Source organism: Myotis daubentonii, chromosome 5 (genome assembly GCF_963259705.1).
Source record: "Myotis daubentonii chromosome 5, mMyoDau2.1, whole genome shotgun sequence".
Lineage (NCBI taxonomy): Eukaryota > Metazoa > Chordata > Mammalia > Chiroptera > Vespertilionidae > Myotis > Myotis daubentonii.
The window spans coordinates 16,261,885-16,542,552 of NC_081844.1; the positions used below are offsets into that span (position 1 = coordinate 16,261,885).

Genomic DNA, 280,668 nt, shown 5'->3' on the forward strand with positions numbered 1-280,668 from the left:
CATCTATCTTATATAAAAACTGCTGTTTGAAATTTTAACCCTGACAGTATGGCTTCTGTAAATGCTTGCTTGCTTAAAAAATAAGGAAAATAAGACTACTCCCATTCCAGAGAGGCCGTAAACTATGCCCCAGACAGAGTTGTCAGTGCTGACACCAGGCCAGGCCTTGAGATATGGTCTCATGGCCCCTTCCCAGCACGCAGGCCTTCTTTCTCAGAAGGCCCGGAAGTCTCATTCCAAATTTGGGAGACAAAGGACTGGAAAAGGTATAAAGAGAGTTTCCTCCATGTTAGGGGGCCCAGAATTTGAAAGACACATTTTTCTCTGGGCCTGCACAGAATCTAATCTAATAAAAGACAAAAGGGTAATTAACCGTACCTCCGCTACGCTTCCCATTGGCTAATCAGGGTGATATGCAAATTAACTGCCAACCAAGATGGCGGCCGGCAGCCACGCAGCTGAAGCGAGCAGGAGGAAGCCAAGTGATGGAGGAAGCCAAGGTTCCCCGCCTGCCATGGCCTGCTCTAATCTCCGAAAGCAACAATGTTTCAATTATAGAAGGTAAACAAACCCTAGATACCTGCTTTCAGCCAGCCATGGCCTCAGAGCTGGGGACGCCAGTGACAGCAACAAAGTTTCAATTACAGAAGGTAAATAAATCCCAGAAAAGAAAAAAAAAGAAAGAAAAAAAGGAGATGCTGGGAGTTTCAGTTGTCAGTCAGCCTGAAAACAGCCCTCAGCCCCTCACCCAGGCTGGCCAGGCACCCCAGTGGGGACCCTCACCCTGAAGGGGGTGTGGCCAGCCTGAAAACAGCCATCAGCCCCTCACCCAGGCTGGCCAGGCACCCAAGCGGGACCCCCATCCTGATCTGGGACACCCTTCAGGGCAAACCAGCTGGCCCCCACCCGTGCACCAGGCCTCAATCCTATGTAGTAAAAGGGTAATATGCAAACTGACCCTAACAGCAGAAAGACTGGGAATGACTGGTCACTATGACACACACTGACCACCAGGGGGCAGACGCTCAATGCAGGAGCTGCCCTCTGGTGGTCCGTGCGCTCCCACATGGGGGAGCTCTGCTCAGCCACAAGCCAGGCTGATGGCTGCCAGTACAGCAGTGGTGGTGGGAGCCTCTCCTGCCTCTTCAGCAGCGCTAAGGATGCCTGACTGCAGCTTAGGTCTGCTCCCCGCTGGCAAGTGGACATCCCCCTAGGGCTCCCAGGCTGCCAGAGGGATGTCTGATTGCCAGCTTAGGCCCAATCCTCTGGGGAGCAGGCCTAAGCCAGCAGGTGGTCATCCCCCGAGGGGTCCCAGACTTCGAGAGGGCACAGGCTGGGCTGAGGGACACCCCCTCCCCCCAGTGCACAAATTTTTGTGCACCGGGCCTCTAGTTTAATAATAAAATGTAACACCCTCTCTCTAAGTGTGGCTTGGTTTTTCTCCAGTCTTCTACAACAGTCTCAGCTGGCGGGGCTTAGAGTGGGCACAGGGGAGCTCTTCCCCAGTGAATGGGGTTAGAGAGAAGCCTGCGGCACTGATGTCACATGCGTGACTCCGGAAGACAGCTGGTGGGAGAAGGCTGCTGTTCCCCAGGTACCAGAGAACCTGAGAGTCACATGGGCACAGTCAGCCAGAAACCCTTACCTCCCAAAGCATGGACACCTCTTCTCTCTTTTGCAGCCCCACCCCTACCCCACTCCTCCTGAGCCGGCCCCCTATTGAGTCAGTCACATCTTTCTTCTCCAAGGACTCTGCCTAGAGATGAATGGGGAGATACTAGCCCTTGGCATTTCTTATTCCTCCAGTGCAGGGTGGGAGCTAGGCCCAGGGTGAGGGGGTGGTTAGGCGGCAGGAGGCAGCAGGGCCTCAGGGGAGCTCCTCCTGTGGGCTGATTTCACTGTGAGCTCTCACTCCCAGCAACACCAATAAAAATGATGATAATAATTAAGTATAATCACAATATGTTTTTATTGATTTATTCCCAAGTAGCCTACTTTCCCTGGCCCCCATCATTACCTATTTCATCCTTTCGAGGGGGTGGTGGGCGTTAAATGTGGCTCTAATAAAAAGTAATAGCTGCCCATTGCCCGCCCCCGCAGCGCAGCCCGGAGGCAGAGGGGACCGCAGTGTGGGAGGCAAAGGGGACGCAGTTGGGAGGGTGCTGTGCGGAGGGGGAGGAGGCACTAGGCAGGGGAGGCACAGCGAGCGTAACCCCATGTGGAAAGTCGTAGAAGCAGCGGAGTTTGCCTTCTCTTTTGAGCCTTTCACCTTCTTCCGGGTCTACACCTCCTCCCAGAGCACCGTGGGGTCTTCATTCCCTGTCCCCTCCCAACGCCTCTGCATGAGACGGACCAAGCCAAGCATGTATCCACCTGCCGTCAGAGGATGGCTGCTGTTGTTTTAAAAAAGGACCTTTGTAAACATCAAGACCCTACACACAAAAATGCACTACAAAATGGCAATCGGTGATATTAGTAAGCTCTCGGGGATCTTTGTATTCTGGGCTCAGAAGAATAGGTGGAATTTCGAACATCTGGTGAAGGCACGGGGGCTGGGGACTCGCCAGGAAACTGTGGCCGCCAGCCTGCCCAGCGCTGGGCTCCCCCAGCCCGCCCCTCCCGGGGAGGCGGTGGGGGTGACGAGTCCCTGGGGTCCCCTCTGCCGTTTCCTCCCCACTTTCCCTCTAGTCCCTGAGCCCTTATTCCAGGGAAGTAAGGCCTCCTTCCAGCTGGTGCCTGCACCCACCTTGAGCCCGTTCGCGTTTTAGGGAGGGAAGACGAGGCCAAAGGGGAGCCAGTGATGAGCCCCGAAACTCTGGAGGCCAAACCTCCTTCGCTCCGCCCCCCCGCGACCCCCGCTCCCCCCGCACCTGCTCCACCATTTTGTCCTCGCTTTCCATCCCCTCATCCTCCGGATCAGGGCAGCCGCTCAACCAGGGGCCCCACCCGCAAGCCAGAGGGTCACCGCCCTTTAAAGCGCAGGCCGCGCCCCCTGACCTCGCCCCGCCCCTCGGGCCGCTCCGCGCTTGCGCCGTGCGCGGCGGCCCGGGGTTGGGCAGATCCCGGTTCCGTGCAACTTTCAAGTGAGTTGCAAACTCCGCCCCGAGCTGGTGCGGGCGCCTGCGGCCCAGGGACCCGGAGGCTCGCGCGAGCGAGGCCGCCCACACCCGCCGAGGGCCGCGACCCGCCGGGGCCGCGCTCCCGGTTCTCCGCGGCTGGACGTGCAGGTCGGCGCCGTAACTGCCGGACCGCGGGCGTTGCGCAGGAGCGCGCCCTCCGGCTCCGAGTGGCTCCTCGGGGCCCGGCCTCCCGCCCCGCCGGCCGGTCCGCCTCTGCCGGGGCAGTCCGAGAGCCCTCCGGTTCCGCACCTCCCGGACCCGCGTGAGCGTCCCGCCGGGCGCCTTCCTGTGGGGCTCCCCTGGCGCCGGAGGCTGCAGAATGGTGTCCTGGATGATCTGCCGCCTGGTGGTGTGAGTATGGCCGCTCTCCCCGGGGGCCAGCCCGCCCGGGGGGGGGGGGCACCTGGGAATGTTGGGGGGAAAGGGGTCTTTCTGAGCGCCGTCTCGCCAACCCCTGGCACTCACCGCAATGGTTAACGGATCTGCGGGCCTGCACGCGGCCTCGGGCACCGCGGGCTTGTCGCCCTGGCCCCCAAAGCCTCCTGGGGTGATGGCGACCCCTCCTGCACTCACACACTGCAGGCTGGTGCCCAGGTGGAAGACCACAGGCGGGCCCTAAGCCCCTTGGCAACAACAGGTGTTGTGGGAGGAGAATCCAGGTGCCTGCCGCCCATCTGAGCCGTCACATGACTCACCCCCCCCCCCCCCACACACACACACACTTCCCTACTCTGTCCTACTCGTCACCTTTCAGTACTTCGGTACCTGGCTTGAATATCCCTGTCTGCAGCCTGGCAGTGTCAGGTCGGGTGGCCCTGGGCCTGATTGCATGTCCAAGGGAGGGGAGGTGCTCTCAGAAGCCTGCCTCCAACCCACCCACCTTGTTCAGTGGCTGTATGTACCCATGCACCCATGGGCCACTGTGCAGGCCTGGGCAGGTGTTTGGGGTGTTTGTAAACAGCAGGGTGGGGAGGTGGCCTCCAGGGCACTGACTCAGATGCAGGTTGTGCAAGCCAAGCGGGAAGAACAGGGTAGGCACTGTCACCTTGAACCCGTGGGGGACGTGGCCACCTGTGGGGGGCAGGGCAGGGCATGGCACCCCTCACATTCCCCCTCTGCTTTTTCGGCTGCTCTTCCAGGCTGGTGTTTGGGATGCTGTACCCAGCGTATGCTTCCTATAAGGCTGTGAAGACCAAGAACATTCGTGAATATGTGAGTGTGGTGGTTGGCTCAGGTGGGGTGGGATGACAGCCTTGGTGCGGGGGGCGGGGGGGGGTGTATGGTAGGACTTGGAGGGGTGGGGAGAGTCTGAACTGGCCTCCCCCTCCTCCAGGGGCATACATGGCTGACAGATCCTGAGCAGAGTGAGTGTGGATGGAAGGGGGGCTATTGAGGTGCCTGTGTAGAAACTTGTGGGTGAAGCCCGCTGGGGCTGGTACAGGAATGAGTGGCAGTCTCTCAGAGGCATCTCTCTAGGGCCATCCAGGTGCCAGGGGAATGCAGCAGGACAGGCTCTCTGGCATCCGAGGGCTGGATCAGCCCAGGACAGAGGAGTTGGCTCTGCAGGCTCACGCACTAACCTCTGACCACTCCCCCCCCCCCCAACTTCCCCCAGGTCCGGTGGATGATGTACTGGATCGTCTTTGCACTCTTCATGGCGGTGGAGGCCTTCTCAGACATCTTCATTTCCTGGTATGGGTGCAGGGGCCCTGTGGGCCGTGGGAGGCGATGTCCCACCCTCGAACTGGCCCTGTGGCTGACCCTGTCCCCTGTGCTCTGAAGGTTCCCTTTCTACTACGAGATCAAGATGGCCTTCGTGCTATGGCTGCTCTCGCCCCACACCAAGGGAGCCAGCCTGCTTTACCGAAAGTTTGTCCACCCATCCTTGTCCCGCCATGAGAAGGTACCCCCGGCGGAGCAGGGATGAAGCATAGGGGTGGATGTGAGGGAAAGGGCCCTGGACTCAGAAGTTGGGACACTGGGGGACACCTAGGTTCCAATCCTGGTCTGTGGGCCCTTGACAGAGCCTAGCCTGCTTCCTCTTCTGGGATAACCCAATGGGGGAACACCTGAGTGGCCTTTGAGAGAGTGAAGAGTCTGGAAGTGGGTTTGGGAATGCGGGGAGGAGCCTGGAGCATGGCTGTTCCTTGCGGTGTGGGACTGGGTGCTCTTGGTGTGGTTGCCGGCCCACTGTGGGTGGGGGTGGGCTGGGAGGTGTGGTACTCAGTGACTTCTGTGGGTCTGCAGAGGAGGAGCGACTGGGACGGCCCTCTGAGCTCTCTGTGCCCTGGTCCGTAGGAGATCGACACCTACATTGTGCAGGCCAAGGAGCGCAGCTACGAAACGATGCTCAGCTTTGGGAAGCGAGGCCTCAACATTGCCGCAACAGCCGCTGTGCAGGCTGCCGCCAAGGTACCCTGGGGCCCAGGCCTTCATCAGACTCCCACTCCCATCCCCGGTGCCTTTTGGGCAAGTTCAGCTCTCTGTCAGTGAGCCCAGAGGTAACAGCTGTCCATACCAGGGAACAGGGGTGAGAGGTGACAGGTGTTGGCAGAGCATGGAGCTGGAAGTTCACACTTCCTGGCTCTGACACTGACCGTGAGCAGCTGCTCTGCTCTCTGCGCTTTAGTTTCCTGGTGGTGCCACAAAGACCTGGGACTAGGAGGTTGTCGAGTCGCCTTTGCCCCAGTGATTACCTTCTGACCGGCCTTGGTTTCCCTGGGCGGCTGCCCTGGCGAAGGCCCCTTCCTGCCAGGAGCCCTGGCCCTCCCTCAGGTGACCTGCCACTCCCCCTTCCTTGCAGAGTCAGGATGCACTGGCCGGAAGGCTGCGTAGCTTCTCCATGCAGGACCTGCGCTCCATCCCCGACACCCATGCCCCCAGCTACCAGGACCCCCTCTACTTGGAGGACCAGATGCCCCGCCACAGACCACCCATCGGTGAGTGGGCAGAGGGACTCAGAGATGTCCCAAGAAGGCTGGCTTCCCCCAGGGCTCAGCCCAGGCCTTCAGACTGTAAACGCCCAATGTTGTCCCCTCGGCCTCCCTCTTCTCCACACAGGGTACAGAGCAGGGGGCCTGCAGGACACTGACACTGAGGATGAGTGTTGGTCAGACACAGAAGCAGTGCCCCAGCCGCCACCCCGGCCCCGAGACAAGCCTCTGAGCCGCAGCCAGAGCCTGCGTACGATCAAGAAGAAACCACTGGTGCGAGAGGTCAGTGGCAAAAAGACAAGAGGGAGGTGGGCTGCCCTGGCGCTTCAGCCTGGACCTCATGGTGCGCCTGCTCTCTCTCCCACAGGGCACCTCGCGCTCCCTGAAGGTGCGGACAAGGAAAAAGACTGTGCCCTCAGACGTGGGCAGCTAGGGTCTGCAGAGCCAGCCCAGTTTTACCTCGTGCTCTACAGGGCGCTGGGGGCTGTTTGAAGGGGCCCTCTGGCTGCACGTAGGGCCTGCCTGCACCAGCTGCCCAGGCTCTGCCCTCCTGACTCCTGCTGTTGGCGGCGGTTGCCGCTGGGGCCATGCACAGGGATGACCTGAAATGTACCAAAGCCAGCTGCGCCCAGAGTTCTATTTATAGTCTTTCTCATTCCTCTACCTTCGCAGGGATGGGACCAGAGCCCTCCCCAGACCCCTGCAGATGAAACCAAAGCACACCCAGTTGTGTTCATTCCTTCCTGTCCTTCAAAGTACTTGACAGCCTTCTCCAAGGCCTCGTGTGTGTGTCCTGGTTGTGTGTTTTGTGTTGGTGAATGAGGTCAGGTTTGTGCAAGATTTGATAAATAAATATGTAACAGTGTCCTGTTTCTCCTGGTTTGTATCCCCCGTCTTCACAGCGTACATTATTAAACAGCTTAGGACAAGGGCTAAGGGACAGTCAGACTGCCAGAGGGGCCCAGTCTTCTGTAGGAGACAACCATTGATAAAGAACTGATGTGACAAGTGCGGTCACAGAAAGCTCTTGGAGACCCTTGGGAACATATGGGAGAGCAGGGACTAGCCCTGAGAGGTCAGAGCCTCAGAAGACGGCAGTCAGGAGGCGGTGGGCTCCGCCTTGACTCGAAGGTGCACTGGATGGTAGGTGGAGAAACCAGTGGGAGCGTAGGTCTGGAGGGGGCTTGGGCAGCACGGTGTTCCCGTAGGGATTAGCTGGAGCTGTGCACAGAATACACCTGGGGAGGCTGACTTCCTTCAGGGGCACCTGGGCAGCTTTGAGTTTCTGTAAACGCTCAGTTAACATTGGGAGCATTGCACCTCTGTAGAGTGGCCACTAGAGGGCAGCAGCTGCCAGGGTCTGGGCTGCCCCCAGTTTCCAGGTCAAGGAGGGTGGGGCTCAGAGAGAGGCTGGCCAGAGATGTGCCCTGCAAGGGCCTGGCCGCTGGTTGGCTGGAGGGGCCATGCAGAACTCTGGCCTAGCCTTTGATGGCCCTCCCTACTGCTCCCTGCTGCTCAGGTCATTGGTCCTCAGCCTGCCCCATCCACATGGAGTCTCCAGTGTTGTCCCCGACTCAGGCTCTGTGCCTGGGCTGGCTCCTCTCCATCCCCTCCCCTGACCCTGGGGCAGCCAGTCAGGCTTTGCCCTCTCCTGCCCCCGAAGCTGGTCTCAGTGCAGTGTCCCAAGGCTGCTCCCCTCTCCCACCCCACGCCTGCTTTTCCTTACCTCTTTTGATTAAGCCAAGGGGTTGGTGAGAGTGTTGGGTGGAAAGAGGGGTGCAGGGGTGGTAACCGGGGGTGATCTGAGGAGTGTGGATTAACTCTTGGTGTGGGATTATCCGGATTTTATTTGGAGGAGGTGCTTAATCTGCGGGAGTGGGATGGGGGTGGAGGTTAGCTCCTCACATCTTGGTGTTCACTAACATCCTATCTTGGCATTCCCGTGCACCATGGTGTTGACTTATCTCTTCATTTATTCATTCAAAACATCTTTATTAAGTATCTACCAGGTACCAGGCATGTTGCCAGATACTGGGGATGCAAAGTCTAATAATGGCTAGCACCGGGAACGTGACCACCCCGGCAGGTGCTGCTCTCAGCCCCTGACATATTAATTTAATCCTCACAGCAATCTCAGGAGGTACATACTATTATTATAATCTCCATTTTACAAATGGGAAACCAGGCATGAGAGGGCAGGTAACTTGTCTGAGGTCACACAGTAAGTGGCAGAATTGGGCTTTGAACCAGGCAGCCTGGCTCCAAAGTCAGTGTATTTACACGCTGTGCATGACTAAAGTAAATGAGGTGCTTCTTGCTTAGGAGGCAAGGAGACTAGGATGTACCAAACATTTGTTGCACCTGACCTTGTGCTGGGCACTTGGCAGCGATGATTTCCTTGACTCTTCCCAACAAGCCTGAGGTAGGAGGTTATACGCATTTTACAGATGGAAAAACAGGCTCAGAGAGGTGAAGCAACGTGTCCACGATTGTGCTACCCATGGGTGGGGGTCACATCTCCTGATGCAAACCTGCCCAGTGGCTTTGGTAGATTGGAATGCAGGACCCGCACCTCTGAACTGAGAGAACAGAACAGAGGATCATGGGATGACTAGAGCAAAAGGAAGCAAAAACTCAGGGAAGGTGAGCCGGGGGAGGCCTGGGGCTGTGGGGGGTGAGGGAGCTCTCATGGGAGCGGGGCTTCACCTGCCTTCATTCCTGGGAGGGGGCCTGAGGGTGAGCAGCAGAGTCGCGTGGGCCCCTGGGGTGACGGTGATGCTGTCTCAGGTCCGTGATCCCCACCTTACCTCGCAGCCTCTTTGCCGGCCCTGTGGCCCCACAGCGCCTGCCTTCAGCCATGCCGCTCCTATTTCTGTGTCCTGAGCACGTCACACTCATGCCAGCACCAGCCTCCAGACCTTTGCTCCTGTGAGCGAATCTCTGGCCCTGCAAACAGTCTTTCTTTCCCGGCCTGTCATGACCTTCCTTCAAGACCTGCCTTTTCTGAGAAGCCTCCCCTGACTTGGGACCCCTTCTCGAGCTCCTAAGCCTCCCGGTCTCTGGCCTGCTCACCCCGCCTGGGCACAGAAGGCGGTGGGCGGCGCTGGTGTGCCCATCGCTCTCCCTTCCCAGCGGGCCTCCCTTACACTCAAATTGCTTGTGTTCTCCACCTCTGTCCACCTGGACTGTCATGTGGCTCCAGGCTGGTCTCCTGACCTGCTCTTCCTCCCCCACCCCACTCACTACTCTAGTGCTCTTTGCCCTTTGAAGCACACGCAGACCTCTCCTCCTCCAGGAAGCCCTCGAGGCAGCCCCTTGGAGTTGAGTGCCCCTCCAGACCACACCATCTCTGTTCTTATACTGACTTCTATTTTTGCCTTGAGCACATTGTATTTTCTCCCCTCCTGCATTGTAACTTCATAAAGAACAGCCTGGCATCTTATCCACTTCTGTATCCCAGCCAGGAACAAATGGTGGTTTAGCCAAAGTGAAGGATCGTCATGCACGTGAAGGCCCACTTACTCTCTGGCGTCTGAGCCTGGGTGTCTCCTCCCCTGACAAGCTCCCCTGACTCCCCCAGGGTGGGACTCTGAGTGCCTCGCAATCATTCACACACCTGACTCAGGGGGTCACCCCTGGTTCTCAGCACAGGGCCTGCTGGCGAAGGAGCAAATGCACTGACTGCGCATCAGCTCCTGGAGGGCGGGATGGCCTTGCTTTCGTCTTGGTGCCCGTGTCTCCTTGGTGCCCATCACAGACCCTTGAAAATGGCAGGTCTCTCTGACACATGTTTGGCAAATGGCTGAGGCAGTTGTATGGGTTCCAAGACATCTTGGGGCCAGAGGGGAGGGCTGAAGAGAATTCCAGGTTGTGGGGCATTTCTGGCCAAGCACACAAGTGCTCCTGAGACTGGGGCATTGGGTGTGGGCTGGACTCCCCTCCGAGCCTGCTTGTGCCCTCTGAGGATCGAGAGGCATCTGCCACACTGCCTCCCTCTGCACGGGTGCCTTTACCCTCTGGCCTGGCCCCTAGGGGAAGGCGAGGCTGTGGTCTGGCCTGCCCACGACCCCCAGCTGTCCATTACCCATCAGTGTGCCCACTGCCTCCCAGGCTGGATTAGGGCTGGCCTGAAGCACAGATGTGCTGCTGGGCACCAGGGGAAGCAACCTAGTTCAGCCCCCTGGAAGGCACACACCTCTCTGCGTGGCCCAGGTGCCAGCCCGGTTTGATAGGTGCCCCGGTCTCCTGGGGTGGGGGGTGGTGGGCTCCCCGCCCACCTTGCCTCTGAGGGCCTCTCCATTGCCTTCAAGTGCCCAGGGCAGGTGTCCTTCCCTTCCCCACCTCCCCCTGCTCCACCTTCCCTGGACCTTGCATCTGGCTCCTCAGTCTCCCTGCCTCTCAGCCGCTCTCTCTCTGCCTGCAGCCCCTCCATGTCCTGGTCCCCCTTCCCCTGCAGCCCCTCCATGTCCTGGCCTCCCTTCCCCTGCAGCCCCTCCATGTCCTGGCCCCCCTTCCCCTGCAGCCCCTCCATGTCCTGGTCCCCCTTCCCCTGCAGCCCCTCCATGTCCTGGGCCCCCTTCCCCTGCAGCCCCTCCATGTCCTGGGCCCCCTTCCCCGACTCTGGCCTCTATGTGTATTTTTAGCTGCCACTCTCAGTGGTGGCAGCATAGTTAGCCCCTCGTTTCAACACAACCCTGGCCCAGGAGTTGAGTTGGGGAGTCCTGGCTGGCACGGCCCCACCCTTGAGGGGGTTGAAGAGATGAGCACTCAGGCCTTCGCCCCTAGTTCCCCATCCAGCACCAGGGACTGGTAGCCCAGTAGTTGGATAGGGGGGCAGAAGCTGGGCGCGAGGAGGATGCCCTCTGCCCAGAGTTGAAGTCACTAGGCCAGAGGCCCTGAGCAGGGCAGAAGGGTAGCCTTCTCTGAGGGGAGGTGGGGGGGGGGGGGTGGGCGGTGGGGAGGCAAGGACTGAGAAGAGAAATTAGGTCAGGGAAGTGGGTGGGTGGGTGAGAGGGGACGTGGGGGCATCTGCTGCAGAGCTTCCTTCAGGCTCCAAAAGCATCTCCATGCTTCCCTTCCTCTCCCTCCTCCCAGGTCCTGGGAGGATTCGCCCTGTACTCCCCCTCCCCCATGCCCCCGCCCCAGGCGTTGCCACGAGGGTGGGGGGGGTGGGGGAGGCCTGCCTCAGCTGTCTGAAGGATGGAGGGGCTGGGGAAATAGGGCTAGGTGCCCAGACGGCCGCGTGTGTGGGAGGGGATGTCCTCAGATGCCCTCCACCCGGCAGTCCCCGCTCTGACGTGGGTGCCCCCCCTCTCCCCGCCCGGATTAGTGGCAGCTTGGCCTGACTCTCCGGGGCTCCTTCCCCCGCCCCCGCCTGCTGCCCTCCCCTGGGCAGGGGGCTGCTCCACCCGAGGGGCACTGTGCTTGCCCAGGTAAGGGGCTCCGGGGACAGCGTGAGGGCACTGGCTCGTGAGTGCTGCTGCGCTTGTCGGCATGAATGTGTGTCTCCGTGTGTTGCGTGTGGCAGTGTGTGAGGGGTTGCCGTGGGGCAGGGTGGGCCCACGCATGTCTGGGGGTTCTGGTCAGCTTGCCTTTGTCCACCGACCCAGCACTGTGCCCACGTGTTGTGTGGCTTTCCTTCTGTGTTTGTGTCTTTTGTGTGTCTCCTCAGCTCTGCTCAGTCAGTCCTCAGGCTACCAGGGCTCTGTGGGCCTGTGGCATGGGCCATGGAGCAGGATGGGGTGCTGGGTGAAGGGGAAAAGGGGCTCCTTCCCCGGCCTCACGCCGGTGACCCCCTGGGCATTTCAGAAGCCTGTCCTGACAGTCCTGGTCTGATCCAGAGACTGTGACCTGACAAAGCAGACATGGCAACTGGGTGGGTGGGGTGGAGGGAGGCATCTGTTCCTGCTCCCCTGGGACAGTCCTCATCCCCTTTGGGGATGACAGTGACAGGCCCTTGCCCCCCCCCCCCCCCAGCTTAGGCTCCCACCATCCTGCCCAGCCTCTTCTAGGCCCCAAGCCACAGGAATCTCCACTCCATGCCCCCCCCCTCCCTGCAAGACTCTCCCGCAAGCTTCAAGCTTCAGCTGCCGGAAGGACACAGATGGGGGAGCACCGGCACACCCCAGCCCCATCTGCACCCTGGAGCCAGCTTGGGAGTGGGAGGCTGGGGCTCAGGATTGCAGTTGGTAGTAGACCCTCCACAATCATTGCCCCTGGCACGCTCAGGTCTGCCACCCCTCAGGGGAACTGGGGGAGGAAGGGAGTGTTAATAACTCAGTCAAGTAAACAACCCCTACCAGCTTGCCCAGCCACAGAACTGGCCTGGGGGGGGGGGGGGGAGCCCGGGGGGCTGAGGGAATCCAAGCCAACCTGATCCAAGTCCTGCTGGGGCCAGCGCCTTCAGGCCTCCTCTCCCCCCCCACCCTCCTCCTCCCTCAGCTGGTGAAAGGCCCCCCTGCCTCCCCTCCCGTCTCCTGGAAGGAAAGCTCCCCTCTCCCGGTGGTGTGACCTGGGACCCAGGGGGCATGGGGGAGCCGTCCCTTTGATGGGCTGGGGTGGGTGGGGTGCTGCTGCCTCTGTCCGGGCTGGGTGAAGGCAGGCCAAGGATGGCCTCCACAGGGAGCAGGGGAGTCTCGGGGTGGGAGGTGGGTGCCTGAGGTAAGGGAAGCGCCCGTTGGGCGTGTGGGTTTCTGTGTGTGTCTGAATCTGTCTGTGTGTGTTTGAATCTGTCTGTTTGTGTCTGTGCTCTGGAACCACCCCCGCAGAGGAGCCGGGATGCTTCCTCGGGTGGAGGGTGCCCTGCTTTCCCATTTCCTCTCCTCCTCTCTGTTCCTTCCCAGGAGCCACTCCCATGGGCTCCTCTCCAGTGCTCGGCCTGGAAGCAGTAGGAGCAGGGACGGGGCAGACCCCCTGAGTGTGAGGCTGGAGGGGGTAGTGGAGCGGGACCCACCTCCGCCCAGACACTTGGAGAGACCCAGGCCCTGAGAGCAGGGGCAGACTGGAGCCTAGGCCCTCCCAGGAGCCTAACACCGGAAACTGTGCCACTGGGCTGAGGGAGGGGGCTTGGGTCAGAAGGTGAAGAGCAGCTTGGCCAGGTGAGGAGGAGGCAGCGCAGACACCGCCAGCGGCGTGTACCCATGTACCAGAGCTGGAGAGGACCGGGAGCCGTGGTCCAGCAGGCACAGGGCCGGCTGGCGTGGGTCAGAGTGCCCATCACTGACCCGTGAGAACCCGACTGCCCCTGCCAGCTCTGGCACTGCCCCCTCGCAGCCAGCCGCTTGCCCTAGCACCCCAGGGGGCACCCCGCCCCACAGTGGCCTGGTCCGGCCCCTCCCGCCCTTTGCTCCAGTTCCCGGGCTTGGTACCTATAGTGGGGGTGCTGCCCGCCTGCCAGGCTCCGGGGCCGGGCCCACGGGAGGGTGGGGCGGCTGGGAAGCTGGCACGCTGCCCCCGGGGAGCCTCTCTCGGCAGGCGCCCGGGTGCCGCGGGGGGAGGGGGGAACAAAGGGCTCATTCTCCCCATGCGCAGCCGGTGGCATCGCCGGGGCGTTGGCGGAAGCCCCCGGGGCACGGGAGGGGGCAGGCCCAGGCGGGGACGCCGAATCACGGGCTCCTGTTTCCCGCAGGGTGCTGGAGGAGGAAACCGGCGGAGCAGCTTCCTCACTCTCAGTTGCGCGTCTGGCGATGGCGATCAGAGGTCCTGCTGCGCTCCCCGCTGCGCTCTCCCTCCATTAGCCGCGCTGCCCCGCTTTGCGCCCCCGCTGGTGCTCTCGTCTGGGTTCCGGGATCGGCGCCCCCTTCCAGGCACGACCCCCTCCCCCGGCCCCTCGGCCTTTCCCCCACTCGGCCGTCTCCGACCCGGGGCGCGCGTTCGCCCGGCCCGGCTCCCTCTCTCCCTCCGGGGACACCGCTCCCTAGCCCCAGCCCGGCCCTCCCCGCGGCGCAGCACGGAGTCTCCGCGTCCCATGGCGCAACCCACTGCCTCGGCCCAAAAGCTGGTGCGGCCGATCCGCGCCGTGTGCCGCATCCTGCAGATCCCGGAGTCCGACCCCTCCAACCTGCGGCCCTAGAGCGCTCCCGCTGCCCCGGGGGAGAGAGAGCGCCAGCGCGCTGAGCACGGAGCGCGGGGTAAGGAGGCCTCGCCCGCCGGCCGGGAGGCCCCGGAGCCAGCCCATGGGGAGCGAGCGTCCGACGCCGGCCCCGAGGACCACCGCCCGAGCCGCACCTGGCCCGTGAAGCCCAGGTAAGCGCCGAGAGGCGGCGCCAGGGGCGCGCCTTCGGGGACACTTGGCTGGGTCCGAGCTCCCCGTGCTCCTCTGGTCTGGGCCACACATCCGAACCTTAAGGTGCCCGAGGGGGCTTGGCCGCGTTGGAGCGGTGGCCCCAGAAAACCCGGGAGCTCTCTGTCCTGGCTACGGCCTGGGGCTTCACCCAGGGGGCCACGAACAGGGAGCACTGTGGCTCTAGTGCCACCTGTCATTCTGGTCCTTCTCACGCTCGTTCAATTTTCCCTCCTTTGCCTCTGTCTGGGGTGCAGCCCGCTTTCCCCGCCTCCTTCCCTCCCCCCACCAGGCTACAGTTACTGTGGCCGCTGGTGGCTCTGGCACTGCCAACTGGAGTGGGGTAGCTTTACCCATCCCAGCTGAGGTCTCTAATCCTCCTCTCCCGTGCTGGCCCACTCCTTCCCTTGGGGGCACGGTGGAGATCCCCGTCCTCAGCAGGCGTCCTGGGACTCATTCGGAAGCCAAGAAACTGTAGAGCACTGGGAAGAGGCAGAGACGGCTGCCCAGGTGTGGGAAGCAGTACCAGCCAGCCCTGCCTGGAGGCTCTCCCCAGTGACTCCAGCCTGCCTGTCCCACCCCTATAAGCCTGGGTGGAGCTGAGCGGTGGGGGTGGGCAAGCAGCACCCCCAGAAACACAGGCTGCATTTGGGAAGAGGCCTCTGGGACCGCCGCTCTCCAAGCCCTGTTTTATACAGTGGCACCTGAGGTCCAGAGGAGTGGCGAGACTTGCCCGAAGTGACACAGCGGTGGCGGAGGCAGGGCCCAGATCCAGTCTCCTTGTCCCCAGTACAGCGATTTCCACCCAGCTCATCCTCTGGGTTCTTGTCCCCATCCTTCCCCATGGCCTGTGCCGAGGTTCCAGGCCCTGTGAGGCATGTCATCTTAGACACAGCAGTCTCTACTGAGGGGCTCTGGCCCCAGAGGGCTGTCAAATCCCAGGTGATGGGGGTAGGGATGGCCCTTTACACGGCTGCATCCCACCCAGGCGGGTCCTCAAGCCGCATGTGGGCAGGCAGCGTGGATCCCAGCTGTGGGTTGGCACTTGCCTTACTGGTTTGAGCCGCCTTGGTGTTGCCAGGGCGGTACCCACTCTGTGCTTGGGGCAGAGTGCCTAAGAAGCTCATATTTTGGTGGTTATGCTCTAGGGACCCTCTCTGGGAGAGCCCCATGAGGGCAGGAGAGTGATGGAGAGTACGCCCAGCTTCCTGAAGGATACCCCAGCCTGGGAGAAGACTGCCCCTGAGAATGGCATCATGGGACGAGAGCCGAATGCCCTGCCACGAGACGGCCTGCGCCACGGGGCACTGTGCCTGGGAGAGCCTGCTCCCTTCTGGAGGGGTGTCCTGAGCACCCCAAACTCCTGGCTTCCCCCTGGCTTCCCTCAGGGCCCCAAGGACACGCTCCCACTGGTGGAGGGTGAAGGCCCCCGGAATGGGGAGAGGAAGGCCAGCTGGCTGGGCGGCAAGGAGGGGCTGCGCTGGAAAGAGGCGATGCTCACCCATCCACTGGCATTATATGGGTCAGCATGCCCGCCTCGCTATGGCCCCCTGATTCCTGAGCATAGCAGTGGCCATCCAAAAAGTGACCCTGTGGCCTTCCGGCCCTTGCACTGCCCCTTCCTGCTGGAGACCAAGATCTTGGAGCGAGCTCCCTTCTGGGTGCCCACCTGCTTACCACCCTACCTAGTGTCCAGCCTGCCTCCAGAGCGTCCATGTGACTGGCCCCTGGCCCCGCACCCCTGGGTGTACTCCGGGGGCCAGCCCAAAGCGCCCTCTGCTTTCAGCTTAGGCAGCAAGGTGAGTGTTGTAGCCATGCAAGGCAGCTCAGTGGTCCTCTAGCAGCCCTGTCAGGGCCACAGCACACTGCCCTTCCATCCTGATGAAAAAATAAGGCAGCACCCAAATAGAGGAGCCTGTGAGCTCAGACAAAGTCAAGGCCAAGCAGTTCCTCTTCTGAGCACCTCCATCTCACTAGGCCTTTCCTGCCTTCGGGCCGTTTCAGGGACTGACTCATCCATTGTCCACTCAGAACAAGGCCCTGGGAGTTGGGGCCTCAGAATGTGTGTCTTGTTCCGGGAAAGGGGGGCAGACAAAGCCCTCTATCTGGGAAGATGTGCAGGCAGTCCCAAGGCCTGTGTCTAGGACACCTCCCCCACAGGCACCCCCCATGCCCAGGGATGAGATCTAGGCTATTTAAAACCGGTATGGTACAGGGCAGCAGATAATCTGGAGCGGTCCTGGTGACCCTTCGGCTGTGCCAGACATTAGCCCTTTAGTTGCTGGGTTGCGGAGAGGTCTGAGAAATCCCAGGGGATGACCTGGGGGTGGCCAGGGCAGTGGGGTGGCACGTAGGAGGAGCAGTGCCTATTAACCAGTATGTGAGATGTGAGTTCTTTAGTGTTTTCACAACCTGTAAGGCCAAACAGGCACATACCTACTGGTCTTCAGTTTGTTCGTTTCTTTTTAAGCACTGGGAGCCCAAGTCAGCACCAGCTTAATCCTTTCTCACCGGCTCAATCCTGTCTCCTCTCTTCAGGGTTTTTACCATAAGGATCCGAGTATTCTCAGGCTGGCGAAGGAGCCGTTGGCAACGGTGGACCCTGGGTTGTTGGGCTTAGCCCCTGGCGGGCCGCTCCAGAGAAGCGGGGAGTCTGAGTGCCCTTCGCTCCACCCGAGGGATGGAGAGACAGGCCTCGGCAGGCATCAGAATCTCTGCCCACTTCTCCTGGGGCATCCAGACACTGTTCCCCGCACCCCCTGGCCCACTTGTCCCCCAGGCCTTGTTCATACTCTTGGCAACGTCTGGACTGTCCCGGGCGGTGGGGGCCTTGGGTACCAGCTGAGGCCATCAACCACATCAAGGTGCCCCTCTCCTGGGCCTCCCACCACCCAGGTGGGCTGTTACTCATCCCACCCACCTGCTGGAGATGGAGGCCTTGGCCCTTGTGGGAAGTGCCAGGAGGGCCTGGAGGAGGGCGCCAGGGGGTCCAGCGAGTCCATCGAGGAAGCAAACAAGGCCTCCGGTCCCAGGGCCTGCCTGCCCAACCACCACACCAAGCTGAAGAAGACGTGGCTCACGAGACACTCGGAGCAGTTCGGGTGCCCGGGAGGCTGCCCTGGGGACGAGGAGAGCCCAGCTGCCCCGCTTCAGGCCCTCAAGAGGGCAAGTAGCCCTGAGGTCCAGGGAGTGGCCGGCAGCCCAGCCGCCAAGCGCCCCCCTGACCCTTTCCCAGGCAGTGCAGGGCAGGACGTCCTGGACTCATCACTGGGGAACAAGGCGGAGGCAGAACAGCGCGCTGACCGCAGAGGTAAGGGGCAGGGGAGGGCCTGTGTGGGCCCTGCTTGGGAGGGGGCAGCAAGACGGGAGCTTTGCAAGGAGGTGGGGTCAGAGGTCCTTTATGAGTGGGTCGGACCAGCATCTGTGGGGAGTTCCTCCGCATCTACAGGCCCGGGCCTTCAAGCAAGTGGCTTCTATTTCTGTCGGCCTCCTCCCAAGCCTTGGTGTGTTGGTGGCCGTGTAATGACACGGTTCAGAGCTTGGGCTCTGGAGTCAGAGCGCCTGGGTCCTGACTTCGCTGACTGGTAGCTGCGTGACCTTGAGCTAGCTGCTTCACCCCTCTGCACCTCAGTTTCTGCATTTATAAAATGGGGATAAAGATGACACCTACCTCATAAAGACTCCTGCAAAGATTAAATGATATAATTCACAGCGAAGGCTTTGAAGAGCTGGCACTTAGCACCCAATAAATGTTCGCCTTCATGATGGTCTGTGCCACAATCCCTGTCTGGAGGACTGCCTCTCCTGAGGGACCCCTTGTCCTGCCTCAGGAACAAACAACTCTGCTAGCCAGCTGGATCACGGAAACTCAGTTTGGACTCTGCCCGTGTTGATGCTCTGGGCACATCCTGGACCCCTCTGTCACGCTGTGCCCTTCACGGAGAAACACTCGGGCGCTGGCAGCCCCAGCCTCAGTTCCCGGGATCGCCTCGGGTTCTTGGCCTCCTGAACTGCTGGGCCTGGATGCGGACTCTCTCAATGGCCGTGCCCGGGCACCCTGCACCTGGTGCGGGTCTGTCCACACTCTCGTCGGCCTGCGCCTGGGCTGGGAAGCCATTGACCTCTTGGCCTTCTTGGGTTACTGCACCTGTGGTCTGTGTTGAAACTCTCCGGCCTTCTCACCTTCCAGCGCTCTCCGTCCGTCCACGTCGGGATTGTCTCCTCACACTGTCACCCAGCCAGCGGCATTGCTAAGCTCACGGTGGAGCTATCCAAAGTCTACACTGGCTGGATCCTGCACTTGGGTCAGGACCATCACCTGAGCTGCCCCGGCCTTGGGTTCAACGCACCTGACCCTCGTCTCAGTCCCATCAGTCATGTCAGGGCATCGTCAAGCTCCTCTCGTGGCCTTTTTTTGTGAAGCTTCTAGCTGCCTGGTCCACTCTCACTGGTTCCAAGTCAGGCCTCGGGGGCCTGGGCCTAAAGACTGGGCTGGTTCTGCGTGCGGACACCTGGGGGCTAAGGCAGGGTCTGGGGTTCGCACAAGCCCAGGGAGGCCCAGACCCCTGACCAGCTGCATTGTCCTCTCAGGACCCCGAGATGGCAGGGCCGGCCTCCAGGACCCAGGGCGTCAGGATGCACCTTGCTCAGCTCCCCCGGCAGGCATTGCTCAGTGCCAAAGCTGTGCCCAGGCAGCGGGCGAGGTGGGAGGGCTGGCCTGCCACTCCCAGCAAGTGCCCAGGTGAGCCCTTGCCCCTGGATGTCCCCACGTCCTCCCACTCGGGGCTCCCTCCTCACCTTCCTCTGCCCTGTCTCCAGATCGTCTCTGGGAGGGGAGCAGCAGGAGGAAGACTCGGCAGCCAGCTCCGAGGAGGGAGGAGGCTGTGGCCCGAGGGCCGGGCCCAGCGTGGGCCTCGCCAAACACCTTCTGAGTGGTTTGGGGGACCGACTGTGCCGCCTGCTGCGGAGGGAGCGGGAGGCCCTGGCCTGGGCACAGCGGGAAGGTGAGCAGCACCCGCAGGGCATTGGGGAACCCAGGAGAGCCTGGTGCTTTCACCAGGAGCATGGGGACCTCCGAGCGTGAACCCCGCCTTCCCACCAGCACTGCCCTGTCCTCCCGTTCAGGAGGACGCCTGCCCGCCTTGCCCTTATTCCCGGCTAAGGCTCTTAGTCACCGTGTTTTCTGAAGTTTCTGACCTGGGAGGCGGATGTCGGGAAGGTATAAAACCTGGCCCAGCCCACTGTCTAAGAGCTCCGGGCTTGTTGGGGAAACAAGACTGAGTGCCAAGTGTCTGTAAGAGCACTTGAAGGCGGGGAGCTCCCTGGGTGGCGAGGCTCCCGGGCCGCGGAGGCTGGTAGGATCGGGGCTGATGTCTGAGGCTGTGGAGTCCCTCTGCCTCCAGGCTCTCCCTCCTGCATCATTTCATGGCGCCTTGAGAGCAGCGTGTTTGGGAAAACACCCCTGTGGTCCATCACTTCTGGTGGAGGCCCACTGGCAGCTTCCTCTTGCCCCAGAAAGTCCAGCCCCTACCCGCTTTCATCAGCCCCTGCCACTCCCTGAACCCGAATTCCCGGCACCCCGAATCACCCGCAGGCCTGCGCGTCCTTCCCGGCTTGTCCACCCCTCCTGACCTTGGCACTTTCTGCTGCTTCTGTCTGGAAGGCCCTTCTCCTCCCCTCCCACCTGGTGAATGAAAACTTACTCATCCCTCAGGCCCATCTGTGAGCCTGCCCCCACCATCCCCACCCTCGGCCTCCATCGCATTCTCGCACCCCAGCACCCACTCTGTGGGCCCTTCATCGTTGCCATGTTTATCGGTCCATCTCCCCTTGGAATGTGAGCACTGGGAGGGCGAGAGCCAAGTCCTGACTAGCTCTGGATCCCAGTCTCTAGCCCGGGACGGGACAAGGTGTTTGTTGAATGAATAAGTGAACATTTGCTCACTGGCGTCCTTGCACCTATCAGTGGGGGCCTAGTCTGAAACTCTGGGTGAGGGAAGGCATGGCCTCTTAAAATGTCCTCTTCGGTGCTGAGTCCCCTGCAGAAAGCCAACTTGGGAGGGAGGGAGGCAGGGAGGGAGGGAGAGGGGCCGGTGAAGAAATGTGTGGAAGTGGTGTGGGCTGGTAATTCAGGGCCAATGGGAAAATCCGTGGGGCAGGAACTGGGGAGATGGGGCCTGCGCCATCCCTGGGAGGGTTTGCTGGAGGCAGTGGTGCTCCGGGGAGGTTCTGTACGGGGGCTGTCGAGTCAGCGGGGCATCTGTGAGGGGCCTGTTTCCCTTCTGGGGCAGCCCCTTGCTGGAAACTGCCCCCGCTTCTCCTCCAGGCAGGTCTGCCACATGAGGACCCCCAAAGGGGCCTGTGCGTGAGCCCTCTCTGACCCTATTCTCTCCCGTGGTCAGCAGGCCAGGGGCCGGCTAGGACAGAGGACAACCCAGGCGTTCCAGGTTGCTGCAGCCGCTGCCACCATGGACTCTTCAACACCCACTGGAGATGCCCCCGCTGCAGCCACCGGCTGTGTGTGGCCTGTGGTCGCATGGCGGGTGCTGGGAGGGCCAGGGAGAAAGCAGGTAGGAAAGGAGCCAGGGGCCGAGGGTGGGAGGGCAGGGACTGGGGCCTCGGACGGCCTGCTCTAAGGTTGGTGGCCATTTCTTGGCTGCCTCTCTCCCAGAAAGCCTCCCTCCCCAGCCCCAGCATCAGCCACTACTGCCCAGTGCCCCATAGAGCCGACCTTCCCCTCTCCCCACTTCTGAGGGCCATGCCTGTGTCCTTCCCACCCCTAAAAGGAGTCGAGTGCTTACTCGGTGCCTCCCATTTTCTCAGCTTGCACCTTTTTAAACCTTACAACACGGAGGTGGCTATTTTTGCCTCTATTTTCCAGATTAGAAAAACTCAGGGACGTTAAGTGACTCATCCAAGGTGGTCACATAGCTACTGAGCGTTGGCCCGGGATTTAGCCTCAGCTTCTGATTCCAAGTCCAGTTCTTTTCACCGTTCTCAGCTTTCTCTCCCTGGCTCAACTCGGCCACTGGATGGGCTTGAAATTGCCCAGCGTTCTAATAGGGCCAAAAAGAGTTCCAGGGTAGAAACGTTCAGAACACTCTATTCTATGTGGTCATTATGGAGTTTTGCAACTCATATCAGCAAATTAAAGTGTCTGCGTTCCAAAAGCAAAGGATCGTATGTCACAGCCGAACCCAAGTGTCCCAGAAAGCCCATGCTTTTTGGATTGTCGAGTCCCCTGGTTTAGATATCGGTGCTCCTACCCTTCCTCCCTGACCTTAACTTGTGCTTGCCTTGATTTTCTGACATGCAGCTTCTCCCTTTCTACCCCACAGGCTCTCCGGAGCAGCCCACGGAGGAGTGTGCCCAGGAGGCTGGGCACAGCGCCTCCTCCCTGATGCTCACCCAGTTTGTTTCCAGCCAGGGTGAGTCATTGTGGAGGGGTGGAGGCATGCAGGGGGCGGGTCCTGGGGGAGAGCAGCTTCCTGTTTGGATGCCATGCCCTCCTGGTTGGTGAGGTCAAGCAGCACAGGGCTGCCTCTTGTCTGCAGTCACCACCAAACTCCATCTCTCCCCCCCGCCCCCCACCTCCAGCTTTGGCAGAACTGAGCACCGCAATGCACCAGGTCTGGATCAAGTTTGATATCCGGGAGCACTGTCCCTGCCAAGCTGATGCCCAGGTGTGGGCCCCTGGGGATGGGGGCCAGCAGGTAAGAAGCACGGACGGTGACAGAGTACTAGCCGTGGGCCCCAGGATTGCGCAGTGTGATGCACAGGACTGACCTTGGCAGGGTTTGGCCCCTTTCTTTTGATGGGAACGAAGAGGAGCATCAGGCTACTGCCCACCCTCCCTTGGGGATTTGGGTCCATGGAGCCAGTGTTAGCAGTTGTCCCGCCCCCTGCCCAGCAGAAGCCCTCACTGTGCACAGCCAGAGCGCCTACTCACTCTGCGCATGTTCCAACTCAGCACTTGCCACATCTTGCTCGAGCGGCTTGCTTTCCTGTCCTGTCTGTCCACATCCCAGGCACAGACTCCTGCCGGCGGAATGTTGGCTCATCTCAGTATTCCCTGCACCTCTCACATAGCAGGTGCTAGATAGGCATTTTGCAAAGCTTTTATGAAGCTGGAGTTTTTGTTATAAAAGTTATTCATTCAAGAAATAGTTTATTGAATGCATTTTGCATGACAGACCCCATGCTACATACCCGCGGTGGAAAATTTGGAAAATACGGACAGGGGGATAAGGAAGAACATGACAGTGGCCTGTGACGCCACACGATCATTTTGGTATCAGTAGTTTGCCTATCTGTTTATTCGAGTCTGTTCTAGTGTACTTCAGATGGGCTGTACTTAGGATCCCATGAGCAGCTTTTCCCCACCTAACGTTATATAACCTTTTGCTTCTTGTAAACATGATTTTAGGACGTACAAGAGTCTGTTGTTAATGCTTGTGGGTTGAGTTGGATTGAGTTGCCTTTGCCATTTTAAAATCTCTGGTTGGACTGGGGGTGGTGGATGGGTTTAACAGAAGGAGCCTAGAGAGAAAAACACCCCAACTCCACAACCTTCCTGCACGGAGGACACCAACAGGACCAAGGACATCAAAGCGGGTGAGGCCCCTGCCCCGGGTTCAGACTGGGGTGGGCGTGCTGGGCCAGGTGGGAGGCCTCAGGAGAGACTGGAATGGCTTTAGCCGCCCGCTCCCCCAGTTGCTAGCACTCTTCTCAAGTCACTCCAGAGAAAGTAAATCTAAACAAAACCTAGGACAAGCCTCCTGATCTCTTTCCAGCCAGAACCCCTTCCTGAGCCCTCCTTGGGAGAGGCTCTGGAGCTGCCAATAGGAAAGCTGGGGTGGGAGGCGAGTGCATCCAGAGCAATGGGCCAGCCAATGAGGAGAGAGTGGAGCGATGGGCCAGCCAGTGAGGAGAGAGTGGAGCGATGGGCTAGCCAATGAGGAGAGAGTGGAGCGATGGGCCAGCCAGTGAGGAGAGAGTGGAGCGATGGGCCAGCCAGTGAGGAGAGAGTGGAGCGATGGGCCAGCCAATGAGGAGAGAGTGGAGCGATGGGCCAGCCAGTGAGGAGAGAGTGGAGCGATGGGCCAGCCAGTGAGGAGAGAGTGGAGCGATGGGCCAGCCAGTGAGGAGAGAGTGGAGCGGTGGGCCAGCCAGTGAGGAGAGAGTGGAGCGATGGGCCAGCCAATGAGGAGAGAATGGAGCGATGGGCCAGCCAGTGAGGAGGGAGTGGGCTCGGCCGGGAGATGAGGAAGAGCATGTGGGCAACGGAGCCTCAAGAGGAAGGGGAAGCCTTCACTGTTTTCCTCCCCAACAGAGACCCTGGACTCCACGGAGACCCCTGCCAAGGACAGTGCCAGCCGAGGGCCCCTGCCTTGTCCCTCTCTCTGTGAACTGCTGGCCTCCACCGCCGTCAAACTCTGCTTGGGGCACGAGCGGATACATATGGCCTTTGCCCCTGTCACTCCAGCCCTGCCCAGCGTGAGCGCGGGCATGGGGGGCACGCTGGGGGCGGAGGTGGGGCTGGCCCTCCCTGCGAGCTTGGCAGGTCCTGAGCCCCTCTGCCTTCCATCACCCCCGCCTCCGTAGGATGACCGAATCACCAATATCCTGGACAGCATCATCGCGCAGGTAGTGGAACGGAAGATCCAGGAGAAAGCCCTGGGGCCTGGGCTGCGGCCGGGGCCAGCCCTGCGCAAGGGTCTGGGCCTGCCCCTCTCACCAGTGCGGCCTAGGCTGCCTCCGCCCGGGGCTTTGCTGTGGCTGCAGGAGCCCAGGCCTCGGCGAGGCTTCCACCTCTTCCAGGAGCACTGGAGGCAGGGCCAGGTGAGGCTCTCACCACCCCACTGCCGGCTCTCACAGCCTCGCCTCCCTCAGGGCCCTGATCCCTAGGCCTGGCCCAGCACTTCGAGCAGCGGTTCTCAACCTGTGGGTCGCGACCCCTTTGGAGGTCGAACGACCCTTTCACGGGGGTCGCCTAAATACAGATATTTACATGACAATTCATAACAGTAGCAACATTACAGTTATGAAGTAGCAACGAAAATAATTTTATGGTTGGGGGTCACCACAACATGAGGAACTGTGTGAAAGGGTTGCGGCCTTAGGAAGGTTGAGAACCACTGACTTAGAGGGAGCAGCAGGGGCTGGTCCCCGAGCTGTTCTGGTGATCTCTCCCACGCACCCCGGCCTGAGCATGTTGGGCAGCCCATCTTTCTCCCCGTGTCCCCGTCCCCCCACTACAGCCTGTGTTGGTGTCAGGGATTCAGAGGACATTGCAAGGCAACCTGTGGGGCACCGAGGCTCTTGAGGCGCTTGGAGGCCAGGTGCAGGCGCTGACCCCCCTCGGGCCTCCGCAGCCTACAAACCTGGGCACGGCAGCCTTCTGGGATGGATTCTCCCGGCCTGAGAGTAAGTGTCTTTGGTGTGGGGTAGAGGGCGCTGGGAGCCAGAGCCAGGTGGCAGCGGAGGCCCAGAGGGACCCCGGGGGCAGCTGGAAGCAGGGCCTAGGGCAGAAACAGGACTGTCTTGCTGCCCCGGGGACAGGGCCTCTGGGCAATGCCCTCTCTGTTCCTCCCCTAGTTCGCCCAAAGTCATCTGAGGGCTCAGTCCTCCTGCTGCACAGAGCTCTGCGGGATGAGGACACAAGCAGGTGTGTGTGGGACCAAGGACTGGCCCTCCCTCCTCTCCTCCTTACCCCCACCTGTGACCCTTGGTACACTCTGCTTGCCTCTGGGAGTGACCCCTGGAGTGGAGGGCTTTGATGGGGTCTCTGGTGCCTGGGTTGAGCCTGCTGGGCATGACTCCTCCCCCACAGGCTGGAGAACCTGGCTGCCAGCCTGCCCCTCCCAGAGTACTGTGCCCAACATGGGAAACTCAACCTGGCTTCCTACCTCCCACCGGGCCCTGCCCTGTGTCCACTGGAGCCCCAGCTGTGGGCAGCCTATGGTAAGCATGCACTGCACTCCTGCCAGTCCCTGCCCCATTCCTATCATCTCTGTGCCTATACGTCTGTGCCAAGGTTCTGGCACCTTTTCCCAACTGTCCTTTCTCTACCTCCGTGCAGGTGTAAGCCCACACCGTGGGCACCTGGGGACCAAGAACCTCTGTGTGGAGGTGACTGACCTGGTCAGCATCCTGGTCCGTGCTGAAGCCCCACTGCCTGCCTGGCATCGGGCACAGAAAGGTGGGTCCTCGGGCGGAAGCAGGGTGGGGACAAGCTGCAGATGTGAGGTGCTGTGTCTGCCTGCCCAGGGCTCTCCTGACCATCTTTCTCTCTCAGACTTCCTCTCAGGCCTGGACGGGGAGGGGCTCTGGTCTCCTGGCAGCCAGGTCAGCACCGTGTGGCACGTGTTCCGGGCACAGGACGCCCAACGCATCCGCCGTTTTCTCCAGATGGTGAGGAGGGAGACGGGACCCTGCCCTTCCCCGATGCAGCCCCTTGGCTCCCTGGGAGCAGGACTTCCCACCCAGAAGCCCTCCCTGTCTGTGTTCTCTGGGCTCCCCACTCCCTCAGGTGAGCCTCGACTCACACGCATGTGCAGAGAAGGCAGACTGGGACCTTGTGGGAGTCATGCGGTGGGTGCACAGAAAGAGCAAGGGTTGAGGTGAGAGCCAGTGATGACATGGACTCGGAGTTGCTGCAAGCTAGGCACTGTATTGAGGCCTTGGTCCATTATCTCAGTTCATGGTCACACCACTCCTTCATACACACAGGCTGCTTTCCCATTTTTCAGATGAGGAAAACTGAGGCTGAGTGGTAGAGCTGGGACCTGAGCTTATAGCTGTTCCCATCCCAGGTCACCACCCTGTGCTCCTCCTGAGGCCTCCCCTACATAGGCAAAGGGAAGCCCGTCTGAGATGCCCACCTGCTACGCTCCCTTAAGTCATCGACATCTCATGAGGAGGTGCTCCTTGAGGTGCTAGCAAGTAAGGGCTGAAGGAGGCCACCTGGCAGGTGGAGGGAGGGACTGGACCACACTGAGGGGCAGGGGAAGAGAAGGTGAGCAGGAGGCAGGAAGGGCCAGCGGCTGGGGCCAGTGTTGAGGTTAGGGCAGGTCCAGTTTCAAAGTCTGGCTGAGCTCGGGTTGTCCTGCGGAAAAGATGTCCACCAAGTGTCACCCCTGCTAAGGCATCTGCTCACATGCAGACATGCCGATGTCAACATGGCTGCCCACCACCACCCTCCTGCCCACAGGCATGCACATCTGCAGATATGTCGACAGGCACATGTAGACCTGTAGATGCACACACAGATGCTGGAACACATCTGCAGAGGGGAGCAGACAGAAGCATCCCTTCGTACCCACATGGCAGTCCCATATGGCCAAATCCAATGACACATGGGTAATCTGAGGAGTGCAGTCTCACAGGGTGGCCTGGGGAGCACTGACCTAGCCCCAGGATGGACTTGAACTGGGGGGCGGGGTCAAAGGAGCCTTGGCTCCTGCCTAGAGCTACCTGAGGGTCCAACCTGGCTTTACCAGTCTGCCCCTCCCCGTGGCTCAGTCTTGGAGCCCGAAGCCCAGAGACCATTGCTGAGGTTCTAGCTGAAGGGGTGGGTTTCGCTGGTGGCCAGTTGGGGCGCCATGCTGGTGTCAGCCTCCGTAGGTATTCCCCAGGCATCTGCTCTGGCCTCTGCCAGCCCCTGTCTGCCCAGGGAGCTCCCTGCTCGGGTTTGGCTGGCAAAGCCGCCTCCACGGCTGTGCTTGCTTCAGGGGCCTTGGCCCGGACGGGCCAGCCTGCCCATCCACTGGGAATCAGAGCTTCTGTGTGTCCTTGCTGCTTCTGAGTCTGGGATCACAGAAGAATTTGGATTTTCTCTCCAGGAACACCTAATCACCTACAATTTAGCACACAATTCCGATGTTCGCTGGAATCCAGGTTAAAAGGGGATATATAGCAAGTTCATGAGTTGGGACTATTCAGGGTGTCTTCCTGGGTTTTGGAGAAAGGGGCATGTTTGCGTGACGGAGGAGAGGGCCCAGGGCCAGGCTCCTCAAGGCCTCTGGATTCAGGAAAAGCGGGGATTTAGACCCCCCTCACCTCAGGGCCCTTAATCCTTTCCCCTAAGCTCCTTTCAGCCAAATCTCCAATCTGCCAACCTTAGTGGCTGCAGCCCCTCACCATCCAGCCCCTTTCTCTCCCTCCTACTAGTATGTCCTCTCTGCTTGCCCTTTAAGCCTTGAACACTCAGCTGTTTCCAGTGCCCACAGCCCTGCCCTCGCCTCCCCCCTTGCTCATTCCCCTTTCTCTTCTTTGAGGTGTGTCCGGCTGGGGCAGGCACCCTGGAGCCTGGCACCCCAGGAAGCTGCTACCTGGATGCAGGGCTTCGGCGGCGCCTGCGGGAGGAGTGGGGTGTGAGCTGCTGGACCCTGCTGCAGGCCCCCGGAGAGGCCGTGCTGGTCCCTGCAGGGGCTCCCCACCAGGTGCGTCCCCAGGGGCCCGGCTCTGCTGAGAGCTCAGTGCCAGAAACAGCGAGAACAGCAGCACAGCGATGCTGCGTCCCCCACCTGGTATGGCCTCGTCCCTCTCCAGATCCGGGCACCTAGGCTGGCAGGAAGCACACTCCCACTGTGGCATTCTTGAACTGGGCTTTGGGTCCGTGGGTGCTGACTCTGCCTGTGCCATCTCTGGCATCCCCTTGGCCTGGTTTTGGCTATGCCCTTGGGGATGCTGGTGCTGGATCCAGAGCCTCTGTTCTCTGAGAGCTGGGCAGGGTCATGATGGGAAATAGAGATCAGGGCCAACCTGGGAAGCGTGAGTCTCCACTGACCCTCCTGTTCCCCTCCTTCCTGGCACAGGTGCAGGGCCTGGTAAGCACAGTGAGTGTCACTCAGCACTTCATGTCCCCCGAGACCTCTGCCCTCTCTGCTCAGCTCTGCCACCAGGGATCCAGCCTGTCCCCTGACTGCCGCCTGCTTTGTGCCCAGGTGAGTATGACGCTGGCCAGGGAGCTGGGTGTGCTTCCTAAGTCCTCCTGTGGCACAGCTGGGGTGGCACAGCAGATACAGCTCTGTGCCAAGCAAGCAGCTAGCCGAGGCCAGGAAGGGCGTTCTTCTTGGTGGGGAGAGCCCACGAATGCGATTGTGAACTCCGTGTCCTCTCTTTTTTCTCCTAGGTGGACTGGGCTGTGTTCCAAGCAGTGAAGTTGGCTGTGGGAACATTACGGGAGGCTAAATAGAGGGATCCCAGGTGTCTGGGGTAGAGGTGGTGGGTAGGTAGACCAGGTGCTCAGCTCAGGCACAGCATAAGCAGAGAAGACACTGGGGACTTGGGGACTTTTGGTCAATTCCACACGCACCACTCTGGGTACCAGCAGGACACCCTGTTTCCCGCTTCTAACCTGGGCCCTAAAGCCAACAACCACAGTGCCACTGAAGTTCACACCTGCCCTTCGCAGGCTGGCACCTGCTCCGCCCCGTGCCCCTCTCCATGGTACCAGGCCCACCCTGGGGGTGACTGACTCCCTTCAGCCCCCTGCCCCCCAACCCAGGAGACAAACAGCCTTTCATTGGGAGACTTTGGGAATCACTCTGGCTTAAGCAACACCTTCTGCTCCCTCATCTCCTGCTGTCCCACCTGCGCCAAGCTCTGTTACACACCCACCTCCTCACGGGACTCTGGGCGCCCATGCACTGCAGGCATCTGGACAAGGGGCCGCTGAAATCCTGCCCTCTTGTTCGAGAGAGAGCTGTGACGCGTGGGGCGGGGGCGGCCTCAGGACACTACCCAGGCTTGGCTGAAGGGAATGACAGGGGTGAGGCCCTGTCCCTATTCCTTCCTCTCGCCTCCCTCCTTCCTATTTTCCATTAAAGTCTGTCGTTTTCTGAAAGCCACCAGGCCAGTGTGGTTGGCCCTGCTCCTGCTGGCCACATAGATTGGGGAGGGAGGGGAGACATGGAAATGGAACCAGGTGGGCAGGAACTGGGCTGTCCCTGACGGGGGCCTCAGACACCCCTGCCTGCTCTTCTTCCCTAGAGCTGGGTCCCTCCCTCTCACTGAGCAGATGGAGCCTTCCAGGGGGGTACCCTGAGGATGCTCCTGACAAGCGACAATAGCAAGGCAGAGCCCTGGGCACAGCAGCAAGGTGGCTTTAACACCAACCCTCCCCGAAAACTCCAGGCTACCCCATCTCTTCCATCTGATCTGACTTGGAGCTCCGGGAGTGTGGCCCAGGAGAGCCCCGGCCAGGGCTTGGCCTGCTGCCTGCGCCGGTTGGCAGCCCCTCCCCATCCCCAGGGCTCTCTGTGTGGCTCTGCCTGTTCCCCTGCCCTAGCACACCTCAGCCAGCATGCTCCCACTCGTCATACCTGATTGTTCTGCGGTGGTTCGGGAAATGTGTGTGTGATTTTTTTAATAAAATAAAATTTTTTATTATAAATTTAATACACTTTCAGAACATTTAGAAAATAAGAAATGTCATCTGTAATGCCACCTCCACTCACTCTCAACCCAACCACTGATCGTATTTTGGTATGTTTCCTCCTAGTATTTCCTCGTGTAAAGGATCTGTGTTACATGCAGTTGAATTGGTTTGCTTTTTACTTGGTTTCTCTCTTTTAACAAAAGCTCTTGTGATCATTTCCTGGGTTGCTACCTAACCTTCATTATTAATGGCTGCTTATATTCCCTTACGTGGCTTTGCCATGATTTACATAGCCATCCTTCATTTAAAAAAAAAAAATCACCAAAAAACTTTCCTTCATTGTCTGCAAAGCTAGATTGTTTTCATTTTTTCATGTGATAGAAAAACAAAAAATTAAGGGACTCCTACACTTTACTGTGCCACTGTTTTCCTTTAAGTCAGGGGTCCTCAAACTTTTTAAATAGGGAGCCAGTTCACTGTCCCTCAGACCGCTGGAGGGCCGGACTATAGTTTAAAAAAAAACTGAACAAATTCCTATGCACACTGCACATATCTTATTTTGAAGTAAAAAAACAAAATGGGAACAAATACAATATTTGTATTTGCATGTGGCCCGCGGGCCATAGTTTGAGGACCCCTGCTTTAAGTGATTTCATTTCATCTGGTGTCATGATTCTGAGGTAGATGTTATTTATTTCTATTACACAGAAGAGGAAACAGGCAGGCTGGGGGGTAAGTGAGTCACCCAAGGCCACACTGCAATTTCAGTGGCAGAATTGGGATTTGAACCACTTGTCCTGACTCCAGCCGCCTCATTTACTTGGGGCTTAATGGCCTTTGCAGATGGCTCTGCTGACTGCTCTGTCCTCCTTCCAATACATGCACTTTATAGCTGATCATGTTCCAAGTGGCACTGGGTGACCCATCCCTACCTACACTTCTCCTTATATAGCCTTGTCCTGGTGTCACCCCAGAACACCAAATACAGGGTCCTTCCTCTGAGAAGATGGGGGTGGCTCTGCCGTGGGGCCTCTTTCTTCCCCACAGACCTCTGCTTGGGGTCACAGTACCCTCCAGGGAATATTGGGTCGGACTCCATGCCAACAGCAGGTGGACCAACCGTCCCAGGACTGGACTGGGGATGAAGCCAGTTCAGATGGGGACTGGCCTTGAGACTTGAGACACTTGGTGGCCCTCTTCCTTATAGAGGCTTAGCTTGTCCCCCACCCAGTCCACCCTGCTCTTTAGGCCTCTGCTTTTCCCAGCAGCCCCACGGCCCGCCTTCACCTCCAGCCTCTCTCGCTGGCCCGGATGGCGAGGCACACCCTCAAGGCTAGAAATGACCTCAGGTGTGTATGCTTCATGCTACCTCTTTCTTTTTTTCTGATAAAGTACATTTTCTAGATTCTTTTTTTTTTTTAAATATATTTTATTGATTTTTTACAGAGAGGAAGGGAGAGAGATAGAGAGTTAGAAACATCGATGAGAGAGAAACATCGATCAGCTGCCTCCTGCACATCTCCTACTGGGGATGTGCCCGCAACCCAGGTACATGCCCTTGACCGGAATCGAACCTGGGACCTTTCAGTCCGCAAGCCGACGCTCTATCCACTGAGCCAAACCGGTTTTGGCCATTTTCTAGATTCTTAATTTTTTTTTTTAAATATATTTTATTGATTTTTTACAGAGAAGAAGGGAGAGAGAGAGAGAGTCAGAAACATCAATGAGAGAGAAACATCGATCAGCTGCCTCCTGCACACCCCTCACCGGGGATGTGCCCGCAACCAAGGTACATGCCCTTGACCAGAATCGAACCTGGGACCTTTCAGTCCGCAGGCCGACGCTCTATCCACTGAGCCAAACCGGTTAGGGCTAGATTCTTAATTTTGAAATGATTGTAGATTTACAATCGAGTCACCAAAATAGCACAGATCATTCCCAGTTATCCTTCAGCCAGCTTCCTCTCATGTTAACATGGTACATAACCATGGCACAGTGATCAGAACTAAGACATGGGTTTCCATACAACACTATTAACTAAGCAACAGACTTTATTGAGATTCACTAGTTTTCCCTCGATGTCCATTCTGTTTCAGGATTCACTTCTGCCTGTGTCTTACCAATGACCCAGAAGGTAGATGTGGCTTTCCCACGATCACAGCAAGCTAGTGGCATCGCCCAGGTTGAGGCCAGACCTCCTCCCTAACCCTGGGCTACTGCCCTCCTTACCCTTCCCACTTTGACAAGGGACAGGGTTTGTTGCTCTGTGGCCAACTCTGGTGTTACAGACGCCCTTCCCCGCCCTGCCAGCGCCTTTGCCATCCCTTCGGTTTCTGAGGTTGCCTACACTGCCCTTCTGCACTCCTACTCACACGCATAAGTGGGTCCATGTGCCCTGGAATGGCTGGCTCGGGCTTCGCTCCTGTGAGCACTGTACTGTGTGGACACTCTGGGCCACCCCGCTGCATGGCCACCCCCACCTGCCAGCGATCTTCCCTCTCTGGAAATGGAGGGCACGGAGGAGACATGAGGGAGACCTTTCTTTGTTTCTGGTTCTGAAGATTTCTATCTCAGCCCCCCCCATCCTCAGCTTTTCCCATCTGACTCAGGGCCTCTCCTGCCTCAGTCTGGGGTGTGCTCCCTTCCTCCCAAAGCCTGAGAAAGCCTGCCTTCTGTTGTCTCCCTCAGCTCCCAGGAAGGGCTGGCACAGTCCGAGGGCCCCGCCAGGGCTGCCCTTCACAGTTTACAAGCGGCTTTCATAGTTGCCTCCTGTGCGCCTCACCACAGAGGTGATTAGGTCCACTTCAGAGGAGCGGAGCACTTTTCCCAGCGATAATGGGGGGAGTGGAGCCGCGGTTTGTTGAAGTCTTTGCTCTTCTAGGCAGTCAGGCTGTCTGGTGTTTATCTTAGGCTGCCTCTGAGGCTCTCACAGCCCTGCCCAGACATGACCTCATTCTCTCTCAAATCATCCCCGGGAGGCAGAAAGGAGTCTGGGACCAACGCTGTCCCCACTTCACAGATGGGAAAACTGGGGGATACACACACACACACACACACACACACACACACACACACACACTATGTTAACAAGTGGCTCTGCAGTGCTAGGGGCCTCTAAGCCTGGTGAGTCCAGCTGTTGGGAGGCAATGGTCTGGGGCTGGGAGCAGCAGCGTCAGCAAGTGCCTCCAAAGAGTGTGGGCCCACAGCCTCATACAGCCTGCCTCCAGGGATCTCAGTTCATGTGTGAGAAGGGCCTAAGGAGGGAGACCTGGTGTGACTAGAATTCCCTAGAGTCTAGTTCAGCCGTGGGCAAACTACGGCCGCATCCGGCCCATTTGAAATGAATAAAACTATTGGAAAAAAAGACCATACCCTTTTATGTAATGATGTTTACTTTGAATTTATATTAGTTCACACAAACACTCCATCCATGCTTTTGTTCCGGCCCTCCAGTCCAGTTTAAGAACCCATTGTGGCCCTCAAGTCAAAAAGTTTGCCCACCCCTGGTCTAGTTCCATGGTGGCCCTGAAGGCACACTTCATGAAAGTGGGCCTTTGTGTTGTAGCAACAAGTGCTGTGGCCAGGAGGGCCCAGCCAGGGATGGGGGCAGTTGGTGGGCTGCCTGGTAAACAGCCCATGGAGCTCCTCCGTGATATCTCACCTCCCAAGAACGCTGTGAAGGAAAAGCTGTGAGCCAACCCCCAGATAGGGAGACTGATGCTCACAACTTACCCAGGTACACAGCCAGTGGGCAGCGGTCGGGCATCTGGCTCCAAGTCCATTGCGTTGTCTGCTCCACCAAGCGACTAACCTCCTCACCCCCACCCCACCCCCCAACACACACACACACACACACACACACACACACACACACACAGGGAGGTGCACAAAGGCAGCAGGAGGAAAAGGGGAGACCTAACTGAGGATCCCCGATTTGGCTGGCTTCACAGTTTCACTCCAGCTGGCCCTGCCTTCCTGTCCTGAGAGGTGGTTAAAGGAAGCTCTGAGGAGGAAAGGTCAGGCTGGGAGAGAAGCGGGAGCTCGCCAAAATCCACACCCTGCTCTCAGAGCAGCAGGCTGAGCCAGCTGGCGGTGGGGGCAACAGAGATGAAGGAGCAGAAACTGGCCCCTGCTCGCCGGGGCTCCCGGTCTGCAGGGTAGAGGGCGCTGAAACAGAATAGGAGATGCCAGGCAGGGGGCTGGGAAGCTGATCCCAGGACCTCTCTGCCCCATCCCCCTTCTCCCACTGCCAGCCACACCTTGACCATCCCAGCCCTGCTCCCTCCCTCCTCTGAGCGCTGTCACACCTCCAGCTCAAACCAGTCATTTGGCTCTCGGCTTATAACCCTGAGTTGACTTTTTATTATATGTCTACATCTACCGTCCCAACTAGATCAGAATCTCCTCCAAGGCAAGAGCTTATGTCCTCTGTTACAGTACATTTTTGGTGGGGAAAAAAAGAGGTTATTTAGGAAGTGATCATTTTGGGCAATGCAGTGGTATGTTTATGACAAAAAAGCTGGACAATGCATCGCGGCCCCAGACCTCCGTGACGTCATTCGGCTTGTGACGTCACCGTCGCTGGCTACTGTGGCGCTCCGCAGCCCACAGGCAGGATGACGCAACCGTCAGAACCGGTGCGGACCTGTGCGCGCTGGAGATGTTAGCGAGGCTGGCGGCTAGAGGTACCGGGAGAGGGCGAGGAGAAACGGCAGAGAAGCCCAAACTGGGTGGTGTTCGCAGGGCCCCGACTGGCCCCGCCTCCGCGATGACAGACGCGGGTCAGCCAATCCGGGCCGGCCGCGGGGAAGCGCAGCCTATCAGCGGCCGGGGCTCGGCCGGCGCTTCCGTGTTCGTTCGCGAGCGCCCCGCGCGAGTCCGCGGGGGAGGGGACGGAGGCCCAGGCAACGCACCGGGGCTCCCCACGGCGCTCCCCCGCGGCGCTCTCCGCCTGGCCTGGCGGGTCTGCGGGCCCAGGCCGCCGCCTCCCAGGGGACCGGATGGCCTCGGAAGGCCCGGCGGGGGAGCTGGAAGCGGTGCTGGGGGGTCAGGGGCTGCGTGTGCAGAGCTGGGACTCGGAGCCGGCCGGGGAGCTGCGGGCACCCGTGCGGCTGCGGAGGAACGTCTGCTACGTGGTGCTGGCCGTGTTCCTCAACGAGCAGGTGAGCGTCCGCCGCCGCCCGGCCCGCCGCCTGCGTCCGGAGCGCGCAGCCAGCCCCGTGGGGACCGAGGACCTACCGGCAGGAACCAGCGCTTCTTTGTGGGTGGCGCTTCCCAGTTTTGCAAAGCACCGTCATACTGACCACTGAGCCTTGTGCGCCGAACCCTGAACCCTGCGATTGTCAGACGCCCGCACAGAGGAGGAAACCGAGTCCAGGAGCATGTCTGTCTCATCGCACTAGGCCTCGGCCCCTAACGGGGAGCGCTCGTAGCGAGCACAGGCTGGCGGAGTGGGCGCTCTCTAAGATGCAGGGACCTCCCCTGGGTCCCTCGGGCAGTGAGGGCACAACCTGTGCTCACATTCAGACCTCGCTCCTGTGTGATGCTCTTTTTGGTGCTGATCTCAGTACAAGTTGCTGTGACAACAGCTAGAAGGGGCCAAGGCCATAGGTAGGAGTTAGAGGGGGTGTCGGTGGGGGCATGTTTCAAAGCCTAGATTTCAGTGTGAGGACAGGCCACAGCAGTTTGCAAAACAAGAGGGGAGGGGAGAGAAACAGTAACATGCGCACAGTGCAGGACACATGGTCTGATCCCCAGCCCCTGAAGCAGCTCCCAGGAATCTCAGCCCCTTTCTGCAATGGAAGTCCGAATGCAAAGGGGTAGTTGCAGAGAGGGACAGCGGTAGCTGGCAGCCACTCAGGGGCCATTCCCTAGGAAAGCTCAGCGGTTTGAGGGTGTCCACTAGTAAGGGGGTACTGGGTGACTGTGTTTGAGATATGACCTGGCCCCTGGGCAGGGGAAGGCTGCTGGCTGTGCCCCTTGTTTGGAGATCCCAGCCTGGCTGTGTGAGGGTGAGGATTTTCTCTCTCCCCTCAGGATGAGGTGCTAATGATCCAGGAGGCCAAGAAAGAATGCTATGGGTCATGGTACCTGCCTGCGGGGAGAATGGAGCCTGGGGAGACCATCGTGGAGGCCCTGCAGCGGGAGGTGAAGGAGGAGGCCGGGCTGCACTGCGAGCCTCTGACATTGCTGTCTGTGGAGGAGCGGGGCCCCTCCTGGATCCGCTTCGCGTTCCTTGCTCAGCCCACAGGTACTAGTACAGCACACCTGGTGGCAGTGTGGGCAGGGGGCAGTTGATAGCTTTCCCCCTGCTTGTCCTCAGGTGAGATCAGCCCCTATTCTGGCTGGTACAAGCCTGGCATCTCCAGATTCCAGCCTCAGAGCCAGGGTTAGAGTGCCTCGGTGGGCTCTTTGCCAGCCCTAGCACTTCTCTCAACACAGACCCTTTCCCCCACCTCTCCCCCAGGTGGAGTTCTCAAGACTTCCAAGGAGGCAGATGCAGAGTCCCTGCAGGCTGGCTGGTACCCACGAACCTCCCTGGCCACTCCTCTGCGAGCCCATGACATTCTGCACCTGGTTGAACTGGCTGCCCAGTACCGCCATCAGGCCAGGCACCCTCGCATTCTGCCCCAAGAGCTTCCCTGCAGTGTGGTTTGTCAGCGGCTCGTGGCCACCTTTACCAGTGTGGCCACCCAGACAGTGTGGGTGTTGGTAGGCACAGTGGGGGCGCCTCACTTGCCCATCACTGCCTGTGGCTTCACCCCTATGGAGCAGAGGGGTGGCATCAACATAGCCATCTTGCGGCTGCTACAGGAGTGTCTGACTCTGCACCACTTGGCAGTGGAGACCAAGGGATTGCTGGGGCTACAGCACCTGGGCAAAGGCCATACGGATGGCATCTGCCTGAATGTGCTGGTGACAGTGGCTTTTCGGAACCCAGGTATCCAAAATGAGCCCCCAGAGGTTCGGGGTGAGAACTTTGTTTGGTGGAAGGTGATGGAGGAAGACCTACAAAGCCAGCTCTTACAGAGGCTTCAGGAATCATCTGTTGTCCCAGTCAACAGATAGAAAGGTGCCATAAGTAGACACGGAGCTGCTGTCTGTGCTCCCTCCACATGCCTTCCCCTCCCTCTTAGGGAGGCAGGAGGTTGGCAATCAGGGATCCTGTTGTATTGCGAGCAGGATAGTTCTCCTGCTTCTCAGGGGGACTTCCATCTCTCCTCACCATGAGCAGGTCCCTACATTGCACCAGAAGGGACAATGCCTGTAACCAAGCAAGGAGTCCAGAGCTCAAGGGGATATGGGAACATTCTGAATCCGAGACAGCATCTTCTCTTCTACACCAGGTTCTCAGGCACTTGGAATATGAAGGGGTTTCTGGGGGAGGTCACTCCAAGGACTGTGTCCCTTGCTGAGTAAATAGGTGTTGCTTACTCTGCCTTCCTGCCTAAATGTCTCTGTGGGGAGGAAGTGAGCAGGAAGGGGGGACTGCCCTCAGAAGAGAAGCTCCTCCCCTTGTCCCTCCGAGGCCTTGCCAGACCGCAGGCTGACACAGCAGGGGCCAGCCTGGGTGCTGGGAGCCAGGAGCAGGCAGGCTTCCTGCTGTCCACCTTGGCCTGTCTCGGGCACACTGAGAACCTCTTCGTCCTGTCTGCCAGGTAGGATGTGACCACATCCCCTCCAAGTTTTGAGCAGTGAGAATGCCAGGGAAGCTTCGGGTAGGTGAGGAGTCAGGCGCTGCCCAGGCCTGGATTTCCTTCTCCTTGAGCTGATCCCTCCCCATTCTGCTGCTGGGCCCCTGGCTCTTGCCTCTGCCTTTTTATAACTCTAGCCCAAACCAAACCCAAATCTTCTCATTTCCCCTTAGCCCAGCTGAATCATAGTAGGAATGAACTTTACTAAAATTTAAAGGAAAACTAAAAGGAATGAACAAAGAAAATACATGTGTGCTCCTCACTGCATCTGAAGTCTAGATCTCTGATTCCGAGCTGGGAAACACTTGGTTGGGCTTCCCTGCTGAAGTAGCTACACTCTGGCCCTGAATGAAGGACCAGGGGACCCGAGGGCCCCCGGCTGCTGCCTGCCTCTCTTGGCCACCATCTTGTCTTTCTTTCTGGCCTGTGGGGCTGTCTGTGGTAGGAGTCCTCCTGTCCATCTGAGGATAAATACCTCCTAAGATGCAGCAGAACCCTTTCACTCCCTCTCACTTCTCTGTGTCTGAGGGACCCACCAGTCCATATTCACGTCAGAGGGCAGTGATATTTTAAAAAATATATATTTCTTTATTGATTTCAGAGAGGAAGAGGGAGAAATAGAGACAATGAGAGAATCATTGATTGGCTGCCTCCTACACGCCCCCTACTGGCAATCGAGCCCACAACCCAGGCATGTGCCCTTGGCCGGAATCGAACCCAGGACCCTGGCTCTATCCACTGGGCCAAACTGGCTAGGGCTGCGCCCGTTATTTAGCCTATGGTAGTTTCCAGCCGTGGGTGCCCATTCGAATCACCTAGAGAGCTTTAAAAACAACTCTGGGCCAGCCCAGAGGCACCGGTGTATCTCACGGAGGGTCGGGCTGGGGCATTGGTGTTTTAAAAAGCCACCCAAGTGATTGTAACGCGCTGAGGTGAGAACCCCGTCGGTCTTCAGCTTGCCCTGCCCTGGCGCATTCTTGGTGACTCCCTCAGAGGCTTCACGCACGTACATTTAGGGACAAGGTTTTTAAACCAGCAGGCCCACTGTTCACCACAAAAGCAGTCCTACAGCTCTCAGCCTAAGCACCTAGCGTGAGACTTGTACACAGATGCTGCAGATGGCCCACTCCCCCAGGGTGTCTCTGAGGCTGGCCAGCCCTCAGTTGTGGGCAAACTGAGCAGAAATAGTGTTGCCTGGCCAAGAGCCGCTGTTCCTGGCAGGCGCTGAGGAACGTCAGAGTTGCCCTGCCAGAGCCTGTCAACTGTTTACCGCCAACCCCTCCACTCCAGTGCTGAAAAAGGAACTTAATTCGTCTTACTTGGGGAGGAAGATGGGCCCAAATTAGCAGTGGAGCCCTTGGCAGAAAAGACACGAAGGGTGGAGAAGAACAGGGCAGCTGTGTCCACGCAACCACACCATTTATTGCCGTGGCGTCTGGGGGGTACACCACGAGAATGCCAAAGTGCATCGAGGAGGGGAGTGAGTGTGACTCCTGGACGCTTGAACATTTTCAGAATCAGAGAGTCCAGACCCAGTCTGCCCACTGAGCTTGCTCCCATCCCACTCCCACACCCACGTGTGCACAACGCACGCATGCACACGCCCGGTGTCCTTCAGCAGAGCAGGTCCGTCCTCCCCAGCTTGGAGGAATGCGGGAGAGGTAGAGGTCACTGAGTTTCCTCCTCTTTCATGTCACCTCTTGGCAACCCGCAGCTGGCTTCCCGAAGCGGCATGGGCAGGAAAAGGAAGCAAAAGGGGCTCTGGCCTGCTCCTCCTTGCCCAGGAGCAAAGCCAGCAACTGCAGTCCTGCTGTGAGGTAATGCCTGGCGCCGCCTGTGTGTTCCTGCAGGTCGAGACAGATTCGGGCCGGGTGGGGTGGCAGCCCCAGCCTCAGAGGGCATGCAGGGAGAACGCCAGGCCTGCAGCCTGTGCCCCAGCCCCTCCCTGCCAGGCCTTGGGGCCTGCAGTCAGGTGGGCATCCTGGCCTCATCTGTACCCTGAGCTCCCTCGCTCCCCTGGAAGGGCATTCCATCGAGAACACTGTGGGCTGGGCCTGGCCTCCCCCGGTCTCGAGCCCCTCTGCCCAGGTGTTGTGGACCTGCTGAGACGGGTTCAGAAGGCGCCAGAGAAACCAGCTGGAGCTGGAGCCTGGCACCAGCCCCCGGCTCCCCAGGCCCTCTCCCGCCCTGGTGGAGTTGCATCAAGGTTCTCATTAGCAGCTGCCCCCGCCTGGGCGCGGAGCAAGCTTTGGCCATTTGCCATGAGGCAGTTGGGGATTTTGCAACAGTCTCCGGGAGGGCCAGGCAAGAAGAATGGGCTACCCCTGCCATCCACTGCCCCTTCCACAAGGGTTAAGTCAAGAAGCCAGGAGAAAAAAAATGTCAAGTCTTAGCAGAATCTATGGTACCTAGTGTGACAGAGTCTGGGCTCCCATGCCCTCATCTGTCTGACCTACAGTCCTGACCAGCCCTTGCAGCTGTCAGCTCACACCCTGTGTGCCCACCGGGATTGAATCACAGGTCTTGGCCTCAGCCACAAATGGCCTGTGGAGACAGGTGACAGTCCCAGAACACAGGAGGGTCTGGGTCCTGACGCTCACCTGGCCGTCACCCAGCTCCCCTGGGAAGACACCATGCTGCCCGGGAGGCCACCTCTTTTACTCCTTGGCTCTGGTACCTTGGCGACCCACTTCCTGAAGCCCAACCTAGTGTAGCCAACAAGGCAAGGTCTCCTTGAGGTGAACTGGGAGCCGAAGCCCAGGCCTCCGCAGAGGCAGAGGCCCCTGGATACAGAGGAGACAGAGCCAAGCCCCTGCCCCGGGAGAAGGGTGGCGGCAGCTGTGCCAGGCGGGAGGGGAGGCAGCTCCGGGCAGAGGTGAGAACAGGAGCCTCCCTTCCCGTCATGCTCCTGGCTCAGACGTGCCCTTCCAGGGGTGGGGGGAGGTGCAGGTGAGGACCCTGTGGGGGGAACTTGACAAAAGCAATGGCAGCCAGTTCCTTGCAGAATTCCTCCAGTACCACCACTCCCTGGAGAAGGGTCTGGTGGTCCAGCCTGAGGGGAGAGCACAGAGTCATGGCTGGAAGGCTGTGGGTGTGCCCCCAGTGTGACCTCCCAGGGTCCCTAAGGCATAACCCAGTGGCAGACCCCTGAGTGAGAACAGAGGTCAGCAACGGGCCCTCTGCGCCAAGACATGGGCCCCACCCCCCTTCCTGAAGGACCTTCCCTCCTACCCAGGGCTCTGCCCCAGGCACCCACTTCTCTCGGTTACTTACTGCTCCCCAGGAATATGACCCATCAGCTGCTTGCGCACCAGGAGCAGTTTGCCTGGGAACTGGGGTACCCTCTGAATTCTCTGCATCAAGTCCCCAATTACCTAGAGCAGGAACAAGAGGACTGAGGTGGGGACCGGTGACACTCAAGCGAGGTCCCATGGCTCTGCTGCACCATGGCAGGGTGGTACCTGTGCTTTCCCCTGGCACTGACTAGGGTCCCCGCATCTTCAGCTCCCAAGCCCCTGTCCTGTCCCCTCCATTCCTGCCCAGCACTGACACACTGCCAGGCGTCCTTACCCGGACAAGCACAGAGAACAGGCTCCTGCAGCCGGGGGCCAGGCTGATGTAGGGGTCCAGGAGGTACTCATGGATAAGGGGGTGAGGGAAGAGGGCGAGCCGGGACAGGACTGAGGTCACTTGCAGGTTCAGGCTGTATGGCTGCAGGGAACATGGTGGACAAACCAATGGTTGTCAGGGGGTGGTGAGCATTTCTGCACTCCCCCAGAAAGGCGCCTGGCCAGTGTGAACGTGTGCGGGGGTGGGAGGCTCACATGATGTGTGTGTGTCATGGATCCCTGGGGCTGAGGGCCAGAACGTGTTAGGGCGTGTGGAGCAGAGGCGAGACGGGGCTTCCCACCTGGGGAAAGGGGGGGGGGGGCGGGGGGCATGGAGCTGAAGAACCGAAGACGACTCGACCCCCGTGGCCAGGCCCTGCTTTTCCCAAGGATTCCAGAGGCACCCACCTGGGGTGCCACTGTGGGCCCCACCCTCTGGCTGGGGCCCAGTCCTGTTGGCTACCTGTTCCAAAATCCGGGACATGCGGTCAAACAGCATTCGCAGGAAGTGCCCCTCAAAGAAAGGCCGCTCCGGCTCGTGGGGGTCCAGAGGGGTGAGAGCCAGGGGCCAGCCCCAGGGACTGACGCGGGAGCTGCACTCCTGGAACTGGAGCAGGAGGGAGAGTTGAGAGGAGGCCCGGGGTCAGGAGGCCCCGGCACACAGTGGGCCACACAGGAAGGTGGACTCGGGGCTCTTGGCTGGAGCTGGGAGTGCCCTGGAGGAGCTTACAGAGGGAGAAGTCTTTGAGGGGCAAGGAGTGGGCACTGGCAGAGGCCTCAACACTCACCAGTCCGTAGGCATCGTGGACGTAAGTGTCATATCCGGTCTCCTCCAGGAAGGCGGAGGTCTTGGCCTCCTCGGGAACCAGGCAGAGGAAGCTGAGAGACAGGATCCTCGGTGTGGGGGGGACCCCTGGTGCCACGCTCACCCCGCTCCGTCTCCTCCTGGAGGGGAGGGACATCCCCTCCCGGGCTGCGCCCCTCAGGGGTATGGCCAAAGACGGAGGAAACCCACTGGCTCAGACTTCCTGACCTGTCCCCTACCTGTTGACGATCTCAGTTACCGCCGTTTTGCCATCCGAGTTGGTGGCGGGGGCTGGATGGGGCTTGGCCGAGGGCTGGAAGCCGGCGTCGAGGAGGCCGTCTGTGAAGTAGGGGTCCTCCTCTAGGTCTCTGTGGCCAGGGCATACATGCATGGCACCGAGGAACCAACAAAAGAACGAGTGTGGGGCTGGGGTGGGGCCGGGACCTCCCGGGGGCGCGGGGTCTCACGTACAGATTGTCTTCGTAGCTCTCGGGCTCCTGGGAACCCCGGGCCGCGTACAGGCGGCCCTCGAGGTGGCACAGGACCAGGCTGCGGATGATCTGTTCGTGGGGCTTCTGGAGCAGCTCCTCAAACAGCCGCAGCGTGGCGATGCTGATCTGGGGCAAGAAGGGGTCAGCAGGCTGCCCCTTCCTGCCCCAGCTTCCGGGGGTGCCTGGGAGTCGGCTCACCCAGACAAGAAAAGTACCCCTAGAAGGGGATCCCCCCTCCCTGGCAGGTTTTGGGGGGAGTGGATGGGTGGTGGCCTGGGAATCGGAAGTCTGGCTGGTCTTGGTTCTATTATTAATTTGATTTGCAATGACAGTCAAGAAAATGGGCTTTTCTGTGCCTCGGTTTCTATGCCCGAAGAATGGAGTACTGGCCTCCACCTCAGAGTGGCCAGTAGCCTGAAAAATGTGCCATGAATGGAAAAGCGGTGTGCAGAATAGAAAGTATGTGATCACCGACAGCTACCGTGTGACAAGAGCTGGCTGGCTACCATCACTGTTTCTTTTTGGTGGGGAGGGGTTCAACGTCTCAAAGGCAGAACCACCTGGACCACTAATGAAAGTGGGAGACCTCAGGAATCCCTTTGGCAGGGGTGGGGCGGGAGCACGTGGGGACCAGGGCTTCCACCTCACCTCATCAGAGAGGTGGTCGCAGTGCCTGATGAGGTGAGCGCACGGGGTGCAGGGGCTGTCCTCGGGGGCTGCCGGCCGCTGCTCCGAGCCCAGGAGGAAGGCCACGGCCTCTCCAAGCAGCGCAGGGGAGCGGAGCTGACGCAGCAGGGCCGTCAGCAGGGCCGTGGAGGTCAGGACGCTCTGCTCAGACCTACGTGGACAGAACACTGAGCCAGGCAGGGAGGGGAGGCCAGAGGGACAGGGAGGGGCTGAGTGGGAGGGTGGTGGAACCCTCCCTGGTTTCCTTACATCGCCAGCTGGTGTCTCTCTGCTCACTCCCACCCTCCTGAGGTCACTGAGTCCCAGGGCGTAGGCCTTTGCTAGCCCACAGTGGCTCTCAGCCACGTGTGTGTGTGTGTGTGTGTGTGTGTGTGTGTGTGTGTGTTGGGGGAGGCCTGTCCGAAATGAACCGAAGGAGCCCACAGACTCATGGGACGCTGGCTAAGGAGGTCCCTGGCTGTAGGGACAGGAAGGGGCAGACGGGGTGGGCGGTTCGATCCACACTATGTCCACATCTGAGGGGCCTGGACATAGACTTACACGTGTAGGAGCTGCGGCTGCAGGATCTCCACGAATAACTTCTCAGCCACAGCCTTTGCCAAGGCATCCGCAACCACCTGGGCACCAAAGAGCACGTCTTAAACACGTTTCCACCGAAAATAACTGTCCTTGCACAGCATCCAACACAACAGCAGAGCCCTCAGTTCTCCAGGAGACAGATGACAGCAGCGTGACTCACCGCGTGCGCCTCCATGATGAGGTGGTCACAGTAATCGAACCAGCCCAGAAAGGCAGCCAGGGCCTCTTTGCCTGGGAAGTTACCCTCATCAGACGGGGCACTGGGTAACCTGCGGGAGAGCGAGGGAGGCTGTGAGGCCTGCCTCAGCCGTTCCAGAGGGAGCTGGGCCCTTTCCCCCTCTGCCCTGGAACCTCTGTTGCAGGTGGGGAGGTGGGCCGGGGCACAGGGTAGGGTGGTCAGTTCCACAGGGAGCTCTGTGGGTAAAAGCAAAAGTGATGCTTCTCTGTGGGTGAGAAGGCCCTTAGGGTGGGCTGTAACCTCGGGAAGGAGATGCCAGCCGGGGTCCCCATCCCTCCTGGAAAACAAGAGGAACCGGCTACCAGAAGACAGGCAGGGCTTCCAGCCACTGCAGATGCAGCCCCCCTTCCCTGGCCACCTGCCTACCTCCAGGTGATGCCCTCTAAAGCAGCAATGTCTGCAGGGTCCAGAAAGGTGGGCAAGGACTGGTACAGCTGGCAAAGGTGCTTCACAATCGCAGGGCAGCAAGGGCTGCTCTGCACCAGGTAGGCGGCGGCTGCCTGGGGAGCCACGCTAACAAGGAGTAGCAGGTTCTCCTGGGCCTTCAGAGCCACACGACCTTTCTAGGGGACAGGGACACAAGTTCAGGACATGCGCCTGAGCTGAGTCCCCCCGTCTCCTCCCAGCATGCACCCGGTCCAGCACCTTGCTCTTGCACAAGCCAACCAGGGAGGTGATTAGGTTGCTCTCCCCGATCCCCTCATCGGGCTCCTGGGGCTCAACAGGCAGCTGGGCGGTCAAGGCCCCGGCCCCGTCAGGAGCTTTGCTGTGGGGGTGGTCCTGGTCCTCGATACTGGCCGTCTCTCTAGGCAGGGCCGTGGACTCCTGGGATGCTTTCTTCGGAGCGACAGTTTTTTTACCCTGCAGAGGAGGCTAGGTGAGGCCAGGCCTGGTGGAGACCACTCCCCACGCTGCCGCTTGGGAACGCAGATGAGCTAACTGTCAGGGGCTCGGCATGGAGCGGAAGGGGAGGCGCCCCGAGTGCCTCTGTGGGATGGGGTCCGGGCCCCTCCGCTTCTGTTCGCTAGAGACACTCACTTCCAGGATGTAGGTGAGCAGGGCTGGATCCTGCTGGATCTTGGAGCAGAGGACGGTGGTGAACTGCACCTCCTCCTTTTCTGTGAGGGATCCGGGAGCTCCCCCAAGCCGGAGAAGTTTCTGGAAGGGGAGTAGGATAGAAACAGAGGGGAATGGGTGGCAGGGAAGAGAGGGGGCCGCACCCCCAGACACCCCTTGGCTTCCTGGCCCCTCACCTGCACAGGCCTGTGGACGTTGAGGTAATGCAGGAGAGGGTGCTGGACCTGGGCCAGAACCTTGCTGAAGAACTGGAACACCTGCTGCCGCATGCCGGGGGGGTACTGAGGGGCAGGCAGAGGGCCGGTCAGGAGAGGGAGCCGTGCCCTCCGAGCATTGCCCCCCCACTGCCTGGAGGGCACCTTCTCTGCAAGCCGCCTTCCTGTCGGAACTGCCCCCTCTGCGCTGCCCGTCCCCTTCCCACTTCATTTTTCTCCATAACCTGTCATCACTGAGCACACAGGTGGGCTCCTTTGTCCTAACCACTGCCCCGTCCCCTGACACACGGCTGGTCCTCAGCACATCTTTGCTGAGCGAAGGCTGACTGAATAAGAGGGAGCCTCCTCTCCTCAACCCCCATGCCACCCAGCAGTGAGAGGGGGCGGTGGTGGCTGTGCCCTGAGCTGGCCGTGCCCGGTGTCCGGGCTGGAGGAGCACAGGGGGAAGAGCCTGGCACCGGGGCCGGGCTGGGACGGAAGGCTCCGGGTCCGCACCTCGGCCTTGCCCAGCGTGCACAGGGTCTCCAGGATCTTGTGCTGCAGCAGGTACTCGAGGCAGGGCCCGGCCTCGCCCGCCGCCTGCTGCCTCTCCTCGTGCACCAGGATGTCCAGCATCTGCTTCAGCCGCCAGGGGATATCCGTCTTCTTGACCGGGGTGTTTTCATCTGCTCGAGGTTCAGGGAAAAGGGTGAGTGGGGAGAAGATGAGCACCTTTGGCTCTATGGGTCAAGTCCAAGGGGTCTGGGGATGGGGTTGGCTGAGGGCAGGAGAGGCCAGGTTAACAGTTAGCTCCAACTAAAGGCCACAGGAAATGGAAGTTCACAGTTCATGCCTCCAAATTTAAAAACACAAAAGAGCCTGGCTGGTGTGGCTCAGTGGCTGAGCGTGACCCATGAACCAGGAGGTCACGGTTCGATTCCCCGTTAGAGCACATGCCCGAGCTGTCAATGATTCTCTCTCATAATTGATGTTTCTATCTCTCTCTCCTTCTCCCTTCCTCTCTCTGAAATCAATAAAAAGACATATTAAAACACACACACATAAACACACAAAAGACCTTCTAGAATGAGGCCCAGGATTCAACTCTGAGAAAGGGAAGAGCATCAGTTTTGTCCAAACCCTGGGGCTGACCGAGGATTGTTGCCAGGGCTGCAGGCAGCTTGGACCTGAGTGAGAAGCCATGGGCTCAGGGGTCTCTGTCATATAATTCAGAATCTGTCTCCTAGCAGCTTCCCAACAGGTTATCTGGGGCCTGTTTGTCTCTTATACTCACAGAAGGCAATACTCTACTTTTTAAAAAGCAGAAATAAGATACCTGGCCGGTATTGCTCAGTGGTTAAGCATCGACCCATGAACCAAGAGGTCACTGGTTCAATCCCTGGTCAAGGCACGTGCCTGGGCTGCAGGCTTGATCCCCAGGAGGGGTGCGCAGGAGGCAGCAGACCAATGTTTCTCTCATCAATGTTTCCATCTCTCTATCCTTCTCCCTTCCTCTCTCTCTAAGTATCATAAAAACTTATTTTTTAAAAAGCCGGAAAAAGAAATCTGTGCACGACCTTGGGTTCAGACTCGAACCTGCGGCACCACAGAGAGGCCCGATGGAGAAGCTGGCTAGTGTGGCCGTCTTAGAGCTGCAGAGGCTGGAGTGGTTTTTAAGAGAAAGTTTTGGCACTTTGGCACTGGAGCACCCCCTAGCTTTTCTGGAAAGCACAGGCTCTTGAGCAAGGCAGCTGCCTCATCGGCTCCTGTGCCTCTGGTTATAGGGACTGTTCTGGAAATTAATGTTGGGCCCAGGCAAAGCCCCAGATGGATCTGAGTTGGCTCTGGATCCCTTACTGCTCTCCTGGTGAGCTGTGGCTCTGTGTCAAGAGGTCCTTAGACTAAAAGGTACAAACTTGCAGTTATAAAATCAGTCCCAGGTGTGTAACGTACAGAGTGGTGGCTATAGTTAACAGCACCGTATTGTATAATTGAAAGTTGCTATGATTGTAAAAGTTCTCATCACAAGAAAAAAATAACTACACATGGTGATGGATATTAGTGAGACTTACTGTAACCATTTCACAATCTACCCATATTTGGAATCAATATGTTGTACAACTGAAACTAATATAATGTTATATGTCGGTTACATTTCAATGAAAAAAGAGGGAGGGTCAGTCTAAAGTTGTTGTTCTCACCTGGGGGCATGTGCTAATGTCCGGAGAGACAGTTTTGGTTGTCACATACAAAGGGAGGGCGCTGGCCTCTGATGGCTAGAGTTGGGGCTAAATATACTACAGTCACTCCCACAGCCCCCACAGCAACGAGTGACCCGGCCAAATGCCCGCAGTGCCAAGCCCGAGGAAGCTGCTCTACCAGAGGCTTCGGGGGCCCCTCGCACAGTCCCAGGCTACTTTCTCATTTCCTGGGCGAGCTCGGGCCGGACATAAAGCCTTTAGGACGGTGTAAGCTGGAGTCACATCCCAATCTGAGCTCCAGGAGGGGAAGGCTAGGGGTGCAGGACAGGTTTACACGGCAGTCAGTGAGCACCCACCAACGCCACACTGACTACAAGCAACCAATCAGGCTCCATCTCCCAGTGAGCCAGCCTGATGGGCCCAGATGCCCCAGGCCAGTGATGGCGAGCCTATGACACGCGAACTCATTTTTTTGGTTGATTTTTCTTTGTTAAATGGCATTTAAATATGTAAAATAAATATCAAAAATATAAGTCTTTGTTTTACTATGGTTGCAAATATCAAAGAATTTCTAGAACAATGGGAAGTTTTGAGGGCAACTTCTACACCAATCAAGGTTCTTATCAGCACAGGAAAAAATAATTTGTAATTATGTATGGCAACAGATGTTAACTAGACTTATTGTGCTGATCATTTTGCAATATTACAAATGTTGACTCATTATGTTGTAAAATCGAAATGAATATAATGTTGTATGTTAATTATGCCTTAATAAAAAGAAAGAAACCGCCCCCCCCCCCCCAAAAAATTTTTTTTCTATTATGTGACACGGCACCAGAGTTAAGTTAGGGTTTTTCAAAATGCTGACACGCCGAGCTCAAAAGGTTCGCCATCATTGGCCTAGGTTTTGGTTCCCTGGTGTGTCAGCGTGGGGAGAAGGACCTGGTATTTATGTGCTTTGGTTTTTGTTCTCCTCTGACCCCTCCAAGTTGGCTCAGGGAAAAGAGAAGTTTGTTCAATTTCTTTCTTTCTTTCTTTATTTTTTTGTTAGTCCTCACTTGAGGATATTTTTCCATTAATTTTTAGAGAGAGTGGAAGGGAGGGGGTGAGACAGAGAGAAATATCAATGTGAAAGAGACACATTGCTTGGTTGCCTCCCACATGGGACCCAACCAGGGCCCAGGATTGAGGTACATGCCCTTGACTGGAATCGAACCTGCAACCCTTCAGTCTGCTCTACCCACTGAGCCAAAATGGCTAGGACTGTTGGATTTCGTTTTCAATCAGTCAGCCCTGAACACAGGCACTGGAAGACTGAGGGCCTGGATGCCCCGGCTGGAAGATGGGGCAAGTGGAGCTCAGCTCTGCCTTGCAGAGTAGGCCCGCGAGAGCCCCATCCTCCTCGTTCCCACTCCCACCTCCCATAGCTCCCTCGCAGAAAGTCAGAACTCTGAACTCCTGGGCAGCAGCTGTCCCTTCCCCGGGGCACCTGCACCTCTGAGCTGCCTGGTGCCTCTGCCCATCCTTTCCTCCCGGTTCCTCTCACCTGTGCTCTCGATGTAATAGTGCGTGATGCCCTTCCAGTGCTCCACGAACGCCTCCAGAAGGTCGATGGTGGGCTCCCACTGCGGAGAGAGCAGAGACACAACCTGTGTGATCACCGGCTCCGCCGCCACCCACACTCCCAGGAACGGACATTCCACTATCGACTAAGTGCCGGGCCAGTGCTAGGACTGGGGGAGGCCCTGTGATCGTGGGTTCTCAAAAGGAATAGTAACATGTTTCCTCCAGGACACATCCGAACTGTGGCCAACCATGTCGTGGCGTCGCTCCCAGACCCCGCTCCCTGCTGGAATCACTGTGCCCCTGCCACAGGTCATGATTCCATAGTCCTTGGCTCAGAGGAGCAAAGAACGCTGGTGGAAACATCAGAGAAACAGATCATTTCCGCACAACATGGTTATCCTACAATAGAGGTATGCAGAGGAAAACGGGAGCACCCCCCCAACCAAATCAACAAAAGCAGAACGACACGGCTGGAACACACGTGAAAGACGACGTTTTCAGGTCCCTCTGACTCGGAGGGTCTGCGGAAAGCGGTGTTCAAGGCCACACAGGCTGGGTTCAGCCAGACGGGTGACAGTAGCGTAACGTGAAGAAAGTGACTCACTTCTACAGTACCTGCCGCTTCTGTCCAAGCTCGGCTTGTGCAGCCCTGGATCTTCCTTAGCTAGCTAGCTCTGCTCCCTTCCACGCCTCCTCCAGCTCCTCCTATTGGCCATGGGGGACTCTGCCTCTGCTGTAAGCAAGCCCTACACCTCCCCCTTCCCGGTGCTCTCGCCGTCTCTAAGGCCTGGCTGGTCCTGTAATAACAACCACTTGCCCAGAAAACTGCCCCAAAAGGGCATTTCTTCTCTTTCCTTGCAGAGTGAAAATACATAATCAGGTGGTCCCTCTGCAAAGGTGCTCATTTCTACTCTGAATCTTTGCTCAGGCCACTCCTCAGCCAGATCCTAACAGTCCCCAGGCAGGTCCTCTACGGACCAGCTCCACAAAGCCCTCGCTGGGTTCCTGGATGCATCACCCTCTAACCCAGGGGTGGGCAAACTTTTTGACTCGAGGGCCACAATGGGTTCTTAAACTGGACCGGAGGGACGGAACAAAAGCATGGATGGAGTGTTTGTGTGAACTAATATAAATTCAAAGTAAATATCATTACATAAAAGGGTACGGTCTTTTTTTTCAATAGTTTTATGCATTTCAAACGGGCCGAATCCGGCCCGCGGGCCGTAGTTTGCCCACGGCTGCTCTAACCTCATGCTTTACTGCACCACAGAACTCCCTATCTCCTCCCTAGTCGATTCAGGAAGTATCTCCAGTTCCTGCTACATACACAACACCATGCTACCTGTCACCGGCAAGACAAGGATGTCTCAGGTCCAGTGCCACCAAGGAGAAGAGGATATAAAACCACACTGAGTAGCTCAACTGCAGGATGCAGTGTGAGATGAGCACACAGGAATGGTGGGAAAGTGACCTCCGGGAAAAGAGGAGTCACCTCCAACAGGCTGGAACAGAGAAGGCTGAGGTGACGCGGGAACTAAAACTTGAAGAACTGCATGAGATTTCGACAGAGATGAAGGAAAGACATTTCCCGCAGAAGGTTCTCTGCAAAGTGTGTCTGGGGCAAGGATGGATTGATGAGGTTTCGGAGCCTAGAATGCCAAGCCAAGAAGTCTGGAGATATATACATTTGCAGGCAATGGGGAGCAGGGCCGTGACAGCTTCAGAGCAGTGTTTTAGGAAGAGTCACCTGCCAGTTGTGTGTAGGAAACAAAGGCAAGAAGAACACTTTGAAGACCACTATGACAGGGAGAGGAAGCAGTGACACTGAAGCTGAGGCCTTGGTGCCCCGTCTTGTCTTCTTTTAAAATTAGTTGTGGGGCCCTAGCCCATTTGGCTCAGTGGAGAGAGCGTCGGCCTGCGGACTGAAAGGTCCCAGGTTCGATTCCAGTCAAGGGCATGTATCTTGGTTGCAGGCATATCCCCAGTAGGGGGGTGTGCAGGAGGCAGCTGATTGATGTTTCTCTCTCATCGATGTTTCTAACTCTCTATCCCTCTCCCTCTCTGTAAAAAATCAATAAAAATATATTAAAAAATTAGTTGTGGTGTTCACAGCCCTTACTAGAGTGACATCTCCCACAGTGGTTCCAAACGCACGGTGTATGACCACATCTTACCACGTTCTATTATCATTGGGTTAGCAGTCATCTCTCTACTAGACTATTAGCATCCTGGGTGTCAGGGGCACACACATAGTGGCTACTCATTAATATTTACTAAACAGCTCAGCAAGCGCCTTACGACCCTGTTCCGTACATAGTTCCTTGTCTCTTGGAATGCCTTCTGACCCTTGAACAACACTGCGATTATTTCACAAGTTTGTAATGGGGGCTCATTGAACCTCAAAAGTCATTCACAGTTTCTGAAAACCTTGCACGGGCTTAACTAACGAATCCAGTAAGAGAAGTAGGAATAGGAGAATGCAGGTTAGCCAAAACAGACCAGTAGAGGGAAGAAAGCAGGGGGGTACTCTTTACCTGAGACTACTGTTAGCTACTCTAACTCCAGACCAAAGAAACCATTCTAAATTTCTTTTTCAAGATAAGGGTTGCTACTCTAGTTTTTGTCAGAAGAGGGCAGGAAAGAGCAGCATGCCCCCTCCTTACCAAGGAGTTAAGCAACTTGCTGGAGTTTTAACCTGATGACCCAGGCCAGGGGGAAGACCTATGTGCCAGATGTGGGGGTGCAGGGAAAAGGGGGGTTCCCATCTCTCCCGATGACCACACAGGATCAGTTAAACTTCTAGGGTATGGCCTGTACACGGAGGGGCCTAAGACCAGCTGCCTAAAAGTATCTCCCTTGACCACCAATATTTCCTCCAGCCTCTGGCACTGAAATTCCGGCGCTTGGAGGCATTAGAAATTGACTTCCTAGGGCGAAGGTCTTGTCTGCCTGCCTCTCTGCATGGAGCTGTCCTTGAGAGGTATGAAGTAGTTTGTCAGGTCACTTTCTGAGACGACAGCTGTCTTGACTGGGGTCAGGGAGGAGAGGAAGGAGAGAGTATATGGAACCCCTCCCCGGTGGGATATCCTGAGGCCCCTGGACATCTGGGAGGGCCAGGCTGGGGCAGGTGGGGAAGAAGCCGGAACCTTTCACTTTCTTCCCAAGTTTGCTTAAGGCTGAGGCCATTCTCATTCATAACAAGCTCTGCGTTGAGGAGGAGGGGCGTGCTGGGGAGGAAGCGAGTGGAACCCAAGGCTGTTTCTCCTGAGAAAATCCGATCCACTGAACTGGTCACTCAGGAGAGGGTTTGTGCGGAGACAAAGGAATTGTTAACGTTACAGACAGGTTCTTGGCCAGGGTGACCGTAAGGCAGGGCCTCCGCCTTCCCTATCTAAAGGAACTTTATCTTACTGACGAAGTGGGCTGCCTCTCACCAGCCTCCACCCCCAACAGAAAATAGCAAAAGCACAAACTCTGGTGGAATGTAAGACAGCAGTACAGTCTTCCCCACAGGGATGCTGCCAGGCCCCACCGTGGCTGGCTTCCCCGGACTCAGGGACTCAGGGACTCAAGGCCAGGGCAATGTGAGATACGCTACACGCTGGAAACCTGCAGAAGGCTGCTCCAGGGTCAGGGCCCCCCCAAAGCTGCTCCAAGGCCAGGGCGAGGGCCAGGGCCTCCCCAAAGCTGCTCCAAGGCCAGGGCGAGGGCCAGGGCCTCCCCAAAGCTGCTCCAGGGTCAGGGCCCCCCCAAAGCTGCTCCAAGGCCAGGGCGAGGGCCAGGGCCTCCCCAAAGCTGCTCCAAGGCCAGGGCGAGGGCCAGGGCCTCCCCAAAGCTGCTCCAAGGCCAGGGCGAGGGCCAGGGCCTCCCCAAAGCTGCTCCAGGGCCAGGGCGAGGGCCTCCCCAAAGCTGCTCCAGGACCAGGGCCCACCCACCGGACTGTCTGCACTCTCCCCAGGGCCTGGCCAGGCAGGGCCGCACTCTGCCTCCCTCCCGGGTGGAGGGAGGGCCCCGCGGCGGGGAAGGGCAGCTCTTTTGAAGCCCAGAGCGCAGGAAGTGAGGAGTGTGTGTCGGAAGGGGTGGGGGGGAGGCAGAGGCTGGAGGAGGGGACCCGGGGCCGGGAGGAAGAAGCTGCTGGGTGACGGAGCCCTCGGGCCCGGAGAGCTGGGAGCTGGGAGCCCGGGCGCAGGGAAATAAACAGGAAGCACTCTGGGCCAGAGGCGGCGCGGCGCGGCTGGGAGGGCGGCGCGGGCCGGAGAGGAGCGCCGGGAAGCGGGCGGCGCGGGGCCGCGCGAGGAGGCGGGGAGGGCGCCGCGCGGCCCGATGGGGTCCCTCCCGGGCGGCCCGCGCCCGCTACCGGCTCCGCCCGGCCCCGCGACCCCGCCCGGCCTACCGCGCCCACGGCCTCCTGCAGCAGCGCCCCGAGCCGGCTCAGCATGGTGGCGCCCGGCTCGGCTCGGGCTCGGCTCCGGCTCCGGCTCCGGCTCCTCGGCGGCCGCACTCCCGGCGCAGGGGCGGCCCCGCGGCGGCGAGGGAGGCGGGGCCCGGCCCGCTCCGCCCCGGCTGGGCAGGGGGCGCTTCCGCCGGTCCCCCGGGTCCCCGTCGCGGTGGGAAAGTGAGCCGATCCCCCCCAGAGCGGGGGGGGGGGGTGCCGCGCGGGGCGCAGGGTCCAGCCCGCAGGCGCCTTAGGAGCCGGGTGGCCGCGAGACAACGACCCTTCCCCTCGGAGGAGGGCGCGTGGCCCGCGGAGGTCGCTTCTGGGGAGTGAGAAGCTTTGTGGGTCCCGCACGTCTCCAGGCGCCCCCGGGCCCCCCCACCCCGGTCTCCCACGGCGGCCGCGGGCGTGTGTAGCTTGGGGGGAGCCCTCATTGAGGCGGGCTGCGTGGAGGGCATGCGCCCCGGGGTCTGACCACTTAGTAAAGAATGAAATAGCGCACGGAGGAGGTTTTCTGTGGAATGCATGCTGTGGGGTGATATGTTAGCGATATTGGGGTACTATTAAAATTCGTTTCACTTGTTGCTTGTTACTTTAAGTGGGCACAGCGCTGGGCCAGAGGTCCCACGGGAAGCAACAAGTGGCCCCTTTGGCCCTTTGAGCTGCACCACGGGACGAAACAGAGTGGGTTTCCCGTGGGCACAGGACAATTATGCCCCAAAATTACGCAGGCGGAGCCCTCAGCAAGAGCAGGGGTTCCCGGAATGTCCGAAGCTGGGGTCTTGAGGATGCGCCTTCTAGCTGCCAACTCTGCCAGTGTCAAGCGCCCCCGCCCTCCACCTCCACTGCTCCAGGAATGGGAAGAGGTTCTTTCTGAGGACAGGATATGGATGTCTGTTCAAAATATATTTCTGCTGCCCACTGCCAGCCTGTGACTAAGGGGCAGGTGCCGAGAGTCCCATAGGAACAGGGATGGGGAGGTGGAGGTCCGCCTAGGCCGTCACAGAACCCTAGGACCTTGAGCTGCGGGGTCGCCTTCCCCATGGGGGCTGAGACCCAGGAGACAGTGACCTGCCCAGAGCGGGCTGTGTGCTGTGGAGGGCAGCCTGAGGCATGGGGAGGGCCGGGGTTGGCCAAGTCTAGGCTGACCTAGTAGTACTAGTATTTGGAGCTCAGTTCTCCTACAGCTGTGTGTGTAGGAGGGGGCGGGGGGTGAATAATATTTTCTAACACTTCATCAGCAGACGGGTCCCTGGTAAGGAGCCCTATGGGAAACAAGGAGGCTTTTAGGCCAAAATGTGTATAAAGGGAAGAAACCAGCCCGTTTTGTGTATCCAGAAGCAACCTGGGAGTTGGAGCCCTCAGTCCAGCCAGCACTGTTCTCCTCTGGGCCCATTGACTCTTGGGTAAGGGAAGCAGCTGGATGGATTGAATCTGTTCCCCCCTCAACATGTTTCAAGAAACTCTAGGGTATAGTGGAAGTGTATCAGGAATCCATAGCCTTTTATTTGGTTTAACTTTTCATTTATTTTTATATCGTTATTATTTTTAAAACACATTTGTATTGATTTTAGAGAGAGGAAGGGAGAGGGAGAGATAGAAACATCAATGATGAGAGAGAATCATAGATCGGCTGCCTCCTGCACACCCCACACAGGGGATGGAGCCCGCAGCCCGCAACCCGGCATATGCCCTGACCAGGAATCAAACCCTGACCTCCTGATTCATAGGTCAGGGTAACTTTTTAGATCTTATTTTAAAAGTTCTGATAAAAGTCAGTGGACACCCTTGTGTGTGTTATATACCGAAAGTGTTAAGAATCGCTGGTGAATTTAAATTCTGCTGTGAGGTTAGCTCATTTGGGAGAAGACCTTCAGTAAATCCTCTCCTCCTGTCAGCTTTCAGGTGGGGAACCGTTTCCTGCCAAGCGCCACGTGGATATTTATAACAGCATTTGCGGGCCATTCGAAGTCATCAGCTTAACAATTGGCCTGCGATATTTGGTCAAACATTGAATTAACTCACCCCTAAGGCCTTGGCAGGGCCAGACCAAATGATCTCTGGGACCTTTTGTGGCTCATGGGCCAGATGTTTCCTATCCCTGGGCCTTAAATGAGGTAGAAGGCTACTGCAGGATAAAGAGCTTTAACGGGCAAGCGCAAGCCCCAGAGTCAAGGAGAGGGGGCATAGATGCTGCTTCTCAGCAGGAAGGATGTGGATGGATTGGCATGCGTTTTTAAATTACCACAATTTTGTAACTTCTTACCTATGTGAATCAGGACTTTTCCTGATACTGTGCAACCAAATGCAATAATAAATTAGATCCTCCACTTGACAAAAGGGAAACTGTCATATATAACCCCTGACCTAAATTTCTTATGTTCATCAAAACTTACTTTAAAAAATATATATTTTTATTGATTTCAGAGAGGAAGGGAGAAGGAGAGATAGAAATATCAATGATGAGAGAGAATCATGGATCAGCTGCCTCCTGCACGCCCCCTACTGGAGATCAAGCCCACAATCTGGGCATGTGCCCTGACTAGAAATTGAACCATGACCTCTGCTCTGGGTTCATAGGTTGATGCTCAACCACTGAGCCACATCAGGGCAACCAAAGTTTTTTTTTTTTTTTGAGAAACTTTGTTTTTGTTTTATTTTATTTATTTATTTAATTGTTTATTTATTTTTATTGATTTCAGAGAGGAAGAGAGAGGGAGAGAGAGATGGAAACATCAATGATGAAGGGAATCATCGATTGGCTGCCCCCTGCATGCCTCACACTGGGAACTGAGCAACAAAGCAAGCTGAGGCAGTATTTAATCACAGCTCACTGGGAAATGCTTGTGGTGGGGCTGACTGGTATGTGCCCTTGACCAGAATCAAACCCAGGACCCTTCAGTCCCCAGGCTGACGCTATATCCACTGAGCCAAACCGGCTAGGGCAGTGGTTGGCAAACTGCGGCTCGGAAAACCGTGGCTCGCAAGCCACATGCGGCTCTTTGGCCCCTTGAGTGTGACTCTTCCACAAAATACCGGCTCTTCCACAAAATACCGACTTCTGTGCATGGGCCACGAAGTTTCAATGGCACTGTACGTGCGCGCCCGCATGTGGTATTTTGTGGAAGAGCCACACTCAAGGGGCCAAAGAGCCGCATGTGGCTCGCGAGCCATGGTTTGCTGACCACGGGGCTAAGGCAAAGCTTACTTTTTGTTGATCATAGCTTCTTTGTTCTCATTGATTTTCATAATAATCTGTATATATAAAAGCTGCTCTCTCTGCCTCCTGCCGCTGCGTTGGTGAGTGTGGTGATGGGGAGCTCGAGCTAGCTCAAATAAAGACTCTTTGCTTTTGCATTGAAAAAAAAAAAAAGAGCCTAGGTGACCTGCTGACTGGCCAACCGAATGGCTGGTCAGCCGGTCACTATGACACGCACTGACCACCAGGGGACAGCCGCTCAATACACAGGTAGGGCTCCCTCCTGTCTGGATCGGGCCTGCAGGGATCGGGCCGAAACCAGCTATCCGACATCCCCCAAGGGTCCCGGATTGTGAGAGGGCGCAGGACAAGCTGAGGGACCCCACTGGTGCACGAATCCATGCACCGGGCTTCTAGTTGACTATAAAATCCAACTTATAAATGTACTTTGATCAGTAGTAGTAAGATCTAATTTTTTTTAAGGGTTGCTACTAAAAGGGTTTGGAAACCACTGGATGAAATAACTACCAAGGTTTTGCATCTGTTTGTACATGCGTGTGTCCATGTGTATTTTGGGGAGGAGGCACTGAGAGATTCTCCCTAAGCTTTTGTTTTAGGGACAGAGCCGCCAAGTTGCTCTGAATCTCAGGAACGTAAATCCTTTAGGATATACTATCCAGTCAGCCCCACCATGAGCATTTCCCAGTGAGCTGTGATTAAATACTGCCTCAGCTTGCTTTGTTGCTCAACAGTCTGGGGGCTGGGTGGACACAGTGGCGCTGGCCTCTCCACCACTGTCCCTCTGCTGGAACAGGTAAGCCCTCCACCGTTCACTGATGCCTCACGGGAGTGCGTGTGTGGAGACCATCCCTCTCTGTTCCTCGTCTGGCCTCTCTGCTGCCCCTTGAGGGACAAGTGTCTATATTGGGAAAGTCCTGGGTTAGCAGTCAAGAAACTCAGATGTTTGTCTCCATTCTCTACTCAGTTGCAGGTAGCTTCAGGCCATAGATGAAATGTCTCTATTTCACAATTTTCTCCTAAACTAAGTGGATTAAAATGATTTATGGTCCTCACGGGTTTGTTGAGAAGATAAAACAATGTTGTGGACATAACAGAAATTCAGCAACTTAAAATCATCATTCACATTTGAATGATTCTTACCCACTTCGCTTTTGTTTCAACCCAAGGGGCTAGAAACTCATCCTGGGGTGGGAGATTGGATTCAGGTCCCAGCTGCAGTCTTAGGTTCACACTGGGTCCCCCTCCACCTCACCTGATCCTTCTGATCGAATGAACGCCGCTTTACACGCCCACGCATGGGCTCTGTTCCAGCCAGGTGAGGCAGCCCCTCCCCTCCGAGTCCCCATACCAAAGTCCTCCCTCTGATCTCCCAATCAAACCTTCACCCCTTCACCCACTTCGGTGCCCAGTTCCCGGTCTGCTCCCCCTGGAATGCTTTGTCAAGTCAACCAAGACCAAATGACTGTACCCTTCTCCTCGGCCTCCACTACCCTTGCTCCTGCTAGAGTTCAGCCATCGTGTCTCCATTCCTTAGTGTCCTCAGCCTGGTCCTTGATAGTCAGCTCACTGCCTACTCATTTCCTGTTGACCTTTGCTGTGTGTTTGGTCTCTCGCTGAACTGTCATATCTCAGGCACTGGAGGGGGCAGTCATGTCAGAGATCGATGAGCTCGCCTATGCAGGGGAGCACTTCGGGCTTCGGTGGAGGATGGAGCAGCCTTTCCTCCTTGCTGGCTCTCCTCTCAGGCTCTGGAGTATGTTTCTGCCTTTCCATCCACCGTCACCATCACACAGCCCCGGAGGGGAGGTGGCAGCTGGGATCCTGCTGGACCAGCCCCTGCTCCTATGGCCCAGGTGGGGAAGGACAGTGTGTGTGTGTCATCGCTCTACCTCCTCCAACCCTGTATGCCCCCCATTTGAACCTTCACTCCTATGACTTCGCTCAGCCTGGCATCACCCATCCCTCTCACCCGGACCTGGTGGCTCATAAAGAACAAGTAAATTTGGGGACCCAATGCAACCTTTTAATTCCAAGCAGAGTTCCCCTCCCCCAGTATCATCTCACACATACACACAGTGGAAAGGGATGCCAGGGTCTGGGCAGGAACAAAACCCAGACCTGGGCAAAAAATATATATATATAATTATATACACATATGTATTTGTAGAGAAGAAAAGCTGGGAATGTGATTAGGTAGGGCAGAGAGTTGGGTGAGGAAGCAGCTGGGGTGCCCCAATAAATTACATTCTTTAGAGAGCATGGTGGGGGATGCATGGGTATGGGTGGGACCTGGTGGCCTGGCCTCTTGTTCCCATCCGAGGGAGCCTGAAGGCCTGGTCCTGCCTAGGATCCTGGTGTCAGAAGGTAGGAGTCTAGCTCACTGTGCCTGGAGGCTGATGGGGGCCTGGGGTTCGGTATAGGCGACATCTCCACTCTAAGCCAAGGCTTCTGGGGAAGCCACAGAGCTGAGCATGAGGCTTCAAAGCATAGGATGTGCAAGGAGGTCAGAGGGTAAACTGGAGGGCAGGGCGGCCTCCCTGCTGGAGGCTGAGCTCAGCCTTGCTCCTGCTGGAGTCAGAGGCGGGAGGCCCAGGTGCAGGGGGGGCCTCCCGGTGAGGCGAGGAGGAGTGCTGGGCAGATGGGGTCCTGGAGCTGTGCCTGCCTGCCTGCTGCTTCCTGCCTCACCTCCTCCGCAGGCTGAGGGCTCTACCCGCCCACTGATCCAGACATCAACCGGCCTGCACCACGTGCCATGTCCAGGTCGCCTCACTCCCTCTTCTGGGACCTCTCTTCATGGGGTGGGGGCAGGGAGAGGGTGCAGACATTAACTCTGAGTGCTGGAGTCCAGCCTGGGTTTGCCCTGTGCAGTGAGGACTAGGGAGGAGGGGAGGCCCCTGGCTCATTATGGAAAGCAGGTCCATGTCCCACAGCCCAGCACTGAGAGAAGGCTGGGCTCCCCTTGACCTAGCGAATGCAGCCAACCCCACCTCTGCCCACCTCCGTGCCCCCCCAAGACATGATGCTTTAGGGTCCAGTGACCCAGCTCCAGAGAGCCGCAGGGGCGAGGGTCAGTCAGGAAGTGTGGGGCGGTCAGAAGAGGGAAGCCTTCTTCTTGAGCTCATTCCGCTTCCACAGAGCCAGCTTGCTAAACTCTTCCGGAGACATGGCGAACACCCTGGAGAAGTCCTCGGCTGACAGATGCCTCTGCAGGGGACAGACCAAGGCCGCTTAGGGAGAGGAGGGCGGGCTGGGCTGGGTGGCCAAGGGGGCAGGTCCTCCCCACCAGGAGGGGAGGCTGCCCGATGGAGCCCCTGCACCCACCAGCGCCTCTCCCCTGCCTACCTCCAGCCTCATCCGATCCACACCTGGAGGCAACTTGGTTCGCCCCTTATTGGTCACCACCAGCATTTCGTAGGGATAGATCTGGGGGGCAGGGCAGGGGGCAGTCTTAGGCTCATAGTGTTCCCTGTTGCTGTCAACCCTCCACTCCCCAGGCCCCCTTATCAGCCTGCAGGGCCATTGGGTTCATGCCACGTTGCCATCCAGCGCCCCCAGCTTCCCCGTCAGCAACTCCAGGAGGATCCCATAGCGCATTCACTTGCCTGGCTTCTCCCCAAGCTGGCCACCCCACTGTAGAGGCTTCTGTCCCCTGCCCACCCCCCTGGCTCTGCCGCTGCCCCTCACCTTCTGCTCCAGCACACAGGGCAGGGAGTTCCCCCGGTCCATCCTCCCCCTCTGGCCCTCTCCGTTCTGGGGAGACCAAAGCCGCAGTGAGCCAGAGTGGGGCAGGGAGACCTCCCCAGCCTGACCCGGGGCTTCTCATGTGCTCACCAGGCAACTGGGTGGCCCAACACCCCCTCCCCCAACACTGCCAGTTGCCTGTCCCAGGCTTCTGTGCTCCACGTCCTCCTCCGGACCGCACTCACCTGCAGGCCTGGGGAGAGAAGAGTCATTGTTCAGACCAGCCAGCTTAGCCTCTCTGCCCTGCAGCCACACAGCCCTGCCCGCATCCCAGACACAGCTGCCCCAGGGCCTGCTTAAACCCTTTCTCCTCTGGCCTGACCCTGCCTCTCACCTGGGCTTCCAGCCTCACTCCCGGTTGGGCTGAAGTCTGTGGACTGCAGCTAGAAAGGACAGAAAGGATCAGAAGGAAGCTGAGTGCTCCTCATCAGTCCCTTCCCTTGAAGGTCTTCCCTTCCCCAAGTAGCTCAGCCCCTCAGAGGACCCCACGTGCACACTCCACCCCTGCGGTCTGGGACCTGTGGTCAGGGACCTTACCCGGCTCAGGGTGGTCCTGCCGTAGGCCGGGAGGGAAGATGACTTTGATGTTCCACCGTGCAAGGCTGGGGGGGGGGGGGGGGGAGAGAGAGAGAGAGAGAGAGAGAGAGAGAGGCCGTTCAGTTCTGGCTTGACAGTCATTTTGAGCGGGATCCCTCTCTGGCCCCCCCAACCAGGGGCAGGGCAGTGAAGGGTAGACCTGGGGGAACCTGTGGTCTCTGTTGGCTTCCAGCTCCTGCCCATGACCTCCAGCGAGTGGCATCGTGCTGGTGCCTCTGAACTCTCTCGAATGCCTTCCCTCTAACAGAAGGGCATCAAACACTCATTTGGGCCAAACGCCCGAGTTAAAATCCAGAGTTAGCGAGTGATTGTCAGATGATGAAGCTCACCAGTGTAAAATGAACTTCTGGGGTAAAAAAAGGAATCTGACATCTCATAAAAAGAATCAAATTGTTACAATTATATTATTAGCGAGTTTAGTAACCACGTTTTAAACATTTGACCCTATAATACAGAAACAATACTGTCCTCAGCTCTGTCAGCTGCTAGATTGCACCCGCAGCCAAAACGTGGATTGCACGATTAGGTGTCACCTTCAACTTACACATTTAATAATATCACTAAGCTTTCAAGCACTGAGATTATAATTCAAGAAAATTGGTTTTCAGCAATAGGTTTTCCTAGGAAATCTTTGTACCTAAGATCTTTAGTTTGGGCAGATCTCAAAACTCCTTCATCTCCAATTACTAGAAATTGTTAGCATTCTATAGCAATCATCTTGACCAGACTTGTTGTTTAAATGTTTAGCCTTGACAGACTCAAAACTATAAGGAACTGTCTTCTTAAAACATTCTTATAAAATCTGTTACTTGGAAATTTAATTGGTGAGAACAAAATGTGTTGGGGGGGGGGGACCTTGGTTGTTTTTTCCCTTAATGCTTAGTTTCAAAACCACTTACACACTTATTTTTGTGTAGAAAATCATCTGCGGTTGCAATATCATTCATTACTTATGTTTGAAAGTGACTATTCGATGTTACCATTAAGTCAGAATGACATGCCTACACATAATTTTAAATGTTTTTTGGTTAGTCCTCACTTGAGGATATTTTTCCCATTGATTTTTAGAGATAGTGAAAGAAAGGGCGGGGGAGAAATATTGATGTGAGAGAGACACATCCATTGGTTGCCTCCCGCACAAGTCCCGACTAGGGCTGGGCATCTTACCTGCAACCCGTGCCCTTGACTGGGAATCAAACCCTTGACCCTTTGGTGCACAGGCCAATGCTCTAACCACAGAGCACACCAGCTAGGGCTATCTATAATTTTGGAATTGATTAGCTGTGACTGTAACCCAGTGGTCGGCAAACTGTGGCCCCTTGAGTGTGGCTCTTCCACAAAATACCACGTGCGGGTGCGCACGTACAGTGCGATTGAAACTTCTTGGCCACACTCAAGGGGCCAAAGAGCCGCACGTGGCTCGCGAGCTGCAGTTTGCCAACCACTGCTGTAACCCATGCAATCCTATGATCTTTGATCACATGCAAGTTCAGGGGTGCCAAAATGATGATGATGGAGACATTTTGCTATTCAGCTTTGCAAGGCCAAATGGAAGTTATAGAGCTAATTTGGGCTGAAAGCAAGTTCTAGTGGGACACGGAGACTGAATTCAACCTTCAGAGCATCTCTGTCTCATTCTTCAGGCCTTAACTACTTAGTCCACATTCTCTGAAAACTCTTCCCACCCCTTCTGAAATATCATCCTGGTCTTTTGGTGACCCTGTGGATGTCCTAGCCAGAGACCAACCTTAGGGCTCCTGAACCCCACCCCCCACCCCAGGGCCTTCATCTCCACTGCAATGGTCCCCCCCGGACCTCGCTATCCACACTGCTTCACCTGGCACTTGAAGCCCGGGGCCCCACTTTGTGACCACAGCGCCCTTCTTTGTTTGCAGCTTCCTTCAGCTGGTTCCCAGCACACCTGTTCGTCAATCTCATGGGGACCTCTGGTGACCTGACCCACACTCCCTGTCCTTCAACCTGTGGTTGGGTACAAAACTGCTTTCACCAGTACTGAGCAGCTCACCTGGCCCCGCATCCCTCAGACCTGCCTCAAAAAACTCTGCCTGGATCAGCCTTGGGCCCCGGCTCGCCTGCAGGCTGTGAAGGTGACGACCACACCATGTAGATGGTCATCACTGCAGATGGACGGATGGGCAGCTCCCTTCCCTGAGGTAGCTGTTCCAAATCTTCCCAAATCTCCACTTCTAATTGGCTGCTCCCAGATCAAGTCCCCACCTTCAGAGAGAGAGGCCCCTGAGGCCAGCCCCACATCCTGACCAACCCTGAGCCAACCCGCAGCTGGAACTGAACGTGTGTGCTCTCCAGGGTACAGCCTGCCCCCGTCCCTGCCTTCTCTCCTCTCTGCACAATCCCATCTTCTTACGGCCTTACTACTACCTATACCCTGAAGACGCTCCCTGAGGCCTGCCTTGCCCCTCAAGCTCCCGACTCAGTCAAACTCGCACTTCAAACCCAACATGTCCCAAACCAGTCTCTTCATCTTTCTCCCAACCCTGCCTCTTTCACGATCTCAGTTCAAGGCTTCTCATCACCAGCACCCAAGGCAAACCCCCAACTCGCCTGCCCCTCTCCTCCCACTGAGTCAGTTGCTTCAGTCTCCTAAGTATTTCTCAAACCCATGCATGCCCTCTGCTCTGCACTGTGTCTATGTTAGCCCTCACCCAGACCGCTGGGAAGTGTGGGAGGTTGTCTCCAAATGTGGCCCGAAACACCATCTCCCAGCGCCTAAGTGCCATTCCTGTGTCAGGAAATGGAATCTCCCCCTTTCCGGAGTCTGGGCTGCTCTGACCAATAGGATGCAGTGGACGCGAGGCTGTGTGACTTCCGGGCTTTTAGAGGCCTGTAACTCCCAGTTCTGGGCACTCAGATCTCCCCTCTCCTCTCCAGCTGCCATGCTCTAAGGAAGTCCCAGCCAAACTCAGGTGATTGGAGCCATGGTGTCCAAAGCGCTGGCTACCCCAGCTCTCTGGTGTCAATGCTGCCACCACATGGCACACTCTGGGCACTGATTCCAGGCTCCTGGAGGCCCTCTCCACTGGCCAGGAGGCTCCTGTTCCTGCCTTTGCTCCCACCGTCCCCCGTCTCTGCGATGCCCTTCTTTCCCACTCAATTTGTCTCATTCTTCAAGACCCAGTGAGCACCCCCTGGCCCTCGGACTACAGGCCCTGTCACTGTGCACAGCTCATCCCAGAACCTGCTACACTGCACTGAAACCTGTTTCCACGGCAATTTCCCCAGTGATTGGAAGCTACTGAAGGACAGGACTGTATTTTTTCACTCTTTATAAGCCCCAGTGCCTCCCACATGGTAGACACTCAATAAATGTTTATTCAATTAAGCAAAATTAGCTAATTCTGCTTTAGCTGATACTATTGTTTATCATCTCGTCTTGTTCCACGACTGGAATTCTTGCCCTACGGACAACGTGAGCGCCTTGAGCCAGTGAGGAATGTTCCATCTCGTACACCCGCATTAGCACGGTGCCGGGCACATGACAGACAGACTCAACAGCTGTTCAGTTCTGGCCTCAGGGTCTGGCCAGGCCTTCCAGCCCCCTTGGTGGCACTCACAGGCATGAAAGGGTGTCCGGTCGGGCAGGGAGCGGGTTTTTCTCCGGATCGGCAGTGACTTTTCCATCTCTTCTTTCAAGATCATCTTTCCCAAGTTGGAAGTGACCTGGGGACAAAAGGGGATGGATCCAAGACTTTGATACTTGTTTCTCATCTCCAGAAGGTTCAGAGTTGGGCATGTTGCAGGCAGGAACGGGACGGATCTCCCCAGTGGCTGGGCCAGGAACCCCGGAAGCCTGGCATCCTGGTCTGAGGCCCTGCCATATGGGGGTGCATTCTCTCTTCCCACGACCAGCGCAGAGAGAGAGAGAACGTGGAGGTTGATGAATCTTGATTAGAACACAACGAGGGTTAAGGAAAAATGAAAAAACACAAGACTGAGACAAAACTAGAGGGAAAGCTGGGCCTGGGTGTGGCGTCTGCCCTCTGATGGAGGGACAGACACAGAGAGCGTCAACACCGCAAGCAGATTTAATAAATACTCAAATAACAGGGAGTTACATCACATCTGGGTGGGCCTTGAGTTCCTGGCAACATCATGAGATCCACCCCCTTAACACTGGGCGGGAATGTCAAACTGAGTGGCATCCTGGTCTGTTGACCAGGTCGGCCCCCAGGGCGTGGCTCTGCCTTCGCTCTGAGTTTCAGCCGACATATTTAAAGATGCTCCAGTGTTTTGCCAACGGCCCTCGACACTGCCACACTGGGTTTGGCCGCCCCCAAGAGCAAGGCGTCAGAGCCGCTCAGTGTGACTCTACCCCAGTGGCCTCCTAGCCCAGAGCACAAGCCATGTCACCATCAGTGGCCTTTGCAGGACTCCCAACACCCTCTCTCATCCTCTGGAGACCAGCAGCCTGCTCTCCCGCTTCTCCTCTTCCCAAGAGCTGCTCAGCCTGCTCAGCCTGCTCAGCCTGGCACTGACGGGACCACCTTTCTGTGCCTTTGACCCTAATATAACCAGTGTTTCCCCAAAGCAGCACAAAGTCCTGGGGTCCCTGCCAAAGCAGCAACTGAAATCCTGGGAAAGAAGAGGAAGTCCTCACATGCTCTGACCAGGGTGCTCTCCAGGCGTGAACCCTTTAGAATGACCAGCTCTGGAACCAGAGCGTCTGTCCCCAAGGAGACCCAGGAGGGGGAGCGGGGGCAGCGAGATGCTACCTTACTGAGTTCCTCTCTCTGGCGCTCCCTGAGGGCCTTCATCTCCTCCCCGGAGTCATCGTCGTCCTCCTCCTCCTCCTCCTCTGCGCCTCTCCGGGATGCTTTCCGCTTCCTCCATTCTGTTTCTGGGAAACACAGGCGGAAGCCCGCGTGTCAGCCATTGGCTCAACAGGCATTTATCAGGGGCGGCTGTGTGCGTCACACCGCGCTGCACATTAAAGTGAGCGCTACAATTTTTTTTTTTTTTTACAGAGAGGAAGGGAGAGGGATAGAGAGCTAGAAACATCGATGAGAGAGAAACATCGAACAGCTGCCTCCTGCACACCCCCTACTGGGGATGTGCTCACAACCAAGGTACATGCCCTTGACTGGAATCGAACCTGGGACCCTTCAGTCCGCAGGCTGATGCTCTATCCACTGAGCCAAACCGGTTAGGGCTAAATTTTTTTTTTAAAGAAAAGAAAAATAACAATTGCCTTACAGTGAGGCTGGGTGGACAATACACACATAACTCAAATTCACTGGGACCAAGACTTGTCTCATTTCTCTTTCTCTTTCCCAGAGTTCCTACTACAGAGCCTGGAATGCGTAGAAGTGTGGCAAATGTCTGCTGAGTGGTCCAATAAATGAATGGGAAGTGACAAATGACTAACCAATAGGCTACTGATACCAAAGCTCTAGGAGTGGGTGAGTGAAGAGCCTACAGGGTTCACCAGAGGACACGGGGTGGGGTGGGGTGAGGGTGGGCCCATGGGGCATCCACAGGGGCGATGGGCAATGTCCTGCCTCCCTTCTCCCCTCAACAGTTTCTCTTACCCACAACAGCCAGCGATGGGGGGCATGGCCAGTAGTCAGTCTCGATCTTGGCTGGCTGGTTGGGGTCAGGGGGCTGGGCTGCAGGGAACTTCGATGACTCAATGATGAGGTCCTCAATCTGGTGCTTGCTCTGAGGGCTGCCTCCCATGGACTCTGCGGGTGGAGGTCAGGGTCAGCCTGTGCACACCCCAGCCCCGCACCTGCCCCCCTTCACACCTGTGAGGTCGTGGGTGTCAAAACAGCGCATAAGGAAGCACAGGGCACGGTTGTGTGCTGATATGGACACTTACTCTCCTGCCCCCTCCCAGCCTTGGGCACAGCCTCCCAGCATGGGATCAAGTGAGTCAGGAGCCTCACCTCTCTGCTTGTAGATGGGTGGCTTCTTGTAGATGTTGGAATCTGGGCGGGTGGTCTCTGTACAGAGCAAAGTGGAGGAGAAGGATGTGTTGATGGTGGGGAGGCCAGGTCAGGGATGAGAAAGGAGACAAGGGGAGTGGGAGAAGGTAGGAAACTCATGGGCTCCTGTCAAGAGCCAAGACAGAACCAGAGTTCCTGGAACTGTCCCTGAGGGGGCTGGGACAGGGTCTACCATCTTTGGGAGCTCTGCCCGGGGTTCTGGCTTCGGGGGTCTGGCCAGTTCTGTGGGGAGCGGATACCCCAGCAAGGGGCTTGGGTTCCTGAAGGAGAAACGAGGTCCTAGGAAAAGGGTGCAAGCAGACTGGCAGGGAAACCTACCAGGATGGTGGAAATGGGGCAGGCTGGTTCGGGGGGTCCCAGTGGTTCTTGGGGCTGAAGCCTGAGAGATGGTTCCAGGGGACCGGCTATCCGCCCACACCTGCAGAGCACAAGTGAGGTTCACTGCGGCTCCCGGGTGCCCCTGCCCGGCCCCTCCAACCCATGTAGACGCAGCTACACCTTACTCCACCATCTCTGTCTCCCACCCTCGCAGCCCCCAAGCTAGACAGACAGATGGACAGAGCTGGCCGGTGACAAAGGAGGGCCAGGGATCCCGGCATCCCTGGGGGCCGGGAGTTGGGCCTGTGGGAGCAGGGCTGGGCGACACTCACCTCTGGGGACGGTGGGGGGGATGTGGATTTGGGTGACAGCGAGCGCTGCGAAGGAGAGGAGCTGGTCAGAGCCACAGGGTAGGGTGAAACCCTCGTTCCTAGAGCCCCAGAGGGGCCACTTCATCCCTCACCCAAGTCTGCATCCTTACCTGGCCGACGTCTGGGCCATCTCTTCTCTATCAACCCTCCCAGTTCCCAGCGCTGGCCCTCCTGCCTCCCTCCCAGCGCTCTCCTGAGCAGACTCCTAGGTCTGTCCCCAGGCTGCACCAGGAAGCCACCGGCCCTGGAGCAGGGTGCTTGTGCTCGGAGGGCCAGCTGAGGATGGCTGTGGCACCGTCCTCAGGGCCAGACCCACAGCATCGAGGATGGAGTCTGGGCTCTTGGCGGGTATTTAAGTCTCCCTCCAGCCTGGCCCCATCTCGCTGCTCAGCCATGACACTACCCCTTTCTCAAATACCATTTACAAAGCCCCTGGCATGCGTGCTTTATCTCGTGCACTTGACTCCCTGGTGAGATGGATGGGCAGAGGCGCCACCTCCATGTCACAGGAGGGGAAACTGGACCACACAGACACACAGGCACTCAGCTAGGACTTTCAGCCTCTGAGGTCAGTGTTTCTGGGTGCTTTCTACAAATCTGCTGTCTTTCTGCCTACTCCCCCTCCCCCACCCTCCTCCTCCTCCTCCCTGACCTCTAGGGGTCGCTGCCATTCAGACACAGCCTCCCCTGCTCTCCACAGCACGCGATTATCACTGGGCGAGTCCTGTGCACAGTTCTCTCTCTCGTTTTGGAGTCTGGCCTCCAGGAAAGAAGGCAGGACAGGGATCCTGCCACCCACCCAGTGTGGCCTGGGGGAGACCTTCCCCCCAAGTCCTGCCCAAGGGGAAGCGTCCCCCCACTCACCTCCCGGCTTCTGGGCAGCTCCACGTGATCCAGGAGAGAATAGGTGAAGTGGGGCTCGTAGATCATGAGGTCAGGCCGCTCGATGTCCAGGATGGCCTTGTCCTTGGGGAGGGCAGCCAAGTCTTTGTAGCCCAGCACCTGGTTGTCCATCTTGGCCTGAAGGGAAATGGTGCCGATGGAACAGACATGCTCAAAAGCTCACCTGGGATCCTGGCCTTACAAGCCCAATTTGCAACTCATTAGGAAGAAAACGGACAGCCTTTTTAGAGGTCAGCTCCGCGCTAAGTTCCGTTATTCAATTTTAAGGGTTTAGGGAATCGCCTTAAAAAACATAGTCCTTCACCTAGCACTCTGGGTACAAGACAGGACCAGACCAGGAGGAGGACAGCGGGGACACCGTCTCAGGCTTTTGGGGTTCTCTCTGTCCGCCAGCCCTGGCAGAACACCATCAGGGAGGCGGAGCGAAGCGGCCCAGCGGGGAGTGGGTCCCGGCCCTGCTCCCTCCCAGCCTGCGGGTGCTGGTGGCCAAGAGGTACTCACCACGATGCTGGAGGGAGAGCCGGGAACACTGGAGTCTCGGGAGGAGCTGACGCTCCCGGGGGAGGTAAGTGGTTGCTGGGGAGAGTGAGAAGGCGGCGTGGGAATGTGCGTGTGGGCGAGGGCCAGGGCCAGGGCCAGGGCCAGGGCCAGGGCGTTCCAAAGGGTGGGCCAGGGCAGAGAGGGAGTCCTAGGCCGCTGGGACCCCAGGGTGCGGCGCTGCGGGCAACCACCAGGTGGCACCGTCGACCCCGACCTGACCCTCTGCTGGAAGCCTGGCCGCACCCACCCGGAGCCCCAGGCCCTCACCGCCCCGCGTACCTTCTGCAGCCGCTCCATGCAGCCGGGAGGTGGTGGTCGGGTCACTCGCAGATCCCTGGGCGCGAGGGGAGGCGACGGGGCGTCAAGCTCGGCCCGGCTCCTGGGCGCTGTGCGCTGGGGGCCGCGCGGGCGGAAAGGGCGTCCCACTGGGCGGTAGCGTCCTCATCCCTCGGTGACTGTCCAGGCTGCTGGCCGATGCGGGGCCTGGAAGGGGAGGGAGACCGTGCCAGCCAGGCCGTGGGGCCGGGATCTCAGCGGGCCTGGGCTGGGGCCGGGCTCCGGCTTTCCATTCGCTCCGCCTGGGGAAGCCCGCCGTGGAGCGGGAGCGGGAAAGTGGAGGGCTGCCCTTGTTTTTGAGCCATTGTTCTCCGGCTAGAAAGGAAATGACGGCAGGGGTCAGCCATCCCTGGGCGGCCCTACATCCTTGCTTCGTCACACCTGCCCTGCCTGGGGCTGCGGCCAGTTTCGGACCCAGGTTCCCACGCCTCGGTCTCTATGGTGCCTCTTTCCCCGGCTCTGCGCTGGCCCCTCGTCCCACTCCACCTCCATCCGCTGTCCACTGTGCCAGCCAGCTCTCACCCCAGGAGGGCCGCAAGGGGTGAACACGCAGGGAGGAGAGGACTTGGGGTGAAGTCAGTGGCTGGGGGGCGACTTGGGGTGAAGTGGTCAGGTCAGGGGCTGGGGGTGCCACTCTGACCCGGGCTCTGCCCTGGTTTCAACCCCTGTGAAGAAGGGAGAGGCGGGTGGAGGCAGCCCACATCCCCGTGCAACTGCCTCTGTACAGCGGTCAAATTCACCTGCAGAGTGAGGCACCCGCTGGGCCAAGGCCCCATCCAGTGCCCGCAGCCTTCTCATGCCTGTGCTGAGGCTGCCCCTCAAGTGCTGCTTCCCTGCAGGGAGGCGCGAGGGGGGGAGGGGGGAGGGGGGAGGGGAGGGGGAGGGGGAGGGGAGGGGGGGCACTGCTCTCCCTTTGTTCCTAGGGGGGTAGGCCCCGTCTTCTGCGGTAGCTTATGGGTTCCCTGCAGCCAGTCTTCTCCTTCAGTGACTCCCGTAGCCATGCTCCCATCCCCCACCCCCCACACACCGGTACTGGACTTACAATAACCATTCAGTGAATGCCTGGCTGAGTTTCCAGTGTGATGGTGGAGTGGGAGTGTCTTCCTATCTGCAGGCAATAAGCCAGAGTGAAGAGAACTGATGGCTACAGAGGTTCAAGGAAGAGGCAGCATAATGTAGTGTTAAGAGCATGGACTCTGGACCCGAGAGAGCCTGGGGATGAGTATAAGACTCTGCTGCTTAGAAGCTGTGTGGCCTTGGGCAAGTTACTTACCCTCTCTGTGCCTCACATTTCTCATCTGTAGAATGGAGGATAATGTCATAGGGTTGCTCTGAGTATCAGATAAATTATATGTGAAATGCTCAAAGCACTATAAATTCTATGTAGCTATTATTATTTCTCTTTCCATAAGGGCTAATGGACTTCCATGGTTTTTCTGTAGCCCTTCTTTGCAACAGAGGGTCATGAAAGACTGAAGTCACTGGTGCTCCCCATCTTATCACCTATTACTTTGTATCAGGTCATTCTGCTCGCTGTCTCTCCACCACTAAAACCACCTGCTTGCTGCAAAGCAGCCTCACTCCCACTTCCCCGCTTTTGCACACGCCCTTTCGCTCGCTATTCACCACCCACCGCTTTGTCTTTCAGATCCCACCCGTCCTTTGAGGTCAGTCCTCAACCCTCCTCCTGGGAGGCCTTCCCTACTATTCTAGTCCCCACCCATCTCTGAATTCCAGCGAGACTTGAAAAAAGAACCGTATGGCTTCGTCCTTGATTAAATGTTGCCTGATATGGAAACATGTTTTGTTTTTTGCCAACTAGAATGGCTGCTACCTTCTGGAGGGCACACAGCAATAATAATAGCTATCATGTTTTGCATGCTCATGCTAGGCACTTTGATAAGCACTTTACAAAGGTTATTTGGTCTGTCCCCTCAACAACCCTATGAGGTAGCCCCATCTGGCACGCGAGGAAATGGAGGCTCAGAGAGGCTAAGGACTTGTCCAGAGCCGTGGAGCTGAGAGTGGCCGTGTCTCAGGCAATGGCCCGAGTCAGAGCGCCCACCTAGTACTGCTCAGGTGCATCGTGAACATAGACCCGTATCGGCCACATTTCTCAAGTCTTTTTGGAATTCTGGAGCCAAGGCCGCAGAGCCACACGAGGTTCTGGTGTCTATGGAAAGACCCCATTCCGCAGTTTCATCCTTTTCCTGACTTCTTAGCACTCACTTTGTAATGCTTTCAACTAGGGGTCTGAGGACCAGAATAAACTCTGGTACCTATTAAAGGAACTGTTAGCTCCCTCTCACGCCTCTCTAATCTTTACTTTATTAACAGCCATTGTCAAACTAGTGATACACTTTGCTTAGTCCTAGAGGCATACACTTATTCATCCATCAGTCCATCCATCTACCCACCCATCCATCCATCCATCTACCCACCCATCCATCCATCAATCCGTCCATCCATCTACCCACCCATCCATCCACCAATCCATCCACCATCCATTCACCTATCCACCCATCCATCCATCCATCAATCCGTCCATCCATCCATCCATCCATCCATCCACCATCCATTCACCTATCCACCCATCCATCCATCCATCAATCCGTCCATCCATCCATCCATCCATCCACCATCCATTCACCTATCCACCCATCCATCCATCAATCTGTCCATCATCCATCCATCCATCCATCCATCCACTCATCCACCCATCCACCCATCCATCCATCAATCTGTCCATCCACCCACCCCTCCACCCATCCATCAGCCTGCCTGCCCAGTCATGTATTGTTTTCTCCATCCATTCACCGAGTACTCTCTCAGCACCTATTCTGTAAATGACCACCCAGCAGCACTCTGTGGTGTCCTCTGGAGAACACAAAGATGGGTCAAAGGAGCTGGCTGTCCCTCCAGAAGTGAGGCTTCCATATAGATAACTCCCATGCAAAGCAGAAAATTACACGTGTCAGATAAGATAGTCTAAGGGGCTGTGAGAGGTCCCAGGAGAGAATCACTCCTGCTGGGGCAGCGGTCGGCAAACTCATTAGTCAACAGAGCCAAATATCAACAGTACAATGATTGAAATTTCTTTTGAGAGCCAAATTTTTAAAACTTAAACTATATAGGTAGGTACATTGTTATTAACTTAATTAGGGTACTCCTAAGGCTTAGGAAGGGCCACACTCAAGGGGCCAAAGAGCTGCATGTGGCTCGCGAACCACAGTGTGCCGACCTCTGTGCTGGGGCATCAAGAGCGGGGAAATAAAGGTTTCTTACTGGAGGAGATAAGGGAGGTGGGCCTTGAAGGATGCCCACTTTGAAATCATGCAAACATTGGAAAAGGGATTCTTGAAAGAGGAAGCAGCATGAGTGGAAGTGGGGCTGGGAAGCCCTGGTCGGCCTGCGGAGCAGCACGCACGACCGAGCCGCAGGGCTCAGGAGGTGGGGGCATGCTTGGGCCAGGGGTTTGGGGCAAGATTGCGGAGGCCTTTGAACCAGACCAGTGGGTGTTAGATTGTATTCTGTGGGCAGCTGGGGCCATGGAATGCTTAGAAACTTGTGTGAAAGAAAAAAGTGACAGATCCAAGCAGTGCTTTGGGAAAAGGAATCTGGCTGCCGCCTGGGAGATGGATTGGACAGAAACAGAGAGACAAGCCAGGAAGCCATGGCAGCAGTTGGGGGGAGAGGAGGAGGCAGGACTGTGAGGGTCTAGGCTTGGGCATGGGGCCAAAGATGGAAAGGGGCAAATGGGAGATATCCTAGAGGCAGAATGTGCGAAACAGGACTTGCTCAGAGAGCCCCAGGGGAGAGGCAGCTGGCAAGGCCGGGAGACAGGAGACGGAGAGCCATGAGGTCACTTTTGCCAGGTTGAGGGTGAGGTGGGTGTAGCAGGTGAACAGGTGGGAATGCCCAAGGAGAATACGAGGTTGAGGGCGGAGCAGGCTAGAAACAGCGATTTGGGAGCCATGTGAGCTAGCGGTGGTGGTCTGCACAGGAGGTTGCCAAGGGAGAAGGAAGGTCAAAAACAGCCCTGAGACAGCATGAAAAGGAGGAGGAAAATTCCATGACCAGCTCCTAGAAGGGTGGGGGGGAGGGGGGTTGGGGGAGAGGGTGTGTGTGTGTGTCTAGTGATACTTTTTTTTCTGCAAAGGGCCTGACAGGTAGTAAGTGTGCAGTACAAACTGAGAGAAAGGATGGGAGCGGGGAGGGAGGAGGGGCTGAGAAAGAATGTCAGAAAGCCGAGAGTCCATCACCCAGAGAAGGCCAGAGTGCTGAAGGGAGTGACAGCCCGTCCGGTGGGTGCCAAGGCCTGGTGGCCTCCGAGGGCACCTTCAGCGGAATAGTGAGGCCTCCCCGTTAGGGATCACAGGGCGGGAGGCCTGGCCTGGACCCCTGTAGGGGGTGCTTCCAGGACGTGCCCCAGAAGGGCAGGGCGGGGCTAGGAGGAGTAACTTTGGAGGAAGACTGGCTGGAGGCTTCTCAGGACAGGGGAGACTGGGTGCTGCCTGCAGGCAGAGGGAGCCAGTTCCAGCAGGTGGAGGGCCGGTCCACGCCCGGGTGGAGGGCCAGCTTTAGTAACGCTTTTTTCCCTGAAAGGAGAGGATGGGGTAAGAAGCAAGGTGACCACCCAATTCGGAGGCTTTTGTTAAAAGAGAGATAAGGTCCTATGCGACTATCCCAGGCCGCTAGGCAGAGGTTACAGAGAGCAGAGGAGGTTTGCAAGGGTCACAGCGGGGAGTGTGGGTGGCCGGGCAGGTTGGAGAGGACAGAGAGCTTGTCTCCTGGAGGCGGAGGCTGCACCTGGGTGGCCCTGGCACCTCCCTTTGAACAGCTGTCTGAGGGGACACAGGAGGGCAATGGCTGTCTATCAGCAGTAGCTGCCCAGGGGGAGGGGGAGGGTCGGAGGGGGGCTGTGTCACAGGTGTGCATGGCCTTGCCGAGACCCACACTCACACACGCACACGTCCTACGGGCACGGCCCTTCAGAAACGGGGTTCCACAGAATGATGTCTCTGCTCTGTGCACAGCATGCCAGCCCCGGGGCGGGTCGCCCTCTGCCTCTGGGCGTCCTCCCACGGGTGCCCACCGGGATGTCAGAGAGCACGCTGGTAGCTGGTAACGTGTTAATGTCCTGCCCTTCCCGGGGCATTACTTGTCAGTGTGGGCTAGTCTCACGGGGTGACATTTTAAGCCAGGAGGGAGAGTGTTTTGGAGTGGAGGAGTGAGGGGGGTGGGGGTGGAGTTTTCTTGGCTTCTGTCAAATCATATTGCAAAGCAACTGCTTACTCCACCCACACATACCCCCCTCCCCCAAAGCTACTTTCCTCCAAGTCCACACCCCCTCTCACTCAGCCGCCTCCAGCCCCCGCCCTCCAGCACCTGCGCTGCACACCTCCTGCTCTGCACTGACTCCCTGGACGGGGCCACAGGGCAGGCTGCAGCAGGAAGGTAGGGCGGGATGGGAGGAAGGGAAAGAACCTGGGAGGAAGGCAGGCCCAGGTGGCGGAAGGGACACTTCAGCTGCCCCAGCTCCGATCAGACACTGGCGGCTCCTCCTCCTTCCCCGGGCACCCCGCCCTCCCCAGCTGTGCTGCCCGCCTTATCTGAGCCGCCAGCCAGCCCCACCTCACACTGCCCACCAGCATCTCCAGGACAACCAGAGCCTCAGGCTCCGGGATGGGGCGATAAGACCCACCCACCCAACAGGCTGGCTCTTGCTCCAGGGAGGGGCTGACCTGACTGTGGCTGGTAGAAATAAAGGCTCACCCGGGCCCTGGCTGGTTTGCTCAGTGGATAGAGCGTCGGCCTGTGGACTGAAGGGTCCTGGGTTGGATTCCCATCAAGGGCACGTGCCCGGGTTGCCGGCTCGACCCCCAGTAGGGGGCGTTCAGGAGGCAGCCGACCTAGAGATGAGGAACCGGTGGCCAGGAGTTAACTTGCCAAAAGCCGCCCGGATAGAAGCCAGGCTAGAACCCCTACCCAGGCCTACTAGAATCCTTCCTCAGGTCAAAGTCAAGGAATGCTCTTTTCAGCGGGTCCCCAACGATCCCACTTAATCCGAACTTGGAACTGGGTCCTGTGTGCTTCCCTCACTGGCCCAGCCTGGGGAAGTAGCGGGAGGCTGGGGGTTGGGCTCTGGCCGCCAGGCAGGGCCAGCGAGGTGCTGACAGTCAAGGAGTTATGCGTGAGGCGAGCTGTCCAAGTGGGCCGGGGTCAGCGGGGCCAGGGACTGGCCTCCCCTTTCTCTCCAGTCTCGTTCCCTGTGACTGACGTCCTTGCTCCCGCCTCCCTCTGCTTTCCTTTCCCTTTTTCTTTACTTTCTTCATCCTTCTCCGTTTGTTTCCCTTTCACCCTCTCCCACTCCCAGCCCCACCCCCGCAGTTACTGTGGCAACAACTCAATGCCAGGAATAAAGGCGGGATCCAGCTAGGTCACCAGTTCCCAAAACAGCATCCCAGCGCGGGAGGGGAAGGGCCTGCAGGCCCAGGCCTGCTCTGGGGGTGGGCTCTGTGGGGAGGGGCACCCACGCTCCCCCAAAAAGGACACTGCGTGAGCAGGCGAGCCCCCCTGCCTGGGCCAGTGGCTCGTCTGAGTATCCCTCACCTCCACCACGCCTGAGGCCAGGGCCTTTTCTAAGACTGGTGAAGCCCTCACTCTCTCCTCTCATATTCTCCTTCATCGCATGCCCATGTTAACGCCTGTTCCCTTTGCTGGGACTAGGATTGGGGTTCCTCGAGTGCCAACACTACAGCACCCTCTCACACTCTGAGAAGCATCCGGCAGGAGCAGGCGGGCCCCTATCCACCCCCCCACTTTGCTCCTGATGACATCAGGACTGGGCCCCCCTTCCTCCCTCCTACCCCACAAACATGCATCTGCTCATCTGGGTTCGCTGAGATCTCTCACTCGGGTTTCTGTGTCCTCTCTCTCTATCCCGCTCTGAGGAGCCCCTCTACCTGTGTCCCTCCACCCCTCAGGCTTGCTTGGTCCCCAGCGTGTTCCTGCTCTGCCTCTATTTATAGTGGGCCCTGTGGGTGGACTGTGATGTCACCCGTACAAGCTGGATCGACAGGGCTGGGGGCGATGCAAGGGTCTTGCATCCCAAATTCAGCTTTCTGAATGACGGGCCATCCCTAAGCTTGTGTTCACACACACATGAGCTCCGAGGAGGAACTGCGACAGACCTGCACCCCCAGGTGGACAGCCTGCCCCAGGTGACCACACCTGGCCATGGAGAGGCTGGCATGGCTGAGGCGAGACTCACGTGTGCGCACAGGCAGGAGAGCCCACGCTGAAACATCGTTACAGAACGCACCCACCTGCTTGCAAGATCACACACCCACTTCCCAGAGAGGGCCCCACACACTGACACACGGTGCCACGGACACCCACTGCCCCCACCCACCGACCCGCCCCGTCACAGCCACTCACGCCACGTGCCGATACCCCCTCTCCAAGCTGTGCACGTGTGCAACCACACGCCCAGAGCCCCCACCTCTACCCTCGCCTGGGGGCTTCGCGCCACCCCTTCCCACAGCACCACTACCCCCATCTCCTAGACCCCCCCTCGCTCCCCCGACTCTGGCACCATGGCGACACGGTCCCCTGGGAGGGAAACACCGGGTGCACCTCCCCAAGAAAGGGCAGTTAGCAGGGGCGCCTCTGGTCCTGGGGGGCCTGCGTGTCTGCTCAGCCCCAGCCCCTTCAAGCACATCAACAGCCAGCACCGGAGAGAGCGGGGGTCAGGCTGCCGCCACACCCTGCCGCCCAACCTCATCCTGCACTTGGCCCTCACCCAGCCTGGCCAGCCAAGGGCTAGCAGGGGCCTCCCAGACCCCTTGCCCCAGGAGCACACCCCACACCAACAACATGCGGCCTCTGTGTGAACTGCTCCCCCCAGAATACCTGTGGTGTGGTGGGAGGGAGGCTGCCACCTCTTTCTCTCCCTTCCCTGTCATTCAGCAGAGGGAACAGCCCCCCTGCTCTCCCTGGCCCCATCCCATCACAACTAGGTGAGGGGGGCGCCGGGGTGCCAGCCTGGAACCCCCCAGGCCCTCTTCCTCAGATCCGAAGGCGGTCGGATCAGGTCAAACCCAGCCAGTCTCAGGTCTGGCCACAGGGCCCATCTCCTACTGAACAACAGGCCACAGCTGACCCTCCTAGGGCCCCCCTGCCACCCCCCAGAGCCTCACTCCCAGGCTGGTGTTGTGGCCCAAAGTGCCCACGGAGGGGAAGAGAGTGGGAGACCCTGCCACCTACCTGCTCCCAGACAGCGTGGCCCCGACACTAGGCCCCAAGGCCGGCAGGGACCGGCGCAGGCCAGGTCCCCGGCTGCCGCTTTCCTCTGAGCCTAGGTAGCCGGCATCTCTGCCCGCAGCACAGATAACAGGAAAAGAGCTGGCTGGGGTGTGGTGGGAGCTGGAGGAAGAGACCTACCCTCCTGCCCCCACCTCCCTGGCTCCCACCCTGCTCCTCCACAAGCCTGGAGCTCGGATCCCAGCTGAGCTGGGGCGTCTGCGTGTGGCAGGCGTGGGCCACTGGCTCCCCGCACCCGCACCCTCCCCACCTCCACTGATAGCGTGTGGCCGGCCCAGGGTGTGTTTGTACGCGTCTGCTCTTCCACCTCGCTCGCTAGCTCATTCACTCGCTGTAGCTCAATCCATTTCAAACAAGAGGAGCATTAAGCCGACATCATGACGAAGCAGAATCGGAAGCAGACTGGGCCAGCCGCCGGCCGTTTCCCCCTTTCCCACACCCCTGCCCTGCAGCACTCGCACATTCACTCAGCTCTAGAGCGTCCTCACAAACAGCCAGACCTTCGCAGCGGGACGGGGCCCTGCTGATAACCCAGGGGGACAACATCTGGTTCCTCCAAGCACCTGTATCTGCTGCCCGGCAGCTAACAGCAGCCACGGGGGCCTCTGGGGCACTGGCCTCCCTGGGTGATAAAGGGCATGGAGCCGAGAGCGAGGGGTGTGGGCACAGCTGCCAGAACTGATCACCCCAGGATCAACCCTCTCCTGGGAGGACTGGGAAAAGCAGGTCTTCAGCACAGGAGACTGGTTAGCCCTTCAGGAACCTGAGTCCCCTCGGAAATGCACAGAGCACAGCGGTGGTGCTGTGAGGGAGAGGACTCCCATTTCCTGCCAGGGCGACTTCATCAACAGGGAACTTCCTGCCAGGTGGGGCCCAGGTCCCAGCACAGCGTTTCAGGATGTTCCCCCGCCTCTGGGAGGACCTCCAGGACCCTGTACCGCCTTTGGTTTGCTGTGGGCTCAGAGCAGAGCCCGTTCACTTGTGACCCCCGGAGGCAGGCAGGGGAGGCAGCCCCACCAGCTGACCCTGGCCCTGGCCCTGGTCTCCTCTCTCCACCTCCGCCTGGAAGACCTGCCTACCTAGGCAGCTCTTGCCGTTGCCCTGGTAACCACTGCCCACAGCCGGTCAGCTGATGTATCAGCTGTCATTGGGGAAATTGAGAGACTGGGGTGGGGGCTCTGGGATACCTGAATAGAAAAATCACAGGGGAGGGTCTTGAAGGGGGCAAGTAAGAATGTTCCCTGGGACCTTTTTCCCTAAAAGAAGAGGACAGGAGGGGACAGGAGGGGACAGGTAGGGACAGGAAGGGAGGAGGTATGTGTCTGGGTTACTGGAAGGCAGGAGAATGAAATCTGAAGGCTGGGCTCAGGAAAGCAAGGAGAAACGAAGGCAGGTTGCTGAGCGGCGAGGAGGAGTAGATACAGTCCAGCTGCTGTGTGTGGGGTGGGGAGAGGGCCTTGGAAAGAGATGAGAAAGCCAGGCGTGGGGGAGGGAACACAGGGCCCATCTGACAGTGAAGAACACAGGGAGATGGTGGGGGGGGGGTGTACCTTAGATGTCACAGGAGGGGCCACATCCTTGAAGAGAGGGGCCAGGCTTCTCTGGGTAACCAGCCTGGCCACCGGGCCTCTCTGCTCTCTCTCCCTCCACCCGCCCCCCCTTACTGCCCTGGCCCCACCCCAGGCCCGCACAGCCTCCCTCCTGAAGAGCAAGTGCTGGTGCTTTTCCGCCTCAGCCTTCAGCACCGCTGATCCTCCCTTCCCCTCGGGTCCTCCCTGCTCTCACTACCCCTCACCAGACCCACCCAGGAGGCTTGTCTTCCCGTGCAAGGGTCCCAGAGGTAAGGCTGGAGCGAGCTGCTGCCGGCTCGGAAGCTGTGGGCAGGGGCCTGGAGCGAGGTAGCGCGTGAGGAATGGGTAACTGTCTCCGGCTGGGGGGACGGGAGCATTCCCCTCAGGAAAACAGGCATGTTGAAGGGGGGGTCAAGGGGAAGGATGGGGGGAGTAGGGAGGGTAATCGGTACCTTCAAGGGCCTGGGGCGTGAGGCAGGAGCACGGCAGCTTCCTCGGTGACAGACACCTCCATCCCTGGGCGCATCTCCTCTCCGCCTCCCGTTGCCAAGACAACCTGCCGGCTGAGCCGGGGAGGAGGCGGCGGCAGGGAGGGGGGAGGAGGTGGCTGTGGCTCCTACTGCTTGTTCTTCAGTGATGGAGGGAGGAGGCCAGAGGTGGGTCTCTCTGCTGGGGGTGGAAGCTTCAGGAGCCAGGGCTCCCACCCAGCCTGGCCACTCTCTCCTCCCCCTTCCACAAGGCTCTGGGATTGGCTCCTGGGGTGGCCTCAGGGGGACCCTAATTCAGGCCCAGAGAGCAGGCCCGCCTCGGAGAAGGAGGCAGTCAGTGCTGGGCAGCAGCCCCCGTTCAGAAAGCTCAGCGTGGAGTTGGGAGAGCGCGATAGGTACGAGGGAGGGACAGGCTACACGGAAGGGTTAGCGGGTGGCTTCCAGCCAGAACGAGAGGGTCCGGGCAAGGCTGGGGCAGGCGCGTGGCTGTGGGCCCAGAAGCCTGACCCCATCTGACCTCTGCTTTCCCTGACGGCCGCCTCCTAGGCCCCACCCCTCTCCTTCCGCTGGACCCACAGGAGTCAGAGCCTGGGACACTGCTCTTCCAGGGCCACAGGCCCAGCCCCGCGCCGCCCAGCTCCAGGGCCGCGTCCCTTCCCCGGGCAGAGCCACCTGGGCGGGAGCCTGTTCAGCCAGCCAGCCCTAAACCACGGGGACTGCAGAGTGAGGGCTCCCTCTGTCGACCCGAAGTGTGTAGCTATCAAGGTCATTTCTTGCTGAGAGTGATCCTGGCATGTGTGGTGTTGGCTGGGGGTCCAGAGGCCACAGAGGGACGGGAGAGCCTTCTCTAGCCCTGCTGCACCTTCACCTCACCTCTGGCCTCATCCCACAGAGAGCCTGCTCTGCCTCCTGCCCCTCCTCCTCCTGGGAAGCCCCAGGCGCCCCAAGGCCAGCTGCCTGATTCCCCCCCCCCCACACACACTCCATTGCTTGCCTGCCTCCCATCAGGCAGGGAGGAGAGATGAGGGAAACACCTCCCCCAGAAGCAGGCAACACTGAAGACCAGGTGCCTGTTAGCCCGGCCCCAGGGCAGGTTCCGGGCATCGCGTGGCCACCCCCAGAGGGCTGGTCGCAGCACTAGCGTACCTTTAAGCCCAGGAGTGCCTGAGGCCTTGAGGATGGGCGCTGGGGTTCACCACAGGGGTGCCCGGACAGGAGGTGCCAGGCCCAGCACACCCAGTTCTCCACTTCTTTCCCCAGCAAGGTCACGGGTGCCACATGTCCCGGCTGAACAGGCCTCCCGGGGCCTGTGCAATAGGCTCGCTGTCCTGTCCGTCTCACTCCAGTGCCCCTTGCCCCGCCCCAAGCACGAACCTGCCAGGGAGGGGGAGCACCAGGGATGCCCCCCGGTGCCTCTGCCGCCTAAACATTAACTCCTAAAAGCTGACTAGGGCCCCTCGGCCCAAGGAGAAGAGAACTGCGCCGAGGAATAGGGGCAGGATGAGGACCTCGAAGACACTCTTTATCACCATGAGCCTGGAAACCGTCCCCCTATATCCAGTCACCAGACCCTCTGTCTCCTGGACCCCAGAGTTCCAGCCCCCAGCATGCTGCCTCAAATCCCAGCCCTGACCGCACCATTGCACCTGCTCACTCCCCTTCCCGCCAAAGCTCAAAGACCAAACTCCAAAATGTGACCACTTCCTGCTGATGCTCTCTGCAAACTCACTTCTGGCCACACTGATCACCTCCCCCTGGGCACACCCAGACCCACACTCACCTCCCCCTGAGCACACCTGACCCACACTCACCTCCCCCTGAGCACACCTGACCCACACTCACCTCCCCCTGAGCACACCCAGACCCACACTCACCTCCCCCGAGCACACCCAGACCCACACTCACCTCCCCCCCGAGCACACCCAGACCCACACTCACCTCCCCCTGAGCACACCTGACCCACACTCACCTCCCCCTGAGCATACCTGACCCACACTCACCTCCCCCTGAGCACACCCAGACCCACACTCACCTCCCCCCGAGCACACCCAGACCCACACTCACCTCCCCCCGAGCACACCCAGACCCACACTCACCTCCCCCCGAGCACACCCAGACCCACACTCACCTCCCCCCGAGCACACCCAGACCCACACTCACCTCCCCCCGAGCACACCCAGACCCACACTCACCTCCCCCTGAGCACACCCAGACCCACACTCACCTCCCCCTGGGCACACCTGACCCACACTCACCTCCCCCTGGGCACACCCAGACCCACACTCACCTCCCCCTGGGCACACCTGACCCACACTCACCTCCCCCTGAGCACACCCAGACCCACACTTACCTCCCCCTGAGCACACCCAGACCCATCTCACCTCCCCCTGGGCACACCTGACCCACACTCACCTCCCCCTTGGCACACCCAGACCCACACTCACCTCCGCCTGGGCACACCTGACCCACACTCACCTCCCCCTGAGCACACCCAGACCCACACTCACCTCCCCCTGAGCACACCCAGACCCATACTCACCTCCCCCTGAGCACACCCAGACCCACACTCACCTCCCCCTGGGCACACCTGACCCACACTCACCTCCCCCTGGGCACACCCAGACCCACACTCACCTCCCCCTGGGCACACCTGACCCACACTCACCTCCCCCTTGGCACACCCAGACCCACACTCACCTCCGCCTGGGCACACCCAGACCCACACTCACCTCCCCCTGAGCACACCCAGACCCACACTCACCTCCCCCTGAGCACACCCAGACCCACACTCACCTCCCCCTGAGCACACCCAGACCCACACTCACCTCCCCCTGAGCACACCCAGACCCACACTCACCTCCGCCTGGGCACACCTGACCCACACTCACCTCCCCCTGAGCACACCCAGACCCACACTCACCTCCCCCTGAGCACACCCAGACCCACACTCACCTCCCCCTGAGCACACCTGACCCACACTCACCTCCCCTTGAGCACACTGATATCACTGCTCACCTCCCCCTGAGCACACTCAGACCCACACTAACATTCCCCCTGAGCACACTCAGATCCCCTGCTCACCTCCCCCTGCGCACACTCAGATCCCCTGCTCACATTCCCCTGAGCACACTCAGATCACTATTCACCCCCCACCCCGAGCACACCAGGACCCACACTCACCTCCCCCTGAGCACACCCAGACCCACACTCACCTCCCCCTGAGCACACCCAGACCCACACTCACCTCCCCCTGAGCACACTGATATCACTGCTCACCTCCCTGTGAACACACTCAAATCACTGCTCACCTCCTCCTGAGCACACTCAGACCCACACTAACATTCCCCCTGAGCATACTCAGGTCCCCTGCTCACCTTCCCCTGAGCACACTCAGATCACTGCTCACCTCCCCCTGAGCACACTCAGATACAATCTCACCTTCCCCTGAGCACACTCAGATCCATTCTTACCTCCCCCTGAGCACACTCAGATCCAATCTCACCTTCCCCTGAGCACACTCAGATTACTGCTCACCTCCCCCCAAGCACACTCAGATCTGCTCACCTTCCCCTGAGCACACTCAGATCACTGCTCACCTTCTCCTGAGCACACTCAGATATAATATCACCTCCCCCTGAGCACATTCAGATCATTGCTCACCTCCCCCTGTGCACACTCAGATACAATATCACCTTCCCCTGAGCACACTCAGATCACTGCTCACCTTCCCCTGAGCACACTCAGATATAATATCACCTCCCCCTGAGCACACTCAGACCACTGCTCACCTCCCTCTGAGCACACTCAGATCACTGCTCACCTTCCCCTGAGCACACTCAGATCACTGCTCACCTCCCCCTGAGCACACTCAGATACAATCTCACCTTCCCCTGAGCACACTCAGATCACTGCTCACCTTCCCCTGAGCACACTCAGATACAATCTCACCTTCCCCTGAGCACACTCAGATCACTGCTCACCTTCCCCTGAGCACACTCAGATCACTGCTCACTTTCCCCCGAGCACACTCAGATCCAATCTCACCTTCCCATGAGCACACTCAGATCCAATCTCACCTTCCCCTGAGCACACTCAGATCCAATCTCACCTTCCCCTGAGCACACTCAGATCACTGCTCACCTTCCCCTGAGCACACTCAGATCACTGCTCACCTTCCCCTGAGCACACTCAGATACAATCTCACCTTCCCCTGAGCACACTCAGATCACTGCTCACCTTCCCCTGAGCACACTCAGATCACTGCTCACCTTCCCCTGAGCACACTCAGATCACTGCTCACTTTCCCCCGAGCACACTCAGATCCAATCTCACCTTCCCCTGAGCACACTCACACCCACACTCACCTTCCCCTGAGCACACTCACACCCACACTCACCTCCCCCTGAGCACACTCAGATCACTGCTCACCTTCCCCTGAGCACACTCAGATCACTGCTCACCTCCCTCTGAGCACACTCTGATCCACTCTCACCTCCCCCTAAGCACACTCAGATCCACTCTCACCTTCTTCCCCTGAGCACACTCAGATCCACTCTCACCTCCCCCTGAGCACACTCAGATCCACTCTCACCTCCCCCTGAGCACACTCAGATCCACTCTCACCTCCCGCTGAGCACACTCAGATCCACTCCCACCTCCCGCTGAGCACACTCAGATCCACTCCCACCTCCCGCTGAGCACACTGAGATCCACTCTCACCTCCTGCTGAGCACACTGAGATCCACTCTCACCTCCTGCTGAGCACACTGAGATCCACTCTCACCTCCCGCTGAGCACACTCAGATCCACTCTCACCTCCCACTGAGCACACCTCATATTTTCCCGCCTCAAGGCCTTCTCTTCATGCTGTTTTCACTCAGTTTCCCCTTGTGTGCCTTCTCTGCTGGCTGAAATCCTGCTTGTTCTGAAAGATCATGGCAAACCCCAGCACTTCCCACCTGCCTCACCCCATGCACCCTCCCCCTAAGAACCCATCGTGTGTGGGTGGGGAGTGGAGAACCTCCCACTGAGCATACTCCTGTTGAGGGCAGGAGGATCTAGATTGTAGGGCTCACTGGTGTGACCGTGGCTGATCTCACATGTCTGCGTTTTGCGCTCGCTCACTCATGACACGGGAATAATCTTATCCCCTAAAGAAGGGGCTCCATGGAGCCAGCCTTGCATGCTGCCTGGCCATCGCCAGAGCACTGCACATCAGGTCCTCACTTCCCACCGCTCCCATCTCCTCCTTCACTCTCTGGGGAGGTGCCAGATGCTGCTTTGCTATCTTAGCTGTGAGAGAGAGCGTTCTAGATGCCCCAGGGGAGAACTGCCTCTTCACGGGTTTACCCCCCCACCCACCCACTGCTTGACTGGGGACGATGCAATCTTGTCCATCTTTTTAATTAACGGAGGGGCTAGCACAGTGCTGTACAGTATAGGGAATGGATAAATCCTTGGATGAACTGCTTAGGGCCCGTCCCCACCCAACTACACCTAAGGGTGGAGGGTAAAGGCTGGATTCTGGCTTCTCATCCTGCCCTCACTGTGAGGGACTATACTATGACGGACGCCTTTCGGCCTTCTGATGGTTTATTGCCTCAATAAATCCTTATTCTGCATAATGTACTGTGCTGAGGACGGGGGAGGGGGGGCACAGACAGGCTATTTCCACATCTGCGGCACTTGCTATCCAGCAGATCCATGGCACAAGCATCAACAGTACAGTGTGGACCCGCTGTGATATGTGCCAGAGGGCAAGGGCGGTGAGCCGAGGAGACCAGCACAGTGGACACTGCTGCTTCCCCCGGAGAGCGGGGAAGTCACGGGGCAGGCAAGGCGACTACGGTCCGGAGGGCACGCTAGGCCGTGGGAACCTCATGAACAGAGATGGACACGCGTGCTTGCTGAGTGGCCAGGGCCGCAGTTTGCCAGCGTCTTGAAGAGAGCTATAGGGCTGGGGCTGGGAAGGGCCTTCTCAGGACTGAGCAGGAGCCTGGAAAGCCATGTGCTTGCTAGCGACCGACCGTGCGACAGGGTCTGGGTGTGTGGTAGGGTGAGGCAGGCTGAAGAAACGGACATTGTGGAGCAGGGGTGGGTGGTGCGTCAGGAGGCAGAGAGACCGTTTAAAAGCTGTGCAGCGGTTGAGGCACCCGGTGAGGGCTGGCAATGGTGTTCCCGAGCTGGACGAGGAAGCAGTCGTGGCGAGGGGGCGAGAGTTGAGACCAGACGGCTCAGAGGGACAGCAGGAAGAGCAGGAGAGGATGCCCCTATGAAGAGGAGGCAGGAACGAGAAGGTCGGAGCAGGGGAGGCGGAGAGGGTGAAGGCAGGACAGCGCTGGCAGGCTGAGCGAGGAAAGAACATCACAAAGGGTGGTCCTCGCAGCGGCGGGCCCTTGAGGCTGAGGACACCGGGGTCCGAGGCAGGCTTTTTGGCTTGGTGACTGGGAAGCTGCCGCCATGGGGGTCCCAGGGATGGGGCCGAACGGAAGGACATGAGAAGAAGCCAGTTTGCAACCACTAACAAGCGTGGACTCCCCCTCTGACTTCCTGCTTCGGCCCCCCTCTGCCTCATCTGGCCTTTTGGAGGACAGGACAGGGAGGAGAGATCAATATAGAAGCTATTCTTAGCTCGAGTCTCGGTAATCCCAAACAGGCACAGGACCTGAGGCAGCTCCTCCGCCTGTCACCTCCTCCCTGACACGGACAGGTTCTTCTGGCCCTCAGTCCCCCCTCCCCCCACCCGCACACTTGCTGAGAATCTTCGGGCACACAGAAGCAAGCAGGGTGCGGGAGCCAGCAGCGGGCTGGCAGAGGCCAGGGGCAGCCTCCCTCCTACCGCACGTTCATGCTTTACACCCCTCACCCCTCCGAGGGCCCTTGATTAGAGACCCACTCTTCCCACCTCTTCCTGTGAGCATCTTGGAAATGGCCAGCTCAGAGGGAATGAGCTGAACAGACACCCCCCACCCCCCACCCCCACCGCCCCGTATGCTGGGAAAGAGCCGGTCTCTGCAGAGGCACTAAATGGCGCGGTGAGCCAGGGACCCAAGGCCACACGCAGGCCTGAGACCTGCCAGGCTTGGGCTTGGGGTGGGGCACGGGCACCCTGAGATGGCATAAGCCTCCAAGCTGCCGTGCTCTCTCACCGTCCCCCAGTTTGTCCCTCTCGGCCAGGTCTCACCTCAAAAAGCAAGCAAGGAAACAGTGAGGGCTTTCTGGAGCGGGCCCCCAGAGGCCTGTCTGTGCTGGGGAGGTCAGAGAGGGAGGGAGGGAGGGCCGAGAAAGGCAGAGAAGAAAGCAGAGGCCAGACAAAGGGCCCGTCCACCTTTGAAGCCGTCTCTAACCCAAGCCAGGGAAGGTGGGGGTGGGTCTGGGAGCCTGGCAGGGGGAGGCGGTCTAGAGTTTTAAAGAATGTCTCAAATTCCTTCGGAAATCAGAGGGATTGTAAGACCTGCCCCTCCCCAACACACTTCCTTCCCAGGCCCCCCAAGTCCAGTCCTCCACACCTGGGGGCGCCAACCCTTTGTCCTCAGGTAATTGCTGGGCGTTGCCCCCGAGTTTAAAATCCCATTGATCTTGCCAGTTATCAGCTGTGGCTCCAGACCACCCTCCCCTCACCCCCTCCCCACACCCGCTCACCCCCGCCTGAAAGTGCCCCCCGCCCCCCCAGTCTTCACCGGGATTAAGGCTCTTTGTGACTGGGGAGGTGGGGGAGAGAGAAAAAAAGCGACCTGGTACAAAGCAATTATGACAAACTGGAGGGAGAATGTCCTGGGGCCTGGGAACCTCCCTCTGGTCTCAACTGCCCAGAGTCGGGGGTGTGGGGCTCCAGTCCGCACCGAGAGGGGGGTGACCCCTCCCACCGCATCCGCTCACACTCCCCTCTGCTCCCAGTTGGGCTAAACCAGGCCCCTCCACTCCCCCACTGTCCCGAGGTTTAGGCCCTTCCCCTTCGGAGAAGCGGTGTCTTTCATCTTTTCCTTCTCTTTCCATACCCCCCTTCCCCATGTCTTCTCGGAAAGAGGGAAACTGAGGCCGGGGTCCCTGCGCAGCAGAAGGACTGGGGAGGGTGTTGCCCTCAGCGCGGACTGGGGCTTGGAGAGACCTGCAGGGGAGGGCCTCCCCCTGGACAAGACTAAAAGCCAGGGCGGAGGGGGCCAGAGGCGGCTTTTATGGCCTCTGGGCTCCATCCCCGAAGGGCGCACCTGGGGCGTCGGGGAAAGCCCCCCCGGGGCGCGGGGTGGGGAGGGCCGCCTCTCCCCTCCCCCTGGCCGGCGGCCCCTGAGGGCCCCCTGGGTGTGCTCCCGCCCTCCGCCGCGGACCTGGGCGGCGAGGGGACACTTTCTGGTCCTCACTCCCCCTTCCGCCCGCCCGCCCGCGCCCTCCTCCCCCACCCGACCCTCCTCACCGGAAAAAAGCAATCCTGCTCGGCGGGCGGCTGCTGCGCCGGGGCGGGCCTGCTGCCCGGCTGGCCGCCCGCCCGGCCCAGGCTCGGCCCCAGGGTGTGGGTCCCCTGCGCCCCAACAGGTAGCACGGGACGCGTCAGAAGAGCCAGGAAACCAGAGCCCGCGGCGGGAGGGGTGCCCTGGGCCCCCGCCGCGGAGGTCCGCGGGCCTCCGGGCCACCCAGGCCTGCGTGCGCCCCAGGACGCCCCGCCCCGCCCCGCCCCGCGCCGCCTGCACCTGCCCGGCCTGGGCGCCGCGCGTCCCCGCGCCTCCGCGAGCGGCCCGCCGGTCACCAGTGCGGCTTGGGGGTTGGATCCGTCCACCCCTCGCCCCCTCAGATCAGCCGTTTGCAGGAAAATGGTTTTATTCTGGGGCTGGGAGCTGGGGCTAGGGGTGCAGGCCTGGGTAGTGGAATGTGAAGAACGGTCAGCCCTCTTTTTTCTCCCTTTTCCTTTTTTTCCTGAAACAAAAACGAAAGTCCCTTCCCAGGGGCTGGCCAGGAGGAGCTTGGAGGCGGGAGCGGAGTTGAGAAGAGCCACCTCCCCGCAGTCGGCAAGGCCTTGAACCTGCTGCCCGCCCCCTCGGCGCAGTGAGTCTGTGTCGTCGGGGCGGGCGTGGGGGACACTACAGCGTCTCTCCTGGGCCGCCACACCCCCGGGGCCCGGCCAGCGGCCCTGGAGGGGCCAGGAGGCGGCCCGAGGCCCGTCCAGCTTGGGCAGCCTGGGCGCTGATGCTTGTTGGTCCTCGGGGCCTCCTGGGGGTCCCGGCCTCCCTCCCTCCACCCAGCCCCATCTTTGGATCAGGAAGGGGGGGGGACGGGAAGGCTGAGGAGGGACAGCTGCCACCCCGGGGGCCCCCGACTACGTCCGGGGCTGAGGCCTCCGCGTGCGCTTGGTCCGGCGGGTGGGGGCCGAGCCCACGAACTCGAACTGCTTCTGCCGCTCGACCTGGTTGGGGAAGGGCAGCTGGCCCTCGTACAGGCGCTTGATGAAGTGGGCCTCCCGCTGGTTCTGGCGGCTGCGGGAGGCCTGGCGCGGCCGGCCCTGCCGCGTAAAGGCCATGAACCAGCCCTCGCGCCCCGCGTTCTGGAAGGCCGTGTAGTTGTTCTCCAGCACGATCTCCGTGAACACGCAGTCTTTGCTTTTCCCGCTGGGCTGCCAGGGAAGGAAGGAGAGGGGGGAGTTTGTCCACCCACCCTTCCCGGCGGCTCTGCCTCCCGGGCCTCTCTTAAGACCGCGGGGGGCTGGGCGCCCCAGGGTTTCTGCCTGGTGAGGTGGTGCCCTGGCCGCGCGGGGAGAGGGGCAGGCTGTGCTTGGAGCCAGACCTGCACTTAAAGGCAGGCTTGTCGTTTGGAAGTTGTACACCTCGAGCCAGGCATTCAGCCAGCGGAGCTTCAGTTTACCAGGATGAGACGTAAAGATCTAGGGCAGCGGTTCTCGACCTTCCTAATGCCGCCACCCTTTAATACAGTTCCTCATGGTGTGGTGACCCCCAATGTCATTGTTACAAATGGAACATAATTAAAGCACAGTGATTAATCACAAAAACAATTTGTAATTGTATATGTGTTTTCCGATGGTCTGAGGCGACCCCTGTGAAAGGGTCGTTCGACCCCCAAAGGGGTCACGACCCCCAGGTTGAGAACCGCTGATCTAGGGGATTGTGTGGTTTCCTGCTTAACCAGTGGGCACTCGTACACAAGAGCAGCCTCGGTGGGGGGATGGCGTTGCTGGGTGGAGGGGAAGGAGGCACCATGCTCTGACGAAAAGAAGGGGCAAACATTTATGGACACCAACTGTGTTAGAGCCATACAGGCAGCCCTTAGACCAGCGGTTCTCAACCTTGGCTGCACATTAGAGTCACCTGGGAATCTTTTTAAGATCCTGATTTCTGGGCCTCATCCCCCGGAAATTCTGTTTTTTTGTTAGGGGGTGGGGCCACAAAATTAGTAACAAAGAAACAGAATTTCCGGAGAATGAGGCCCAGAAATCAGGATTTTTAAAAGATTCCCAGGCGATTCTAATGTACAGCCAAGGTTGAGAACCACTGTCTTAGGCTTTACAGATAACCCTGATGCTATGCCCATTTTTATAGATGACAGCCCGAGGCTTGACAAAAATAAGTAAATATTTGGTGAGAACAGCCAAAACCGGAAGCCAGGATTGACCATTGCTAAAGAAATGGAGTTCTGCTCCACAGTGCTGGACCCACCACCGCGGCGTAGGTTATACTCGCACGCGGTCCCACTAGGTGCACGGTTACACTAGCAGGTGGTCAGTGTGCATCTCGCTGGCTGGGTCCGTGGAGCCCACTGACCTTGGGGGAGCTTCTGACCCTGTCTGAATGCACACTTTCAACCCCAGTTAGCCCTTAACCCGCAACACAGGGGCTGTAACATCATGTAGGTGCTGAAATTCTTACTCATTGAGCTGGGAAATGGCCCCAGGGATCTGAGCAAGGGCCCTGTGGCCCAGTCAGTGTTCTCAGAGTGCTTGTCAATCCAGCAGGACTCACTGACACGGAGAACAGAGTGACAGTGGTGGGTGAGAGCAGGAGAGTCATGGCCCCCGTCACCCTGCAATGGGGATGCTGCTGGCCCGGGGCACCCCACCCCAGGAGGATCCAGTCAAGGGTCTGCTCTCTCCTCCGGCCTCACCTTCCCGATGAGCTTGCCCCTCTTGTTCATGCAGATGTATTTCTCGCTCTCAGCCCCCTTGATGCGCACCCGGCTCCCAAAGGTGTCCGTCTCCACTATGAGCTTGGCTGTCATGAGGGAGAGACTTCTGTCTATGAGGGTTGCAAGCCCAGGGGGTGGAAGCCCCCCCCCCCAACCCACCTGACCTCCGACCTCAGGTGGGGAACACGGGGAGGCCCTGACACAAGACCCCGGACGAAGCAGGGGAAGCCGGCCAGGGGTACGGGCGGCCTCAGGTGAGGGCCGGGCCTCACCGAACTTGTTGCCGTCTTCAGCGGTGGCGGAGATGCGACGCCCGGTCACCTGCACGTGCTTGCCGCTGGTCCGGCTGTAGAGCTGGTACTCACGGATCTGCCGCCGGCTCAGCTGGTCGGTCATGGCGCCCTGGTCCCTCACGTACTGGTTAAAATTAGGAGACGGGTGATTCTCCCCCTTTGCGGTTACCAAGGGAAAAATAGTGTCAATTTGCTTTGGGTGACACCACCGCTGGTCCATCCAGGGGTGAGGGGTACAGAGGTGAGTGTGGCAGGGCAGGCCATTTGTCCTGGGAGGTCGAGGTGCAGGGTGAAGGGGGCATAGAGCCATGACTTTCTCCGGCCAGCGGGTGAGCCAATCATGGCCTTTCGGCTCCCTGTCCAGCCTGCAGCAGAGAAGTGCTGGCTGCGCAGGCCTGAGGACTCCTGGTGACAGAGTGCAGACGTGGAGTCGTGACTCTGGGAGCTGGAGGGAGCCTGCGGTTCTGTATCTGATCCCCGTATTCTATGGAGAAGGCGCGCAGGCCACACGGCTAATTAGAGACAGAACCCTGTCCTGCCTCTTGCGTGGAGCTTGTCACCCCTCCAGAACTCCAGGCGTTGGCTCTGTTAGCCAGGCAGCCAGCTTTCCTCCATCCTCCCCGCTAGCCTTGAAGGACCCACCCCAGCACATGTGCACACACGCACACGCAGCGGCCGGTCTGTTAGGGTCACTGGCGAGCATTGTGGGGCTGTAAGATCCTTGTCTCTAGCTCTGCAGGCCCCTGGAAGCATTTCTTAGTCGCCTGTGGGATCCTGAGCTGTGCCTGCTCCCCTGCCTCTCCCCTGGGTGCTCGGGGGCCCTCAGAGAAGCCAGGCCCCCTTCCAGTGTTCCTCCCTCCTGCATGGGTGCGGCACCTCCTTAGTGGAGGGAAGCCAAGGAGTTTCGAAGGTGCTGTCAGCAGTGGTCCAAGGGCTGCTCCCGTGAGGCCATCTGCCTGTGGCACAATGTAACAGAGGCTGGTGGGCATTGTGGCCAGCCATGCTGCCACCCACCCACTCCTCCAGGCGGGGGAGGGGCTCTTCCGCCCACACCGCCTGCAAACAAAGGCAGGAGGGTACCTGGCTCTCCTTAGCCCGCTGCGCACTGAGCTGAGGGATCCCTTACCGCCTCTGCAGCCAGGTGCAGCCTGACTGCCTCCCAGCTGCTGCCACTGCCTCAGCCGGCACCGAAATGCTTCTCTCCACCTGGACCCATGGCCTTGCTGGGACAGCCTTTCCCGGTCCCAGTCCCTAAGGCCAACCCTCTGGGCAGAGCTAGACCTGGACCGGCATCTGTTAGGGCCCCGCTCTCCTGGAGGGAAAGGTGGGAGTGTTGGCTTTGAGGAAGGGGAGGCGAGGGAGCAGCCTGAGGCTGACAGTGTGACCTGCCGGGGGTTAACCCTTCGTGCGGCACTGCTCATTTCCAACCGGAGCTGTCCGCAGGCCAGGACCCAGCCTAGGAGACCCCAGCCCGCCCCACGCGCCTCCCTCCAAACCCGAGGCCTGAATCTGGGGTGGGAGACCTGCCTCCCTGCCAGGAGGAGGGGTCTGGCTGGCCCGGGACCCTCGGTGGGGTCCGCCTGCCCCCAGCCCCAGCCGCCTGGCCCAGGTTCAGGCCCTCCGCCCCTCTTGGCGGGCAGCCTCCTCCTGGCCGTCTGTTCCAGGTCAGGAGCAGAGAGGCCCCCCCAGAGCCCCCTCCTCTCCTCATCCCCCTTCAAGCCCTGCACAAAGGCAGCCCCACGCCCCCCCACAGCCCACAGCCCACAAGTCGCTCTCCCCGCGGGACCTTGCCTGTCCCTTTCATGTTCCCGCTGTGGGGAACCTCCCCTTCCAGTGCTGCAGACAGCTGCTTGTCAGCCGGCCCCTCAAGCATGGCTGTGGTCCGGCCTGCGGGCCCCCTCCAGGGGGGTGCGGGGGCACTTCAAGGGGGAAAGGACAGCTTTGCCACCTTCCCCGAATCCTGAATGGGGCCTCAGCCAGGCCATAAACGCCAGGCCAGGCGCACCATTGTGCTAATTCCCCTTCCAGAACAGGTTGGGCCCACCCCCGCCCCCGCCCGGCCCGGCTGGGGGCTTTCTTCTGGCTCTCCCTGGATGTGTGAAGCAAAAGGCCTGGAACGGGGGCTTGAGCAAAAGTGGGAAGGAAAAGGGGGGTGTCTCTCTCTCCCACCCCCCCACTGCTTCAAAGGCAGCCAGCCTCTTTCCCTCGCAGAGAAAAGGCCTTACCTTCAAAAAAAGTCCCCACTGGATACGAAGAGAAGCGGCCCCTGGCCTGGGAAAGCCAAGCCGTGTCCCCAGCGCGTTCTGGACCAGTGCATTTTAATAGCTGCACTTTTATGGCGGATCACAAAAAGGGACCAGCCTCGAGCTGCAGCTGGGCAGGGGGAGGTGGGCATGGGGGGCAGGCTTGGGTGGGGGAGCCTGGAGAAGCGGACCCTGAATCTCGTCTCAGACAACTCCTTTTGGGTTTGACCTCATTGTGTCTGGAGTCACCTGCCCTGGCTGGGCCCTCTGCTCCCATAACCCCCCAGGGCAGCACCCCCAGGACACCTGTGTTGGTGGGAGTGCGGTCAGGAGTGGAATACACAGGTGGTTTTGCATGGAAACCTGTCCTCTCACGTACAAGCCTCACTTGAGCCATCACCTCCACCCTCTTCCAGCCACTCCCGGCTCCATCCCTCAAGTCCTTGTGGCCTCTGCACCTTGCCTTGGGGTGACCCAGTGTGGAGGGATGCAGAGCAAGGCAGAGACCCCAGGGGGAGCAGGGAGGGTCATGGGAAAGAACACAGATAAAAACCTCAGCCGATCCCCAAATCTGCCGTAGCCCCTTTTCCTGCTCCCCTTCAGAGCTGGCCCCCCTCACACCCCGGAGAGAGGCCAGAACCGGCCTCTGTCCAAAGAAAGGAGGCTGCCCCTCCCCCTTCGGTGGGTGGGAGACATGGGGAGAAGCTGGAAGCTCCCGGGGCAGGTTGCCTACCTGAGTTTGACAGCAGAGAATCAGTAGCTGCAGGCACCTGTGTGGGGACAGGAGGCAGACCCAGGTGTGGGTGCCAGCAGCCAGCCCAGGGCGCACCGGGCGCCGCCCCCGCCCCACCCGCCAGTCCGTGTGGGAGTCCCGGTGAGATTAGGGCTGCCGCAGGCTGGAGGTGGCAACAGAACTCCCCGTTTGTCTGTCGTTTGTCGGTCAGAAAGGCCGGCACTTACAGAGTGAAGTTGGGCAGCAGGCGGGCGGCTTCCATCGCTGGAGGTTCCTTGGGGCAGTGACCCCCCCTGCCCCCAGAGTCGGGAGAAGATGTGGGCAGTCCCCAGGGTAGAGTCCCAGAGAAGCCAAGGTCTCTTCAAGGCACAGGTTTTCAGGGGGGAGAGGAGGAGAGACAGGGGAAGAGGAGGAGAGAGAGAGGGAGGAGGAGGGGGAGGAGGGGGAGGAGGGCGTAATTGCGAGACTGAGGTGTGATGTGTCCACCTTCCTGGCCAGTGAGACTGCAAAGGGGCCACCGGCGGGGCTGCCAACCTCTCGGGGGCTCCCAGCGCAGGGGCTGGGCTGCTGGAGCCTTCTCAATAGGAGGCTGGCCTGTGGGCTCCGATCCCCGCGGGAGTGCCCCTCCTCCCCTCTGGGGGCCAGCTTCTCCCGCCCGGGTTTGGTGCCCACTCCCCACGGGTGAGCAGCAGGTATCTGCCGGAGGTGGTGGGATGGGAATTCCCAGAAGCAGCCTCAGAAGGAGGAGCCTCCCTGCAGGGGAGGGGTGGGCTTGGCCAGGACTGCGCCGCCACTGCCTGGCTCCCCTACCTGCTCTCTGGCCACTGGGAATGAGGGGGTGACTGTCCTGACTGACAGCCAACAGTGGGTGCAACAGCTTGGGGCCAGGGGTGGGAGGGAGGGGCAGCGGGGGCTGGAAGACCCCCACGGAGTGCCGAGAGCTGGCCTGGGGCGGGGACAGAGGAGCTGGCTGCGGGGCTGTGGCAGTTCCTCTGAGAGACGGGGACAGTGGTGCCGGGTGTTGGAGGACCCACGCAGATCACTAGTGGGCGTCGGGGGGCCCATCACTCGCTATCCTTCAGGGCAGCAGCCAGTCCTGGAGCCTCTGGGCCCTGGGAGAGTGCCCGGCAGCCATGTCTCTGACCGCTATTGCCCCATCCTGCAGATGAGGAAACAGGCACGCTGTTGGTCACCAGCTCAGGGCGACCCGGCCAGTGGATGGCGGAACCAGGTTTCCACAGTCCGAACTCTGTGTGTTCCGCACAGGCTGTGTCTGCGTCTCTGCTCAGGGCCCGCCCAGCCCAGCGCGTCCCAACAGCCAGGTCTCCCCTGCTCCTTCCCCACGGAAGGTGGTGATGGCGGCTTCGGAGGGGGCTGGTCCTGGGGGACCTCTGGGGGAACCCCTCCTTCACTCACACTCAGCTTGGCTCCCGGGGGTCCCCGTGCCCCTGGATGGGAAAGGCTGGGTGTGGGTTTATTTACCTGGGAGATGAGTGGGAGGGCAGAGCTCTCCCCTCCAGGCCTTCTCACCTTCCTGAGCCACATCAATCCACAAAATCGTCTGCCATCCATGCCCGCACAGACAAGGGGACCCTCCGCCCTGTCCCCCTCAGCACCTGGCTCCCCCCGGCCCAGGGAGCCCACAGGCCTGAGCTGGCCTGGGGAGGGTGGTGGGAGCCCCACCCCTGCACAGCTGGGGAGTCCAGGCTTGGAATCAAATGGGAAGATGTCACAACTAGAAAGGCTCTTAGAGCTTCCCCACTCACTGATGCGGCCTCACAGCCAGTCAGTGGTGCGCCGGCGGGCGGGGGGGCGGCAGAGATGGGGGTGAGTATGGGTGTCCACTCAGAACACACCCAGCCTGCCCCCTCTGCGTTCGCCCAGGCCCAGCCCCCTGAGCATTTCCATTTTCCACATTCCTCCCACCATTTGGGGCCCCATTTAAACTCTGTCTCTTCCATAGACACTTCCCCCATCGACCGCTCCACTTGGACTTGGTGCTGGCTCTGCCCTCGGGGCGCCAGTGCCCTGGTGCCCACTCCCCACCAGCCCCAGCTCCCAGGTGGGGTATGAAATGCGCCCTCCTCCTACCTTCCTCCTGAGGAGAGACATAGGGGTTTGCTGTGGGGGGTCAGCAGGGGCACAAAAGTGCATAAGGAAGGTGGGTGTGGGGCATCCCACCCACTGCTATCTGGGCACAAGGCCTCTGAGCCTGAGCCCCGATTCCTATCCGTGGGGGAAGAGCCTGCTGTCACTGGCCAGCCCCTAGCCCAGCCCGGGTCCCCATGGTAACAGGGGCCAGCAGTCCAGCTTGGCCTTGGGGTTCAGCCAGGGCACTGGTGCCAGGGGGCTCTGGGGCATGGCTTGCTTCACGGTGTGACATCTTCTGCTCCTGTCCCTTCCCATCCCACACCTGCAGGCTTGGCTTTTACGCAGCTTGCTCCTTTACCGCCACGGAGAGGCCAGTGGCGGCCCCAGCGGGGAGGCAGCATGGAGGGTGGTCCAGGCCTGGCCTCCGTCCCCAGCTCTGGGCCCTGGCCGCTCTAGGCTGTGGCTGTGTGACCTGTGGCCCGTCCTTCACTCCTCTGGCCTCAGCTTCCCAGTTTATAAAAAGGAAACAACTGCTATGGATGCTGTCAAATTGTCAGCTGGGATGAAGGACACCCCCTGGGAAGCATCAAATATCCTCACAAGGATGGGGGAGGGGAAGGAGACCCTCTTATGTGGTCCAGACTCAGTTTACCTAAATGTTGCCTGACTTTCTCCCTTGACCAGAGGGAGCTGGGAGGAGGGGAGAAGGGCAGGGTTCATTAACATTTATTGGGGGGGGGGCAGCAGGAGGTGATAGGGGAAGTGAGAAGTAGCCTGGGCTGCACAGTGGTTAATCCTCACTCCCGAGTGACAAGTTCGATCCCCCCGGCCGGGATGTCTCACACCTGTTTGTCCTGACAGCCCAGCTGGTGCAGACACAGCCCACCTGCCGACCTGCCCCCTGCCCTGCTGCTTTGCCCCCACCCACACTTTTCCTGTTGAGACCCAGAGGCGCTGGGGCTGAGGGTGGGGCCGGGGGAGGGCCCTCAGCAGTGCAGGTAGACCCCATCTTTGCTCTGTGACCCCCACTGCCTGCCCCACAGGGAAGTCAAGCTGGCAACAGGGTAGCTGTTGAGTGCCTTTGTGCACAGACCCATGGCTGAGCCGAGGACTGGGGAGAAGTCCTGCGAGACTGTGTGCTGCCCCTCCTAGGGCTGCAGTGTCGCAGGCATTCTGGGCTCAGTTCTGGCTCCAGCGCCCAGTTTATGAAACTTTCGAGCGCCGGGTGCTGCCTGCCCCTGCCTCGCACCCACAGGGTGGCTAAAAACAAGGGCTCTGGGGCCAGACCACCTGGGAGTGGATTCTGGCTCCTCCGCCAGCTGTGTGACTCTCTACACCTGAGAAACAGGGCTAATTACACCCACCTCCAGGCACGGCTGCGAGGGTTACAGGAGCGAGTCCTGTAGGGCAGAGCGGTGCCCAGCTCTCAGGGTCATCCTGCAATCGGATCAGTCTTCTTTCTGCCCGAACCTCCAAGCTCGTTCTGCTGCAGGCCCTTTGCACTCTCTGTTCCTGCTCCTAGGACTGTCTGCCAGCTCCTCACTCGGCCGGCTGTGTCCTCACTGTGAACCGCTCCCTCTGAGAAACCTCAGATCTCCTAAGTGCTCCTCCACCCTGGAAAGCAGCCCGTTTTACTTCCTCCAACGCACTTGAAAGTAATTGAAATTATGTTGTTGGCTTTTTAAAAATTTAAATTCTTTACAGTATTACATAAGTCTCCTTTCCCCCCAGTGACCTCTCCCCGGCCGTTCCCACCCCAGCACATGCCCTTACGGCCCTGCTGTCTGTGTCCATTGGTTATGCTCTGTTGTTGGCTTTCCTTTCCCCTGGGCCATCGGGTACCTGAAGGTGAGGACATTGTCTTGTCCGCCCTGCATCACCGGGGCAGGGAGCCATGGTCAACGCCAGCTGCCCGCCTGGAGCCGGACCTGAACCGTTGTGCCTTTTCATTGATTAATGTGAGGTCAGCGGCCCCGTTCTCATGTGTGGGCCCGTGCTCCCTTCATCCCGTGGGGTGTAGAATACAAGCAGTGGGAAGGCCAGCCCACCCTCTGCCACCTCAAGAGAATGGCAGAGCTGAGTGGGAGGCCCAGGCCGGGTCGCTGACCTTCCGTGCGGGTGTCCATAGCCCTCCTCTGGGACCCAGGTCTGCGGGTCCTGGGAGACGGCAGGGCCAGCTCCCCATCAGCTCACTGCAGGCCTGGCCAGCGGAGGTGCTGGGAGGGGCAGGGGGCAGCCCAGCAGCGGCCCTACAAGTATGACCCGAGTCGGGGGCCCTCTGCCTGTCACCATGGATGAACTGGCTCCAGGTGGCGCTGCAGGCCTGGGAGAGGGCAGGAGGCCAGAGCATGCAGGGTCATCACCCCTTTCCCATCCTCCGTCGGTCTCAGCTCCGAGAGCTGCCCGGGGAGCCTAGCATCAGAGCTGAAAGGGCTCACCCGTCCACCTCCCCTAGGAGACACTAACAGCACCCTGGAGCCCGTGGCTCTACCTGGGAGGGTTTCCGCGAAGGTGCAGGCCTCTGGGCTCCTGCCCAGCACAGACCTTCCCACAAGTGAGCAGGAGCTCGCCCTGAGCAGGACACACGCCTGGGAGAACAGCACTAGCTTGTGCCCGAGGCTCCCACAGATGCACCTGCCCCGGCAGGTCCCACAGGCTGGCCCTTCCTGAGCCTGAGCCGCCTCATGCCAGGAGCCCGGGCAGTTCTGTCCCTAGAAAACAGGGCCTGCCCGAAGGGAGTGTGGGCGCAGGAGGACCCACAGCAGCGCTGGCTCCCTCCCTCAGGCCAGGGGCAGAGGTCAGAGCTGGGTAAGGGGCTGAGACACTTGGTTCTTCCCCCAAAGACGGGCGGTGAGAGGTGCCAGGACTAGAGGGAGACGAGGGAGCAGAGCTGGCAGGGCCTGGCGCCCAGGGCGGATGAGGTGGCACACGCCGCCCTCTGCTGGGCACAAGGGCTCACTGCAGCCGGCAACAAGTAGGGCTCCTTGGAAGAGATGCAGACACAGGTCTTGGCAAAGCAAACTTTATTGTGTCCCTGAGGTTGGGGTTCTTCCCTCCAGGTCCTGCTGAATCCAGTGAGTTGGGGTGAGGGGCTCTTGTGTTGCCCCCCAACAGCTCCATCACCTTCAGACTCAGGTTGAGGGCCGGGGGGGATACTCCCTAGGCCCACGGTGCATCCCAGGAAGGCCCGCGGTGCATGGTGGCCAGGCAGGCCCTCCCCCATCACGGAGGCCATGCACTCCTGGCTTCTCATTTCTTGGGTACCGGCTTCCTTACTTTGGGGGTGTATCTGGCCTACGGAGGGAAGGCGGGGCTCCAGGTCCTGGCCCCTTCCCAGAGGCCACCACAACCCCAGGAGGACCAGCCCCTCATGCACTCACCTTGTTCACAGGGCTCTTGCCTTTGAGACTGGGTCTGAGATAGGGGTGATGGGTGAGGAGCAGGAGGCGGGTGAGAGGGAGAGAGAGCTCAGCCTGGTGCCGCAGCCCGGCCCTCCCAGTGCCCACACTGCAGAGCAGGAAGCAGGGCTGTGCCCTGGAGTTCTCCTCTCCACCTGTCACCCGCCAGGGGCCGCTCTGATCCCCCCCCCCTTTTTTTTAACAAAGATGCTTCTTTCTTAGGCTTCCATCTGCTCTCTCTCTTTTACTTACCACAAACATGTCCCTTTCATTATAAAAGTAATGGCAACCATATTGCACAAAATAGCAAATAAAGAGCAGAATAAACTACTTATGTTGTTTACCTCCCACCAACATTAACATTTTGGTGTATTTCCTCTTGGGTTTTTTTTTCCGTCCTCCTAAACATACTAGTATGTGAAGTAAAATGAAAGCGACTTAATGTCCTGCCCTTGTTAATTCTATCAACACGTCCCAGGCCGCTATCTTCCTCACAGGCGCGTGCAGCAGCCGCTGGGAAAGGCTCCGCAGGGGAGCCCGTGCTGCGGCAGCATTCGGAATGCTCCGCTCCCACTCGTGGTTCAACCACCAGCGAGGGGTTTCTCCGCGCACATAGTGCTCCCCTTATTCCGGACGGAGTCCTTGGAAAGGGATTGCCACAAGGGGAATTAGGTCAGATGATAAGCACGGTTTCATGCTTCTCAAAAAGGTTGTGCCAACCTACTGCGGCAAGACGCCGTGTGCCCTCGTACTTATACACACACACGCGTGTGCACACACCAGGCACCAATGCCCTTTCTGGCACTGTATATTTCGCCCAAAGAGTTCGGCCAAGTTAAGAGATGGAAAGAATTACCTTGCTGCCTCCTCTTCTTTTTCCACTTTTTTTTTCTGGGAACCAAACACAAGCGTCATTGGGTGGTTAGGGTGAGGGCCTGAGCAGACCCCGCTGGGCCCCCACCTCCTGCACACGCAGCCCGGGGGCCTGGCCAGGGTCCCTTCCCTCACCTTGGCCACGCTCGTCTGCTTCTGGGACGCCAGCCTCTTGCCTTTTTTGACAGGGCTCTCCTCTAGGGACACCTCTTCATCATCATCGTCGTCATCGTCATCATCTTCTTCCTCTGACTGCTGCTCCTCTTCCTCCTCCTCTTCCTCCCAGGAGAGGTCTGGAATTTCTGTCCAGGGGAGAGGAGAGGTGCCTGGGAGAGTCCCCGCAGGAGTGCAAGTGTCTGCCTGCCTCCCTGGGAAACCCTCCTGGCCTCCCTGAGAGAGTGGAGGCCAGGAGGTGGGAGGAAGCGGCCTTGACAGCTCCGAGGGCCTGGCTGAGGGTGGTATAAGGAGGAGGGGAAGGGCAAGCTGGGCTCTGCCTGGGGGGGGGGGGGGGGGGGAGAGGAAGGAGGGAGGACTCACCAGGGAAGGAGTGTGTGAGGGGAGGAAGGGGAAGGTGGGGAGGAACCAGAGTAGCAGCTAAGGACTTCAGGCCTTATCCGCAGGGAAGTGGACGCTGCCGGGGTTTGGGGGCAGGAGAGCACCCCGAGGACAGAGGCCCAGCCGGACAGAGAAGAGGGCCAGTGAGAGGATATCGGAAGAGTCAACAGCACAGCGACTTGCTGGGCCATGCGACTGCTACAGCTACGTACTTCGCTTTAAGTTAACGTTTAAAAAATATGTATTTTTATTGATTTCAGAGAAGAAGGGAGAGGGAGAGAGAGATTGAAACATCAACAATAAGAGAGAATCACTGATGGGCTGCCTCCTACACACCCCGCACTGGGGATCGACACCAACCTGGAATCGTGGGAATCTAATAGTACCTCCTGGCAATAGGTTGACACTCAAACACTGAGCCACACTGGCCAGGCTAAGCTAACACGTTAAGTGCGTGCTTGTACTGGGTACCATGCTAACTGCTTTTCCTGAACATCCCATTTACTCCTCACAGCTAGTCTTTGAAGATGAAACCAAGTGCACCCCTACCCTCGTGTTCCAGGTGAGGGGCTGCGGCACAGGCCCGGTGCAGAGAGGTGAGGTGCAGGGAGGTGAGGTGCAGGGAGGTGAGGTGCAGGGAGGTGAGGTGCAGGGAGGTGAGGTGCAGGGAGGTGAGGTGCAGGCAGGTGAGGTGCAGGGAGGTGAGGTGCAGGGAGGTGAGGTGCAGGGAGGTGAGGTGCAGGCAGGTGAAGAGGAACTGGGGGTAGAACTGTGCCTGTGGCCTTCCAGCCCAGGCTACTGGCAACCGTGCTGCCTTTGGGGATTTTCTCTAATCACTCAGGAGCCCTCCTCTGTTGGGGTGTTTATTATGTCCCGGGCCCTGTGCACCCTCAGACCTTCCCCAGGTCCAAGCTCAGACTTACCATAACGTTCCTGGCCACTGAGGAACACGGGTCCCCAGCCAGCCCGCAGCTGAAAAGTGACTGGAGGAGAGAGCTCCAGGCTCATCGTGACCTGCAGGCGGAGGGATGTGGGGGCAAGAGCAGAGAAGACAGGGTCGCTCGGGCGCTCCCAGGCTGGGGCCGGCCTCCTGCAGAAACGCTCAGCGTTTACCCCCCAAGCCCCAGCCGCGGAGTCACTGCGCTCGCCCCTCCCCCTTTCTGCCGAGGCGGACTCTGGCGGAGAAGATGCGAATCTGACCAACTCATTCTTGCTAAGATCTCAGGTGAGCTTCCAACCTCAGGGGCAGCTGTTAGTAGAGAACTCTCACTGCTACAGACTGAACTGTGTCTCCCAAAGTCTTACGTTGAAGCCCTCACCCCAATGTGGTGGCATCTGGAGATGAGGCCTTTGGGAGGTGATTAGGGTGAGATGAGGTCAGGAGGGTCATCACGGGACTAGTGTTCCTTTAAGATGAGACTAGAGAGCCCCCTCCTGCCTTCCCCCCTCCCCCCATGTGGGACAGAGGAGGCACCCTGTAGAAGCTGGGAAGAGGGCCCTTCCTAGGGCCTGACCATGCTGGCACCCTGGTTCCACACAGACTACGCACGAATCGGATGAGCAAAGCAGATGCAAATCTGTATGTGCAGGGGGACTTCCGTCATATAAGTTACATGGGAATATGCGTATGAATAAAGGCTGGGAAAGACGAAGTGCTGACCATAATTTTCAGTGGGTAGTACAGAATTTTTTAAAAAAATATTTTCCCAGACATTCCACACGAAGCATCTTACCTGCTGTATCTCATTTACTCCACACCCATGGTGAAGGTGCCATTACTTTACAGAGGAAAATGAGGCTGAGAGGGATTCACTTAGAGTTTCTGGTTCAGACAGGGGGCAAATAAGCAAAAACAAACTCCGCAGCTCAAACACCTAGAAAGGCTGGATGAAATGTAACCCAATGGCTGAATAGGAAGAAGAGAGGAGAGTCCCCAGGCATCAGACGTGAGGCAGCCTGTGCAAGAGCCGCTCTGCAGCAGCTGAAGGAAATGCACTCGAGATAACACGCGTGCGCGGACGGGGCCCACTGTACGGAGGCCGGCACCCTCGAAGGGCTGCACCTCAGTAAAAAGCCCCGGCCTGAGGCTCGAGGCGAGGGGACTAAAGAACCCCAAACCAACAGGTAGGAACTACACACCACCAGAAAAAGGTGAGGGGATTAAGGAGCACAAATTGGTTGTCACAAAATAGTGTGGGGATGTAAAGTACAGCACAGGGAATACAGTCAATAATCCTAAATAATAAAAGGCTAATATGCAAATTGACCAAATGGCAGAATGACCGGTTGCTATCACATGCACTGACCACCAGGACTCAGACGCTCAACGCAGGAGCTGCCCCCTGGTGGTCAGTGCACTCCCACAGGGGAAACGCCGCTCAGCCAGAAGCCAGGCTCATGGCTGGTGAGCGCAGAGCAGTGACGGGAGCCTCTCCTGCCTTCGCAGTAGCACTAAGGATGTCCAATGCCAGCAGTCAGACATCCCCTGAGGGCTCCCAGCCTGCAAGAGGGCGCAGGCCAGGCTGAGGGCCCCCCAAGTTCACGGATTTTATGCACCAGGCCTCCAGTGATGTAATAACTATGTGTGGTGCCAGGTGTGTACTCATCACTGATGTTTCTATCTCTGTCTCTCTCCCTCTCCCTTCCTCTCTGGAATCAATTTAAATAAATAAATAAAAACTTTAAAAAAAAGAATATGGCAGTTAAATTGAGAAGGAAGAAGTGGCTACAACAAGCAGTGATGAGCGAGCTAATTGGTTAACAAAGAAAAAAATGTAAGTGAGCATTACCGTAAAATAAGTTAGTATTGGTAATGATCAGTGTTGAGTGGGTTTAAAACAAGTTGAAGCTAAAACACTACATGACAACAACATGTAAATGAAGAAGAAAGTAATGAGAAAAGCTTCCTGGATAGTTTGAGAGGAATAAAAACATAAATTTTATACTTTGATCATGCATGATTGCTAAAAAATTAAGGACAACCAATAAAAATCAGAATGGGTTCTGTAGTTTCCAAACCAGTAGAAAGAAAAATGGGAAAAGAAACTGTAGTCAACCTAATAAAAGACAGAAAAAGGAGAAAAAATAAAATATGTAAGAGCAAGGAAAGTAGAAGCACAAAGTACGTTTTACACATAAATCCAAGCATATTAGCAAACACAGTAAATATAAACAGGTTCTACCAGCCAGATAGACTAAAACAAAGTCTAGCCACATACTGATTGTAGGATATACACCTAAAACATAAGGTCAGGAATGTTAAAGCAAAGAGACGGAAGCATATATTTAGATGTGGGGGAGATTTTCACTTGCTTATCCAATATCCATTCTTCCTTTCTTGCATAACAACAATGCCCTGTTATTATTCAAATATTGTACCCAGCCGAAGACTGCATCCCCCAGCTTCCTCTGCAGCTATGAACGTGCTACTAATTTCTGGACCAGTGAGTTGTAAGCAGAATTTCGTGGGTGGTACTTGTGCAAAGACTCCTTAAAAGTTGGACAGAGAACTGAGAAAGCCCCTTGGCCATCCCTTGCTTCTCCTTTCCTATGACCTTAAATGCAGAGAAGTGAGGGCTGCAGCTATGGCCTTCCTGGGCTGTCAGGTGATCTTGAGGATGGGAACTCTGCACTAAGGATAGGAGAGAGATAAGAGGAGACTTGAGCTTTGGTGACCACGGAGCCATCTCACCAGCCCTAGACTGCCCATCTCTGGACTTCTATGCGAGACAGAAATAAATCTCAAATTTGTTTAAGCCCCCATGGTTGGGTCTTTGTTATTGCAGCCATACCTCATGAAAATGAAGCTAGTTGTACCATCTGGTGAGTGATATGGATAACGGGGGAGGCTATATATATGTAAGGAGTAGGTGATACAGGAGAAATCTTTGTACCTTCCTCTCAATCCTATCTAATAAAAGAGAAACATGGTAATTAGCGTACATCTGCTACCCTTCCCATTGGCTAATCAGGGAGATATGCAAATTAACTGCCAGCCAAGATGGCGGCAGGCAGCCAGGCAGCTTGAAGCGAACATGAGGCTGCTTGCTTCAGTGACGGAGGAAACCAACGTTCCCTGCCTGCCTTGCCGGCCTCTGAGCTTACAGTTTGAAACATAGTTACAAATATAGAAGTTAAACAAAACCCCAGAAATCTACTTTCAGTGAGCCAGGATCTCAGAGCTGGAGTTGATACAGTGTTTCAATTATAGAACACAAACAAACCAGATACCTGCTTTCAGCAGCAGAGGCCTCAGAGCTGGAGCCAGAGCTAAAGCTGGCCCAGAATTAAAAAAAAAAAGAAAAAAAGGAGCAGTTGGGAGCTTCAGTCACCCGCCAGCCTGAAAACAGCCCTCAGCCCCTCACTCAGACTGGCCAGGCACCCCAGTGGGGACCCCCACCCTGAAGGGTGTGTGACCAGCTGCAAACAGCCATCATCCCCTCACCCAGACTGGCCAGGCACCCCAGTGGGGACCTCCACCCTGATCCAGGACACCCTTCAGGGCAAACCAGCTGGCCCCCACTCGTGCACCAGGCCTCTATCCTATATAGTAAAAGGGTAATATGCCTCCCAGCACCGGGATCAACGGAGCCATGAGGCCTCCCAGCACCGGGATCAGCGTGACAGGGAGCAGCGCCCAAACCCCCTGATCGCCCTGCGGCTCTGTGTGTGACAGGGGGCGGGGCCACAACCTCCCTATCCGCCCTGCTCTGTTCGTGTTCCCCAACCCCATGATCAGCCCTACTCTGTGCCTGATAGGGGGGAGCTCCCCAACCCCCTGATCGCCCTGTAGCTCTGTGTGTGACAGGGTGCGGCATCCCAACCCCCCTCCCACGGGCCCTGCTCTGTGTGTGACACGGTAGAGCCATAACCTCCCCATCGGCCCTGCCCTGAGTGTGACAGTGGTGGCACCTCAACCCCCTGATCGGCCCTGCTCTGTGGGTGATAGAGGGCGGTGCCCCAACCCCCCCCCCCCATGGGCCCTGCTCTGTGTGTGATGGGGTAGAGCCATAACCTCCCCATCGGCCCTGCCCTGAGTGTGACAGGGTGCGGCGCCCCAACCCCCCTGATGGGCCCTGCTCTGTGCGTGACAGGGGGGAGCTCCCTAATCCCCTGATGGGCCCTGCTCTGTGAGTGACAGGGGGGAGCTCCCCAACCCCCTGATTGACCCTGCTCTGTGTGTGACAGGGTACTGAGCCCCAACCCCCCTGATGGGCCCTGCTCTGTGCGTGACAGGGGGCGGCGCCCCAACTCCCCAATCGGCCCTGCTCTGAGCCCGACCAGGGGCTGCACCTAGGGATTGGGCCTGCCCTCTGCCACCCGGGAGCAGACCTAAGCCAGCAGGTCGTTATCTCCCGAGGGGTCCCAGACTGCAAGAGGGCACAGGCCGGGCTGAGGGGACCCCCCCCCCCCCCCGAGTGCACAAATTTTTGTGCACCGGGCCTCTAGTTTTATTATAAACCTGAAACTGCTCTAAAAATAAAAAATAAAGTGCTTTAAAATTGAGCTAGTTGTAGTTGTTAGCATTAGATTTGGTATCAAGTGACAGAAAACTCAGTAACAGTAGCTTACACAACTAGAAGCTTGTTTCTTTGACATGTAAACTAAGTCCAGATATAAGCAGCTGTGGGCTTACTGCTCCTCAATCACCAGGGACCCAGGCTCTCTGTACCGTGTAGCTTCACCAACCTCAACACATGGCTTCTACCTCCTGGCCATCACGTCTCCATTCTGGCCAGCAGGAAGGAGAAAGAGACAAAAAACAGTCACATGATCTCTGTTTGAGGACACGGCAGATGCAGGAGATACCACTTCTGCTTACATTCCACTGGCCAGAACTTCATTGCCATGCCAAACTCAAACGCAATATAGTTTTTATTCTCAGTAGCCTTATGGCCAGCTAAAAGTCATGAATTCCACTACTAAAGAAAAGGGAGAGTGGATATTGAGGGACGACTGGGAAACAAATTAATATCATATGATTTACGCTTTAATTCAATAAGTACTTTAGAGATAAAGTTACCACATATTGACTGATAAAATAAATAAATAAATATATATATGCAAATTGTGCCCTCAGGAGTTCAACCAGGAGACCAAGAGTTCAATCACTCGTTATGAAGTGCGCTGACCACCAGGGGGCGGCGCGGAACATGGCGGGTGTCAGCGACACTGCGCTGGCAGTGAGTGGCAGTGGAGGCACTGCTGCCCCGATGGGCCCCGATGAGAGCGGGACCATGGTGGGATGGTGGAGCAGGTGAGCGGGTGCCAGGTGGGGCTATGGGGCTGGGGGCGTGAGCCGGGGCTGCAAGGCTGGGGACATGAGCTGGGGCTGCTGGGGCAAGATGGGGCCAGACATGCCCTGAAGCCCTCCTGTGGTCCATTCCAGGCAGGCCAATCTCCCATGGTCCCACCCCGGCCGGCCAGCTGGCCCAATTCTACCTCTGCAGCCAAAAGAAGCTGGCGTCGTCAACAGAATATGTCTGAAAAACTGTCACCAACAAGTACTACCAATCCTGGTAGGAACTGCCTTCACAGCAAAAACCAAGTAAATGAGGATGCAGTTATTGAACATAGCTGTGGGGGAATGACTGTTACATGTCAATTTTGCCTATCACTAAATTTCTCCGATGAAAAACCATCTGATGGAAAATTTACTCGATGTTGCAGCAAAGGTAAAGTGTGTCCAAATGATATAAATTTTCCAGAATACCTGGCATATTTTAAAAAATTAACGATAAGTGAAGATTCTGACAGTAAAAATTTTATGGAAAATATCTGTTCCATAAATAGTTCTTTTGCTTTTGCTTCCATGGGTGCAAATATTGCATCACCACCAGGATATGAGCCATGCTGTTTTAGAATAAACGGTCAAGTTTATCACTGTACTGGAACTTTACATCCTTCAGATAGTGTTTCTCGGAAGTTTGCTCAACGCTGCATTTCAGACACAGCTGAAGCGACGAGTAAAAGATCAGCAATGCCAGAAAACCAAGGTTGCTCAGAAAGACGCATGATCAACATCAACAACCTCATGCATGAAAAAAGCGAATTAACAAAATCATACAAGATGCTACACGAGGTAGAAAAGGAAGCCCAATCTGAAGCAGCAGCGAAAGGCATTGCTCCCACGGAAGTAACAATGGCGATCCTATATAATAAAAGGCTAAAATGCAAATCGACTGAACGACGAACAACCGGTCTCTATGACACGCACTGACCACCAGGGGGCAGACGCTCAATGCAGGAGCTTCCCCCGGTATTCAGTGTGCTCCCACAGGGGAAGCGCCGCTCAGCCAGGAGCCAGGTTCACGGCTGCCGAGCGCAGTGGTGGTGGCGGGAGCCTCTCCCACCTCTGCGGCATCAGCCGGGCCTCCCCTGAGGGCTCCCGGACTGCGAGAGGGTGCAGGCTGGGCTGAGGGACCCCCCACCCCCACCCCGAGTGCACAAATTTCGTGCACCAGGCCTCTAGTCTATCTATAATAATAAAAGCGTAATATGCTAATTAGACTGGATAGCCGAACGACCTTCTGGACGTCATTCCAACAAAAGCCACGGCAGCGGGGGCCAAGGCAGAGGCGGTTAGGGGCGATCAGGCAGGCAGGCAAGTGGTTAGGGGAGATCAGGCAGGCAGGCAGAGTGGTTAGGGGAGATCAGGCAGGCAGGCAGAGGCAGTTTCTGCCAATTATACAAGCTATGTTTGGAGAAATCTAGCAATGTTTTTCAAGTGTTGAAAGCAAAAACACTCAACCTAGAGTTTTTTATCCAGTAAAAATACCTTTCAAAAGTCAAGTGAAGCCCTGGCTGGTTTGGCTCAGTGGATAGAGCATCGGCCTGCGGACTGAAGGGTCTTGGGTTCGATTCCAGTCAAGGGCACATGCCTGGGTTGTGGGCTCGATCCCCAGTAGGGGGCATGTAGGAGGCAGCCGATCAATGATTCTCTCTCATCATTGATGTTTCTATCTCTCTTTCCCTCTCCCTTCCTCTCTGAAATCAACAAAAATAAAATTCAACTGAGAGTTTAAAAAAAAAAAGGTAAAGTGAAATAAGGACTTTTTAGATATACAAAAGCTGAAAGAATTCATCACAAGCAGGCGAGCATTACAAGAGATGTTTAAGTCCTTCAAGCAGAAGAAAAATGATATCAAATGGAAACTTGAATTTACACAAAGGAACGAAGAATACCAGAAATGGTAAATATGTAAATGTTTTATTCTAATTCCTACTCTCTTTAAAATATAGACTGTTTAAAGCAAAGATAATACATTATAGTGAGGGATTTATAGCATATGTAGAATCAAGAGTTATTACAGCCCTGGCTGGTTTGGCTCAGTGGATAGAGCGTCGGCCTATGGATTGAAGGGTCCTGGGTTCAATTCCGGCCAACGGCACATGCCTGGGTTGTGGGCTCTATCCCCAGTGGGGCGCGTGCAGGAGGCAGCCAATCAATGATTCTCTCTCATCATTGATGTTTCTATCTCTCTTTCCCTCTCCCTTCCTTTCTAAAATCAATTTTTAAAAAAAGTTATTACAATAGTACAAAGAAAGAGAAGTGAGAAATAAAGTATGCTGTAGTAAGAGACTCATCATACATGAAGTGGTACAATAGTATTTTAATTAAGTAAAAAATGTATATTGTAAACTCTAAAGCAACCACTAAAAAATAACAAAGCAATGAGGTATAAGCCAATAGAAGAAATAAAAATGTAATAATAAAAAACAGCTAATCCAAAAGAAGGCCAGAAAAGAGGAAAAATGGAGCACAGGTGGAACAAATAGAAAAACAAATAGCAAGATGATAGATTTAAACCGAATCTTGTTGATAATTACAGTATATATTAATCATTTAAATACTCAAATTAAAAGGCAGAGTTAGCAGTTTGGATAAAAAAGAATTACATGGTATCTAGAAGAAATCCATTTTATACATAAAGATACAGAGGTTAAAGGTAAAATGATAACAAAATAATAAAACAGGAAAAAAAGCCCTGGCCAGTGTGACTCAGTTGATTGAGTGTTGTCCCATGCACCAAAAGGTTGCTTGTTCAATCCCCAGTCAGGATTCATGCCTGGGTTGTGGGCTCGATCCCCAGTAGGGGGCGTGCAAGAGGCAGCCGATCGGGTTGATTTTTTTCCCTCCTTCTCCTTTCCCCTCTCTTTAAAATCAATAAAAACATACTTTTTTAAAAAACAGGAAAAAACACAGAAACACGAATGAAAAGAGAGCTAGATTGACTATATTAACCAGATTAAGTGGATGTCACAATATCTACTAGGGATAAAGAGGGGCATTTCATAATGATGAAGGTATCAATTAACCAAGAGGATAGAGCAACCTTAGAAGTGTATGTGCCTAATAAGAGCTTTAAAATACTTGAAGTAAAAACTAGTAACTGAAAGGAGGAATACACAAACCACAATTATTGTTGAAGACTTCAACATTCTCCTCTCAGTAATTAATAGATCAACTAGACAGATAATGAGACTATAGAAGACTCCAACAAAACAACCAACCAACTTGATATAATTGACATTTATAGAGCAACACACCCAACAAAATGAGAACACACCTTCTTCAAGTGTAAATGAAATATTCACCAAGATAACACATTCTGGGTCATAAAACAAGTCACAACACAGTTTAGACTGAATAGAGCATGTTCTCAGGCCATGATGGAATTAAACTAGAAATCAATTAAAGAGTCTTAGAAAATCCCTATTATTTGGAAAATTTAAAATATACATACTTCTAAACACCCTAGGGGCTGAAGAAGGAAAACTTTACAATAATTTCAACTGAATAAAAATGAAAACCATACTTGACAAAACTTGTGGGATGAATAAAGACTTGAATAGATAGTTCTCCAAAAAAGATAAACAAATGACCAATAAGCACATGAAGAGATGCGCGACATCATTAGTCATCAGGGAAATGCAAATTAAAACCACACCGACCTCCCAGATCACACCCACTACGATGACTAATCAAAATTACAGACAATAACAAGTGCTGGGCAGGGTGCTGGAGTCCTCGTACACTGTTGGTAGGATTGTAAACAGTGTGACTACTTTGGGAAACAATCTGGTAGTTTCTCAAAATGTTATATACAAAACTACCACACAGGACCCAGCAATTGCATTCCAGGTAGATGCTCAAGAGAGATGAAAGCATGTGCTCCCTAACAACTCTGCACATGAATGTTCATAACAGCGTTCATAACAGCCAAAGGGTCGAAACAATCCAAGTGTCCCTCACCTGCTGGAAGGGTAAGTGAAAGGTGCCATATCCAGGCAATGAATATTCTTTGACAATAAAAAGAAGTGAAGCACAGATACATGCTACAACGTGGATGAGTATGCCAGGTGAAAAGAGCTGGTCATAAAAGACCATCCACCTTATAATTTCATTTACATGAACTGTCCAGAACAGGCAGATCTATAGAGACAGAAAGTAGATTAGTGTTTGGCTAGTGCTGCATGTGATTTTAAAAGAAGTCCTATTCTGAAATTTATATGGAAATGCTAAGCACCTATAATTGTCAACACAATTTTGGAAAAGAATAAGAAAGTTGGAATATTAAAATAGTCAATTTACCTCATTTTAAGACTTACTATAAAACTACAATAATTAAATCAGTCTATTATTGAAAACAGGGTTAAAAAAACGAAAAAAATTTAAAAAAAACACAGAAAACAGGGTAAACATATGAAACAGAACAGAGTATAGAAATATATGCAATCATATATAGTCAATTGATTTTTGACAAAAATGCTAAAATAATCTTTTCAAAACGGTGCTAGTGCACTGGATATCATTTTTTGGGGAAAAGTTCCTTTATCCTTACTTCATACCGTACAAAAAAAAAAAAATCTTGAAATGGATCATCGACTTAGATATAAGAGCTAAAACAATAGCACTTCTAGAGGAAAACATTTGTGACTTTAGGTAATGATTTCTTAGGATACCAAAAGGATGAACCGTAAGAGAAACAAAAAGTTAGACTGGACTATCAAAATTAAAAACGTGTGCTTTTCAAAATACACTATTACAGCCCAGCCAGTGTGGCTCAGTGGTTGAGCATCAACCTATGAACCAGGAGGTCATGGTTCGATTCCCAGTCAGGGCACATGCCCAGGGTTGCAGGCTCGATTCCCAGTGTGGGAGGCAGCCAATCAATTCTCTCTCATTATTGATGTTTCTATCTCTCTCTCCCTCTCCCTTCCTCTCTGAAATCAATAAAAATATATTTAAAAAGCAAAACCAAAAACACTATTACAAAAATGAAAAGGCAAGCCAGGCACTAGGAGAAAATATTTAAATAAATATTTTTGATAAATCAATGTCTCCAAAATACATAAAGAACTCCTACAACTCAAGAATAACTCAATTTAAAAATGGCAAAACAATCAACAATTGAATCTAAAAATCAAAATAAATGAACAAGGAATCTAATGAACAAAATAAACTGATCAATATAATAGAACCAGAGGCATGGGAACATGGAACAGACTGAAGAATCTCAGAGGGAAGCAGGCAAAGGAGGGCAGGAAGAGATTAACCAAAGAACTTATAAGCATACTAGAGGCATGGTGCACGAAATTCATGCATTTGGTGGGGTGGGAGGTCCCTCAGCCCAGCCTGCACCTTCTTGCAGTCCGGGACCCCTTGGAGGATGTCTGACTGATGGCTTAGGCCCGTGGCGGCATCAGTCGGACATCCTTAGTGCTGCTGTGGAGGTGGGAGAGGCTCCCGCCACCATCGCTGTGCTCGCCAGCTGTGAGCCCAGCTTCTGGCTGAGTGGTGCTCACCCTGTGGGAGTGCACTGACCACCAGGGGACAGCTTCTGCATTGAGCATCTGTCCCCTGGTGGTCAGTACACATCCCAGCAACTGGTTGTTCCGCCACCAGGCTGAAACTGACTTTCCGACATCCCCGAAGGGGGTCCCAGATTGCGAGAGGGTGCAGACCAGGCTGAGGGACCCCACTGGTGCATGAGCAGGGCTGGGGAGGGATGTGAGAGGTTGGCCAGCCTGGGAGGGACCACAGGAGGAATCCAGGGTGTGACCGGCCTGTCTTGCTCAGTCCCAATCTGCTAGACACCAGCAGCAAGCTAAGCTACTGGTTGGAGCGTCTGCCTCCTGGTGGTCAGTGCACGTCATAGCAAGCAGTTGAGCGGCCTTAGCATATCATTAGCATATTACACTTTGATTTGTTGAACGGTCGACTGGATGACCAGACACTTAGCATATTAGGCTTTTATTATATAGGATATGCATTACCTATGGACATAACAATAGGCTGGTAAAGGCCTGGGGTGGGGCAGGAACCGGTGAAGGGGATAATGGGGAGGAGGGAAGGGGTGGACATCTGTAATAACCCCAACAATAAAGATTTTTTTAAAAAGAAAAAACAAAAATTGGCAAAACATCTAAACAGGCATTTTGAAAAAAGAAGATATACAAATGACCAAACAACAAATTTTAAAAATGATCAATATTGCACTGGCTGGCATGGCTCAGTTGGTTGGCCATCATACTGTGCACTGAAAGGTGGCTGGTTCGATTCCCAGTCAGGGCACAAACCCAGGTTGCAGGTTTCATCCCCAGCTGGGGTACGTGTGGGAGGCAGCCGATCAATGTTTCTCTCTCACATCTCTCTCTCTTTCTCTCTCTCCCCTTTCTTCCCCCGCCCCCCCCCAAAAAAGAAAACACATTTTAAAAAATGATCAACATCACCAGTTATTAAGAAAATGTAAATCAAAATCACAATGAGATGCCACTATCGAGGTACTGAGTAGCTAAAATTAAGGTTGACAGTGCATTGGTGGGGATGTAGAGCAACTGTAATTCTCCTACATTGCTGGTAGGAATGCAATTTGGAAAATAGTTTGGCAGTTTTGTACAGAGTTTAACACACATTTGCTACACGATACAGCAATTCCACTCCTAGGTATTTACTCAAGGATGAAAAAATATGTCCATACAAATACCTACACTTAAATTCATAATAGTATAAAATTGAAAACTACCCAAATGTGCAATAAGTGAATGAATAAACAATTTATGTGTATATATACATATTTTCATAGGATGGAATATTACTCAGATATAAAAAAGGAGCACACTGACCAACAACATGGATAAATCTCAAAAGCATTATGTTAGGTGGGAAAAGCTGGGCACAAGAGACTATGTATCGCAAGCTTCCATTTAAATGAAATTCTAGAAAAGGTAAAACTATAGTGACAGAAAGTAGATCAATGGTTGCAGAGGCAGGTGGAAGGGATTAACTGCAAAGAGGCTTAAATGCGGTGGTGGTTACACAAGTATAAACATTTGTCAAATGCATCAAGCTGTACATTTACCATTGGTGAGTCTTGTTCTAAATCACATCTCAATAAAACTGGTAAAAAACTGACTCAAAGAAGTAACCCGGCTGATGTGGCTCAGAGACTGAATGAACCAGGAGGTCACAGTTCAATTCCTGGTCAGGGCACATGCCCGGATTGTAGGCTCAGTCCCCAGTAGGCATGCAGGAGGCAGCCAATCAATGTTTCTCTCTCATCACTGATGTTTCTATCTCTCTCGCCCTCTCTGAAATCAATAAAAATATATTAAAAATAAGAAACAGAAACATTTGAGATCATGAACTTAAATAAATCACAGTAACTTAAAAACAGACCAGTCCCACATAGTTCATTTACTTATTCACTCACTCCTTCACTATAGATCGAGTTCCTACAGCGTACCAGGCGCTGTGAGACGTGTGGGTAAGGCAGCCGACAGAACAGGCCAGGTCCTTGCTCTCTTGGAGGTTATGGTTGTGAGGTGGCCCTAACAATGGTTAGGGAGGAAGAAGGCACACATGAAAGCCGAAAACCGATGCCAGTGGTGGGTCCCATGGGGGAAAGGGGAGTGTGGGCTGGGGAGCTGAGGGGATGCTGCTGTGGTTACATTCGAAGAAAGACCAGATGGAAGTGGGGGACAGGCCTGTCCCCGGGAACAATAAATGCAAGGACTCTGAGGAGGGGTATTTGGGAGTTTTCAAGGTGTAGTCAGTGAACCAGTGTGGTTTCAGCAGGATCAGGGAGGGGAGAGCAGAGAAGGGGAGGCCAGAGCGCATGCTGAGGGCCAGAACATAAAGGATCCTGGATCCCATTCTCAGTGAAATGGAAGCCATGGACCTAAGCAGAGAAGCAACACAGCCTGACTTTGTTTAACAGAATCTTGCTGCGGGGGCGGGGGGGGGGGGGGGGAGAGGAGGGGGGAAAGAGGAGGGGGAGGGGAGGGGTCAAAGGCATAAAAAGGGACACCTGTAATACTCTCAACAATAAAAACAAAGCTTTTAAAAAAATAAAAAATAAAAATAAAAGAATCTTGCTGGCAGCCGTGCATAGAAGGTTGGGAAACTTCCAGAAAGGGCTAGATGGTACATATTTTAGTTTGTAAACCCTATGGTCTGTGGAGAATACTCAACCCTGCAGTTACTGCATGAAAACAGCCATGAATAATATGTAAATGAAGGAGGATTAGCTGTGTTTCAACAAAACTTTACAAAAACAGGCAGTGGGCTGGATTTCACCTTGTAGTTTGTCAACCCTTATCAGCCATGGGCAAACTAAGGCCCGCGGGCCAGATCCGGCCCGTTTGAAATGAATAAAACTATTGAAAAAAAAGACCGGACCCTTTTATGTAATGATGTTTACTTTGAATTTATATTAGTTCACACAAACACTCCATCCATGCTTTTGTTCCGGCCCTCCGGTCCAGTTTAAGAACCCATTGTGGCCCTCGAGTCAAAAAGTTTGCCCACCCCTGCCTTAGACTATAGGGGACAAAGGGTTAAGGCAGGTAGGCCAGTGAGGAGTCCCTGCAATAAAACTGAGCAAGAAGAGATGGTCCCCTGGACCCGGTGTAGCAGGGGGTGGGATGTGGTCAGACTGGGGAAGGTGGAGCCAACAGGCTTTGCTGGTGGATCAGACTTGGGGGATTGCAGAAGGATTGCATAGTTCCTGACGACTGAGGAACTGTGCCCTGGGAGAGGATCCGGTTGGGGTAGGGAAAGAGATTATACGTAAAAATCAAGAATTTGGATTTAGATTTGTTATGTTTGGGATATCTCTTGGATATCTCCTGAATATATTCAGAGGTTGGGTTTATAAAAATAAATTTCAGAGTATTCATTTTGAACAGATGGCCTTTAAAACCATGGGAAGGAATGAGATCTCGGGACATCTCAGAGGGAGGGAAAAAAAACGGTTTGAGGGCAGGTTTACAAGGACAGTCTCCCAGATTGTCAAGGACAGATAATCCTAGTCTTATACTCACTGTCCCACCACACAGAAGAGCACACTCCACCCTCAGCTCATGAGGCCAGCAGGCCTTGGTACCCAGATAAGGAATTCATAGGCCAACCTCACTTATGAATATACACATATTTTTAAAAAGTCTTACAAAGTAGATCAAGCCGTTTACAATATGATCAAATTGTATTTATCTCAGGAATGAAAAGTTGGCTGAATATTATTCTATTAATATAACTTACCACTTAGCAGATTAAAGAAGAAAAGAACCCAAGATCATTTGAGTAGAAAAATGTTTGATAACCACTCTTGATTAAAAAGAAGAAAACTTAATTTTAAACGCAGAGTGGGAAGGGATGGGGACTTCCTGAAGCTGACAAAGGGTGTCTACCGGACCTGTCAGACCTAAAGGAGAAACTTCAGAAGCATTTCTTTAGAAAGAAACCAAGAATGAAACAGGGTGTCTACCACTATCATTTTATCTGATATGGTACTGGAGGTCCTAGCCAGTGTAGCAGGATTTTAAGAAGGGACACAAAAACTGCCATTATTCACAATGACGATTTGCATAGAAAACACAAGATAAGTGATCAGAAATGAGAGAATTTCTGGATACACAATCAATAGGTAAGTCATCAACAGAGTCCTGACACCATCAGTAAGCAGTTAAAATATGCGATTTAGAAGAGAAGCTATATAGCCACCATCCGCAGCGAGTAAAGGTGGGCTGGGGTGGAAGCAGGATGATTCAGGCTTTTGGCCATGGGCGCACCCCCTCTCTAGGATGGCGACGCTGTGGCAGGACGCCCACCCCAGGGAGCTGAGCAGCAGTGTCCCCGCGCCTGCCGGCGAGACTCACCATGGGCAGCACAGAGGCCTGCAGCGAGGCGACGATGATGGGCTTCGTCCTCTTGTCCTCCTGGCTTGCTGGGGGCAGGATCTCCACGAGGTTCATCTCCTCTTTGACTTTCTCCCCCAGGCAAATCTGAGCGGGTGGACAACAGGCGGGCACCTCGTCACCCGAGGGCAGAGCGGGGAAACCTTGTTGCCTCGGTAGGGATCCGACTCCCCGCTCCTCTCTTAGTGGTTTGAGTCACTCCTCCCCGCCTTGGGGTGGGGGAGGGGGCACCCACCGTATTGAGCAACACCTTACAGTCCTGCTCGCCCTCCTTCTGCGGCTTGAAGGTCCAGGTCCGCTTCTCCTGGTTTAACTCACAGCCTGGAAGGGAGAGGCAGGGAGTTGGGGGCCGTGTCCTCCAGGCCGTCCTCCCCCGGCGGACGCGCCAGCAGCCCGTGCGCACTCACCCCAAAGCTTGGCTGTCCCGGCCTTGTCCGGGGTGCTGGTGCGGCTGCGGTTCATGGCGCCGGGGGAGCCGGCGGTGCGCTGCGGTGGGGCCTGGGGAGGAGAGGCCCGCGCAGGGCGGCCCAGAGCGCGGCGAGGACCCGCCACCCGCTGCCCGCCCCGCACGCAGGGGGAAGTGCGCGTCGTGCGCTCCGGGGCCCCGTCACCCCGGGCGGCTGGCCTCGCTGTGGCTGCTTGGCGGGCGCGGGTCGCCCGGGCCGGTCCTCGGAGCACTCCCTCCGGGCTCTCACCGCCTAATCGCGCCGCGCCGGCTGCCCCGCAGCTGTTATGAGGCTGCGGAGGGCACGGGTGGTGTCCAATCAGCCCTAAAGGGAGGCCCTTCTCCCGCCCGCCTGCCGTCCTGTGCCCTGAGTCTCGGGGCACCTGGACGGCCCGTCAAAACGCACGTGCTGCCGCCGGCTCCCCATTGAGCAGGCCGCCCGGGCCCAGGCGTTTGCACTTGTGAGCGTGCCCAGGTGAGGCGGGTGCTGCGCTCCGGGACGCGCGGATCACGGCACTTACGGGGTCTACCGCGCCCGCCGCCCCGCTTGGAGAGGCTTGGCCACCGGGGGAAGCCCTGGCGCTCTTTGTGCTCACCGCCTTCTTCTTGTCCCCCCTTCCCGTGTGGGTCCCCGGAGAGGAGAGCCCTGTTCCCAGAAGGATGGCTTGTCCCGCGGCCAGGAGAGGGGGCGGCAGCTGGTGAGGAATCCGGAGAGAGCCCGTCATTTAACAAACAGCCGCGCGCACAGCGGCCGGAGCCCCCAGGGAACTCTCCGCGCATCCTCATCCGTCCCGCCGCTGGGCTCCGCACCCTCCTGTAAGTTTCGCTGATTTTCAGCGGAGGCGCCAGCAATTCAACCGGGAAGGGATAGTCTTTCCCGGAGCTGTGCTGGAGGGCGTAGCTGGATACATCTCTCTCTGGAACCCTGGATGGAGCTTCTGCTGTGCGGGAACCAGCTTTTTTCTTTTTTTAAATGTCAATTTTATTGAAAAAATAACTTACAGCCTAACCGGTTTGGGTCAGTGGATAGAGCGTCTGCCTGCGGACTGAAGGGTCTCGGGTTCGATTCCCGTCAAGGGCACGTACCTTGGTTGCGGGCACATCCCCAGTAGGTGGCGTGCAGGAGGCAGCTGATCGATGGATGTTTCTCTCTCATCCATGTTTCTAACTCTCTATCCCTCTCCCTTCCTCTCTGTAAAAAATCAATAAACTGTATTTTTTTAAAAAAATGAAGACAAGGTTTAGAAAAAGAAAAAATAACTTACATACAAAAATGTACTCATCTAAGGTGTCTGATTAGATGAATTTTAACAAATGTACTCACCTGTGTAGTCCTCACCGCAGCCCTCACTCCCATCACTCCCCCAGATTTTCTTGTTTCCCTTGCAGTCAGTCGCCTCCCCTTCATGCCTAATGGGTATGAGGCAAATGCCTGCTTTCTGACACTACAGATTAGCATCGACTCTTCTGGAATTTCATGCGTAAATAGAATCATAGGAACTGTTTGCCCTCTTTCGCTGAACAAAACGTGTTTGAGATTTATTTATCCACATTGCTGCTGGTATCAATAGTTTGTTTTTGTTGGGTAGTATTCAATCTGTATATCCAGTCACCTGCTGGTCAGCTGCCAATGTGGCGAGGCTACTGTATCCAGTTACTCAAGCAAACACTAATGTAGATGTGTCTGTAAAGGTGTTTTGTAGACATGCTTAACCTCTGCCATCAGTTGGTTACCCTCAGTAATGTGGGTGGGGGTGATTCAGTCAATTTAAAGGCTTTGAGGGCAGGGCAGATTCTCCTGAAATTCTGTGGACTGCAGCGTCAGGGTCAGGTCCGCGAGAGAGCTCCAGCAGGCCCTGCCTGGAGACCCGCGCTCTGGGTGTCAGACGTGCCTAGTCAGCCCTCATAGTTGCCCAAACCAATTCCTTGTAATACATGCCTGACTGATACACCTGCTGATGGATATTTGGGTAGCCCAGGTTTAGGCTATTCTGAATACAAATGCTACGAACATTTGAGAGCAAGTCTTTGCTTGGACATATGTTTTCGTTTTCCTTGGATACATGCCTAGGAGTGGAATTGCTGGATCATTGGTAAGCATTTACCAGACTATGTAAAACTATAAAACTATTTTCTTGCACATTTTGCGTTCCTACCAGCAACGTATAAGAATTCCAGTTGCTCTACAACTCCGCCAACTCTTGGAATTGTCAGTCTTCCTAGTTGTAGCCATTGTAATGGATGTGTATAGTGACATTTCTTCTGGCTTTTATTTGTATTCATTTGATGATGAGTGATGTTGAGCATCTTTTCAAGTGTTTATTTGTCATTTGTGTATCTTCTTTTGTAAAATGTTCAGATATTTTGTCCATTTTTAACTTGGGTTATTCTTATTGAGTGGTAGGGGTTCTTTTATATATCTTGGATACCTGTTTTCTGTCAAATATATATGTATTCCATAGATTTTTCACTCCTGTCTATAGCTTGTCTTTTCATTGTAAAAATTATATCTTTTAAAGAGCAAAATTTTAAAAAAAATTTTTTATTTTTTTCTTTGGTCTTGTGCTTTTGATGTTTAAAGAATCTTTGCTTAACCTAAGGTTGTGAGAGTTTTTTCCTAAGTTTCCTTTTAGAAGCCTTGTGGTTTTAGCTTTTACCTTTACATCAGTAATCCATTTGAAGTTAATTTTTGTGATGGTGTTAGGCGAGGGTCATGGTCATTCCCCCCACCCCCAAGTGGACATCCAGTTCTTCAAGCACCATTTTTGGAAAAGGACTACTCCCTCTTTACTGAATCACCTTGGCACTTTTGTAAAAAAATCAACCATATATGTTAGTCTGTTCCTGGACTTTATACTGTTCCATTGATCTGTCTACCCTCATGTCAATACCACACTATCTTGATTACTGTAGCATTATAGTAAATCTTGAAATCAGGTAGTTGAGTTCTCCTATTATTCTTTTTAAAAATGTTTTGGCTAGCCCTAGCCGGTTTGGCTTTGTGGATAGAGCGTCAGCCTGCGGACTGAACGGTCCCAGGTTCGATTCCGGTCAAGGGCGTGTACCTTGGTTGCGAGCACATCCCCAGTACCGGGTGTGCAGGAGGCGACTGATAGATGTTTCTCTGTCATCGATGTTTCTGACTCTCTATCCCTCTCCCTTCCTCTCTGTAAGAAATCAGAATGACGTCCAGAAGGTCGTTTGGTCTGCTTAGATATTACACTTTTATTAGTATAGATATGGTGAACTGCATTTATTGATTTTTTTGACAGACAACTGTTTAGTTTTTATTTCATAACCATAAACTTAACTCTGTAATCCAGCTAGACTGGGAAAGGGGAGGGAAATTATGGAACCCAATTAACTGGCAAGAGCACAAAGATTATGGAACATTCCAAGCAAATCGGGATGAAGGGGTGCTCTCCTGAGCTACAGAAGGAATGGTCTGGTGGTTAAGATAAAACACAAGTCAAACTTATTAGAGTTGCCCACAGTCAGCAATGGTGATCTTCTTGCTGGTCTTGCCATTCCTGGACCCAGAGCGCTCCATGGCTGTCACAATATCCATGCCTTCCTTCACCGGCCCAAGACCACATGCCTGCCATCCAGCCACTCAGTCTTGGCAGTGCAGATGAGAAACTGGGAGCCGTTTGTGTTCCGTCCAGCATTTGCCATGGACAAGATGCCAGGACCTGTATGTTTCAGGACAAAGCTCTCATCCTCAAATTTCTCCCCATAGATGGACTTGCCGCCTGTGCCATTGCGGCGTGTGAAGTCACCACCCTGGCACATAAATCCCGGAATAATTCTGTGAAAGCAGGAACCTTTATAACCAAATCCCTTCTCCCCGGTGGTCAGAGCACGGAAGTTTTCTGCCGTCTTTGGAACCTTGTCTGCAAACAGCTCGAAGGAGACTCGGCCCAGGAGCTCGCCGTAGGCGGCGATGTCGAAGTACACGGTGGGGTTCACCATGGCTAGTCTCGGACGGCTTCGGGGCGGCGGCGTCTGCAAAGCCCATTTATTGATTTTTTGAATGTTAAACCAACCTTGAATTCCTAGGATCAAGCCCACTTTGTCATGATATCCTTGATACATATTTCTGAAAATGATTTGCCTGTATTTTATTAAGGAATTTTGCATATATGTTCATGAGGGATATTAATAGTTTTTTTTTCTTTTAATGTCTTCCTCTATCAGGGTTTTGTTATCAGGGAAATGTTTGTTTCATAAAATGTTTGGGAAAGTGTTTCCTCCTGTGTTATTTTCTGATTTTTGTGCAATTTCAGGTGCTCTGACTGCAAGAGCAGGGACGTCTCCTTGGTGCAGGGCACGCTGCCCTCATCTCCCTACTGTCCCATAGGACTTGCTCTGCTCTATCCTGGAACCTGGGAATCATACTAGAATCCTCTTCCCTTCGCTCTCCACATCCAATTGGTCACAAAGTCCTGTTGACACCTTCTCTCCCAATATTTTCCAACTCCCCACAGCCCTTGTCTTGGTTCAAATCCTTATTACCCACTAGCTGATGGGTTAAACAAAGATTGGTCACTAGCCCGGCCATGGCTCAGTGGTTGAGCATCGACCTATGAACCAGGAGGTCAGGGTTCAATCCCCAGTCAGGGCACATGCCCAGGTTGTGGGCTCCACCCGTGTGGGGTGTGCAGGCGGCAGCTGATCAATGATTCTCTCTCATCATTGATGTTTCTCTCTCCCTCCCTCCTCTCTGAAATAAATAAAAAAAGTATATAAAAAGATTGGTCACTAGACTGCTTCGCGAAGTGCCCTTGGTGGAAATGTCTGGCTTTTAGGATGAAATCACAACTCTTGTACCCCACCCCTCAGTCAGCGCTATTTCTGCGCCTCCTTGAAAGGCACCGCGTTTCATGCCGGGCTTCTGCCCACGGGCTCGTCTGGCGGGACTCAGCTGGGGGCTCCTTTTTCGCAGCCGCAGAGCACGATGAGCCGCGCCATGACCATCCCTGCCGGCCGGCCGGTCCACTCCACTGGTTCTTCCCGGCCAGGGGCAAGTCCGGGAACAGCGCCCCAGGGAGCACCGCCGCGGGTCCTGGGTGAGGCCGCGGTGCGGTGCGGTGCGGTGCGGTGCGTGTGAAGGCGAACCTCTACCGCACAGGTTCGTGCGGTCCGACCCCGCAGGAGCCCAGGTCGGGTTTCCCCAAGAGCGCAGCCGTCCAGCTGTCAACCTCGCCCCCCATCCCCGGCCGACCCCCCCTCACCCCCGCCAAGCAGCGACACTGCGGGGGCGGTCGGCGCCTCGAGGAGTCACAACTGCGCCTGCGCAGGGCGACGGCGGCGAGGCGAGCGGCGGACGGGGGTCGGAAGCGCGCCTGGGTGCGCAGTGCCGCGGCGACGCTCGGATGCTGCGCGCAACCACTTCCGGGGCGCGGCGGCTAGAAGGGAAGTAGTGCCGGGGCGGGGACGGCCGCGTTCCCTCGGCCCTTCGCAGGGTCGGGGCCGATGCCGGTGGTTGCTGCTCTTCCCTTTTGGTGGAGAGCTATGGCCACGGCGTGAGTTTAACGCGCCCAAGCCAGGCGGCCGGGGCTCCCTGCAAGGGCTGCCTCCAAATCAGAACCAGCCACTCTACCTTCCAGCTACCATCTGCCGGCCCTGCCACCGTCCCAGACACACTTCCTTTCCATTCATCCTCATCCTTTCCACCCGGCCCAGCTCGTAATGAGCGCGTGTTGGTTGCAGAGACTGGAGAGGGAGTGGGGAAAGGGCTCCCTCAAATAGGCAGGGCGGCGAGGGAGGCTTCAGAGCGGGAGGGGCCTCTGTCTTGAAAAGGGCAGGTGGGCAAAGGGCCTGCAGATGGTGAAGGGCAGGGGCAGCTGTGTGGTTGGAGGGGAGAGTTCCACTTGAGGCGTGGTTGGTGGTTTATAACTCCGTTTGCTTTGTGACGAGAGCCCCAGACTGCAAGCTGTTGAAGGTGGGGAATCGGTGTTCTGAGAAATAGAAATGACAATGGCCTCTGTATTCTTAATTGAGAGGATGCTTTACCTCCATTGCACAGTATAATCAGTCCTTTAAGAGCCGAGGGGAGATGGCTTGGGTTTCCTCACTTCCGGACCACTGGGTTAAATCCCTTGTCTGATTTATACTTCAGTGGGAATAGAGAACCCTTATTTTGGCAGAGCCAACAAAATAAATACATACGTACACATACATGCTACAATAATCTTCAGTAAAGACTTCAGCTGTTTTGTCAAAGGTCTAATTTAGTAGGGAACACAGTCGAAAGCACTTGACTTGATGACCATAGAGCCCAGGACAGCTTAGAAACGAACAAAGTAATGTTTAAAAAATTTTTTAGATTAACCATTCTTTTTTCTTTTTGTTAATCCTCACGTGAGGATATTTTCCATTGATTTTTTGAGGGTGGAAGGGAGGAGAGTCAGAGAAACACTGATGTGAGACATGATTAGTTGCCTCCCACACAAGCCCTGGCCAGGGCCGGGGATCGAGCCTGCAACCGAGGTACGTGCCCTTGACTGGAATCGAACCCCTGCCCCTTCAGTCTGCAGGCCAACGCTCTATCCACTGGGCCAAACCGGCTGGGGCCTAACTCGTGTTTTAACTGAATAAAACCTCCACATGATTTCTTGTGGGAATTAAAGTTTAAAGAGGTTGCTGGTGTGATTCCAAGTCAGGGCACATGCCTGGATTTCAGGCTTAATCCACAGTAAGGAGGCAACTAATATTTCTCTTTCATTGATATTTCTCCCTCTCCCTCTAGAAAAATCAAAACATATTTTAAAAAAGAGAACTGGCTTTCACATTTATTAGGTTGAAAGAGGAAACTGCCTTCAGTCGTTTTGGACGTTACAAACCCTGGGTTTTTATATATTAGGATTATACCAGGCTTAGGGATAAACCTGACTATGATGAATTACTTCAATTTGTCTTCTAGCCATTAGGATACTCTTTTTTTTTTTTTTTGCCTTTGAAATAACTTAGCACCAAGAAGTTACCCAGCAGACAGAGAGCAGACAATGGTACATCTGGATAAGGTGGACAAGAGCAGCACTCTAGAGTCTGTGATTTCTTGGATGTAAATCTGTATCAAGCACAATTCCTATCTGTACTTTAATGCTTTCCAATGTTCCGGCAATTATGTCCCCCTCAGACCGAGGTACTGCATCGTATGGGGACGAGAAGCGGTCCGTGTAACTACAGTGGCCTTCATTTGATAATTCTGGCCCAGGAGGTCTGCCAAGTATTTTAGGAGCTAACACTTTATCCTTGAACTTGTCAAGTCTAATCCACATTAGAGATGTCACAACAGTCACAAACTGGGCTTTCTGAAATCATTTCTCTGCTGGTTGCCATGCTATCACCTGGAAACTAGTAAAGAGATAGAGTGCCTTCACTTTCATAGTTGTGGACAACAGCATGTATGTGTAAATATACACTTTTCCCTCACACACATATGTAACCTCAGTCGCTTCAGCACTGGCACACCAGACTGGAAACATGTTTTAGTCATACTTTTTGTTTTTAACCTTGAGTCAATATAAACCGTGTTCAACAAGTTATGAAAAAAATGTACATTCTTTACTGCAGATTGAATGGTATTATGTATGTATGTGTATGTGTGTGTATCAACCAAACCAATCATACTCTTAGAAGAAATTGAGTCAGACTTAGTGCAATGAGAAAGTAATTTCACAAAGTTGAGGGGTCCTGGCTTTTAAGAATGCAGGTTTCAAACCTCTTCATGTGTTGAGAGTGAGACGTTCCTGTAGAAACACTAGACTTGATTTCTGAAACCGGGTCAGTAGAAACCATTGAAGTTTATTGGCGGTCACAATGCTTACACTGTATGCAGCAAACACCCTTACAAGTCTATCCGCAACCTGATCACGCAAGAAAGGATTCACCAAACAGTCGCCAGAGGAGAAGGAAGAAAAAATTAATAGGTTTGTTTCTGGGGGTAGAGGAGAGAAATAAAAATAACACCTAATTGATGAGTGTCCCATGGGCAAGAGCTGAACTAGAGATGTGTACAACTAGCAGCAACAATTGTGGAAAAGTACAAGGCAAATAGCTTTCTCCATTCATTTCCTCTGTAGGTTAAATTGTTTTAAATATTCAAAACATTTATTATGGTTTTCATTTTATAAAAATGTATATTTTTAAGGGGATGGGAGAATGTTAAATACTTCATGCTAGGCAGACCTTGTTATTAAGAACCCCTCCACGTAGTAACTCCCTCCAGTTCATACATTCACGAGTGCAGGGTACACATATAAATATCCACACGCACACACCCACACACACTGCCTCAAGGGCTGGGGAAGACCGAAAGCTGTTGGCCACACGCAGTTGGGTCTCTGGTGGACTCATCCAAATCGCGCCATAGGAGAGCAACCGGCTCAGTCCCTTTTCTCTGGTCTCCGCCTTTACAGAGACCAGGAACCCTAATCATAGACTTATATCTGACTTTCAGAAGCAAGAGGCATCTGTCCGAGGATGAGGGTAAGCAAAGTGGGAAACCGGATGAAGCTCAGAACACCAAACACTTTTAGCTGGAGTGGCAGCACTGCAAGAGACCGGGGACCTAGGGCAGCATCTGGGGTTGCGGGGGAGGGGTGGTGCTCCCCATGGCTTAGAGTTCCTAATAACAAGGGCGATACAGTAACAGGAAGTGATAATTGGGGGGGGGGGGGGGAGCCAAGGAAAGGGCAATAAGAAAAAATATACATTTGGAATTTTTACCTTTTTTGCCTCTCTACACTGTGTCACTAAATATATCTCTGCATGTCCACACATCCTCTCCGTAAAGCTCCAGGCCACCAGAACACATATTTCCTCACTCGCATACACAACCCTCACATCAGCATTGGTGCACTAGACTCTGTAAAAATTTTTCAGTCACACTTTTTTTTTAAACTTGAGTCAATATAAACCTTGTTCAAAATGTTATGAAAAAATGTACATGTTTTTACAAGGCAGGTTGTGGCAGGACACTGGGGGTTCTTCGCCTTTGGGTGGCCCCAGGAGGGGGCTGGAGTCTCACATATTTGTGTGTCTATCTCCTCCCACCACCCTTCCCACCCCTTCCCCCAAGAACCAGCAGCGCCCTGCCCCCTAGTGAGTGCACTCACACCCCTATTCCCTGGGGAAACAGCGAGCTGACCTTTGCCATTTTTCCCACACCCTTGGAGGAGGGAGCCGGGATCAGCCAGGCCCTCTCCCTTGTAATTGTTTGCCCCTTGGGGCCAGACCAAAAGGACGCTGCTCTGTGTAGGTAGAGTCCAAGGAAGTGTCAGCTCATCATATCATTGCTGTTCACGCCGTAAGTGGAATTCTTCATCGAGTCGTTCACTTCTCGACGGAATGCTGACAGGTTCTGGGTGAACCTAAGAGAGGATGCACGTTGGTGGGGGAGTAAGGTAAAAGGGAAAGGTCTTTGCCTAAAGGTTTCTAGCAGACAAGTGGCTACTGAGAGGCAGAGCGATGAACTGATGGGTTGTGTTTCTAAGGTCAGTAAATATCAGACTTAAGACTCAGGGAAAGGTGGGCTAGTTTGTGCCCCTTCTAATTGCAACTTCAGGGCAGGCCCCGAGATCTGCTCATTACATGGGGCTGAGGGCCACCCTGGGTTCACGGTAGCCCAAAGGAACCTCCCTGACAGAGGCAGGGAGGATGAGGATGAAGCTATTTCATTTCTTAATGCCTAAGAGACCTATGGCATCGAGCTATGCTGTCCAATATGATAGTCACTAGCCACATGTGCCTGCTCAACACTTGCATTATGCCCAGGGCTACTGAGGACCTGATTCAAATGAAACGAAATGGAAATGCTAGATTTTAAGTTAGTTAAAGTAAAATAAACTTTAAAAATTTAATTTAGAAAAAATCTCCATTCAATTATTGGGAGAATTTCTACATGCGTTTGGAACAACTTCAGTATGGGGAATCTATTTTGTCATCTGTAAATTTTATGAAATCTAAATCTAAATCATATTTCTGATGAAAATTTAGCATCTGAATTGAGATGCCCTGATAAGTATAAAATACACAGGATCTTGAACTTAGTACAATAAAAAGAATGTTAAAATTCTATTTTTAAATACTGATTACACCTTGACAACATTTTTGATACAATGGGTTAACTAAAGTATATTAAAATAAACTTTGTGTTTTTCTTTCTTTTTAATGTGGCTACTAGAAAATTTAAAACTACTTATGTGGGTCCAGCCAGTGTAGCTCAGTTGGTTGAGCGTTGACCCCATGCACTGAGAGGTCACCGGTTCAATTCCCCGTTAGGGCACATGCCCTGGTTGTGGGCTCTCTTGTGGGCTCAATCCCAAGAGGGGGATTGCAGGAGGCAGCCGATCCATACTTCTCTCTGATTGATGTTGCTCTCTCCGTCCCTTCCTCTCTCTCTAAAATCAGTACAAAGATAAAAACTACGCATGTGCCTTGCTTTCCTATTGGACAGCACTGTGTAAGTGGCCTGTAAAGACAAGGGATTTGAAACACAGTCGTCGAGGATTTCTTGGCAGGGCCCTCCACACTTAACTCACCTGTCTCTGTTTTTCGTTAGGAGGTTTCGCTCTATGCCTTCCATCAGGTTTTCGAAACACAGATGCATAGCCTGCTGCTTCTCTGGGGGCTGGCTGTTCACGATGCTGCTCCTCAGGTCAGAAAAATACTGGGGGCAGGAGTGGGACAGGGCAGGGCGAGGAGAGAAGATGGAAGAGCAGATCAGCCCTCCATCATCTGCAGGGTCGAAGGGTGGAATAGCTACTAAAATTGGATACCTTTTTTTTTTTTTTTAAATTTCAAGCACGCACCTGGAGGATAATATATCTTTATCTCACTTAATCGCCTGTTCCTTAATGGGACTCTTGACTTATGCTTGTTTATGGAAGAGCTGGTACTCTGATCTCCAAGTATGTTCTCCCCTTGTAACACTTGCTCATCCTTTACTTTTGTCTGACCTGCCACACGTGCTGACTTCAAGCAGGTTGGTGATTATGTGTTGTTCAAAGCACAAGTTTCTCATTGTGGCATGTTTCTGTGCTGCTCACAGTGTCCTGAAAAATGTGCACCTACCCCTGCCCCTGGCGCTGGGCGTCGGGAGATGGCTCGCTTACCTTTTCATTAAGCAGTATCAAGCCAAGTAGGGGTCGGGACATAGACCACTGGTTCCTACAGTCTTCAAAGATGATGATGTTCAGCACCGTTGACAACATCTGGAAATGGAGAATCTGAGGCAGTGACCTAGTGGTTGCTACCCAAACTAATTAGATTCCAAACAGAGGAGTTTATTAAGGTGGAAGCCTTTTCTGTTTAGGGCAGTGATGGCGAACCTTTTGAGCTCGGCGTGTCAGCATTTTGAAAAACCCTAACTTAACTCTGGTGCCGTGTCACATATAGAAATTTTTTGATATTTGCAACCATAGTAAAACAAAGATTTATATTTTTGATATTTATTTTATATATTTAAATGCCATTTAACAAAGAAAAAGCAACCAAAAAAATGAGTTCGCGCGTCACCTCTGACACGTGTGTCATAGGTTCGCCATCACTGGTCAAGGGTAAACCAGACAAATATTTTATGTAGCTTCATTTTAATCTTCTATTACAAGGTAAGTTTTTCTTCTAAGACATTCCCTTTCCTGTTCTTTAAAGTGGTTTGCTAATTCATTTTAAAATGAACCTTCCCAGTTCACCCTGATTTGTGGAAAATGGGATTACTCAAGGAAATGATTAATCGAGGATTTGCACGATAGCTCCTTGCACTTATCTCAGAGAGAGAACTTCGTAACATTTTTGGAGATGTGACGGAATGTGCATTATTTTACTGCTTTCTTAGAGAATAATGTAGACAGAGACGAGGTATGGGAGAACAAGCTGTACAGGTGCATACTGCTAACTCATGTTCCATGCACAGTCACAGGAGGGGCAAGGCACTGTCATGGGACAGGCCCAAAGCACAGGGTTGTTGTGACACTAGAACTTCTATATCCAGTGATTACTTTGCACACTCAAAACCCATCACAATTCTAAGATACAAACTTCACTGGGCAGCAGTAGTCTGGTGAGCTATCAGACTCATTATCTTGCTTGGCCTCCTGTCTTGAAGAGAGGTTCTTCCCCTGTGGGACACCCCGCGCTGCCTGCGAACCCTCATGTCCTTACCTGCTGGATCATCTCTGGATGCTGCTGCATGATGTGCAGAAAGCGGTCACTCTCCTGGTTCAGGGGTGCTGTCCTCTTCTTGGTGCTACGCGACAGCTGCTTGAAGAGGTACGTCACAATGTGGTCCAGGCAGGAGCAGCAGCCTGTGCATACCATGGTGTCTAGAAGGAAGAGGGGCCAGGGTAGAATAGGGCAGGGATACTGAGCTGCTGATGGGACTTGGGCAAGCACAACTGCCCTTAGCTGAGACCCCAGGGGTATCTAGTCAGACTGGGAATTGTGACCAGTTCAGCCAAGACCATGGATTGGGATGCTTTTTGTTAACCTCTCACGCTTAACATAGGTCAAATTCTAAGTTTGAAAGTGAGTGTGTGATAATACTATATATAAATATTATTGAAATTATTGGCTCAATGTAGTACAGGTGCATGTTTTCTGCTTCATAAAAAATAAATGGTTCACACGTAGCAAGTACTTCTATTGTGCTAAGGACTCTATAGATAGTCTCTCTAGTCTGTTCTCTTGAGAACTTCAGGAGATAGGCATTCTACTTGACAAATGAGTAAACGCAAGTTTGGAGATCACACTGCTGGTGATTAGAAGCCAAGAAGCGGGAGCTGTGAGCCCATGCTCGGAGTGACCTGGGGGATGGCGTTAAACCCAGCTTAGCGCAGCCTATCAGCACCTGCAGTTTGCCAGTGGGCTGCAGACTCCGCTGTGCGTTTCACAAAGATGACACTGCAGCACAGCCTGTGGACCAAGCGCTGGCCTGGCTAGGATGTACCCTTACAAGAGCAAACCATTCTGTTTCTGTCTATGCAGAGGCCCCTCCATTTTTAAGACGCGATAAAGCAGCCTTCCACAGCAGGGTGTGCTACCCTGGCTGGACTGCCCTAGCTATGGCTGTGCACCTGGCCGACAACCCAAAAGTCACTCTATGCACTTGCAATGTATCATCATTACTTTGCAGTTGATTTAATCTTCCATTTATTTGTGATCCCCAAGTGTGCCCCCGCCTGTCTCTCTCTGCAGCTTCATTCCTTTTCATTCTCTTCGGCACGTGTGTACAGACATCTGGACTTCTGGTTCTTTCTTGCCTCTACGTGCCAGTACTTGTGGTCCCTGCTGCTAGGAAGCCTCCCCCACTAACCTGGTAACACCTGTTTAGCTTTGAGCTTTATGCTTTGATACCAGTTCTTTCGTCAGCTTTCCTTGACCCCACTCCTGAACCCAGGAGTTCAGGGGTGCTTCCTGAGACCTCTCATCGCGCTTCTACTTCCCACTACTGTCCTGGGCAAGGGAATAGGTGGTTGTCTGTTTAATCCTCAGATAAACATCCCTAATGGACAGGGACCAAGTGTTATTAATCAATGTATCTGCAGTGCCTAGCAGGTGCCTGGTTCTTAGGAGGGGATCAGTAAGTATTTGCTGGATGAGAATGTACCCAGGAGTCATGTGCTCTGTTGATGGGCCAAGTCCTGAAACAGTAATCCTTTGGATACTGGGGCAAGATTCTCTCTTTCTGTTAAGTGGTAAAAACAAGATGACTACTCCAGGTGCTTACCAAGTGCAGTAAGTCCTTCAGATATGGAAGAGAGAATGTACATGATGACGTGAGGTTCCAGGCTTGCAATAAAGTTCATGTGGTCCTGCGTCAGGACTTCCAGTAGTGAGTAGTAAGACTGGCTGAGCTTGGGGTAATCCTGTGGGAGAAGAGGAAAACAAAAGTCAGCCTAGGTGCTGTGCACAGCTCACGGGGAGCAAGATCTTAAATAAAAGGGCCCAGTCCCTTCAGATGGGAAAACAAAAGTTAGAGCTGGCTGAGAGTTCTGCAGAGAATGGTTCAATCATAGTCTGAGGCCAAGAGAAGACTGCCATGAGGGATTGGGCCTGCCTAGAAAGCTTAAGGCTTACCAGGAGATCACTGTGGGGAATGGAGAGGAGCAGCTTGATGAAGGTCTGGAGAGCATTGTCCAGAGCATCGTCTCCATAGAGACGAAAGACTCCAAAGTTGACATAACTCCCGCTGAGAGCAGCCTTCAGCATGGAGAAGCAGATGGAGATGCCCTTGAGCTTCAGTGCATAGACCTGGTCCTTTGGGACCTCTCCTAGCGTCAGGATGCGATTGCCTGAGTAGACATGTGATATATACTTATTAAACCACGTTACAACTGTAGTTTATTTATCAACTCAATCCTCCTGCTCCAAAGGCCCCAGTGCCAGCTGGCACTGTGATACAAACACTGAGCGACACAGCCGCGTGGCAGTGCTGTCCTGGTTACGGCCAGAGCTGGCCAGAGACCCACAGGCAGCAGCCGGGATGGAGCTGGAAGTCATGTCGGGCTGGGCTCCTCTAAAGCACGTACCATACATTGTGATCATCTTGCTAGTTTCTCTGAAGAGTAAGATGCCATTGGGGGAAGAGACATCAAACTGGAGCCGCTGGGATCTGGGCAGAGAACACAGAGGAGAGACAGTCAGAGGTATGCTGCTGAAGGCTGGGTACCCCAGGCTCTCATCTGAGGACCTGGGGTGATTCTTTTCACACTGAGATATGCAGATTCCCTATCCTTATGTGAAGTAACCAAGTTGCTAGTGATACAGCTTTTATCTTGAAGACCAACATGTTAGATTCAAGTTCTGCTGCTCAAACTGAAAACATTTAAAGGAAACAAAAAATGAGGCAGTAGATGAAATTACTCTTAAAATTGTGTTTTTTTTTAAAAAATATATTTTATTGATTTTTTACAGAGAGGAAGGTAGAGGGATAGAGAGTTAGAAACATCGATCAGCTGCCTCCTGCACATCTCCTACTGGGGATGTGCCCGCAACCCAGGTACATGCCCTTGACCGGAATGGAACCTGGGACCCTTCAGTCCGCAGGCCGACGCTCTATCCACTGAGCCAAACTGGTTTCGGCAAAATTGTTTTGTTTGATGAAAGCAGAGCTTCTATCACCATCACTTCTTGGTTTTAGTACCTTATTTCTTTCCTAGCATTTCCACGGTCTGCAATGACTGTCCATGCTTGTTTTACTGTCTGTCTCCCCCAAGAATGTCTAACTCACAGCCTTTAGACGTTAACCTGTTTATCTTTACAGCTTTGGAGGAACTAAGGGAGGGCACACGCATCATTACACTTTTTAAGGAGAGAAATGCAAAGGGACTGGGACGGCTCTTACATAAATCAGGTGGAAGGCAAACATTAAAAAAACCCCGAGCTTTGAGTTCCTGACTGTTCCCTAGACCAGAGCAACTCTTCATTGGTTTGCTCTACCTTTTAATGAGTTTCACTGACTCTAGTTGTAAGGTCTCACCCCCCAGGAGTCCTTCTTAATCCTTCTTCCCTCCCCTCCCACACTGATCCCATCAAGATCTCGCTCTACAATATGCCCTGAATCCTTCCACTTCTATGGCCCTCTACTGCCACTCTTGCCCGGACAGTTCATTCTCCATGTGGTAGTGAGAATGGAACCTTTAAGTAATGTAAACGAGATCACTTTAATTCCTTGCTTACAACTTCAGCAGCTTCCCACTGTAATGAGAATACATGCCCATTCTTCACTACTTCGGGACCAGGTCCTGTTAGATCAGCTTCTGCCCCTTGCTTGACTGTCTACCAGGGCTTCCCCATTCACATGCTCGCTCCAGTGGCATTTTTCTGTCCAAGACCTGGCAAGCTTCCCCTTCTCAAGACTTCTGCAGTTATTTTCTGTTTCGAATGCTCTTGCCCCTCTCTCTGCAGGGCACCCAGAATTTTTCTTGTCATTTAGAACCCAACTTAAATATCACCTTCTCTGACCCCCTCTCCTTCAATTCCTTTGTTTTAGTACCTTATTTTTTCCCTCGCCCTTTCCACTGTTTGAAATGACTGTACATGCTTGTTTTACTGTCTGTCTCCCCCCCAGAATGTAACACCTAAGGCTTGGCTGGCACAATAGCTTAGGAAATTGCCTGGCAAAGAGTAGATGCTCTCAAATATATAGTTTATAAGTGAATAACTCTTAACTATAAGCCCCATGGGAGGCAACATCCTCTTTGAATATTACAGGCTCCCTCACCAAGGAAGTTTTAAAAATTATTCTCTCAGGAGTGCTGCGAGAGGCAGATACACAGATCTGAAATTCTACTTGAGTCAAAGTGATGGATTTTTCTTTGTCTCCATCCCTAAATCATTGGGCAAATCTAACAATCTTGTATTTGGGAATTTGTTCTCACTTTCTTTTAAAGTAAATCTTTACTGATCCAGCTCTAATCTACCTAACAAATACCTTTCGTAAGAAAGTGTGTTCTGCATGGCTCAGTGGCTGAGTGCCGACCTATGAACCAGGAGGTAAGGATTTGATTCCTGGTCAGGGTACATGCCAGGGTTTCAGGCTCAATTCCCAGTAGGGGGCCTGTAGGAGGTAGATGATCAATGATTCTCTCTCATTGTTGATATTTCTATCTCTCTCTCTCCCTCTCTGAAATCAATAAAAATATATACTTTTTTTTTTTTTTTAAAGAAAGGATGTTCTAATGTGCACTGTATCATTCTTAACTGTCTCCATGAAACTTGATGGGCACGGCATCATTTCCAAATGTTAACTTGTATGTGTGGGCAGGGAAATGAGAATCCTGGTTGCCAAATTCATTTCTCATAAGAATGTGTACAGTGAGACTCTTTAAAGTGACTTATTTCCTGCAAGCAGCCATGGCTTTGTGTGATTGGGACACCTTTCTTCTAAACAACAAAAACATATACCCATAAACTTTTAGAAGTTTTCAAATCCTAATAGCAGTGAACCATATCATCTTCCACAATCTGCTCAAAACACTAGAAAAAGCAAATTCTCTTAGGACTCTCCCAGATTAAAGGCAGTTGTGCCCTTTAAAAATCTTCTTCCTCCTTACCTGTTATGAACTAATTCAGCCATCAGCTTCAGCACAGGTGTGGTGCAGGCTGGATCATGGTACCACAGCTCAATTGCCCGCTGAAGGATTGGCATGTAGGATGGGTATCTGTAAGTGAAAAGCTAAGGAAGAATTCCAAATTCAGAGAGTTACAGAATTTGAAATGATTTCTCAGTTCTGGCCAAGCATACACTGTCAGATTAAAGTTCTCTAACTTCCTGTCTCTTGCTGTGCTAATCTTCGTCTTTCTAAACAGAAGGTGCTAAAGTGATTGTGTGTCCTTTAACTTGTAATAGGCATCTAATAATACATTGAAGTTTACATAATGCCTTTCTTCTGAAGAGCACAATGCATTTCATGTTGTTATTTATTCTCTTAGCACTTGTGGTATGATAGGGAATCAGCTGTTTCTGTTACGTAACTTTGGAGAAACAGAGGCCCTCAACTGGAAATGATTTGTTCAAATTATCAAGTCAGCAAGATTAGGCTTTGCCATCCCTAGTAAAGCTGTCCTTTTTTAGTAGATTGAAATGTCTCTCTTTCCTAAGTGTGGCAAAATTCATGCGCAAAAATTCCCCAGTGGGACAGTTCCACGGCCACTTATATCTGGGGCTCCGAGAAGGGCTGGGGAGCCGCCTCATTCATTTCCCGCCCTCAGTGACCAGAGCAGACAGTGTTCTGTCATAAACCGCGCTGGGTTGGCAGCTTGTAAGACAGCTATGGCAGGTCTTCTGGGCAACTCTTCACCTTCTTTGCCTCCTCACTCCTCCCCCGCCTCCTTCCCCATAACCCCATCACTCCTTCAAACTTCAGTTAAGGCCAGCTGTGACACGAGTTAGGATACATCCATTCAAACAGCATCATGAAACTGGTCTTGGCGTTGAAGGCAAAAGCTATCCCTCTCAGGTCTCTTACCAGGCCAACCAGTGTTCGCTGTAGAAGAAGGCAAAAATATGTTAAAAGCAATGAAAAAGCAAACCTATAACCACCTGATGGGGACTTCACATATCTGTAATCAAATTCTTCCTCCCATTTTTCAAAAATTACTCCTTCCCAGAAATCTTACCTTTTGTGACAGCATGGATGAACCTGGAGATTATGCTAAGTGAAGTAAGCCAGTCAGAGAAAGACATGATTTCACTCATACATGGAATCCAATGAACAAAAATAAACTGACAAACAACACAGAAACAGTGGCATGGATACATGGAACAGAGTGACAGCTGTCAAGAGGGGAGGGGGATGGGGGACTGGATGAAAGAAGGTGAGTGGATTAGCCAAAAGTCATATATATATAAGGAAAGAGAGATGGAGGCTAGGTGGAGGTCCAAGGGGCGGGGGGGGGGGGGGGGGGGGGGGGAAATGGGGATGGAAAGCGACTTTGCTTGGGGTGGTGGGGGCACGATGTAGTGTGCAGATGATGCTTCACTGAGTTGTACACTTGAGACCTGTATGGTTTTGCAATCCAACGTCACTCCAGTAAATTCAAACAAACAAACATACATTTCTTCCCAAATATTTGGAATCAATCTCTTCCATACTAAAATGGCATCCTTTCCCTGGGAAAGTTAGGTTTAGAACCTTGTTATGAAAAAGGGATGGTCCCAGTCTCATCATAGCAAAATAGAGGCTGATGAAGTTTTAAGATATTAATGTGATCAATCATGTAAACACTGAAAAAGGAAAAACAGGCGGTAGAAGAGTCACATATCCTGAAGGTCTGGTACCACACCCAGTGACACAACAATGCCAGCAGTGCCTCTGCCCCTCAAATGCAGACCCTGCCAGGGGAAGACAAAGGAGGCCACGCGGTTCCTGGAAATAAGACTCAGGTGTCAGGTCTTGGAGCCAAAAAGCACTACGCTGTGCTTTTTTCAGAAAGAGACCGAGGCCCAGGGTCAAATAACTTGCCTGCAGCCACACTGCCATGTGGCAAGAGGGCCAGGATTAGGACTTATGGCACCAGAGACCAAATCCAATGCTCCTTTCTCAATGGAGCCTTTACTGAACAGCAGTAAGACTGCTCTTACAAGCTAATCGTCGTCAGCAGGCTCAAGGAGGTAGCACATTTGTGTATCCTGTCTCACTTGTTAAAAATGACTGTATTTCTGCTGACAGCTGCTTTAAGCAAGCAGTTCTATTCCTAAACTGATACCGTGAGCTCAATGTTCAAGTCTAAGACACTGACAATCTAAAAGACTTGTTACATTAGGCGTAACAACACTTGTAGTTCAAGGCCAGATGGTTCTTTCATGAACTTTATTTGCTTTGTACAGAACTAGTGTGATGGGGAAAGGGCTGATGTTCCTTGATATCCCTCAGTTATATTTGGTGCTAGCAGGTTGTCGCTGTACATGACTGCTATGTCCAACACTAACTTAGCTTTAAAAAAATTTTTTTTTTATTGATTTCAGAGAGGAAGGGAGAAGGAGAGAGTCAGAAACATCAATGGTGAGAGAGATCATTGATCAGCAGCCTCCTGCACACCCCCTTCTGGGGACCGAGCCTGCAACCCAGGCATGTGCCCTTGACTGGAATTGAACCCAGGACCCTTCAGTCTGCAGTTTGATGCTCTAGCCACTGAGCCAAACCGGCTGGGCTAACTTAGCTTTGAATGGTACCCATCTCAGGTCCTAAAACACTGATGAGAGATGGACCAAGTGGTGCTGCTCTCTGACATCCCTGCTGACTTGGAGATAGAAAATAAAGAGGCTTTCTAAAGATAAAAAGGAGAATTTTAGAATGTCAGGTACCCCTGGCCATTTGGTAGCTCTAGAATTCAGCCTCAATGTCATGATGGACACTACAAAACATCGAACACATATTAATAGCACAGTGTCTTCTGGTTTTGGTTCAGAAAGCTGTAAGTAAGGAGAGCTGATGTGCATGAAGTAAAAACACGAGGGAAGCAAAAATCTAAACATGACAATTTTGCCTTGGCTGGTGTGGTTCGGTTGGTTGGAGCGTTGTCTCATACACCAAAAGGTTTTGGGTTCAAGCCCCGGTTGGGGTGTACTTCTCTCTCACATCAACGTTTCTCTCTCTCCCCTCCTTTCCTCTCTCTAAAAGTCAATGAACATATCCTTGGGTGAGGATTAAAAAAGAATACATTAAAAATAAATAAAAATGATAATTTTGAGAGCCAGGAATCAATAACTAAGGGTAACTTTAAAATTCCATATATATGGAAATTCATAAACCCTTCTAAATGACTCATGTACCAAAGAAATCTTAATGGAAATTAGAAAATACAAAAAACTTAACGATAATAAAAATGTTACATTTCGAAACTTGTGGATTCTGCAGACCTGTTTCACAACAGTATGAACATACTTAATACCACTGAAATTAATATGGTACACTTAAATATGGTTACACTGTAAATTTCATGTTATTATTATTTTTTTAAACAATTAAACAACTTCTGGCCCAGCTGGCGTGGCTCAGTAGTTGAGCATCGACCTATGAACCAGGCGGCCATGGTTTGATTCCTGGTCCGGGCACATGCCTGGGTTGAGAGCTTGATCCCCAGTGTGAGATGTGCAGGAGGCAGCCAATCAATGATTCTCTCTTATCATTGATATTTCTATCTCTCTCCCTCTCCTTTCCTCTCTGAAATCAATAAAAATATATTAAAAAAGCCCCCCCCAAAAACTTCTGGAGTAATATACCTAGAGGGGCACTTACAGTCTTAAATGGTTACATTATGAAAGAAGGGCTGAAAAGTTAAGAAGTTAGAATAGCATCACCCCAACAAAAATATACGAAAATAAAGATTAAAAGTAGAAATGAATGAAATACAAAACATGGGTAAAATAGAGCTAAAACAAAGTAAAAAAAAAAAAATACAAGGACTAATGAAACTAAGCTCTGGTAGGACTGATAGAAAAAAAGAGAAAGTACTAATTAGTATTAAAAATGAAAAAGAGACATAAAGATACAACAAAAATTAACAAGGCAATGCAAAACCATAAAATAACTTCATGCGCATACATTGAAAAATTTAAGATAAAAAAACCCTAATTGCTGCTTAAGAACATGCTGTAATGTAAATATAGAGTTGATAAATCCATACTGGCTCTTCTATTTCAGGACCCCAGGAATTGAGGAGGTTAAATTTATGGGTCAGCACTATTTTTCTGTATTGCTAAGCCAGTGGTCGGCAAACTCATTAGTCAACAGAGCCAAATATCCAACAGTACAACGATTGAAAATTTTTTTTTTTAATATATTTTATTGATTTTTTACAGAGAGGAAGGGAGAGGGATAGAGAGTTAGAAACATTGATGAGAGAGAAACATTGATCAGCTGCTTCCTGCACACCTCCCACTGGGGATGTGCACACAACCAAGGTACATGCCCTTGACTGGAATCGAACCTGGGACCTTTCAGTCTGCAGGCCGACGCTCTATCCACTGAGCCAAACCGGTTAGGTCTTGAAATTTCTTTTGAGAGCCAAATTTTTTAAACTTAAACTATATAGGTAGGTACACTGTTATTATCTTAATTAGGGTACTCCTAAGCTGGCCTTTGCTAAAAACGTCCTCAATCTGATTGAGGTATGTTCGCTGAGGTCAACCCCTTCCAAATCTCCCATCCACACTCGTCTTGATACTTGTTTCATCTATCTCCTTTCCGAAAACCGACTTCTGCACATGGGCCACGAAGTTTCAATCGCACTGTACGTGCGCGCCCGCACGTGGTATTTTGTGGAAGAGCCACACTCAAGGGGCCAAAGTGCTGCATGTGGCTCGCGAGCTGCGGTTTGCCGACTACTGTGCTAAGCTAATCGAGTCTCTAATAGGGACTCCCTCAACCAGAAGCTGACCAGTCAGTGGGTGAAGGACTCACCTTTGCCTCTTGCTCATTGAAACTATTGGTGCTGAACATCTGGGCCACCGCCTCAAACGCTGCTGTGAGTGGCAGCATGAACTGCTCATACTGATCCTCATCCTCTCCTGTAAGGGAAACCAGCAGGATGTGACCCCAACATATACAACTCAAAGCTGGGTATGCATAGAGAATGAAAGATGAGCAAGTCCAAGGGAAATCAAGGGGCCCGTATTACCCTAATTAGTAGTTAACTTCAGAATAAAATGTGAAATACACACACACACACACACACACACACAATTTTTAAGCTAGAAAATGGCTGAAATCATCTTGTCCAAATAGGTTCAACTTTTTTCCATACTGAGTTACAATATCAGAGATTCATATGTATGTGTATAAGGCACTCTGATATTTATCTGTTTTTCCTGAAGTGAGAACTATAGTCAGCTGAGAGAGAACTGAGTCTGGTGTATGAGAACTAGACGAGACTCAAGCTTGAAACAGGTGTGTAGAGGCTTTATTCAGTTTTCTTTTTTTAGTAACCTGTCACAAACCTAAAAAAAATCTTTAATGTCATTGTAGTAGGATTAAATTTAAATAGCTCAAAATTATGATGATGCCATTCTGCTTTAGTTATTAGTTGATCCCAAACTGCTACTATCACAGCTAGAGCTAGAAAGGTGTGTAAGCCCTCTGGGTTCATATGTGCTAATGAATTGGGAAATAAAAGGTTTTGCTGCACCCCTCTGTGGGGTGGATGGGGTTATATGACCCACAAGATGCATTTAGGAATCTCAATTCCCAATTACTTATTTTACAGACAAGAAATATGGACAGTACTTTAAAACCACTGCACATCAGCTGAAAATTTCAGACGCATACTGCTACTCTTTCAGGTACAGGGGCCCGGCTAGTGTGATGTACTCTCAGACTGTTATTTCAGATAGTTTTGTTTCTGTTGAAACAGCAGAAAAGACTGCCCCCACACCTAGTTTTCTATCCTCAAGTAAAAATCTAGAACAATGTCAGATTATTTTCATCAGTCTAAGATTTACTGCAGTACCTAAATCCACCATGAGGAGACGCCCAAGTGCTGTGTAGAAGGTAGTCCGACACCGCATGTCTGTCAGGTTGGACTGATTGTTAATGCCCAAAAATGAAAAGTGCTCGCTCTATTGAAAAAGAAAAAACAAGTTAAAATGAATAAAAACATGGGTTAGAGGCAGAATGCAAGCCAGTAATTTTAGATCTACTGATCCCTTTCAAGCTAATGGCTACATCATCATTCCTTAAGGATATGACGGGTATTAAGAATTTATTTTTTGATTTGTTATTGTTACCTACAACTAATTTATCTTGGTATGAATAACAGCTGGCGATTTCACCATAACTCAGACCATCTGGAGCACAAAGAGCAGCTGTGACGACAGTTAAGTGTAAGCTGGCAGTGTGCTGGGGGTCGGAAACAGTCGGCTGGAGAGGAGCAGGAAAAGAGCTAAGACCACTCACCGTGTGATTGTTCAGCATGAACTGTACCGCGCTCAGCTTCACTAGTTTCCGTACACTACTGTATGTGCAGGCAAAAGAAGAAGGTCAAGGAAAGTGTGAGGCAAACCAAGAATCTTTAATGCAGAATGAAACGACTTTATCCTAAGTACAGTTCCATATCCAGATATTATTTTTCTTAACCACTTGAGTATAACACTGTCAAAAGGGGAAAAAATATGTACTCTTCTAAGCAGTGTTTAACTGAGCAATGAGAATACCCATACCAAACTCCTAACAGTAAGAAAATAGATAAAACCCAGCAGTTTCCCCCAAGAACCATGAACATCCTAGAGTAGCTTTTCTCCAGGCAGCTTAAGAGATAATTAAGCCCTCAGGCTCTGCCTAAGGGGTCCATTGTGTGTAGTGAATTACCTTTCTCTCCTATGCGTTTAGGAGGGCACTAGCTATATATAATCTTTGGGAGAACTGAGAAAAGTCACTCAATATTTTTAAGGTTTACTTTTCTTGCAGACTCCGGCTTGTGAGAGGCTGTCTTAGAGCGGTTCCAACTTTGCAGCAGTCCTAGACCAAGTGGAGAGGAAGCAGAGCCACTGCTTTTACTGCGAAGCTTGTATTCAGGTTGCTTCTAGAGATAGCCAGGGAGAAAACCTGTAGTAAACTATCAGCTTGTGGGTTGCCTCATTTCTGGGGCCTGGAATTATTCCTGGATTCTGTGTGGGCACTGCTTTTGGCTCCTAGAATGGAAGACACTTAAATACCCATAAAGCTAAATTAAAGTGGAAACAGCAGGCAGCCATGATTTCCAAGACGGCGCACACCACAGTTCCTGTGGTGCACAGACACTGGCTTAGAAAAGGATATCCAATGGAGAGGTCATTGAGAAGCTGTAGTGTCTTGGAGGTGATTGGTTCACAGCGGCCCCAGTACTTGAGGTTGGTGATGCTGGAGGACAAAAAGAAAAAAACAACACAGGAGACACTTTTGATTTGTCTGTTTTCCTTGAGGGCTGGGATTAGAAAATCATCCATCACGAATCACCACACATCTGCATCACCAATTCACAGACATCACAACCACAAAAAATGGGTATAAAATCTCCGTACTTACATTTGGTTGACTAGAAAAATTATCCTTCAGATAATCTTCACTACTTGGTTCCAAAGCTACACTGGCCCATACCCAGGCCCTTGGAATTCTGGGGCACTCCAGGGCTGATTTCTGCAGCAAGGGTAAGAGATTTCTGCGGCAGTGATAACATGCAGACGTATGCAATTCTGCACCTGCACCATCCACTGTCAGCTGCAGAATTCTAATAGCCCTTGCTTCTGGATTCTTGGCTGGCAGAGTCCTGTAGACCCCCTTTGCCTTTTTCATCTTAAATTATCAACCAGCTCATGGATATGAGTGTTTAGGATTGGGATGGTTGGAAGGAGGCAAAATGGCACTTTGCACACAGCCCTGGGTAATTTGGCTCCAATGTGTGCTTTGAAAAATTAAGCTCCTAAAAAGGGGAAAATGCAAGCAAAGGGCACAACTTAAAAAACAACAACAACCAAAGGGCCAATTAGGAGCTTTCTTCCTTCCAACTTTGAAGACAAGTCAAACAATAGCACTAGATTTTGGAGATTCAAAACTCTCAAAGGGTGTGATGCTTGAGAAGAATAAGACTGTTTTAAAGTGGGGCTCTCCTCCCAGGGGGCCGCCTAGTGAAAATCAGCACCAGAAGGCGAGTGCCCACTCTGGGCACCCCTGGCAGCAGGGTGGTGGAGTGAGAGGCTGAGCACCAATCACTGGGGAGGGAGGGCCATTTTGCTAATGCCACGACAGGGTTTGACCTGTGATTCCAGAGGCTTTGGATGAGATGCCACATGAACAAAATTAAATCCTTGCCTGTACAAGCCTGGAATGCTCTGGGGCCGGGCCATATCTCTAAGCACAGCTTGTCACACACTCAAAATGCACAGTTTTCTGACGCAAACCATCAATGCTGGAATACCAAGGCACTGGCAGCACAATGCCAAGATCACATTTTACAGTTGCAATAGGATTGCAAGGGACTCTTGCTGATGGCAAGCCAAAACACTTACATTTTTCCTATGAAGACGCTTAGGACCATGGTCTCATCATTCAAGCCCAGAACTTCTGAGAGGCGGCGGTACAGCTGGTGTTGTGTTGAGAAGAGAAAGTAACCAGAAAACATGGATTAGAAAAATCACATCTCAGTACTGTTATGTCCTCATTCAGGGGGTAAGATGTGGGAAGAAGAATGGACAACAATGTTGAAAAGGCCTTTACTGAAGTGAAAAGCTAGGCTCAAGTATTACTAAATACTGGGTGGGTGTTGGGCTCTTACAGTCCCTTCAAACGCTGAATTTACAAAAAGACTGTGAAACCTTCTGCTGTTCTAAACATCAATTCATGAACAGAGACAGAACTGACAATTCTGGGAACACCAACAGGTATTTGTTAAGTATATGGAGCACTAGAGAAATGGGCCCATTCTTTTATGAGTCTCCCAAAATTCTATAAACTAAGAGCAGACAGTTGGACTATCCTGATACGTAAAACCTGGAGACTGTGGAACTGTTAGCAGCTGTTTCCTTCAACAGCAATTCCACAAACAGAAGGGAGAACCAATGGAGCCAACAGAGAGTCTGTTACCTTAGAGGATTTTTGCACCTGGTCCCCAATGTAGATCTTACGAAACTGTTCAAAAAAGCTCAGCATGGCCAGCTCTAGCTTCTCGTTGCCTGCCTGCGCCAAGCGAGAATCTGTGAGGTTCATCAGCTGGAGCACCCTAGGAGAAGAGGAGCAATGGTTCTCTCAACAGCAGGACATCGCAGTCACCCTGGAAAGAGTCGTACAACTCTCCTCTCCTGCCCAGACCATCTGAAAGGCACTCTCCGCAGGCTCTAAGTGCTGGGGAGGGACTAAGAAGTCTGCCCCACAGGAACCACAGCCAAGGAATAAATATGAATGACTAGTGAGATGTTTAAAAGTTCCAGTCCGCTGAGACTGTAGGTTGAGGCAGAACTTGTAATCAGCTTAACAACGGGGGGAAAAAGCCCATCTTGTACTCCAGTAATGGCTTTCCTTGAAACTTCTGTGAGACCTTGAGTAAAGCAATTTATTTTGAGTCTCTGTTCCTCATTTATAAAAATGAGGGAGACTGGACGAAACCAATGGTTCTCAATCATTTTTCTCACAGAGCCAAGAAAAAAATGAAGACACATGAAGGACAATGGTCACAGGTGGCAACACTTCCAGGGACCAAAAGCAGAAATACTACCTGTGACTTCATCCCTTTTCCCTGGACCCATCCCCACCAAAGAAAGCATACTGGAATGCAATGCATGAATGTGAATGAATAAGAATAATGTTATTACAAGTGACTCATCTGACACTTTGATATTGTGAGAATAGGTAACAAACTATGTGTGACATGTCATGAGTGAATTAGATTCAGCCATTGTGCAGCAACACGCAACTAGAACTGGTATAGAAGAGACTGTCTGAACTCAATTTACATTGTGGCACACACAGTATCACACCAGGCTGCAAACTCAAAGAGGTATTAGATGTCATCTTTAGTAAACCTTTGTTCGACTCGTCAAAAAATGCCAGTGTGACAAGCTGTGATGTGGTCATCTGACAAACAAAATGGGGGTAGAAAGAGACAAATGGGGATTTTCAGAATATGAATAAGGATTACGGATTAAAATATCTGGGGAGCAATAAATTCTAAGGCACCCTGTTAAAATGTATTTATCTCTAAGGAGACATCAGAAAGTTTAGAATCCTTCAGGGTAGCAGTTCTCTGAAAGGTCACAAAACCATTTTCATAAAAATACTACCACACTATTTGCCCTTTCGCTCAAATTCTCACGGGAGGGTGCGGTGCGGTTTCCCAGGGGCTACAAGACCATGGGATCACAAGGCTGAACGTCGAAGCAGGTCTGAGATTCCAGCTGACTTCTATGCCAGACATTAGAACAAAGCCACTCTTCTCATTAGTTTTTTTGGGAAAAAGTTATTAAAAATATTATTTATGTTGAGATGTAATTTGGCTTACTGCTACTTTAAAATGAATTATAAAAATTTTTTGTTTTATTTCTAATACGATAAACACTGACAGATGTATCTCACATTAAACAAAGGCTCTCCGAGGTCCTCAAGGTTTGAGAGCCTCTGCTGTAGGGTATTAAAATAGCCCACCATTTTATTTCTATGGTAAACTTTTAGAAATCACTAAATACTTATTTATGGGCTTTAGTAATATAAGAATCACATAGATACAAATAACCTGAAGTCCTGTAGGTGGAGAAGTATATGGTGAAGAGATCTGAAAGGCTGCAGAAACTATATAATTCTATCTTTGGAGGATATTGGGAGAACCACAGTTCTCTATTAGACGTGCTCTGGTACGGCAAAAGCCGTCCACATTTTATTAACTTTCAGGGATTGTCCTTAAACAGAACTAAAAGCGACTCCTCAGTCTAATTTTCCTAATTCTGTATCCACCAATTCCTTGCTGAATTCAAGGAAGGTTGATAGAGTTCTTGCTATACGTATGAAAGGTTTGAAATTGGACCTGTAACAGTCCTTCACTCTCATGGGCAATCAGCTTCATGAGATTATATTCCATTAATAGGGAGAAAAGCAATAACAGAGGCATGTCAGGTTCCTATGGTCTCAGAACCCAAAAGGGTTGCAGCCGTGAAACAGGAAGCCTCCGTGGGAGCACTTACCGACAGACAAGCTCACCATCCATAGCATCCTGCTCATCAGTGCTGGCAAAAGAGACCCGACCACCAATCACTGCCCCAATGATGTAAACCAGCCATGTCAGCCTTCCTGCAACAGGAGAAAACCCATTAATGTCACCTCCAGTAATAATTTCATGAAGAAATCCCTCACTGGGAGGATCACTTCTTATCAGGAGCTTCCGTTATCTTAAGAACACCATGGAGCCAAAACCGGTTTGGCTCAGTGGATAGAGCGTCGGCCTGTGGACTGAAAGGTCCCAGGTTCGATTCCGGTCAACGGCATGTACCTGGGTTGTAGGCACATCCCCAGTAGATGTGCAGGAGGCGGCTGATTGATGTTTCTCTCTCATCGATGTTTCTAACTCTCTATCTCTCTCCCTTCCTCTCTGTAAAAAATCAATAAAATATATTAAAAAAAAAAAAAAAAAAAGAACACCATGGAGAAGCCACAAAGCCTTACTTTGCTTATAGAGTATAGCTACTACTCTGCTCTGGTAAGGGTGATGGCAAGGGGAAAATTCACCAGATAACCAAGTTTCCCCTACCAGACAAGGTCAATATTTTTAGAGTGCAGAACTTACACATAACCACCGCAAATTATTTCAGTTACTCTTCCCTAGTCCCCTGTGGCATTTAACAAACGCTCTTTTGCATGCACAGAGGAAACTGATGATGGAAGAATCCTTCTGAAGGAAAGGGAGGATAGAGGTGGCAATGGGCGAAAGGGTACTGGCATCACCTCCGTACAGGCCTGGTCCACTGTCCACTCACCCTCCTGCACGGCAATGTCCATCGGGCTTGCGCTGGCACTCTGCAGCAGCTCCTGATAGGACTGGGCCGACTGGTCAAACAACTGCACCAGGAGCGCACACGTCTTCTCGTATTCACAGCGCCCGATTGTAGACAGCTGGTCCAATTGCTGCTGGACCAGACCTGTATCCTCCAGAGGATCTTCCAGTCCATCTCTATCCCAAGGGAAGAAATATGCCTATTGATTTCCCCATCCGAGCAGCTCCTTCTTCATTTACCCACTGTTTCATATCTCAACACTACTTTTAATCAAGGAAGGGATATAAAAAAATTGGAAGGCAGACACCTTCAACCCAAGCACCAGTCTCTCTTAGGAATATTTGTTGGTGTCCAATCTTTCAATCTGGATTTCCAGTTCTTAACATTGGTTGGCCCTGATCCTCTCATTCCTGTTTCTCCACCCCAGCCTCAGCCTCTCGTTTGTTCTCGACCATAGTCAACTTTGGGATGATAAGTATCCTGTCTCCTGAGTGAGGCCATTGTGACCAGATGTGTTTTGGAATTCAGAAATCTTGAGGTTTTAGGGAGACAATATGGTATTTCTGCCATGTAATATAAACCCTCAATGGGCTCTGTGGTGTGGCAAATACAATATTCCTATTGCAGAATATTATGAATCGTCACACCAAGTAGAATTTAAAAAGACCATAAAGGGTCTCATATCAGTGCATGTCTCATTTTGCCACCAAATGAATTTTGGTGCCAAACTTATGAGAAAATTTAGTTTTCACATCTTGGATTTCATAATTACAGATGGGGCTCTGTGGATTTATACCAGGTCTTACCTTCTCTACTAGTTCATAAATTTGAAAATCTTGTCATATTACAAGCTGTCTACTGTTACATCACAGAATGACAAGCCAGCAGCAGCACCACCACTACCACTAACAGCTCATAGCTGTGTGTTTGCTGTGGTCCACACAGTGGGTCAGGAGACACAGTAAATTACTCCCTATAATAACCTCGCCCAAGAGCACACAGCCATTAGCTAGCTCTCTGGGCCCAGGGCCCACCCATGTAACCACTCCCCGACATGGTCTCACTGACACCAGCTGACTCCTCAAGAACAGAAACTAAGCAGCTAATAAAATAACTCCTCCCTGTGGACTTCAAAAATACTCAAAAATTCTGAAATGATTCAAAGTCATTAACAGTTAAGACAATGAACTGTTATGACAAGTAAATGCATTTGACTCTAAGCAAATTAAAAATCCAACTTAAAAAACCCAGATCTTCAGAGTCCAAGTAAATTCTCCTGAGAAATAGCCAATGAAAGCCCTAGCTGGTTTGGCTCAGTGGATAGGGTGTCGGCCTGAAGACTGAAGGGTCCCAGGTTCGATTCCAGTCAAGGGCACATGCCCAGGTTGCAGGCTTGATCCCCAGCAGGGGGTGTGCAGGTGGCAGCCAATCAATGATTCTCTCTCATCATTGATGTTTCTCTCTCTCTCTCTCTCTCTCTCTCTCTCTCTCTCTCTCTTTCCCTTCCTCTCTGAAATCAATAAACAATATATTTTAAAAAATTAAAAAATAAAAGATAGCCAATGAAAAAATATACAAGAATAGTCTTAAAAGTTCTCATCACAAGAAAAGAAAATGTTTTAACTATGTGATGGATGTTAACCAGACTTATTGTGATCATCTTGCAATATATACAAATACTGAAGCACTATGTTGTACACCTGAAAGTAACAGAATGCTTTATGTCAATTATACCTCCAAAAAAAAAGGTTAAATGAGATCTTAAAGGTGGAAGTCTAGTCCAATAGGATTGGTGTCCTTATAACATACGTATATGTGCGTGCACACACACAGAAAAAACCCTGTGAAGACACAGAGAGAAGATGCTCATCTGCAGGCCAAGGAGAAAGGCATCACCAGAAACCAACCCTGCTGGCACCTGGATCTCAGACTTCTAGCCTCCAAAACTGTGAGGAAAAACAAACAACAACCCAAACCACAAGCAAGAGAGGTACCTAAACCAAATAACTTTAACTCCACACAGGTCATTTTTGCAGGGGTCTGACATTCCTTTAGCTATGTGTTTCTGGTACAGTTAACAGGGTAGACAGAAACCACGTGTTAATGTAATACAATCAGTGATCAGTTGCCTAGAATTCTTATTTCTTCTAGTCAACTCTGAATTGTGTAATCCCTTTTATCTATTTAATATTTTAGGAGTTCACATTAAGCACCTATAACTTACACATTATAATTCCTATAATCTATAGTCTATAAATGTTTCTCTCCTATTTAAGGAAAATCAGTGGCAAGGACAAACATTATGTTTTGTATTCAAAGATATTGCTACCGACAGCAATAACAGGACACGAATAGGATGTTAAAGACTATTCTTTCAGATGTTATGCTATTCTGCTGACATAAGAGAATGACCATCAACAGTATTAGCTCCAATAAGACTCCTATCAAAGACTCCTATCAAAGACTCCTATCAAATTTTTTTGCCAATGGGTGTCTGACCTCTGGCAAGTATAACACCAGGCTACTGGGGAAGGCTGTCCCAACGTCCTTACCTCAGTATGATGTGCACAGACTCCAAACGGGATGTAATGTAGGCTTTGGTGACTTCAGGAGTATAAGTTTCCAGCATGTGGGGCTCTGTGGCTTTCACATATGGCACAGAGGCTGCCAGACGCTGCCATAGGCTCAGGAGATAGTGCACACTATTTGGGGCAAATTCCCAGTGCTAAGGAAAACCAAAAGAGCAGGAGGCATACTTCTTATTTTTGTACACAATACACTAGTCCCATGCCACTCGACACAAAGGATAAAGACTTATAAAAAAGATGAGAATCTTTTATGGGCTTTGTTCTGTGTATGGCAACTGGTCTAATATGTTTATTAGTATTTCAGAGACTATGCATCTAATGAGAAGAGCTGTTCTAGCTGGATGAGTAAACCTCTCCACAACAAAAACCTTGCATAAGTGGTTCTCAAACATTAGTATGCATGAGAATCACTTAGAGAGCATGTTAGAAATAGAGACACCAGGCCTCCACCCTGAACCTAGTGAACCAGAAATTATGGGGGTAAGATCCAAGCACCTGCCTTTTCATTAAGCTCCTCAGATGATTCTGATGCAAGCCATACCGTTTGAGAGCCAGAGCCCTATATTACATGAATAAGAAAGAGAGGGCATTGACTCACCCTTTACTCTTCTGTCTAGTTCCCTGTTCCACTCTTGCCTATTGGGTGTGTGTGTGTGTGATTCTGAGGGGATTCTCTTTGCCTTGCAATTCCCACATGTTCTTCTCCCAATACTCCTTGCACTTTTGTAATACACATGAGTAGACGGCCACAGTAATTACTCTGCAAGGTTACCATACATGTATTTATAATTCACTTTTGCCAAGGGGAAAAAAAAGAATATTCTTAGAAGGCTAAACCCAGAGAGCAAGAGAAGCGGTTCCAATGTTTAGGAAGAAAGAGCCAAGCTACCAAAGACAAACCTGTAAGCTGGTCACCGTGAAGTTAGCTATCAATCGGATGACCTCAGGGTAGTTCTCCACCTTGACTAGTTCTCCCAGTTGATAGTTACTCTTCAGTCGGGCCAGCAGTCTGCAAAACTCGTGGTAGTTGTTCGGGTCTGACAAGCTCTGGGGGCAGCACAGGGGGAATAGAATGTGAAATGCGACTCACTCACTCTGAACGACAGGGATGGCTTCAGGGGAGGGGGAATCTACTTAAACTTGTAAGACGCGAGTCCTCATTCAGAAGGACACGTCTGTGTAATGTTCAAACATTCACCTGTGGCATTAGCCTCAACTGACAGAGTCTAAAACGGAAGCTGGAAGGGTCCACTATAGCCCTAAGGTTGTAAAGCTGATAAATGGCAAAAAAGGGCGTGGTCTAAGGTGTAACTAGTCTGCTTGCTTCTCATCAATTAAAAGAAAGATAAAAGAAATTTTCATCCTCACATCTGTCAAATTTATCAAGTACAATAAACCACAGCAGCAAAGTTATGCAAATATTTTATATATTTAAACATTTAATAATAAAAATACATTTATCTATTCCTGTGTTTATATATTTTATACTTATATCAAACTTTTGATTTATTCACATACAATACCAGCATATTTATTTTCCTTATATATGTCTTCTTCTATTGGCATAGGGGGACAGATCTTGTTTTGTTCACCACGGTATCCCTGGTACATGGTAGGTGTTTCATAAAATTTGTTGAATGAATGAACTATGAACTGATTTTATGATATGTCCTAGTGTAGAGAAGTGATACTTTAAAAAAAATAGGTGTTTACAAAATCTTTGGGACTGAAAAAGACAAAAAGGACTACTGAGTTATGGAACAAATATTTGAATGAGAAATCTCTCCCTTCCCACCTAAAAGCTGTTCTATATCCTATATAATAAAAGGTTAATATGTAAACCAACCAAACGGTGGAATGACCAGTCGCTGTGACGCGCACTGACCATCAGGGGGCAGACGCTCAATGCAGGAGCTGTCCCCTGGTGGGAAGATGGGTGCATGGCTGGTGAGCGCAGCTGCGGCAGCACTAAGGATGTCCAACCACCGGCTTAGGCCTGCTCTCCATAGGCCCAAGTTGTCAGTAGGACATCCCACAAGGGCTTCCTGATTGCGAGAGGGCGCAGGCTAGGCTGAGGGACCACCCCCACTAAGTGCACGATTCTCGTGCACCGGGCCTCTGGTAGTTAAATAAAGAACGTACATTCAAAAAAATGGAAACAAAAACAAATTTAAATTCTTAATTTCTTGGGGGGAAATGACTCTAGCTCTAACCTTATTTTCCTGAGCAAAGGGATCCTTCTGACTTGTAACAGATAGGTGTGTGCACGCGCACGTGCGCACACACAGAATCATATATATCACATATACATATAGCAATCATATATTTATTCAAATAAAAACATCCTCAAATTTTACCTGTGGATTTTCCAGTATTCGTTTAACACCATCAACAAGATGAGAGAGAAACTTGGCCCTCTCTGCATTGTTAAACAGGGATCTTCTAACGGAGGCGATCTGTACTAAGCAAGATAATACCTAAAAACAGGGCACAACCCAAACACAGCTCATATTAAAAAGATTGTCCAGCTCTTTCATGATCTTTTCCACTCCTATAATATTCTTCTTTACATATGCCTCTAATTCTGTTCTTTCAACCCCTGCTACAATTATAATATAGAAAGATCAAAGAGGATACAGCTTACGATATCTAAAACAACTTTATTAAAAGAAAAAAAAAAGAGCATTACATCCAATCTGATCATAACAACTACTTAAATTCACACTATGGAAATTCCTAAACTTAGGCATATTCTCTGACTACCCCAATGGCTTCCTTCATTCTTGTTAACATACATATTTAAGGCTTGAAAACACCAGGCAATTCATAGTTTAAATAAAGTTTTAGATTTCGTTTTTTCTGTTTTATTAAGACCCTTTGGCTAATCAGGCTTTGTATGTAACGCTACAATGAAATATCTGGGCCATGAAAAAACCAGCGTTTATGCTGAAAGCATTTTACCCTTTCCCTACTGTGTGAGGTATTTATACTCTCTGCCCAACCAGATCTATTTTCTACCCTTCACCACCCTGCTGTTCCCTGGGAGGCTGACCTCTGTGACTAACAGCAGCCCAGCTCCCTTGCCCTCTTGCTTCTAGTTGGCTTCAACCATTGGAAAGTACCAGCAAGGAGATCAGGGCAGGAGGAAAGAAGTGCCACCTCCCGCTGGGCCATGGTTGGCAGTCTCAACCTCTGCTGTACAGCCTTGCCCTAGGCCACAGCTTCAGCTTCTCCTGAGCTCCTCCTACCTTGCCCCTTGAAGCTTCCCACAACTGCCCACCCCAGGGGGTACAGTCATCACCTCTTGTTAGATTCCCTTCATTTGGCCCACACCTTTATAAATAGTCTTTTCATTAATTACCCTTATTGAGTATATTACCTTTTCCTAACTTGATACAAACAACACTGAATTCATATTTCGCTAAAGCAAAGAAAGGTCTACATTAATTTGGAAAAGTACAATGACCAGGAAAGTAGTCCACTGTAGAAACACTACACCAAACACCCATTACTATACTGTGTCTTCTTTATGTTTTGCACAATGGTATTTTACCCCACCCATCTGAAATACCAGGCCAACATCTTTTAGGACTTGAATGAGTTCTGTGATTTTTAGGACTTGAATGAATTCTGTGATTTGAGGAGTTTATTGTTTTAAAGGAGAAATGCATCATTCCCAAAAGCTTTCAAATGCTATTTAGAAATAAGTATGCAAATTTGCCTTCTTATTACAGCTTCCATTTATCACTTATGTTTGAGGGATCTTTAAAACTTCTCAGTCAGGACAACCTTCAGCTTGACAATTTGAGGTAAAAAGTCAAGATGAGACCCAAAGAGCTTGACATCTGCAGCAATTTGTCATTAAACAGGAATAATTTTAAAATAATTAAGACTTTATTGCAAGAACTTTTAAGCTATAAGCTTGACCTTGGCTAGATAACGAACCCTAGTATTTCCATGCGTTAGTTCTATGATTTTGTACAACAAAGTGAACATAAGGCTCATTCACCATTGCTATTTTCCAGAAATAGGTTTGCTTTAGAAACTGACTCACCAGAGGTGAAAATGAAGGAGGGATGGAATGATACAGGTCAAAAAACAGCTGCAGAGTTGAAGAATCTAAGAATGCTGAAAGAAAGACACAAAAGCACTTCACTGAGCATGTCTGCACACTGCCACTGCCTGAGTGCTGGCACTACGTTTGGGAGCTGGCTCTTCCCGCTTTCTTCACTTACACGGTGCTTATGTCCTTTGAAAGTGATAAGCTAATAAGGGCTTTTTGTTTTCCTTTTTAAGAAGTAGTTTTTAGCTCTTCTGAGAAATAGATTCATTCTTCTGATTCTCAGAAACTTAAGACAATAGGGCTCTGTTCATAGCAAGAATTTTTATCCTTAGGAACATACAAACATAAGCACATGTTCTTTTGCTTGATTTTGTTTTTAAAGCTAGACATTACCTCAAATGAATAACCTAACGGAAGTCTCTAGGTGGTTAATGTAAGAAGGTCAAAGTCACTCTGGTCAGTAATTAAGAGTTCTTCCAGGCTGGGCGATCCATAAGGTCTCCAAGAACCTTCCCTCACTTTATAAAGACAGATGCTGAAATGATGAATGCTCTTGTACAATAAAAAGGGACGCCAGGGGTCCTGTAGACCATCCTACAGATACTGCGCAGAGCTGAGCAGCAACCTGTTTCAGGTGGGGCGATGCTCTTACCTGATCTCCAGCTGGTGGGAATCTGTACTGTGCACAGGTCATCTGAGGACTCATCAGTAGATGTGCCGATGAAATCAAAGTTTAGGCAGTTATGAGTGAGTTTGAGCAGTTGCATGAGCAAACCATGTTGACTTTCATCATTCAAGTTTAGATTCTTTCCAGAAGCCTGTAAAAATTACCATAATGAGCCCCAAGCAACCACTCCTCTTCCAAGCTTGCTACTAGACTCACAAGCAGGCTGTTGAGCCAGAAAGGGAGGACTACATTTCAACACAGAAAAGTGATGTTTCCCCTGCCACAAGATGCTGCACTTCTATTACCTTAATGCCACGATGAAAACCCTAGCTCCTCATTACTATTACAACACATTTACCATAAAACATGAAGCCGGTATTTAAAGAAATCCCCCCTTTGACACTTATTCTTTCCATGTAGACACGGTGGCCACAGGGAATCCTGAAGCAATATGTGTGGTTACTTCATTTGCATGTGAAATCCTAGCTATGTCTAGGCAGGGCTAGAATTAAATCCTGGGAGGGAGTTCTAGTAAGTTTTATATCCTGTCCTACCTTCCTTCCTCTTTTTAATATTACCATCATCAGAATCAACAAAATCTTTCAAACCAAACCTAAAACAAATCACCACTTAATTTTATTTATTCACTGACAGTTTACCTGCCTGTATGTAGCTCAATACTGGTCCATAGCTCCTGGGATTCTCATGTTCAAAGTTCATACCAGCTATGAATTTGGTGAGAGCTGGCTAATTGTTTTTATTTTTTTAATATATTTTTATTGATTTCAGAGAGGAAGGGAAAGGGAGAGAGAAGCATCAATGATCAGAGAATCATTGATTGGCTGCCTCCTGCACGCCACACACTGGGGATCGAGCCTGCAATACAGGAATGTGCCCTGACTGGGAATTGAACCATGACCTCCTGGTTCATAGGTCCATGCTCAACCATTGAGCCACACTGGCAGGAAGCTAGTTGTTTTTGATAGTATCAGTGAGGAGGATTCAAACCTTAGTTTTCTCAAAAGCTTTTCCCTTCCAGGGGTACAACAGTTTTTTCTGGGCAGCTCACCCAACCTGAGGACTGTCTGGGAATTCCGAGATAAGCGGGCAATTGAGGAAAAAGATGGACATCAAAACTTGGCCCTAGCCAGTTTGGCTCGGTGGATAGACCATCAGCCTGCAGACCAAAGGGTCCCGGGTTCAATTCCAGTTAATGGCACGTACCTCAGTTGCGGGCTCATCCCCGGCCCGGGCCCTGGTTAGGGCTCGTGCAGGAAGCAACTAACCGATGTGTTTCTCTCACACTGATGTTTCTCTATGTCTTTCCCTCTCTCTTCCATTCTCCCTAAAAATCAATCCTCGGGTGAGGATTAACAATAACAACAAATAATAATAAAACTAAAACTGGATATACTGGAAAATGAGAATTAGAACAAAAAACCCCCAAGTCCCCCAAGTGAACAAAGAGCCAGAGACTAATCCCGTTTATCTTTCTATAGGGACAAAGCAGCCAAACATTGTTATAAATGTGTAGAACATGTAAGTTAACATTTCTTAGTTCAACTCTATCAATAAATGAATGGAAACACCAACTGTTCTATTTTAAAACAGGTAATTTCCTTATGTGATACTGTCTACCCCTTCAGGTTATGAAATCTAGATGGATGTTAAAATTCCAAAATCTGCTTTTCCTTACAGATGTTGCTTGTTTATTGGCTGCTTTTAGCTCAGCAGGGGACAGGGAGTCAGAGTTTTAGTGTGCTAACAATGTCGTCTGAGCCTGCTCTCAGAGCACTACAGTTAACAGGCCTTTGCTCCACACAGGAAAATTTTATGTGGTATAAAAAGAACAAACAACAGAATCTCAAACTTTGTGGTAAACTTGATTCCTTTAAGATAGGAGCATAGGATAACATTCTCTCACTGCTCTTCCGTAGGGAATCATAATCCTTTCTCCAACACCAGTGCTCATGCTAGCAAATTTCTTCAGCATCTTGGAGAGGGGTATTATGTGAGAGGTGTTGATGGTGATTAAAGAGATGCATAAATGCTATGAGGTCACTCATCTGTCACCCTTTCAAAATAAACAGGGAAGCAGGATCCAGCCTACCATCTCACCTGTTTTAGTAAATTGCAGGAAAGTGTGAAGATGTCAAATAATGATGAATCTCGGAAAGAAGAGGCAATTTTTCTGTGCTTGGTTAAAGGATGGGTGGTGTCTGCCTGTGCAGAAAAATAAACAATGCAGGTTTTAGAATTAAATGGAAAGAAATTCTTTTTTCATGCAGACTTCAAATAAAGTAGAAAGATTTCCAGTAAAAGCAACATAAATACAAAATACATTTTAAACACTTAAATTACTATAAAATCATATAAAGTGAGATGATGCAAAGGACAATAAGCTGCTAATAGCCAGAATATCATGTCTCCAAGGTTTACAGAGGGAAGACAGAAGGAGGAACGAATATCTCCATTGCAAAGTTTTAATTTCCTCTACAACTAGGTAAAATTTAACAAATTTCTGGCAGATACTGCTAAATATTACTATTATGTTGCCCTGTGGTTTAGTTTCAAAAACACATAGTAGCATGGCTTGGGTTTTGGTAAACAACCCACTGGGCTGAAGTTACTGCAGAATTTCCAAAACAGTCATTAACCAGCAGCCATGGACTTCAGATGAATGACAACAGCCTGCAAATACTTTCCTCCTTCTCTAACCTATTTGTTTCTACGTGGAGTCCAGATCCCAAGAGTGAACACTTTAATTAAATGGTTGTATTGTTCACTTATTCCTCTTTTTTGTCTTTTCAGCCACATTTTAAAGGTTTTTGTGGTTAAGGATTAAATCTTTTACTTCTTTAGTATGTCCTCTATTCCTGCCGCTACTCAGTAAGTAGATGGTACTCAAATGTTAAGGTTGTCAGGGCATTTTTTCCACCAGAAAGCTTAAATCTTTCTATGCACTGACCAATTCATCTAAGAGGAAGCTCATTTTGCTTTTGGGACATGAAAGAATAATGAGGCAAGATTTCTGACAGACAGCCAAGTTATGGGTCCTCCTGATTTTATTTCTAAGCTCAGATAGGAATGGTAACAGAAATACACTTCCTGATTTGAATCTGACAACCCCCTAACTAAAAAGCCCCACAGCAAATTAAGTTATATAGAGGTTCAAAATATTCCTCATTTCCAGCTCCAATGTCACTGTGTTAGCATAAGTGTCCTAGATAAATAAGCTACTGCTGGATTATACATTCTATAACACATCTAACCTATTATGCTGATCCTAATACCAAGAATAATTACATTAAGTATGTTACACACACTTCTATTGTTTTCTTAAGAAAGACAAGTAAAATTTAAGTGTTTTTTATACCAACACTGATGTATTTTGTGAGGCCAAGCTTCACAAGGAGAGAACACGAATCCCACAATCTCTGCACTTAGTTAATGCTCGCTTTCCGACTACAAAGGTAACAGTAGTTAAACAAGTAGTTAGCCCTAGCTGGTTTGGCTCAGTGGATGGAGTGTTGGCCTGCGGACTGAAGGGTCCCGCGGTCGATTCTGGTCAAGGGCACATGCCCAGGTTGTGGGCTCAGTCCCCAATGGGGGGCGTGCAGGAGGCAGCCGATCAATGATACTCTCTTTCATCATTGATGTTTCTATCTCTCTCCCTTCCTCTCTGAAATCAATAAAAAAATATATATTTTTAAAAGTTATTAAAGCACAGTCTTTGGAATAAGACTGGATTTGAATTCAGATACTGTTGCCTGCTAACTGTGTCACCTTAGACCAGCAGTTCTCAACCTGTAGGTCGTGACCCCTTTGGCGGTCGAAGGACCCTTTCACAGGGGTCGTCTGAGACCATCATGCATATCAGATATTTACATCACGATTCATAACAGTAGCAACATTACAGTTATGAAGTAGCAACGAAAATAATTTTATGGTTGGGTCACAACATGAGGAACTGTATTTAAAGGGCCAGAAGGTTGAGAACCACTGCCTTAGACAAATTATTTAGCCTCCTTTTCCTTTTCTAGAAAATGGGATAACCACAGTACCTTTCTAGGACTAATGTGAGAATGAAATAAGTTAATACAAGTAAAGTGCTCAGAATAGTGCCTATCACACAGTAATCACTCAAAGGTATAAGCTATTATTATTTTGATAATTATCGACCACAATGAGGATTGTATGTGACAGAGAACACGTACAGCCTCCAGATTTTAATAGGCTAAGCAAGTGTATTTATAATAGTAACAATACAGTTAAAACTCTCATGGGTTAATAAAAATGTCTGTACAATTATGAGCAACAGCAAAAGTGATGCCAATGTAATTATTAGCTGACAACTGAAGGGTGAGATATTATAACTAATATTAATACTGGCCTGTTCAGTAATTATAAATTTTAGCTGGATACAAAAGTAAATGACTGAAAAAATAACAGCCAGAGCAAAAGAAGCCACTGGTGTTTCCTCTGTAGTGATCTGTATCATCAATGACTATTTAAAACATTTGTTATTTAGTAGAATGTTTTATGCATTCTGAAAAGATTGCCAGTAAAATCTTTAATAATCGGACATGGTAACTTATTTTTAAATGATTATAAACATGTATTAATGTATGCAGCAGAAGGGGCACACAAATGATGCTGGTTCCACTTTTGTGATTCCTTTTTTAAAACTCATTCTTTTTCATTAATAAACTATTTCAAAATAAATAAATAAATAAATAAATAAATAAATAAATAAATAAATAAATAAAACTATTTCATTAAGCTTTTGACTTAGGTAGGGCCATTGCTCGTATCTCTAGTAGTGAACATTAATACCAGTGAGGAAAGCTGAGATGGGGGTAAAATGTTCTGGAGACAGAAGGGGACCACGACAAAAAGAGTGAGGTAGGTTGTACTTACAGAGGAAAACCCAATGCAATTATTTTGTTTCAAAAGGGCATTAATCACTTACCGCGAAAGCACACAACTGCCAAAACGATCATCCCACACAGAGCAGAAAACACCAATACTAAGAAAAATATGGCACTTACTTCAATGAGGAAGGCTGTAGCACTTACTTGATTAATTTCATTGGTTAGCTGAGATAAAATTGTGACGCCAATGATGCAGTATTCAACACTATCCTGGTTTTAAAAAAAAAAAAAAAGGAAGAGTTGGTGTGTGCAGCTTGATTTCAGCACTGGAAATGCAGTCACACTTTGGAAATGACAGAATCATGGGTTGCTACTAACACTGCCTAGACAACGTAGCAAGGAACTGTAGTTCAAAACTGCTGCTTTGCAGGACATAAAACCTAACTGCCATAAGAAAGACTGCTGAAACTGACTTCATCAAAATTGAAACCTTTCATAATTTAAAAATAACCGTAAGCATTATACCATGCTCATTACAAAAAGAGAAAGTGGCAAAGCACACTTAAGATAAATTACAAATGAATGTGTAACAATTTTCAAAGAAACTGTATACAACAAGAAAAAGGCAAAGAAGCCGACTTAAAAATGTACATAAGATATAAGCAGGAAGTTCATAGAAAAACAAAAATTAAGCAGTAAATTAACCTATGAGAAATTGTTCTGTCCCATTCATAACTCAAATGCTGAGATACCAATTCTTTTTACCTATTAAATTGGAAAAATACAATAGCTGAGCTCTCAGGGTGGAGGCACAAGGAAATAGGCACCTTCTAATTGTTGGAGGAAGAAACTATTTTGGGGGGCGATTTGGAAATATCTTTAAAAGCCAAAATACACATATCCTTTTGCTTGAATAACTCCAATAATCCCAATACACTTATTCAAAGTATGACAGGATAGATATATATGTAAATTGATCTACCTACCTACCTATTTGGATAGTCATTGAAGTGTTTATTTAACAGTCAAATATAGAAGCAAACTTAATGCCTACCCCTAAGAGATCAGTTAATTGAAGTATGGCATTTTATATCAGAATAGTATGTAGGCATTAGAAAGAATGAAGGAGGGTTGGTTTGTGCTGATGTAACATACAAAGCCAAGACACATTAAAGGTAAAAGAGACACAGACGAGAACATATCAAATAATTCTATTTTGTGTACTTTCTAGAGAGTAGAACTGTATATAAGTAAGTATATGCATGTTGCTTCTCCCATTCTTATTACATTAAATATATACATCATACCTGTAAAAACCTTGTGACGTCTGTGATTGCATTTCTGAAGACATAGTCATCCTTCTGACAGTCAAACCAGCCCAGCTTTGTGATTCTGGCATACAACTGAATAAGTGCCTGTGTCACGAAAGTAGCCAACTTTGGCCGAGTGGCAAGGTAGTTGAGCACATAGTTCCCTATAAAGCAAAAACAATCCATGTGACATACGGCTCTGTCAGGGAAGGGCATGCAGCTTTAAATGTACTAAATGTGCAGGAAATGGCAAAATTATGCGATTGCCTCTAAACTCCCTTACTTCTTCATGCTACTGAGAAATGGGGCTTTGAGTGTAAGATGACTAGGCTTTCTAACTGAGAATGTTATACTTGTCAGAATGAAGAACCCGAAGTATGGCAGCCTTGAATCTACTCCTAGATGGCTAAATCACAGTCTGCACAGAATTCAAAATCCTTAACAACGATTTTCTTAGTTATTAGTGGAAGTAAAGATTGAATTAAAGAAACCTTCTGACAACAAAAGGGGTTACTTAGGCTTATTTAGAAGTAATTATTCTGGGCCCTCTTCACTTTCATAAGCTCAAAATTCTGGGGGTGGGGGGAAACCTTGATTCCAGATATTCTGTATGCTTAGCAATTTCAGGGCATTATCAAACAAGCAATATAAATTTAACTATTACCACCAGCACGTTACTAAGCAAACTAATTTCTTTAAGAGAGAATAGACAATTCTTTACTTACGAATATCTATTCGTTGCTCCAATGGCAGAGGGTTGTTTGTGCGTGATACAAGCTTTGTAAGGCATGTAGCTGCCAGTAACTGGGAGTACGATGACTGTGAAAAGAGGGGGGGGGGGGGTGGAGGGAAATGTAGAATTACATTTTATTGAGTTAGTCAGTCATAAGATTTTTTCATTTGGAGATATGTGCTCAGATTCAAGAAAAAATTGTTTTGCTATATTAAATCTTCTAGATTTTAGAGCATCTATCATTCTAAGAAAAAGAGGCCAATATAGCATGTGCTCAATTTGGCTGATTTCAGTCATGGGCAAGGGGCAAGATCAAGTAAATGGCCTGATCAAACTGAATCCAGTATTTCCATTACTTCAAGGGGGCACATGGGAGAAGGGATCTTTTCAGAAAGGTATTAAGGTTTTCAGAAGACAAATCTCTTTTCATTTAAACCAAGAACTCTCCTCCCATCAATAGCCTTGTTAAAGTGATGTCTCAAAAAGTTTCACCTCAAAAATATTCCCAACGTCACCTCAAGATATTTAGTATGGCAGAAAGAAAGACATAAGTAAACAAATAAAGAAAGAAAGAAAGAGAGAGAGAGAGAAGCAAGTAAAAGGCCCGATCAAACTGAATCCAGTATCTCCAATACTCCAATATCCATACTATGCTGTACAGTTAACCCCCAAATTACTAGTATGTCTTTTCACCAGCACAGCTATCAATCAGCTACAGCTTTGGAGAATATATGCTAGTTTTAAAGTAAATTCATTACAATTATTTATGAGAAAGAGAAATTATGGCCACAGAAATGGAGTAGCATTATCATATTCTCAAGTGTGGATTTTAATGAATTTTAACCTTAGACAGAATCAGAATTATTTATCTGATCATAATGTGCAAGAAGGAGCCATGTGCGAATTCCTCCATGTGACTATATTACATAAAGTCATAAACAGAGACAGACTCAGACCATTAAAATAATTTAATCAAGGATCAAGGAAAATTGTCTATAAAACTAAAAGTCCTTAAGACAGTAGGCTATCTACAGGCATTATATTATACCACCAGTTATAAAAAAAATTTAAGCTTAAGGAAAAAATCTATAAAAGTGACTTTGACATGTGACTTTTATTCAACACCCCTGAACATGTTTTAAACTGATCAGAGTGGGTGTGTCAAATCACTAATAATGTAAGAGAGGCTACTGTAACATGGTGTATAACTATACACTACAAAACACACAAATGGTCTCTATACATAATTCCAATAAATCTGTTAAGTCACTAAGAAGTCAATATAGATGAACAGGGAACAATCCACTATGATGAAGTGTTTTTAGTATTGCAGAGGTCCTGTTCTACTGCAGCCTGCTCACTGTCAGTAGGAGCGTCTCCAGTTAGCATAGTGTCAGAGAGGGAGTCAAGTGGAAAAGCTAGTTGTGCATCTCCCATAGTACATATCTAAGTGGGTCAATCCTAAGATCAAGTGACTGAAAGGAAATATATAAAACACTACATATGAAAACAGAACAGAGCACCATGCAATCTCTGACCATGACTCTGTAACCTTCAGATACTTGCAAAAAGAGTTAGCTTCTCCAACTACTAAAGGATAATTTTTAGACTGTAATTTGTTCTGTTTACTGAATAATACTGTAACACTACTAATGAAAACGTAAAAATGTTGTCACCCAGAATTCTACCCTCTCAACAAATTAGTTTCTTTCATTCTTTTCACATTTCCTTCCAGTCTTAAGTATAGTACTAGCTGCTAAGTCTGGTTGGGATTCTGACTCTCTCAATGCCCTTTCATGATGGTTGGATTTTTACCCTTCCTCAAACCCCCTTCTTGCCAAAAATATTTATCAAACTATCTCATTAAAAGTATTATTTTGATCACTGCAATACTATTTTTAGCTGGAAGAGGTTCTAATTCCATTTTTAAAACTATAACTTCCAATAATTTTCATTGTCAAGACCATTTCCCCTATATTTCTAAGGCAAGAAGCAGCAGCTATAGCACAGAGGAGGAAAAGAAACTGGGGAACTTGTAAGGTGACATGGACTTTGTGGATAAGAAGTCATTTTATATACAGCCCTTTCTTCTTTGCAAGGAGGTAGTACTTAAGAGTAAAAAACAGAAAAGGAGTCCCAGGAACTAGACAACATAAAAAATGACAGGACAAAATATATATGTTCAGTATGTTCAATGAAATTTTACTGAAGAGGCTATATGGCCTTCCTTCTTCTTCTTCTTCTTCTTCTTCTTTTTTTTTTTTTTAGCTAATCTGGCAGGTATGGTGCTATTTAAAAGTAAAATTAAGGAGGCAAAGGCACCTAGAAGAATCCCAATCCACCCCTAAACAAGAATGTATTTTCTTAAACATGTTATCCTTTAGGATTTTTCAAATCTTACGTACACTTCCTCTTTCGAGGAGTAGCTGGCACTTGCTCAGGCAATCGGGGCTGTTGGTGAATTCAACCAAGGCTTTCTCTGCCTGGAGCCGAGTGGTTGTATCTGTGGTTTCATAAAGCTGTTTGCACAGATTCTCTAACTGGGCCAGGCTCTGGAAAAGATCATCAAGAAAGAAATCAGTACAGCCTACTATATAAACAAGAAGCCATACTTGAAATTGCTGGACAAAAAGAAATAATCAATGAAGAGAGACTTGCTTCTCAACTCTGAGGAGGAGCCAGGTGACCTTTATCTAATAATATATATATAATTTATAGCTCTTTATTTGATGCTTTAGAAGACAAAATGATAGAATGCCTAATCTACATATTTTTTTCAGTTACTGTTAAAAATCAATCACAAATGATACCTTTTTTCCTTGAAAATACCCATTCTCCTAAGCTTTACCCAAAAGCTTTCAAATAAAAATTTAGTATTTGTTTGCCAAAATTATGAATACTAGAGTCACTGCTGTGAAATGAGGCACATAAACACATACTATAAATGTCACATATATCTTTACATAGTTTTACATATTTTCCCTTTGCCAAGTAGTTATTAGCTTACAGTTATGTGCATGCATACAGATACCAACCTCTCTAAGAAAACTTCAGAATGTATGTACATACGCACCTTCCTCCCTGGGTCCCTCATGGCTAAAGTTCCGCAGCCAGGAGTCTTTTCTGTTGTACTTTAAACTCTTGCTTTGGTTCCAAATTTAAATGGCAGGGTCAAAATAAATTCAACCCTCGCATATGCTCACACAGAGATAAGACAAGGGGAACGCCCCCAAATAAACCCTTCTCTCCAAATCTTGAACCAGTTCCAAACAAGCAGGAAGGGGATGGGCGTGTGCTTTGGTCAAACCCCAGAGGGACACAAATCTACTTCCACTTAATGCGGTGTTAAAAAGCAGAGGAAAGAACTAGTAAGAGTTGACTTAATATCACCCTGCCCTAACTAGAGAGGAGGCAAAAACATCTGTTAGTGTTTAAAGGAATGGTTTGGACTTTAAAAAGGAATCTATGCCTATTTTCTACAGTAGCAAGCAAGATGTGGTTTACACAGTTCGAAGAATCTCACTACTAGAATTGACAATTCTGATAAGAAAAAAAATATTTTAAAAAACCAACCTGGGTGAATAGCCTAAAATAATATTGCACAGCCACAGTCTGCCCAAGACTTATTACCACGTTATTTCACTAGGCTGTGACTATAAATCAGTTTTCCCACTAAGCAGGAAAGCTCTTAGGGTAGGATACCTATTTTACTCAACATGATTAATAAATTTCAAACATTAACCTAAAGAAAACCAGAAAGACAAATACTGACACTCCAAGATCACCAGTTGCACTTCAGAGTCCCCCGACCCCTAAGAACACAGCAAAACAATAAAACAAACCAATCACCCTTCACAACATCTCGGCTCTGACTAGGCCCGTGTTTAATTGGTTCCTCTCTGACTTACCCTTAATACCTTTTTCAATTCAAAAGCACAGAGAAAAGTGTGTTTGCAAAGATCTCAAGGAATAAAGCTGTTAGTAGTAGTATGTGGATTTTTTTCACATAGCTTATAAACACAAAGAATTGATTACAAATATTCCATAAAACACATATGAAAGGCAGTGATCTGCTTGCCAATACTGGTCCAAGACCCTACCGACAAATCAGTTTAATTATAAATTCCCACATCTAAGCAAGGGATTAAATCTCCCTTGCAAAGTTTTTGTTTCAACCTAGCAGACAAGTTTTTCCTCCCTCCACCTATAAAATGGTTCACTTAAAAGAAAGGAAACACATTATTTTAACTAAACGGGAAGAACTATTTTAACTAAATGGGAAGACAGCTGTAAAATCTGGTATTGGGTATTAGCAGCAGCCTCATAACCTCCACAGCCACCACACCCCGAGCAGATTCCCTAAACAGTCCTGCTGCTTAAGGTATAATGATATCCTTAAAGTCTGATCAATCAGTTCCTGGTAGTACCTCCAGTGCAACTCTTGTTTATGTTCATTACAACAAAGTTGTTCACACAACGGCTAAGCATCTGTCACCAGTAGTTCCTTACTGCTAACAACAGACATGCAGGTTATGGTGGGCATTTTGTTGTTGTTTTGCTTTAATTTAGCAGAGAAAAAACATACTGCAGGGTAAGTCTGGTAATGAGTTTTCAGCTCAGGAAACAAGAATGTTTAAAAAACAAAAGTAATTTGACTATTTACACAAACAGTTTGGAGAACTAGAGCTTTCACTTCTTTGTTTCCAGAAGAACAAATAGGGAACAATTTTGTTTTCCCAAACAATTAGTAGAAACATCTAAAATCCACAGGGTTGAGAGTCATTATATTTGCCCATACTCCCCACAGAAGGAGGGGCTGAGACATTTACATTATTTTGTTTTGGATCCTCATGTTCCCAAAGTAAACCTAATAGATTATTCTGAATCACCTTTTTCTGGTCACAGAATAAAATAATTTATCTTATTTGATTAGCTATTAAGACTAGTACCTTACATTTAGGGTAACAATGATACAAACCCATCTTCCCCTTTTGCTTGGTCACACCTGTATGAAACCTCCTCCCATTCACCATGTCTTATTAAGGATGGCTACCACATGATGCCAGTTCAGTCACACAGAAGCCCCCAGAGAAAAATGCCTATTTTCTATTCCTGAGATGGCCAAACCTATAATCCACAGAGAAGCTTCCATCTGGTCCCACTGCAACAGAAAAGTCCGTTGGGTTGGGGTAAAATACTTCACAGAACTGGAAGGCAATCTTCAACTAACAAAGTATTGCTTTCGTAAAAAACGCAAGGTGATCAAACCCCCAAGCCTAGACCACACGATTCACCAGCAATAGTTACAATGAAGGTATTAAGAGAACATATCTTCTTGCGCTAGTTGGTTTGAGTCAGTGGATAGAGCATCAGCCTGTAGACTAAAGGGTCCCGGGTTTGATTCCAGTCAAGGGCACATGACTGGGTTGCAGGCTCAATCCCCAGTAGGGGGCTTTGCAGGAGGCAGCCAGTCAATGATTCTCTCTCATCATTGATGTTTCTATCTCTCTCTCCTTATTCCTTCCTCTCTGAAATCAATAAAAATATATTTTTTAAAAAAGAGAATATATCTTCCTCAATGTTTGGCAACATTATTTTTAATATAGTCTTTTAAACCCGGATAGAGAAAATGTAGCTCAATTATTCTCTTTTCAATATAAGGTGCTACCAGTTCAGACTATGAACTTCAGAATATAATGATTTATCTGAAAAGTTGCCTCTAGATTAGAAGAAAATGAAAATTTTGTTTGTACATTAGATGCCATATACTATCCCACAAAGTAGAATACCTTGGAATTTATTTTTATTAATTTGTAAAACATGCTTTCTAAAAAAGCCTAACAGTATATACTTTTAAATTAGTCTCACTGCTTTAAAAAATATCCACTTGGAGGTTTACAAGAGACGAGGCTACTTTCTTTGAAAAAGGATTTGATGACATTCCCACTAATGCCAACTACTGAACTAGAAAACAAGCACAACATAGCCATCACATGAAAGCTAAACATATGGATGGCTAGTGACTGTGCAGGTGCTCTGCAGGGCACATCTGCCGGAACCACCTGGAATGATCAGAAGCCACAAAATGTAAAGGCAGGCTCAACCCAGAGAAGTTCTCATGAAGAGTATAGAGTAGAATTACCAACCTAATAGCTGAATTTTCATGATTAGGATGCCTTAAATATACAAAGAATTGCTGGGAAATAAAATCAAGCCATTTTCAATCTGTTTATAAACTCCATCAATTTAGACCTTTAGTTGGAATTTTTCTGTGTTCTAGAGAACACTGTGTTAAACAAATTAAAAGATGTATACTGAACCTGTCAGAAAACAAAGCATGTTAAAGATCTACAAGTAATGTTTAAAAGGTGATATACTAAAACTCCTAGAAATTCAGTAACAATAATTATTGAGAGGTTAAAAAAAAAGTGGCAAAACAGTATGTAGAGTATATCATGTGTGATATACGTTATCAAATTCATAGATGAAAATGTGGATGAATACAAACCAATTATCTCTGGAGGTGAGATTATGGGAGACTTAATTTCTATGTTATATATATTTCCGTAATTTCTTATCACAACCATATACTACTTATAAGCAGGAAAACACACACCCACCAACTGTATACAGATTGAGCAAATTTAAGTTACATTCTTCTTCTAAAGTAACTCTTCTAATTAGTAACATATTACCAATTAACAACTTATTCTGTTTCCAATCAGAATTCATAAAACCAAAAAGGCAAAAGGCTAAATTTTTAAAAAATATGTCTGTTTATTACCACTTTTATTTTGTTCTTTGTTACCATTAATAAATGTTGACGGTTTAAAGGGCCTGAAAAGAACATTCCATGCAAAGTTTCCTCTTGTTTATCAAGTAATCTAGACAGCAATCTTGTAGGTCAAAGCTATTTTGGTTTTATACATATATTAGATCTCTAGGATGTTACTGCAGTGGGGCCAGTGGGAGAAAGTAGATGGCTCTCTGAATGAGAATGTTTACATACACAAACTGTTTATTTTTAAAAGTTAAAGAAAAAGTTTACGAAGCCAGTGCACAAGATTTGAATCTCTACTTTGCAAGAGAATATCCGAATGGCCAACAACAAATGAAAGGTGCTTCAGCTCAACTATCATCATCAGGAAATGGAAACTCAAACCACAATGAGCTATCCATTAGAATGACTAAAATGAAAATGCCCAGATCAAGTGGCTAAGAAACTGGAACTCATACACTACTAGCAGAGTCTGAGTTGGTTCAAACACATTGGAAAACTGGCAGCCATCTATGAAACTAAACATATGGATACCCTATGACCTAACCATTCCACTCCCAGTTACACACCCGGTAGATGTATGTGCTAAATTCACCAAAAAAACATGTACAAGAATGTTCATGGCAGCACTAAATGTAATAGTTCCCAAACAGAAAGCCATCATAGTAGTATGAATAAATATTTCATTTTTTTAAAATATATTTTTATTGGTTTCAGAGAGGAAGGGAAAGGGAGAGAAATAGAAACATCAATGATGAGAGAGAATCATTGATCAGCTGCCTCCTGCACATCCCCCCCGCCCCGCCCCCCAGAGATCCAGCCCACAACCCAGGCATGTGCCCTTGACCGAATTGAACCCAGGACCCTTCAGTCTCCAGGGTGATGCTCTATCCACTGAGCCAAACCAGCTAGGGCAATATTTAATTTCTTAATCTGCGTGCTGGTTTCACAATCCATTAATTGTACCTTTATAATTAGTGTACTTTTCTGTCTATTTTATTTCAATAAGAAGCTTTAAAAACAGATGGATGAATGAATGCCACCATTTTCCCCACATTCCCCAGGCATTTACTCTCATCTATTTCTTTCTGATAGTTTGGAAAAGAAGTTCATCAATAACCAACAACTGTACTTTAGATTTAGAATGTTTAGAACCACAAGTCCCATTATTTTCTCAGTAAATAAATAAGGTAGGACTTTTGGATGCATTTAGGGACATTCTGTTTCTGAGAGTACTAAGAGGGTGAGTAAAACTTTTTGGTTGCAGATGCTGTGTAATGTGTATTGCTGTAAAACAAGATAAAACACATATTTTTGGCAAGTGATAATGCTATGCAAGGGCTTTGCATGCATTAGATAAGGGTGGCAAGTCTGCGAACATATGAGACTGCAAAATTCACCTTTCAAACTACTAATCAATTCTAATTTGTAATAAACACATGATTTTGCATTGTGGGTAATAGGCAACCAAGACACATGTAAACACATATATACTGCCAGACTAACTATGCCTGGTCACTTAGTGGTTTATTGACTTATAAATTTAATTCAACAGTTTCACTTAACATGTCCCTAGAAACAAGTTTTGGTCCCTTCTCATAGTCACTAGTGGTGCAGAGAAATACAAGCTGTAGTGAAAGCTGAATTTTCTGAAGCACTGGTGTCAAACTGGTGGCCTCAAACTGGTCCATGTTTCTGTTTTTCATCTGGTTTAAAACTTTGGATTTAAAGTTTAACATAGTTACCAATATTTCATATTAACACCTGGTTTTCTAGCTTCCCATTAAAAATGAGAAGATCTTATAATACTGGACCTGCATGTTCGAGTGTCACTAATCAGATGACACTAAGGCAGTGCTCTGGGCAGGCTGCTCTAGGTCACCACAGTCCCTAAGCACCTGGACACTGCAGACATCTGAGTTTCTCGCTTGAAAGGAATTTTGTCTCAAACCAGTGGTTCACTCTGGGAAGTCAAAGTTAAACAGTGAGCATATGGCAGTACAACAGACTTTGGCTTAACTTTGGGTACTAACTTTGTGCCAAATGTGAACTTTTGAGTACAAGGGGCTACATAAAATTTAGGCAGAGAAAAGAATTAGATGGAGAATTAAGCAATTGGATACTGGTCTTAGTAATTAACTGGGTGACTTTGGGCAAGTTAATTTCCTTGAGCTTCAGTTCTCTCATGTGTAAAATAAATGGGTATTATTATATTGTTTTTAAAAGACACCCCCAATTCTAAAATGCTGATTGCAATATACTGTTCTTCCTACTTTAATTATATAAGTAAATCAGATTTAAAGACAAGCAAAATTAAAATAATCATGAAAACAATAGGGCAAATTTTTTAGAAGAGAGAATCACACTTAAAAAATAAATCAGGCAATGCTCACTGCAGCAGAGCAGCTTACTCACAGCTTTAGTGACCCAGCAGCAGGAACAGGAGTTCTTTGGAGTGGAGAGTCAGTACAGTGTAATAGTTAAGACCTCAGATGTCAGTCAAATCCCTACTCCTCTATTTACTAGCTGTGGAAATAGGATTAATTACTCAAATCTTTCAACCTAGCATTCATTTCTTTTAAATAGAAATAACATCTACTTCACAAGGTTGGAAAAGTCAATGAGGCAAAGTATGTAAAGTGTTAATTACTGACTTTATTACTGGCTGTTATCGATTACATTGGCTACTAAAAACTGGAGAACAACATAAACGCGTATAAGAATCCGCAGTTTCTTCTAGAGGGGTTATAAATGCCTTTCCCTGTAGGGCTACAGGGCTGGGGATACAATATACAATTGATCCTTATTCTTCGAGAATTCCTTAAATGTAAATTTACCTACTTGCTAAAATTTATTTGTAACCCCAAAGTCAATACTTGCAGCAATATTGTGGTCATCTGTGGACATGCACAGAATGGTGAAAAGCTTGAGGAGCCTGACACACACATTCCCAGCTGTGGTTCAACAAGGCAAAGCTTTGCCTTTTCGTTTTAGGCCTCATACCATACTAGTCTAAGTATCCTTCTGTGTTTTATTTAGTGCCATGCTTTTATGATTTTGTGCTTTTCGTTGCCAATTTCGCTGTTTAAAATGGCCTCCAACGTTGGCCTGTGGACTGAAGGGTCCCAGGTTCAATTCCGGTCAAGGGCACCTGCATGGGTTGTGGGCTCGATCCCCAGTAGGGGGCGTGCAGGAGGCAGCCAATCAATGATTCTCTCTCATCATTGATGTTTCTATCTTTCTCTCCCTCTCCTTTCCTCTCTGAAATCAATAAAAATATATATTAAAAAAAAAAATGGCCTCCAAGCATGGTGCTGAAGTGCTGTCTAGTGTTCCTAGAAACAAGAAGGCTGTGTGGAAATACATTAGATAAGCTTCATTCAGGAATATTAAATAAGGCAAGGTTGTAGTTTAGTCGATGAAAATGTTATGACCAGAGGTTGGCAGGAACCTAACCCTGTATATCCTCTAGGCCAGCGGTTCTCAACCTGTGGGTCGCGACCCCTTTGGTGGTCAAACGACCCTTTCACAGGGGTCGCCTAAGACCATCCTGCATATCAGATATTTACATTATGATTCACAACAGTAGCAACATTACAGTTATGAAGTAGCAACAAAAATAATTTTATGGTTGGGTCACAACATGAGGAACTGTATTTAAAGGGCCAGAAGGTTGAGAACTACTGCTCTAGGTAATGGTTCAGTATTTGCTAATTCAGTATTCCTTGACAACTTTATAGAACACAAAGACCAAGAATAATGAGGATCAATTGTATTTCTGGCACCACTAGGTGGTATTTAGTACATATTTCCCCACAGAAATTGATTATATTGCCACTATTACAGGCATTGTTTAAACAGGTACTTGTTAACTCATATAATTTTCATATTAATGTCCATAATACTAAAATTCTTTGTTATTTTTGGTCAGTTCTTACCCAATAATATTATTTTCCATTAATTTTTTTTTTTTTTTTTTAGAAAGAAAGTGAAAGGGGGAGAGAGAGAGAGAGAGACAGAAACACGGATGTGAGAGACACATTGATCAGTTACCTCCCACTCTTACCCCAACCAGGGCCAGAGATTGAACCTGCAACCCAGGTACCTGCTCCTGACCAGGAATCGAACGTTGACGCTCTAACCACTGAATTTATCAGTTAGGGCCATAATACTCGAATTCTTGCACAACTGACTCAAATGTCTGCTTAAATTGCCATTTATGTTGATTATGTATTGTGATTTTAGGTCATGAGCACTAATGCACACATACATTTAAGGACAAAAGTGTGCTTTGGTGTCTGGCACACAGTAGGAGCTGCATTAAGATGTTTTGCAAAAATAGGTAAGTCTAACTCTTAACAAGCTTCTAAAAGGACTTCGTGTTAAAATGACACACTGACCACACATCTAATTTTGTTCCCTCCCAAACTTAACTGAGACAACACTAAAGGAATTTCTTTAAAAGTCATAAACCCACAAGGATTATGACAGGAGAGGGGTCAATAGCAACAAAATTTTAGAATCCAGAAAAATCAGTAGTAACTGACTTAACTGACTCAAGAAAGCCAAACCCCTTGGTCAGTGGTGGGGAAAATCAACCTGATTTACACTCCATGCTCAGGTGTTAAGGTGAAGTGGGGTGACCAAAGCAAAGAAAAACAGGGTGAAAGTATTTTTGAGAAGCAGATGCCCAGATATCTTCCCTTACTCTACGCCTCTGAAAGGCTGTCCCACTTTGTCTGGCCTGGGATTCACCACAGCAGTCAAAAGCACACTTGAGGACATGGGCATCATATAAGCTAACAGGTTGATTAAGTGGCCACATGAGCATCCCATGTTGCCGAGTCTCTCCTTACTCTGTTCCTTCCACCCAGAAATGCCCGGGTCTAGACTATTATCTAGACAGGAGTTTGGAAGATTTCCCCCTGAGAGTCTCATTAGTCATAAAGGAAACACCTAAAAAAGATGCACTAACATAGGGGTTACCCAATAGATGGCACAGTCCAATTACCCTACTTATCTGCTTGATGCCTCAAACAGGCAAGCCTCACCCCCATACCTCAGAGTTTCCAATCAGCTTTGTAGTCTCTTAATCTTGATTTTAAGCAAATAATCAAGGATTACCAGGAATCTGAAGAAAGCCTTTAATATGCAAGATAGTGTTAAAAACAAGACAACAGACCCAAAATGAAATTGCTTATGCCAAGCCCCATGTCACCAAACTGAGACACTTAGTTTCAGCTCTCCCAGAAATGGAACCATAAACCAGTCAATCAGGAAAGTAACTTGACACTAACCAACCTTCCTTTTTGCTTAGTACAACTTCCTTGTTCCTGCTCTTCCGTCTGTCTTTCGTTTTACACAGCTCCGCAGAGCTTTCTATCTGCCAGACTGGATGCTGCCCAACTGAAATAGATATTTCCTCAAATAAACATCAATTTTTTTAAATATGCTTCAGCTTATCTTTTAACAATCTGAATCTAAACAAACACACCAAAAGCAACCTACCAGGAGCAAAGAGAAACTGCAGGAAGAAGGAAACTTGAAAAAATAAAAAAATAAATTGGGGGGAGGGGGAATATTAACCTCACCAAAAGATAAGAAAACATATTACAACAGTGGAATAACAAGAAGCTCTGAAAAGAAAAAACAAAACAAAAAAGGAAACAACAATAACAACATACACATTTAAAAAACATAAAAGAGATCTCAGAAATTAAAAATACAATAGAGGAGACAAAATATCAGAAAGTTGTCTACCGAATGCTTTTAGCACAATAGATGAAAATCAAGTCACGCGCAGGCTCTTACTGTGAAACCTCAGAAACCTGAGGGACAAAAAGAAGATTCTATAAGCTGTAGTGGGACAAAAAACAAAAATAAAATCCAAGCCAGGTAACACATAAATGATAAGAGATCAGATGGCTCTGGACAACACAAAAGCAACACTGAAAATAAGCCAACATAACAATCAATGTCTGCAAGATTCTGAAGGAAAATGATCAACATAGAATGCTATATGCAGGCCAAGAACTAATCAAGCTATTTCAGGCATGGAAGGCCACAAGAATCTACACCCGTGCTTCACACCAAAATAGGAGCAATCTCATAAAAAGGTAAGCATGGGATGCAGGAAAGAACTACAAAACAGGAGAGGGACATCAGGGATCTCTGGGAGGGTGGTGAAGGGAGATGACAACTGTGTGCTATTCATCCAGAGGATCCAGGCCCTGTCCAAGCAAAGTGGCCCGAGGGACAAGTCACGTGTGAAAGGCTTCACCAAGATGCCTGATGCCATCCAGGGCAGAATACCTGGGTGAGAGTTCTTATGTTAAGTTTTCACCTTAATCCATGTTGAAGTTCACAGAAAAGCTCTCAACTAACTCACCTTAAACTTTGGAAAGTTTTTCTATAGATCTGCATAATCATTTAAAGCTAACATTCTAAAGATAAAGGCAGTTGTGCAACATTAAAGGATGACTTTGAAATTAATACTGCATTTAAAGGCTGTAATAAGCTTTAGGCATAACATTTTTGTACCCTATGGAGTTCCAACTAGAAAAAATAAAACAATAAAGTTGGTTTTTGTCACCTTTACTTTCTTGGTAAAAGAAGTTTTCTCTGCAATGCCTTTTATGAAACTTGATTCTGTCATGATGACAGTATTAAAAGACCAAGGCAAAATGGTAAGAGAGCAGACCATGGAGGCCAAGCAGGAATTTTCATCTGTTTGTGTTAAGCATTCGGTAGACCCTTTCATTTTGACAACTGACGTTCTTTAGTTCTTAGGAACGGAAGCCAACACACAGACACTTGGGAACACGAATTTGCAGTTTGAAACAATCATACGTGTAAATAAACTTCTCTGCTATATTACCATTGCCCTGAAACCTTGTTTTTAAAAGCACATCTGTACAATCCTATAATCGTTCAATACTCCTGTTAAAAGTGTTAAGCCACATCTCTAACAACTTAAATTGGAATATACTGTCTACTGCTATTCTCGGATTTTTTTCCTTACAAAGTTCATAATGATTTTAACCACATAGCAAGCATGATCAAACAATTGACTTCTAAAGGTCAGAAAGTGATAGCCTATTGGTTAAGTATTAAAGGAGCCAAAATGTGCGAGTTGTATAAACTTTCACCTCATTTAGTCCTGGTTTCCAAGAACTATTTGCTTTTGAGTTATTATTAAAATAAAGTTACACTATAGAGAGATACTGTTGGGCCAGTATGTATTTATCAACTTAATTTTATGTTCTTAATATCAGTTTGGTACAAAATTCAAACTTTAGAGTATTGAGGGTATTTTGGGCAGAGTCATATTAAAATATTAAAAGTGCCATTTGAAACTGATTTGTATATGAGAAAGAAAGCTATGAAACACAATCACCAATTATCTGAGGCCACCAATCACTACACAAAGATCATATTGTGTTTTACAATGACTAAAAAAAGCACTTATACTTAGTTTTGTTAATAAGCTAGCCAAATAAGTGCAACTGGCCTGGTAAGTATTTAAGGAACTTTAGGAATCTTAGGGTTCCCCACCCCACCTCATTATATGTTACTAGTTCTTAAAATTTTCACTGCTGATAGGAATTGCATGAACAAATAGAAACTAATTTTTTTAAAGAGACTATATGGACCAGCTATAGACTGGGAGAAAATCTTATAGAACATATATCTAAGAAAAGACTGGTATTCAAAATATACAAAGAACTCTTAAAACTTGACAACAACCCAATAAAAAAATTGGCAAAAGATCTGAACAGAAACCTCACCAAAGATGTACAGATGGCAGATAAGCATAAGAAAAGATGCCTAACAATATATATTATCAAAGAAATGCAAATTAAAACAATAGTAAGATATTACTACATACCTATTAGAATGGCTAAAACCCTAAACATTGAAAACACCAAATGCTGGCAAGGATGTGGAAAAATGGTAACTCTCATTCATTGCTGATGGGAATGCAAAATGGTACAGCCACTTTGGAAAACAGTTTGGCAGTTTCTTACAAAACTAAACATGCTCTTACTATATGATTCAGCAATTGTGTCCCTTGGTATTTACTCAAATGAGCTGAAAACACATCTACACAAAAGCCTGCACATGAGTGTTTACAGCAGGTTTACTCAGAATTGCCAACACTTAGAAGCAACCAAGGTGTCCTTCAGTAGGAGAATGGGTAAATAAACTATGGTACATACATTCAGACAAAGGAAACTTGTTCAGTGATAAACAGAAATGAGCTACCAAGCCATAAAAGACATAGAAGAACCTTAAATGCATATTACTAAGTGAAAAAAAAGTCAGTCTGAAAGGCTACATACTGCATGATTCCACCTACATGACATTCAGGAAAAGGCAAAACTATAGAAACCATAAAAACAGCAGTAGTTGCCAATTATTTTTTTGGGGGGGTGGGGGGTGGGGTTTGGAGTGGGAAGAAAGGGATGAAGAATAGGCTGAACCTAGGGGATGTTTAGGGCAGTGAAACTAGTCTGTATGATATTGTAATGATGGATACATGTCATTATACATTTGTCAAAACTCGTACTGTAGACTGTATAACACTAACAGTGGACTTTAGTTAATATTAATGTATCAATACTGCTCATCAATTGTAATATTACTACAATAATGCTAATAACAAATAATGCTAATAATATACTACAATAATGCTAATAACATGTTAATAACAAAGAAAACTGTGAAGGAGGTATGTGAGAACTCTACTTTCCACTCAATTTTTCTATAAACCCAAAACTGCTCTAAGAAGTATATTATAGCCCTGGCTGAGTGGCTCAATTGTTTGGAGTATCGTCCAGTACACCAAAAAGGTGTGGGTTTGATTTCCGGTCAGGACACATACCCTAGATTGTAGGTTCAATTTTCAGTACGGGCACGTATGGGAGGCAACTGATCACTGTTTCTCTCTCACATCAATGTTCCTCTCTCTATATAAAATCAATTTTTAAAAAAGTATGTCAGAGATTAAAAATGGAGTGGAGTAAGTGGAAGCTACACTGGCAGTCTCACAGGACCAAACTAGAAATACAACTAAAACACAGAAAAACCACTCTGAAGAATCAGCTGAAGACTAGCTGGAGAGAACCCTGATAATCAAGGACAGAAAGTGGAGATTGCACAGAGACTGGTAGTTAAGTGCAGAGGTGTGAGAGGGGTGGGTGTGCTTGCACAGACAGTAGCTGAAGATCTGGGGTATCTCAGCTGTGGGGGGGTTCCTGCTGAGAACTCTGGGGTCTAAACCCCAAGTAGGGCTCCCCAGCCCAGAGCACCAGAACTGAGAAAGGTGCCCAGATAACACCTGGCTGTGAAAAGCAGCAGGGTTGCTGTCTGCCATCCAGAGACTGCTGGAAATGCAGGCACCCTTTTAAAGGGCCAACACACAAAATTTCATGTGCATCTTCACCTTGAGCTCTGGCAGAGGGAGGGCAGAGTGGATTGGAGCTGTGTGAGTAGTGTCCAGGGTTGGGGGCTCTGGGGTTGGAACTCAGAAGGCAGCCATCCGGGTTTCTTGTGCTGAGTCATTCCCTCACGCTGCGGAGGACATCTTTCTCTTATGGACCTTTGCTATTTAGGTGGTTTTGGCCTGGGGGGAAGGCAGTCACCCCACCCTGTGGTCACAGCCTGAGGCCAATCAGGATAATATCAATCACACTGCAGGCAAAGGTGATCTCTGGAGGCTTTGAGTCTTTGCCCGATCCATTTCTGGGCCCGGGGCTAGAAGAAGCAGACCCTCATGGACATCTTGGTCCTTTCTAACCATGCAGCCCCAGCAGAGAGAGGCAAAAGCTGTGGATTGTTGAGAGCCCCAGACAGGGTACTCAAGGTCAATCAGAAACAGCATCTGATATTGTCCTCCACTAGAGATTGGGAGTTGTAGCAGATCTATCTAATACATAGACACAAACCCAAATAGGCAGCCAAATTGGGGAGATAAAACAACAACCCCCAAATGAAAGAATAAGAGAATTCTCCAGAAGAAGAGATAAATAAAATAGAGATAAGAAACTTATCTGATATAGAGTTCAGAATAATGATGGCAAAGATGCTCAACAGCATGAGAAAAGATATAGTAACTATGAAAAATGAACAGTTGGAAATAAAGAATGACATAGCACTAATAAAGAAGACACTGGAAGGAATACACAGCAGATTAGGGGAAGCTGAGGATCGGATCAGTGAATAAAAGACAGGATAGTAAAAAAAAAAAAAATCACTCAATCAAAGAACCAAAAAGAAAAAAACAATTAAAATACAAAAGGAGCCCTAACCGGTTTGGCTCAGTGGATAGAGCGTCGGCCTGCGGACACTCCGGTCAAGGGCATGTACCTTGGTTGCGGGCACATCCCCAGTTAGAGGGTGTGCAGGAGGCAGCTGGTCAATGTGTCTCTCTCATTGATGTTTCTAACTGTCTATCCCTCTCCCTTCCTCTCTGTAAAAAATCAGTAAAATATATTTTAAAAAAACACAAAAGGAAAGCTTAAGGGAGCTGTGGGACAACATGAAATGTAATAATATTCACCTAATTGAAGTACCAGGAGAAGAAAATGAGCAAGGGATAGAAGGTGTTTGAAGAAATAATGGCAGAAAACGTCCCTAACCTGGTGAAGGAAAAAGTCACACAAGTCCACAAGACAGAGAGTCCCAAGCAAGAAGAATCCAAACAGGCCCACACCCAGACACATCATAATGAAAATGCCAAAAATTAAGGACAAAGAGAGAATCTTAAAGGCGGCAAGAGAAAAGTAATTTGTTACCTACAAAGTAGCTCCCATAAGGCTGTCAGTTGATTTCTCATCAGAAACTCTACAAGCTAGAAGGGAATGACATGAAGTATTCAAGGTAATGAAAAACAAGGATCTGAAACCAAGATTACTATATCCAGCAAGGTATCATTGAAAATACATGGTGAAATTAAGAGCTTCCCAGACAAAAAAAAAAGGCTAAAGGAGTTTATCACCACCAAACCAGCACTGCAAGAAATTCTAAAGGGACTACTGTAATGAGAAGAAATAGAGAAAGAAACATAGGCATACAGAATTAAAATGACGATAAATAAGTACCGATCAATAATAACCTTAAATGTAAATGGATTAAATGCTCCAATTAAAAGCCATAGGGTATCTGAATGGATACAAAAACATGACCCAATTATATGCTGTCTACCCACCTCAGAACAATAGACTCATACAGATCAGAGTGAAGGAATGGAACAATTCTTTCCAGGTAAATGGAAATGAAAAAAAAAAAAAGCAAAAAAAAGCTGGGATAGCAATACTCATATCTGACAAAATAGACTTCAAAATGAAGGCAATCACAAGAGAAACAAAGGTCATTACATAATACTAAAGGGATCGATCCAACAAGAGGATATAACCCTGGTAAACATATGCACCAATATAGGAGCACCTAAGTATACATTAAAAAAACTTCTAGAGGACTTTAAGGGAGAGATAGATAGCAATAGTCAAAGTAGGGAACTGACTTCAATGGATAGATCTTCCAGACAAAAAATTAACAAGGAAACAATGACTCTAAATGACACACTGGATCAGATGGATTTAATTGACATTTATAGAACATTTCACCCCAAAGCTGTAGAATACACATTCTTCTCAAGTGCACATGGGTCATTCTCAAAGATAGCTCATATGTGAGCACACAAAACAGTCTCTACAAGTTCAAGAAGATTGAAATCATATCAAGCATCTTCTCAGGTCACAATGGAATGAAATCAGAAATCAACTATAGTAAAAACACTCAAAAACATTCAAATACATGGAGACTAAATAGCATATTATTGAATAATGAATGGGTTACCAATGAGATTAAGAAATAAAAAACTTCCTGGAAAAAAATGAAAATGAATACACAACAACACAAAAACCTCTGGGACACAGCAAAAGAAGTCCTAAGAGTAAAGTTTATAGCACTACAGGCCTACCTAAAAAACAAGAAAAATGAACAATAAACTATTTAACCCTACAACTTAAAGAATTAGAAACTGAGAATAAGAAAAGCCCAGAATAAGTAGAAGTGAAGATTAGAGCAGGAAAAAAATATATAGTATCCTAAGAAATCCGAAACACCTATCAGAAGAATGTATGCACCTCTATGTTAATAGCAGCACAATTTCCAATAGCTAAGATCTGGAAACAGCCCATGTGCCTATCAGTAGCAGAATGAATAGAAAAGCTGTGGTACATTTACACCATGGAATACTAAGCAGCAGTAAAAAAGAAGGATCTTGTATCCTTTGAGACAGCATGGAGGGAACTAGAGAGTATTATGCTAAGCAAAAGAAGCCAGTCAGAGAAAGACAAGTATCACATGATCTCACTCATATGTGGATTCTAATTAGCAAAATAAACTGATCAACAAAATAGATCCAGAGACACAGAAGTATAGAACAGACTGTGGAATCTCAGAGGGAAGGTGAGGGAGGATGGGTGGGTGGGAAGAGATGAACCAAACAACTTGTATGCATATATGCATAACCCATGGACACAGACAATGGGGGGGGTGGTGAAGGCCTGGGGCGGGGGGGGGGGGGTGGAAGCGGGCTGGAAGGGGTCAATGGGGATAAAAGGGGGACATTTGTAATACTTTCAACAATTAAGATTTAATAAAAAAGTATATTACAAAGTCTATTAAAAGCAAATCTAATTTCCCATTTTAAAAAAGTCCTACTCTTCCTCTACAAATTTTATCTTACTGTTTTTTGATTTACTAACCAATGTTCTATAATAAAACATGACATTTTACATCCTAGTTTTCACGTCACTGGTCCACTTGGCAGAGCAATAAAATGCTTAAAATTATCTAATTTAATACATAGACATTATAGTACTGTCATTCATATTCAATGATGAAAAATTTTCTTTGTTACCTTTTGAATTCCACTTTTCTTCCAAATATTAGTTACTACACATTCTAAATAAAATCCAAAGTTAGGCAGTATTTAAAATCTCCCCTCTTGAATAATACAATGGCCTTAGAACATGAATATCATCAGTTATATGCTACTAGAGGCCCAGTGCATGACATTTGTGCACTGGGGAAAGGGGATACCCTCAGCCCGGCCTTCACCCTCACGCAGTCCAGGACCCCTTGGGGGTCCTGAGTGCTGCCACAGAAGCAGGAGAGGTTCCAGCCACCACAGCTGCACTCGCCAGCCACGAGCCCGGCTTCTGGCTGTGTGGCGCTCCACCTGTGGGGAGCGCACTGACTATCAGGGGGCAGCTCCTGCGTTGAGCATCTGCCCCCTGGTGGTCAGTGTGTGTCATAGCAACCAGTCATTCCACCATTCAGTCGATTTGCATATTAGGGCTTTATTATATAGGATTATAGTCCATTATTTTGGTTTTGTCTTTTTAGGACTAAGAATTACACATTACTATTATTTCATACAATGTTTGTTTAGATTTACTTATGGTTATCAATTTCATTGCTCACCTTTACTTCTCTCATAATCAAATCTTTTTAGAGTATTTTCCTTCTTCTTTAAGTATATCTTTTATAGAAGTTCTGTAAGTAAAAAACTGTTGGTGGTAAACTCAGTTTTTGTTGATTCTTAACAGATTATTTTGTTGGGTACAAATTTTAAGTTGACATTCATTTCTATCTGTACTATCTTTTGGCTCCCAGATTGCTGTTGTCTCTATAAAACTGTTCTTTTTATTTGCAAGTAATACTTTTCTTTCTAATTTTAAGTCCTCTTTATCTTTCTAGTTTGTAGTTTTACTACAAAATAAGTCAAGATTTTAAAAAATTTATCTTGTTTTATAAATGTAGCCAACTTTAACTTACATTCACATTTTTTCAGTTCTAGAATATTCTTCAAATATTTGTCTCTTCCATTCTTTCTAAGTAACCTCCATGTCTCTAACCTTTCATACTTTTCCTGTCCTTATCTCCCTGTGCTGTATTCTGAACAATAACTTCAGACCTTCTAGTACTCTCTCTTCCTCACTGTGTCTAATATGCTAATCTATTTATTGGGTTTAAAATCTCAATGATTATATTTTTAACATTCTATTTCATTTTTGCATATGTGATTTGTCATTTTTGACGATCACTTTTTGCATGTTCATTTTTTTCTTAAAAATTCATTATTTTGTTAAGTATTTCATACATAGTTTAATTAATTTTTTAATTCTGTTAGCCAACAATGTTCCTGTATCTGAAGTATTGTGTGTGTGTGTGTGTGTGTGTGTGTGTGTGACCGTGGGGGGGGGGGGGTCTGAAGTAATTTATACCTGCTGCTTACATTTTCTGCTCAATCTCATTTATAGGTGCCTTTTTCTGTGTGGGGTAATATAAACTCATAATTGGTTGGTATAAATCTATGGAAATTGGAATATCCATTTTCTGTTTCTGCTAAGAACTACAGGGCTGCCTGGCCAGTGTGGCTCAGTTGGTTGAGCGTCGTCTCATGCACCAAGAGGTCTCAGGTTCGATTACTGGTCAGGGCACATGCCCAGGTTGCTGGCTTGATCCCCAGTAGCGGGTGTGCAGGAGGCAGCATACTGCACATCCTGGGGGAAAAGAGAACCACAGCGCTTTCTAGGACCTTGGGTTAATGTGAAGTTTCAGTTTCGGTTTCCTCGCTTTGCAGCACGAGTGTTCAGTTTTAACATTTGACCCTAGAATGATTTTTGCTCACAATTCACTCCCCACACTCGTTTGAGAGGGTTCATTAATGGGGGTGAGGACTTGGAGGTTTCCCTCATTTCTTACAAGCTTCTCAATGCTTATTCACATTCTAACAGGATCTACCTATAGTGACAGGGCAATTCAGAAAAATAGTTTGCTATACAGTAGGAAAATGAACTCTATTTTCCTACTCACTTTTGCTCCTAAGAGATTTTCCTTACTTTTTTGGGGTAAGGTCAGCTATGTTTTAAAGGGAATTATTTTAACACTTTACTAAGCATTTCTGAGTGTTGTATAGAAGAATTTTCAAGTAGTGTATTCTGCCATACTGCTAGAAACGTTGTAAGTCTTCTTTTTTTTTCAAACGCTGCTGTTAAACTAGATCTCTCCCATCATATACCTCTGAAGTTTCTCTATACCTACAGGTGGGATCTGTGATTTTTATCAGTATCATCTTTTATCTTGTCAGATTTAGAGAACTTTTCTAGTCTATTAAGATCTTTTTAACTCCTTTATCAAACAACCCTCCTCTTGCCTTGTTTATGAGCAGCATACTGAATTTATATTTTAGCAGTTATTTGTTTATATGATTGTTTCTCTTATTATCCTTTGAAATTAAAGATAGGATATATCTTAGTTACTCTTGATTTTTGAGGACATGTAGGAATATATAACTCATAGGAAGTATTGAATAAATAAATGCTAATTGAATGTCCTTATCTAAGCTGCTGATAAAAATATTGAATAGCATAATAAGCCAATTGCCAGAGCCCTGAGACCCATAATAGAGACCCTGCTCCTAGCCATCAATGACCCATTGATAGTACTCTTGGGGTATGACCATTCAACTATGCAATGATTCAACAAATAGCTGAGACTGTATGAAATCTTACTTTTCAGCCAATTACCTATTGACTATGAGGATATTCTAAGAAATGTTATCAAATGCTTTGCTGAAATCCAGATATATTCTGTCTACAGTATCTCCCTTTTTCTTCTAGCCTTACTGACTCACTTTAAATCCTTCCAAATCATATTGATCTCTTTAGCACAATTTTGAACTCAGCAACAGACATTTTTACACTTTACATGCTGCCTTACTGAATGAGTTCAACTTATCTTCTCATGATATTTAACATAGTGCTGAACATACAGTAAGCCATCAATAAATAACTACTCTATTATAGCAGAGTAGCTTTTAAATGTGTGGTAACTGGGGAGAAAATGAGAATGCTCATCTCTGGTCCCACCCTCACTAGAAGGAAAGGGGAGAAGAAATAGGATTCTGTATTTTATTCCAAGGAAAGGGAATAAAGAATGTTGTGTTTGCCCGGCTGGCGTGGCTCAGTGGTTGAGTGTCGACCTATGAACCAGGAGGTCACAGTTTGATTCCTGGTCAGGGCACTCCAGTAGGGGGCATGCATGATCAATGATTCTCTTTCATCATTGATGTTTCCTATCTCTCCCTTTCCCTTCTTCTCTGAAATCAATAAAAAATATATTTTAAAAAAAGAATGTTGTGTTTAATAAAATTACCCTTTAATACTACCAAAATCTGCTTTCATTTTGTTAAATGTCATTTTTTTCAAAGAAATACTTGTGAGAGGAAAGGGACCTGTACATTTCTCAGATGATGTGAAATAGAATATTTTAAAACATACTATCAATCACTGTAGATACTAACGATACAGCCCTAAATATTTTAATTGATGACATTGAAAAGGAACTTCCATATAATCCATCAAGTTCTAATTCATTTTTAATTTTATTTTAGAGAGGGAGAGAGGGAAACACACACACAAATACTGTACACACACCCATCAATCAATCAGCCACCTCCTGTACCCCCCAACTGGGGATCGAAACTGCAACCCACGCACGTGCCATGACCGGGGAATGAAACCTAAGACTTTCTGGTGCATGGAACAATGCTCCAACCAACCAGGCCAGGACAAGTTCTAATTCATGACAAGCCTGGGAAAACCACATTGTGCGCCAATTCCTTAAAAACCCAAGAAATTATTTACATATCTTTCTAAAAAATGAACCAAGATAAGTGCTGAATATAACAGCCAGTGAGACTCCACAGAGTTCTCTAGTTCAATGGTTGTCAAAGTGTGGCCCACGGACCCCTGGGGGTGACTGAGACTCTTGCAGGATGTCTATAAAACCCAAGCTATGTTGATAATAATACGACGACATTACTTACCCTTTTCACTGTATTGACATTTGCACAAAAGGTGCACCAGTGGCACAAATGCAATGGTGGATAAAACTGCTGGCGCCTTAGCACAACCCAGTGGCATTAAGAGTGTAATAGCAGTCATTGTATTATTCACTGCCACACACTTATTTAAAAAAAGAAACAGAAAAAAAAGAAAAGCTAGTTTCATTTAAGAATGTCTTTGATGAAAGAATTGAAAAATTATTATCCTTAAACCTCAATCTTGAGGACACATCTTTTTAATATTCAATGTGACAAAGGGAAAGTAGACATAAAACGTTTCTGCTGCATACCAATGGGTTTTCATGTAGCAGAATAAAAAGTTCAGATGTGGTTTCAGATTTTATGTTGCAACTAACCTTCACGAAACTATTACTTGCCAAAGAAGTATTGAAGAAGAATATCCACAATTACTTGAAAAGGCTATTAAAATATTACTGTTTTTCCAATTATATATCTGTGTGCCGATGAATTTTATTCATACATTTCAATCAGAATAACACATGGTAATGGATTGAATACAGAAGTATAGCCCAGCCCCCAAATCCTAGGGTTTTGAATTAGCAGATTCAACCAACCATGGACTGAAAATATTCAGAAAAATATGTTACATTGCTACTAACACATACTATGTAGTAAGGCTTACAATGGCTGTCTCTATACTGAACATATACAGACTTTTTACTTGTCATTATTCCCTAAACAACCCAGTATAACAACTGTTATTTAGCATTTACATTGCACTAGGTATCATAAGTAATCTAGAGATCAGAAAGTACACAGTAGGATGTGCACAGATTATATACAAATACTATGTATGCCATTTTATATAGGGACTTGAGCATCTGCTGATTTTAGTATGCATGGGGGTGGAGGATGTGTACTATAACCAATCCCCCATGGATACTGAGGGGCAACTGTATGAGAATCCAGCAGTACTCCAGGAAACCAGATATTAGAGATGTACCCCCCAAAATGCTACTTCAGTAAATTTTTGTTTTGTCTTGGAATGTTTTTTAATAAAAGTGCTTATAATGTTTAAATGTTTAAAATGTTTATAATGACTTATTTTAAATGAATTTAAACACATTCTAAAAATTATACTTTAATTTCTCTTAAAAAGTTTTCATTGATTTTTAATTAATTAATTAATTAATTTCAGAAAGAAAGAAAGAGGGCGAGAGATAGAAACATCAATGCTGAGAGAGAATCATTAATAGACTGCCTCCTGCATGCCCCCTACCGGGGATAGAGCCTGAAACCCGTGCATGTGCCCTTGATGGGAATCGAACCCAGGACCCTTCAGTCTGCAGGCCCAACACTCTATCCACTGAGCCAAACTGGCTAGGGCTGCTTTAATTTCTAAAAAGTAAATACTGTGGCTAAAATTACATAAATAAAAACTCTTTGTGGTCCTCAATAATATTAAAGAGTATAGAGGGGTCCTGAGACCAAAAGTGTGAAAACTGCTGCTGTGGCTGATGAAAAACATCACTGGGGAGTCCTGTTCCACCTCACACACAGCAGGAACAAACTATCTAATTTACCTTATCTAGCAAGAAATATTTCGGGCTACTATTTGCCATCTGTACATCTCCAATACTGCAATGTAAGACCTAATACATCACTATAAGGTGAGCAGCAGTCACTCCCAGAAATAACTTTGCCAACCACCTCAGAAACCCTACCTCTGTGCCCCACCCCAAACATGACACCTTCCTTCTCTTTCGGTAAATAACCATTACCTTGGCTTTATAAGTAATCCCTTCTTTGTCATTTTCTTTTTATGGTGTGCTTCCCTAGAGATAGCAGTTTAGTTTTGCCTACTAAAAATGTTTTTGGTGTCTTTAGGTTTCTTTTTATACATAGGATTCTCCAGCATCCCTTTTCATTTCCATATAATTTATCTATTGAAGAAACCCAGGCTGTGGGTTCTATAAGAGTTCCCCAGGTTTGAGTTTTGCTGACTGTATCTTCTTAGTACAGTTCAGCATGTTCCTGTTTTTGGTATTTCCTAAAAATTGACAGATGGATCCAGATTGAATTAGATTTAGGTTCTTTCCCCACTACTTTGGCAAGATTATAGGAGAGCCCTGACTGGTTTGGCTCAGTGGATAGAGCGTCGCCCTGCGGACTAAAGGGTCCCAGGTTCGATTCCGGTCAAGGGCATGTACCTTGGTTGCGGGCACATCCCCAGTAGGTGGTGTGCAGGAGGCAGCTGATTGATGTTTCTCTCTCATCGATGTTTCTAACTCTCTATCCCTCTCCCGTCCTCTCTGTGAAAAATCAATAAAATAAATTTTAAAAAAGAAAGATTATAGGAGACACATAATGTCTGATTGTTTCTTTTTGTGATCTTAGGAGCCACTGATACTCTATACCAGTGGTCGGCAAACTGTGGCTCATGAGCCACATGCGGCTCTTTGGCCCCTTGAGTGTGGCTCTTCCACAAAATACCACATACAGGCACGCACGTACAGTGCGATTGAAACTTCGTGGCCCATGAGCAGAAGTCGGTTTTCGGAAAGGAGATAGACGAAACATGTATACAAGACGAGTGTGGATGGGAGAGTTGGAAGGGGTCGACCTCAGCGAACGTACCTCAATCAGATTGAGGACATTTTTAGCAAAGGCCAGCTTAGGAGTACCCTAATTAAGTTAATAACAATGTACCTACCTATATAGTTTAAGTTTAAAAAATTTGGCTCTCAAAAGAAATTTCAATCATTGTACTGTTAGATATTTGGCTCTGTTGACTAATGAGTTTGCCGACCACTGCTCTATACGGATGACCATATCTGTTCAGTCAGTGGGGAATGTAAAATGGTGATGCTTTAATTCTATAATTATTTTTCACTTATTTGTCGGAATATATTTATAAATTCTGCCCCTCATCTACTATTTCGTTATGTATTGGTTCAGTACATAGAAAAGACACAGGAAACAATTGATTCTTTTCCTTTACCAGTTTTTAAGATAATGAATTGGTTTCCTGCCATCATCTGAAGGTGACCAGGCATTCTTATTTTTAAAATATAATTAAGAGTTAATTAATTTAAACATAGTTGATAAACCTCTCTGCCCAATTTTCAAACAGCACAAAACTGCATTAGATTTAGTTGTGTAACAATCCGTTTTATATGCCTGTAAAGGTACATCTCCATAGTAAAGGCATTTTTAGTTATAGAAAAGGTTGATAACTAGTTCTTAAAAATATGACAAAATATTTTAAAAATATGATTTTCTTAACACTTATGCTGAGATAAATTCAGATAAAATATTTTAAAAAGTTGTCTGCTTTGGTGATGCTGTTTTTCTGATCCAATATTAAGAAATTATCCATAAAAACCTAGAGACAGTTCATGCTACAATTATTTTATAAGAGTCTGATTCAATTAACGTTTGCTTAAAAACAAAAACAAAAAAAAAACATGACTCGCTCTGGCCAGTGTGGCTAAGTTGGTTAGTCAATCCCATGCACTGAGAGGTTGCAGGTTCAATTCCTGGTCAGGGCACATGCTCCGGTTGAGGACTAGGTCCCCAGTAGGGGGCATGCAGGTGGCAACCGATCCATGTTTCTCTCCCTCTGTTCCTCTCTCTCTAAAACCAATAAAAACATACATATATTTTTTAAAAATGACTCAATTGTTGAAACTAATTACTCTAAAGTAACTTTAAAAATAAAAAAAGTTATCACTTGAAAATCATGGGCACATTCTATAGGCACTGCCTACATCCATCTATTTTTAAGTTACAAAGAATATATAACAAAATAAAAATAAAAGGGCTAAAAATAAAATCATCTCATTTTATTATCAACTTTTAAGTTTCCAAAACAGAAGTGTTTTTCATGTTCCCAGTCACAAAAGTTATGTAGATAAAATTCTTGTTTTTACGAAATGAGATAGGAATAAGACTTTCCCAAAAGATATTTTCCACACTGGAAAGCAATTACCATAAAAATTTTTAAGTATAATAAGAGATTTAAATGCTCATGCTCCTCATTCTCACTAAATACACACAAGACCTCAACCAGTATAGAGAACAATGTTTTGAATATGGGATCCTCAGATATAGTCTCAGTGTTCCATGAGTTCTCTGAGAATTTCATAATGATGCTTTCATTTTAATGACTGTATAAAAAATAATACAATCATATTTTAGATTATCTGGCTGATCATCTTAATATCAACTACTGCCTCATGATTTTAGTGTTCACATATGTGTTTAGGGATATACTGGTACCAAATATGCTTTAATAACTGAGGTCTAATAAAAAGGACTTGGTTTCCCAGTTCCTTGAATGCAGAAAAAGGGTGGGAGAACTGGGTAATCGCATGGCACACAGCAGTACTAGCATGCTGAACTCAATAAAGAACTTACAAAAATGTCTTAATAGGTACAGGGGTTCTTATTGGGGTGATGAAAGCCACTGAGTTATTTACTTTAAAAGTGCTGAATTTTATGTTATGTGAATTTTATCAATAAAAAAAGAACTTGGACCACAGCAGTCACTATTATAGATAGCATATTAAATGTATGTTGCCAATTTGAATATAATTAGTTTTGTGGTTTGTTTTAAATTTGTAGCTTCATTTATAGTTGCATAAGAGTGACAACCTTGTGGAAATTATGCCTAGTTTTATGTTTGTTAATATTTGTTCCATTAGAACCAAAATAATTCAAATCAATACTGGGGATCTGTGAGACACCATTTTCAACTTTAAAATGGGCTACTGATTAAGAAAGTTTGAGAAAAACTGATATGAAAGACTCATAAACACTATCCACATCTTATTTCTCTGAAACTATAGTAATAAAAAATGGGAACATATTAGAAACTTTATATCTTCTTTATAAATTACTCCAAGACCTTTGAAGGTTCTTATTTACCCATATAATATTTCTACTTGTAAAAACTGAATTACCACCCAGCCAGCATGGCTCAGTGGTTGAGTGTCGAGCTATGAACCAGGAGGTCATGGTTCGATTCCTGATCAGGGCACATGCCTGCGTTGTGGGCTCAATCCCCAGTGTAGGGTGTGCAGGAGGCAGCCGATCAATGATTCTCTCTCATCATTGATGTTTATCTCTCTCTCTCTCTCTCTCTGAAATCAATAAAAATATATTTTAAAAAACCAAATAAACCCCTTCCCCCCAAACACACACACCTGAATTACCAATTTAAACATAGCAGCTGCTCAACAAATATACATTGCTTTAAAAAATGAACAAAGGTACCAAGAATCAGGTACTGAGAAACAGAAATGCAGGTTTCCACATTGGTCCCAGGATACTTCAGTTTCTGCTTGATCCTCTACAATTAAACATAGTTACTAGTAACTTCTAGTGGTTCTATGAAAACTCAAAAAAGGAATACCCTCCCTGATCTGACAATTGGTAACCTGTACTAGATAGGGATAGTGCAGTGACAGGAACAGTGATGGGATTAGGAAGGAACTATCTAAGAGCTAGAATCCTAAGGAACTAGATAAGCATAGTTTGAAAAGTATAGTAGCTCAGCTCCTGTAGGGTCGGCCAGCAAAACATCAGTTGCAAGTCTTCCCTGTTATATTTCAGTACTAAGAAGTTTAATCTTCTTGGTAGTAGAGAAATCAAGTGTTTCTGTCTGAGACATATAAAAAAATGTTTAAAAAAGCAAAAAAATGTACAAAGTAAAAAAAAAAAAAGCCAATAGTTTAAGGCCAATTCAATCATGTTTTGGAAATACATTTAATAAATCCAAATAAGATTCATTCATTCAAACAATATAAATTTGTGTACACTTTATGGTGGTGGACTTTATAATCTACCAATGATTATGTAAATTACAGATGTTACAGTAACATTTTTCTCCCATGTTGAAAATTCCAGGAGAAATGCAAGTTTGAAATTTTTTGAGCTCTTATTGTGCTAGGAACTTAAGAATATAGTACAATTTTGGAACTCATAGATTTGATTAGTCAAAGTCTGAGTCTGCCAAGGTTGATGACAGAGTAAGTTACTATTTTGCTGAGGCTGATATGTAGTAACAAGGCACTTATGTAGGTCGTGCGTAGTCTAGTTAAGCACTCAACATTTACCTCGAAACTCTCATTTCACCCTCAAAACCATCCAATGTAAAGTAGATATTACTCCCTCTTTTCAGATGAAAAAACAGAAAATTCTATCTATAGAGCAGTGAGTTTTTCATATCGACTACTTATGGAATCATGAATAAAAGACATGCCAATTTGGGAACTGCCAAGTTAAACAAAGCAAAAATCATTTTTAAACTGAAGAATTTCTAAGAGTCCTTCAATATGCTAATGCACACCAGGAATTTGTGACAGAGATACAATATGTAGTTTCCCAACTTCTAAGACCAAACAATCCTTTTGTGAGTGGGGAACAGGTGATAGACCAATGAGTTATGAAATACTTAGGAAATAATGCCATTGTGGTCTCACAAAACTTGAAGATTCATTAAAGTTTGGGAATTAATTTTCATTACAGTCCGTTAGTTAGGACAGGCATCATACATAATCATTCTTTATAGGGCAGGAATCTAGTGATTTGGATTTTATAAAGGATTGCAGATTCAAGATTCAACACCCTTTATGAAACAAAGGTCAAAATTATTCTGTTGATTATATCTTCCAGACATAAAGAGAAGTCATGGTGGAAGAAATAATTACCAACGATCCCTAAATGACTGCTAATCAGAATCACTTGGGGATGCTCTTAAAAAAATCAAATTGCTATAGCCAAATAGGAAAAAAAAAAAATCAAATTGCCACAATCAAGATTCTGATTCATTAGGTTGAGGTGGGTCCCGGTGATTCTAATAGAGGTAGGGTTAGGAGACAGAGAGAAGAGACTAGAGCTGTGGTTGGCAAACTGCGGCTCATGAGCCACATGCAGCTCTTTGGCCCCTTGAGTGTGGCTCTTCCTAAGCCTTAGGAGTATCCTAATTAAGTTAATAACAATGTACCTACCTATATAGTTTAAGTTTAAAAAATTTGGCTCTCAGAAGAAATTTCAATCGTTGTACTGTTGATATCTGGCTCTGTTGACTAATGAGTTTGCCGACCACTGGACTAGAGCAGTGGTTCTCAACCTTGGCTGCACGTTAGAATCACCTGGGAATCTTTTTAAAATCCTGATTTCTGGGCTTCATCCTCCAGAAATTCTGTTTCTTTGTTACTCATGTTGTGGCCCCAACCCATAACAAAGAAACAGAATTTCCGGAGGATGAGGCCCAGAAATCAGGATTTTAAAAAGATTCCCAGGTGCAGCCAAGGTTGAGAACCACTGGACTAGAGAGCTTGGTTTTCAAGAGGATTGGACAGAAAGGCAAATGCCTCCAGCTGCCATCTCAGAATGGAGTCAAGAAACAGTAAGGCCCTGACTGGGTTGGCTCAGTGGATAGAGCGTCAGCCTGTGGACTGAAAGGTCCCAGGTTCAATTCTGGTCAAAGGCATGTACCTTGGTTGCAGGCACATCCCCGGGGGGGAGGGGGGGATGTGTGTGTGCAGGAGGCAGCTGATCGATGTTTCTCTCTCATCGATATTTCTGTCTATCTCTCTCCCTTCCTTCTGTAAAAAATCAATAAAATATATTTTAAAAAAAAGAAAGAAAAGAAACAGTAAGCCATGGATCATAACCATGAGAATTGGGTAACCTTTGTATCTGTAGTATATATTGCAGGATTGTATGATTGGAATAGATGAGATTTAGGCTTTAATTCCTACTCCATAACTTACTATTTGTGTGAAATTGGGCGAGTTATTCAATCTCTCTGTGCCTCAGTTTTCTTACCTATAATATGAAGTACTTAGCAAAGTGTCTGATATGTGTTAAGAGCTCAATATACACTGTCATTATTATTCTTGGTCAGTCTTCCAGTAGTGATTAGGAGTAAAACTGTTAGGGGGAGGGAGAGCCTTATGACACTACTTTAGGAGAAACCAGTACATAAAAATGTTTTGGAAGCCTGGCTGGCGTGGCTCAGTGGCTGAGCATCGACCTATGAACCAGGAAATCACGGTTCAATTCCAAGTCAGGGCACATGCCCGGGTTGTGGGCTTGATCCCCAGTGTGGGGCATGCAGGAGACAGCTGATCAGTAGTTCTCTCTCATCATTGATGTTTCTATCTCTCTCTCCCTTTCCCTTCCTCTCTGAAATTAATAAAATATATGAAACAAAACAAAAAAGAAAAAAATATATATATTAAAAAAATGTTTTGGAAAAGAAAACCCCAGGGTACAGAATGAGATGGGGCAAGTAACAAAAGTGAGGAAAGAAGACTGAGCCCCTGGTATTTGTAGAAATTGGACAGAGAAAGAGAAAGAAAGATCCTGCCCATAATACTCCCTACAGGGACTCTGCATGAGCATGAGAGAAGCCATGATTTAATTAGGAGGAAGTTCCAATGTCCCAAACAATCCCAATACCCCAGACAACATTTTATATACGAAAACTAAATTTCTGATGGTTAAAGTTATTTGCCCAATGTTACACTGATATTAAATTAATTAAAATTTAGATATTGCTTCAAATCCAATGCACCTTCCACTGAACCATACTGTCTGAAAAAAATTCTTCGTTAAGTCCTATCTCTGAGAAAGAAGAGGCCAAGTTATTTGGTGAAAATAAATACATACCAACAAATACATAGTTAGGTCTATTTAGTGGAAAAGAGGGAATATTGGCAAGAAACCTGTTTAACAGCTTAATACTAGAATTTTAATCCTGGCACTCACTGATTGTGTGACTTTAGGCAAAAAACTTAATTTTCCAATTAGTTTGCTTGCCTGGGAGAAGCTTGCACCTTGAAATAAAAACCAAAATAATGTATTTGATAATAACGTATTTTGAACCTATTTATAAACTAGGTTTAGATTTCTGGTTCCAGCAATATGGCAAAGTAGTTAGCTTCAAAACCCCTGACATAAACATCTAATTATTCCAGAGAAGGAAGGAAGGAAATAGGAAAGGAAGGGAGGAAGAGGGAGAGGGAGGGAGGGAGGGACAGGAAAGCTCCTTACTTGAGTCTGAGGTTAGTATAATCTTATACCAAAAACAGACAAGGTAAGAGCATAGAATGACAAAGGAATATAACAAGACTATTTTTATGAACAGTTAAAAAAATTCCAAATAAAATATTAGCAATCCAAATCCAAAAAAATAAATTCAACAAGCTGATCCTAAAATGTACATGGAAGAGAAAAAGGACCAAGAATAATAAAGACCACTTTGAAGAAGAACAAGTTTGGGAGCACTTGCCTTACAAGAGACCAAAATGATTATAAAGCTACATTAATTAAGACGGTATGATATAGTGAATGTAGTGATAGAGAAATAGACCAATGAAACAGAGCACCCAAAAGAAAGCTTCTTATATCACAGACTAGAGGCCCACTGCATGAAATTTGTGCACAGGTAGGGTCCCTAGGCCTGGCAGGCAATCAGGGATGCTCGGGGCCTTCCTTACCCTGGCTGCTGGCCAGGGCCTTCCTTTGTTCCGTGCGGCCCCCTGGTGATCAGCGCACATTATAGGGAGTGGTTGAACTCCCGGTCGGTCGAACTCCCGAACAGACAATTTGCACATTAGCCTTTATTATATAGAAGGATATGGCGATACAGATCAGTGAAGAAAACTGAGTGAACTATACAATAAACATGGTTGGGAGAATCCATTGGGAAAAAAGTGAAATTAGACCTCTACCCCAAACTGAATTTCAGTAGGTAACATTGAAAGTATGATAAAAATGTAAGTTTTTACTTTCCCCATAAATAGAATGATTTAACCAAAGGGCATTAAATGTTCTTCTAGAAAACAATTTGATTCTCTGTAAATACTAGAATAAATGTTCCAGCTAACCGAAACTAAAATGACAAGGTTCTATATTATAACACAACTAGGGGCCCGGTGCACGAAATTCGTGCACTGGGTGTGGGGAGAGGGGGGTGTGTCCCTCAGCCCAGCCTGCCCCCTCTCACATACTGGGAGCCCTCAGGCGTTGACCCCCATCACCCTCCAATCGCAGGATTGGCCCCTTGCCCAGGCCTGACGCCTCTGGCCTAGGCGTCCGGTCCGGGCAGCGGGGACAAGCAGTGGCAGCGGGGGGCCTCCGCGATCGTGCGGGCTCCGCCCCTTCCGGACGCCTCTGGCTGAGGCGTCCAGCCCGGGCAGCGGGGACCCACAGCTGCAGCGGCCCCGCGATCGTGGGCTTCGCTTTAGGCCCAGGCAAGGGACCCCTAGCTCCTGGGACTGCCAGCTTCGACTGTGCCCAGCTCCCATCGCTGGCTCCATCCCTACTTCCTGCTATCACTGGCCAGGGAGGAAAAGGCACCTGATTCTCCGATCATGGCTGGGGGGCAGGGCAAAGGCGGCCTCAGGGCCGCCTTTGCCCTGCCCCCCAGGTCTTAGCTCCCCCCTGGGTTTCTGATCACTGTCAGTGGCAGGGGGCTTCTTCCTGCTTTCCCTTTCGCCTCCCTGCATTGTGCCTACATATGCAAATTAACCACCATCTTGTTGGCAGTTAACTGCCAATCTTAGTTGGCAGTTAATTTGCATATAGCCCTGATTAGCCAATGAAAAGGGTAGCTCGTACGCCAATTACCATTTTTCTCTTTTATTAGTGTAGATAAGATATATATAAACACACACACATATGCACTACATACCAAGTACAAGCTAAATGCACATAAAAATAGTATAGTCCTTATAGATTACAAATTACCATGGGAAAAAGGGTATTTTTATTAATTCAAATGCCCCTATTTTAGTCATATCATTTTTCATGACATAATTCCAACAAACAGCCAAACTGAAAAGTAGGAAGAAATAAAAAGTACATGTATAATCACGATCTACTTTATGGTGCATTTCCACCTTTTTGCTATCACACCTCTGTCCCTGCAACTGAAAATTAGAATCAAGATGCTACACAGTTTTATTCCTTGTTTTTTCCATTTAAATTGTGAGACGATAATTTTCATAAATCATCAAATCTCTGACCATCTGTTTTGAACGCCTGCCTAGCCATCCATCACATTCTAGTACATGCTAATCTCTAGCCTCATCTCCTCCCTTGGTTCACTAAGCTTCGGTCAGGATGGTCTCTTCCAGTCTGTGAGGAGAGGTCTTCCTCACCATAGAGTGGTTACACAAGCCATTTCTTTTTGTCTGGTACACTGTCCCTTTCTTCCCCCTACATCCCCACCTAATAATAAAAATAAGAAATCAGCACTCTGAAAATCCTATATAATAAAAGCCTAATATGCAAATCAACCAAACGGCAGAAGGACCCGTCGCTATGACGTGCACTGACCATCAGGGGGCAGATGCTCAATGCAGGAGCTGCACCCAGCCTGCAGGCCCCAGGCCAGCCAAAGCGGGTGTCGGCGGGGTCCCCCTGATCGCCCTGCAGAGGGAGGCGACTGGTGGCGGCAGGGGTGGGGCCAGTGAGCGGGTGGCGCCAGGCCAGCCAAAGTAGGTGTCAGCGGGGGCCTCCTGATCACCCTGCCGGTTGCCCCACAGATCGACCCTGATCGCCGGCCAGGCTAGGGACCCTACCAGTGCACGAATTTTGTCCACCGGGCCTCTAGTGTTATAATATATCCCCTTTTCTTCATATCATTTATCACAATTTTTAGACATGTATTTATTGGTACAATTTGTTAAGTATCTGTAAGCAAGGACCATGCCTATTTTGTTCTCTGCCTTATCTCTAGTATTTAGCACAGAATCTGTTCCATATAAGTGAAATATATAATTACAAAAACCATTTTCTTGTTTAAATCTACTGTTGTCTAAACCTTCCTTAAGCATGTTTACTTGTATATCTTCTTTAATTGTGCTAACTGTATAATAAAATTATGATTTTAATAGTAGGAAAAGTTAAATTTCTTATCTCTAAAAAACAATATACAGCTAGTTATCCTCCAAAACTATTGATATGAAGGCATATCAATATTTTAAATTGTATCATCACACTCTAAAATTCTTACTATCTTAAAAAATTATGCGATTCTAATTCCATTTCATTAACCTGATAACAGTATTATTTTGATTACCATGGACACGTAATATAATTGTTGCATTCATAAATAAAACATTCTAAATATTCAATTGTGGATAAACAAAAACAATGCATTTGGTGGAGAAATGTTAATTGGCTTTAAAATGCTTTCTTAATACACCCACATAAATAAAAATGTAACATTAAACAGGAAGTTACTGTTGTACATTATTAGAATAGCTGTCTGTTTAAAAACAGGAGTCCGGACAATATTCCAATTTTAAACAAACCTGTATTTGTGGTTGAAAAATAATGATTTCTATACCCCACAGCCTTGAATTAGAGGAGTTTGCAGACTACAGCACATCACTACTAAATAATAGTAACAACGATAACATAATATCCAGCAAAAGGAGGAAGATATTTCAATAGTTTTTTAAAACCACAGAATGTGAAGTGCAACTATAATCCTGACAGTGAAGTGTTATAGTATATACCACAGGCCAATTAATACTTTCTTGCCCTATTGCAATGCATCCTTGATTCTCTAAGTCAAGGTATATATTAAATACACATTACAGCCAACTTTCTTTGAATGATCCCATTTTGTGTGTTATTTCTTTATACCTGTACTATATACCTGTATATCACAGGTATAAAAAATAAACAACCTCTAGTTTCTGAGTCTAGCTCAAACTAAATATTCTGATATGTTAAGTGAGCATATCCTCTTGGCCTGACAGTCTAACTATTGATAATAAATGTTTAAAAATTTGCTAGTAAGAATGAAAGAAATTTTAAGACATAAAGGTATAAAGAGGACAGTGAGTTTTTACTCATGTAAAAATTTATTAAAGATTTTTAAAAACTGATTTTGAGAGAGAGGAAGGGAGAGAGAGAAAGAGAAACGATCAATATTTCAATTGGCTACCACTTGCATGTGCCCTGATTGGGAATTGAACCTGAAACACCCAACCAACTGAGCCACACCGGTCAGGGCAAGCCTAAAAATTTAGAAGAAAGCTCCTCAGCTCTCCTTATCTCTTTTCTCATGAGAAAACCCCCCAAACACTGTATGTACTCCTTTAGAAGACTCAACAAAAAAAGCATAAGAAACTCAAAACAGAACATTAAAAGAAAAAGGAAAAACAATCACGAATACTTAATCTTGGAACCTTGAACTTTGATTCAGAGAAGGAAAGAATTCAGACTTCCATATTTACCTCTGACAAAACAAGTAAAAAAGAGTATTAAGTACATGTTTTTAAGAAGTTTTGAGATACATGTCCCATACATGCTGGTTTTCTGATTCTCTGGAATTCTAAAAAATTTTTTCCTTAACAGTTTCATAAAATACCAATTTGTCTTTGAAGTTTATACTTCTATATAACCTATGAAAAATGCTTTCCAGGAACTCATCAAGTCAACAAATAAGGAGGATCAAGCAAGTTGTGAAATTCAAGATTCAGAAGAATCTTCTAATAGAATGGGAGGTTTAAAAAAAGAAATATTTTCTGGATACCCCTCAAACACTAGCTATGAAGGGACAAAGAAAAACTAATCTGGTTTTCCAAAAGTTAAAGATGGGACTGGGAGACAAAACAGACGAAGTGCAAATTAAGTAGATTTAATTTTAATTGCCTAACAATAAAGAAAAAAACATTTTACTCCTATTGCTAACAGAATCTGAGGCTCTTCCAGCAAACAGGCTAAAATAAAATATTGGATTTTCACTCAAGTTTTACAGTTGCTAAGTCTTAATAATAAATAATGTAGGTGTATATGAGCAACTAACATTTTACATATTTACAACATCTGATGGCTACTGAAATGGGCTCTTACTATGAAAATGTGAGTTCTAACCAAGGTCAGGAACAGGTAAACAGTTGCCTACCAGATATCTCCACTTAAATGTATACACGCACCTCACAATCTGTATATTGGAGACTGACCTTACTATTTTTTTTTTCTCAACATCTTGGTCATTCATTCACTCTCCTTAGCTGCCCAGAAATGTGAGAGCCTGCCTTCTCACTTTGCACATTCAACTGTCATCCAAATCCCACCAAGTGTAACTTCTTTAACAGCCATGTCCTGTTCTCCATCTTCACAGTTATTAACCTTGGCTCCAGTCCCAGTTAATTCTTGTCAGGACTACCGCTTCATCTCTTACTTTGTCCACATTCAATCGATTTTCTACACTACTGCCATCATAATGTGATTATTCTGTCATGCTACTTAAAAAACCTTCAACTACACATCCACAATACAAATTTTTTAGCAAGATATAAATTCTTCATGTTCTGGTCCCTTCCTATCATTACAATCTCATGTCTTGCTCCTCTATTTCCAATACAGCAACAATATTTATTTATTTATTATTTATTTATTTATCCATTCTCACCCAAGGATATGTTTAGTGATTTTTAGAGAGAGAGAAAGAAAAACATCAATATGAGAGAGGAAACATCAGTAAGTTGTCTGTCTAATGCTTCCCAACTGGATACCAAATCTGCAACCTAGGTATGTGCCCTGACCAGAAATTGAACCCACAACCTTCTGGTGTATGGAATGACGCTCCAACCAACTGAGCCACCTGGCCAAGGCACACAGCAGCAATATTTAATTGCTTTAACTTTCCTGGAATGTTCCAAGGACATATACAATTTTGTTTATGTGTTCTTTCTGACTGGTTTGCTGATTATCAACCTAGAGAATATTACCACATCAGTTAAGATCTGGCTTAGTCATTCAGCACTTTAAGAAGTATTTCCTGGCTCTCCAAAGGAGGACTGACATTTGTGTCTCATTATGTTCTATGCATACATGTGTCATATCACCTATATCACTCTATATCCCTTATTGGTATACATTTCTAGCTAATGAAATCCTTGAGCACAAATGCTGTGCCTGTTCACCGTTATATTTCCACTGCCTAGCAGCCTGGCACATAGTGCACAATGGAAAACTATCAACCAGATGAAGAAATGTCTACTGATAAGTATATTTAGTTGTGAGTTCTTCTACCTCACTAAACCAAGAGGCTGATACTATTATAAATAATACCATCCTGTCAAAGCAGCAAGTAGTTGGCACATTTAGGGTGCATATGAGAGATACCAGGTCAATTTGATAATGTGACAAAAATTGTTTGAAACCAGAAATAATAGTTGTTTAAAAATTTACCTTTCACTGGCCCTGGCCGGTTTGGCTCAGTTGGTTGGAGTGTAATCCCGTACAACAAAAGGTGGCCGGTTTGATCACCAGTTGGGACGTGTGTGGGAGGCAACCGATCTCTCTCAATCTCTCTCTCAATCTCTCTCTCTCTCTCTCTCTCTCTCTCTCTCAAAAAAAAAAAAAAAAAAAAGTACCTTTCTGGAAGTCTCTGAAATATCCCTTCATTATACATTTCCTTATTCTCAGTGTTAACTGGTATGTTTATTTTTTTTTATTTTTTTTTAAATTTATTGTTGAAGGTATTACAGATGCCCTACATTTCCCACCCCTTTGCCCCATGCGACCCAGCTCCTATGCCACCCCAGGTCTTCCCCACACTAGTGTCTGTGTCCTTGGGCTACGCATATATGTTCTTTGGTTAATATTTTCCCACCCTCTCCACCCCCCACCCCTCTGAGATCTGTCATTATGTTCCATGCATCCATGTCTCTGGACCTATATTATTCGTTAGTTTATTTTGGTCATTAGATTCCATATATAAGTGAGATCATGTGGTATTTATCTGTCTCTAACCAGCTTATTTCACTTAGCATAATAGTCTCCAGGTACATCCATGCTGTTGCAAAGGGTAAGAGCTCCTTTTTTTAAAATCCTCACCCAAGGATATTTTTCCCCACTGATTTTCAGAGACAGTGGGAGGGAGGGAGGGAGGGAGGGGAGAGGGTGGGGGTGGGGGAAGAACAGTGTGAGAGATACATCAATTGGTTGAGGAAACTCCACAGTTTTCCATAGTGGCTACACCAGTCTGCATTCCCACCGGGAGTTTACTAGGGTTTCCTTTTCTCCACATCCTCACCAGCACTTGTCTGATAGCCATTCTGTCAGGTGTGAGGTGATAACTCGTCGTTTTTATGTGCATCTCTCTGATGGTTAGTGAAGCTGAGCATTTTTTCATGTCTACTGGCCATCTGTATGTCTTCGTTGGAGAAGTGTCTATTCAGGTCTTTGTCCATTTTTTAAATTGGATTGTTTGTCTCCCTGGTGTTGAATGAGTTCTTTGTATACTAGGTATACCAGTTAATAATGCGATTTTTTTCAATAGATGGAGTTACACATATGCTGATATATATGCGATTTGATATGTATGCTATTTTGTTGTATTGACAGCAAGCTTCAAAACTTCATATGCCAAATTTGCTGAAGGTGTTAACATCATAGATATTTTTACGCTTAAAAATGTCAAATTTTGTGCCAAAAAAAGAGCATTTGCAGGAAGTTTTAATTCATTATTTTGAAGAAAAAATTATCGTATACTTTGGGAAGCTTATGGTGAACATGCTCCATCTCAAGATACTTGTAAACGCTGGTTTAAAACGCTTTAAAAGTGATGATTTCGATGTGAAAGACAAAGAACGTCCAGGTCAACCGAAAAAGTTTGAAGACCAACAATTACAAGCATTATTGGATGAAGATGCATGTCAAACTCAAAAACAACTTGCAGAAAGAGTAAACGTTGCTCAGCAAACAATTTCCGATCCTTTACAAGCAATGGGAAAGATTTTAAAGGAAGGAAAATGGGTGCCACATCAACTGAACGAAAGACAAATGGAAAACTGAAAAGTCATCAGTAAAATGTTGCTTCAACCGCACGAAAGAAAATCTTTTTTGCATCGCATTGTGACTGGCGATGAAAAGTGGATGTATTTTGAGAATCCCAAATGCACAAAATCATGGGTTGATCTAGGTCAGTGGTTGGCAAACCGCGGCTTGCGGGCCACATGCGGCTCTTTGGCCCCTTGAGTGTGGCTCTTCCACAAAATACCACGTGTGGGTGTGCACGTACAGTGCGATTCAAACTTTGTGGCCCATGTGCAGAAGTCAGTTTTCGGAAAGGAGATAGACGAAACAAGTATATAAGACGAGTGTGGATGGGAGAGTTGGAAGGGGTCGACCTCAGCGAACGTACCTCAATCAGATTGAGGACATTTTTAGCAAAGGCCAGCTTAGGAGTACCCTAATTAAGTTAATAACAATGTACCTACCTATATAGTTTAAGTTTAACAATTTGGCTCTCAAAAGAAATTTCAATCATTGTACTGTTGGATATTTGGCTCTGTTGACTAATGAATTTGCCAACCACTGATCTAGGTCAACCATCAACATCAACTGCAAAGCCAAATTGCCGGGAGCCGGTCCATCCTTGCTGTTTCAAGGGACCTGGAATATATGGCATACTGTTCTTAATATGTTTGCTCACCTTCTTGGCACAATGTGTTTTAACCAAGGTCACCTCTCTGAGAAAGGTTGTTTCCCCAGGTAGGGTTTTTCCCCTGAAGTTAGGGAGGGAATAAAACCCCTTAACTAAGTGCCAGGTGGGTAATTAATCACTTTAACTACGAACAATCACGCTTAAGCTACATAGTCTTTACTCCCTGGAATGGAGATAAGAAATGCCCTAACCTTTCGAATAGAGATTGATAGGATTAGAATCAACTGGTATAAATACAGATGTAACAAGACAACAGGAGACAGAACTTAGAACACAGAACCTAGACACAGAACCTACACAGAACCTAGAGACAGAAGAACTTCGCTGGAGAGAACATGGCAAAAGATCCTGGACAGAAACTGGCCACAGAACCTTGCGAGAGAACATGGCAAAAGATCCTGGACAGAAACTGGCCACAGAACCTAGAGACAGAACCTAGCGAGAGAACCTGGCTGAAGAACCTAGAGACAGAACCTGGCTACAGAACCTTGATAGAACATGGCAAGAGAACCTGACTAGAACCTGGTGACTGAACTTGGCTGGAGAACCTGGACAGAACCTGGCTGGAGAACCTAGCAAGAGAACATGGACACAGAACCTGGCTGGAGATCCTAACCAGAACTTTGCTGGAGATCCTGGACAGAATTTGGCTGGAGATCCTGGATAGAACCAGGCGAGAGAACCCAACCATGCTGGTCAACTGAACGCTGCCTCCGTGTCATTCCTTCTTTGCCGACTCCGTCCACACCTTTGGGGACCCCTGGACCTGCTGGGGCTCGACCCCAGCACCAAATCGCTTTGGAAAGAAGACAATGCTCTGCGTTTGGTGGGATCAGGAAGGTGTGGTGTATTATGAGCTTCTAAAACCAGGTTAAACCATTAATACTGATCATTACCGACAACAAATAATCAATTTGAACCACATTTTGATCATGAAATGACCAGAATGTGCCAGAAGACATGGCAAAGTAATTTTGCTTCATGATGACGCACCATCACACACCTCTAAACCAGTTAAAGACACGTTAAAAGATCTTGCCTGGGAAGTATTAACCCACCCGCTATATTCACCAGACCTCTCCTTCAGATTGCCACTTGTTCCGATTGCTGGCACACACGCTTTCTGAGCAGCACTTCAAAACATACGAAGAAGTGGAAAGTTGGGTCTCTGAATGGTTTGCCTCAAAACAAGAAAAGTTCTTTTGGGACAGTATCCACAAATTACCTGAAAGATGGGGGAAATGTGTAGCTAGCAATGGACATTACTTTGCATAAAGCACTTTTGATGTTGCTCTTGAAATTATCGTGTTTTATTTGATTACAAAATCTGTCATTATTAACCAGTACACCTAGTATTGTAAAAATTAACCCCTTATCAGATATATCACTGGTGAATATGTTCTCCCATACAGTGGATTCTTTTTCATTGTACATTTTCATATATGGTATAGCCCAGTGGTTGCCAACCGGTGGTCTGAAAGGTTGGCAACTGCTGGTATAGCCTATTGCTCTTGGGCTAGGAACCTGCAAAACATGTTACTGTATTAAATACTGTAGGCAATTGTAACACAATAGTAAGTATTTGTGTATCTAAACATAGAAAAGATGCAGTAAAAACCCTATATAATAAAAGGGTAATATGCAAATCAACCATACAGTGGAACAACCGGTCGCTATGATGCACACTGACCACCAGGGGTCAGACACTCAATGCAGGAGCTGCCCCCTGTTGGTCAGTGCTCTTTAGGGGGAGCACTGCTCAGTCAGAAGCCCAGAAGCTCAGAAGCTGGGCTCACGGCTGGCAAGTGCAACAGTGGTGGTGGGAGCCTCTCTTGCCTCCACGGCAGTGCTAAGGATGTCTGAGGCATGGCTTAGGCCCATTCCTGGCCTGCTCCCTGTGGGGAGCAGGCCTAAGCCGTCCATTGGACATCTCCCGGGGGCTCTCGGACTGTGAGAGGGCTCAGGCCGGGCTGAGGGGACCCCTACCCCACCCCCCAGTGCACGAATCTCGTGCACTGGGCCTCTAGTATAAGTGATAAAAAATGGTTTACCCATATAGGGCACTTAACATGAATGGAGCTTGCAGGACTAGAAGCTGCTCTAGCTGAGACAGTGAGTGAGTGGTGAGCAAATGTGAAGGCCCAGGACATTACTGTGCACTACTGTAGACTTTATAAACACTGTGACCTTAAGTTACACTAAATTTATTAAAAATATTTTTCTTGAGAGAACCAAGATGGCGGCGTAGGTTAACGCCGGAGTTTGCTGCTTTGAACAACTACTTCAAAAGTGAAACCAAAAAACGGAAGGGACATCACCCAGAACCACAGGAACGCTGGCTGAGTGGAAGTCCTACAACTAGGAGGAAAGAGAAACGCACACGGACACTCAGAGGAGGCGCAGTGCTGAAGTCAAATTCTGAGGTGCGGAGTGCGCGGAGCGGGCTGGCGGTGGAGGGCGCAGTTGTTGTTTTCAATCGGGACGGAGTCGCAGACTCTGAGCACCAGATCCAGGCGAGTCTTTAGGGACCCAGACTCAAACGGGAGAAGCGGGACTGTCTGGCTTCGGTCAGAGCGAGTGCAGCTTTCTCTCCCAGCTTTGCAGTGGGTGCTGGGACTCAGAGAGGCAGAGCCCATGGGGACAGGACTGAGAGCCGCCATAACTGCTCTCTCCGGCCCACCCTGTTGATCCTGTGCGACCCTCCCTGCCCTACCCAAGCCCTGCACAGAGGCATTTGCCGGATAGCCTCAGGCAAAGGCTAGATTAGCACCTCCCTAGAGGACAGAAGTTCTCTCACTGCTGACACAGCTGATTCTCATAGCCACTTGGCCTGGAGGTCAAACCCTCCCTGGAATTAGCTACAACAATCAAGATTTAACTATAAGACTGCGAACAAAGACCACTAGGGGGTGCACCAAGGAAGCATAACAAAATGCGGAGACAAACAGGACAAAATTGTCAAAGGAAGATATAGAGTTCAGAACCACACTTTTAAGGTCTCTCAAGAACTGTTTAGAAGCTGCCGATAGACTTAATGAGATCTACACGAAAACTAATAAGACCCTCGATCTTATATTGGGGAACCAACTAGAAATTAAGCACACACGGACTGAAATAACGAATATTATACAGACGCCCGACAGCAGACCAGAGGAGCGCAAGAATCAAGTCAATGATTTGAAATGCGAGGAAGCAAAAAACACCCAACAGGAAAAGCAAAATGAAAAAAGAATCCAAAAATGCGAGGATAGTGTAAGGAGCCTCTGGGACAGCTTCAAGCGTACCAACATCAGAATTATAGGGGTGCCAGAAGATGAGAGAGAGCAAGATATTGAAAACCTATTTGAAGAAATAATGACAGAAAACTTCCCCCACCTGGTGAAAGAAATGGACTTACAGGTCCAAGAAGCGCGGAGAACCCCAAACAAAAGGAATCCAAAGAGGACCACACCAAGACACATCATAATTAAAATGCCAAGAGCAAAAGATAAAGAGAGAATCTTAAAAACAGCAAGAGAAAGAAACTCAGTTACCTACAAGGGAATACCCATACGACTGTCAGCTGATTTCTCAACAGAAACTTTGCAGGCCAGAAGGGAGTGGCAAGAAATATTCAAAGTGATGAATACCAAGAACCTACAACCAAGATTACTTTATCCAGCAAAGCTATCATTCAGAATTGAAGGTCAGATAAAGAGCTTCACAGATAAGGAAAAGCTAAAGGAGTTCATCACCACCAAACCAGGATTATATGAAATGCTGAAAGGTATCCTTTAAGAAGAGGAAGAGGAAGAAAAAGGTAAAGATACAAATTATGAACAACAAATATGCATCTATCAACAAGTGAATCTAAGAATCAAGTGAATAAATAACCTGATGAACAGAATGAACTGTTGATTATAATAGAATCAGGGACATAGAAAGGGAATGGACTGACTATTCTTGGGGGGGAAAGGGGTGTGGGAGATGTGGGAAGAGACTGGACAAAAATCGTGCACCTATGGATGAGGACAGTGGGTGGGGAGTGAGGGTGGAGGGTGGGGCAGGAACTGGGAGGAGGGGAGTTATGGGGGGAAAAAAAAAGAGGAACAAATGTAATAATCTGAACAATAAAGATTTAATTAAAAAAAAAATAAACATCTCTTTCACAATCCAGAAAAAAAAAAATTTTTTTTTCTTCAAGAACAGTGGAAGGGAGGGAGAAAGGGAGTGCAGGAGGGGGAAAAGAGAGAACAATGTGAGAAAGACATCAGTTGGTTGAGGAAACTCCATACTGTTTTCCACAGTGGCTACACCAGTCTGCATTCCCACCAGGAGTGTACTAGGGTTTCCTTTTCTTTAGCTTATGGTAACTTTTTTACTTTATAAACTTTCTAATTTTTTAAAACGTTTTGACTCTTTATAGTAACACTTAGCTTAAAACACAACCACACTGTATAGCTGTATAAAAATATTTTCTTAGTTCATATCCTTATTAGTAGTATGGAAGCATTTTTTCATTTTTAAGTTTTTTCTTTTAAAACTTTTTTGTTAAAAACTAAAACACAAACACACACTGTAGCTTGGGCATAAACAGGGTAATGATCATCAATATCACTGTCTTCTACTTCCACATCTCAGCCCACTGGAGGGTGTTTAGTGGCAACACACATGGAGCTGTCCTCTCCTATGATAACAATAGCTTCTTCTGGAAAACCTCCAGAAGGATCTGCCTGAGGCTCTTCTTGAGAAGGTTATCACTCTTTTCAGAAATTTTTCTCATCATAGATTTGCTTATAGGCAGATGATATACCATCAATATCCCTCTCTATTAATGAAACCTTTCCATGTTAGTGTCCATTTTCAAACTTTGTAAGGAGCTTATTGAGGTCTGCAAAAGCTTCTGCTAAACCCTTCATTGTAAATTTTTATGGGGGGTGGTCTTCTTTTTCTTCTCCTAGTTTTTTATGTTGCCTCTTCTTAAGTTACACATTCTTTTTCCAATTCCAATGACTCCTCATTAGCCAATTCCTCAGGAATCACCCCCAGAAGCTCTTAAATGTCATCCTTAGGTTAAAGTTGTTTGCCATCTCAATCAGTCTGATTACTGTAGTCTCCTCTTCTTTGGCAAATCTTCTCAAGTCATGGATGGACCTCTTGAGTGCCCCATCCGTACATTCCTTAGTGACATCACCCCAAGCCCAAGCAAGGTTCTTTTTTTTTTTTTTTTTTAAATGGATATGGGAGCTTCCCTAATACCATTTTCTTTATATATATATTTTGTTGATTTTTTACAGAGAGGGAGAGGGAAAGAGTTAGAAACATCGATGAGAGAGAAACATCGACCAGCTACCTCCTGCACTCCCCCCACTAGGGATGTGCCCACAACCAAGGTACATGCCCTTGACCGGAATCGAACCTAGGACCCTTGAGTCTGCAGGCCGACGCTCTATCCACTGAGCCAAAATGGTTGGGGCCCAAGCAAGGTTCTTGATGCAGTCATAGATACTGTAAACCTTATAGAATTACATTAGCTTCTTCTCAGGGTTTTCCTCCGTTGCAGCGATAGCCTGTGCAAAGGCCCTCCTCAGACAGTAGGCCTTAAAAGCTGCTATAACTCCTTGACCTATTAGTTGGGTCTGGAGGGAGAAACACCACTTTGATGTTGGGGTGAAGATCACCATCAAAAGGAGGATGTCCAGGAGTATTATCAACAACTAGAGGCCCAGAGCATGGATTCATGCATGGGTGGGGTACCTCAGCCTGGCCTTCGCCCTCTCGCAACCTGGGACCCCCCTGAGGGATGTAGCAGTGCCGAAGCAGCAGGTGGCTGGGTGCAGCTCTGCTGCTGCTCATCCTGGCCCTGCTGCCAGCCATGAGCCTGGCTTCTGGCTGAGCGGTGCTCCCACTGTGGGAGCACACTGACCACCAGGGGGCAGCTCCTTCCTTGAGCATCTGCCCCCTGGTGCTAAGTGTGCATCATAGCAACCGGTCATTCTGGTTGTAAGGGTTGCTTAGGCTTTTATATATATATATAGATAAGCAAAATCTTGAAAAGTATGCTGTTCTCCAAACTGTACTTGTCCATTTCCTTGATACAGCAATTCAGGAGAGCATCTTAGAAAAGGAACTGGGTCATCCATGACTTCTTCTTTTTCTTTTTTTTTTTTTAAATATATTTTATTGATTTTTCACAGAGAGGAAGGGAGAGATAGAGAGTTAGAAACATCGATGAGAGAGAAACATCGATCAGCCTCCTCCTGCACATCTCCCACTGGGGATGTGCCCGCAACCCAGGTACATGCCCTTGACCGGAATCGAACCTGGGACCTTTCAGTCCGCAGGCCGACGCTCTATCCACTGAGCCAAACCGGTTTTGGCCATCCATGACTTCTTACTGCTCCTGTAGTACAATGGCTGCCTGTGCTTACTGATAAGCTTGAAGGCCCTGGTGTTCTCACTGTGCCAGATCACAATTTGCAGCCTGCAACACTGCCCCCAAGCAAGACTGTCATCCTGTCCTTATAACCTTAAAACCTGTCATTGACTTGGCCTCCTATGGATAGGAGTCCTTTCAGGCATCCATTTTTAAAATAAAGAGGTTTCATCTATATTAAATACTAGAGGCTCAGTGCACAAAAATTTGTGCACTGGTGGGGGAGGAGGGGGAGGGGTGGGTGTCCCTCAGCCCCACTTGTGCCCTTTCAGTCTGGAACCCCTCGGGAGATAACCGCCTGCTGGCTTAGGCCTGCTCCCCGGGTTGTAGATGGCAGGCCCGATCCCTCGGTGCCTGCCCCGCCTCCCTGGGTCACGCAACACGGCAGGGCCAATCCAGGGATTGAGGCGCTGCCCCGGGTCGCGCACATGGCAGGGCCGATCCGGGGGTTGGGGCACCGCCCCGGGTTGGGTCTCACACGGACGCCCACCGCCCTGGGTCGCTGATAGCAGGCCCGGGTGGTGGCGGGGCAGGCGGGATGGAGCTGTCCTGCCCCACCGCCCTGGGTTGCAAATAGCAGGCCCAGATGGTGGCGGGGCAGGCGGGATGGAGCTGTCCTGCCCTGTCTGCAGTATGCAAATTATCCGCCATCTTTGTTGGTGGTTAATTTGCATATCATGCTGATTAGCCAATGGGAGGCATAGCAAAGGTACGGTCAATTACCATGTTTGTCTATTATTAGGATTTGCTCTAGCAAGTAATTTTCCTCCACAATCAGCTTATCCAGAGTTTCAAAATATTCTTCACCTGCCTTCATCTGCACTCACAGACTCACCACTTACTTTCATAAGATACTAGTATCCTATATAAAAGCCTAATATGCAAATAGACCGAATGGCAGAATGACCGGTTGCTGACATGCACTGACCACCAGGGGGCAGACGCTCAATGCAGGAGCTGCCCTCAGCCCACAGGCCCTAGGCCAGCCAACATGGGTGCCAGCAGGGGCGATCCGCAGAGGGAGGCGACCGTTGGTGGTGGCAGGGGGCAGGGCCAGGCCAGCCAAGGTGGGTGCCAGTGGGAGCCCCCTGATCGCCCCGCTGGTCGCCCCACAGATTGGCCCTGATCACCAGAGACTCTACCAGTGCACGAATTTCGTGCACTGGGCCTCTAGTCATAAACACTGAGTGGCCAGATCATTATGACCACCTCATGTTTGTAGGCAAATTAGCTATAATTTCGTGCTGGTTGCTAGAGGGCCAGATCATTATAAATGTCTGAATAGCACAATATACCTAAGTATCAAGTTTATCTTATCATGTTGATGGCATATCTCAATGGAGATGGCTTCTTCCAAAAAGACAATGCGCCATGCACGCTGCTCGTATTGTGCAGGAGTGGTTTCAAGAACATGAGGGAGACTTTACCTTGCTTAGGTAGCCCCCACAATCACCAGATCTCAATCCAATTGAGCATTTGTGGGATGAAGTTAAAAGAGCCATCAGGCAACTGGTTCCACAACCATCAAATCTCACAGAACTGGACAGTACTATTCATCAGGCATGGTGTCAGATTCTTCGCACCACCTTTCAACATCTCATGGAGTCAATGCCAAGAAGAAAAGCCACAGTATTGAAGGCAAAAGGTGGCCCAATGAAGTACTGATGGGTTGGTCATAATAATCTGGCCAGTCATAATCATCTGGCCACTCAGTGTATAATAAAAGCCTAATATGCAAATTGTCCCTTCGACCGCTCGCTATGATGTGTGCTGACCACCAGGGGGCGGTGAGGCGCTGGCAGTGGGCGGCAGTGGAGGCACTGCCGGTCCCAATGGGAGCAGGACCGCGACGGGATGGTGGAGATCAGCGGACTGTGCCAGGCCAAGGCGGGTGCAAGTGGGGCCCAATAGCCCTGCTGATCACCCCACAGATGGTGACCAGCGCCAGTAGGGGGTGGGGGTGGGGGGGCCTCTGCCCAGCTCCCAGGCACTGAGGGAGCCGGCAGGACCCAATGCCTCAGGTGGAGGTGGGGGTGCTGCCCAGGGCCCAGAGGTCAGGTGGGACCTGCCCTTCCACGCTTGCGCTTCAATCACCGGCCAGGCCTAGGGACCACACCCATGCACGATTTTCGTGCACCAGGCCTCTAGTAATGAATGACAACTCCTAAATCATTTAAAACACCCAGAGCTAGTGGTAAATTCAACACTGTAGTTGGGTCGAACCTTTTTCTTTCAACATTGCAAACAAACTTTTCGCTTTGGCCGTGATCATCATGGTGCTGAGAGGGACATGATTCAATGTCTGGTCTTCAATCCAGGTCACTAGAAGTTTCTCCATGCCTGAGACCTAGGCCCTTCTCGAATTTTTGTTAGTCCATCGCCTTCAATAAAACTGACCCTTTAACAGCTTTTGTCATTTTGTTCTTGTTCTTCAAGACTGTAGATTGTGGTGAAATGGGACATGCGTGACTGGTGAGCAATAACTATCACTGATTTTCTACCTTCATAGCCTGTAATCCCTTTTAATTTTGTTTCCAAGTCAATTATTGTACATGGCTTCTTACTGGCAATATTAGCAGTGGATTCTGTATACTTAGGGGCCATGATACTTAAGACTGTAAGAGCAATAGTATTTAAAAACTAGTAGCTGAAGAGAACTTGGCTTGCTAATGTATCAAACAAACAAAACAACATGAGATTAAATCAAGTACAAGAGAAAATGGTGCAATCCAGAGATGCAGCAAACATGGATGTATGAGACTGCTGCCAGTGTAACATGCCATACTGTTTTACAGCAAACCCTTTCTTTATAAACCTTACACTCAAAATTATGATAAATGGTATAATAAATACATAAACCAGCAACGTAAATGTTTATTACTATGTACCATACATAATTGCATATGCTACACTTCTATAGAACTGGCAGTGCAGTGGGTTTGTTTATACCAGGGCATCACCACAAACAAGTGAATAATGCACTGTGCTACGAAGGTACAATAGCTATGACGTCACTAAGTGACAGGGATTTTTCAGCTTCATTTATTATCTTATAGGAAGAATATAATCTCAGTGTTGTATATGGTGTCTGTCATTAACCGAAATGTATTTAGAAACAATTATGCCTGCCCCTAAGAGTAGAATCACACAAAACAGTTTCCAGAGACATGAAGATTTAAATTCAATCTTAAAATAAGCCATCTTAATCATTTTAACTTAGAATATTTCTGGGTTATTTTCAAAACTAATGCTATCATTATGAAAAACTTTAAGAGCAACAATATTTAAAAATTAGTAGCTGAAGGGAACTCAGCTTGCTAATGTATCAAGAGTTAGCACTTAAGTGATTTCATGGTTTTAATACTTCCCTCAATAGTCCAATCTTATCTGTAAAATGGTTACAAATACATGGGAATTTTATAAAAGTTGTTTTTGCAAATTGCTGTGGGGAAAAATACATTTAGGACATTTTTTTAAGTCCTTAAAACACTACTTCCTCTCACTCACCAGGCTAAGTAGACAGAACATACTATAGGTTCATGATGTGAACAGTCAATAATCTTAAATCCTTTAATACAATCGTTTGCATGCACCTCTGGGAGAATGAGGATCTAGCTTATTTTATTGGCACACAGGAAAGCAATTCCAGAGCCAACTGGTAAGTTCCACTTCTGCTTCCAATCCCTTTGGTTCAGCGGCAAGTTTTTCTTATTCTAGAGTAGCACTGGCCAATAGAAATTTCCATGATAATGGGAATATTTATATTTTCACTGTGCAATATGGTAATCACTAGCCACATGTTGCTACTGAGCACTTGAATGTGGTAGGCGTGACTGAAGAACTTAATTTTTAACTTAATCTAAATTAAATTTAAGTAGCAGCATGTGGCTAATGGTTACCATTTTGAGCAGTGCAATAGAGATCCCAGAATGCCACAGTCAACAAAATAGATCAAGTCTGATCTGGTTCCTGTCAATCTGGGCTTGAGTTAGAACCTTACTGACCTAGCCCCTTCCCCACCCAACAGCCAGGCAATAGATAGGAAGGGACATACAGCCAAGAATCTGCAAACTTTTTATGTGAAGGGTCAGACAGTAAACATTTTAGGCTTTGTAGCCAATAAGCCAAAAGGTCCCTGTTGTAACTATTCAACCCTGCCATTGTAGCAAACGTAGCCACAGACAATCTGTAAAGGAACTTGTGTGGCGGTGTTCCAATAAAACTTTTATTTACAAACACTGAAATTAGAATTTCATATAATTATCATGTATCATAAAATATTACTCTCTTTTAGATTTTTTTTTAACAGCTTAAAAATGTAAAAACTATTCTTAGTTCTCAGGCCATACAAAAACAGACTGCGGAGCCAAACCACCAGCCTGGTTTGCAAACCTCTCTCAGAGAGCACATTTAGATACTCAACACTATTAGTCATCAAGCAAGTATAACCTAAAACCACAATTAGGTCCCACAAGAATGACAATATCAAAGGTTGGTGAAGATACGGAGCACCCAGAACTCTCATACAGTGCTAGTGAGAAAGTAAAATGGTCCAATCACTTTGGAAAATTGACAGTTTCCTTAAAAAGTTAAACATACCATAAAACTCAGCCATTCTACTTCTACTTAACTCAAGAAGTTAAAATTTATGTCCAAAGACTTGCATATGAATATTTACAGTCCCTTTATTCAGTGACTAAAAATTAGAATTGTTTCAAATATCCTCCAAGGGTGAATAGACATATAAAATGTGGTACAGTCATACAGCGGAATACTACTACTACTCAGCAATAAAAAAATAACCAACTACTGATACTATGCAACAAACTGAATGATTCCCAAAATCACTGCATTGAGTAAAAGTATTAAAAAATAAGAATACACAGTAAATCCATTTTATAAAACTCCAAGAAATGCAAACTAATTTACAGTAACAGAAAGCATACTGGGGTTGCCTGGAGCTGAGAGAGGGGCAGACTGCATTCAGGAGAAAATGTTCTGTATTTTGATAGTTGTGAAGGAGTCACAGGTGTATATCTGTCCAACTGTATGCTTTATATAGACGCAGTTTACTGTACACACAAAGATAACTCTGCTGGCATCCGTTACCCAACAATCCCTATGAATTTACTTTTAAATGTGAGGAGCTGGGTAAGAGGGGATAAACTAGAAGCTGACTTGAAGTCTCACACTCTCACTGCTGATGGAAGTGTGCCTCTGGGACTTCTAGCACACAGTGACAGAAATCAAATCAAAGAGCTTAGAATAGACAGGCTCTACAAATTCTGTAGACTGAAATCTTTCCTGTTCACAACACTGTGATCTCTGTATTTGGAATGTAGATTTTAAGTTAGACTACAATGTAGATTTCCAAGAATAAATAATCCTTTACCTTACAGTAAGTTATCATTTGTAACACCTTTGGGATAGTGTCCTTATTTTAAATACACCCTGCTGCTCTTCAAGTTGTTTAATAACTTTTTGTTATAGGTCTTATGAAGGCTTGATGAAACTTGCTCAGCTGTGGAACAAGAGTAGAGAAAACAATGTTCCATTTTCCAGTAAGTTTTAATTATTCCTCTCAATTCTTGGGTATGCACTAGACTAGTTTTTGATAAAACTCTACAGGATTGCTCAGGGTCGCTGATAATAAAAAAAAATCTACGAACACAAAACAAATAATATTCTTTTAAAAAATATAACAAATAATATTCTAAATAATTTGTGGCTACACATTGGGAAAAATGGAAATGAGATTTTTTTTTTTTTTTTTCACCAAGAAGGGATATGTGAAATGCATGCCTGGCTTCCCAGATTCCTCCTTTTTTTTTTTTAATCATCACCCAAGGATATGTTTATCGATTTTTAGGGGGAGGGGAGACATGGCAGGGTGAGAGAGAAACATCAATGTGAGAGAAACATCAATTGTTCACCTCCCATTCATGACCAAACCAGGTATCAAAGCTGGGATTGAACCCACAACTTAGGTATGTACCCTGATCGGAAATCAAACCCACAACCTTTTTGGTGTATTGGAGGATGCTCTAACCAACTGAGCCACCGGCCAGAGACTCAAATTCTTTCAGAGCAAACTATATGTTACAGGTTCCTATAGCCAAATTAAATTTCATGCATGACTTTAGACAATGTCTTTTTGGAAGACAGAAAGAACACACCAAAATTCAGGAGTCAGTGGAGGTGAATAAGGTTTAAAAACTGAGCTTTGAAATTATTTTTGTCTAATTTATGGCACATACCTTTGGAACTTTGCAAGCAATTCTAAATAGAATTGGACAAAAATCTGACAAAAAAACCAAAGAAAAAACCCCCCTGCTTTTCCTTTCTTAGTCTTGAATACACCCCTTTTAACCATGCAATTGACTTAAACTTTAGGTCTAGCATAACTTGATTCTTTTCGAGACTACACACTTTAAATGTAATTTAAATGTAATTTATCATACAAATTACAGATGAAATCAGCATTTGTGACCAACACAAGTTTGAACATTTAAAAAATTAGGAGGCCACTAGAGCTATAAGATGGCAACTTCCTGAAGCAGTACAAGGGATATTTCATGAAGTTAGTTGTCTTCAGAGGTATGTAAAGGAATGAATTTTGACTGTTTCCCTGGGATTTTTAAAAAATATATATATTTTATTGATTTTTTTACAGAGAGGAAGGGAGAGGGATAGAGAGAACATCGATGAGAGAGAAACATTGATCAGCTGCCTCCTGCACACCCCCCACTGGGGATGTGCCCGCAACCAACGTACATGCCCTTGACCGGAATCGAACCCAGGACCCTTCAGTCTGCAGGCTGACGCTCTATCCACTGAGCCAAACTGGCTAGGGCTCCCCTGGGATTTTTAAGTGAGAATCATTTTTCAGTACACTAGCATCAATATCTGACTAATGTCAATTTCTTGTTCCATAAGAAAAGTCTTTCAATGTTTATAGGTGGGGTAGAGGAAGACATATTTAAGAGATGAAATAGAAATATTAGCATGAACATAAATATTTTAGAAACATTTACAAAAGGTACATATGAATTGAGAACACAGTGGTTTATCTGGGAGAATGGTAAAAGTAACAACTGGAAATCCCAACCAGAATGTTGGAATAAAATATTTACCAGGTCACCTAATCCAGGCTCAAAGACTAAATGAATTATCCAATTAAATGGCATAACACATATTAAAGGGTTTTAGCACATAACACATATTAAAGGGTGCCTGGCTAACACGTGCTCAATAACTGTTGGTTATGTCACTTTCCCCTTCCCCCAACCAAGTCCTAAGCCAGGGACTGTACAATAACCACCACCACAATCATCACCTAAATCTTCCAACAGTTCTCCAGTCTTCCAGAGACACGAGGTCCTTTCATCAGCCTACTTCAAGGAAAATTTCATTACTATTATCTCAGTAACACCAGCCTTCTAGAGTTGCTATGAGCATTAATGTGGCGAACAACTAAAAGTCCAAAAAATGCTAGCATGAAGTTTCCAACTCTGCCTTCTCTCAAACACATCCTTTCCATTTATGGTAGAGTGAGTGAGTGTGTGCGTGTGCGTGTGCGTGTGTGTACATGCATGAATGCGTACAAAGGGTAAAGAGCCAGGGATGCAAATAATCGGACATTGGACCCAGTTTTTGATAATTGCCCTCCTTTCCCCAAGATTTTGATATGCCTCTTGGATACCAATCTCATTCCACTGAGAATTCTCTGCTATAGTGAGTCACTACAAATGTGAGGCATGAGCTCAGATGTATTGGAATGGGGGTGGGGGAGGTAATGGGAGTAATAGTCTCCTCATTCGGGAACATGTTGACAAAATCATAATCTCATTGTAAATCCACAACTAAATAACCCAGGCTAATTATTATCTTCCCAATTAAAAGGCAAAGCTCCTGAAAATAGGACATCATATCTTATACTTCCTTCAATGTGTCAGCATAACACTAAGAAAAGGACATTGGTAGATGCTTAAGTCACTATTTATCATCCCCAAGAATTCAATTTTTAAAAATTCAGCCTGGGGCGGGTACAGGTGGGGGGGGGGGATGGGAAAATAAAAGGGACATATGTAATACTTTCAACGATAAAGATAAATTTTTAAAAAATCGGTCTACATATAACTGTCCAGGAATCCATATTGTGACCCTCAACTAGCCTTTCATATAGGTCAAAAGAGAAACACTTGTAAATCAGTTTCCAAATAAAATGTAGTGAGCATTTTTATCTAAAAAGGAGTATATCTTTAAACTCTAGTTCTAAAGTCCATGAATGGCCTGAAATTGTAGGCAAATGTTTTTGTAGGTACACTTTTCCTCCCTGGAGAGCACACAGCTTCCATCACATTCTAAACAAACACCATACCAAACTTCCCCAATACAGGTTGAAGAATCACTGCCCTATATTGCTTCTTGCCTGGCTTTGACGTTCAAGTTCAAGCATTACTCAGCTTGACTTCTAGCATGTTAAAAATCAAATGACAGGATAGTAGTTAGCCTTAGGAGAGTGTACAATTAGTTGTTGAGGGGGACTTGTGAGGCACTGATAATATTGTGGATTTGGTTATAAAAGAGTTTTCAGCCCAGCCAGTGTGGCTCAATGGCTGAGCATCGACCCATGAACCCGTAGGTCAGGGCACATTCCCAGATTGTGGGCTTGATCCCCAGTAGGGGGTGTGCAGGAGGCAGCCGATCGATTATCTCTCATCACTGATTTTTCTATCCCTCTCTTCCTCTCCTTTCCTCTCTTTGAAATTAATTAGAAGACAATAGCACTTAAAAAAAAGTGTTCACTTTGTAAAAATTCATCAAGCTGAACACTTAAAATTTTTGTATTTGAAGGTACAGTTTAATAAGAGATTAAAAAAACCCCACAACAGTTGCAAAGACAGGCTACCATACAAAGCAGACATCAATGTGTAATGCAAAAAAGAAGTCCTTAAAAATTAAAGCCCACATGGTGAAGGCCTGAAACATCTGGGCAACAGCCAGTGAGGCACTGAGGCCCTTCGTCCAAAAGCCTGCAAGTGACGGAGGCCTGCCAATGACCCCGTGAGCAAGCGTGAAGCAGATTCTCCATCCTGTCAGGCCTTGGGGGTGACTGCAGCGCCAGCGGAGAGCCCGACTACAAATGCAACACCATGAACTGGAACCCTCAAGATAAGCCACTCACAGATTGCTGACTGAATATCTGAGATAACATATGCTTGGTGTTAAAAAAAATAAAAAAGATGTAAACACTATCCTCTTTAACATATATCGAAGCGGCCTTATTAGTTGTACCTACAAAGACAGCAGCTTATTAGTTTAAATTGGCAACTTTCGCTTCTTGAAAGACTGTGGTGCGTTGTTGCTTTCAAAACCCAACAGAGAAAAAAGAAAATACAGCTGGATATTCTGAACATTAATTTCTGGATCAAACGGAAGTTAATTTCTATGTAAGATATAGAACAGGGAGCTTCTCAATGCATCTTTCTCCTACCTCCATCTAAATTAGAGATTCTGTTAGAATGGTTTGTGTTTTAATGCGTGTTTGACTACCATATGCAATACACATCCCTTAACTTTTCCAAAGTCTTTTCTCACAAGAGGAAATATACTAAAGTCAGAGTTATCAAGTAAATGTAAGCCTATTATTTGTATAAATCCACAGAAGAGGTAACGGGTTCAGTGAGGGAATGTAGCGACTCCAAAATCATACAACACAAATGTGGACGTTTTGAAATCACTGTATTAGTTCTTTTATCTGTCTGTCTTCTGAACCTGCTCAAACACAGCACAGAACTGATGCTTCAGCAGTCTGGCTCGTGTCTTTTCTCAGTTCTGAGTCCTCTGCAGTGGCCAGCACAGCAAAGGGCCTTGTAGACACATAGAGCATCATGGTATTAGTTTAACTCAGCAGTTCTCAGCCTGTGGGTCGCCACCCCTTTGGGGGTCGAACGACCCTTTCACAGAGGTCGCCTAAGACCATCGGAAAACACATATATAATTATATATTGTTTTTGTGATTAATCACTTTAATTATGGTCAATCTGTAACAATGACATTGGGGGTCACCACAACACGAGGAACTGTATTAAAGGGTCGCGGCATTAGGAAGGTTGAGAACCACTGGTTTAACTGGTGGTGGTGGGGGTGAGGGGGATCACAAAAGTTACCATTTTTTTCAATTTAAGATTCTCAAAAGTTGTACAGAACCCCCTTCTCAAAATGGACTACCACAGCTGCTATCATTTCCTTGCATATTTTTATAAGCTAAAAAAACAACTATCAATTTTGCTCCAATCAGGCTAAATTTTTGACTCCGTTAAATTTTAACCTGCCAGTTGTAACGATTCTTCATGGCTCTCTAGAATTACACTGGTGGTCAATGTTTAATTACTTCACATTAAATTTAAAACAAAGTATGATTATTTGAAAATAGTATTTTCTGTTATTACATAGTCATAATGCAGAGCCTGGTAATAACAACAAAATAAACCCAACAAAACCCCCGAATTATCCTTTATTTATATTATTATTTATTTTACAATTAGTATATATTTAATATACATTAAATAATGTACTTGACATACAGTAATGATAATGCCACACATTCTTCCTTTTCCTCAAGATCCTGATCACCAGCTGGCACTATTAAAGCTTTTTTATCCTTCTTAATCTTTTTCATTACCACTGTATCCTAAGAGTTATCTTCATCTTTTTGCAATAACTAGCCAGCAAAGACATCGAATCCTCATTACCTTCATCTAACTTTAGATATAAATTTTTTTAAAAAGGAAGGAGGGGCATTTGTTTTATGAAGATAAATACAAATGAGGTTTGTTTGTTGTTGTTTTCACAGTCAGTGCTCCGTAACTTCTGTCTCCTTGGTGGGTGTTAGATATAATCCAAGACCAAGAATAAAAAAACCGTGCCCTGCCCAGCTGGCACGGCTCAGGGGTTGAGCTCGACCTATATGAACCAGGTCACGGTTCAATTCCCGGTCAGGTCACATGCAGGGTTGTGGGCTCAATCCCCAATAGAGAGCATGCAAGAGGCAGCTGATCAATGATTCTCTGTCATCCTGGATGTTTTTATCTCTCTCACCTCCCTTCCCCTCTGAAATCAATAAAAATATATTAAAAAAACAAAACCAAAACACTGCGCCCTGGCTGGTGTGCTCAGTGGTTAGAGTGCTGGCCTACATACCGTAGGGTCTTGGGTTTGATTCCCGGTCAAGGGCACCTACTTGGGTTGCAGGTTCGATCCCTGGCCCAGGTCAGGCTTGTGCAAGAGGCAACCCTGTGCAGGAGGCAACCAATAGGTGTGTTTCTCTCACACTGATGTTTCTCTACCCCACCCCACCCCACCCTTCCACTCTCTCTAAAAATCAATGGAAAAATATCCTCAGGTGAGGATTAACAAAAAACAAACAAAAGGATTAAAAAAAAAAAAAACCATTACAGGGAGGGAATGAGGACACATTTGTAATTCCTTAACTAATAAAGAATTTAAAGATAAAAAACACATACACACACACACAAAACCCATTACAATAAGGAGTTGCTTACAGCCACTCCTCTAAAGAAGTTTCACTGTGACACTGACAAAACTAAAGACAAATCAAATATTACTTTTTCATTATTAACGTTTTGTGACACTTAAATCTTCCATAAAACACATATCCAAAGAGATGCTCAGGACTTCAGCCCGAAAACCCAAAACCAGAAAACTGCTCACCCTGGTGGTTCAGAAAAGTAGTAGATAATGACTCAACCATTTGGTCCTATATACTGAACTTTCAAATAATCACTGTCTTGAATTTATAACAGACACCTTTTTATTACTGTTTGGACAGTTTTTTTGAGAAAAGTATTTCCCTCACTGCACTTCCTATTTGTCTCTAGTCCTTCCATGTATTTACTCATTCCATACAGGGAAAGTGTTATCTTTTTCTTGAAGTTTTCTGCTACAGCGTTAAAGTACCATGTTAAAGTCTGTGAGTATCCAATACTAACGCTTAGTGATCTAACAAAGAAAAGCAATATGCCCATTTTCTTTAAAGAGAAAAAAAATTCTCTCATGAACTTATATTATTGATATAAGGATCACTCATTTAAGGAGTAACGTACCACAGCTCTTAAAAGTAAAATAAAGCCCTAGCCAGTGGTTAGAGCATCAACCTGAGGACTGAAGGGTCTTGGGTTCAATTTCGGTCAAGGGCACTGGTCAAGGGCACTGGTCAAGGGCACATACCTGGTTGCAAGGCTCAATCCCTACCCTGGTCCGGGTGTGTATGGGAGGCAACCAATCCTTTCTCTCTCCCATTGAGATTTCTTTCTTTTTTTCCTCCCCCCTCCTTTCCACTCACTTTAAAAAGATCAATGGAGAAAATAAACCTCGGGTGAGGATTAACAACAACAAAAGTACAATAAAACACTGACTGGCACACTCCTCTTTCTTTTGAAAGTAAGTTCTTACCTTGGTAGGTTTTTATTTTGGGTTGGGTGGAAGAATAACATCATATTACTGAAAATAAGGTAGACCCTCCTTTGAGGCAAAAATGCTAGGAAAACTGGGCCCTAGCCGCTGTGGCTCAGTTGTTTGGAGCGCCAACCATCCCTTAAAATTAAAGGTGGTGGGTTCAATTCCCCGTCAGGGCACCAACCCAGGTTTCAGGCTTGATCCCCTGGGGATGGGTGTAGGAGGCAACAGATTGATGTTTCTCTCTCCCTTCCTCTCTCTAAATATCAGTTAAATAATACCAGGAAGATTGCTCTGATGCACCTTGACTTTCCTCTGGTGAGGAATGGCCACCTTTTCGGTTCAAAACGTGGGAGAGATCACATCAAGAGATACTGCTTTACAGATGTATATTCACAAACCTGCACGGGCTTCCTGAGTTCCCCTCTGGACAGTCTCACCCCGAAAGGCTACCTGATTCAAAGCCTGTCCTGAAAAGCTCAAGGACACCATTCCCACCGCCACCCACCCACCCCCTGTAGATAAGGGCACCAGCACCAAAGTCGGGGGCCTCTGGGTCCCTCCGCCTTCCCTTAAGGAAATCTGTCAGCTCCGCGCTTTGGCCTGTTCCTCCAGAACGACAGAAGCAATTCGAGCTTACCTCCTCTTTCAGGACGGCAGGATCTTTAAAAAACCGCCTAAAATCTCTCACGCTTCTTAGAAATGGCTGCTATAGCACCCAAGGTTCTACACATTATTAGCATCACTTTGCATCGTCTTACTGCTGCTGCTTAATGAGGACTGGCTTTCAAACACAAACCTCGTGGCCTCCCATCTGCACAATTTCTGATGTACTTCTGTCCTAAAAACTGGTCCCTCGCACCCCGAAGGTTTGCTCTAGCGATCACTGGATTCAGTCCCTCTCTCCCAATCAAAGACACGGGTGTAAGCCACGCCGCTCCAGCTTCCTATAGACACGGCCTCAGAGCAAGACTAGTCCTTTCACTTGAGGAATCCTCTCCATAAAATGCACAGTAACTCTCCGCTGCTGATGCTCCCCACTTCGCAACACACAACACCCGTGTGGTTGGTTACCTAGGAAATCTCTGAGGGTTTCTGATAATAGACTGGTGTCAATCGCTGCCCTAAAAATACCAGACCTAAGGCACAGATTGGAAAAACTTTGCGGAGTTTGCAAGCAATAACCCTGAAGCCCTGCGGGTCTGGCCCGGGCTGTCCTTCCCTAGGACCTGTGCCCTGCCTGTGCGGAGTGGCCTGGGCCCAAGGCGATGCCCCTGGCAGCTCCCGAACCGGACCCGGACCCTCCACAGCAACCTCGGCACCCAGCACAGCACCTCTCCGGGCTGACACACCCCCTCCACCCCGCGTTTCACAGGAGGTGTGGGCACTCGGCTCCCTCGCTGTGCACAGGGGCGCCGGAGGGCGGGCGGGCCTGCCCGGAGCACCCATTTTGGAGGACCGGGGCGCTCGGCCTGGTAGCTGTGCGGTTAGGCGTGTGGGAGTGCAGGGCGCATCCGTGGGAGGGAGGCCGGAAGGGGGTCTCGTGTATTCGGGGGCCCGAGGAGGAGGGCGGCGGGAAGACGGGGGAGAGCGAGGGTCTCTTTTTGTGAATTCGCTTCGGGCCGGCGGGTGCGACGGGGAAGTCCCCGCAGGGCAGAGGCGGCAGGGGGTCTCCCTCCGTCCCGCGTCCTGGGGGCGCCGAGGACTCGCGGGAGGCCTCCCTCGGCGGGAAGACCGTGGCGGCGGAGCGCGATCGGCGGTGCACGCCGGGGCGCCCGTTCCCGCACCCCCCGGCCCCGAGCCCAAGGCGTGGGACCGGGTGGGAGGGGATGGAGGAGGCCCCCCGGCCCGGAGGCGGGAAAGGCCCGGAGCCCGGCCGGGCGGCGGCTCAGGGCCGGACGGCGACGGCGCGGGCCCAGGGAGCCCCCAGCCAGGCGAGCCGCGGGGGCCGCGTGCGCCCTCTCCCCACGCTGCGCGGCCGCCCCCTCCCCCGCCGCTCCTCTCACCTGCACATGATCCGCCATTTTGCTCCATTCATGCTCCTCTCCGGCCCCCTCCCCCTCAGCGCGCACCTCGGCCGGGCCGCCGCCGCTGCCGCCGCCGTCGCCGCTGCGCCTGCGCGCTGGGGCCCGTCGCTACGCTGGCGGCGTAGTGCGGCCGGGCTGCGCAGGCCCCGGCGGCCGGCCGGCGGTTGGAGAATGCGCAGCGCCGCTGGGACGCCGTAAAGGCGGGGGCAACGTCAGCGGCCCGAGCCGGCGGGGGCGGGGGCTGGGGGGGGCGTTGCGGGCCGGGACGCGCGGAGGGAGGGGGCCGGGAACAAAGCTTTGTTTACATGGGTTTAAAGGGGCCGCGCGCTCGGGTCGGCGGGCACCGGCGCGGGAGCTGGCCCTGCCTGAGCTCGGCGGGAGCCCTCGGAGCGGCCGGGACCTGTCCCCGCCCCGACCCCGCACGTGGCGGACTCCTCTCGGCCAGAGCGTCCTCCTCTGGTCTTGCCCCTGGACGCTCCCGGCCCCGCCTGTGACCCTGCATCCCCGGGGGGTCTGCCTCCGCGCCCACGGCGCATGACCCCACGCAGGCTGCCGGCGTTCTCCGACTTCCCAAGCCCGCGGCCGAGTTTATGGTTGCGTCTTCCGTTGCTCTCTGATCCTGGGTTTTACCGACAACCCAAATAGTGATCTTGTTTTCATTTCTGTCCTGTTCTCTCCATAAACATCCATGGAAATAGCCGCCAAATAGTGGCGATGATAGAAACATGCAGCAGGCACGGTTCCAATCTTCCCAAGTCGATTGTTATCTTAATCAATACCCTAGGCTGCCTCCCGAGAGGGGTCAGATGCTGGGAAGTGGGGTTGGAGGGAGATGAAGAGGTTTTGGGGACCTCCGGGCTCAGCCTGAGTGGGGAAGCCATCCCGCTGGGTCAGATCAGGTCAGTCCCTGCCGGCTGAGGCCAATTCCAGTCTTTCCCACTAGGAATTATCCGGTTAGATAATGTTAGATAATGCCGGCTCCTGTTTCCCATTGGATGCCACTCTGGCTTCCAATCAAGGGCCCCAGATTAGATTTTAGCTGCATTCTGAGAGTGTCGGCTGGCTGGAGAGTTCGTACTGCCTGGGGGCTGCCACGTGCGATGGAGACGATGATGGTAGTGAATATCACTTTCTGTTTGGGTAGAGTGGACTGGTTGGTGCTAAGCGTTCATTCCAATCTTCGTCCTCCTCGTGTGTCTTCCTGGTTTGCCGAGGGTGGGGCTAAGCGGTGGGGCTAAAAACTACATTACCCAGACTTCCTCGCCGCTGTGGTTCTGTATGCAAGATAGGCTCTGCCAATTAGATTCACTCAGATAAGGTTATGCCCGCAGAGCTTTTTTACTGTTGCCCCTGAGATGTAGTTTGTACGTTTCCCAGCGACTTTACAGTGTTGGGAACTCCCTGAGTGTAGAGAGCAGGGGTGGTGGGACATGCTTCCTGACCTTGGCTTCACAGCTATCGTGGTATGTTCTTGGAGTCACAGTTTCAATAGGAATCTTGCAATACTCTACCTGCCTGACTGGGTAGAAGTCACAGCTCCCCGTGGGCCAGGTCCAAATCCATCTCCCACCACACCCTTCCCGCACAGTTGTTTCCCTTAACTTCCCCATCTCAGTCCCTGGAACCACCATCCACCCAGTTGCTCAAACTAAAAACCCAGGAGTTATCTTGATTGCTAGTGTCTCAGCAGTCCTGTGTACTCCAATCTGGCTACTTCTCTCACCTCCACCGCTAACACCTTGTCTAGGCCACCATCACATTTCTCCTGGGCTCTGGGAATAGATTCCAAACTAGTTTCTCTGCCTCCTATCTTGACCTCTGAATAAGCCACTTTCCATGTAGCTGCAGAACATTCGTTTAAAATCATAAATCAGACCATTTACTCTCCTGCTTAAAAATCCTTAAGTGGCCTCCCAGTGCATTTAGAATACATTCCAAATCTTGGCTGTAGGCCAAGATGCCATGTGATCTGACCTCATCTCTACCTTGCCACCTCTTGTTTGCAATGCTCTGGTCATTCAGGCCTTCTTAAGATCCTCACATCTAGGTGTTCTCACGTCAGGGCCTTTGCACTTGAAATAACTTCTGCTGCCTGAAATATTTTTTTCTCAGATCTTTAAGTGGCTGCTTCCCTTATGCCATTGACTTTTTTTGCAAGAGAAAATATTTAATACATACATATGTATTCGAACCCCACATACATGAGAGAGTCAGAGATCCCACATGCAGGAGAGTTTCAGAGATAGGGAACATGGGGCCCTGGCCAGTGAGCTCAGTGGTTAGATCACCAACCCATGCACCCAAGGGTCGCAGGTTCCCTGTCAAGGGCACATACCTGGGTTGCGGAATCAATCCCCAGTCCGGATGCAGCCAGGGCACATGGGGGAGGCAACCAATCCTGGGGTAGAAGTAATAGCTTCCTGTGGGCCAGAAATATATCTCTCACATTGATATTTCTCTTCCTCTCTCCCTCGATTTCTCTCCCTCTCCCCTCCCATCCACTCTCTCTAAAAATCAGTGGGGGAAAAATACGCTCAGACAGGCTTTTCTCATCACTCTATTAAAAGTTGTCCTCAGACCCCATCACTATCATACTTATAACATTGTCACTGTCTGTCCAAGACTATTTACTTACATATTTACACTTCATTGTCAGGGTCTCAATGAAAAGGTAACCACAATAGCCCTAACCGGTTTGGCTCAATGGATAAAGCGTTGGCCTGCGGACTCAAGGGTCCCAGGTTCGATTCCAGTCAAGGGCATGTACCTTGGTTGCAGGCACATACCCAGTAGGGAGTGTGCAGGAGGCAGCTGGTCGATGTTTCTAACTCTCTATCCCTCTCCTTTCTTCTCTGTAAAAAAACAAATCAATAAAATATATTTTAAAAAGTAACCACAATCAAAATAAAGATTCTTCTGTCCTGTTTATGTTGTGTCCCTAGTACCCCTGTACAGAGTAGATGCTTAATAAGTACATTTTCAGTTAATTAACTTCTTTGTAGCTCAGTCTTAGTCTAGGGGAGTTTGGAGCTCATAGGAGAACATAAAGAATTTGAAGTGTTATGTCAATATTAAGTAGCATAATTATTATGTTATAAGCCCTTCCTCTCAGAGTTTCTAGCACTGTTCTCCCTCTCTCCTCTTCCTCCTCTCGCTCTCAGCTGGGTTCTCTTTTTACTTAGTAGTGAGAGCCACTTCCAAACCATCTTTAAAAGCTATTTTGATAAAGCATACCACATGATATATTTAACGGAGAAAGAGCGAGGGTTATAACAATGAAACTCAAGACTGGTATTGTCTTCCCTCCCCCACCGTCAGGAACCAATAGGGTGAGGAGGTGAGGGGTGTCCCATCCTAGACTACAAAGCAAAAAGAGAAGCTAGGGGCACCCCGCACCTCACCCGTGCCTCTGGATAAACACCGGGCCCTTTCCTGTACAATGGTTTCTCTTTTCGTCACTGGTACCTGGGTTCACCTATGGCTGGGGCAGAAGGTATTGGGGTTAATACTTCTGCAAGGCACTGGGAAGTGCCCGGAGGAGTGTTGCTCTTAGGACACTCCTGCTGCCCTATCTTCTGCAGACAACAGCCACAGGAAACGAATTTCTCCAGCTGCCTCGGGCAAGGGAGGGCATGGGGGTGTCTGGAATACCTAGGGCTCCTCGCTTAAATAGCTTTCCAGTCGTCCGGTGAGCTCGGGTGCCCCCCTGTGGTTCCCAGTGGAAAGTGCCCGTTTACCTTAGGGGAAGGCATCAGAGGGGTGGGGGGAACACCTATTGTCTTGCTACTCCAAGTGAGGTCTGGTCCACTCACCAGCAGCATCAGCATCTCAGGTCTCACTCCAAACCTGTATCAGAATAGGTACTTTGAACAAGATCTGCACATGGGTTTGAAAGGCACTGCTCTGTCGGCCCCTGGGATGGCCCTAAAAGCCCTCCTCTCTCTATAGGAGATGCTGATGTCGGCCAATGACCACACAGCTCTCGGGAAATGTCTCTCCTTGGGGACTGGAGAGACGTCCCCAGGACCTTTCCCCACACCAGCATCCTTGGTTCTCCGCTGACCAAGGTCTCTGGGTCAACCTGTAGGAGCCCAGGCAGCAGGCCTGAGTGCCATATGAGCTTTCTGTGACTCTGACCTTTCCTCCAAGAGCTCCTAACAGCCAACTTTTAAAGCTGTTTTATTTATTTATTTTTAATCCTTACCTGAGGATATTTTTCCATTGACTTTTAGAAAGAATGGAGAGGAGGGGGAGAGACAGAGAGAGAAATATGGATGTGAGAGAGACACATCGATGGGTTGCTTCCTGAATGAGCCATGAACTGGGGCTGGGTTTAGAGCCTGCAACCAAGGTATGTGCCCTTGATGGAAATCGAACCCGGGACCCTTTAGTCCATGGGCTGATGCTCTGTCCACTGACACTGTATCCACCGGCCAGGGCTAACACTGTTTTGATAAAGCACACTGCGTGTAAGCAGAAGACCTGGGGTGTGCACTGCTCTGCTCTCCTTCCCAAGGCAATTGAACCGCAGGTGGTAGAGGAAATGGCCCAGTTACAGAGCCCCCATTATGGGGTTCCCCCAAGAATGCTGGTCTAATTCTCCCATTCCCCCAACATTTCTGCATCATGCCTCCATCAGATTGCTTCTTAAAACCTTCTGGCTCTGAGTTAAAAATTCTCTGGGAACCTTAGATTTCCCTAAAAAATGTACCTACCTTCTTGCATGGAGTCGATGCCACGAAGGGGACAGCAGGAAAGGGACCGTTGAATTAAAGATCAGAAGCCCCAGAACTTCCTCCTCTGCCCCCATCAGCCCCGTGACCTCAGGAGCAGAGTTGCAAGCGGGTGTGTTCATACTTGCCCTTCCTTCCTCCAGAGCTAGGCAGTGTGGCAGGTAACAGTGTGTGTCTGGGAATTTTGGCAACTGTGAAGTATTTTTTTTTTAAATATAAGAGATTGCTATTGTAACTTCAAAAGATAATCTCTAGATGAAACTCAGTGTCCTTATAATGCTCACAAAGTCTGGAGAGATGGTAAGGCCACCAGTTTAGATGTGCCCTGGGAGCGCAGTGTGCTTGGGGATGTGCATATGTCTGGAACCTCAAGGAGGCGATGTAAGGGTGTGTTGTCCTCTATGGAGAGAAAGAGTGTGTGTGAAAGTGATGAGCTGTCATGTGCCTGGTGGGCTGGTGGTGTGTGTGACTCAGCTCTCACGGAGTCGAGAGGCTTGGGTTCTGGTTTGGTGGCCTTGAACATGTCCCCCCCGACCTTCCTGAACCTGTCTCCTCATTTTTATTTATTTATTTAAAAATATTTTTATTGATTTCAGAGAGGAAGGGAGAGGGAGAGAGAGAGAGAGAGAAATATCAATGATGAGAGAGAATCATTGATTGGCTGCCTCCTGCACACCCCCTACTGGAGATTGAGCCTGCAACCCCGGCACCTGCCCTTGGCTGGAATTGAACCCGGGACCCTTTAGTCGGTAGGGCGGATGATTCTATCCATTGAGCCAACCCGGCCAGGGCTCTCATTTTTAAACTAGGGGTTGGGCTGGTTGATTTCTAGGTTCTCTTCCAGCCTGCCATGTGGAACACCAGTTTGAGTGTGGGGCCTTTGCTATTGGCTTTACTGTCAGAGTTGGTTTCTGGGTCTCTTTGTTCCCCGGGGGTCAGCCACTCTCCGTTGGTGACTTTTCCACGCCAGCTTTTGGACCCGAGTGGTTGCTCCCCAGAGAGCTGGAATTGGGCTGTGTGGAAATTATCTCTCACTGACTGAAAATGCAGGAAGCTTGAGTGTGAAACTCACTCATCAAAAAGAAAAAACACACACACACAGAGCAAGAAACCACAGGGCTTATCAGCCTGTCGTCATCAAGCAGACTAGAATAGTGCAGAGAACTCTAGGCAGAGAGGAAATGAACTTGAGAGAAGGGGGAACACACAGGGCAGAGAGGAGAGAAAGAGGGCGGGAGTGGAAGGAGCGAGCTGCAGGGCAGGGCCCGCCATGGTGGGAGGATGGAAGACGTGGCGGTGAAGCAGGGCTTCCTGTACCTTCAGCAGCAGCAGACGTTTGGAAAGGTAGGAGGAGGAGGTGGGCTGGGCTGGGGGCTGCCAGAAGTTCCTGGGGAGGAGAGGGGTGCGCCCAAGGTCCCCAAACCCTTTCAGGGTCGGGGGGACTGTACCATCCACCACGTTAGACCCAGAGCTTGGCTTGGGAGGGCTCCTTCCTTAGCAGCTGCTCGCCTGGCCTCCCCAGGCCGGCCCCAAACTGTGCTCTTTGCTGATGCTGCTCCCCGGGCGGGCGGGGTGGCGGGGGGAGGAGGGGTGGTGGGTAAAGGAAGGCTCTAGCTCCCTCTCTTGCCTCTCTCGCTCTGTCTGTGGTGGCTTCTCACGGGGACACCTTGGAAGGCAATGGAAGAAACAGCGGAGCGGATAAGGCAGGATTGCTGTGGCGGTTCCTCCTTCTCTGCCCCACTGGGGTAGGTTTGGCTGGTGCTAAGCTTGAGCGGAGCCCCAGTGTGTGCAACCTCCTCCTTCTTCTTTGGCCTCCTTAAATGAGGAAGTCCCCTTCCCTCAGCTGATCCACACAGGGCTCTCCTCTCCTCTCCTCTCCTCTCCTCTCCTCTCCTCTCCTCTCCTCTCCTCTCCTCTCCTCTCCTCTCCTCTCCTCTCCTCTCCTCTCCTCTCCTCTCCTCTCCTCTTCCCTCCTTCCCCTCCTCTCTCTCTCCTGCCCTCCCTTTCTGTCCATCCTGGCAAGAGATGAGGTGGGAAGATTCGGAGGGCCGCCTGAAGTTCCTGGAGCGAAGGCCTTCTACAGAGCGAGATGCTGGTCTGCATCTGGGCCCTGGCGCTGTCCTCCTCCCTCCTGGGCACCAGCGACTCACAAGCTTTCCCCTCTCCCATGTGGATCTCCTGGGTCGGCCCGCCTGGCCTCCTCGAAGTCCACCTTCACTGTGCTTTTCCGGCCTCCTGCTCTCTCTCTGCTGTCATCTCCGGCGTCTTCCTGGCGGCTGGTGGTGGATTTCCAGCTCCAATGCTTTCTAATTCCTCAGGCCCCAGCTTGCTTCCTGGGGTCTCCTGGGCCCCAAGTTGCTGCCCCAACCCCTTCCCATAGATCCTCCACTCCCCTTTGGTCACCATCTCTCCATCTCTGGTTGGCTCCATCTCGGCGCCTCCCTGCCATGCATCTGGGCTCAGAAATGGCGCCGGTTCGGGGCTGTGCTGTATGGACAGTCGGGCTGCGCCCTGGCCCGGCTGGAGCTCCAGGAGGGCCCGGAGAAGCCGCGCCGGGGAGAGGCTGCCCGGAGGGTGATCCGCCTCAGTGACTGTCTGCGGGTGACGGAGGCCAGCGGCGAGGCCAGCGGCCCCAGGGACACCAGCACCTTCTTCCTGGAGACCAGGGAGCGCCTGTACCTGCTGGCGGCCCCCACTGCCGAGCGTAGCAACTGGATGCAGGCCATCTGCCTCCTCGCCTTCCCGGTGAGCTGTCCAGGGGTGCAGAAGGGGCCAGGCGGGGGGGCAGGAGGTGTAAGAGCCAAGGCCAGGGTGTTGGGGGCAGGGCCTTGGAGGGGTGACCCCAATCCGGAATGCAGACGGGGCAGCAGGCTGAGCGTGTCCTGAAAGAAACCCCGGGCCAGAGGTGGGGCTTGGGCTTGGTGACATGGCGAGACCGGCCTGTTCCCCAGGGCCAGCGGAAGGAGCTGCCGGGGCCGGAGGGGAAGGGCAGCGGGCCCTGCATGGAGGAGAATGAGCTGTACAGCAGCACGACCACAGGTGAGGGGGCTGCCGCCCTCCCAGGGCGTGGTGGGAGGAGGTGTGGGCCAGCAGGCGCGTCTTCCTGCTTGTGGTTGTCCCCAGCCCGGCCAGCCCCCTTATCGGCCTCTCCGCATCGCTTCCGGGCCTGGCCAAGGTGGAGGAGCCTGGCTGCCTAGACTGCCAGCCCTTCCCCGCGGGTTCCCTCCCGCGTGCCCAGGCCCTGCTGGTGGGAGAGGGCAGGGCTGAGGGGTCCACGGAAGGTGCTGCTCTAGAACCCTCTGTCGTTAGGACCTGAGCAAGTTCTGGAAAACAAGAAAGGCTTTCTTTCTGTGGCTTGAAGGTGTCCTGTGGGAGGCTTCTGCTGACAAGGCACCCCTCCCCCTCTTGCGATCTGTCGGGTCCTCTGGGTGGGGGGTGTGGGCGGGAGGAGCAGGATACAGGGCATCCCGTCTCCACCCCGCAGAGGGCGCGGTGGCATGGGCAGTGGGTGAGGAGGCTGAGAGCGGGGAGGGCAGGGCCAGGTGCACCTGCAGCTGAGACAGTAGGGATGGGGGCGGCTGGGTCGGGGGGAGAGAGATGAGACAGAAAAGACAAGGCTGTGGCTCTGGCAACAGGTCGGAAGGATGTGGGCGCGAGGTTGGGGTGCATGTGGCTGGGGCAGGGTGCCTGCTGGGGTCGGGGGCGGTACCTGGCATTTGGGGGAGTGTGACCTGGCACAGAGCAGGTCATGGGGAGGGAATGCCACTCTTCTATGACCGCTGGTTGCTCCCTGAGAGCCGGGCAGGCTGAGGCCGGCAGTGCCCCCCTTTAACACTTCTCTCCCCTCCTCCCCAGGGGCCTCCTGCAAGGAGTTTGCTGTGACCATGAGACCCACGGAGGCCAGTGAGAGGTGCCGGCTCCGGGGGGCCTACACCCTCCGGATTGGAAAGGGTGCCCTGGAGCTGTGGGGGGGCCCGGAGCCGCGCGCCCTTTTGTACGACTGGCCCTACAGGTTCCTGCGGCGCTTTGGGCGCGACAAGGTGAGCGGCGGGGGTGGGGGGGCGTGGGGGGCTGCAGCAGATGTGGAGGGGAAGGGTGAGGGTGGGGGAGATGGTCAGGGAGACGCCAGGGGCCCTGTGAGGACGCATGGGAGGAGGAGGGAAAGGGGAGAAAGGCCCGAAGGGGGAGACAGAGTGGAAGCGAAGAAGAGGCTTAGATGTGAGAAGGGGAGAGAGCAGGTGGGGGGTGGCGGAGCAGGAAAGGAGGCCCGGAGGGGGAGCAGTCCGAGGGGCAGGCGTTACTGAGGTGAAGTATGTGCCCAGCTCCACACTTGGATGGAGGAGGGAGGATGAAGGGAGAGGAGAGAGAGGGCTTTGTCTGAAGGAGAAACACGGAGGAAGGGAGCAGAAACAGCTGGGTAGGCTGGACGTGATGGGTTGGAGTCTCGGAGCTCGGAGCTCGGTCCAGGGGAAGCAGCCCTGACCTAGCCAATCGTCTCCCCTCCCCCCGCCACCCAGGTAACCTTTTCCTTCGAGGCAGGGCGGCGGTGCGTCTCTGGAGAGGGCAACTTTGAGTTCGAAACCCGGCAGGGCAATGAGATCTTTTTGGCCCTGGAAGAGGCCATCTCCGCCCAGAAGAGTGTGCCCCCGCCTGGGCCGCAAACCCAGCCAGCCCCAGCCGCAGCCCCAGCCCCAGCCCCAGCCGCAGCCCCAGCCCCAGCCACAGCCCCAGCCCCAGCAGTGCTGCCCCGGCCTGAGAGCCCGTACTCTCGGCCCCACGACTCACTGCCACCGCCTTCACCCAGCGCCCCTGCACCCGCCTCCCGGCCGCGCCCGGAGGGGGAATATGCAGTGCCCTTCGATGCGGTGGCCCGAAACCTGGGGAAGAGCTTGAGGGGCATCCTGGTGGTGCCTCCCCAGCCCCGGGCTGACCCTCTGTATGACAGCATCGAGGAGCACCCGCCTTCACGATCCGACCACATATATGATGAGCCCGAGGGCGTGGCGGTCCTGTCCCTGTACGACAGCCCACAGGAACCCCGGGGTGAGGCCTGGAGGAGGCAGGCCACAGCCGACAGAGACCCCAGCGACCCCCAGCACAACTACCCAGTGGGGCAGGTCTTTGCTGCCTCCGGGCTGCCCCGGGAAACCGAGTATGACAATGTCATACTTAAGAAAGGCCCGAAGTGACGGTGGGCAGGGTGTCTGGACCCCACTGAATGCCAGCACTGAGGCGGGCGTACCAGGAAGGGGCTGGAGGCTGGTGAGAAGGAGTGGGAGAGGGAAGGCAGGCCTCCCTTCTAGCTGCTGCCGATGACTCCTCCTGCCCACCTCGTCCCAGGAGCCTCCCTCCGCTCCTCGCACAACCCGAGGACCGGGGCCTGCTGGGTCTGCTGCGTGAGTCACAATCCCGAAGCAGGAAGAATGCCCTGAAGAGACCCACCCACCTCCCACCCTTTCCCACTTCCTCTTGTCCTTTCCGGAGCCTAAGGGAATCTCAGGCATTCGGGACAGCAGAGAGAAGGATGTCAGCAAACGGCTGGCTCCCCGGCTTGCGCAGGCCTCCAGGCTCGTGGGTGTCGGACTTCTCTGTGGCATTAAACCTTCCTGAAGTGCTTTTGTGTGGCGAGTGCTGTGGGCGGGGATGGGGCGGCTGCAGCCTCGTGGGGAAGGAGCACTTCTTTTGGCGACCCAGACCCCTCGCCCGGCGGCAGTGTCCCCTCCGGTCCCAAGCCTCCGAGTCCGGATCTGCAGAAGTCAGGCCACCCCGGGAGAGATGTTCAGGCATCTCTAACTAGCCCTTTTCCGGGCGTAGGGTCAACACCTGAAAATGCTGGGGAGTGGGTGTCTGTGCAAAGAGCTAGACTGGAGGACAGGAGCCAGTTGGCAGTTTTGAGCCCCTCCTGCATGAGAAAGGGGGGATCCCACTCCACCCCTCGCCCGCCCTCGTGGACACCTGCTCTCTTTGTAGCAGGAGGGGGTCCCGTCACATGGGCTTGAGAACCCGTCCTGCCCTGTCATTCTCCACAGGCCTGGGTCCCACTCGCCCGCAGGTCGGGGCGTGCACTCTCTTCATCAAAACCAGCCAACCAGCCAGCATCACGGAGCACCGTTCGTAGGCTCCGGACTGCCCTGGTCTTGAGAGGCTTACAGGCCAGAGGGAGTGGCGACAAGGACATGGACGTCTGTCACGAGAGGAGGACTTACGTACCCTAGGGTGGCTCAGGGCCGTGGGGTCAGAGGAGATACCTCTGGGTTCACTGGGGGACCCAGAAAGGCTTCCTATGGCAGGTGGCATTTGAGGTGGACCTTCAAGAGGGAGGGACTGGGTGAAGATGAAGGACAAGAAGAGAGCATCCTGGGTAGAAAAGCCAGCACGAGTGGAGGTCGGGGAAGGTGCGGACGGACTCGGCAAAGAGCTCGCCATTCATGTGGAGGGAGCAGGCGGCCCTCTGGTTGGGAAGGGGCTCCAGCCTCGGGGTGGAGTCGTCTGTACGTGATTAGAGGGAGGGGGAGCGACAGGGCTTCTCGCTAGAGTCCCATAAGAGCGGCACACGGGGGCAAAAACCCCGTGGAAATGGCCCGGGTACAGCGTGGGCCGGGGCCGAACTGTAAGAGGAACTCAGAAAAGACCGTGGATTCAAAAGACGCTGTAGAGACAGGGCCTGTGGATCTCTGAGTCTGTTGGATGTTGAACGCAGAGAAATCGGGTTTCTAGAGATCCAGGTTTTGGAAAGAAGGAGAGCGTGGTTTCTGATGTGTTTAGGGTAAGCTGGCTTCACTCTCTCCAGCCAGAGGAGCGCTCGAAGCAGGTGGAAAGGGGCTCTGGGTGGGAGGGGATGAGCTGGAAACCTAAGCATGGCCACAGCCTCCCAGGGGCGCTGTGATGGAAGCTGTGTCTCTCAGTGCCTTTGCTCGCAGGAGAGTAGGCTGGAGACGGGAAGGCCCGGCTCTTTTGTCTGTGCAAAAGGGCCGTTCCTGCTGCCACCACCTGGGCCTACCCCCAGAATACACTGCCCCTAGGGCTTTCAGTCCTCCCCCGTCCAGGCCAGGGGTGGTGCTTGGCGGGGCTCTAAGGCAAAGATGCCTCGTTTCTCATTTGTCAGTAGCACCTGAGGTGGACGTTCCAGCTCAGCCCAGCAGGGGGCAGTGTTAGCCTGTGGAAAAGGCTGCTGGGGTCCTATCTGCTGTCACGCCTTCTGGCTGGACCCTGAAGGAGGGAACATCAATGTTTTTTTATGACCTTAATGGAGGAGGACTTGAGGAATCTGCATTTCAGAGCTTCTCCTTCAGATCCTCAGCATCCTACTTGTGGATGCTGCCTCCCGGGAGTATGAGACCCTGAGCTGAAACTTGCCCTTCTCCCCTCTCCTCCACCTCAAGACCCCGGGACTTTCTGAATGCTTTGTTCTGATGCTGGCTTTGCTGGAAAGGGGAAGTGGGAGATTGGTGCTGCAAGGAAAGGTGGGCGAGGGTGGCTGGTTCGGGGAAGTGGAGCATTTGGGGAACTTGGGAAGGGTGATGAAAGCCCTTGAGACAGTTGTCGAGGACGCTGACCACACTGCCAGGGGCCCTCTCAGAAGACATGACCCGGTGGGTGGGTCATCCTGCAGACCTCTGTGTCAGCACCAGCGCGGCCACCCTTAACCGCACCATCGCTGTGTCACCCACATCACTTCTTAGTTCATTCCCCCTAGGAGCCCCGCCCAGAGCTGAGGAGCCCAGGGGTGGGAGGTGGGGTGGGGGGGGGGAGGTGAGGGGTGGGGTGGGGCTGGGGAAGACCTGTCCTTACCCCGTGGAGCCCACATGCAGAGCTGGTCTGCAGAGATGGTTGCTGGGTGGATTCTTAAAGGCGTGAGCCTTAGGGATCCATCTCCTCCAACAAGCACAGAGGAAAAGCCCTCCTTGGCTGTCGAGGGGCAAACTCATAAGTAAGGAGACAGACTGGTTTCAAAAGCCATGGGGCAAAGTAAGACCAAGGACGAAGAAAGGGTCTCAGCTCCAGGATCTGTCTGCTACCCAGCTGCTGTCGATTCCAGGAGCAGCCTTGCTGTGGCCAGGACACTGTTTCATTTGCTAATTACTATGCAGAGGTTGCGTCAGGGCAGGTAAGACCTGCCGGGTGACTGAGCCCATGATAGAGCTATGTACCCAGATTCACATAACTGCGGCCGTGCACATGTGAGCATACCTTATCGTTCTTCTGCTTCTTTTCTTCGCTCTCTTTTGCCTCCTCTTGTATTTTCTTTTTCCAGAGCATGGGCATGGTGTGTGTGTGTGTGTGTGTGTGTGTGTGTGTGTGTGTGTTGGCCTGTGGTCCCCCCTGAGCCTGCTCCCAGGCCAGGCCCTCTGGCGAGGTCCCACTTTCGAGCTTCGGGATAGACCCAGGCCCAGATTGCCTGGGCCTCTCTGCTCCCTCAGACTCCTCCCTGATGGCTGCACTCAAGCTGTTGCTGCCACCACCTTTCAGCTGTGATGCTAACCAGCCGCCTGCCTCCTGCCTCGTGGGCGCTGATTCAATTAGCCAAGGTGCCCACCTCCTGCCAGGGCCATTTATAAAATCAACTGGGGCAGCTGGGGAACGCAGGGAGGGCCGGGCTGGGAAGCAGGGGGAGGGCGGTGAGCTGGGTAGGGGAGGTGGAAGAACGGGGGCCTGGTCGGGGAACCTGATTCGATTAGCTATCAGGCTGGCTTCCCTGAGCAGGTGGCTGTACATCACCGCCCTGCTCCAACCCTCAGCTCCTAGGCCAGATGCCGGCCAGCACAGAGCCGGGCCCATCCGTCTCCAGGCTCCTTCTTGCTTCCCTCCCACTCTGCAGCCCTGGGTTCCTGGGCCAGAGGTGGCTGGCATGTTTGGGAGAAGGAGTGGAGAGGAAAGCAGGGGGTCTGAGGGATTTGCGGGGAAGCTGGAGTCCCAGGGCTGCGTTGAGTAATTCTGGGACCTGCACCCCAGGGCAGGGTCAGCCTTGTGCTTTCAGGAGTCTAATCAGCGAGGGCTGAATGGGGGGTGGACTAAAGGAAGGCCTGGGGCAACAGCGTTTGGGAAAAGATTGTTCTTGAGTTCGTACAGCATTTTTTCCAGTACCGACTGCTCAGGGGCCTGACTACCTGTGTCCAAGCTCTGGCCCTGCCGCTCCGTAGCTGTGTGTCTCCGCGCATATCTGTGTGTTTCCACATCTGTAAGGCAGAGATAATGATATGTTTTTAGAGGCTTGCTGTGAAGACAGTGAGTGAATACAAGCCTATCACCTAGAGCGGTGCCTGGCACACAGAACTGCAGCGTTGCCCATCGTCTCCCCTCCCCTCCCCTCCCAGTGGCTCCACAAGGCCAGCAGGGCAAGGTGTCCCTGTTTCGCAAGCAAGAAACGGAGATGTGGACAAGCAGAGTGAACTAGTGGGGTGCAGGAGGTGGAGGGGGGACTTAGGGTTTGTGGAAGTGGGAGGACTTGGGAAGGAGAAGTAGGACTTTGATAGGAAGGAAGAAAAGTGGGAAAGCATTCCAGGAGAGGCGAGAGGAGTAACATCAAAGGCCAGGGTGGGTGGCTCCTGGCGGGGCCTCTGCACACCTGGGCAGAGCAGGCTTGCCCCCCCGCTATTTTGCCCAGAAACGGGAGAGCTTGGAAGGAGAGCTGCTTTCTAGACTGGAAGGCCTTTGGCTGGAAGCAGGCTGGAGAACCAAAGCCACAGGGCAGATTTTTCCTTTCATCTGAGCTGCTGCATCTGCGCATGGCCCGCAGCTGGCACGCCGGGGCACGGGGCAGGCGCCTTGCTGGGCAGGAGCTTCTGGTGGTCCGGTTGGCCTGGCCCACCCACTGGTGCGGTCAGTGCGCAGCCTGGGCCATTGCTCTGCCGCTGGGGAGCCCACCTGTCTCCCTGTGCCCACCTCCAAGCCTGGGGGAGGAGGCCGGGAGGACGGGGCAGACGGAGTGGAGAGCACACTGAAGGAGGTTTGCCTTCTCTCCCACTAGACTGCAGACGTCCTATGGGCGGCGTTCATTCTTTATCTAATTTATCGCTGTACCCCCGCACCTAATGCAATGCCTGGCACCAGGTAGGTACAGGCAACTCCTTCTTTTTAAAAATATGTGTTCATTGATTTTGAGAGAGAGAGGAAGGGAGAGGGATAGAGAGATAGAAACATCCATGAGAGAGAAACATTATCGATAACCTGCCTCCTGCATGCCCCCTACTGGAGACTGAGCCCACAACCTGCAACCCGGGCATGCGCCCCTGACCAGGAATCAACTGGTGACCTCTTAGTCCCTGGGTCAACACTCAACTACTGAGCAGCGCCAGCCATGTCATACTCTTTCTTGATGGAAAGAATAAATGAAGCCCACTTTATTTGGAATGGGGGATTTGGGTGCTCCCCAGCATGTAATGATTTGTGGAGCCCTAGGAAGACTTCCTGTCCAGAAACATCCCCACTGACTCCAGGAATCTCTCCCTTAGCTTTTGGAGCCTCGTAATGAGTGATTAGTAACCCTTGGGAGACCAGTAGGGTGAAAGGAGCTGGCCTGGCCTTGCTGGGGCAGGAGGGCCCTGTGGTGGCAGGAAGGAGGCGCTAAAGGTGAGAGTGGCCCTGACCTGGGTGTGGAGTAAGGAGCTTGGTTGGGGCTGCACCTCCGACGTGTCCTAAAGCCTGGCAGCCAGGCCTGCAGGTGCAGGAGGCACACAGGGCCCGCGGCTCAGGGCACACTTCGTAGCTGAATAGAACTGGGAATTGGTAAGTTGCCCTGGTGGATGCCCATCGTCTCCTGTGCCCATCTCCAACCCTCAGCCCCATTCCCCTGCGGGCCAGATGCCCCGGAGGCTGAGAAACCCCCCTCCCCTGACATTTCAAGGAGCAGAAAGTCTGAGCCAAAAGGGGCCTCAGCAACCCTTGTGCCTGAGTCCTTATCCTCCACTTAAGGAAACTGAGGCCGAGTTAGTTTTTAATCCCTCTTCGATGCATTTATATTTTATGAGAATTTGTTTACAGTTGTGCTGAATGCAAAGCAACAAATCACTAATGTTGAGACTTGGGATGCCCGCCAGGAGATCACTTGTGACCTTTTATGTGGATGGGGAGGGATGAAGGGGAGGGTCCTACCATCTCTCAGCAAGGCTTTCTTCCTTTCCCCAAAGTCATGTGGGCTAAAACATATTAATCCTTTTCCTCCCACCTTCTAAGTTCCTCTGGACTGGGCCAACAACCCAATTAACTGAGACAGACTAACAGGAGAAAGATCAAAGTTTAGTACGTGCGCTTGGGGAATTCACGTAGACATGATACAGCCATGAAAAGTCCAACATTGGGTATGCCGGGCATTTTGGACAAAGGAGAAAAGGGAGAGAATGGGGTATTAGATTTCAGAAGTGGCGATTCACAGGTAGTTGAGGAAGATCGGAACCCGCGTGGCAGGACAATTCTTGCTGGCCGACTCAGACACAATGGGCACGGGGCTACCGAGCTGACAGGCACCTGCCGGAACCCTCTTGTTGACCATGCGTCATTAGGCTAAGGCAGTGTCCTAGGACCTCCTTCAGGAAGCAGGCTTCTCGGTCTGGCTCTCTTGGGCAGGAGAGGGGGTGGGAGGGTCAAAGGTTGTTTCTTAGTCTTTTGTTTCTTAATAAACAGCTTAAAATCAATATCCGAAAAAGCATCTTCAGTATGGCTTTTGATTCCTTCCATCACCACGCAAGTCCCCGAGCAAATGCCCAGGGGTGTGAGCCAGAGGCCCAGGTTAATCAAGGGCAGCTTACACACGCGAGCTGTTCATTTTCTGCTGGTGGCTCCCTGGTCCATGCGGGAAGAATGTCTGCAGTCCTATTCCCTTTTCATTTTCCTCCTGTCACTACCCCCACGCAGCCCCTTGCTCACTTTACCCTTGACCCCGGGGCTGCTGTGCTCAGCAGGCAACTCCAAAGCAAGGGCAGCAGCCAGACCTGGCTCCAGGGTCCTGCTTCCACCTACAGACAAGCATAACTCCGTCCACGCATGTGTACGAGGCGAGGGCAGGGGAGGGGCTGGTGGACAGGAGGGGGATTGTGGAGAGGAGAATGGGGTGGATCTGGACAAGAAGATGTGAACGAACGAAGGGACAAACAGAGATGGTGACTGGGTGAGGAGCCAGAGGCTCCAGTGTGGTGGGGGTAGTTGTCTAGGTATCTGGGGGGGGGGCAGGGTGGGAGCAGCTGGGATGAGACCCCCTGCCTGGTCACAGAGGAAGGAGACACCTCAAGGGGTTGTGGCTTGAGAGAAGCAGAGTGGTTATGGAAGCCAGGACCCAGGGCTGCCAGGTGGCCTGGGAGGTGGGTTTGTCTAAACCTGGGTTTATGCTTGAGAACCAGTGAGAAAAATCCTGCTTTTCTCCAGAACAGTTGGCTGAGAGGGAGTGGGGACTTGGCTGGGTCTGGTGGGTGGGAGGTGGTGCGGGTGGAGGAGTGGAGGGGTCATGGAAACGTGGCCAGCCGGGGTGGGCTCAGCTGGGCCCGGCTGCGTGTGGCGCGCAGGCATAGAGCACGGGCATGGAGCACTCAGCCAGGGGTCCAATGTCAGAGGCCCACAGGGCCAGTGGGGCCTCATGGACCAGCCGAACCCAGCCTGAACCTAAGGCAGAGACGGCTCTGTCAGATTCTGCCAGCCGACCTGCACTCTCTTATTCCTGCCTCTTGCTCAGCTGGCCTAACTCAGGGTCCTGCTTCCTAGTCGACAAAATACAGCTGCTCCCCCCTCCCACCAAAAAAAAAAAAAGGCCTTTGGATTCCTTTGATGGCCAAGGCAGCGAGGCCAGCAGCAGGGCATAGGGCATGGAGATTGAGCTCTGTGCCCTTAACCTTCATGTGTCCACGAGGAGGGAAAGTATGGGCCACCAGTCCGAGCCCTGAGCTGGGAGCTATACTCCCTGCCTGGCCACTGACTGGCTGTGGCGTGTTGGGCAAATCTCTCAGGGCCTTATTTTTCCATCTGCAAAATCAGAGAGCTAGATTCTAGGTTAGAAGACCTTCAAAGTTCCTATGAACTCTACAGGCCCTTGTTTGGGCCTAGTAACAACTCCCTGACATGCCAGGGACCTCTGGAGCGGTGGCCTGGGCCCCCCAGCCCTGGCTGGGAACTGTTGCCCTAGAGAGCCCTGCTCCCCTGTGCTCCACCTCCAGACCTACAGGCTGGACACAGACAGAATGAGGCCTCCTGTGGGGAGCTGGGTGGGGAAGGAGAGGGGCCAGATAGTGGTGCAGCTTCCCCAGGAACCAGGGACTGAGAACTGGGCTTCAGAGGGGGGTGCGGCCGATGGCTGCTTGATTGGGGTTCTGACTCTCCTCTAGGTATTTATCTGCTTTGAGGCACCCTGAGTGGGGCAGAGGGGGCCCAAAAATATCTCCCCCATATAATTCATCCATTATAGCTTCACTCCATTTGCTAATGAAAGATCTGATCATTTCTAAAGACCTCGCCTATAAAATGCAGATACCTCTCTATAAAGTGCTGATGCCTTAAGCTCATCACCAGCTAACAGTCAATTATTATCATTTTTAACAGGAAATAGATGAGCCAGGAATTAGGCCCAGATAGAGGTATCAGTGTTGTGATGTTTGTGTTCGGGTTGAGGATGGAGATGTATCTTTCCATTCATCCAACAAATATTGACCAAGCACCGATGAAGTGCCAAACAGTGTTCTTGGATCTGGGCTTGCAGAGTATAAAAAAGAGACAAAAATCTTGGCCCTTGTGGCATTTACATGGGGGAGGGAGGAGGGACAACAAGACAACAAACAAACAAACAAACAAAAAGCCAAATGCAGTTTATGTATGTCAGTTGGCAGTCCTTGCTGTGGGGAAGGGTAAAGCAGGGGAGGGGACAGGATTTTGGCTGGAGGAGCGGCAGACCTCTTGGTGGGGGCGTGCATATGAGGGAAGGACTAGCCTCTTGGCCTCTGCAAGCCCTGGGACTAGAAGGAGTTGCTTTAAAATTAAAAAAAAAATTAAAAAATATATTTGTTATTGATTTCAGAGAGGAAGGGAGAGAGATAGAAACATTAATGATGAGAAAGAATCATTGATTGGCTGCCTCGTGAATGCCCCCTACTGGAGATTGAGCCCCAAACCCCGGGGAATGTGCCCTGACCCGGGATCGAACCGTGACCTCCTGATTCATAGGTCAACGCTTAACTACTGAGCCACACTGGCCGGATGAAGGTCTTATTTTGAGGGGTGTGCCCTGGGACCTTCCCTATGCTTTTGCCGGCTCCTCCTCCATCCAACACCCCAAGAGCCACAGAGCCCTTGGGTCCAGCAAAGGGGCGTGTGGGGAGACCCCCTGGCAGACCGCCATCTGGAAATGTCCCCTGGGTGGAGCCAGCAAGCTCTGGACCAGCCAGAATTAGTGAGAAACCGTGCTTCTTCACCTCTTATGGCTCATTACCCAGCCCTAATCTGGGCCATTTCTCTCTTTTTCACACCAAGGTTTAGAGCAGTGGTTCTCAACCTTCCTAATGCTGCAGCCCTTTAATACAGTTCCTCATGTTGTGGTGACCCCCAATTTCATTGTTACAAATTGAACATAATTAAAACATAGTGATTAATTACAAAACAATATGTAATTATATATGTGTTTTCTGATGGCCTTAGGCGACCCCTGTGAAAGGGTCGTTCGACCCCCAGGTTGAGAACCGCTGGTTTGGAGGGAGCAGTGTAGCCATGTGGGATGCCAGGGGTCACTGCAGCAGAGAGTCAAGGCTTGTGATGATGTTGTGGTGAGAGGGGAGGAGGTGGTAAGGGTATATGGGGTGTGGGGAGGGCATAGGATAGGTGGCCATGGGCCTGTTTCAGAAGGTGCCTGGTCTCCCTGGCTCTGTTTATTTCTCCATCTCCTTTTCTCTCCCTCCCTCCCTTCCTCATTCCACCACAGCGCCCCCTCTGGCCAGGTAAGGGGGTAGAGAAGCAAAGGAAATTTCTTGCCTCATGGAGTCTAGTGGACAGAGAGCAGATGCTCCAGGCTGGGTGTTTAGTGCTCAGAGGGCTGCAGACACAGCATGGCGTGCAGGTGCCCAGCTTTAAAAAGGAGGCCTGACTCTACCTGGGCCTGAAGGAAGGGGAAAAGGCAATGAGATCAAGGCTGCCGGTGTGGGCACGGTACTGTCTCAGTTCCCGCAGCCTCCTGGGAAGTCTTCTTCATTCCCGGGCTCCCCATTGCTTATGGTTTTTGCAGATACTACCAAGCAAAGACGTAGTGATAGAATCTGAGCAACCTGCCCTGGAGATAGAAGATGGGATGCTCTCATTTGTAGCACTTGCCGCTTTCCATGGTATAAACATTCCCGCTCTCAACTGATGGTCCTTGGTGGCAATTCAAGGCCAACAAGAGCCCGCAATCTGGGGTGCGTGCAGTGAAGAGGGAAACTTTACTAAGTGCCAAACAGCTCAGTGATGATACAGCACGGTGTAGAGCAGCTCTGGGGCCAGGGCCCTCTCTGCCTGGGCTGCGTGGTGCTCTTCGATGGTGTGTTCTGCTCCTGCTGATCTGCCTTGCACTGCGCTGGTCTGCCTCCCCTGGCTTTACTCTGGCAAACCAGCTCCCGGAAAGGTAATCTTCATTCTCCAGTGGAAGGGAAAATGCCCTCTCAGAGCCAGCGGGGAGCTGGCTTATATGACAGGAGTCCCTGTCCCTGGGGTCCTTGATTGGTTCCTCCTCATGTAAATGAGGACTCCAAATTCTCACAGTTTGATTGGGCCCAACGGCACTGTCCTGATTGGTCAGAATAGAGCTGCTCTGATTGGCCAGAGCTGCACAGTTCTGATTGGATGGGGAAAGCCTCAGTCCTATTGGTTGAAATAGGATTTCAGGCTCTCCTTTATAAGGGCTGGCTCAGATGGCAGAAAAACAGCGCAATTCTAGTGCAGAGGCAGGCGGTTCAGGTTTCTCCGTGCAGTGCAGTTTGTGTGAGAGGTTCTTGTGCAGAAATGGCTGCGAGGCTCTACTAGTATTTTATTTCATTTAAAAAATTCGAGCCCAGTTAGCCACCAGGAGCCCTTCTTAGTAGGTGTCTTCTTCTCAGCCCTGTTCACATTACTAGGGCTGCTTTCAAGTTATCAGACATCGGTTGGCTTCTGAAAACCCTGAAAAATCTCACCATCGACTCTCAGTGTGGGCCAACTCCAGTGCACCTGGCCATAGGTCCCCATCCTTTCCCACACTGCACAAAGCCTCCCTCTCCCTTCCCCTGCCACCTCTCTCACCGCCTCTGAGGAGACTAGGTTCACATAAAAAGGATGTGATTTGAAAGTTCTCAGCTGGGGAGGTTTGAAAACTGTTTTATTTCCTCTGCTGAAAAAGAAATAATAATAAAAGATAATAAAAGATTCATGGAGTGCTTCCTACTATGGTATAGTCATTCTCTGGACGGGTCCTTTGTGATTTATTGGAATCTTGGTTTTGCAGATATGCAAAGTCCGCCCTGAGGGTGGAGAGTCTGGCCTGAAGGCACAGCCAATAACTCAGGAGCCGGTCTCAGGCCTCCTGGCCCCTGGGTTTACTCCCGCTGCATCTCAGCTCTGTTCCAGGTTCAGTGGGGGTGGATGCAGGCAGATAAGGGAAGAAGGCATGATGGAGTTTGGCTTTGCCATGCACCAGCCAGTGGCTTTGAGCCAGTGTGTTAGATGCCTTGAGTCTTAGCTTCATCACTTTAAAATGCAGACCTTATTAATACTTGCCTTTTGTATCTCACAGGGGGGTGTTGTGAAGACCAAAAGAGATAAATGGGTAGTAAAGTACATACAAGGGAAGGAGACACAAATGGCTCTTAAATGTGTATGACGAGCTGGGCCCGTGTGGCTCCGGGGTTGAACGTCACCTATAAACCAGGAGGTCATGGTTTGATTCCCAGTCAGGGCACATGCCTAGGTTTTGGGCTTGGTCCCCAGTGGGAGCATGTAGGAGACAGCTGATCAATGATTCCCTTTCATCATTGATGTTTCTCCCTTCCTCTTTGAAATCAATAAAAATATATAAAAAATGTGTGTGATGATGTTCAATCTCATTCAAAATAAGAGAAATGTAAATTAAAATTACACTGAAAAATAATTTTTTCACCTATCAGATCGGCAAGATTCCAGAATTGGATCACCCACTCTAATGGGGAAGTTGTGAGGACACGGGCACTTTTATATTTCTCATTGGAAAATAAATGTGTGTAGCCTCCACGGAGGGCAATTTGGCAATAGCTATCAAAGACATAAATACTCATATCTTCTGACCCAGCAATTCCACTTCTGGGAATTCACCCTACAAATATGTTTGCATAAGTGCAAGGGTTTGTATTTATGGCTATTTGTTGCAGTTGTTTTAGATGGGAAACGATTTGAAACAATGTGATTGTCCATCAAGAGGGGTCTTTAGGTGACCATGGGTCAACCACACCATGGAGGATTATGCAGCTGCAAGGAGAAAAGAGAAAGCTTTGTACTGATGTAAAAGACACATTGTCAAGTGAAGAAAAGCAAGGTATGAATGCCGTGTACAGTATGTACATTTGTGCTTAAAAAAGGAGGAAATGGGAATATTTGCCATGATTGTGTAGTGAAACGCTAGAAGGCTCTGATAGTGGTTAGCTGTGGGGGATGAGGCTAGGATCTTGAAGGATAAGAGATTATAGTAACAGGGAGAGTCTCCAGGGTTTGCCCTTTTTAAAAAATATATTTTTATTGATTTCAGAGAGGAAGGGAGAGGGAGAGAGAGATAGAAACATCAATGATGAGAGAGAGTCATTGATTGGCGGCCTCCTACATGCTCCCCACTGGGGATCGAGCCTGCAACCTGGGCATGTGCCCCAACTGGGAATCAAACAGTGACCTCCTGGTTCATGGGTTGGTGCTCAACCACTGAGCCACGCCGGCCAGGCAGGGTTTGCCTTTGAATATGCATATTTTATTTTTTGAGCCTTGTGAGTGTATTAAGAATTTCAAAGTACAAATTAAAAATGGTTTTGCACACTGTAAAGTACCTGCTAGTTCCCTGGGCTATTATAAAAATGAGCTAAATTGTGTGAGTAGGACCAGCATCTGTGGGGTGAAGGCTGCGGGGTGGGAGAGGAGAATGCCTGGGGTTCTGGACAGGGCAGGAGCAGTTGAAGTGGGGAGTCTTGAAGGGAAAGGGTTCTCCCTGTTTTATTGGAAAGTGGCTGTCAGCGGGATGTGGAGGGCCGGGTTGGTGGTGGGGACTGAGTTCTTGCCCAGATCCATCCAAATGGTGGTCATCCCCTGGCTGGTAATGGCACCAAGGCTCCCCCTTTGCTCAGGAGCGCTGGCTCCAAGGCCCCTGCAGGGAGAGGTGTGCTGGGCTCCTGCTGGTTGAGTTCTCACCCTGGGCCGGGTGTGGGCGTGAATGCTTCACCAGTAACCGCCCATTTAACCCTCTTACCACGCACAGGTAGCATATGATTGTTTCCATTTTACAGATGATGTAACAGGCCCAGAAAGATCAAGCACTTTATTCAAGGTGCAGCCGGGAGAGGGTTGGTTGGGCTATGATTCCAGTCAGTCTGGCTCTGGAGCCGTCCTCCCACCCATCATGGCACCCTGATCTTGGTGGAAGGCCCTTGCCTCCCTGCCGCCCCCTGGTGCTGTCCCTCCACTGCTCCTAGATTAGAGCACCAGCACTGGGTCAGAAAGGAGCCCTCGACTTCCTGTTAGGTGGGGGCAAGCATCACTTGTTGGCAGACCCCTTTGTCTCTCCTGGATGTCATATGGGCAGGCACGGTGGGGGCAGCATCCAGGTGGCTGCTCAGCCCATGTCCTGCTGCTTCTGTGTCACCACCCATCTCCCATCCTTATCCTGCCCCAACCCCGCCCTGCCCTGCCCTGCCCTGCCCTGCCCTGCCCTGCCCCTGGCATCTCTGACATCCCAGAAACCAATTCTAACCGACAGAGGCCTCTCATCAATGAGAGCAAGGCAAGGGCCTCGCTATCTATGGGGGGATCAGGGGGGAGGTGGGGCTGCCCAGCAAAGTTCCAGCATCATGTCTCCAATTAAAGTTGTGAGGATCCATCTTCTAACTCAGCCCCCCACAGAAATTGACATTTATTAGGTTGTCAAAACTGATTTTTCTTCCTGGCCCTTTTCTGCCCCCAAATCAGTGTGTGTGTGTGTGTGTGTGTGTGTGTGTGTGTGTGTGTGTGTGTGTGCGCGCGCGCCTGCACATGTATGAACATGCTTTTTAAAAATTAAAGATGTGGCATTCAGCGCTGCCGGAGATCTGGCTTCTTGATTCCTGGTAATGTGGAAGGAAGCGACCTGGGGACAGAGGTCTGAGGTGATGGTCACCTGCCACCTGGGGATGAAGCCAGCCTCCTGCAGAGGCAGAGGTGGCCTGTGTGTGGTTTTAGAAGTGCCCCACCCCCCACTTTGAAAATATTTCTCCTCCATGTGCCACTGAACCTGGAATACCTCCACCAGGGACTCATTCCTATGAATTTATTCATCTTTTTCCTGGGGTCTCTTTTAAAGTGAAATATGAGTTCCTAAGAGGGAAATGCATTAAGTCACTAACATCCCAGAAGCATAGAATTCAGAGCTGGAAGAGATCCTGCAGATAGTCTTATCTTCTCTTGTAGAGAGGGAACTGAAGTCTGGGGAGAGAAGGGATTTGCCCAGGGTCATTCATCACATCAGTGACAGTGATGTGGCTGTCACCCAGATCCTCCGACTCCAAGCTCAGTGGGATCTGGTTATCAGCTCAGTTTTATTTGGTGACAAGAGGGAGCCTGGCCATATGTAGGCCCTGGCCCCCAAACTGAGGGAAGGCCGACAAGGGAGTGGGGAGGGGGTGGGATGGAGAAAATGGGTAGAAAAGCAAGACTGATGTGAAGATAATTTTGCCTATGTCCTGTTTTACCTGCTTGTATGTGTTGTCATTTCATTTTATCGTTTGCATTTTATGATTCAAGACATCAAAGATAGCGCTATAGTGGCTGGCTGGCCTTGGCTTTTCTTTAGATGATATATGCCAAATTTCAGTCTTCATCCCTACCTTTGCTATTTTTGCCATATCTTATGCCAATTTTATTAATATGATATAACATTTAAAAACTCATTTTAACTTAATTTATTTAAAAACTAAACTTTGTTTTATTATTGTGCGAGGGAAACCAGTTATCACTTGTCAGAAATAGATGGTAATCATAAAATAATTATAATGAGATCAAAACACAGTTATTAAAATATTGTTAGGTGCTGTTGCTGCCAAAGGGTTTTAGCCTAAAGTCGGTTTCTCCTCTGTGAAAAGGAAAATTAGCAAGTGTTGGAAAGGCATTAAAAATCTGCAGTGCCCTCCTCCCCACCAGGGAGACTTTCCTGAGGTATCAGGATCTGTGTTAGTTTCTTGGGGTTGCTGCAAACTGGACGGCTTAGCACAACAGAAATGTGTTGTCTCACAGTTCTGGAGGCCGGAAGGCAGAAACCAAGGTGTCAGCAGGGCCACACTCTCTCTGAAAACTGTAGAGGAGAACCCTTCCTTGCCTCTTAAAATTTTTTTTTTTTAATTTCTCAATTACAGCTGACATTCAATATATTAGTTTCAGGTGTACAGCAGCATGGTTAGACATTTATGTAATACTGGGGGCCCAGTGCATGAATTCATGCACCTTGAAAGGAATTGTGGGCCTCAAGGCTGCAGTGGGCACAGGGTGAGTTTTGGCCCACCCTCTGCACCCCTGCCTGGTCCCTCCCACCGTGGCCCCCAGTCCCCTGTCTGCCAGCAGCCCTTCTCCTGCCACCTTCCCTCCCAAGCGCTGATGGCAGGGAGCGATTGGGGCTGGTGCCAGCAGTGAGTGTGGGCGGGGGCGGAGGGGGGGGCGGCACCATCAGTGGGTGCGAGCAGCGGTTGCTGCCCTGATTGCCCCTCAGGAGCAGGGGGAGGTGGAGAAACCCTGAGGAGTGATCAGGGCCAGCAGCTGCCACTTGCACCCACTGATGGCGCTGAGCGATTGGGGCCAGCACTGGGCTCCAGCAGCAGGTGCGAGTGGCAGCTCCAGTGCCAGCAGCAGGTGCAAGTGCCTGGCAGGACCCCAGTGTGCAGGAGCAAAGAATTTTCAGTAATTACCAGAGGCTCTCCCTGATGACAGTGACTGGAGCCCTGCCTTGGTCTGGCGCCCCCACTCACCTGCTCTACCATCCCGACGTGGCCAATACTCACCATATGCTGCCTGCTGCCAACACCTGCCATGTTCTGAGCACACCCTCTGGTGGTCAGTGCACATCATAGTGACCTGTTGTTCAGTAGTTCTGCTGTTTGGCCTATTTGCATATTAGGGTTTTATATATATAGATATGAATTGATTCCCAGGTAATTCTAGCACCCATCTGGCACCACACATAGCAATTACAACATCACTGACTATATTCCCTATGAGGCACTTTACATTCATTCTGTGGCTATTCTATACTACCCATGTGTACTTCTTTTTTTTAAAAAATATATCTTTATTGATTTCAGAGAGGAAGGGAGAGGGAAAGAGAGATAGAAACATCAATGATGAGAGAGAATCATTGATCGGCCGCCTCCTGCACATCCCCCACTGGGGATAAAGCCCGCAACCTAGGCATGTGCCCTTGGCTGGAATCGAACCTGGGACCCTTCAGTCCGCAGGCTGATGCTCTATCCACTGAGCCAAACCAGACAGGACTCATGTGTACTTCTTAATCCCTTCACCCTTTCACCCAAACCCCCAACCTCCCTCCCATCAGGCAACCATCAGTTTGTTCTCTGTATCTATAAATCTGTTTCTGTTTGGTGGGTTTATTTATTTTGTTCTTTAGATTTCACATATAAGTGAAATCATGGTATGGGTCTCTTTCTATCTGACTTATTTCATTGAGCATAATACCCTCTCGTCCCATCTATAATGTCAAAGTGGTAAGATTTCATTTTTTATGGCTGAGTAATATTCCATTGTTTATATGCACCACTTCTTTTTCATCCACTTATCTCTGGATGGACACTTGGATGGCGTCCGCATTGTGGCTATTGTAAGTAGTGCTGCAATGAACATAGGGGTGCATATATCTTCTTGAATTCGTGTTTTGGATTTCTTCCAATAAATATCCAGGAGTGGAATTGCTCTGTCAGAAGGTAGTTCTGTTTTTAATTTTTTGAGGACCCTCCATAATGTTTTCCACGGTGGCTGCACCAATCTGCATTCCCACCAACAGTGCACGAGGGTTTGCTTTTCTCCACATCCTCGCCAACACTTGTTGATTGGCTTATTGATGCCGGTCAATCCAACAGGTGTGAGGTGACATCTCATTGTGGTCTTCCTTGCCTCTTACTTAGAGCTTCTGGTTGGCTGGTGATCCTTGTTGTTCCTTGTGTTACCGGAGGAAATAGGTCCTTCAGCAGTGTCCCAGGGAAAGAATGTCAGGGACACTCATGTAGATGGAGTTTTAAGGGATAGTGACAAGATTTATTAGAGCAAAAAGCGATCGCACACTCTTGGAGAGGCAGAGAGTGGGCCAGCTAGAGGACAGCAGCTGTGTGGACTCAGGAAAGGAAGGAACAGAGGCCAAAGGAGAGTCCTCTGCCACTGCTCGCTGCTCCCCTGGTTGCAAGTCTGGTGGCCCCATAGCGTTTAGGACAGCGGTTCTCCACCTGTGGGTCATGACCCCTTTGGGGGTCAAACGACCCGTTCACAGGGGTCGCCTAAGACCATCGGAAAACACATATATAATTGCATATTGTTTTTGTGATTAATCACTATGCTTTAATTATGTTCAATTTGTAACAATTTGTAACAAATACATCCTGCATATCAGATATTTACATTACGATTCATAACAGCAGCAAAATTACAGTTTGAAGTAGCAATGGAAATAATTTTATCATTGGGGGCCACCACAACATGAGGAACTGTATTAAAGGGTCGTGGCATTAGGAAGGTTGAGAATCACTGGTTTAGGAGAAAAGGCAAGAAGTACGTGCCTGAGAGAGGGAGGGCACGCCTGGGTTCTTTGTCTAGCTTCCATGTATTTCCTTGGGTTCAGGAAAGAGCAGGCTTTCTTCCGAACGACCTAATCTCTTTCCTGGCCTTTCCCGGGCTCATGCTTGTTCCCTCCCCCAGCCAATCTCCTTCCTGGATTCTCCAGGCTGTGCCCTTCCCCAACCTGATCCTTCTCCCACACTTTCCCAGGCCAGTGCCCTCCCCTTGCATGGTGCCGGTTTGGCTTGTAATGTGCCTGTGCTTTGTAAAAGGGCTTCCCTCTAGTGATTTTCTCCCTTCCCCTTTAATCCTACAGGCACCCCACCCGCTCCCGTGGCTGTAAAGCCATCTTTCAGTCACTAGGCAGGATGTTTGGTCTGGTTAGTGGAAAGATGCCAGTTACCCTCTGGATGGATGCTCCAGTGGCTCCCTCCTCTTTTGTCAATACCTAACTAACTGCTACTCTAACACTTGGTTTATGGCTGCAGCATGCCAATCTCTGCCTTCATTGTCTCATGGCCTTCTCCTCGTGTCTTGTCTCACATGGCCATCTATGTATATAAAAGGCTAATATGCTAAGTGTCCCTCCACCCGTCTGACCAGTTGCTGTGATGTGCACTGACCACGAGGGGGCAGATGCTCAACGCAGGAGCTGCCGAGCTGCAGTGACCTGGCAGCAGCGGTTCTTGGGTGGCACACCCCGAAACCAGAGAGGAGGGGCCGATTGCTCTCGGGGCAGTGCGCTTCCACCTTTGGCCGTGGGTTGTGCTGTTGCTGGGGCACTGTCGGCCCCGAATCTGGTTTACTGCACACTCACGTTTGTGTTCCACATCCTGTACAACAGAAGCTTTGCAGAGTGCCCTCTTGTACTCCGGGACCCCTCAGGGAATGTCAGAGAGCCAGTCTCAGCCTGATCCCCGCAGGCCAGACCGAGGGACCCCACCTGCTGGAGGGACCCCGCTCACTCTGCAGACACCCTTTGAGCTGCAGCATTGCCCCAGATGCAGACAGCGGGGGAGGGACCATGGGAGGTTGGCTCCAGGGCGTGTCCGGTCCTTCTCGCCCAGTCCCACCCCGCTGGCCACCTTCTAATTAATTTCCTTTCAATGTGCACAAATCCGTGCACCAGGTCACTAGTGTTCTTACAAGGACAACAGTCCTATTGGATCAGGAGCCCGTCCTCCTCCAGCATGACCTCATCTTAACTAACTACATCTACAACAACTCTATTTCCAAATAAGCTCACGTTCTGAGGTGTTAAGAGTTAGGATTTCTGCATGCCTTTTAAAGGGGGGTGGGCAATTTTTCCATAGCAGGGTCTTTGAAAGAGAACGAAAAGAGAGAGCTTTTTCTTTGTGTGGTCAGTGCTACTGAATGCCTGTCCCAGGTCCAGCAGCAGGACGTCGGTGGACTTCAGGGGCTGTGAAGGCTGCGAGGCTCCCTCACCTCTCCTTCTGGGCCGAGGGGCGTGGAGGTCCTCACAGCTCTCAGGAGCAGGTGAGCCTTTGGTCAGTCAGCTCTGGGGCCAGTAGGCTCCCCCAGGGTCAGGGTGTGTGTAGGCATCAAGGACACTCAGCCCCACTTGGACCACAAAATGAGCAACTTAGAGACCTCGTTGCAAGCGGCCAGCCTTTCCTGAGATCCTCTGGGGGGCAAAGCCCTGCAGTTCCCGGATGTCGCTTCCGAGTGTCTGATTCTCATGGGCACACATGGCAGCGCCAGGCAGAAGGGTAAGTGGAAAGGGCCAGAGGTGGGTGAGGTGGGCAGAGAGTGGGGAGGAGGGGAGACGCTGTGGCTTCTAGGACTGGGGGCAGCTGCAGCTTCAGGAAGGGTCTCTTAGGAAGACTTCATTGAGCACTGCTGGGCAGGGAGTGGAGGTAGCACCCCGAGCTCCTGAACCTCTGCTGGGGTGGGGGAGGGGGAGGCAGAGAGCCGATGGCCGGGGTGATAGGACTCAGGAGAAAAGGAAAGTGGTGCGGAGGACAGGGAAGAATATTCCTGGCAGAGGGAGCAGCAGCACAGCAGTGGGAGCGGGAGTGGAACAGCAGTGGGGCCGGAGCGGAGTGAGTGGGAAGAGGCGGGACAAGAGGTAGAGAGGCAGTGGAGGCCAGGTCTTGGGAGGGCCTGGGGCTGCCACGTGGGTAAGGGTGTGGTATTTTATTTTAAGTGCCAATGCAGGGTTTTGAGCAGAGATGTCAGTAAAGTGACTTACTTTTAAACAGATCACCCCACTGTTGAGAATATACTCTGAGAGGCAAGAGGTGCGGCAGAGAGAGGCTCCTGCCATACTGCGACAAGGTGATGGTGGCTGAGACCAGGGCGATGGTAGTGACTGGATTCTGGATGTTCTGGGAAAGCAGGTCCAGGGACAGTTCCTCATTGGATGAGTGTGAGAGGGGGACATTAAGGGCAAGGCTTTCTAAGCAGCTGGAGGGATGGAGTTGCCATTTGTGGAGACAGTGAAGGCTGCAGGAGGTGCAGGCCTGGAGGGAGATCAAGGGCTCCCTGGGGTGTAGGTTAAGGTGAAGATGTGCCTTTCAAGTGACGATGGTGGGTGGGCAGTTACTCACAGAGCCTGGAACTTGGGGGAGAGTATGGGCTAGAGACTGAACGTTACGGGTTAGTTTTAGAGTTTAGATGGTGTATGAAAGCCCTGAGACAGAATGAGCTCACTTTGAAAGTGAGTGTTTGTAAAAAAAGATAAGAAATCAAAGGATTGATCCCTGGGGCACTGCAATCAGTAAGGCTGAGGAGAGATCAGCACAGACAACAGAGAGGAGGCTGCCAGTGAAGCCGAGAAGAACCAGGAGAGAGAAAGCGGCTGCCCTGAAGCCGCTGGAAGAAAGGGTTTTGAGGGGCAGGGAGGGTGACCCACCTGTTCGCTAAATGTTGCTGGTAGGTCGCTGTCTTAGAGGAAGGCAGGGGCAGGATACCGGATGCAGTGGTGGGAGCCTGTGGTCTCTGGTTGCTTCTTTTCTCAGTGAAGTAAGAATCATGGGCTGAGGGGGGCAGGGGAGGAGGTGCTGGAAGCTTGAAGAGGGGAGAAAAGGGGACTCAGGAAGTGTGGCGACAGCTGAGCAGCACTTAGGGCCATTTGACGAGTGGCAACTCCGGAATTTCTGTGCTTGAAGGACTTAGAGATGCAGGTCTGGCCTGAAGGGGAGCTTGACAATGAACCTGCATAAGGCCCACACGGGGCTGAAGAACTTCAGTCATTCATATTGAAGAAAAGAGGAGCTGAAAGGGAAGAAAAATAAGGCCAAACCCTTAGGGCACCCCCCTCCCCTTCTTCCAGGGTAGGTCTCACAGAAGTAGTGGGGAGGGAGAGGCTTCTAGGGGAGGCAAGCCATGCAGCTGAGAACCAAGCCGTCCCTCTGTCCCTCGCTGTGTGCAGTCCCCAGAAATGCAGCCAGTGGGATGACAAGGGAGGCGCAGGACTAGAGAGGAGGGCACCAGCTGAACTCGTGGCCACGCCCCGTCAGGGGTCAGGAAAGGACACTCCAGTGACACCTCTCCTTGCTCCCTCCCTCTCCCAAATACCAGGTGAGACATTTAGACAGATCTTTGCAACGGTATATAAGCTACATCTCTACAGCGCCTTGGCTAATTACACACACACACACACACACACACACACACACACACGCACGCACGCACGCGCGCGCGTGCGCGCGCACACACACACATGCACACACGGGCACACACACTTGTCATCTCGCACCATGAACTTATTGCAGAGATGTTGCCATGGCATAAAATACTCCCAGAACTCCTTTTCGGGGGAATCCAGCTGAGCATGGGACACGCGCTGCCTGTTCTCTGTGGAGTCGCTCTTTGAACTTCAAGGGTAGGTTTGATTTCTGGAAAGAGCCCAAAGTCATTTAGAGCCAAGTGTGATGACCAAAATTGGGGATCAAGTGTTTTCGTGGCCACGATGAGGTTTGATACAGATAGAACAAAACCAGCTTTGTCTTGTTTAAAAGGGGATAATATTTCTTTTACAGGATTTAATAAGGTGTATACTATGCACAGCTTGGCGTAGTTTTTTGATCCACAGCAGGCAGTTCATAATTGGTAATGATTAATATTCCTAAACCAGAGATTCTGCAATGAATAGAAGCATCATTGACAGAAGCGATGCATCCCCCAAGGTGATGGCTTTGAAGGGACAGACTTGATCCAGACTGATACATTTTGCTAAGTCTGTTAAAAAAGCAGATTCCTAACGTTATGATTTTATCTGTTAATCTCTTTATCAGCCTTGCACATAGGAAGATGGAAGGGCCCATATCAGAGAAGAGAGCAGCTGGAGGAGATCTTGGGGAGAAGAAGATGGCACGGCCTCCGTCACCCCTAGGACCACCAAGGTCACCGGTGGTGCATGGTCACCCAGCTCTAGACATAGTGGGTCGCCAGGTACCCAGGAGGCCGACTGCGTTCTCCCTCCCCCACTGCCGCCCTCAGTGCTTCGCTGCAGATTTGCTGACGCCAGGGAGAAAGTCCAGGATGAGAGAAATTCTTGTCTTTGGCTTAAATTTTCAATCCTTCATTCAATACGAGAGCAAACAACCAGGAAGAAGATAGCACGAGCGTAACTCACACCTGTGTGTGGAGAAGGTTACTAGCTCGTTTCCTGAGACCAGGCCTGGGTAGTGAGAGTAGAGACAGCAGAAAGGCCATGGGTGTTCCTGTCAAAGGGGTGGGGAGGAGCAGGCATCACTGGAAACCAGAGCGGCACGGCAATGACCTCATGCTCCACTCTGTGCAGAGCCGGACCTGCTCCGTGCTTCCCTCCCCACGGGGCACGCGAGGGAGCGTCCCAGCCCAGGGCTGTGCCCCGTGAAGGCTCTGGTGCCACCTTGCTGCCCCAGCAGCCGCAGGGAGACCTGGTCCTGGCCCCTGGACTCCGCTAGCCAGGCTGGCACCTTTGGTGGCTCCCTCTCTGGGCCTCAGTTTCCCATGAAAGAAGATGGTGCCGGGGGCTGTATCCGTGTTTCCTAGGCTTTCTGCCTTTTAACTGTGATCAGCAATAAGAAATACATTTTACACTGAGACCCAGTAAATGTCTTCATATTGCGTGTGTGTATATGTGATGGATATATATACCTCGGTGTTAATTTTATGTGTCACCTGGACTGGCCATGGGGTGCCCAGATTAGCATGATTTCTGGGGTGTCTGCGAGGGTGTTTCTGGAGGAGATTAGTGTTTGAATCAGTGAACTCAGTGCAGGAGGTGGCCCTCCCCAGTGTGGGCACCTCCCGGTCCACCGAGAGCCTGAACAGAACAGGAGGCAGGGGAAAGAGGAATTCCCCCTTTTCTCCTTCCGGTGGAGCCTCTCCGGGATCTCAGCTCCTCTTCTGCTTCAGACTGTCCTCTGCACAGTCCGCTCCCCTGGCTCCCCGGCCTTTACACCAGAACTGAACCATACTACCAGCTCTCCTGCGGCTCTAGCCTGCAGGCGGCGGGGCTGGGGGCTTCGCAGCCCTCGTTTCTGTGTGAGCCAATCCCTCATTCTCTGACTCTGTGTCTCTGTGTCTGTTTGTCTGTCTGCCTGTCTGTCTCTCTCTGTATATACACACACAGGGTGGAGCAAAAGTAGGTAGGTTTACAGTTGTTCGTATGGAAAATAATACAATAATTAATAAATAGTAATACAAGAATAAACTGTGTTTGGTGTACTCACAGCTGTAAACCTACTTTTGCCTCAACCTGTGTGTGTGTCTGTGTGTATCTCCTATTGTTCTGTTTCTCTGGAGAACCCTGACTCATACACACACACACACACACACACACACACATTTGTGTATATATATTTGTGGGCACTTTTATCTCTATCATCTATCTATCATCTATCTATGTAACTGGACAAAATTGCAAGACTCGCAGTTTGAAAAACACTGAGACTAGGTTGTCGATAATGCCCTTTCCAATTCTGCTACTTCAAGCTTGTTTCTAAGCCTGTCCTTGGCTGATCGGTTGAACATGCAGGTAAAGGTTATGGATACGTCCACGTGGAGCCCCTAGCACAGGGCGCAGCCCCTGGAGATGTCCTCGGACGGCCAGTTGTTGCTTTGCTCTCTTGCCTGGATTGGCCTCAGCCCCTGGAGCCCCCTTCGCATCTCCCTGCTGGCTTTTCCCTTCAGGTGCTTCTCATTTCCTGTCCTGCAATTTTTTATTGTGAGACTTCCCCCCAGCTTATTGAGGTATAATTTACAAATAGAATGATAATGCATTTGAAGTGTACAACATGATGATCTGATGTACATGTACACACTGAAATGACTCCTATAATCAGGTTAATAACACACCCTCACCTCACACAGTCACTGTGTGTGTGTGTGTGTGTATGTGTGTGTGTGTGTGTGTGTGTGTGAGAATGCTTAAGGAGGAACTGTCTCTTAGCAAATTTCCAGTATAGAATGCAGGATACTGTAGTCACCACACTATATGTAAGCTGCCCAGACCTTATTCATCTTATTTTAAAAATTATTTATTGATTGATTATAGAGAGAGAGGAAGGAAGAGAGAGAGAAACATGGGTTTGTTGTTCCACTTACTTATGCACTCACTGTGTCCTGTGTCCCTTTGGGCTGATGGCCCAACCTCTGGAGCCCTCTCTGTAGAGTGGGGTAGTATTTGTACCACCCATAGGACCTCTGGAAGATTACATGTGCTTGAGTACTTAGCATGGTCCTTGGCACAGAGTAAGTGTTCAATAAGTGTTGGCTGTTGTTGTTTTACTTCTTGTCTCCCTCGGGTCCCATGGCCCTGGTTTTCCCACCTTCTGAACAGGCCGCCATCTCGGCACTGGGTGCCTGGGGCCCCGGGTCACTGACTAGCTCTGTGAATTGGGGCATGTCACTCCATTTCACTGCGCTCTCACACGTAAACATTGTCCTCAGCTGTGAAACGCGAGGGTGGACTAAGTGATCTCTAAAGATCTTCTCACCCTCACAGTCTGTGAGGCTCATAAGATTGGTGTGAAAAGCAAAATACACTCCTCAAAACACAGCATTTGTCCAGGCAGCCCTCAGCTTGCGAACAGACCGTACCCCAGAGCTGATCTGTAAAAGTTGGATTTTGGAATAGGGAACTTATTTTTCTGTCAGCGTAGTTTTTACGTGCTGGTTAGCGTCCAGGGCCAGCTCACAAAACACAGCTGATTAATCCCCAGTGAAGCAGAAACACTGCCCATTTGCACTGAAAATGGCAGAAAACAATACTGCCACCACACTGGTAATTAAACAAAACAAAAACAATTCCACTGAATGAGGACTCGTTTTTTATTTAGCTAGGAGCCTGGTGCTCGAGGGAAGTGCCTTAATTCAGAAGAACTATGGAAATGTGTGTTGGGGTTGGTGGAGGGAGGGAATCTGCCTGGCTCCTCTGGGCTCTCTCAGGGGATTCCCACTGAGGCTGATGGCACAAGTTCTTGAAATGTCTGATTTTGGTTAAAAATGCAGGGATTTCTCTATGTCACTTTATCTCTTCCTTGAGATAGCATTGACCTAAGTCCTCACATCCAACAGGCATTGCAATTTTTTGGGCTTAGCAACAAAAAGTGGAGAGGGAGAGGGAAGAAAGTGAAACAGGACAAGAGGCAATCATTATCCCAGCATTACTCATAGGCCTGTGTTGTTGGGCCTGAGTCATGCGGGCCAACATAATTATTTTTATAATTAAAATTTTTAAAATTTTATTTTTTGATCTTTACTGAGGTATAATTGACAAAAATGGTATATATTTCAAGTGTATGGCTTGATGTGTTGATGTAGAATACATTGTAAAATAATCATGGCAATCAAACTAATTAACATGGACATCGTCCTCACTTTGTAGGGTTGCCTTTTTCTTTGGTAGTCAGAACACTTAAGATCTATCCTCTTAGGAAATTTCAAGTGTACCACATAGCATTTCAAAGCTGTAAAAATTATCTTCCAGACCAGAATATTAAAATGTCATTAAAATATTCAGATTCCTGGCTATGGAAATCCCTAGCAACCCAGGCCTCTGGCACTAAACTTCCACAGGTGACAATAGGCTGGTGCTTACCTGTCTAGGTCCTTTTCATTCAATAAAAATGTTTTCCAATTGGCCTCTGTAGGCATTTAAGTTTGGAGACCCCAAGTGACATAATTTAACAAGGGGGTTAACAAGAATGTGAGTGTGACTGCATGAAAGAGATGACCTGAGAGGGAATCAACTGGAAGAAGTAATCTATATATATAAAAGCCTAAGCGACAGTTATGACTGGCCGACTGGCCACTAGCTATGATGCGCACTGACCACCAGGGGGCAGATGCTCAACTCAGGAGCTGGACCCTGGTGGTTAATGCGCTCCCACAGCCAACCTCCCGCTCCCCCCCCCCCCCCCCCCCCGCCCCAGCCAGCCGGGTGGCCAGTGTGCTCCCACAGCCAACCTCCCGTGGTCCCTGGCCAGCCTGCCTGATCGGCCCCAATGGGGACTGAGTGAGATGGCCCAGATTGGCCCCGATCGTGGCCAGGCTGAGGGACCCCACCCATGCACGAATTTGTGCACTGGGCCTCTAGTAAAAGAGAAAAAGGAGCTTAGTTGTGTATATCACTGAAAGGATGAGGGCAGGGGGGACAGGGGTCAGTTCAGACAGTTCCTCCTGTGGCCACCAGGTGGCCTCTCAGCCCTAAAGCAGCTTCAGTGTTGTTTGAGGGGACTTCTAGATGGCTGGGAGAGGCAATGTGCCAATATTCTTTGTACTTCTATGTACATGAGATTTCCAAGTTAAGAATCAGGATTCTCTGTGCCAAATCCTGGGGTTCCCAAAGAAAAAGATGTGCCTATATATTAGATATACGGGCAATCTGGCATTCTCTTGATCACCAGGGTGGACTTGGTGACCTGGAAGAATGGGTGGGCTCTCTGTCCCATGTGAGACTGTCCATAAACTCCATGCTGGTTACAGGTCGGAGACTGCTTCCCTCTGCCCACGTCACCATTCCATGTGTCTCTCCCTGTCCCTAATGCTTGGTAGTTTCTGAGTAGCTACAGCAGACCAGACTCCTCTGGGGCATCATTCTCAAGTTTTGGAGTGCACTCATACCTCTTGGGGAGCTAAGTAACATGTCGGGGCCCATCTTGGGCATTATGAAACAGACCCTCGGGCTGTGGGGCTTAGGAATCTGCCTAAAACAAGCAGCCCATAGGTGCTCTGATGTGGGGGTCCTTAGCTCTGGAGACTGGCTGGAAGAAGTTGGGATTGTGTGTTCATGGAAGCCAGTAGCACATGCTTGGGGACCAGTTATAGCTTGAGCAAGTCCCTTTTCTTGGTTCCCCTCTCTGCAAAATGAGGGATTTGGAGGGGCTGGGCTTTAGATTCTCTTCTCAATCTGCAAGCTGGAATTCCACAGCTCTGCATGTTTAGAGGATTCCCTGGTTGTGGATTTCCACTTCTCTGCTGGGCCCACTTCTCAGAACGCTGTGCAACTGTAACTGGTTACCCATGGGTTCAGGGGGTACTTCCTGCTGCTCCTGGACCACACATTCCTCCGGCCCCATCTCCAGATGCTGGGGAAGGGCCAAGAGAGAAGGCTCCTGGGTACCAGGGACCCCTGTCCCCCCTGCCCTCATCCTTTAGCCTTCCTGCATTCTGACAGGATTGGTAGTTTCCTACTCAGAATCCTCCTCTAGGATTATGTGCTACCGGCCTCTGGTACAGAAGGAAGCTGGGCTCCAGATGTGCGGTAACCAAGGCCCTGCAGTGCTGCTCCTAGGTCGGTTTGACATACAGCTCTTTACAAGTTTTTACATTCCTATGCCCAGAGCTGGCCTCCAGCTTATGGCATGGAGGTGTTATGGACTGATGATGTCTCCCCCAAATTAATATGGAAGCCCTAGCCCCTAGTGGGACTATTTGGAGACAGGGCTTTTAGAGAGGCAATTAAGGGTAAATACTAGTACGTCATGAGGGTGAGGCCCTAGTCTGATAGAACTGGCGTGCTTATTGGAAGAGGAAGAGACATCAGAACTCTCTTTCTCTGCATGATCGATCACAGAGGGAAGGCCAGGTGAAGACACAGTGAGAAGGTGGTGGTCTCCAGGCCAGGAAGAGAGCCCTTACCAGAAGCCAACCCTGCTGACACCTCGATCTCAGGTTTCTAGCCTCCAGCCCTAGATGTCTGTTGTTTAATCCACCCGAGTCTCTGGCTTTTTGCTATGGTAGCCTGATCAGACGAATACCTGAGGGAACATTCATTCATTCAAGCAGGTAGTACATTTATACATGACGAATTACCTATAAGGAACTTTCAAATTAGTCTGAGCTTTGGGAGATCACAAAAGGTCATTGTGGGTCGAGTTTTTCCCATCTCGGCCCCCAGAAGTTTCACATCCAGCCAAGCATGTCAGGGCACAGGATGCAGTACTCCAAACCCATTTTGGCCCTTTAACTGCTCCCCCACAAATTATTGCTCTTGGCATCAAAAGATAAAAGCCCAGGAGGTAAGGTGCCATCCTGGGGTGTTGCTTGGGTCTGCACATGTGTGGGCTTGCGTGTGGGGACACAGTGTTTGGGTAAGTAGAGCGGTCACATGTGGATCTGCTGAATGAGGCTGAGCCCAGGAGTTTGAGTATCACACACACTTGTTTACATGGAAAAGACTAGATTTGGAGCCTAAAACCCCGGGTTGAAATAAGCTTTTGCTTATCAGTTATGCTACCTTCAGCAAGATACTTCATTTCTTAGGGCCTCAGGATCTTCCTCTGTGAAAGCAAGAGAGTGGGAATGTTTCTCAGAGACGGGGCAGTGGGAGTGGAATCCCCTGCTAGCGGCACAGCTGCCCACAGGTGTGCGGAGTCCGGAGGCTCTTCTACCCTCCCCAGGGCTTGTTGATTCTGGCCCCCAGGGAGGAGGGGGGACCACAGCGGGGTGACCTCTCCAGGCCCGGGCTCCCAGAAATGCTGGTTTCCGTCCTCTCCTTTTATCCCATGTGTCTGACCCTGGCCCACACTGGGTACTTAAGAATTAATTTTGAACACGTAAGTGAATGAATGGCACATTGTAGACACTCAATACCCAAGTACTGAATGGAACAAGGTGTCTTGTGGGTCCGTTTAAGCATTCTACCTGGGTTTTGTCAACTGCAATGGATAAAGATAAAACTAACATTTCTCCAGTAGCTCTCTGCTGAGAATAATGCTAATCTACCCCGTAGTTTGGGGAGCAGAGGCAGGGAAGGGAAGCTCTCCAAGGATGCATGAGAGCCTGCTAGAGTGCCCAGTGCAGTCAGCTCTCTGCTACATGCTCCTTAATGGCTCCTGTTTATTGAACAACTACTATGTGCCAGGCACCATCCTGGGTGCTGGGGGTAAAAGCATGACCCGAACAGACCATTCATTATCTCACAAGACAGCGTTATTATCTCATTTAATCTTTAGAACAGCTTTGCTAGGACCAGATGAAATATTGCACAGGAAAAGAGTTTATAAACTGTAGAGTGCTATAAAACGTCAGGGGCTGTTATAAAGATGATTAGTACCCCCTCCCCCCACCTCTGCAGCTTGCCCAGCAGCCTCCAGGTGCAGTGCTGGCACCTACCTTGCCTGTCTCCGTCCTGGCTAATTGGGGAGGCTCTCCAGGCCTGATTTATGCGGACATTCACACACTCTCCCACTGAACATTATTCTAATCAGACACCTCATTATTGGAAGCCTGCCTCCTCGGGCTGGCTGGCCAGGGTTATTACAGGATATTATACAGACCATTTGCATGGCCACCTTTAGGTCATTTCCATCACTTTAAGCTACTTACAGGCCCATTTTCTTCCCCATAATATTTGCCTAATTCGATTACTCCACGGCCTCAGCTGGTTCAAAATGGAATCAGAGTTTACACCTGGGAGCAAAGTCAACTGGATCCTGACACACCCTCAGTCCCCTGGGGCCTGCCTGGTCCCCGGGAACTGCCACCACAACTCACAACCTCATTTCCAGGTCCGAGGGGGAACTTCTGAACCTGGTGGGTGGGGAGAGGGCGGCTTGTTGGATGGGTTGGTGTTTGGTATTTTATAGTTCGAGATGACACAAAGGAGCTGTTTCTAGCCCCAAGTTCATGTTTTGTAAATTCATGCAGAGCCCTCTGTACTTTTCCATCATCACCCTGAACACACTTTATTGTCATCAATTGTGTAATTGTATCTGTTTTCCTGCTGGAGAGCAAGCTATGTGAGGGCAAGGCCTCTGCTTATCTTCTTGTTCTTTGTGTTCCCAACATGTAGCACAGTGCCCAGTGGACAGATGAATCTCTCTATATAAAACGTTAAGTGACTGGCTGACCCTCCGACCAGTAGCTATGACGCGCACTGACCACCAGCGGGCAGACGCTCAATGTAGGAGCTGCTGAACTGCGGTGACTTGGCAGCTGCAGTCCTCGAGTGACGCACCCTGGAACCAGACAGGAGGGAGCCCAATTCTGGGGTGCGTCACCAGAGAACCACCCTCTTGCAATCGGGGGATGTTGGAGAGCCAGTTTCGGCCTGATCCCCGCAGGCCAAGCTGAGGGACCCCGTCTGCTGGAGGGATCCCCGCTCACTCCACAGACACCCTTTGAGCCACGACGTCACCCCAGGTGCGGCTGCCCAGGGAGGGACTGTGGGAGGTTGGCTCCAGGGTGTGTCGGCCTGCTGACCACCTTCTAATTAATTTCCTTTCAATGAGCATGAATCCGTGCACTGGGGCACTACTAAATACATATTTGTTGATTGGCTGGTTGAATGACTAATTGCTGTAACCACCTCTGCTAAGACTGTGTATCTGCGACTGCTCAGAGGTTAGTCCTGACGTGGGGTCAGAGACCCCATTCCTCCTTATCCCCCAGTGGCGGTTCTGGAGGGCCCAGACCGACACTGAGGGAGGAGAAGTTGGGGAGTACCAAACTCCAGAGCAGGGCTCCCAGGAGGCATTCAGCAATTTCTGGGGACATTTTTGGTTGTCATGACTGGGGGGATACTCCTGGCATCCAGTGGCAGGTCCGGGATGCTGCCTACCAGCCTCCAGTGCCCAGGATAGCCCCACAGCAAAGATGATTCCATCCAAAGCCCCAACGGTGCCAAGGCTGAGAAACCTTGCCTAGGGTCAGGCCAACACGGTTACCAGAGGAGGAGCAGCAGGTTTCCGGGCCAGCTGGACTCTTGGGGCATCTGAGGGGATCTTTGTTTGACACCTTCTCTTCCCTGTGCAAATTCCGAATCATGAATCAGGCGGAGGGAGGTGAAAATGCCTCCTTATTATTGAGAAAGCAGTTGGCGAATAGGGCATTGGTCTGCATCTGAGGAGATTGCTAATTTGACATGTCCGCGTTGCATTTATTCATGTCCCTTGGACACACAGGGCTCTGTATGGAGCCTGGCACAGCAGAGGGAGGAGGGCTCTCCCTGCTTCGAGCCGCGCATGCCTGGTCCCTGCCCTCACCCCGCCCCTGCCCCCAGTGAACTCTTCTTGGCCTAAAATGGCAGCCAGTGCAGCCCAGACCCAGTTGAGATGAAAGTGGAGGTCAGAAGGATCTTTGAAATTTACTTTCCGAATCTATAAAATAAGGAAGATGACAGATATTGTTCAGTTTTGTGGTAAAAATCAAAAGAATCACGATTTACAAAGTGTTTGATTGTAAGATGGGACGGAGCACGCCAAGCTCTACAGTGACCCCAGAGTTGGGCGGGCGCTGCCTGAGGGCCCAGGGCGGCGATGGCACGTGGTCTAACAAAGTCATGCACATAACTAAGCCAGCCCAGATGGAGGGAGTGGAGGCAAAGTCCACTCCCACGGCCTCAGAGCAGGAAAGGCTCAGACATTCAGCGGCGGGGGAGCAGCCCGTGGGGAAAATGGCTTTGGATCTGGGCCCAGAAGAATGGTAGAGTTTTTAAACGTGATTAACTTATTCTTTTTAAAATGCAAAAGCAATACATGCTCATTTTAGAAAACAGGAGGGATGTACATAAATCAAACAAAGAAAGCACCAGCTCTTATCATCCTGAGATGGTCACTGGTAACATTTTCCAGTTTGGGGTAAGAACGCGGTCGCGTCCACCTGCCCCTTGTGTTAGTGAACCCAGCGCCTCCACCCTGGGCCTCGCCCTCCTCAGGCCCTGGGGGTTTACTGGGTCTAAAGGAGTCAGTCAACCTGACCCAAAAGCCGAGTGACCCAGCACTGCAAGGCTGCAGCATGGCCCTTGCCTGGACTCCAGGGCTGCAGCTCTTAGCTCAGACATTCACTTCGCTGTGGGGTTGGTCTGCTCACGCTGCCGTAATAACAAAACAGCACACACTGGGCTTAAACATCAGGCATTCATTGCCTCACAGTTCTGGAGGCCGGCAGTCCAAGACCCAAGTGGTGGCAGCGTTGGTTTCTCCTGAGGCTGCAGATGGCCGCCATCTGCAATGTCCTCGAAAGGTTCTTTCTCTGTGCGTGCACTTCCCTGGTGTCTCTTCCTTTCCTCGTCAGGACACCACTCCTATTGGATGAAGGCCCATCCATATGACTAATTTAACTTTAATTACCTTTTTTAATTTTTATTTTTATTTATTTATTTTTTATATTTTATTGATTTTTTACAGAGAGGAAGGGAGAGAGATAGAGAGTTAGAAACATCGATGAGAGAGATACATCGATCAGCTGCCTCCTGCACATCTCCTACTAGGGATGTGCCTGCACGCAACCCTGGTACATGCCCTTGACCGGAATCGAACCTAGGACCTTTCAGTCCGCAGGCCGACGCTCTATCCACTGAGCCAAACCGGTTTCGGCTAATTACCTTTTTTTAAAAAAGGTTTTTAAATCCTCACTTGAAGATATGTTTTTATTGATTTTAGAGAAAGAGAGGAAGGGAGAGGGAAAGAGAGAAACATCATCGCCCCCCTACTGGAGATAGAGCCCGCAACCCAGTTGTGCGCCCTGACTAGGAATCGAATCGTGACTTCCTGGTTCAAAGGTCCACGCTCAACCACTGAGCAACACCGGCCAGGCTTAATTTCCTCTTTAAAGGCCCTCTCTCCAAATACAGTCCCACCAGGCGTTAGGGCTTCAACAGTGTATTTTGGGGATACACAGTTCAGTCCATCATCGCTGTGCTCCCCCCAATTCAACAAGACACAGGGTTGGCATCCAAAGGGGCTCCTATCCCCGTCTCATACTGTTTTGGAAGCAGATGATGTCGCAGAGGCTGGGGGGAGGGGGGGCACTCAACCCTGGAGGCAGCTTCCTGCAGTGGGGCTGGGGTGGCAGGTCACTGTGGGTCCCAGAGACCTGCATAGACTCACACTGGGCCTGGGAGGTGGCTGAAGCTCGCTCTCATAAGGTGCTTCTAGATCGCAGGAGACAGAGCTAAGCCGCATGACCCTGGGAGCCCTTTCTAAGTCTGGCATGGAGGGCGTGGAGCCCAAGTTCTTCCAACCTGTCCCCGCACTGACTGTCCCCCAGTCTGCTCCGCTGCTTGGGGTGGGGGAGGGGTCCTTTCCCTTTGGAGGAGTAGGTCTCTTTCCTCATGTCTGTCTGTAGCACATCCTGTCAGCTGCATCCTTACCATGTCTCATCTCCACCTCCGCTTTTGTGGGTGTCTGTCCCCTCTCTAGGCGGCTTTGAGGGGCAGTTTTCTGGAACCTGGCACGGTAGATGGTTCGGCAGTCAGCACGTGGAAGTGTATCTCCAGGCTGGGAGATAAGCTTATCGTCATAAACGCTGAGCAGAGCCTCCAATTTCAGGGATGCATACATTGTGGCATAATTAAGAGGGAAGGCTTGTCCTTGGAGAAGATTTGCAGAAAGGGTTTATAATTGCAAGGACATAGAATGAGTTTTAAGGCTCCTTGACTTTTGTGTTAATCTCCAGGGCTTCTTTATCAATTTGTGCCCAGATGATGTTGCTCTCAAGTCATAAGCAATTGGCTTATCAGTTCTCTCTGGCCTCTGGTGGCTTAGCAGAGGCCAGAGAGAACTGCACCCGGGTGGGGTTAGGTGACGCGTCAAAAATGGTGGATTATGCTTATTAAAACACCCTGGTGCAGACTTAGAGGCCCATACTTGCCTCCTGCACACACCCCAATGGGGGCCAAGGATGGAGCCTGCAACTGAGGTTCGCCCTCTTGACCCTCAGTCCCCAGGCCGATGCTCTATCCAGTGAGCCAAACAGGCTAGGGCCTCCTGGTGTTCTAAATGCATGGGGAAGTTCTAGGCCAGCACACATCCACATTTTAAGGTGCTTCAGGTGTTCCTCAGTGAGTGACAATTATTTATTTCTGTGGATTCCCTCTTGGCAGGCTTGGGCGAGTCCACCAAGAGGGAGTTCGCTCCCTGCTGGGCTGGTGTGCACATGTCCTACTAGAGTAAATACCTCTATAGAGTAAATGCCTCGATTGCAGGCTCTCCACAGTCTTACCAAGCAGTAGGCACTAGTGGCAACAATATTCACGGAGTCCATGAAATGATTCCAGATCACCTGATATAACCATATCCCATGCTTTGTCTTTTCAAAGACAGTTTAACATTCTGTATCCATATTTATGTATCCATCAGACATGGTGCTAGTGCTGGGGATACAGCAAATACATGCCAGTCATGGTCCCTCTCTCCTACAGTTTACAACCGAGTGGTGGAGACACACAGGCCACATAAAGCACAATGAGGCTGTGGAAAGGAGGGAAGGTGAGCAATGGGTGCCTGTTGCAAATTAGCCTTGGTTTGACTTTCCTCACACAGGCTGTCTGAGACTCTTTGAGGAAATCTGTTAGCACCGGCCTCTGGGTGGGTTGTTCTAATGCAGTGGTTCCCAACCTTGGCTGCACTTAGAACCACCTGGGAATTTTTTTAAAATCCTGATGAGGATGAGGCCCAGAAATCAGGATTTTTAAAAAGATTCCCAGGTGATTCTAATGTGCAGCCAGGGTTGAGAACCACTGTTCTAATGCAAACCTAGACCTCCGATTTCTTTTCAAGAAGTTTGGCCACTTGGCTTCTCCCAGAGGCGGTTATACTGTGGCCTCTGAAGTTGCTGCGCCAATGGATGCACCTTCATCACTGCAGTTTGGAATGAGCACCCTGGCCCTCCATGGCCGTGTCCAGGGTGGTGGGGAGAGCTGGGGAGGGCATGCTCACTGATTCTTGAGGGGCCCTGAGCCCAGCTGATGGCCACCGGGAGAAGCACAACTGGAAATTCTGCATAAGCTTCGCACGTGCACAGCTCTTGGCTCCCTGACATCTGGAGGAGGCCACACCTGGAATGTCTGTGGGATGGGGCTGTCTACGAAGAAAGCACGTTTGTTGAGGATTTTTTACGTGCTGGGCACGGTGCCAAAGCTTTTTGTCCCAGGTCATGTCATCTAATCCTCAAGTCCTTCGATGTGGGTGCCTCTAGTTCCTTCCCTTTTTGAGAGGAGGACCTTGAGGCGCAGAGGATAAGTTCCTGCTGTAGGTAAAACAGCCCGCACACGGCTGAGCAGGACCGACGCAGGCTCGTGGGAGCCCGAAGCCCTGATCTTTCCGTCCATGTTCTGCCGCATCCTGCTGTCTCTCCGACCGGAGGATTTCCGCGGACCCCATGCACGTCAGGATTGGTTTAGTTAAGAAGTGACCCTGGCGGACCTCACTGTGCGTTCCACATCCAAGGGGATGGGCAATTTATCCACCAGGGAACCTCCCAGACCTCGTGGGAGACAAGTGGCATGGCTCGCAGAGGGAGGCGCTGCTGTCGGAGGCAGGCCAGGCTCTCCCCTTCCCGCAGGATCCAGCTGCTCGGCCAGTGGCACCAAGGACATCATGGTTCCTCCACTGCCACCAACTGTGTCCGAGGTGAGTCCCTGGTGTCTCAGGTGCCCGTGAGCTCTGGCTTGCCTCCAGGCTCTGCTGGGCAGAGCCGGTCCAGCAGCCAGGCCACGGCAGCTCTGCTCCTCGGTGGGATGGAGCCTGGCTGAATCCTGGTCTTGCTGGGGGGAGCTCTGTCTCTCTGGCTAGCTGTTGGCAGTTCTTATAGAAGCCAGGATGTTTTCTGTAGCTCCACGCACTTGCTAGGGCTCTGTGTGGACCCCTCTGAACTCAATCAGGACTCCTGCTGGGAGGACACACCCACGTGGACAATAGCAATAACTTGATTGGACTCAAACAGGGCTCTGTGATGGGGGCCCAGGAGAGGGATGGGGCCAGCTCTACCTCTGAGCCCCTTCCCTCAGGTCCTAAATTGTCCTCTTCCTTGCTGGTCCACTGATAAGATGCTAACATGTCTTGCATTTGAAGCTCATGGATTCTACCAGTGGATTTCACCATGAGGTCCACACTACTATGTAGTGAGTGATGGTACTCAGGATAGGCATAATATAATCATGTCTCAAACATTTATCAAATGTCCTGGTCTTAGATAAGGTGGGTGTGGGAGGGTCATGGGAGAGAAAACCTGGAACAGCAAATGTCTCGGCCTTTCTGGTGGTCAAGAGTACGGCCTGCTTCTTTTCTGGACGCTGTCGTTTCTGAGCCTTTAAGGCAGTGGTTCTAAACTGGGTGAGATTTTGCTTCCCGGGAAGATTCAGTGATGTCTGGGGATACTTTTGGCATCACAGGAGGGGACTTGCTATTGGCAACTAGTGGGCAGAGGCTAGGGATGCTGCTCAATATCCCGCAATGCACAGGACAGCGCCCTGCAATGAATTATCCCACCCAAATGTCCATAGTGCTGAGGGAAGAAATGCTTCTTTTTTAAATCCTCACCTGAGGGTATATTTTTTCCATTGCTTTTTTTATTTTATAGAGAGTGGGAGGGAGGAATGGAAGGGGAAGGGGAGAGAGAGAGAGAGAGAGACAGAGAGAGAGAGAGAGAGAGAGAGAGAGAGAGAGAGAGAGAGAGAGAGGTGAAAGAGACACATTGATTGGTTGCCTCCCGCACTCACCCTGACTGGAGCCGGGGATCTAATCTGCAACTGAGGTATGTGCCCTTGACTTGGAATTGAACCCACGACACTTTGTTGCATGGGCCGATGCTCTAACTACTGAACATACCGGCCTGGGCAAGACATGCTTCTTAAAATGATGGGGGACTGTGCGTGCCTGAGGCCAGGGGCTAGTGTGCATTCCAGTCACCTGTGTGCAGAGGTGCCCTCTTGCTCTGGTTTGTGGAATCTTGTTCTCAGTCACCTTTGACTGCCGTTCCCCCACCCCTTCAGCAGCTGCCCCACCCCAGATGATGCACCGGCCCACAGACGTGCTCCCCTCTGGATGTGCGGGGACCATGTCTCATTCGCCTTCGTGCCTTAACCTGGAGTAAATATGCTTGTTGGACAGTCAAACAGAACTTAGCAAAGGTCTCTCCTTTGGGAGAGCGATATTCTATTTTGTATGCCTAAAGATAAAATGAAAGCTTACCAACTATACCGGCTTGAATGATGTCCCCTTCCCCCTCCCCCACCCCCAATTTCATGTCTGTCTAGAACTTGTGATTGTGACCTTACTTGTTGGAAATAGGAATTTTTTTTCAATTCTCACCCAAAGACATGTTTTCATTAAGGGGGGGGGGGGGGAGAGAGAGAGAGAGAGAGAGAGAGAGAGAGAGAGAGAGAGAGAGAGAGAGAGAAACATTCATTGGTTGCCTCCTGCACACACTCTGACCAGGAATTGAACCCATAACCCTTCAGTGCATGGGATGATGCTCCAACCAACTGAGCCACACCAGCCAGGGCCGGAATAGGATCTTTGCAGATGTAATCAAATTAAGAAGAGATCACACTGGATTAGGGTGGGCCCTAACTTCAATGACCGGTGTCCTAATACGAAGAGGGAATTTTGGACACGGAGACACACACACAAAGGGAAGCTAGCCATGTGAAGAGGGAGGCAGGAGTTGGAGTGATGCGTCCACAGCCAAAGAATGCTCAGGATGGGCGGAAATCACCAGGGGCCAGAAGAGGCCAGGAAGGAGTCCCCCTTTGTTCCAGCAGCTCCGGGAAACGAATGCTCAGATCTATGAGTCCCAGGAAGTTGGCTGGCAGACATAAAAACCTTCCTCATGCCTCAATGCCATCATCTTAGGCAGCGGGTCTTCTCCGCTTCCTGGGTGAAGGTCACGGGTTCCAGGGTGGGCTTATCGGGTCTGCTGTCATCTGCCTTTGAAAAGCGCCCACATTTGTTTCTTCATCATGTTGAACCTGGATTGTGGTAACCAGGCAAAGTTCACCTCAAACCCTTGTCAGAACAAGGTAAAGGGATACAGATGAATGTGTAGGGTGAGGTGTCATCCCCCTGTCTACAGCTCAAGGAGCCCTAATATGTCTGAGTCTGGCCCTACCTTCCGATTAGGGCAGTGGCTCTCAACCTTCCTAGTGCCACGACCCTTTAATACAGTTCCTCATGTTGTGGTGACCCCCAATCATAAAATTACTTTCGTTGCTACTTCATAACTGTAATTTTGCTACTGTTAGGAATAGTAATGTAAATATCTGATATGCAGGATGTATTTTCATTGTCACAAATTGAACATAATTAAAGCATAGTGATTAATCACAAAAACAGTATGTAATTATATATGTGTTTTCCGATGGTCTTAGGCGACCCCTGTGAAAGGGTCGTTCGACCCCCAAAGGGGTCACGACCCACAGGTTGAGAACCACTGAATTAGGGAGCCTGCTCTTTCCTGGCCCCCTGGGCTCCCCATGGCCCCTGCGCTCCTGGATACCCAGCGTGCCCCTGAGCAGGGAACAGAGACTTCCTGGGCGAGGTGTGTGGGTACAGGCTGGACAGGCGCCTGCTCCCCCGGGGCTGCAGCTGGGCTGTGCCCTCTGCTCCCACACGTACCAGGGGACGTGCACGCAGTTCCTGGGGGCTCGCAGACTCAGCGTTTCCTGGGCCACAGGCCCGTTCTAGGGCACTTTTGGGGATGGGACCCGCAGTCTACACCCTGGCCAAAGCCCCTTCTCCCAGTTCCTACCCTCCCCCCTTTCCTCTGCACGGCCCCGCCCACCTGCCTTTAGGCCTACCCCACAAGTGTCTGCACCCTCCAGGTTCCCCGGGGAAAGCAGACGGGAAGGACCCTGCCCTCCAGTCACCGAGAAAGGCCTCCTGACCCACTCCCCAGGCCGGGAGAGGCCGCCTCTGAGAAGCAGAAAGGCCCACCCTTCCCTCTTTGAGGGAGAAGTGAAAGCGTTTGACCCCTCCATGTGATGCTGAGAAGCGCTTCTTGCTCAAGAAGCAAAAATGAAACCAAACACAAATTGAGTTCTCCTGGGTCACCCATCAGCCAAAGGGTCAGCGGTTCTCTGCTCTGCACGGGCAGCAGGCTTCATGCTGTGCCCCAGAGGCCATCCGGCCCAGGGACCGCATTCCGCACGTGGGAAGCTCAGGCCCACAGAGAGGAAGTGACTCACCCAAGGCCACCCAGGTGACTGGGGCCGGAGGCCAGACCAGCAGCCAAGTCTCCTGACCCCAAGGCCACCTGGGCTAACCCAGGGCTGTCAGGGCTCAAAAGGCATGATCCTTAGGAAGGTCTCCCGCCCCGCCCGGCACGCCTGTTGCTTCCAGTGGTGAGGAAGACCCTTATCTTTTGGCCTGACTCCCTGGCTGACTGCTGGGCCAGGAATTATGACGCCAGCTCCATTTGCATAGCACGTTATCAAGCCTCCTCACAGCCATTATCTCACGTGATCCTTGGTCACTCTGTGAAGTAGGCAGGGATGGGAGCACTGGTTCCCACTTTACAGACAATGAAACCCAAGTTCAAAAGGTTAAGTGACTTACTCAAGGTCACACATCTACTGCAGAAGGGGAATTGGAACCACACTTTGTGGGGACCCTGCTCTGCAAGGGAGCCAGTTGGCAGCTGCTTCTCTCCCTTCTTCTGCTCTGCTCTCCTGGGAATGCCAGGCAGACGCTGCTCCAAGCCCCACCTTCTGATGCCTGCCTTCTTCCTTCTCCTCTTCCATATTCATGATGTTATTCCCTCCCCCAGCTTCTCCCTGGTTCCTCTTCCTGGTCCTTTATCCTTTAGGTCCCATCCTCCTGGGTCTGATGCAGGCCTGGCTCCTTCGAGAGGAAGATATTAGTCCAAGGGAGCAATAGATAGGGATTTTAACATAGATAGGGATTCATGTGTGCTGGGTCATTTGCACACATGAATCTGTACACTGGGGCTTAGGATGCAAGCAGATTCCTGGGGTCGTGGGGTGGGGGAGGGCCTCTTGGATGAGGCTCTAGGTGCCCCCCTGAATTTGGGCACTTAGTTGCTTCTCCACTGCCCACTTGGACACTCTCCATGGGTGGGTCTCATTTTTCCCTTTTGCAGAATGGAGAGGGCTGCTCTCTGCCCCCTTAGCTTGGGGACTAATTCTACCAAAAAGGGGTTAAAAACTATAGCTGAGCTTAATCCAGATAGAGGCCTGGCCTGCTCATTTGCATATAAGCATCTCCTCCACCCTCAGCCTGGCAATTTGCATCTCATTATCCAGGTGTATCCTTGGTGATTTCCCCCTAGACTGGTCCTATCCTGGTTCAGCTCTATCTCCTCTTTTGCCCTAAGCCTTACTCCTTCCCTTCTGACCCCAGGGGTGTCTGAGCCTCCACCTGCCTCTGCAATCCCAGCTGCAGGCTGTTTCCCGGGCACTGGCCTTCCCCTCTGCAGAGCAGCCTCCAGGACGCAGCTGGGAAATGGGGAGCCTGAACTAGGCTAGTGTGTGTGTGTTTAGTGGGAGCATGCTGGGATGGGGGAGCAGGTGGCTCTACCTGCCCATGTGAACATAAAAGGTCCACAGTGTATTTATGCACACACTTACATACACACTCATGCACACACATACTCACTCACTCACTCATCCGTGCGCGTGCGCACACACACACACTCATGCACACATACATACTTGGCATGTGTTTTACATATTCCCCTTGACCCCTCTGTTCCTTTGCTCCCATCCCACGTCATCCTTATGCAACTTCTCTTTTGCTTTAAAAGAGCTTGAGCGCTGGCCAGGTGGCTCAGTTGGTAAGAATGTCAACCTGTGTACTAAAAGGTTGTGGGTTCGAATCCCAGTCGGGGCATGTATGGGAGGCAACTGATCAATGTTTCTCTCTCACATCAATGTTTCCCTCTCTCTCTTCCTTCCTCTCTCCCTAAAATCAATTAAAAATTAAAAGCCTGGGCCAGTGTGGCTCAGTTGGTTGGGCATCATCCCATGCACTAAGGGTTGCCAGTTCAATTCCCGTCAGGGCACATGCCCGGGATGCGGGCTCTGTCCCCTGTAGGGAGCACGCAGGAGGCAGCCAATCAATGTTGCACTCTCACACTGATGCTTCTCTCTTTTCCTCTCCCTTCCTCTCTCTAAAAATCAATAACAAATATTTTTTAAATTTTTTATAAAGAGCTTGAGCCCTAGCCAGTTTGGCTCAGTGGATAGAGCGTTGGCCTGTGGACTGAAGGGTCCCGGGTTTGATTCCGGTCATGGACACATGCCAGGGTTGCGGGCTTGATCCCCAGTAGTGGGTGTGCAGGAGGCAGCTGATTAATGATTCTCTCTCATCATTGATGTTTCTATCTCTCTCTCCCTCTCTGAAATCAATAAAAATATATATTAAAAAAAGAAAATAAAACAGCTTGATATGTACTTTATGTGATGTCACCCAGGTAAAAGGTTGTGGGAGGGTGGGAGGGCAGGGACAAGTGTTGTGTTTATCCCTCAGCCCTGTTCCCCAGTGTAACCTGCCCCTCTAAGCACTGGTGTCTCCCTGGGGAAGCCAGTCCTACAGCTTGTCCTCCAGCCCTAACCCTGAAAGCCTGGGCAGTAGTCCTGGGGCCAACCACAAACAGAGATGAACAGAGGACCCTAGGGAATGCTCGACTGCCTGGAGGGGGGCGGGGAAGACCCTTGGGGAAGATCATCAGGGACTTGCCTGGGGCCAAAGTGGCTGGGCCCCACTCCCTCTGCTCCATGGTATCACCTGACTGGCTGCATCAGAGAAGGCTCTGCCACGGTGCAGAGTTGAGGAGAGGACCGATGAGTAGACGGGGAAGAGCTCATGCTCACTGATCGCAGAAAAGCAGCAGCATTGGGTGGCTGGGCAGCGACATCTCGTTTCACTCATTCATCCCGTGACGGCTTATAGAGCTCTACCTGAGGGCCTCGTGCTGTGTTCATCCGTGGATACAGCGATGAATAAGACAGACACGTGATCTCGGCAGGGAGCACGCAGCCTGGTGGCCACCCAGACAAGTAAACGTGGCAGGGTCATCTACAGAGGAGAGGGAGCCGTGCTACCCTTGGGGTGGTTAGTTCTATGTCAACCTGACGAGGTCGGGTACCCAGATGTTGATCTAACACCAGCCTAGATTTCACTGTGAAGGTAGTTTTAGACGAGATTAACATTTAAATCAGTGGACTTTGAGTAAAGCAGATTACTCTTCATGGTATGGTGGGCCTCAATAAATCAGTGGAAGGCCTTAAGAGAAAACAGACGGAGGTCCCTTGGAGAAGAGGGAATTCTGCCAGTAGGTAGCCTCCAGATTCAAGCTGCAATAGCAACTCTTCCCTGGGTCTCCCTCTGGCTTACCGTGCAGAATTTGACTTGCCAGCCTCCACAATTGCACGAGCCAATCCTCTCTTTCTCTGGAGAATACGGGCTAATACAGGGTCCTATGGGAGAACACAGGGAGTGATTGGGGGCTTGGAAAGCTTCCTGGAGAAGGTGGCTGGGCTGTGACATGTCTTCAGTTAAGGAAGAGGAGGGAAGGATGTATGAGGCAAGATTACCAGGAGGGAAGGAATGGTGACTTGAATCATGTCAGTGGGCCACGCTGGCTGAATGTAGCATGTGTGCTTTTACTAACTAACTCAGTGGCTTTGGGAAAGGCCTTGACTTCTCTGAAGTTCCATGACCTCCGCTGTGCAATGGTAATGATAACCCCAACGACCTCCTTCAAAGCGCTTTGGAAGGATGTAAATGGGATGCTGGAGGTGGCCAGCAGGGTGGATGGTGAGGATCTGGGGGGTGTGCAGTCCTTTGAGGCTTTGGCAGGGCAGTGAGATGGTGGTTTGTGCAGGCGGAGGGCCTGGAACATGCTGCGCAGCAAAGCCTGGCCGAGACTCCTCCCTGACTTGCTGCAGGGACCCTCCAGGCCTCAGTGTTTCCATCTGTTAAATGGGGAAAAGAACCCCTTAGCCTTTGTATTGAGAATAAAATAAGATAATGTGCTGACTGTATACAGGTTGAAAATGAATAAAGTGCTAGAATGCAACATGTGGTTACTGTCGGTGGTTAGGAGCAGAAGGGAAGGGAACAGGACGGGCCAGAGCTGGGCCAAGCAAGCGAGGCCCCGAGGGTGCAACGTTCTAGGCGGCTTTGACCCTGCAGTGCACCTGGGGGAAGGGCCCTCTTGGGTGTCGCTCTGGGGGGCCTTGCTCACCTCTTCCTAAGGCGGCCCTGGAGGTGAGAACTGGCATCACTTCACGCAGGAGAGGTGGGTGGCCAGCTGGATTTTTTTTTAAAAAAATCGATCGATTTTTTACAGAGAGGAGGGGAGAGGGATAGAGAGTTAGAAACATCGATCAGCTGCCTCTTGCACGTCCCCTACTGGGGATGTGCCCGCAACCAAGGTACATGTCCTTGACCTGAATCGAACCTGGGACTCGATTCTGCTGGCGGACGCTCTATCCGCTGAGCCAAACTGGCTAGGGTGCCAGCTGGATTTTAATGCTCTTTGAAAGGCTTGAACTTTTCTGCAGGTGACAATGCCACACTGACCGGGTGGGGAGTTCCCTCCTGCAGTGGTTCTCAGGGTGGGACCCGGACTCGCAGCATCAGAACCACCTGGGAACTTGCTAGAAATGCAAATTCTTGGCCTCACCTCGACCCCCCACCACCCCACCAGAAATGGGGGTGGGGCCAGAAAGCTGCATTTTAACCAGCCTTCCTTCCAGAGGGTTCCGAGGCCACCAGCGAGTGAGGACCACCATGCTGCGGCCTGAGCAAGGGCGGGAGGCGAGGAGCCTTGGTGAGTCGACTGAGGCCATTCACCTGCACAGAAAACAACCTCCTCCCCCACCACATTCCCCTCTGTCTCCCTCTCTCCCCTCCATCCCCCCCCCCCCCCCCCCCCGCCCACCCACCCACATGAAATCAACTTCCACCAGAGGTGGCACCAAAGAGTCTCAAGTTGCCCAGTTGACATAGCTCAGTGGTTGAGTGTTGACCTATGAACCAGGAAGTCACGGTTCGATTCTGGTCAGGGCACATGCCCAGGTTTCAGGCTCAATCCCCAGTGTGGGGTGTGCGGGAGGCAGCCAATCAATGATTCTCTCTCATCATTGATGTTTCTATCTCCCTCTCCTTATTAAAAAAAAAAAGAGTCTCCGGTTCTTTGGCTTACCTTGGGGAATGGAAGCACATTTTTAACACTAAAACACACACACCCAACGAATAACAAGCATCTGAAGAGAAGTTCAAAGGCTACGAATGAGAGAAATGTAAATTTAAACAATTTACTCTCATCTGAATGTCAAAATCAGAAAGCTGGATCAAACAGAATCAGTAAGGACGTGTGTGCGTGTGAGTGTGTGTGTGTGTGTGTGTGTGTGTGGTGTGCAGGTGAGACCTCCCTTGAATCTCAGGTAGGCACGGAAACTGTGAGCTTATTTTGGAAAGCAATCTGGAAAATTTAGTGGTATTTATTTTCTTTAATTATTTTTATTGAACACACCTCACATACTGCTTACTATGTTTATTTAGGATATTTTTTTCATTGCTTTTTTGTTAATCCCCACCTGAGGATATATTTTTTCCCCATTGGTATTTAAAGAGAGAGTGAAAGGGAGGGAGGGAAGGAGAGAGAGAAAGAGAGAGAGACATCAATGTGCAAGAGACACATCGATTGGTTGCCTCCTGCATACGCCCCAACTGGGTTGGGGCTGGGGATCAAACCTGCAACCCAGGTACTTGCCCTTGACCAGGAATTGAACCTGAGAACCGTCGGTGCCCAGGCTCATGCTCTAACCCCTGAGCCACATAGGCCAGGGCCTTACTGTGTTTAGACACTGTTTGAGGCAACTCACAAACACCAACTCAAATCGTGACTAACTTATTTGACTGAGTATGTGTTTGTCTTACGACCTACTGACTCCACTGCCAGGGTGGGACCCACAGTTGGTAAAAGGGACACAGACAGAGTGTATTGTTTGTGGCAGAGGGGAACTGGGGGCCCCTTGTTGTCTGTCAGTGGGGGATGGACAAGAGGACTGTGATGGGTGATTGCTACGGGTCCTACAAATTGTTGTAATCATCCAACCAGATACTTACAGCAGCAGGATACATCTCATAAAAGCAGTGTTAGCCGAAAAAAGTAAAATGCAGAATAACATTCATAACACAATACCATTAATGAAAATTCAAAACACATGCTCACAACAATGCTCTATAATTTACAGGAACATACGCTATTTAAGGACCTGCAGCAAACACATGGAAGCAGGCACCAGGAGGAGGGTTTGGCGTGGGCCCTGGGATGGAGGGGAAGGGAAAACTGGACACAGTCTTCATAATGATCTGTGCCCGTGAGGAGTGAGGGGCCCGACTGGCGGAACCTGTGCTCACAACAGAGAAGGATAAAGCCGCCGTGAAAGCCAGAGGAGAACAGGCCTCAGGGCAGTGGGTGGGTGTGCAGTGCAGGGGGTGGAGTTTGGCCAGAATTTGACTCTAAAATCAGTCACTTAATCTCTGTAAACTGGGAATGGTAATAACAATCTCTATATATAAAAGGCTAATATGCAAAGTGTCCCTGAGGGAATTTGACCAGGAGATTGGGAGTTTGCTCGCTTGCTATGATGTGCACTGACCACCAGGGGGTGGGGTGGGATGAAGGGAGGCCCCAGCCAGCAGCTGGAAGGCCCCGATCGGCCCTGATTGCTGGCCAGGCCTAGGGACCCTACCCATGCACGAATTTCATGCACTGGGCCTGTAGTAATAATAATAAAGGTAGTTATGACAATCATATTACATGTTCTAAAGTGACTGGCCCATAAGAGGTACCCAACAGTGACCTGCTTTCACACACATACAGAAGGAGAGAGAGTGGTATAATGAACCCCTCATCCAGGTTCAGTAATTGCCAACATGTGACCAATTGGGGGATTTACTGATAGAAGGGACCATAGATAAGAATAACAATGATGTCCTACATTTGTATAGAATATTAAGTCCTATACACCAACATCTTTTACATACAGTATTTCATACAGTTTTGACAACAACCCATGAAGTAGATATCGTTATTCCCGTTTTAGAGATGAAAAGACTGAGGCTTAGTGCAGTAAAGTGACTTGTCTGAGATTGTCTGCCAGGTACGGGCCCTGGGTGTCTGGCTTCCAGTCTAGCCTCTCTTTCTGCCCCATGCACTGTGACAGAACGGCGATGGTCAGTCCCACCCTGACCTCTCATTTAGTGGGGTGGTCTTGGATGAGTCCCCCCACTGCTGAGCCTTGCCCCTAGCTGATCCTCGAGAGGCCCCTCCTTGGCCTGGGGAATTACCGTGCATCTGCCCGGCCCCTCTTAGAGCTCAGTGCCATCCCTCCCGGGTGTGTCCTACTTAAGGGGAAGTGGAGCAGTTCAGAAACAACCCAGAAAGCAGACACGCAGCCCACGCCACCCTGCAGTCCCCACTCCAGGGCCCAGGTCTGGCTCCGGGCCACTGGCCGGAGAAGGGAGCCCCAGGAGGTGGCAGTGGTGGTGGGTGGGCTAAGAGAGAGGCCCCCAGACCCGGTGGGTTCTGCCTAGAGCTGTGTGGCAGCTGGGACAGGAGGCCTGGGCTCACGGAGGCCGAGAAGAAACCAAGGAGGGTTCTGCAGCTCCCTCAGGGTACATGCAGCTCCCAGTCAGCGCCAAGACCAGCTTCTAGAAACAGTCTCTCTTTTTTTAACCACCTTTCCCCCCATGGTGACCCACTTTTGTAGCGGAGGCCCCACGGCACTCTGGCCATCTCTGAGTCTTTTTTCTGAAGGACGGGCTCCTTAGTTGGTCCTCGCTCCCACACTGTGGTTGGGAGGCCTGAGTCAGGGACACCCCACGTCTTCCCGGGTGGCGAGGCCCTCCCTGGGGGGTAGGGTCATAAAATAAGTGCCCCGGGCTCCTGGAGCCACCATTCTCTCCCTGTGGCCGGAGGCCTGGCTCGGTTTCAGAGACACAATGGGAACTTCTGCTCCCGCGTCTCAGCCACCGGGCATGGGCCTCCCGTAGGTGCCCACGAGAGAGAGGGAGCAATGGACAAGGAGATGGTGGCGGCAGCCAGAGAGTCACTGTCCAAGGGACAGTCAGCATCTAAGCACTGACCACTCCCTCAACACCAGCTTTGAGCATGCGGGGGTGCTCGGGGAGCTTTTGGGGGAGCAGGGGGCTCTTTGGGGGGAGTTGGGAGTGTGCCCTTGGGAGCAGATGTAGAGAACCCCTGTTTTGTGACTGGTATGGACAGGGAATACTGACACGCAGCAGCAGCATGGCCACGGCACTGCCCGCGGGGACTTACACTTCAGTTGTATACACAGATGCTAATGCACCGCACACACAGACATGCCCACACGCCCACACAGATCACACACACATACACACACACCCACACACACACCCCGAGGCCATGAAGGACCACTGAGCACCGGGTGCTGTAGATGGCAGTGAGCTGTTCTGAGGAGAGTAGTCCAGTTGGCACAAATGGAGCAGGTTTACGGCGGGAGTAGCGTTTGTGTTTGTGCTCGGCGCGTAGGGACGTGCAGGGCCGCATCCGGGCAGGAGCAGCCTGATGGAGGGTGGGGACTCCCATGAGCCTTGTTTGCTCAGAGGACCCCGCAGGACACCCACCCTCGTGGGTGGCAGCATCCACCGTAGTCCTCTCGAGGTGGCTGCAGAGTGCCCGGCTGTGGGGGGTGAGGTGGGGTGGGGGGAAGCAGGCAGAACGGCTGTTCCAGACCAGGGAGCCTGGGAGACCCTGGGCTGTGGCTGTGGTCACACTGTGGCTAGTCTGCGTACGGGGGATGGTTCTGAACGATCTAGTCCAGCCACGGGTGGGAGGGAGACCTGGGCCCTGTGGAGGCTTCTGTGGGACCAGCAGGGCCTCAGT

At 50.3% G+C, this 280,668-nt stretch overlaps 10 protein-coding genes and 1 pseudogene across 24 annotated transcripts; 5 read left to right on the forward strand and 6 right to left on the reverse strand.

Moving 5' to 3' along the window:
• Window positions 1–3,067: 3,067 nt before the first annotated feature.
• Window positions 3,068–6,917, forward strand: REEP4 (receptor accessory protein 4). Its single transcript, XM_059696029.1, has 8 exons — window positions 3,068–3,470; window positions 4,259–4,331; window positions 4,735–4,811; window positions 4,902–5,022; window positions 5,418–5,531; window positions 5,923–6,058; window positions 6,180–6,334; window positions 6,420–6,917. The coding sequence occupies exons 1-8, from the start codon at window positions 3,439–3,441 to the stop codon at window positions 6,483–6,485; spliced, it is 774 nt and encodes a 257-aa protein (XP_059552012.1). The 5' UTR covers window positions 3,068–3,438; the 3' UTR covers window positions 6,486–6,917.
• Window positions 6,918–13,564: 6,647 nt separating this feature from the next.
• HRURF (HR upstream open reading frame) lies at window positions 13,565–14,123 on the forward strand. The gene has a single exon (XM_059696032.1). The coding sequence runs from the start codon at window positions 13,575–13,577 to the stop codon at window positions 14,121–14,123; it is 549 nt and encodes a 182-aa protein (XP_059552015.1). The 5' UTR covers window positions 13,565–13,574.
• Window positions 14,124–14,158: 35 nt separating this feature from the next.
• HR (HR lysine demethylase and nuclear receptor corepressor) lies at window positions 14,159–29,735 on the forward strand. Of its 2 annotated transcripts, none has more exons than XM_059696030.1 (19): window positions 14,159–14,296; window positions 15,482–16,132; window positions 16,872–17,643; window positions 18,924–19,074; window positions 19,152–19,336; window positions 20,738–20,902; window positions 21,671–21,760; window positions 21,930–22,045; window positions 22,865–22,946; window positions 23,665–23,828; window positions 23,937–24,173; window positions 24,593–24,758; window positions 24,930–24,999; window positions 25,165–25,295; window positions 25,414–25,533; window positions 25,630–25,745; window positions 27,611–27,862; window positions 28,151–28,279; window positions 28,468–29,735. In XM_059696030.1, the coding sequence occupies exons 2-19, from the start codon at window positions 15,521–15,523 to the stop codon at window positions 28,528–28,530; spliced, it is 3,621 nt and encodes a 1,206-aa protein (XP_059552013.1). In that variant the 5' UTR covers window positions 14,159–14,296; window positions 15,482–15,520; the 3' UTR covers window positions 28,531–29,735. The 2 variants fall into 2 exon arrangements, with proteins under 2 accessions (XP_059552013.1, XP_059552014.1); XM_059696031.1 differs by having other exon boundaries at window positions 27,611–27,775.
• Window positions 29,736–34,265: 4,530 nt separating this feature from the next.
• Window positions 34,266–37,148, forward strand: NUDT18 (nudix hydrolase 18). Of its 2 annotated transcripts, none has more exons than XM_059696037.1 (3): window positions 34,266–34,877; window positions 35,752–35,965; window positions 36,182–37,148. In XM_059696037.1, exons 1-3 carry the CDS (start codon window positions 34,716–34,718, stop codon window positions 36,781–36,783), a joined length of 978 nt encoding a protein of 325 aa, XP_059552020.1. In that variant the 5' UTR covers window positions 34,266–34,715; the 3' UTR covers window positions 36,784–37,148. The 2 variants fall into 2 exon arrangements, with proteins under 2 accessions (XP_059552020.1, XP_059552021.1); XM_059696038.1 differs by lacking the exon at window positions 34,266–34,877 and adding an exon at window positions 35,165–35,325.
• Window positions 37,149–38,811: 1,663 nt separating this feature from the next.
• FHIP2B (FHF complex subunit HOOK interacting protein 2B) lies at window positions 38,812–53,402 on the reverse strand. Of its 3 annotated transcripts, none has more exons than XM_059696033.1 (17): window positions 53,249–53,402; window positions 48,836–48,914; window positions 45,605–45,774; window positions 45,071–45,175; window positions 44,856–44,975; window positions 44,463–44,678; window positions 44,184–44,380; window positions 43,740–43,848; window positions 43,541–43,617; window positions 42,962–43,151; window positions 42,294–42,439; window positions 42,062–42,190; window positions 41,806–41,896; window positions 41,481–41,624; window positions 40,980–41,120; window positions 40,683–40,783; window positions 38,812–40,461 (listed from the first exon to the last, which is right to left on the reverse strand). In XM_059696033.1, exons 1-17 carry the CDS (start codon window positions 53,291–53,293, stop codon window positions 40,323–40,325), a joined length of 2,199 nt encoding a protein of 732 aa, XP_059552016.1. In that variant the 5' UTR covers window positions 53,294–53,402; the 3' UTR covers window positions 38,812–40,322. The 3 variants fall into 3 exon arrangements, with proteins under 3 accessions (XP_059552016.1, XP_059552019.1, XP_059552018.1); XM_059696036.1 differs by lacking the exon at window positions 53,249–53,402 and adding an exon at window positions 52,791–52,929; XM_059696035.1 differs by lacking the exon at window positions 40,980–41,120.
• Window positions 53,403–58,511: 5,109 nt separating this feature from the next.
• Window positions 58,512–88,337, reverse strand: DMTN (dematin actin binding protein). Of its 6 annotated transcripts, XM_059696039.1 has the most exons (17): window positions 88,095–88,336; window positions 79,649–79,865; window positions 69,244–69,447; window positions 68,926–69,000; window positions 68,386–68,541; window positions 67,483–67,527; window positions 67,151–67,250; window positions 66,773–66,829; window positions 66,416–66,568; window positions 65,600–65,724; window positions 64,442–64,547; window positions 60,789–60,853; window positions 60,586–60,634; window positions 60,437–60,444; window positions 60,195–60,260; window positions 59,853–59,933; window positions 58,512–59,714 (listed from the first exon to the last, which is right to left on the reverse strand). In XM_059696039.1, exons 3-17 carry the CDS (start codon window positions 69,259–69,261, stop codon window positions 59,601–59,603), a joined length of 1,218 nt encoding a protein of 405 aa, XP_059552022.1. In that variant the 5' UTR covers window positions 69,262–69,447; window positions 79,649–79,865; window positions 88,095–88,336; the 3' UTR covers window positions 58,512–59,600. The 6 variants fall into 6 exon arrangements, 1 of the variants encoding a protein (XP_059552022.1); XR_009452922.1 differs by having other exon boundaries at window positions 60,195–60,444; window positions 79,649–79,862; window positions 88,095–88,337; XR_009452923.1 differs by lacking the exon at window positions 88,095–88,336 and adding an exon at window positions 80,831–81,305 and having other exon boundaries at window positions 60,195–60,444.
• A 440-nt stretch (window positions 88,338–88,777) lies between these two features.
• Window positions 88,778–94,339, reverse strand: FGF17 (fibroblast growth factor 17). 2 transcript variants are annotated; one of them, XM_059695141.1, is made up of 5 exons: window positions 94,305–94,339; window positions 94,078–94,114; window positions 91,081–91,225; window positions 90,788–90,894; window positions 88,778–89,285 (listed from the first exon to the last, which is right to left on the reverse strand). In XM_059695141.1, exons 1-5 carry the CDS (start codon window positions 94,337–94,339, stop codon window positions 88,992–88,994), a joined length of 618 nt encoding a protein of 205 aa, XP_059551124.1. In that variant the 3' UTR covers window positions 88,778–88,991. The 2 variants fall into 2 exon arrangements, with proteins under 2 accessions (XP_059551124.1, XP_059551123.1); XM_059695140.1 differs by having other exon boundaries at window positions 91,081–91,258.
• Window positions 94,340–99,180: 4,841 nt separating this feature from the next.
• On the reverse strand, window positions 99,181–118,827 carry NPM2 (nucleophosmin/nucleoplasmin 2). Of its 4 annotated transcripts, XM_059696040.1 has the most exons (9): window positions 118,236–118,820; window positions 117,602–117,932; window positions 117,430–117,515; window positions 117,156–117,281; window positions 101,918–102,008; window positions 100,575–100,741; window positions 100,423–100,457; window positions 99,549–99,582; window positions 99,181–99,462 (listed from the first exon to the last, which is right to left on the reverse strand). In XM_059696040.1, the coding sequence occupies exons 1-9, from the start codon at window positions 118,362–118,364 to the stop codon at window positions 99,418–99,420; spliced, it is 1,044 nt and encodes a 347-aa protein (XP_059552023.1). In that variant the 5' UTR covers window positions 118,365–118,820; the 3' UTR covers window positions 99,181–99,417. The 4 variants fall into 4 exon arrangements, with proteins under 4 accessions (XP_059552023.1, XP_059552027.1, XP_059552025.1 ...); XM_059696044.1 differs by lacking the exon at window positions 118,236–118,820 and having other exon boundaries at window positions 117,602–118,034; XM_059696042.1 differs by lacking the exons at window positions 99,181–99,462; window positions 99,549–99,582 and having other exon boundaries at window positions 100,419–100,457; window positions 118,236–118,821.
• A 2,092-nt stretch (window positions 118,828–120,919) lies between these two features.
• Window positions 120,920–121,666, reverse strand: LOC132234744 (peptidyl-prolyl cis-trans isomerase A-like; annotated as a pseudogene).
• Window positions 121,667–125,428: 3,762 nt separating this feature from the next.
• Window positions 125,429–163,940, reverse strand: XPO7 (exportin 7). Its single transcript, XM_059696045.1, has 28 exons — window positions 163,905–163,940; window positions 163,237–163,383; window positions 160,824–160,917; window positions 160,096–160,262; window positions 158,966–159,058; window positions 156,033–156,137; window positions 153,900–154,065; window positions 153,239–153,312; window positions 151,542–151,661; window positions 150,085–150,231; window positions 149,149–149,321; window positions 146,579–146,772; window positions 145,790–145,895; window positions 143,703–143,838; window positions 143,129–143,202; window positions 141,900–141,983; window positions 141,042–141,102; window positions 140,596–140,704; window positions 139,551–139,657; window positions 135,544–135,632; window positions 134,700–134,807; window positions 132,174–132,256; window positions 131,722–131,936; window positions 131,372–131,510; window positions 129,808–129,968; window positions 128,760–128,858; window positions 128,187–128,314; window positions 125,429–127,016 (listed from the first exon to the last, which is right to left on the reverse strand). Exons 1-28 carry the CDS (start codon window positions 163,923–163,925, stop codon window positions 126,923–126,925), a joined length of 3,294 nt encoding a protein of 1,097 aa, XP_059552028.1. The 5' UTR covers window positions 163,926–163,940; the 3' UTR covers window positions 125,429–126,922.
• Window positions 163,941–228,498: 64,558 nt separating this feature from the next.
• DOK2 (docking protein 2) lies at window positions 228,499–233,245 on the forward strand. Of its 2 annotated transcripts, XM_059696046.1 has the most exons (5): window positions 228,499–228,981; window positions 230,101–230,382; window positions 230,589–230,676; window positions 231,493–231,677; window positions 232,155–233,245. In XM_059696046.1, the coding sequence occupies exons 1-5, from the start codon at window positions 228,919–228,921 to the stop codon at window positions 232,824–232,826; spliced, it is 1,290 nt and encodes a 429-aa protein (XP_059552029.1). In that variant the 5' UTR covers window positions 228,499–228,918; the 3' UTR covers window positions 232,827–233,245. The 2 variants fall into 2 exon arrangements, with proteins under 2 accessions (XP_059552029.1, XP_059552030.1); XM_059696047.1 differs by lacking the exons at window positions 228,499–228,981; window positions 230,589–230,676 and having other exon boundaries at window positions 230,250–230,382.
• The last annotated feature ends 47,423 nt before the right edge of the window (window positions 233,246–280,668 follow it).

What these genes read in the sequence shown, in the direction of transcription:
- NUDT18 (XM_059696037.1), top strand. Translation starts at nt 34,716, where the DNA reads ATGGCCTCGGAAGGCCCGGCGGGGGAGCTGGAAGCGGTGCTGGGGGGT. An exon ending in CCGTGTTCCTCAACGAGCAG is followed by an intron (nt 34,878 to 35,751) that starts GTGAGCGTCCGC and finishes CTCTCCCCTCAG; the next exon opens with GATGAGGTGCTAATGATCCA. An exon ending in GTTCCTTGCTCAGCCCACAG is followed by an intron (nt 35,966 to 36,181) that starts GTACTAGTACAG and finishes CCTCTCCCCCAG; the next exon opens with GTGGAGTTCTCAAGACTTCC.
- NPM2 (XM_059696040.1), bottom strand. Translation starts at nt 118,364, where the DNA reads ATGACGGGCTCTCTCCGGATTCCTCACCAGCTGCCGCCCCCTCTCCTG. An exon ending in CGGGACAGCCAAGCTTTGGG is followed by an intron (nt 117,516 to 117,601) that starts GTGAGTGCGCAC and finishes TCTCCCTTCCAG; the next exon opens with GCTGTGAGTTAAACCAGGAG. An exon ending in AAAGAAGAGGAGGCAGCAAG is followed by an intron (nt 99,583 to 100,422) that starts GTAATTCTTTCC and finishes CCCCTATCTCAG; the next exon opens with ACCCAGTCTCAAAGGCAAGA.
- DOK2 (XM_059696046.1), top strand. Translation starts at nt 228,919, where the DNA reads ATGGAAGACGTGGCGGTGAAGCAGGGCTTCCTGTACCTTCAGCAGCAG. An exon ending in AGCAGCAGACGTTTGGAAAG is followed by an intron (nt 228,982 to 230,100) that starts GTAGGAGGAGGA and finishes ATCTGGGCTCAG; the next exon opens with AAATGGCGCCGGTTCGGGGC. An exon ending in GTACAGCAGCACGACCACAG is followed by an intron (nt 230,677 to 231,492) that starts GTGAGGGGGCTG and finishes CCTCCTCCCCAG; the next exon opens with GGGCCTCCTGCAAGGAGTTT.
- REEP4 (XM_059696029.1), top strand. Translation starts at nt 3,439, where the DNA reads ATGGTGTCCTGGATGATCTGCCGCCTGGTGGT. An exon ending in ATGATCTGCCGCCTGGTGGT is followed by an intron (nt 3,471 to 4,258) that starts GTGAGTATGGCC and finishes CTGCTCTTCCAG; the next exon opens with GCTGGTGTTTGGGATGCTGT. An exon ending in CTGTGCAGGCTGCCGCCAAG is followed by an intron (nt 5,532 to 5,922) that starts GTACCCTGGGGC and finishes CCTTCCTTGCAG; the next exon opens with AGTCAGGATGCACTGGCCGG.
- FHIP2B (XM_059696033.1), bottom strand. Translation starts at nt 53,293, where the DNA reads ATGCTGAGCCGGCTCGGGGCGCTGCTGCAGGAGGCCGTGGGCGCG. An exon ending in TGCTCACCTACATCCTGGAA is followed by an intron (nt 44,679 to 44,855) that starts GTGAGTGTCTCT and finishes CCTCCTCTGCAG; the next exon opens with GGTAAAAAAACTGTCGCTCC. An exon ending in GTAACTGAGATCGTCAACAG is followed by an intron (nt 41,897 to 42,061) that starts GTAGGGGACAGG and finishes CCTGTCTCTCAG; the next exon opens with CTTCCTCTGCCTGGTTCCCG.
- HRURF (XM_059696032.1), top strand. Translation starts at nt 13,575, where the DNA reads ATGCGCAGCCGGTGGCATCGCCGGGGCGTTGGCGGAAGCCCCCGGGGC.
- HR (XM_059696030.1), top strand. Translation starts at nt 15,521, where the DNA reads ATGGAGAGTACGCCCAGCTTCCTGAAGGATACCCCAGCCTGGGAGAAG. An exon ending in CTGGGGATGGGGGCCAGCAG is followed by an intron (nt 22,046 to 22,864) that starts GTAAGAAGCACG and finishes TGGGTTTAACAG; the next exon opens with AAGGAGCCTAGAGAGAAAAA. An exon ending in GACCAAGGACATCAAAGCGG is followed by an intron (nt 22,947 to 23,664) that starts GTGAGGCCCCTG and finishes CCTCCCCAACAG; the next exon opens with AGACCCTGGACTCCACGGAG.
- FGF17 (XM_059695140.1), bottom strand. Translation starts at nt 94,339, where the DNA reads ATGGAAGCCGCCCGCCTGCTGCCCAACTTCACTCT. An exon ending in CTGCTGCCCAACTTCACTCT is followed by an intron (nt 94,115 to 94,304) that starts GTAAGTGCCGGC and finishes GTCCCCACACAG; the next exon opens with GTGCCTGCAGCTACTGATTC. An exon ending in TGAAGACGGCAACAAGTTCG is followed by an intron (nt 90,895 to 91,080) that starts GTGAGGCCCGGC and finishes CCCTCATGACAG; the next exon opens with CCAAGCTCATAGTGGAGACG.
- DMTN (XM_059696039.1), bottom strand. An exon ending in AGAGAGAGGAACTCAGTAAG is followed by an intron (nt 64,548 to 65,599) that starts GTAGCATCTCGC and finishes TTTTGTCCCCAG; the next exon opens with GTCACTTCCAACTTGGGAAA. An exon ending in TGGATCGGATGAGGCTGGAG is followed by an intron (nt 59,715 to 59,852) that starts GTAGGCAGGGGA and finishes TGTCCCCTGCAG; the next exon opens with AGGCATCTGTCAGCCGAGGA.
- XPO7 (XM_059696045.1), bottom strand. Translation starts at nt 163,925, where the DNA reads ATGAGGGACCCAGGGAGGAAG. An exon ending in CTCCTTCATTTTCACCTCTG is followed by an intron (nt 151,662 to 153,238) that starts GTGAGTCAGTTT and finishes CCCTGTTTTTAG; the next exon opens with GTATTATCTTGCTTAGTACA. An exon ending in ATGATGCTGTTTGAATGGAT is followed by an intron (nt 134,808 to 135,543) that starts GTATCCTAACTC and finishes TTTCACTTACAG; the next exon opens with ATACCCATCCTACATGCCAA.